The 246773-nt window shown below is 36.2% G+C and overlaps 1 protein-coding gene across 1 annotated transcript; it reads right to left on the reverse strand.

The window, feature by feature from the left end:
• Positions 1-11799: 11799 nt before the first annotated feature.
• Positions 11800-166562, reverse strand: HDX (highly divergent homeobox). The gene is made up of 9 exons (XM_030306310.1): positions 166416-166562; positions 158480-159592; positions 140375-140428; positions 80940-81086; positions 54160-54367; positions 43995-44071; positions 40319-40402; positions 16546-16668; positions 11800-11983 (listed from the first exon to the last, which is right to left on the reverse strand). The coding sequence occupies exons 1-9, from the start codon at positions 166560-166562 to the stop codon at positions 11858-11860; spliced, it is 2079 nt and encodes a 692-aa protein (XP_030162170.1). The 3' UTR covers positions 11800-11857.
• Between the last annotated feature and the right edge of the window lie 80211 nt (positions 166563-246773).

Here is a 246773-nt window from a genome sequence, read left to right on the forward strand (position 1 = left end):
TCTTTTGAGAATTCTTCTGTTTTGTCACTTTGGGTATTACCTGGGGCGGCTCCAAACTGCAGGGCACTTCCCCTGTGCTGTCCGGAGTAACTTGTGTTGGTGGGTGGGCTGTAGTCAGACCCAATGTCTGCCCCCAGCCCACCGCTGGGGCCACAGTCAGACTGGTGTGTACCATATCTTCCCCTCTCCTGGTGGCAGGACTCACTCTGGAGTGGTGTGGCCCCTGTCTGGGCTACTTGCACACTGCCAGGCTTGTGGTGCTGCTTTGATGGGATCTGGCTTATTAGCCAGGGTGGATCCGCAAAGTACACAGGGGTGGGAGGGGCTGGCTTAGCTTGCTTTGCAGTTAGTGGTCCCCTGTGGGAGAAGCCCTGCAGCAGTGGGAGGGAGGCAGACCCGTCGGAGGGATGGATCCACAGAAGCACAGTGTTGTGTGTTTGAGTACTGCATGCAAGCTCAGTGACAGGAACTGTTCCCTTTGGAATTTGGGCTGGGGGATGGGAAAGGGAGATGGCGCTTGCCAGCACCTTTGTTCCCCTGCGAGCTGAGCTCTGTCTCTCAGGGCTCAACAACTCTCCCTCCCAATGTCCTCTTGCCCTCTCTGGTCTCCAAGAGTAAAGCTGTTGACTTTTAACATTCTAGATATTAAGTCCCACTGGCTGACAGAACTCATGCAGTTCAGCCCCTCTGGTTTTGCAAGCCAGACTCAGGGGCTCTGCCTTGCTGAGCGGGCTACCCGTCCACCCTCCTAGCTCCCTCCCGCCAGTCCGGGTGGTGCACACTGCCTCTCTGCCCTTCATACCCTCTTCCGTGGGCCTATTGTCTATGCTTGGCTGTGGAGAGTCTGTTGGGCTAGTCTTCTGTCAGTTTCCTGGGTTATTTAGGCAGATATGGGTGGAATCAAAGAGATCAGAAGGAAGTGGTGACCCAGTGTCCTGCTATGCCGCCATCTTCCAGATACCAAATAACTCTTTAAGGAAATATCTTTTTCTTTTTCCACAATGAGTTTGGTTCACACAAGGTTATAAAACTATATATATATATATATGTATATATATATATATATATATATATACACACACACACACACACACAGATAATGGATCAATAAAAGTGGATATGTTATAGGACATCAATATTTTATTCAATGCAAGATAATATATCTGATTTGTCCCAGTTCCCGTGGCAGCACTTTGATGTGAGGAAGTGCAATGAGTTTTCTAAGGCAGTAAGAAGACCATTGAGAGCATACCAATAAAATTATGCTCTCCTTTAAATGTGGCAACCCTGCTATTAAGATACTAAATATACTTCAAATTATTTTCAGCTGTGTTTTTATTTCCTTAAATGTTTCTTAAAGCCATTTCTGCCTGGGCAAAATTGGTAGGTGGAAATTGTCTTTGGTTTCCTTCAATCTCCTTTTCTGTAAGTAATAATAATAGCATTGGCTAACATTTACCAAGAACTTACCATCTGCTTGGCACTGTGCTAAGTACTTTATCATAGGTTGTCATATTCCTCATAATAACACTATGAAATAGGCCCTACCATTATTTATATATATTTTTTTAATTTTTATTATTTATTTATTTTTTATGTTTTTTTTTTTTAATTTATTGTCAAGTTAGTTAACATACAATGTAGTTTTGGCTTCAGGAGTAGACTCCTGTGATTTATCACTTACATACAACACCCAGTGCTCATCCCAACAAGTGCCTTCCTCAATGCCCGTCACACATTTTCCTCACCTCCCCACTCCCACACCCCTATCAACCCTTAGTTTGTTCTCTGTATTGCAGAGTCTCTTATGGTTTGCCTCCCTCTCTGTATCTTATTTTTCCTTCATATTTTGGAAAGAAACTGAAACACAGAGAGTTCAAATAACTTGTCTAAGACCATATACCTGACAACTATTAAAACATACTTGACTCCATGGCTTAACTACTAGAATATTCTATCCTAACTCCTGCCCTATAGTACTATACACACATTTAACCTTCTAGATTTTAGAATCTTACATTCCTTCTCTCCTTCCCCTGAGCTATTTAGTGCTTTCCAGTGTTATTTCTCCCTCAAGATTTCTGGAGGATCTATATTTATCCCTCTTCAGTTTTAATTACTCACCTTCCCAACTATCCTTCTATAAGTGTCCTGCTTTTCACTCAGTGTTGTAAAATAATGCAGCTGATTAAGCAAATGCCACGATGGTATGAATAACTCACAGAATAATTTATCTTTGTCAGGAATTATTGCACTATATACAAAATTATCCCCAATGAATTATTATTAATAAAATTCCAACAGAGTCACAGGGGGTGAATAGAAATGGACAGGAAAGCCTTTCCAACATCCATTATTTTATAACATTTTTTTTAAATTTTTTTTTTAACGTTTATTTATTTTTGAGACAGAGAGACAGAGCATGAACGGGGGGAGGGGCAGAGAGAGAGGGAGACACAGAATCAGAAACAGGCTCCAGGCTCTGAGCCATCAGCCCAGAGCCTGACGTGGGGCTCGAACTCACGGACCGCGAGATCGTGACCTGGCTGAAGTCGGACGCTTAACCAACTGCACCACCCAGGCGCCCCTATTTTATACCATTTAAGCAACATATAAAGTTGACTATATCTAACCACATCTTCCACCTAATCTTCTGTTACAAGTGACAGACTGCAAGACAAGATTAGGAATACAGGTTCATGGTGGCTCTGTAGCAGTTTTCCCCCCCTTTGTATAAAGTAATAAATCTGAATGGAGGTCAAACCTGTGACTTGAGTCTCACAACCATGCCTTATCCAATTGTAACTAATAAACAATTTTGATACCAGTTCCAATGTTATTGAAATAATGCGTTGAATGGTGTTCTAACAGCTTGAAATAATGAAGAAGACTAAAGATCTCTTAACTAGGGAATTACCCAGGGACTGGAAAATGTTAGTTTTATATGGCTAAGATCACAAAGGAGGTCACTTGATTATAATGGCATTATGTATTAAAATTGAAATATAAATATTGTTTCACAGCAAAATCCAGGATTTACAAAATTTCCAAAACTTCTCAAACTGTTTTAAACAGAACACTATGGGGGCGCCTGGGTGGCGCAGTCGGTTAAGCGTCCGACTTCAGCCAGGTCACGATCTCGCGGTCTGTGAGTTCGAGCCCCGCGTCGGGCTCTGGGCTGATGGCTCAGAGCCTGGAGCCTGTTTCCATTCTGTGTCTCCCTCTCTCTCTGCCCCTCCCCCGTTCATGCTCTGTCTCTCTCTGTCCCAAAAATAAACAAACGTTGAAAAAAACTTCTTAGAACACTATGATTAAAAAAAAAACTAGTGTTTATTATTTTTGGCGCAATTTTAAATAGGATTGTTTTCTGGGGCTCCTAGGTGGCTCAGTCAGTTAAGCGCCTGACTTCGGCTCAGGTCATGATCTCGCAGCCTGTGTGTTGGAGCCCCACGTCAGGCCCTGTGTTGACATCTGGGAGCCTGGAGCCTGCTTCAGATTCTCTGTCTCCTTCTCTCTCTGCCCCTCCCCTGCTCATGCTCTGTCTCTCTTGCTCTCAAAAATGAATAAATGTTAAAAAAATAAATGGGATTGTTTTCCTAATCTCTCTTTCTGCTACTTCATTCTTAGTGTATAGGAATGCAGCAGATTTCCATATATTGATTTTACTGAATCATTTCAGTGACTTTGATGAATTTACTGTGACTTTACTGAATTCATTTATCAATTCTAGTAAGTTTTATTGGTGGAATCTTTAGGGTTTTATATACATAGTATTATGTCATCTACAAATAGTGAAAGTTTTAATACTTTCTTATTGATCTGGATACCATCATTATTTTTGTTCTCTAATTGCTGTGGCTAAGACATCCAGTACTATGTTGAATAAAAGTGGTGAGAATAGACATCCTTGTCTTGTTCCTGATCGTAGAGGAAACCTCTTACTTTTTCAACAGTGAATCTGATGATGTCTGTGGGTTTTTCATATGTGACCTTTATTATGTTATGTTTCCTCTAAACCTACTTTCTAGGGTTTTTATCATGAATGGATGTTGTACTTTGTCAAGTGCTCTTTATGCATCTATTGAATTGATCTATGACTTTTATTCTTTCCCTTGTTGATGTGATGTATCATATTGATAGATTTGGAAATTCTTTGCATCCCAGGAATAAATCCCATTGATCATGATGAATGATTTCTTTAATGTATTGTTGGATGAAGTTTGTTAATATTTTTTTTTAATTTTTTTCAACATTTTTATTTATTTTTGGGACAGAGAGAGACAGAGCATGAACGGGGGAGGGGCAGGGAGAGAGGGAGACACAGAATCGGAAACAGGCTCCAGGCTCTGAGCCATCAGCCCAGAGCCTGACGCGGGGCTCGAACTCCTGGACCGCGAGATCGTGACCTGGCTGAAGTCGGACGCTTAACCGACTGCGCCACCCAGGCGCCCCGAAGTTTGTTAATATTTTATCGAGAACTTTTGCATCTATGTTCATCAGAGGCATTAGCCTATAGTTCTTTTTATTGTAGTATCTTTATTTGGTTTTGGTATCAGAGTAATGCTGGCCTCACACAATGAATTTGAATTATTTCTTTCCTTGTTTTTGGGATAGTTTGAGAAGAATAAATATTAACTCTTCTTTAAATGTTTGGTAGAATTCACCTGTGTATCTACCTGGTCCTATACTTGTTTGTTGGTACTTTTTTGATTACTGATTCAATTTCGTTGCCAGTAATTGGTCTGTTTAAATTTTCTTTTTCTTTCTGATTCACTTTTGCAAAGTTGTATGTTTCTAAGAATTTATCCATTTTCTTCCAGGTTGTTCGATTTTTTGGCATATAATTTTTCATAATGTTCTCTTAGAATCTTTGCACTTCTGTGGTGTTGGTTGTTATTCTTCCTCTTCTATTCCTGATTTTATTTAACTCCTCTCTCTCTCGTCTGGCTAAAGCTTTATCACTTTTATTGATCTTTTCAAAGAGCCAGCTCCTGGTTTCATTGATCTTTTCTGTTGACTTTTAGTCTCTATTTCATTTTATTATTTATTATTTCCTTCATTCTACTGGATTTGGGCTTTGCTCTTCTTTTTCTAACTCCTTTAGATGTAAGTTTGGGTTGTTCATTTGAGATTTTTTTGCCTCTTGATGTAAGCTTGTATTGCTAAAATCTTTCATCTTAAAATAGATTTTTCTGCCTCCCAGATATTTTGGACTACTGTGTTTTCATTTTCATTTATCTTTATGTATTTTTTAATTTCTTCTTTGATTTCTTGATCAACCCATTTATTGTTTGTGTTTATTGCAGCATTATTGTGCTCGCTTCGGCAGCACATATATTACAGCATTATTTACAATAGCTAAGATATGGAAGCAACCCAAGTGTCTACTCATAGATGAATGGATAACGATAGGTCATGTGTATATATATATATATATATGTATATATATATACATATATATATATTATATGTGTATATATATAATACAAGAATGGGATCTATAATATATTATATATATATATATAATTATAATATTGCTCAACTATAAAAAAGAATGAGAACTTGCCATTTGCAACAACATGGATGGACCTAGAGGGTATAATGCTACGTGAAATGTCAGTCAAAGAAAGAAAAATAAAATTTAATTTCACTCCATAGATGAATGAAGAATAGGTCATATATATAATCTTATATATGATATATATAAGAATAGGTTATACAATATATATTATATATATATATATATGCACACACACACACACACACACACATATATATATATTACTCAGCCATAAAGAAGAATAAGAACTTGTCATTTGCAACAACATGGATGGATTTAGAGGGTATAATGAATGCTAAGTGAAATGTCAGAGAGAGAAAAATAGCATTTGACTTCACTCATATGTGGAATTTAAGAAACTAAACAAATAAAGAAGAGACAAACAAAAAAAGAGACTCTTAAATGTAGAGAACAAACTGGTGGAATCCAGAGAATAGGTTAGTGGTGAGATGGATGAAATCGGTGAAGGGAATTAAGAGTATACTTTTTATGATGAGCACTGAGTAATGTTCAGAATTGTTAAATATTTATATTGTACACCTGAAATTTATATAACACTATATGCTAATTATACTTGAATTAAAAAATAACAATAAAAACCTTCTTTACAGAAACATTGGAATTGAATTCCAACTTACTTCAAAAATTATTACTCAAGAATGTATTTGTTTATGAAATATGAGATCTTTCATATGTAATAATGATTTTTGTTTTATTTTTAAACTTTAGAATAGTTTATACTATAGGTGACAAAAATATTACTTTGTAGAAGTATTGAGAAGTATCTTGCAACTTGCAGCCAAAGTATAACAACTTTATTATTGTGAGGGTAAATAGGTAATCTCATTTGTTTTAAATCTATGGTAAGAAGTATAGAGTTTATGTAAAGGAAATACTTATTAATTCTCTAGAACAGGTATATTTTCATCAGTAAAATTTTTTCTTTTTTCTCATATCAATTTTTAAAAATTCACCATTTAAGTCCAAATGTAATTGAGAGTAAAATACCTTGGTGACAAATGGTTACATGGAAATGTTCTCATAGCATTAAGAAAAAAGTAGAACATATATGCCTATTCAGTATAATCTTAATTTTGATGAATATATGTAATATGCAGAAGAAATGACTGGAATGAAATATACTAAGATTTTAACAATAATTATTATTGGAATTTTGGGACTGCATATGGTTCCATTTTCGTTTATGCTATCTACATTTTCTAGAAAGCCTAAAGTGAACATATGTTACTTTTATAATATAATATACACAAGAAATGTAAAAAACTAGTCTCAAAGGTTGTGAATAGCATTATTCAATCTTATGGGCATACTCATCCATTGACCATTGACTTGTCTCTTAAACAAATTTATAATAATTCCCATTCATTTTTATAAAATCAAAGGTTTTCACTACCTAAACTCAAAGTTTTTGCAGCTCTCAGAAAGACTTGGGTCATTTGAAATTCATGTTTCTATGTAATTTTTCTCCTTGCAACATTCGTGATAATTTGTCAACTGGGAAAGAAAGCTACTTTTGTGCTATTTGAAACATACCCCCTGCTTTCTCCCATTAGTTAGGTAACATAAAGACTTTTAATTGGTATAAGACGCTGACAAAAAAAAGGTGTGGGCATATTTCACCCAAATTAGACGCATGCTCTACTGGTGTCAAGAGAGACAGAGTTAGGCACAACACTGCCACATTAAAAAAAAATGCTATAAAATTAGCATTCTTTGTTTATACTGTGGTAATTTACTTATTGTTTTTACAATTTAAATATCCTATCATGGACAAACCTGTTGTCTGTTACAAAATATTCACTCTATTACATTGATAGTGGAGTAATTCTTTTTTAAGTAAACTCAATTAAAGATGACATACTTGCCAGCTTGGAAGACAACAAAATTTCTACGTGAGCATTCCATGTTCTCCCTTCTCTGACCCACAATACCTTATCATTCTCTGTATTCTGGGGGCCTTTTTTTTTACAAGAACCTTATTTTGGGGAGGACAAAAATTATCTTTAAAAAGGGAACAATGCTTAAAACACAAAGACTTGGAAAAGTAAACATTAAAAGAAAGAAATAGATGTCTATTAGTTAGAAATCATTTATTGCCTCTATAAAACTTTAAATAAAAACCCTACAAAAGATCACATTACAGTGATGTGGTTTCAAGGTGGTAGTATATTTCAGAGGTAGTATCAGTAAAATGGGATGCAAGATCGCTTAAAGGAACTACTTAACAAGTTAATACAAAATAAAATTCCAATGCAGAGCAATATATACTCAGTATAAACTTTAATGGAAAAATCATATTTATTTTCAAGAAAATATTATTTTATTATCTTTTCCCTCTTAGCAAATCTGCTCTTAAATAATGGTTTGGTTTTGGCAATGGCATGCTGACTGCAGTCTCACAAATTAGTAGGCTTCTCCCTCATATTATCGCAGAGCATAGCTTGATATTATGAGTATGATAGTGTTGTCTGCCAAAGATAATGCCAACTTCAAAGATAAACCCATGTACTCATCTTTTAAATATTATAGTACTGATAGCTCCCTTAAAAGGCTAATAAATCAGAATTTGGCATTTTTAGGACCTGAATGAAAATCTAATATATATTTTTTAAATAGATAATATTCCTGGTACACCATCACTACAATGTGAAGGGAACATTTTCAGAATTTCTCTTAAAAATGACCATAAGTTATCAGGCTAAGATGAGGAAACTATTCCTAGGAAATGAGTGGAATTTCCCCTCTTCCCCCAAAACAGAAGGCAACAAAGTCTCAGAGCCTAAAATTCTTTTAAATTCACTACTCATGTTTTCTCCTACAAACTTAAAGATGGTGGACTATGAAAGTGCCTTAAAATACATGCTGCTGCCTTTGGAAAAATGGCCTCTTCAACATTTTTGAAGTTTTGGTAGTATACAGAGCACAGGATGTGAGTGGTTTGCAGCATTTTTTCTCCAACAATGATAAATGTTTTTATTATTATTACAATGGTAGCATAAAAGTCTCAATGTTGATACTTGATCTTACAACAAAACATCCCCATTTTTCATGAAAAGATCAATTTTCTTTTGAGGTTGTCCTTGCATATGCTAATTTTTCCATTCTCCACCGTCACTGCAGTTCTTGTTTTCTTGTGACTAACGTTAGCTTGGCTGAAATGAGGAAGGTACCTTCAAGTTATTTTTTCATACACATTTAAGGTAAGTGCCCTTATATATACTTTGTTGCTTAGAAACTGGTTGGTTATCCTAAGCTGAAAGCAGACATCAAAGTGTAGCTGAAGGAAAAACAAGTTTTTCACCTTGGTATCCATCTTTGTGAGAGATACTCCAGATAGTATGGTCTGCTTTAATGTGTCAAATCCCAAAAGAAAGAAACACTAGCTGTTTTTCTCCCCACAGTCATGAAAATATCACAAAAGCAGTCAAACTGATATGTTTTCTGCTTTAAGATGTCTCAAAAATTCCATCTATATGTGTTAAAGATATATTTTCTTCATAATAGGTTTTTAGTACTTGACCTTGGTATCTTTTAAAAAATCTGCAGTACTTAATTTCATACTGTCAATTATGATTTTTTCTAGATACAGCTATTTCTTTTGGTTCCTGCTACAGAACAACTATATTTTGTTTTTAAAATGTTTAATTTTTTAAATGTTCATATATTTTTGAGAGAGCACAAACAGGGGAGGGGCAGAGAGAGAGAGGGACAGAGGATCTGAAGCAGGCTCTGCACTGACAGCAGTGACCCCAATGTGGGGCTTGAACTCACAAACTGAGATCATGACCTGAGCACAAGTCAGATGCTCAACCGATTGAGCTACCAAGCTGCCCATAAAATGTTTAATTTTATGAGAGTAAAATAAATAATTATAGTGCTGAAACACAAACGCCAAAACAAAAGGATTCTTAAGTGTACTGCTTCTATTTTAATGGAATTTTAAATAGGGACAAAGGAATCATTTATGTTTGTTCTCAAAATTGTAGATAAGATGTTTTTCTAGGAATTACACCTAACAGAATCTTTAAATCTATTAAAATTTCTACTTAAATAATTTTTATTAATATTCCTGAAAAAGTGAAAAGACATAATTCGTCTTGAAGTTTGTAGCTTGCTGAGTAGAAATCCAATGTCCCTATAACAAAAGTTCAATAAGATTTTTTTTATTTGGTGACTAATCGCTGGGGTGTGACAAATGCAAACCATAAAGTTGAAAGATGTAGGAGAGAATGAGCTATCCTTAGTGACAAGAAACAAATAAAAAAGAGTTTAAACTGAAGCAGAAGAAATTAGAGTTTAAAGATAAACTCAATGACTAGGAAGGAGCTACTAGGAGAGACTTGAAAGCCTGGAATTGGTTCATTTTACCTTAAGAATGTTGTATATAGTAGGGACTCTTTATATCATGGAGGAATTGGTGTAACTGCTAAATTTAATCCTAATGTCTGAGGTTCTTTTCAGCACTCTTTTTTGAATGGAATTTTACTTGTCAGCCAGAAGTACTAAGCATTATTTACAAAGAACCATATGGCTTCCAGCTAAAATATTTCTAACAAAAGAACCATAGCAGTAGCATGGCAACAATAATAAATTACTGACAAAATGGAGGATTATCAATGAACCTTACCTATTTGTGTATGTGGGGAGGGAGCATTTCAAGGTCAAAGACAGTCATGACTTCTTTTCTGTATTCATAAATTTGTATTTGTGAATTCCAAGATCAAAATTTGTTTTACTTACAAATTACAAAAATATATGACACAGAAACGTGATGACCAAAGCAGCCATGTAGCTACTTCATTAATCTTTTAGAAATAGACAGTAATTTAACCATGCAACACAAATCCACACAGCCAACTCACAAATACATGATGCTGTGTGGCTCAGGGAGAAACTGGTATTTTCCTTTCTATGTGTCTTGGTAATGCCTTCTGGTACCCCAGAAGGAATGGTCTGCAAATAATCATCTACAGTGTGTAGCAATCTGGTACAACTGTGTAGTATGTCCATTTAAGAGTTTATTCATAGAATGGTATCCAGAAGGAACACATGGATGACCAAGTCAGTTAAGCGTCCAACTCTTGATTTTGGTTCAGGTCATGATCTCAACAATTGTGAAATCAAGTTCCTTGTCTGGGCTTTGTGGCGGGCCTGGAGCCTTCTTAGGATTCTCTTTCTCTCTGTCTGCCACTCACTCCCTTCAAAAGAATAGTATCCAGGAAATTAGAACTGTGATTCACAACCATAGTGTGTATAACTTTTTTGGATATTATCCTTGGCTGATGGCTCTGTAGAAGCTTCACATGAGAATGAGGTAAATTTTGTGGCAAAGCTGAGTGACCAGATTAAAAAAGAAATCTCAGTGCCTTACCTTAACTTCCTGTTTCATAAAATGTAACTGAAAAAATATTATAAAGATAGTGATAAATGTGTAATATTTGTGCAACATTTCAACTAACTCAGTTACACAAATTTATTAGTGGAATGTGAATCTTATCAATACTTGCCATTTGCAACAGTGAAGAATTCCCATTAAGACTAATTTTTTACAACATTTTGTTTCTGTACACTTAATAATTTATTCGACTTAATGTTGGTGAATTACTTTTCCATAGTGCTTTCCCCCTTCTCCCCAAATGTTTTGGTTAGGAAATGGAGGAATGCCATAAATTTACAATTATATACCAGTAATCACTTCAATTTTCAATCATTAACTGAAGTCAAATTCTCATAGGAGTTGGAAAATAAATCCCAGGACTCATCCAGGTAAAATCATTTTTAAAGTTTTTGTTTTTTCTTTCAAATTTGAGTCCACTTTCCTGAGTAAAAGTGTATGTGGATATAGGAAAAGGTGAGAGAAGAAAGATGTAATGGCTACAAAACAAAACTAACCAAGCGTTAGTAACTTGATAAGCAATGTTGAAATACCTTTATTTTTGAGTCTCTGGTCAAAACTATTACTAAAACTAAGATTCTTCTAAAAACCAAACAAATATTTCAGAAATTAGGCATTATGCATTTCATAGCTAAATTCCTAAAATTTAAATACAATTTTCACCAGAGTTTTACCAATTTGGAAAAAAATTCTCAAACACTGCTCTTAAATTTCACATACAGTTTTTACACTGTAGCCATTATATCTTGTCCATTCTTCACAGGGCATGTCAGTTTCAACAATATGTTTTTCCAACTGAAGAATTTTGAGGCAACAGAATGTAGTTATCTTGAAATGCACACCTCTTAGCCAAAATGCTGTGTCATATATGCCCCCTCAAATTACAAACTGTCTGAGGCATTTTTCTCTGATAAAGAAGACACACTGAATGAGGTATCATCAGGCTCCGGCGAGGCATGGTTGAAATCCATCTCTTCTAATTCAGGAGGTAAATCTGACAGCAGTGCCTGAGTCAGAAAAATCAATTTTTAAAAATTAGTATGAGGACAAGTTTCCCTCCCCCCCCCCCAATTTTATGTTAATAGTTTTGGTTCTCTCTTGTTGATTTACCTTCATGAACTTAAAGAATGGAGCATTTCTCTTCAGGACCTTATACAATACTTTATGTAAAAGAAAAACTTCATACAATATATTAAGAAAGTAACAAAATACTAGATCCTGAGAATGTAAATTATGTAGAGTGAAACCCTAGGCAAAAGGGAAATCAGGAGGGAAATGAGCAACTATTCTGAACCAAATTCTCTGAAATATTTGAGATAAGTGATTTTCATACTAGTTTTTTTTAAATATGAAATGTATTGTCAAATTGGTTTCCATACAACACCCAGTGTTCATCCCAACAGGTGCCCTCCTCAATGCCCATCACCCACCCTCCCCTCCCTCCAACCCCCCAACAACCCTCAGTTTATTCTCAGTTTTTAAGAGTCTCTTATGGTTTGCCTCCCTCCCTCTCTTTTTTTCCTTCCCCTCCCCCATGGTCTTCTGTTAAGTTTCTCAGGATCCACATGAGTTAAAACATATGGTATCTGTCTTTCTCTGTATGACTTATTTCACTTAGCATAACACTCTCCAGTTCCATCCACGTTGCTACAAAAGACCATATTTCATTCTTTCTCATTGCCAAGTAGTATACTAGTCTTAAATGCCCACTGATCAGTGCTAAAGGGCTTTAAAATTATATTCCTTATTAAAATATTCCTGCCCAATTATGTTGTCCTTTAGAGAAAAACTCATTTCACAAGAGTATTTTGTACTTCAGTGGGAGAAAGAACTTATCAATTAGGAATAAAGCTCAGTTTTTCTACTTACTTTTTTACATTTATTTTGAGAGAGAGACAGAGAGAATGAGCAGGGGAGGGGCAGAGAGAAAGGAAAAGAGAGAATCCCAAGCAGACTCTGTAGTTTCAGTGTGGAGCCTGGCTTGAACTCAAGAACCATGAGATCATGATCTGAGCCAAAACCAAGAGTTGGGTGCTTAACTCACTGATCCAACCAGGCACCCCTCAGTTATTTTACTTTAGACTAAACATTAACAACTCGAAAATTCCAAGTATTTTTTTTTTCTTTTCTTAGGCTATGCCCATAGATGGTCAAGCATTCACTAGGGCACAGCTGAGCAATTCACAGCTATGAAATTATGTATCTAAAGGTCTGCTCATTTCTCTATAAGTAATTAGGATAAGCCAAGAGCCATGAACTAAGCTTTGTCATGGTATAATTGTTTCATCTGGAGTTACAGAACATGCATCCATACTAGAGAAATAAATGATTAATAAAGATTTATGTGGTTGATAGTGTTAATGCCCACTTGATCATAAAAAAACTGTGAACTAAATGATTGATTTTAAGCTCCCAATACTAAAAATAATGTAGCATATATGGGCAATTTGAGATAGAATTACTTGTAGTGTGGGATTTGGATGCAGTAGTAAACAAAGACCAGGGAAATGGGAACATATGCAAATTTGCGACTACTGAATTAAGGAATAGAAAGGGAATGTTGGAGAAGTTATTAAATCCACTGTTGAAATAAGACATATTCTATTCTCTTTATTAAAATTAGTGACATCTATACATTTTGTCTAATAGCAGAGAGACAAGATTAAAAACTTCCTCCTTTTGTCAATCTGCATGAGATTTTCTATACTATCTGATAGAAAAGTTATTTATTTTATACTATTAAATAGCTCATGAACTTCTTGCTGAAATTTGGAGTATTTACAAAGCAGTCGTCTAATGGTACTATACACTTTCTAAGGTATTAGATTTTAGTAAAAGGACACAGAGACATTGTCTTCTAGAATAGATATTTATCACTATCCCAGTCAAGGTGAAACAAAGCCTTTGTTAACATTAGCTGATCATAGTTTATTAGAAATGCATCACTGGATTTAATTCACTTTGCAACTGTGAAGAAGCCATGTTAAAAAGGGCAAAGTGCTCAAACTAACATTCATTGAACATGTGCTTAGAATATTAAAAAGTTAAGTGAATGAGCAGACTTAATGACATTCTAAATTCTGGTGGGGAGACCTTCAAATCAAAAGAGATTTTTTTTTTGTGATTGCATTCATGTAGCTGAGTATACATAAAGCAGCATAGGACACTTCTAAAGCATGAAGTCCACTTCAAAATTCTTTTTAATATCTTATCGGATTGCAACATTGGCACACTGAACAAATCTATGGATTATGACAATTGCTAGAATTGCCTTTTTTATAGATCCTAAAGTAAATACAATTAAGTTTTTTTACTCTAGGTCCTTCATCTGTCTGTCCTCAGAATCTGACCTAGTGCCACTATTCCCAAAAGATTAAGTTAATTCCCAAATATAGTATCTGTTTTTATAACACGTATTCTAAGCCCTAGGGGTATGAATGCCAATTTTCATAACATTAATAATGCATATTTTCCTTGCAAAGTGGAGAAATTGGAAGTTCAAGGGAAGAAATTGACCTGGTTGGGATCACACAGTTAATCATCATGGGAAGAAAGACTAACTCATGTAGTATAGTGCTGGCAACATTATTTTTAATTAAAAATGGCTATTAATTAACAAACCATTTGGGTAATCTAGTATTTCAATCAGACAGTGTCGTATATTTTTAGAACCCAGTTCCACTGGGGAAACATATTCTATGGACCACTTATCTTAGCCTACCAAAACCAAAACTAATGAAAAAAAAACAGATTTTAAAAAATGAGAAACCAATGACACAATGGTTTTCTTTTGTTAAGTAGAATATACATTAATTTCTTCCATAAGTAAACCTCTAAGTATCTCAAAACATAAAGATTAGTAACTTAAAAGATCACCATAATAACTTTCATAAACTACTATTGGTGTCTTCTATATTATGAGATTGATTATACCTGATCTCAACTATACAAATTTGTAGTTTCTATTTTGGGTGCTGATTATATATGATATAACTTCCAGTACAGGTTTTGTGTGACTTTCTCCTTTTTGATGGCCAATGTTTTGTCATAGTTTTTTTCATTAGTCTTTTATCAGAGGAAAAGTATAAGAGAAGGAGAAAAGTAAAATACACAATATTTACTTTTCTTATTCGTGAGTATTCTTGGGGAAAGAACCAAGACAAGGATGAGGTTATAATTAGAAAACAAAATGCATTCTGTGCACCATTCCGAGATATCAAGACACCTAGAAGCTAGTTAGCTGGCCTTGTAACTCTGAATTCAAAACCATGCCATAACTTTTGGGATGAGGACCACACTCCAAATTATTTCTCTGATTGAACCTATTTTTTTACAGTTATTTAAAATTTACAGTACTCTTGGGACCATGATTAAGACTGCCACCTTATTCATTTAAAATCCATAGTTTATATTCCTAAAAAACAAACACACTTTTAATATGCCATAGAATATGATAACTCACATAAAACAATATAAAACAATAACATGCTTAAATAAAGATGGTAAAGGTAACCGAAGACTGCTGTCTTGGAATGTCTGTGTGTGTGAGGCATGGGGAGAGCAAAATGTACATATTGGCTTGAATTTCATGAATAAATTCTTCTCTTTAAAAAGAAAAACAGTGGGATGTTAAGACTCTATTATTTTTCCCTGGAGATATCTGAGATGAACTACACATGTCAGTCTTGCTTGTATATAAGGGATGAATTTGTACACTACTATTGAGATTACTTACTAAATAAAAGCCTACAAGACTGCTTCCAAATCAATGGTTACTTGTGTGACACACTATTCACTGAATGTCTCTGACAAGAAATCAACACCATAGCATACAACTCAGAAGCAAATTTGGTATCATTTAGTATTGAATAAAACATTTAATAACATTCCATAATTTTTAGCAACCTTAATACATTTTATACAAATTTACCATGAAAAATAATGGGACAGAAAGTGTAATTTAGGAGGAATTTGTAAATAAAAATCCATAGTGACAAACAAAAGACATTACATTTCACCTTTGGGGTAAAGGAATCAAACATTCTAGTTAAACTGGGAAAAGTAAATGATGCATTGTGGTCACAAAGAATTTCACAAAGTAATTTCATATTTTTTAGTGATAAGCAACGTATCATGAAATAAAAGATATTCAAACATTTGTGAAATCTAGTGAGGTCTGGAGGGTAACTGAAATCCAGAAGAGAGGCAAATACCCTACCTCTTTTATTCAAGAAAGTTTCCAAAATATGTGCCTCTCCAGTTAGGGTGGCCTGGTCTCTACAAACACTCTGAGAGTTTCTTTAAAACATATTTTTAAAAATTATTTCCCCCTACTTAAATCTAGCCTTAGATTAACAATTATTTTGATTTCTTACTAAAGTATCACACACATATATGAATATCTATACTTAAAAATATTGTGCTAAATAATAAAAAATATTATAAAGTAACAAATCCTTTCTTGATGCCAAGCAGAAATGAAGTAGAAAAAAAATATTAAGAACTCAAGTGTGACATGTCATTTTTCAACATGATACGTTACAGCTTACTATTCTCTTCTGGCACCTACCTGCTGTTGTTCCTTATCATCAGCTTTCATAGCTAGTATCAAGCTTCTAACAAATGTCTGAAGTTTAAAGTATTTTTGCTTTTGAATCTCTAGCTCATTTTCAATGAATCTGACTTCTTCATTCTGAGCAAGAAAACATAAGATAATATCATTACCTTATTAAAACCTAGGATTATATATGTTTGATGCACAGTAAAATTCCAAAAAGCAATCAAATTAGAAGGACAGTAAAGAAAATAACATTTTAGTATAAAGAATATAAAGCACAGAAGGAAATTATCATGTTACTCAAAGACTAACTTTTAAACAAATCAACAAAAGAAAACAATTTGCAAGGTCAAAAATGCAATAAAAAATTCCAGTAGAAGAAATCTCAAGAAACAATTTCCTTTTGGAAAGAATACTCCTGTATTAAACCTAATTAGCATTTTTGTTAGGATTAAGAACAGGCAAAGTCTAATTACCCCAACTAAAGAGCAATAGCAGATGCAGTAATACTGAATGTGCCATTCACAAAGCCAAATATTGAGAACTAAAAAGACTATTTTGTACCAAGGGGGGAATAAAATTATTACAGTCTTAAGTAGTTTGCTGAGCTCCCTGACTTTATATAGGAGTCTGTTATTCAGATAATATCTCCAATGTACCACTGTGTACCACTGATTTGACACACAGTCCCTCTTTACTATTTTGTTAGTTTCCTAAGAAAAGAACAATAGACTAGGATTTGAGAGGATTTTAGTGCCAGTTCTACTGATCACTGTGTAAACTTGAGCAGACCAATTAAACTCTCTGTGATTCTATTTGCTCATCAGTGAAATGTATATAATACTAGTAATCTTTGGCAATTCTAGGTTTGAGGGTTGTAAAGCTCAAATAAACTAATGGTCACAAAAGTGTTCTGAATAGATTTATAATTAAAACTACAATAATCAAGAAGTTATGTTATTGCCAAAAGGATGGACATATCTATCAAGAGAAAACAGTGTAGAAACACACACACACACACACACACACACACATATTTTGTTAAAAGGTGCTAAGGTAATTCAATGAACAAAGAAAGTTCAGTCTTCCAACACATACAACAAATAGTGTTTGAACAATTGTAAATCCATATAAAAAAAGATTATCAATTCTTACTGCACATCATATACAAAATTTAACAAGAAATGCACAAACCCTAAAACTATAAAACTAGAGGAAAACAGGAGAAAATTTTTGTGTCCTTGGTTTAGGCTGTTTCTCAACGGCACAAAAAGACTTCATCAAAATTAAAGCAAGCAAACAAAAACTCTTTGCTCTTCATTTTTTAAAAATGTTTATTCATTTTTGAGATAGAGAAAAAGAGAGCAAGCATGGGAGGGACAGAGAGAGGGAGACACAGAGTCTGAAGCAGGCTGTCAGCACAGAGCCCTACATGGGGCTCGAACACACGGACCGCAAAATCATGAACCAAGCTGAAGTTTGACGCTTACCAACTGAGCCACCCGGGTGCTTCACCTTTGCTCTTCAAAAGACATTGTTAAGAAAATTAAAATATGTGCTACATATTGGGAAAAATAGTTGTAAATCACATACCTGATAAAAGACTTGTATTCAGAATACATCAAGAATGCTTACAATACAATTATAGGACCATCAACAGAATAAACAGCAGGAAAGATATTTGAACACACACCTCATCAAAATGTGAATGACCACTAAACATGAAAAATGCTTGATATAATTTGTCATTAAGGGAATCAAATTAAAACTGCAATGCATACTACAATATCTAAAGTTAACCACCTCACACTGGTCAGAGTGGCTAAAACGAACAAATCAGGAAACTACAGATGCTGGTGAGGATGTGGAGAAACGGGAACCCTCTTGCACTTTTGGGGGTAATGCAAACTGGTGCAGCCACTTTGGAAAACAGTGTGGAGGTTCCTCAAAAAATTAAAAATAGAGCTACCCTATGACCCAGCAATAGCACTACTAGGAATTTACCCAAGCGATACAGGAGTGCTGATGCATAGGGGCACATGTACCCCAATGTTTATAGCAGCGCTTTCAACAGCAAATTATGGAAAGAACCTAAATGTCAATCAACTGATGGATAAAGAAGATGTGGTTTATATATTCAATGGAATACTACTTGGCAATGAGAAAGAATGAAATTATTCCATTTGCAGCAATGTGGATGGGACTGGAAGGTATTATGCTGAGTGAAATAAGTCAGTCAGATAAGGACAGATATCATATATTTTCACTCATATGTGGATCTTGAGAAACTGAAGAGAAGACCATGGGGGAAAGGAAGGGGGAAAAATAGCTACAAACAGAGAGGGAGGGAGGCAAACCACAAGAGACTATTAAATACAGAGAACAAACTAAGGATGGATGGGGGAGCAGGGGAGAGGGAAAATGGGTGATGTGCATTGAGGAGGACACTTGTTGAGATGAGCACTGGGTGTTGTATGTAAACCAATTTGACAATAAATTATATTCATAAAAAATAAAGTTAAAAAGACTGACAATAGCTAGTGCTCGTGAGAATGTGGAACAATATGTCTCATACATTGTTGGTGGGTTTATAAAACAATACAGACATTTTGGAAAATATTTTGAGAGTTTCTTATAAAATTACACATTATCTTTCTTTCTTACCGTCTGATGTAGCAATTTACTCTTAAGTATTAACCCAAGGTAAATGAATACATGTGTCCACAAGAAGATGAATAGTCATAGCGGCTTTATTCATAATAGCCCAAAACTAATAACAACACAAGTGTTCATCAGCAGATAAATAAACATATTGTGGTTGTGGTTACACAACTGCATCCACTTGTCAAAACTCATCTAACTGTGTAAATAGGTGAACTTTATTGTATAGAAATTATATATCAAAAACTTTATTAAAAGTATTAGCTATTCCTCTTGCCAAAAAAAAATAAGTTATGAGTGTTTTCTGTAGCTGGAGAACTGGTCTCAAAGAGCACAGCAGGACCATTAACAGTATATGTTCAAAAAGCTGCATAAAAGACATTAAAATTAGTTAATTCTATGGTCATTCTTTTGTTTCAATTGAGAAGATACAGTTATATTAATCGCATTCAAAACTATGAGCTGCATCATTTATTTTATCAGCAGAGTTTAGAACTTACTGTACCTAATAAAACTACCTCCCTTTCAGACAATTTAATATCAAATGCATCATCTGCAAATGATTATTGAAGCTAAAGTCCTTATTCAAAGGCACCCTACAGCAATCTAAGTTACAAGTAAGCATTCTAATAAAATTCAATAGGCATCTTCTATATTATATTTGACTAATTCTAAACTTATTTTTTTAGTATTTATTCAAGATCAGTAGTATTACTAAAGTGCTGACCAAGAAGTCTTCATATATAGGAAATGTAGTGTCTCCTTTGTTTTTTAAATTATTTTTAATTTACCTTTAAATTTAAATTTACTTATTTAAATTCAAGTTAATTACCACACAGTATAGTATTGGTTTCAGGAGTAGAACCCAGTGATTCATCACTTACGTATAAACCCCAGTGCTCTGATGAATGGATAAAGAAATTGTGGTATATATACACAATGGAGTACTATGTGGCAATGAGAAAAAATGAAATATGGCCCTTTGTAGCAACGTGGATGGAACTGGAGAGTGTAATGCTAAGTGAAATAAGCCATACAGAGAAAGACAGATACCATATGGTTTCACTCTTATGTGGATCCTGAGAAACTTAACAGGAACCCATGGGGGAGGGGAAGGAAAAAAAAAAAGAGGTTAGAGTGGGAGAGAGCCAAAGCATAAGAGACTGTTAAAAACTGAGAACAAACTGAGGGTTGATGGGGGGTGGGAGGGAGGGGAGGGTGGGTGATGGGTATTGAGGAGGGCACCTTTTGGGATGAGCACTGGGTGTTGTATGGAAACCAATTTGTCAATAAATTTCATAAAAAAAAAATAAATAAACCCCAGTGCTCATTCCAAGTGCCCTCCTTAATGCCCACCACTCATTTAACCCAATCCCCCACTCACCTCCACTCTAACAACCCCCAGTTTGTTCTCTGTATTTCAAAGTCTCTTATGGTTTCCATCCCTCTCTGCTTTTATGTTATTTTTCCTTCCATTCCACTATCTTCATCTGTTGTATTCCTTAAATTCCGCATATGAGTGAAATCATGATAATTGTCTTTCTCTGCCTGACCTATTTCGCTTAGCATAATACACTCTAGTTCCATTCGAGTTGTTGCAAATGGCAAGATTTCATTCTTTTTGATCACCGAGTATATATATATATATATATATATATATATATATATATATATATATATAGTGTCCTTTGAATAAATACCCAGTAGTGCAATTGCTGGGTCGTAGGGTAGTTCTATTTTTAATTTTTTGAAGAGCCTCCATACAGTTTTCTAGAGTACCAATTTGCATTCCCAATAGCAATGCAAAAATGTTCCCCTTTCTCCACATCCTCATCAACATCTGTCATTTCCTGAGTTGTTAATTTCAGCCATTCTGACAGGTGTGAGGTGGCATCTCATTGTGGTTTGATTTGTATTTCCCTGATGATGAGTGATGTTGAGAATTTTTTTCATGTGTCTGTTAGCCATCTGGATGCTTGCTTTAGAAAAGTGCCTATTCATGTCTTCTGCCCATTTATTCACTGGATGATTGGTTTTGGGGATGTTGAGTTTGATAAATTCTTTATAGATTTTGGCTACAAACCCTTTATCCAATAAATCATTTGCAAATATTTTCTCCCATTCCATCGGTTGCCTTTTAGTTTTGTTGATTGTTTCCTTTGCTGTACAGAAGGTTTTTTATCTTGATGAGGTCCCAATAGTTCATTTTTGCTTTTGTTTACCTTTCCTCCAGAGACACGTTTAGTAGGAATCTGCTGAGGTCGAGTTCAAAGAGAGTGTTGCCTCCTTTCTCCTCTAGGATTTTGATGGTTTTCTGTCTCACATTTAGTTCTTCCATCTATTTTTAATTTATTTTTGCATATGGTGTAAGAAAGTGGTCCAGTTTCATTCCTCTGCATGTCACTGTCCAGTTTTCCTGGCACAATTTGCTGAAGATACTGTCTTTTTTTCCATTGGATACTCTTTCCTGCTTTGTCAAAGATTAGTTAGCCATACAATTGTGGGTCCATTTCTGGGCTCTCTATTTTGTCCATTGATCTATACGTCTGTTTTTGTGCCAGTACCATACTGTCTTGATGATTATAGCTTTGTAATGCAGCTTGAAGTCTGGAATTGTGATGCCTTCAGCTTTGGTTTCCTTTTTCCACATTACTTTGGCTATTCTGGATCTTTTGTGGTTACATACAAATTTTAGGATTGTTTGTTCTAGCTCTGTGAAGAATGTTGGTATTATTTTAAAAGGGATTGCAAATGAGACATTGGATCAGATGTACTTGACAGATATATTTAGAACTCTGCATCCCAAAGCAACAGAATATACTTTCTTCTCGAGTGCACATGGAACATTCTCCAAGATAGATCATATACTGGGTCACAAAACAGCCCTTCATAAGTTTACAAGAATTGAAATTATACCATGCATACTTTCAGACCACAATGCTATGAAGCTTGAAATCAACCACAGGAAAAAGTCTGGAAAACCTCCAAAAGCATGGAGGTTAAAGAACACCCTACTAACGAATGAGTGGGTCAACCAGGCAATTAGAGAAGAAATCAAAAAATATATGGAAACAAACGAAAATGAAAATACAACAATCCAAACGCTTTGGGACGCAGCGAAGGCAGTCCTGAGAGGAAAATACATTGCAATCCAGGCCTATCTCAAGAAACAAGAAAAATCCCAAATACAAAATCTAACAGCACACCTAAAGGAAATAGAAGCAGAACAGCAAAGGCAGCCTAAACCCAGCAGAAGAAGAGAAAGAATAAAGATCAGAGCAGAAATAAACAATATAGAATCTAAAAAAACTGTAGAACAGATCAACGAAACCAAGAGTTGGTTTTTTGAAAAAATAAACAAAATTGACAAACCTCTAGCCAGGCTTCTCAAAAAGAAAAGGGAGATGACCCAAATAGATAAAATCATGAATGAAAATGGAATTATTACAACCAATCCCTCAGAGATACAAACAATTATCAGGGAATACTATGGAAAATTATATGCCAACAAATTGGACAACCTGGAAGAAATGGACAAATTCCTGAACACCCACACTCTTCCAAAACTCAATCAGGAGGAAAGAGAAAGCTTGAACAGACCCATAACCAGCGAAGAAATTGAATCGGTTATCAAAAATCTCCCAACAAATAAGAGTCCAGGACCAGATGGCTTCCCAGGGGAGTTCTACCAGACGTTTAAAGCAGAGATAATACCTATCCTTCTCAAGCTATTCCAAGAAATAGAAAGGGAAGGAAAACTTCCAGACTCCTTCTATGAAGCCAGTATTACTTTGATTCCTAAACCAGACAGAGACCCAGTAAAAAAAGAGAACTACGGCCAATATCCCTGATGAATATGGATGCAAAAATTCTCAATAAGATACTAGCAAATCGAATTCAACAGCATATAAAAAGAATGATTCACCATGATCAAGTGGGATTCATTCCTGGGATGCAGGGCTGGTTCAACATTCGCAAATCAATCAACGTGATACATCACATTAACAAAAAAAAAGAGAAGAACCATATGATCCTGTCAATTGATGCAGAAAAGGCCTTTGACAAAATCCAGCACCCTTTCTTAATAAAAACCCTTGAGAAAGTCGGGATAGAAGGAACATACTTAAAGATCGTAAAAGCCATTTATGAAAAGCCCACAGCTAACATCATCCTCAACGGGGAAAAACTGAGAGCTTTTTCCCTGAGATCAGGAACACGACAGGGATGCCCACTCTCACCGCTGTTGTTTAACATAGTGCTGAAAGTTCTAGCATCAGCAATCAGACAACAAAAGGAAATCAAAGGCATCAAAATTGGCAAAGATGAAGTCAAGCTTTCGCTTTTTGCAGATGACATGATATTATACATGGAAAATCCGATAGACTCCACCAAAAGTCTGCTAGAACTGATTCATGAATTCAGCATAGTTGCAGGATACAAAATCAATGTACAGAAATCAGTTGCATTCTTATACACTAACAATGAAGCAACAGAAAGACAAATAAAGAAACTGATCCCATTCACAATTGCACCAAGAAGCATAAAATACCTAGGAATAAATCTAACCAAAGATGTAAAGGATCTGTATGCTGAAAACTATAGAAAGCTTATGAAGGTAATTGAAGAAGATTTAAAGAAATGGAAAGACATTCCCTGCTCATGGATTGGAAAAATAAATATTGTCAAAATGTCAATACTACCCAAAGCTATCTACACATTCAATGCAATCCCAATCAAAATTGCACCAGCATTCTTCTCAAAACTAGAACAAGCAATCCTAAAATTCATATGGAATCACAAAAGGCCCCGAATAGCCAAAGGAATTTTGAAGAAGAAGACCAAAGCAGGAGGCATCACAATCCCAGACTTTAGCCTCTAGTACAAAGCTGTCATCATCGAGACAGCATGGTATTGGCACAAAAACAGACACACAGACCAATGGAATAGAATAGAAACCCCAGAACTAGACACACAAACGTATGGCCAACTCATCTTTGACAAAGCAGGAAAGAACATCCAATGGAAAAAAGACAGCCTCTTTAACAAATGGTGCTGGGAGAACTGGACAGCAACATGCAGAAGGTTGAAACTAGATCACTTTCTCACATCATTTACAAAAATAAACTCAAAATGGATAAAGGACCTAAATGTGAGACAGGAAACCATCAAAACCTTAGAGGAGAAAGCAGGAAAAGACCTCTCTGACCTTAGCCGTAGCAATCTCTTACTCGACACATCCCCAAAGGCAAGCGAATTAAAAGCAAAAGTGAATTACTGGGACCTTATGAAGATAAAAAGCTTCTGCGCAGCAAAGGAAACAACCAACAAAACTAAAAGGCAACCAACGGAATGGGAAAAGATATTTGCAAATGACATATCGGAGAAAGGGCTAGTATCTAAAATCTATAAAGAGCTCACCAAACTCCACACCCGAAGAACAAATAACCCAGTGAAGAAATGGGCAGAAAACATGAATAGACACTTCTCTAAAGAAGACATCCAGATGGCCAACAGGCACATGAAAAGATGTTCAGCGTCGCTCCTTATCAGGGAAATACAAATCAAAACCACACTCAGATATCACCTCACGCCAGTCAGAGTGGCCGAAATGAACCAATCAGGAGACTATAGATGCTGGAGAGGATGTGGAGAAACGGGAACCCTCTTGCACTGTTGGTGGGAATGCAAATTGGTGCAGCCACTCTGGAAAGCAGTGTGGAGGTTCCTCAGAAAATTAAAAATAGACCTACCCTATGACCCAGCAATAGCACTGCTAGGAATTTACCCAAGGGATACAGGAGTACTGATGCATAGGGGCACTTGTACCCCAATGTTCACAGCAGCACTCTCAACAGTAGCCAAATTATGGAAAGAGCCTAAATGTCCATCAACTGATGAATGGATAAAGAAATTGTGGTTTATATACACAATGGAATACTACGTAGCAATGAGAAAAAATGAAATATGGCCTTTTGTAGCAACGTGGATGGAACTGGAGAGTGTAATGCTAAGTGAAATAAGCCATACAGAGAAAGACAGATACCATATGTTTTCACTCTTATGTGGATCCTGAGAAACTTAGCAGAAACCCATGGGGGAGGGGAAGGAAAAAAAAGAGGTTAGAGTGGGAGAGAGCCAAAGCATAAGAGACTGTTAAAAACTGAGAACAAACTGAGGGTTGATGGGGGGTGGGAGGGAGGGGAGGGTGGGTGATGGGTATTGAGGAGGGCACCTTTTGGGATGAGCACTGGGTGTTGTATGGAAACCAATTTGTCAATAAATTTCATATATATATAAAAAAAACACTAAATTTTAAAACAAAGATTGTAATAAGAGACGAAAAAGGGCATTATATCACAATTAAGGAGTCTATCCACCAGGAAGATTTAACAATTGTAAATATTTATGTCCCCATCTTGGTGATTCCAAATATATAAATCAATTAATGACAAATATAAAGAAATCCATAGATAATAATACCATAATAATAGGAGACTTTGATACCACACTATAACAATGGCCAGATTATTTAAGCAGAAAATAAAAAAAAAGAAACAATATCTTTGAATGAAACAAGATGGACTTAACAGATACATTCAGATCATTCATCCTAAAGCAGCAGAATACACATTCTTCTTGAGTGCACGTGGAATATTCTCCAGAATAGATCACATACTGAGTCACAAATCAGCCCTAAACAGGTGTAGTGTCTCCTTTGAATGCATAGTCCTAATGAGCTGCATTCACAGTCCATTAAAAAACATTTTTAAAACATTAATTTACATTTGCAGAAATCAGAAGTCATCTTTGGTATGCAGATCTCTAATTTCTCATGCAAATATTTCTTCTACTCAGTATTTATACAATTTTTGAAAAACAAAAACAGCTTTAAGATAATTTCATTTTACAAATATTTTCTTCTTGGAGCTGCTTTTGGCAGGCCTATGAAACACTTTTTTGATTACACACAGGAATGTATGTGTACTTTAGAGAATTTCCTAAGTACATAGAGTGTTTGTGAGATAAACTAGTAAGAAACTATCAGTCACCGAATTGCACAAAAGAAGATCTACCTCAATTTTCTTGTTAACATCTTCCCTACATTTCCAGTAAACTTTGTCCATTCTTCTCCAAGAGGAGTATAGGGAGCACTCAAGCCTTCATGTACACTGGAGATCTGATATCTCAGCAGGCTATCAATGGCTGCCAAAATTGAGGTATTATTTTATGATATATCTACTCATGATTCAGGGACTGAGCTCACCAAGTTGTCTCTTAAGTATTTTAGATTAGTCAGAGCTTCTAGCGATGCGGGTTTCTAGCAATATGTATCAATCAAAAAACTCACTATGTACAAACTGAGTATTGCATAGTAATAATTATCAAATGCACATTAAGAAACCATTCTTTCATTTTGTTATACTGAATCTTAAGAATAATGAAAGACTGTTTATTCCAGTGTCGGAAAAAATTATAATGATCCAGCTTCTAATATTAATTGATTGTATATAAATGAGCACTTGCACACCACTATTAAAATTTTTTCCAAGGATAAGTAAACTAACTTATTCACTCAGGAACTATATAATGGATACCTATGTGCTGGAAACTAGGTAACACATAGATGAATAAGATACATCTCTCCTTTCAAGAGCCTTATGATGAATATAATTAAGAAAGCAACGAAGTGATTTTGATTCCAAAACAAAGAACAATAGTATGGGTATGCAAAAAGAGAACAAAAATGTTCTCTGAAAAAAGATTGAATTTCAAAACTGATGAGCTGTTTTAAATTGACATCCTGAAGTCAGCAATGAGAACTGCTAAATGAGGTTTTATTTACCTTTACTTTATATTTCATGTCATTTTCTGGTAGAAAATAGTTTTCAATTTGACTAATCTACAAATCAATAAGGAAAAGACTTTAACACATTAGAAAACCAGGCACTACTTGGCAATGAGAAAGAATGAAATATGGCCTTTTGTAGCAACGTGGATGGAACTGGAGAGCGTTATGTTAAGAGAAAGACAGATACCATATGTTTTCACTCTTATGTGGATCCTGAGAAATTTAACAGAAGTCAATGGGGGAGGGGAAAGGAAAAAAGAGAGGGAGGGAGGCAAACCATAAGAGACTCTTAAAAACTGAGAATAAACTGAGGGTTGACGGGGGGGTGGGAGGGAGGAGAGGGTGGGTGATGGGTGTTGAGGAGGGCACCTGTCGGGATGAGCACTGGGTGTTGTATGGAAACCAATTTGACAATAAATTTCATATTAAAAAAAAGAAAATCAGGCAAAATATGTGAAGAGTTACTTTACAAAGAGATTATACAAAAGGTCAATATTATAATACAATGTTTAGTTTTATTAATTACAGGTAAATGAAAAGTTAAAACCACAATACAATAATATTTCACATAAACCAGAGGGGCTAAAATGCAAAATTCAGACAGTGCAAAGTATTAATGAGAGTAGTGGAATTCCCATTCACTGATGCTGGAAGCATAAAATTTGGATAATATTCACACATATACATATATGTTAGATAATATTACTTTATTCTACAAAATTATTATTGAAGTAAAATTGACATACAATAGTGTATTAGTTTCAGGTATGCAAAATATTGATTTGAAAATTCTATATATTTCTCAATGCTCATGACAATGAGTGTGGTCTCAGTCTGTCACATACAATGTTATTACATTATTGAATATATTCCCTATGCTGTACTTTTCTACACTGAAAATTGTTTTATTTATTTATTTATTTATTTATTTATTTATTTATAAAAATAAATTCCTCCCTCTCTAACCTTTTTTTTTTTCTTCCACTCCCCCATGGTCTTCTGTTAAGTTTCTCAGGATCCACATAAAAGTGAAAACATATGGTATCTGTCTTTCTCTGTATGACTTATTTCACTTAGCAGAACACTCTCCAGTTCCATCCACATTGCTACAAAAGGCCGTATTTCATTCTTTCTCATTGCCACATAGTTATTCAATTCTGTATATAACCCCCAATTTCTTTATCCATTCATCAGTTGATGGACATTTAGGCTCTTTCCATAATTTAGCTATTGTTGAAAGTGCTACTATAAACATTGGGGTACATGTGCCCCTATGCATCAGCACTCCTGTATCTTTTGGGTAAATTCATAGCAATGCTATTGCTGGGTCATAGGGGAGATCTATTTTTAATTTTTTGAGGAATCTCCACACTGTTTTACAGAGCAGCTGCACAGTTTGCATTCCCCCCAAAAGTGCAAGAGGGTTCCCGTTTCTCCACATCCTCACATCCTCATCCATAGTCTCCTGATTTGTTCATTTTACCCACTCTGACTGGCGTGAGGTGGTATTGAGTGTGGTTTTCATTTGTATTTCCCTGAGGAGTGGCAACGTTGAGCATCTTTTCATGTGCCTGTTGGCCATCCGGATGTCTTCTCTAGAGAAGTGTCTATTCATGTTTTCTGCTCTTTCTTCACTGGATTATTTGTTGTTCGGGTGTGGAGTTTGGTGAGCACTTTATAGATTTTGGATAGTAGCCCTTTGTCAGATATGTCATTTGAAAATATCTTTTCCCATTCCGTTGGTTGCCTTTTAGTTTTGTTGATTGTTTCCTTTGCAGTGCAGAAGCTTTATAACTTCATGAGGTCCCAATATTTCACTTTTGTTTTTAATTCCCTTGCCTTTTGGGATGTGTCAAGTAAGAAATTGCTGTGGCTGAGGTCACAGAGGTTCTTTCCTGCTTTCCCCTCTAGGGTTTCGATGGTTTCTTGTCTCACATTTAGGTCCTTCATCCATTTTGAGTTTGTTTTTGTGAATGGTGTAAGAAAGTGGTCTAGTTTCATCCTTCTGCATGTTGCTGTCCAGTTTTCCCAGCACCATTTTTTAAAGAGACTGTCTTTTTTCTATTGGATATTCTTTCCTGCTTTGTCAAAGATTAGTTGGCCATACTTTTGTGGGTCTAGTTCTGGGGTTTCTATTCTATTCCATTGGTCTATGCGTCTGTTTTTGTACCAATACCATGCTGTCTTGATGATTACAGCTTTGTGGTAGAGGCTAACGTCTGGGATTGTGATGCCTCCTGATTTAGTCTTCTCCTTCAATATTACTTTGACTATTTGGGGTCTTTTTTGGTTCCATACAAATTTTAGGATTGCTTGTTCTAGCTTTGAGAAGAATGCTGGTGCATTTTTGATTGGTATTGCATTGAATGTGTAGATGGCTTTGGGTAGTATTGACATTTTAATAACATTTATTCTTCCAATCCATGAGCACAAAATGTTTTTCCATTTCTTTATATCCTCTTCAATTACCTTCATAAGCTTTCTATAGTTTTCAGCATACAGATCTTTGGCATCGTTCGTTAGGTTTATTCCTAGGTGTTTTATGATTCTTGGTGCAGTTGTGAATGGGATCAGTTTCTTTATTTGTCTTTCTGTTGCTTCATTATTTGTGTATAAGAATACAACTGATATGTGTACATTAATTTTGTATCCTGAAACTTTATTAAATACATATGTCAGTTCTATCAGACTTTTGGTGGAGTCTTCTGGGTTTTCCATGTTAATATCACGTCATCCGCAAACAGTGAAAGCTTGACTTCATCTTTGCCCATTTTGATGCCTTTGGTTTCCTTTTGTTGTCTGATTGCTGATGCCAGAACTTCCAACTCTGTGTTAAACAATAGCGGTGAGAGTGGACATCCCTGTCGTGTTCCTGATCTCAGGGAAAAAGCGCTCAGTTTTTCCCCATTGAGGATGATATTAGCTGTGGGCTTTTCATAAAACTTTAACTATGATCTTTAACTATGTTTCCTCTATCCCGACTTTTTCGAGGGTTTTTATTAAGAAAGGATGCTGAATTTTGTCAAATGGTTTTTCTTCATGAATTGACAGGATCATATGGTTCTTTTCTTTTGTTTTATTAATGTGATGTATCACATTGATTGATTTGCAAATGTTGAACCAGCCCTGCAGCCCAGGAATGAATCCCACTTGAGCCTGGTGAATAATTCTTTTTTATACGCTGTTTAATTCGATTTGCTAGTATCTTGTTGAGAATTTTTGCATCCATATTCATCCTTTTTTTGGATGAAAAAAAAGGCCTGTATTTCTCCTTTTTTGCTGGGCCTCTGTCTGGTTTAGGAATCAAAGTAATGCTGGCTTCATAGAAATAGTCTGGAAGTTTTGCTTCCATTTCTATTTTTTGGAACAGCTTGAGAAGGATAGGTATTATCTCTGCTTTAAATGTCTGGTAGAATTTCCCTAGGAAGACATGTGGTCCTGGACTCTTATTTCTTGGGAGAGTTTCTATAATCATTTAATTTTTTCGGTGTTTATGCATCTGTTCAAGTTTTCTATTTCATCCTGTTTGAGTTTTGGAAGTGTGTGGGTGCTTAGGAACTTGTCCATTTCTTCCAGGTTGTCCACTTTGTTGGTATATAAGTTTTCATAGTATTCCCTGATAATTGCTTGTATTTCTGAGGGATTGGTTGTAATAATTCCATTTTCATTCATAATTTTATCTATTTGGGTCATCTCCCTTTTCTTTTTGAGAAGCCTGGCTAGAGGTTTATTAATTTCATTTCTTTTTTCAAAAAAAAACACTTCTTTGTTTCATTGATCTGCTCTACAGTTTTTTTTCAAGATTCTATATTTTTTTTTAATTTTTTTTTCAACGTTTATTTATTTTTGGGGGGACAGAGAGAGACAGAGCATGAACGGGGGAGGGGCAGAGAGAGAGGGAGACACAGAATCGGAAACAGGCTCCAGGCTCTGAGCCATCAGCCCAGAGCCTGACGCGGGGCTCGAACTCACGGACAGCGAGATCGTGACCTGGCTGAAGTCGGATGCTTAACCGACTGCGCCACCCAGGCGCCCCAAGATTCTATATTGTTTATTTCTGCTCTGATCTTTATTATTTCTCTACTTCTGCTGTGTTTGGGGTGTCTTTGCCATTCTGCTTCTATTTCCTTTAGGTGTACTGTTAGATTTTGTATTTTGGATTTTTCTTGTTTCTTGAGATAGGCCTGGATTGCAATGTATTTTCCTCTCAGGACTGCCTTCGCTGCATACCAAAGTGTTTTGATTGTTGTCTTTTCATTTTCATTTGTTTCCACATATTTTTAAATTACTTCTCTAATTGCCTGGTTGACCCATTCATTCTTTAGTAGGGTGTTCTTTAACCTCTGTGATTTGGGGGGTTTTCCAGACTTTTTCCTGTGGTTGATTTCAAGCTTCATAGCATTGTGTTCTGAAAGTGTGCATGGTATGATCTCAATTCTTGTATTCTTATGAAGGGCTGTCTTTTGACCCAGTATGTGATCTATCATGGAGAATGTTCCATGTGCATTTCAGAAGAAGGTATATTCTGTTGCTTTGGGATGCAGCGTTCTAAATGTATCTATCAAGTCCATCTAATCCAATGTATCATTGAGGGCCCTTGCTTTTTTATTGATCCTGTGTCTAGATGATCTATCCATTGTTGTAAGTGGGGTATTAAAGTCCCCTGCAATTACCACCTTCTTATCAATAAGTTTGCTTATGTTTGTGATTAATTGTTTTATATATTTGGGGGCTCCTGTATTCACTGTATAGATATTTCTAATTGTTAGCTCTTCCTAATGGGTAGACCCTGTAATTATATTATAATGTCCTTCTTCATCTCTTGTTACAGCCTTTAATTTAAAGTCTAGTTTGTCTGATAAGGTCAAGTTTGTCTTATATAACTCCAGCTTCTTTGGACTTCCAGTAGCATGGTAGATAGTTCTCCATCCCCTCACTTTCAATCTGAAGGTGTCCTCAGGTCTAAAATGAGTCTCTTATAGACAGCAAATAGATGGGTCTTGGTTTTTTTTATCTATTCTGATACCCTACGTCTTTTGGTTGGCACATTTAGTCAATTTACATTCAGTGTTATACAAAGACATGGGTTTAGAGTCATTGTGATGTCTGTAGGTTTCATGCTTGTAGTGATGTCTCTGGTACTTTGTGGTCCTTGCATCATTTCACTCACAAAGTCCCCCTTAGGACCTCTTGTATTGCTGGTTTAGTGTTGATGATTTCCTTCATTTTTTGTTTGTTTAGGAAGACCTTTATTTCTCCTTCTACTCTGAATGACAGACTTGCTGGATACAGGATTCTCGGGTGCATATTTTTTTTGTTCATCACGTTGAAGATTTCCTGCCATTCCTTTCTGGCCTGCCAAGTTTCATTAGAGAGATCCATCACTAGTCTTATAGGTCTCCCTTTATATGTTAGAGTGCGTTTATCCCTAGTTGCTTTCAGAATTTTCTCTTTATCCTTGTATTTTGCCAGTTTCACTATGATATGTCGTGCAGAAGATCGATTCATGTCACGTCTGAAGGGAGTTCTCTGTGCCTCTTGGATTTCAATGCCTTTTTCATTTCCCATATCAGAGAAGTTCTCAGCTATGATTTGTTCCATACAACTTCAGCCCCTTTCTTTCTCTCTTCTCTTCTGGAATCCATATTATATGGATATTTTTGCATTTCATTGCATCACTTAGTTCTCTAATTTTCCCCTCATACCCCTGGATGTTTTTCACCTTTTTCTCAGCTTCCTCTTTTTCCATAATTTTATCTTCTAATTCATCTATTCTCTCCTCTGCCTTTTCAATCCCAGCTGTGGTCACCTGTATTTTATTTTGCACCTCATTTATAGCATTTTTAGCTCCTTCTGACTGTTTCTTAGTCCCTTGATCTCTGTAGCAATAGATTCTCTGCTGTCCTCTATACTTTTCTCAAGCCCAGCGATTAATTTTCTGACTATTATTTTAAATTCTTGTTCTGTTAAATTGCTTAGATAATTTTTGATCAATTCATTAGCTGTCGTTACACTCTGGAGTTTCTTTTGAGGAGAATTCTTCCATTTAGTCATGTTGGGTAGTCCCTGGAGTGGCGTGGAACTTCAGGGCACTTCCCTTGTGCTGAATAGAGTAACTTGTGTTGGTGGGCAGGGTTGCAGTCAGACCGGATGTCTGCCCCCAGCCTACCACTGGGGCCACAGTCAGACTGGTGTGTACCATATCATCCCCTCTCCCAGGGGCAGGACTCACCGTGGAGTGGTGTGACCCCTGTCTGGGCTACTTGCACACTGCCAGGCTTGTGGTCCTGCTTCTATGGGATCTGGCTTAGCCGGGGTGGATGCGCAAGGTACACAGCGGAGGGAGGGCAGACTTAGTTCGCTTTGAGGTCACTGACCTGCGAGAGGGGTACTGCAGCACCAGGTGGGGGGCAGGCAGACCTGTCGGAGGGATGGATCCACAGAAGCAAAGCATTGGGTGTTTGTGCTGTGCAAGCAAGTTCGGTGACAGAAACTGGTTCCCTTTGGGATTTCGGCTGGGGGATGGGAGAGAAAGATGGCGCTGGCCAGAGCCTTTGTTCCCCGACGAGCTGAACTCTGTCTTCTGGGGCTCAACACCTCTCCCTCCTGATGTTCTCTTGCCCTCCTGCTCTCTGAGCAGAGCTGTTGACTTTTAACATTCTAGATGTTAAGTCCCACTTGCTGTCAGAACTCAGGCAGTCTGGCCCCTCCGCTTTTGCAAGCCAGACTCGGGGGCTCTGCCTTGCTCAGCGGGCTGCCCCTCCACTGCCCTGGCTCCCTCCCACTAGTCTGGGTAGTGAGCACCACCTCTCTGTCTTCCTACCCTCTTCCTTGGGCCTCTCGTCTACACTTGGCTCTGGAGAGTCCATTCTGCTGGTCTTCTGGTGGTTTTCTGGGTTATTTAGGCAGATGTGGGTGGAATCTAATTGATCAGCAGGACGAGATGAGCCCAGCGTCCTCCTAAGCTGCCATCTTCTCCAGCTATCTCCCTATTTTTGTTTATTTTTGAAAGAGACATAGACAGTCCAAGTGGGAGAACGGAAGATAGAGAGGGAGAGAGAGAATCCCAAGCAGGCTCCTTGTTGCCAGCACAGACCCTGACCTGGGACTCAAACTCACCAAAGTGTGAGATCATGACCTGAGCCAAAACTAAGTGTCAGAGGCTTAACTGACTCAGCCACTCAGGTGTCCCAACTTAATTATTTGATAACTGGAAGTTTGCACCTCTTAATTCCCTTCATCTATTTTGCTCATTCCCCCATCCACCTCCCCTCTGGCAACCACCACTTTGTTCTACATATTTAAGTGTCTGTTTATTTTGTGTGTTCATTTGTTTCCTTAAATTCCATGTACAAGTGAAATCATATCATATTCACCTTTCACTGTTGAATTTATTTCACTTAGTGTGATACCCTCTGTACATCCATGTGGTCACAAGTGGCAAAAACTCATTCTTCTTCTATGGCAAAGTAACACATGCACACACACACACACACACACACACACACACACACATCTCTACTTCTTTACCCATTCATCCATCCCTGGACAGTTCTAGAGACTGTATATTTCTAGGAATTTGTTCATTTCTCTAGGCTGTCCAATTTAATGTCATATGATATTTCATAATATTTTCTTATATTTCTTTGTATTTCTATGGTGTTGGTTGTTATTTCTCTCCCTTCATTTGATGAGTCATCTCTCTTTTTTCTTGATGAGTCTAGATAGAGATTTATCAATTCTGTTTAACTTTTCAAAGAACCAGCAATGGGTATCGTTGATATTCTCTATTGTGTTTGTAGTGTCTATTTTACTTATTCCTGTGCTAACATTTATTATTTCCTTCCTTCTACTAGCTGTGGAATTTATTTTTTCTTCTTATGGTTACTTAGGTGTGAGGCTTGGTTGTCTATTTGAGATTGTTCTTGTTTCTTGAGGTAGGCCTGTATTGCTATATGAAGCTCACTCTTAGAGCTGCTTTTGTTGCATCCTAAAGATTTTGGATTGCTGTGTTTTCATTTTCATTTGTCTCCATGTATTTTTTAATTGCCTTCGATTTCTTCATTGACCCACTGGAGTTTAGTAGCTTGTTGGTTACCACGATTGTGTTTGTTTTTTTCAGTTTTTTTCCCTGTAATTGATTTCTAGTTTCATACTGTTGTGGTTAATGTTGTGCTTGATATTATTTTAAGCTTTTCATATTTATTGAGACTTGTTTTGTGGCCTAATATATGATTGGTCCTGGAGAATGTGCCATGTGCACTTGAAAAGACTGTGTGCTCTTCTGTTTTTTGATAGAATGTTCTGGAAATAACAATTAGGTCCATCTGGAGTAATATGCCATTCAAAGCCATAGTTTCCTTGTTGATTTTCTGTCTGGATGATCTATCCATTGATGTAAGTGGGGTCTTAAAGTTCCCTGCTATTGTTGCATCACTGTAAATTTCTCCCCTTATGTCTCTTAATATTTGCTTTATATATTTTGGTGCCTCTATATTGGGTGCATAAATATATACAATCATTCTATTCTCTTCTTGGACTGTCTCCTTTATCATCATGTGGTGTCCTTCTTTGGCTCTTATTACAGTTTGCTTTAAAGCCTATTTTGTCTGATATAAGTATTACTACCCAGCTTTCTTTTGGCTTCCATTGGCATGGTAAATATTCTTCTATCCCTTCACTTTCAATCTGCATGTGTCTTAGTTTTGAAGTGTCTTATAGGTAGCATATAGATGGGTCTTGCATTTTTATGCATTCAGTCACCCTGTGTTTTGATTGGAGCATTTGGTCCATTTACCTTTAAAATAGTTATTAATGGGTATGTACTTATTGCCTTTTTAAAAATTGTTTTCTGGTTGTTCTTATAGTTATTCTCTGTTCCTTTCTTTTCTTGTTTACTTCCCTTGTGTTTTGATGGCTTACTTTAGTGTTATGTTTAGTTTCTGTTCTCTTTATCGTTTTGTATATCTATAGTAATTTATTGATTTGTGGTTACCATTGCATTCATATGTTACATTTTATTTGAATAGCAGTCTACATTAAGTTGATGGTCACTTTAGTTTCAATACCTTCTAAAAGCACTACCTTGTTACTCCCGCCTCCATTTTATGTACATAATGTTATATTTTACATCTTCCTATTTTGTGTATCCCTTTTATAGCCACATTTGATTTTACTACTTTTATGTTTTAAACTCCTTACTGGCTTTATGAAGTTTATAAGTGACTAATAGACTAACTTTCACTCTATGTTTGCTTTAACCTGGAAATTATTTCCTTGCTTAATTTCCTTTCTTCAAGTCATTGCCTTTTCTTTCTGCTCAAAAAAGTCCCTTTATCATTACTTGTGAAGTTGGTTTACTGGCAATGAATTCCTTTAACATTCTTCTTTGTGGGGGGTGGTGTCTAGGAAACTCTTCCTCTTCCCTTCAATTCTGAATGATAACCTTCCTGGGTAGGGTATTCTTTGTTGTAGTTTTTTTTCCTCCCTTTTATCTCCTTGAATATATCATGCAAATCCCTTCTGGCCTGCAATGTTTCTGCTGAAAAATTACCTGATAGCCCTTTGGGGTTTCCCTTGTTTGTAACTATTTTCTTTTGCTGCTTTTAAATTCTTTCTTCAATATTACATTTTGACAGTTTAATTATTATGTGTCTTGGTGTGGACCTCCTTGGGTTCATCTTGTTAGGGGTTCTACTTACTTCTTGGACCTGGATCACTGTTTCTTTCCCCAGGTTAGAGACGTGTCCTGCTATTGTTTTTTTTTTTTCAAATAATTTTCATTTCCCTTTCTCTCTCTCTTCTCCTTCTGGGAATTCTATAATGTGAATGTTATGCTTGATGGTGTTGCATAGTTTCTTAACTTATTCTCCTTTTATTATTCTTTTTCTTTTTGCTATTCAGATTAGTCACTTTCCATCACCCTGTCTTCCAGATTGCTGATTCATTTTTCTGCATTCTTTAATCTGCTATTGATTCCCTCTACTGTATTTTTCATGTCAGTCATTGAATTCTTCAGCTATGATTCATTCTTGTTTATATTCTCTAATTCTCTGTGGACATTCTCACTGGGTTTATCCACTTTTTTTTTCTCATGTCTTTTCAGTATCTTTATGACCATTACTTTGAACTCTTTATCAGGCATATTTCTTATCTTTGCTTCATTTAGCTCTTTACTGTGATTGTCTTGTTCTTTCATTTGGGACATATTCCTCTGACTCCTCATTTCATCCAACTCTGTGTGTGTGTTTCTATGTATTAGGTAGAGTAGCTATATCTTCTGGTCATTCAAGTAGTGGCCTCGTGTATAAGAGGTCCTGTGGTGCCCTATAATTCAATTCTCCCATGTCACCAGAACCAGGTGCCCCAGGGGTATCCCCTGTGTGGGTTGCAGGCACTTCCTGTTGTGGCTGAGCATAGTTGCCTTCATCCCAGATAGCTTCTATGGCCCACTTTGCCTTCTGTGAGCACACCTTTGAGTGTCCTGGTTGAGGCCAAGTAGTACTGGTTGGTGGGCGAGGCCATTACTCATTCTAACAGTGTGCTATTAACCTCTCTGCCAAGACTGCACATACACGGAAGTTCAGGGCTCAGTCCCTTCCTTATACATGCAGCTAAGGGGTCTGGCTACAGTAATTGTGGGTGCCTGGTGTGTTCGTTTGTTACCCCCTCCATATGAGTGGAGTCACTTTGTTTTGGTGCTGGTCTGTGCCAAAGCTGTAAACCAGGTGTAGTTGGTCAGGAACAGCTTTGGAGGCTGTGCCTATCATGGCAGGTGTTTTGGGTGTGGTTGGTCCTCAGAGGAATTACTTGGTGAAGCAGTTGTTGCTGGCAAGGAAGATGGAGAGTGTTAGAAATGGCTCTTGTAGGCCTCTCGCTCTTTACTCTGGGAAAAGCCAAGAAATTTTTGACATTGTTGAACTTTCATTCTTGAAGAAATATGAAGATCCCTTTCCTTCCAGTACATGTTCTAAGATTAAACAATAAATGCCTTTCATGTATACTTCAGGCACTTTTCAAACTGCTGTTTTCTGTGCTGTGTCTTGGACCCATTTACTTAGTATACTGTCTCTTTAAGGATAAGTACTCGGTTTCCTATCAACCTTCAGCTTTCATGGCATTAAGCTTACTGATTTTTAAAGTTCCCAGAGTTAATGCCTGCTGGTTTCCAAAGCCAAACATTATGGGGACTTTTCTTCCCTGTGGTGTCCCCAGTGCCAGCAGTGCTCTTTGAGGAGTCTGAGTCACTTCTCCATGACTGTGATGTCTCTCTTGTTTGTATTTACTCACACAGGGAGTTGGTTCCCAACTGCATCTCTGCCCCTTACCCTTTATATGTGGCTTCTTAACACTAGCTGTGCAACATCTCTTCTGGTAGTGTTTAGTAACAGTTGAATAGATGTATAATATTGCCTAGGTATTTCTGTGGGAATAGGTCAGCTCAGGATTCTTCTAGTCTTCCATCTTCTTTCCTTTCCTAATTTACCCTTGCTTTTGAATTAAGGTAAGAAATAACAAATGAAGTGAAGTATTTTCAATAATGGTTATGAAAAGGGGCACCTAGGTGGCTCAGTTGGTTAAGCATCCGACATCAACTCAGGTCATGATTGCATGGTTTGTGAGTTTGAGCCCTGTAGCAGGCTCTGTGCTGACAGCTCAGAGCCTGGAGCCTGCTTCAGATTCTGTGTCTCCCTCTCTCTCTGCCCTCCCCCACTAGCACTCTGCCTCTCTCTCTCTCTCTCTCTCTCTCTCAAAAATAAACCTTAAAAATAAAAAAAATGATTATGGAAAGATATATTTTCTATATAGGTGCTAATTTTTTAGAGTTAAAGGAAAGACATTTATGTAGGATAGTAATGTGTTGTCAAAGACATTCTTAACAAGATAGTTAAGGACTCCTATTCCCACAGCATTTACCGCAATGGAAAGCATTGAATCATTAAATGTCCTATAGAGTGCAATAAAAATGTAATTAGCATTTCTGGGTAGAACATTCTGCCCTACCCTTGTTTTAGCTCAAAACCTTCTCAAGTGGCACTCCAGAAGGGAAAGGTTCTGGAGAGTATCCTCTGTTTTGAGTCCAACTCCATTTGACCTGTTTGAGAGTACTAAGTGGAGATTACTTAGCAGCCATGCAATCCGGTCCTCTTTGTAATTTTCATACCTTGTGCCACATGGTACAGAGCTCTTTAAACCTAACTGGGCATTTAGAAATACTTTATGACTATGGAGGAAAGATAAGAATGATCTCTTGTAGTTCAGAAATACAATTTTATAATTTTATTAGTTGGAAATACAGCTTAAATACTGGATTGTAGTGTGCATTTTGACCACTTACCAAATAAATTTCAAAAGATAATTGTCTCCTATGTTTATAATGTTCAATATTATAAAGTCTGACATGTTATAAACATTTAGGAAATAATCTGTTTAAGTACATAATTTCAATTATAGTAAAACCAAAAAGACTCTGAGAAAATGAAAAGTATTCTTTTCTGATTATTTTTTTTCTATTAACAGCTTAGGATGACTAATCTCTGCTTTGTCACTTATGATATTTCAAGAAAAGAACTTTTGTATATGGATAGAAAGATTGGCCAAAATTTGGAAAGCCACAAAGTTACCTAGTAAGGTACAGTATTGATTAACAAAGTGGTAATAATTATATATCTATGCAGAAAACATATTGACATATAGACAGATATCTCATGTCAAAATTTAATAAAATAAAATTATGTATGGCACACTCACAACATAAGCCTTTCAGTTTAGGTACTAGTGGTTTTAAGAAAATGTCATCTCTATTTATATTCATTTGGTATTTGTTCTGCGAATTGTTTTTAAACTTCTCAAACAGGTTTCCTAGAAATGGTCTTCAAAAGTTGAATTCCAAGATAAAATCAGCAAATGCCACTGGAAAAAAAACTCCCCTTTGCCACCATTTAAAAATAAACATTACCTTTTAATCCAGTGTCATAAATTAACCAACTAACATAAATTAACCAACACTGTGCACAGCCTCACCTTGGTATACACTGTCAACACCTACTCCCACTCAGCAAGCTCTTTGCTTAAAACCACAACCACTAAACTAGCCAGCATTAAAATGGCCAACATCTTGACTGATATCTAAGTGCCTGAGAAAGTCAATGTGGAGCCCCAGTTTAACTTATCAAATGAAAGTAAAAGTGAAATAAACTAGTACATAAGTACTGTAAAAGTCTGCTTCAATTAGTACCTTCTCTTAATGAATTAAGAATTTGAAATTACTTTCACCTTATAATCCAAGAGAGAATTCACTTGTTCAACTTCACAATTACTTATCATGTCACTTTCTTCATCATCAATAATTTCTATTTTCTGTAACAGAAGTAGAGAAGTTTCAATAAATATATATCTGATTATCATCACTACACTCAACAATGTATAGAACATATACATTCAATGTTTACTTTTTATGATGAGATCATCTAGTCTAGATTATCCACAATAAACTGATAACTGACTGGCTCTTCAGTGTTATAACCAGTGTGTGTTTGAGCCACCTTCCTCTACCTTTAATTGATGACTACTTAGTAAATAGAAAATTATTGGGATGCCTGGGTGGCTCAGTTGGTTAAGTGTCTGATTTTGGCTCAGGTCATGATCTCAAGGTTGGTGGGTTCAAGCCCCACGACCTGCTCTGTGCTGACAGCTTAGAGCCAGGAGCCTGCTTTGGATTCTATACCCCTGTCTCTGTGCTCCTTCCCCACTCACGCTCTGCCTCTCTCTCCCCCAAAAATAAACATTAATTTTTTTAAGTAAATAGAAAATTATTGTAATACTATTTAAAATAGCAAAACTTCAGGGCCCCTGGGTCGCTCAGTGGGTTAAGTGTCCAACTCAATTTTAGCTCAGGTCATGATCTCACCAGTTCATGAGATCAAACCCTGCCTAAGGCTCTGTACTGGCAGTCCAGAGCCTGCTTGGAATTCTCTCTCTCCCTCTCTCTCTGCCTTTCCCCACCCCTTCACACTTGCACTCTCTCTCTCTCAAATAAGAAGCTTAAAAAGAAACTTTAAACTTTTCACAATATAAAAGGAAAAAAAATAAGCACTTGAATTCTGCTTAAACAGAGCCCTACAGTGACAGGAAGCTCACTTCCCATAAGAGTAGTCTAATGCTAACCATACCTACCTTGTTGCAAGGGCTTTTTTTTTTTAAATTACCATGTACTTCTTCACAACTAACTTCTAATGTAAAGTATCAACATGTGACATGCATTCCAAAGTCAAATACAGTTTTAAAAAATTCATTTATTTATTTTTTATTAAAAACTTTTAATGTTTTATTTATTCTTGAGAGAGAGAGACAGAGCATGAGCGAGGGAGGGGCAGAGAGAGAGTGGGACACAGAATCTGAAGCAGGCTCCAAGCTCTGAGCTGTCAGCACAGAGCCTGACGCAGCGCTCGAACTCACAAGCGGTGAGATCATGACCTGAGCCGAAGTCGGACGCTCAACCGACTGAGCCACCCAGGCACCCCTAAAAAATTAATTTATTAAATGCACTCCATTAGCTAGACAATTACGATGTGATAATAAAAATAACCTGGCAGTTTTCTTCCTTCACTGGACAGTAAGGAGAGAGAGAGAGAGGGAGAGGAGAGAGAGAGAGAGGTTAAACTTCCATTATCTTTAGAATTAAGGTTCAACATAGTCTGTCCAGTATTTTGCACATAGTAGGTACTAATTAAATATCTATTCAAAAGAGTGAACAGCTAACTGCTGATGTGAGGAATGACCAATAAGCTCCAACCATGAGAGCAAGGAAAGTTCTCTAATCATGAAACATTATTTTTTTAAATCGAAACCAAAAGACAAGATCAGCTCTAAATTTTTAAGCACCAGGTGTTGTATGGAAGTGTTGATTCACTATATTGTACACCTGGAACTAATATTTCAGTGTGTGTTAACTAATTGGAATTTGAATAACAATTTTTAAAAAGTGGAGAACATACCCTGAATGACCATCCTTAATACTTTGCCTATAAGGATATGTAACCATAGCAGGGTTTGTGACCTACTAGTCAGGAGGACAGTTGCAATGAAAACTGCTTTCTGCTGCTGATTAGAGATGAATCTATTTTGTTTTTAATTAAAATAATTATAAACTTGGTGTTTAATCATATCAGTTTTCATCAGACCTGATTTGACACTTTCCAAATTTTTTTTTAGATTCTGTATTTGTATTGGTTTGGGGGAAAAGAAGATAAGTAATCCAGGGAAGAAGGCATCAAGAATCACTGGATATATATGTGCATATAAATAAGTCTTATATGTCTTTGTGCTTTGTCAAAATTTATCTCTAAAAATCAATTGTTTTTCAAAAATTAGGTCCCTAAGTGACTTCGGTCATCCCATGCTATTACTTCATTTATTATTTCCAAATGTCTGCTGAGGGGAGATCCAATGCAGAGAAATTCAGACTAAAAATGAACATGTGTTTAGGGCAAAAGGTTTTAATTTGTAAATAATTGTATATAGCTTGTACAGTACAACTCAAATATAGAGCAGAGGATATTATTACTCCGTGGAATGTATGTTAACATGATTAATATTGTGGAAAATAATTATTACTAGCTATCTAAAGAAAACATGGCTTGGCATCAAAATCAAAGCTTGTTTTCCTATAGTCTATTGAGTTGTGTTACTAGGGTCAAACATCAACTTAAATCAGGACTGAGATCAATAAAATGTAATTCCAAACTATATTCTGCACGTGGAAAACACTGTTATATATTGTTGAATTTAACAAAAAAGAGCAAAATTGTATTTTATGTGTCAACTTTTATTAAGGAGATATAGAAGAATCAGAGTGTCATAAATAATTTTTGCAATGGAAGCCTGGGTAAATCATGAAGCTACACCCATTTTGTAACACAAAAATCCATTATAGGGACCATTTTTTTAAAAAGATTTCAATCAAGCAAAAATTACTAATTCAAAAGAAAAAAACAAAAGCAAAATGGCATTTGCTTTTGGCTTTGACTTTAATATTATCTTGATTTCTGTATTACTTGATGGAGTCAAAATATAAACAGATGCTGCTAAAACAGCTGTTTGGAGAACATTTCTATATATCAATAATGTTTACATTTTCACAAAGCCCAGTTTAATCTGCATACAGTCTGTCTCTGCCTGTTAACCAGTCTTTTAATATCGTCCTTCTCTCATTAGAGCAATTTTTAAGAAGACTAAAAGAGTCTAATACAACTAGAAAGAAGGTAAGTTTCCAAACATAGTAGAGATAGGTGTGGTCTGAACAGACAACTCTGAATCAGGAATCCTTGGATACAAGACCCAGAACTAACAAGGGCTTCCTTCATGGTTTCAGGCTAACCTCAATTTTATTTCTTCCACCTGTTAAATGAGAAGAAATCTGCTTTTTGCTGAATGTGTTAAAGAAAAGTAACATGTACAAAATGTCTATGTGTAGTAAGCATCAGATTTTTATATGTGCAAATCTCTTCTTTTTTAAAAAAAATTAATGTTTATTTATTTTTGAAGGAGAGACAGAGCACGGGTGTGGGAAATTCAGAGAGAGAGGGAGACACAGAATCTGAAGCAGGCTCCAGGCTCAGAACCATCAGCACAGAGCCCAAAGTGGGGCTTGAACTCACAAACTGTGAGATCATGACCTGAGTCAAAGTTGGATGCTTAACCGAGCCACCCAGGCGCCCCACAAATCTCTTCAATCAAAAAGTTTGAGGCACAAATGACAGTGCTTTAAGTTTCATTTCTTAAACTCTCAAAGATATATAAATTCATTGGTGACAGCTCTGTTTTGGCTTGTGAAGTGGAGCAAGATTTTATTCTGCTAACACCAATATCCTTACCAAAGGGAAACATATCCTTGAAATCCATCATGTGGGAAAGAATCCATCATGAGGAAAGAATTTCAAAATGTACATACCACATTATCTGCGGATACTGCATGGTGGTCCTCCTCCTTATGAACCCTTGCCTCATTTGGAACTTCATTGGACTCTTCTACAGAAAAAAAAAAAAAGGCCACGATTTCATTTTCATTCCTCAAAATTTTATTGAGAATACCTTTCTCAAGATCACTTAAATATTTTTTTATTTTAAAAAGGCACAAATGATATATTCACATCATATATGCTGTGATGAGCAACTGTACCTCTAACAATGCATTCTAGGAAACAAGTGTGGATAGATGGCCACTACTGTGTTGTTTATAATTGAAAAATAAATGGAAATAACCTATATGCTTAACAATGAAGGACTCAATAAATCACTTAGGACCTCTTCCTACAATAAATACTATAAAAATGAAGAAGAAGAAGAAGAATTGATAATAAAGAAAATATTCACAAAAAATTGGAAAGTAAATTAAATGAAGGTGACAAAACCTACTATGTAGGTACAGTGTGATCTCAATTTTGTAAAAGTAAAAGAAGTGTACCTTTTCATAGAGGAAAAAGAAACAAAAAGAATGATGTTATTTAATACCAAAACACTGACATTGTTATTTCTGGACGGAATTACAGGAAACTTCTATTTTTCTTCATTTTGTTTAGTTTTACTTATTTTTTTAATGTTTCTTTATTTTTGAGGGAGAGGGAGAGAGATAGAGCACAAGCTGAGGAAGGGCAGAGAAAGAGGGAGACACAGAATCTGAAGCAGGCTCTGGGCTCTGAGTCAGCACAGAGCACAATGCGGGGCTTGAACCCATGACCCATGAGATCATGACCTGAGCCAAAGTTGGATGCTTAACTGACCCAGGCGCCCTTTAATATTTTGTTAATTCTTATTTCAATTAGTTTAATCATATTTAAATATTTTTACAATGAATTTGTATTACTTATAATAAGAGAAAGATGATAATTTTTGAATACATGATATAAAACTATAAATACAGAATTTTCTGATTTTGTGAAAAGGCATGTGACGTGAATACACACACACACACACACACACACACACACCTGCATATATGCAAAGAAAACACTGGCAAAAATATCCACACACTCTTATTTTAAGAATAGTTATTACTGAAAGGTAGGACTATTCTAATGTTTCATTGTATTTTTTTTTATTTTCTATAATAAACATGTATCTCTCATATGATAAAAAAATCAATATTCTAAAAATGTGAAAAAATAAACAAAGAAAAATAAATTCAGAAAAATAAGTCTATTAAAAAGTCTTCTGTGCTGAGCTAGGGAAAGTGGCTGGTTCACAGCATAGGTGTCTACAAAATATTGTCCTGTCTTAGATTATCCCCACCTCTACTCCTTAGTAAAACAAGACAGTAATATTTCTCCATTTTCTTTTTTGCACAGTCATGGCATGTAGATCATTTAGATAAACACTAGTGGAAGCTCTCAGCCTTTTGGGAACTGATGCTTTATTTCACCATAGAAAACAGAACAAAAATATTTATCAGTCCTCCCAGAATTTTTCCAGATCCATTCCTTCCCATGGAAAGATGTATAGGAGTGCCCTGTCTGAGCATGGAGGATAAACAGAAAAAAAACATGGCTAATTGAGGAACTCCTATGAGTATATACATCATTAGAGTTTAAGATATACAGAAAAATTTCACCAGAATTTTAATTCAAATTCCACCATAAATTCAATTTGTTTATGTCTTTAATTAGTTATTTTCAAGTTTTTATTTAAGTTCCAGTCAGTAAACAGTGTAATATTACTTTCAGGTGTACAATATAGTAATTCAACACTTCTATACAACACTCAGTGCTTACCACCACAGGTGTACTCCTTAATCCCCATCACCTATTTCACCCATCCCCTACCCACCTCCCTACTGGTAACCATTAGTTTGTTCTCTATGGTTACTTAGTTTGCCTCATTCTCCCATTGTTCATTTGTTTGTTTCATAAATTCCACGTATGATTGATCAGATGGCATTTGTCTTTCCCTGACTTATTTCACTTAGCATGATAATCTCTACCTCCATCCATATCATTACAAATGGCAAGATTTCACTCTATTTTATGGCTCAATAATTATATATATATATATATATATATACACATATATATATCGCCCTTGGGCTACTTCCATAGTTCAGCTATTGTAAATTAGTGCTGCAATAATCATAAGGGTGCATATATCCTATCAAATTAGTGTTTTTGTATTCTTTGGGTAAATACCTAGTAGTGCCATTATTGGATTGTAGGTTAGTTCCGTTTTTAATTTTTTGAGAAACCTCCATACGGTTTTCCACAGTTTGCATTGCCACCTATGGTGCATGAGGGCTCATTTTTCTTTACATCCTCCCTAGCACTTGTTTCTTGTGTTTTTGATTTCAGCCATTCTGACAGGTGTGAGGTGATATCTCATTGTAGTTTTGACCTGAATTTCCCTGATAAGTGATGCTGAGCATCTATTCATGTGTCTCTTGGCCATCTGTATGTCTTCTTTGGAAAAATGTCTATTCATGCCTTCTGCCCATTTATTAATTGGATCATTCATTTGGGGGTATTGAGTTTGTTAAGTTCTTTATATATTGGATACTAACCCTTTATTGGATATGTCATTTGCAAATATCTTCTGTCATTCCATAGGTCACATTTTAGTTTCATTGTTTCCTTCACTGTGAAGAAGCTTTTTATTATGATGAAGTCCCAATAGTTTATTTTTGCTTTTGTTTCTTTTGCCTCAGGAGATATATCTAGAAAGAAGTTGCTACAACCAATGTCAAAGAAGTTACTGCCTGTGTTAACTTCTAGGATTTTTATGGTTTTGGGTCTCACATGTAGATCTTTAATCCAGTTTGAAATTACTTTTGTGTATGGTGTAAGAAAGTGGTTGAGTTTCTTTTGCATGTAGCTTTCCAGTTTACCAACACCATTTGTTGTGATTGCTTTAAATGTGTAGATTGCTTTAGGTAGTATAGGCATTTTAATAATATTTGTTCTTCCAATCCATGAGCATGTGATGATTTTCCATTTGCTTGTGTCATCTTCAATTTCTTTCTTCCATGTTTTATAGTTTTCAGAGTAAAGATCTTTTACCTCTTTGGTTAGGTTTATTCCTAGGTATATTATGGGTTTTGGTACAATTGTAAATGGGATTAATTCCTTGATTTCTCTTTTCCTGCTTCTTTATTGGTGTATAGAAATGCAACAAATTTTTGTGTGCTGATTTTGTGTACTGCAACTTTACCAAATTTGTGTATCAGTTCTAGCAGTTTTTTAATGGGGCCTTTTGGGTTTTCTATAGAGAGTATCATGTCATTTGCAAATGGTGAAAGTTTGACTTCTTCCTTGACAATTTGGATTCCTTTTATTTCTTTTTGTTTTCTGATTGCTGTGGCTAGGACTTCCAGTATTGTGTGTTAAATTACAATGGTGAGAGTGGATATCCTGTCTTTTTCCTGACCATAGAGGAAAAGATGTCAGTTGTTCCCCACTGAGGATGATGTTAGTTGTGTCCTTTTCATATATGGCATTTATTATGTTGAAGTATGCTTCCTTTACATCTACTTTGTTGATTGTTTTTATCATGAATGGATGGTGTATTTTGTCAAATGCTTTTTCTGCATCTATTAAACACCAAAAATTAAACTTAGTTTTTTTAAGTTTATTTATTTATTTTTAGAGAGAGAGCATGAGCAGGGGAGAGGCAGAGAGAGAGAGAGAGAGAGAGAGAGAGAGAGAGAGAATTCCAAGCACACTGCTATCAGTGTGGAGCCCAATGCAGGGCTTAATCCCATGAACTGTGAGATTATGACCTGAAGCAAAACCAGTAGTTGGATTCTTGAGGTTATGATTTCATGGTTCATGAGTTTAAGCCCCACATCAGGCTCTGTGCTGACATTGTGGAGCCTGCTTGGGATTCTGTCTCTCTCTCTCTCTCTCTCTCTCTCTCTCTCTCTCTCTGTCTCTGTTCCTCCCCCACTTATGTGTGCTTGCTCTCCCACTCTCTCTTTTTCTGAAAATAAATAAATAATAAACTAAAAAAAAGTCAGATGCTTAACAGACTGAGCCACCCATGTGCCCCTCAATTTAATTTTTTAGTAAAAGAATGATGCTTATATGGAGGAGACTGTATTCATTACTTAGATATTGCATGTCATATGTAATTAGCCACTAAATGAAATGAAGTGGGGGAGTTGTCATCAGGTTTAGCTGCAGAGCTGATATTAGTACTAATGCTGTCAGAATAGAAGTTACAGCAATCATCAGTAAGATCATTATTGGTATCATTCCTTATAGGCTTGCCTTATATTTCCATTCTTAATTGCTCGTAACTTTATACACAGCTTTGCTTTACTGGCAACATATTCATACAAGGTTTGATTATTTTATAAGATGTAAATAAAAACTATTTGGAGGATTTCTAAAATAAAAAGGTATGAAGTGATGCAGCTAATTAAGGCATGTTTTCTTTTTTACAGATAGCTTCCACATTACTGAAAGTTTGAAAGTTAAATACAGTTGATGTGACTGCTTATTCCTCAGGAAAAGCAGCTCTGCAAATTGGAAAATAAACAAATAAGCAAAGTTATTAATCAGTGAAAATTCTAGAGGGCATTCTATATATTAGGGATACACTCACACTATGTAATTATGCAGAACTATATTTGATATGCATATACATATAATAGATATAGCTAAGAAGATTTGTTAAAATATTTAACATTATAGATGTTAACCTTTGTCATACTTTAAACAATTTGATTCTCAGGATAGTAAAAATCCTTAAAATTGCTCAACCATACATATATTTTAGTAGACACAGAACTTTAAGGAGCTGAGTCATCTATTACTTTTTCTAGAGTTTGCCAGGTAGCTTTACCACATCTCTTTTCTCTTCACTTCCACACAGGGAAAGAAAAAAAAATGGGAGAGGTGAGGGTGGGAGATAAAAGGTGGAAGCTAGAGGTAAGTCAAAAGCTCTATATCAGGGAAATACCTATTCTCTCAGAAAAGAAAAAAAAACGAACTGAAACTGCTAAAAGGTCAGCAAGCACTTTTTGGTGATTTTGGCTAAACCTGCCTTTTAGTGTGCTTGAAAAATGTAATGCTTCTTTTAGCTTGTAGAGTGTTTTCTAGGAAAATTTAACATAATTTTTAATTGATTTTTAACACGTAAAATGTAAGCCCTGCTTTAAAGACATTTTTCTTTTTCTTAGACATTTGGAAGACTCTAACCCGCTTGAAGTAACAGCCATATTATAAAGGGCTCTGAATTTCAAATTGTTATATTCTTGAAATAGAATGGGTAATTACTCTGATTATTCTATCTCTATATCTCTCAGATGTAATCAATGTAAATGTCAAAGTAAACAGACTTTTAACTATATTTTCATAACTGAAAGAGAATATGGTTAGCATATCTTAAAGGTATATTAGTCTAGGCCAGATGATACAATTCACTTAATCATCACAAAAGGATCACACAGTTAAATCAGTCAGATTAGTATTCTCCATCAGCAAAATGAGGAAGAGAATAAGACAGAACTCATTGGAAACAGTGAGCAAAAAGGCTCTCTTAGTATTTTAAGACTATTTTCTGCTTTTCTGCTCCAATTTCTGATGAGAATGAAAAGGTTACTATGCAGCTGTAAAAAGTAAGCCACTGAAGGGACTCTAGGTAATATCACTTCCCATCAAGTGTTTTTTGATTCATGCATTAAATTCTTTCTCTCCTCTTTCTCATTAGGCCTTAATTACTATGTCACCTGTCTAGAGAACACACTATTAAATGACAAAGGATGCCAGTGTAGGAGCAGTGGACCATTAGCAACCTTAAAATTAAATCATTTTTCCCCTATTAACTACTTATTTTTTAAAAAATTCCCTTTTAGGTGAGGAAATGGAAGTAGTGGATTGAAACTCCCTTTCAGGGGCTTAGGTAATTTGCTTTTATTAGAATATTTCCTGGGGCGCCTGGTTGGCAGAGTTGGTCAAGCATTCGATTTAGGCTCAGCTCATGATCTCATGGTTCCTGAGTTTGAGCCTGGCATTGGGCTCTCTGCTGGCAGCACAGAAGCAGCTTAGGATACCGTTTCCTTCTCTCTCTTCCCCTCCTCCATTTGCATTTTCTCTTTCTCTCTCTCTCTGTCTCTATTTCTGTCTCTCTTTCAAAAATAAACATTAAAAAAAAAAATATTTCCTCATAGTTCTCCCACCCACCCATAGAAACACACAAATCCCCATTATCTTTCAAATAGCTGCCAGTCATCATTCTCTACCCATGGGGGAGGGGAAGGAAAAACAAAAGAGGTTAGAGTGGGAGAAAGCCAAAGCATAAGAGACTCTTAAAAACTGAGAACAAAGTGAGGGTTGATGGGGGGTGGGAGGGAGGGCAGGGTGGGTGATGGGTATTGAGGAGGACACCTTTTGGGATGAGCACTGGGTGTTGTATGGAAACCAATGTGACAATAAATTTCATATATTAAAATAAATAAATAAATATCTATTCCTAAATCACTGAAAATATTCAAGTATTACCAGGCACATACAATTTAGTAAAGACTAATAGTCTTTGGTAGCAGACTAATAGAAGTTGGTCCATTTTTGGTTTAATGGACCAACTAGATTATAAATAAGGGATTTGGAAAAGATGCAACATCTTCTCCTTTTTCTTGCTTCACAGTTTTCTGTACACTAAATCCTGTTATCATCTTCATCAAAGCCAACGGTAAATGTTGGTAAAGGCACAGAGAGAGAGAGAGAGAAGGGGAGGGGAGAGAGAGAGAGGAGAGAGAGAGAGCAGTTGAATATTCACACATCTTTTCAAAGACTTAGTATTAAAATACATGGCCCTGGCAATACCAAGAGCTTTAATACCCCTTTCATTACTCAACCTAATGCAATCTGTTTGCCTACCCCTCGCAACACACATTGCTTTTGAAAGAAGCCCTTAAGCACCCAATTCAACGGGTTCTCATTGTTTCTAAAGTTTATTTTAATATTTCTGCTTTATTAAGGTGTAATTGGTATACATAAAATGCACATAATAAATATAAACAATTTGGTGAGTTTGAACATATCAGTACTCATGTTACCATCACCACAATCCAGGTAATGAACATATCTATCACCTTCAAAAGTTTTCTTGTGTCCCTCTTTTTTTGGTAAGAACAACTTAATGATTTACCCTGTTAAGTTTTCTTTTTTTAAGTCTATAGCCCCTTATTGCTAACTATATGCAATATGTTTTTCAACAGTTATACTCCAGTTGTATAACTGTAACTTTATATTCATTGAACAACAACTCCTCATATTCCTCTCCCCATCCTCTGGTACTACCATTATATTGTCCACTTATATACCTTTGACCATTTTAAATGCCTCATATGAGAGGACTTTCTACTCACCTTCCAAAAGATGATTGAGATAATGACACTTCTTTCTTCTGAAATCTCTCTCTTTGGTTGGTTTTAATAATATCATAATATCCTGTTTCTCCTATATCTGAATGTTCTTTCATTGCCTCCCTTTTCTCCCCTAGCCCCCAAATCTGGATATTTCTTAACATACAGCCCTTGTCTATCTTCCTTTCTTGTCTTCCATTTTCTCACTTAACTAAATCTTCTATATCTATGGCTAGACATTTGTCCAGCCTCAATGTGAGTAGCTCCTATATTTCTTTTCATATCTTAACTCCTTTTCTGAGTTTCAGACCCACATTATCCATTGGTCTGCTGGACAGCTCCACATTGATATCCTGACATCATCTAAAACTCAACACATGGAAAACTGTTTCTATCTTTCCACATTTTACTATCCATTTAATTCAGTACCAATAAAAAAAGCTTAAATGATATTTGGCAAGAGGGATTGGGGAAAGGTATGATTAAGCAATTCTAAAATTAATCTAGAATAATCTGTGCTGCAAGAACTAAGAAGAGTAATCAGAGTCCTACCAGATATTTAGATATTTTATAAAGCCAAAATCATAAACAATCAGATCAATGTAACAAAATAGAAAATCCAAAATATATATAGATACATATATGTGTGTATGTGTGTGTGTGTGTGTGTGTGCATGTGTATGTATAAAGCTTGATAAAAAGCTACAAGTAAACTCACTAGTAAAATGCTGGATTATTTAACATATAGTGTAAGGGCAACTGGTTAACCATTTGGAAAAATAAAATTAAGTATTTTCCTCACAAATATTAAGTAAAAATAAATTCTATGCAGAATAAATATCAAGTTATAAAAATGAAACCATAAGATATGATATATAGGGTTATGTTTACATAATTGTGGTACAATGAAGAACTTTGTAATCTTAATACCAAAGTCAGAAATCATAAAGAAAAGGACTGATATATTCGGCAACATAAATATTACAAGCAAAAGTTCTGGCATGAGAAAGTCCATAATCAAATTTAAAAGGCAAAAATTAAACTGGAAACTGCATTGTTAATATTCTGATCCAGTAAAATAGAAACAAACAAAATGGGCCATTGCAAGATTCTCTCTGTTTCTCTCAGATGCAAAAATACTATATATTGTATGATTGCTTTTATGTGAGATACTCAGAAAAGACAAGTTTATATTATCAGAAAGCAGATCTGTGGTTGCCTGGGTTTGGAAGTGGGAATGAGGATTGATTACAAGTGGGCTCAAAGAAATTTTTTGAAGTGGTGAAAATATTCTAAAGTTGGATTTTAGTGATGGTGATAGTTGCATAACTCTATATAATTTACTAAAACTCATTGAATTCTACATTTACAATCAATGAATTTTATGATATGTAAATTAAACCTCAATATAAGTGTTCATTGAAAAAGTACATGCAATTATTTGAATTCTCATTAGGGAAAAACTAAGAAATGTTATAGAAATGACCCAGGCTAATTCCTTTATTTTACAGATGTGTAACTAAAGCCCCATGAATTAAATGTTTTGCCTGAAGTCACATAATCAGCTAGTGGAAGATCCAGGACTTGTACTGAGGTTGCCTGACTACTACCCTGGTGCATATCACATTATACCATATCCTTTTTTATTATAATACATTTATAACATTCAAAGCTAAATTGATTAGAGTTTCAATAAAATAAAAACAATCATGTACTTAATTATAATTATGGATTGTTGTAATAAACAACATTTCTAAATGTGAGAGATCATTATTGTGGTACATAAGTGTTCCTTGTGATGACTCAGTGTGGGAGACTCTTTAGGTGGAAGCATTAAGAATAAAATAAAAAAGATAAAAGAGAAAGAGTGTTGGTGAGGATATAGAGGAAAGAGAACCTTTGTACATCATTGGTCAGAATGCAAATTGGTATAGTCACTATGGAAAAGAGTATGTAGGTTCATTAAAAACGTAAAAATATAACTACCACATGATCCAGTAATCCCTCTTCTGGATATATAACTGAAATAAATAAAATCAGTACCTCTAAGAGTTATCTGTGCTCCACATTTTTTGCAGCATTACTTATAGTAGTCAAAATATGAAAACAGCCTAATTATCTGTTGACAGATGAATAAATAAAGAAATTGAGATTATATAATATTATATTTAGATTCCCCACATAACTGAGATTTTATATACTGTATATATAATGCATGAAGAATGAACCTGGAGGACATTATGTTAGCTGAAATAACCCAGGCACAGAAATAAAAATACTGCATGATCTCACTTATACATGGAATCATAAAAAGTGAAATGAAGCAGAGAACAGAATGGTAGTTACCATGGTGGGGAGATCAGGAAAACGGGGGAATTTGGTCAAAGGATACAAATTTGCAATTATGTAGGATGAATAAGTCTAGAGATCTAATGCATATGATTATTACAGTTAACAATTCTATATTGCATTCTAGAAATTTGCTAAGAGTAGATTTCAGGTGTTCTTACCATACACGTAAATGGTAGCTATGTGAGGAGATGGATATGTTAATTATTTTGACTGCAGTAATCATTTCATTATGTATATATGTGGATATACATATCAATAAAATAAAAATAAATAAAAATAAATCAATTTATTTTCAAACGTTTAACCAAATGTTTTGAGAACTTTAGATGTGAAATGCAATTAGCTGAAAAGCAAATTAAAAATCCATCAAAGTTACAAAGGCTATTATTAGGAAGTGCAGCATATAAAATACCTTGAGAGCTTCCTTCAGACAAACAGATGGATACTTCATCATTTCTGTCATTATCCTCCCCTACTTCTGGACCAGCTTCCTCTCCTGATGTGAGTGCAGACAAAGAACCAGACTCAGGCTGCTCAGAAAAATCAGCAGGGCCTCCTCTTGGAGGTGGAACTTCAATCCCCATTAAACGATATTTCCTTCTTCTATTCCCAATCCAAGTCTTATAAGAGAAATACAAAAGGAATTTTTGTAAACATAGAACCTTTAGCAGGTTTGGCCATTAAAATAATAAATGGATGCTGCATAAAATATGATTAGAAATAAATAGGTACCTAGAATAAGAAAATTTAATTATTAGTCAATAAGCAAAAATAAAAGTAATTATGCTTTTATTTTAAACATACTACTAGCAGAAAGGTAACATTTATCTAAATATTCAGACATTCAAGAAACATGCAGTCTATTGCAGGACAATTTTTTTAGACTTTATTTTTTTTCATTTTTGAAATTGGTCATTTTACTGATTTTACATACTATAATGTACAAAAATGTCAAATACAATGTTGAATAAAGGGCTAACAAAACATTTATAAGCAGATATTCATGTTTATAAAGCAAACATAATTCAAACAGAACAACCTTGAGGGGAAATTAAACAAAATATATTTAATATTTTGATAATTGATAATTAAATATCAATGTTATTTTTTGAGAAAGTACTTATTTAATATAAATGATTATATCTTTTAAAATTAGTTAAAAATTCACCAAATTTTGTTTTTGGTTTTGGTTTTTTTTTTTTTTCTGTAGAAATAACCCACCAAATCTTTGAAAAAAAACACAAATTAGTTCTTTTCTACAGGGACCAGACAGGTAGTTATAACTATAGTTCATATGCCATTTCCAACCTTGTTCTTCCTTGATGAAAATGTAACTTCTATTAACTTCAGCTCTTTATTTTTTATTTTTTTTTTTTTTAACGTTTATTTATTTTTGAGACAGAGAGAGACACAGCATGAACGGGGGAGGGGCAGAGAGAGAGGGAGACACAGAATCGGAAACAGGCTCCAGGCTCTGAGCCATCAGCCCAGAGCCCGACGCGGGGCTCGAACTCACAGACCGCGAGATCGTGACCTGGCTGAAGTCGGACCCTTAACCGACTGCGCCACCCAGGCGCCCCATTAACTTCAGCTCTTTAATGGTTACTTGGGTATTTCAAAATTTGTAAAATTTCATTTCATTGGACTCAGAACCAATTTTTAAAACTTTTTATAGTAAAATATTTTTAGATTCACAGGAAGTGGCAGAGGTAAATTCACTCAGCTTTCTCCAATTTATGTTTAACCTAATTGTATCACAATAATTAAAACATTAAATTGAAATTACACAGTATGTATGTACACTTCTATGTTCCTTTATGACACTATTCTTCTTCTTCTTTTATCCACTATTCCCAACCACTGTCAACCACTAATCTGGCTTCCACATCTTTAATTGTGTCATTTCAAGAATGTTTTATGAATGGAGTCATAGTATGTAATTTTTTGAAGTTGGGTTTTTTCACTCACCATAATTTTCTGAAGACTTTTTCTTTTTTTTTTTTAACTTTCTTAATGCTTATTTATTTTTGAGAGAGATAGAGCATGAGCAGTGGAGGAGCAGAGAGAGAGGGAGACACAGAATCTAAAGCAGGCCCCAGGCTCGGAGCTGTCAGCACAGAGACCCGACACAGGGCTCAAACCCACAAACCGCAAGATCACAACCTGAGCAGAAATCAGAAGCTTAACGACTGAGCCACCCACGAGCCCTGAAGATTTTTTCAAGTTACATGTATCAATACTCCATTCCTTCTTATTGTTAAGTTGTATTACATGATATTTATGAACTAATTTTTTTTCCAATTTATTTGCAATGTTTGTTTAATCATTCCCACATCAAAGGACACAAGTTATTTCCAATTAGGGGCCCTTAAAACTTCATGAACAGTCATGAACAGTCATGAACAAGCTTTTGTGCAGATGTTAAGTTTTCATTTCTCCAGGACAAATGCTCAAGAATGCAAATGCTTGGCCATATGGTAATTGCATGTTTAGTTTCATGAAAAACTGTCAAATTGTTTCCAGAAAAGTTGTACCATTTTACATTTCTCCCAGCAATGTATGAAAAACCCAGTTTTTTTGGCATTCTTTCCAGCATCTGGTATTCTTAGTAATGAAAAAGACTATCTATTTTCACTGGTGCATGCAGTGATAGATCCTTGAGTTCTTTTTTTTTTTTTAACTTTTTTTATGTTTGTTTATTTCTGAGACAGAGAGAGACAGAGCATGAGTGAGGGAGGGGCAGGGAGAGAGGGAGACACAGAATCTGAAGCAGGCTCCAGGCTCTGAGCTGTCAGCACAGAGCCCGATGCGGGGCTCAAACTCACAAGCTGTGAGACCATGACCTGAGCCAAAGTCAGATGCTCAACTGACTGAGCCACCCAGGTGCCCCAATCCTTGAGTTCTTAATTTGACTTCCCCAATGCCTAGTGATGTTGAAAATCTTTTCATGTGCTTATTTGCTATCCATACACTCTCTTCATTGAAATGATTCTTCATGCATTTTGCTCATTTTCTAATTGACTTTTTTTTTAATGTTGAGTTTTAAGAGTTCTTTATATTTTCTAGGTAGGAGTTCTTATCAGAAATGTGGTTTTGCAATATTTTATCCCAGTCTGTAGCTTTTATTTTCACTATTCTGGTATTTTGCAGAAAAAAAGTTTTTTTTTTTTTAATTTTGATGAATTCCAAGCTCTTGTTTTTTTTTTTTTTTCTTTTCTTTTATGGATTGTGCTTTTAGTGACATTTCTAAGAATACTTCACCAAGTCCTAGGTCCTAAAGATTGCCTCTTATTTTATCTTCTAAAATTTATTTTATAGTTTTATTTTTTACATTTAAATCCGTGATCCATTTTGATTTCATTTTTGTATAAGGTGTGAGGTTTTAGTCAAGGTTCATTTGTGCCTAATATGGTTATCAAATTATTTCAGAACCATTTTTTCAAAAGACATTCCCCATTGAATTTCTTTTGCACCTTCGTCAAAAATCAACTATGCTGGCTATACTTGTGCAGGACTATTTCTAATCCTTTTCACTGATCTGCATTTGTATCCTCCTGTGACTACCACACAGTCTTTTCTTTTTAATGTTTATTTTTGAGAGAGAGAGAGAGAGAGAGAGAGAGAGAGAGAGAGAATGAGTGGGGGAGGGGCAGAGAGAATCTGAAGCAGGCTCCATGTTCTGAGCTGTCAGCATAGGCTTGAACCCACGAACAGTGGGATCATGACCTGAGCTGAAGTCGGACACTTACCCAACTGAGCCACTCAGGTGCCCCACAGTCTTGATTACTATAGCTATACAATAAGTCCTGATTTTAGGTAGGTGGATTTCTTCCACTTCAGTATTTTTTCCAGAATTATTTTAACTAAATTAACATATTTCCTTTCCATATGAATTTTAGAATTTTCTTGTCTACATCAAAAATATTGCTGAAACTTTTGTAAGAATTATGTTAAACTTTCATATCATTTTGGAGGAATTTACATTTTTACTCTGTTGAGTCTTTCAGTCCATTAACACAGATGTCTTTCCATTTATTTAGAACGTCTTTGATTTTTTTCATCAATGTTTTGTAGTTTTCAGCATAAAAGTCCTATACATGTTTTGTTAGATTTATATTTAAATATTTGATATTTTGATTGATTGAGAATGGTATTATATGCTTAATTTCAGTTTCAATATGTTCACTTTTTCCTATATATGCACACAATTGATTTTTGTATGTTGATCTTGTATCCAGAAACATTGTTAAACTCACTTACTAGTTGTAAGACTGTTTATGTAGATTCTTTTGGATTGTCAATACTGATGATTGTACGTTACTTTTATTTCCTTTTCTTATTTTTTTGCATTAGCTAGAAATTCCAGTACAAATTGAATAAAGGTGGTCAAAGTGTATATTTTGTTTTGTTCCTAATCTCAGGAGTAAAGCATTACATTTTTCACCATTAAGTGTGATGTTAACTGTAAATTTTGGGCACTTGTAGATTTCTTTTGGAGGGCAGTTTTTAATGACAAATTTGATTCTCTTAATAGTTATAGGGCTATTCAAGTAGTCTATTTCATATTGGGTGAGTTGTGATAATTTACACCCTTTGAGGAATCCATTTCATCCAAATTGTCAAATTTGTCCATGTAGAGTTGTTTTAAAAATTCTGTTTATCTTTTTTCTATCTTAAAAGTATGTAGAATTACCCATTTCATTCCTAATATGACTAATTTGTGTCTTTTTTCTTTGCCACTTTGGCTAGATGTTTGTCAATTTCACTGATTTTTTTTTCAATGGACTTATATTTTTATTGATTTTCAAATTAATATTTATTTATTTTTATCTTTTTTAAAAGTGTTTATTTACTTTTGAGAGAGAGAGAGAGAGAGAGAGCAAGCGGGTGAGGGGTAGGGAGAGAGACACACACAGAATCAGAATCCAGCTCCAGGCTCTGAGCTGTCAGCACAGAGCCAGGTGCGGGACTTGAACCCATGAACCATGAGATCATGGCCTGAGCTGAAGTCAGATGCTCAACTGGCTGAGGCACACAGGCACCCCTTATTTGTATCTTTTGACCATCCTGGCACATTTCTTTCATCCCCCAACTCCACACTCCACCCGACCCCGCCACTGATCGGGCAACCATCAATCTGTTTTCTGTATCTATTATTTAAAAAAAATAAAATAACAGGCATTAGTATTTGATCAGTTTTAGATTTCTAGGGAAAAAAAGGCAAAAAAGGAGTTGCCATGTACCCTTCACGCACCCAATCAATTTCCTCTGATTTAACATCATTCTAAAATTCATAAAGTGGATTTGTTACAATTGATGAGCAAATATTGATAAACTATCAAGTGAAATCCAGAATTTCTATTAGGGTTCATTCTTTGTGTTGTACATTCTATAGGTTTTGGCAAATATGTAATGACAGTTTATAACATTAAACTATCATGCAGCATAGTAGTTTTACTGCCCTAAAAATTTCTGTGTTCCACCTATTTATCCTAACTCTCTCTCTCCCCACAAGTCACTGGAAAACACTGATCTTTTTACTGTCTCTCTAGTGTTTTGCCTTTTCCAGAATATTATATACTTGGAATGATACAGCATTTATGTAGCCTTTTAACATTGGCTTCTTTCACATAGAAATATTCATTTAAGATTTTTCCATTTTTTTCATGGCTTGATATCTTATTTATTTTTACTGCTGAATAATATTCCATTGTCTGAATGTATTTCAGTTTACTTATTCATCTATTGAAGGACATCATGGTTGCTTCTAATTTCTTTTGTAATTAAATAAAGTTGTTATAAATATTTATGTGCAGGTTTTCGTGTGAACATAAGTTTTCAACTCATCAGGGTAAACACCAGGCAGCAAAACTAATGTATCATATGTTAAGACTATGTTTACTTTTCTTAGAAACTGCCAAAATATGTTCCAAAGACCATGCAAATGTATCATTTTGCATTTCTATCAGAAATGAGTAAGAGTTTCTGTTGCTTTACATATTCTCCAGCATTTGGTGCTGTTGGGGGTTTGGATTTTGATTATTCTAATAATTGTATGTGGTATTTTATCTTTTTTTATTTGCAATTCCCTAATGATATATAATATTGTATATATTTTCATATGCTTATTTGTCATCTGATTAAATTCTTTGGTGAGTGTCTGTTCAGATGTTTGCCTATTTTTTAAAAATATAATTTATTGCCAAATAGGCTAACATACAGTGTGTACAGTGTACTCTAGGTTTTGGGGGTAGATTACTGTGGTTCCTCACTTACATACAACACCCGGTGCTCATCCCAACAAGTGCCTTCCTCAATGCTTATCATCCCTTTTCCCCTCTCCCCACCTCCCCATCAACCCTCAGTTTGTTCTCTGTATTTAAGAGTCTCTTATTGTTTGCCTCCCTCCCTCTCTGTAACCATTTTTTCCCCTTCCATTAGCCCATGGTCTTCTGTTAAGTTTCTCAAGTTCCACATATGAGTGAAAAATATATGATATCTGCTTTCTCTGACTGACTTATTTCACTTAGCAAAATACCCTCCAGTTCCATCCACATTGCTGCAAATGGAATGATTTCATTCTTTCTCATTGCCACGTAGTATTCCATTGTATATATAAACCACATCTTCTTTATCCATTCGTTAGCTGATGGACATTTAGGCTCTTTCCATAATTTGGCTATTGTTGAAAGTGCTGCTATAAGCAGCACCCTATGAATCAGCACTCCTGTATCCTTTGGATAAATTCCCAGTAGTGCTGTGGCTGGGTTGTAGAGTAGTTCTATTTTTAATTTTTTGAGGAACCCCACACTGTTTTCCAGAGTGGCTGCACCAGTTTGCATTCCCACCAACAGTGCAAGAGGGTTCCTGTTTCTCTACATCCTCGCCAGCATTTGTTGTGTCCTGACTTGTTAATTTTAGCCACTCTGACTGATGTGGGGTGGTATCTCAGTGTGGTTTTGATTTTTATTTCCCTGATGATGAGTGATGTTGAGCATCTTTTCATGTGTCTGTTGGCCATCTGGATGTCTTCTTTGGAAAAGTGTCTATTCATGCCTTCTGTACATTTCTTTCCTGGATTATTTGTTTTTCAGGTGTTGAGTTTGGTAAATTCTTTACAGATTTTGGATACTAACTTTTTTATCCAATATGTCTTTTGCAAGTATCTTTTCCCATTCTGTCAGTTGCCTTTTAGTTTTATTGATTGAGATGTTTGTCCATTTTGAATTAGGTTGTTTATTTTCTTATTGTTGGATTTTAAGTGTCCTTTGTACATTTATCATAAAAATGTTTTGAAAAAAAATTCTTCCAATTTGTGGCTTGTATTTTCATTCTTGTAAGAATGTCTTTTGCAGATTATAAATTTTCAATTTTAATGAAGTCCAATTTATCAATTTTGTAATCAAACTTGACTTTGGTGTATTTAAAAAGTTATCAACAAACACAAAGTCACCCAGATTTTCTTTTGTGTTATCTTTAGGAGTTTCATAGTTTTGCATTTACTTTTAGGTATATCATCCATTTTGAGATAAGTTTTGTGAATAATGAAAGATTCATGTTTAGATTAATTTTTTCTTTCATGTGAATATTCAGTAGTTCCAGGACAAGTAGTTAAAATCAATATCCTTTTGATAGAGGACCGAATAGGAGGACCCTGAACTCACCTCATGCCACAGACACACTGGGATAATACCTGCGTCTTTGCAAATAACTCTGAAAATGACCTAAAGATTTGAAGAACAGATATTCCATAGCTAGTCATAAAGAGATTGTTACATCAAAAATGGTAGGAGTGGTAAAGATGTGGTTGGGAACCAAACCCCCAGAGTAACTAACCACAAACAGAAAGGAATTCACAAGCAAGGAGAAGTAAGATGAACAAACCACACAACAGGCAGCCTTAGTACTGGGGATCTACAGTGGAAAGAGGAATCTCCATAAATTCTGGCTTTGAAAACTAGCTGGGTTTACACCAAGAGAGTAAAAAACTCAAGGTTGCTCAAGACCAGGAAAGCCAGATGGCAGTATAAACTCAATACCTTCTTTTAAAGAGCCATAATAATAAATAACTTCACCAAGAAATAAGAGGTGCAGCTTGAAAAGTTCCTGGGGTATCCATGAAAGAGATGTATTGAATAATCTGAGAACATGTGCTACGGGAAAAGAAAACTACAGAAGAATTCTCTAGGAACAAAAGCACATATGGGTACCACTGTTCTTCAACCTTCAAAGAATGCTTTTGGGACTCAGTTCTAAAACTCTCCTTCTTCTTTGCCAGCACCAAGTGCTTCACCCTGGAATTTCTCTGTTGACAAACCACACTGACCTGCCTGCCATGGCAGGCACAACTTCCAAAGCTGTTCCCAAACACACCTGGTCTGCAGGTTTGGCCCACACCAGCGCCACTACAAAGTGACTCCACTCATGTGGAGGGGGTAACAAACCAACACACCAGGCACCCACAATTACTGTAGCCAGACCCCTTAGCTGCATGTACAAGGAAGGGACTGATCCCTGAACTTCAGTGTATGTGGTCTTGGCAGAGAGGTTAATAGCACACTGATAGAATGAATAATGGCCTCACCCACCACCAGTCCTATCTGGCCTCAGCCAGAACTCTCAAAGGTGTGCTCACAGAGGGCAAAGTGGGCCATAGAAGCTATCTGGGATGAAGGCAACTATGCTTGGCCACAACAGGAAGGTGCATGCAACCCACACAGGGGATACCCCTGGGGCACCTGGTTCTGGTGACATGGGAGAATTGAACTATAGGGCACCACAGGACCTCTTCTACACAAGGCCACTACTTGAAAGATCAGAAGATATAGCTGTTCTACCTAATACATAGAAACATACACACAGAGTTGGATGAAATGAGGAGTCAGAGGAATATTTCCCAAATGAAAGAACAAGACAATCACAGTAAAGAGCTAAATGAAGCAAAAGAAATATGCCTGATAAAGAGTTCAAAGTAATGGTCATAAAGATACTGAAAAGACTTGAGAAAAAAGAGTGGATAAACCCAGTGAGAATGTCCACAAAGAGTTAGAGAATATAAACAAGAGTGAATCATAGCTGAAGAATTCAATGACTGACATGAAAAATACAGTAGAGGGAATCAATAGCAGATTAAAGAATGCAGAAAAATGGATCAGCGATCTGGAAGACAGGGTAATGGAAAGCGACTAAATTGAATACCAAAAAGAAAAAAAAAAGAATAATAAAAGGAGAATAGATTAAGAAAACTATGCAACACCATCAAGCATAATAACATTCACATTATAGAATTCTCAGAAGGAGAAGAGAGAGAGAAAGGGAAAGAAAAAATTATTTGAAAAAAAAAAATAATAGCAGGACACTTCCCTAACCTGGGGAAGGAAACAGAGATCCAGGTCCAAGAAGTAAGAAGAGCCCCTAACAAGATGAACCCAAGGAGGTCCACAGCAAGACACATAATAATTAAACTGGAAAAATATAATGATGAAGAAAGAATTTAAAATCACCAAAACACAAACAAAGCAAAACAAAACAAAACAAGACAAAACAACAACAACATCAACAACAACAACAACAACAACAACAAACAGTGAAAACAAGGGAAACCCCAAAAGGCTATCAGGTAATTTTTCAGCAGAAACACCGCAGGCCATAACGGATCGACATGATATATTCAAAGAGATAAAAGGAAAAAAAAAAAACAAAGAAACCTACCCAGGAAAAACAAACAAAAAAAAGAGTACCCAGGAAGGTTATCATTCAGAATTGAAGGGGAGAGAATTTCCCGGATCCCCCCCCTCAGAAAAAAAAAAAAGTTAAAAGAATTCATCACCACAAAACCAACTTTATAAGAAATGATAAAGGGATTTTTTGAGTGGAAAGAAAAGGCCATTAATGGAACACAGAAAATTAAGCAAGGAAATAATTTCACAGGTTAAAGCAAACATATAGTGAAAGGTAGTAGATTAGTCACTTATAAACTTTATAAAGCCAGTATGGAGATTAAACAGGAGTGCTGTTTAATGGTCAGGAGTGCTGATTCATAGGGGCACATGTATGCAAATGTGTATAGTAGTGCTTTCAACAATAGTCAAATTATGCAAAGAGCTGAAATGTCCATCAATTGATGAATGGATAAAGAAGATGTGGTTTATACATACACACCAGCTACAATGGAATACTATTTGTCAATGAGAAAGAATAATATGTTGTCATTTGCAACAACGTGGATGGAACTGGAGGATATTATGGTGAGTGAAATAAGTCAGTCAGAGAAAGACAGATATCATATATTTCACTCATATGTGGAACTTGAGAAACTTAACAGAAGACCATATGGGAAGTGAAGGGGAAAGAATAGTTTCAAACAGGGAGAGAGGCAAACAATAAGAGACTCTTAAATACAGAGAACAAACTGAGGGCTGATGGGAGGATGGGAGAGAGGGGAAAAAGGGTGATGGGCATTGAGGAGGGCACTTGTTGGAATGAGCATTGGGTGTGGTTTATAAGCGATGAATCATGGGAATCTACGTCTGAAACTAAGAGAACACTGTATACACTGTATGTTACCTAGCTTTACAATAAATTATATTCAAATAAATTAAAATAATATAAAACAATATGCAAAACTTCTATTTAAGTGTATATTATTATATATTTGTATGGTGGGAATGTTATATGTACAGGGTACACCATTCTGTTAAACATTCATTCCACAAATATTACTGAACATCAAGTATGTACCAAACACAGTTCTAGTTGTGGAGTCTCAGTAGTGAACAACCAGGCATGATATATGTCCTCATGGAACTCAAACTTACAATCTAGTAAAAGTAGAGACAATAGAAATTTTGAGAAGAAAATATAAATCACAAAATCTGATCAAGTATTATAAAAGGAAAGAACCAGCTACAATATTTAACCACAATGACATAGTATAGTGTAGTGAAGTGAACTCCTTCAAATTAACCTGATCCTAATTATTGAGAAAAAGGAAACATACAGATTCGCAGATCCTTTCTAACAAATCCTGAGAGCAAGACTAGAAAGGAGTAATCTGTATTTTTAAAGAGGTTTTCAAGGTAATTCTTATGATAGGGCATACACTGGTAAAGTGGAAATAGAAACAATATTAGATAATAATAAAAAGATTTGGCTTGTAGCCACTGACTAGCTGTGTGAGACTGATCATGCCATTCTTGACTCCATTTTAAAAATATATTGATGTATAATTGACATAAAACATTATGTTAGTTTAAGGTGTAAAATTTATTGATTTGGCATTTGTATGTATTGTGAAATGGTCACCACAAAAAATCTAGATACCATCTTTCAGCTTAGAAAGTTAATACAATAATATTGACTGTATCCTTCATGCTGTACATTACTCCCCCATGACTTATTTACTTTATACCTGGAAGTTTGTTTTTAATTCGCTTCAACCATTTTGCTCTGCAAAACCTCCAACCCTTCTGGCAACCAACAATGTGTTCTCCACATGTAAAGATATTTTTTGTTTGTTTTTCTTTTTAGTTTCCATATATAAGCAAAATCATGCAGTGTTTGTGTTTCTCTGTCTGACTTATTTAATGTAGCATAATACCCTGAAGGTCCTCCATGTTGTCACAAATGGCAAGATTGTATTATTTTTTTATAGCAGAGTATGTATGTATATAGTTTCAAACAGAGAGGGAGGCAAAGCATAAGAGACTCTTAAATACAGAGAACAAACTAAGGGTTGATGGGGATGTATATATGCAATACACACACCACCATCTTTTATATTTATTGATCCATTCATGGAACTTAGGTTGTTTTCCATACCTAGGCTATTATAAGTAATACTGCAATAAACATAGGTGTGCACATGTTTTCTCACACTAGTGTTTTTGTCTTCCTCAGTTAAATAACCAGCAATGGAATTATTGGATACTATGGTAGTTCAACTTTTAAATTCATACTGTTTTCCATTATGGATACACCATTTTACATTCCCATAAACAGTGTACAAGATTTCCCTTTTCTCCACATCCTCATCAACACTTTTTTTCTTGTCTTTCTGATACTAGCCATTCTGACAGGTGAAAAGTGGCATCTCATTGTGTTTTGATTTCCATTACCATGAGTAGGGATGTTCCTCCTGGTCATCTACATGTATTCTTTGGAAAAAAGTCTGTTCAGGTCCTCTGCTCAGTCTTTAATTGGATTGTTTGCTATTTTTTTTCAAGTTTTTATTTAAATTTAAGTTAGTTAACATACAGTGTAATATTACATTAAGGTGTACAATTTAGTGATTTAACACTTCCTTACAACACCGAGCACTCATCACAAGTGCACTCCTCAATACCAATCACCTATTTAACCCCTCCCCCAGCTAACCCCCCCATAACTATCAGTGTGTTCTCTATAGTTTAGAGTGTGTTTCTTGGTTTGCCTCTCTTTTCCCCTATGCTCTTTTGTTTTGTTTCTTAAGTTCCACATATGAGTGAAATCATATAGTACTGTCTTTCTCTCCTGACTTATTTTGCTTAACATAGTACTCTCTAGCTCCACTCATGTCATTGCAAATGGAGATTTCATTAGTTTTCATGGCTGAGTAACATTCTATTGCATATATTTACCACTTATTTATCCATTCTTCAGCTGATGGACATTTGAGCTGTTTCCACAATATGGCTATTGTAGAAAATGCAGCTGTAAACACTGGGGTGCATGTATCCCTTTGAATTAGTATTGTTGTATTCTTTTGGTAAATAACTAATAATGCAATTGCTGTATTATAGGGGTAGTTCTATTATAACTTTTTGAGGAACCTCCATATTGTTTTCAAGAGTGGCTATACAGACAGTACAGGAGTGTTCCACTTTCTCCACATCCATGCCAACACCTGTTGTTTCTTGTGTTGTTGATTTTAGCCATTCTTTTTTTAAAAAATCTTCTTTTTAATTAATTTTGAGAGAGAGAGAGAGAGAGAGAGAGAGAGAGAGAGAGAGAACCTTAGCAGGGGAGGACATAGAAAGAGGAAGAGACAGAATCTCAATCACTCCACATTATCAGTGCAGAGCCTGATGCATGGCTCAATCTGATGAAACATGAGATCATGACCTAAGCTGAAATCAAGAATTGGATGCTTAACCAACTGAGCCACCCAGGTGCCCCAGATTTCAGCCATTCTGACAGGTGTGAAATGATATTTCATTGTAGTTTTGATTTGTATTTTCCTGATAATCAGTGATATTGAGCTTGTTTTCATGTGTCTGTTGGCCACCTGTATGTCTTCTTTGGAAAAATGTCTATTCATATTTTCTGCCAATTTTTGACTTGGACTATTCACTTTTGGGTGTTGAGTTTTTTAAGTACTGTATATATTTTGGACACTAACTTTTTAGCAGATATTTCATTTGAAAAAAATCTCCCATTCTTCAGGTTGCCTTTTAATTTTGTTCATTGTGTCCTTCATTGTGCAGAAGCTTTTTGTCTTGAAGAGGTCCAAATTGTCTGCTTTTGCTTTTGTTTCCTTTGCCTCAGGAGATCTATTCAGTAAGAAGTTACTAGAACTGATGTCAAAGAGGTTGCTGCCTGTGTTCTTCTCTAGGATTTTAGTGGTTTTGTGTCTCACATTTAAGTCTTTCATCCATTTTGAATTTATTTTTGCGTATGGTGTAAGAAAGTGGTCTGTTTTCATGCTTTTGCATGCTGCTGTCCAGTTTTTTTTTTTTCCAACATCATGTGTTGAATAGACTATCGCTTTCCCATTGGATATTCTTTCCTGCTTTGTCAAAGGTTAATTAACCATATAGTTGTGGGTTCATTTCTGGGTGTTTGTTATTTTGTTAATGGCTTGCATATGTTCTTTATTTTCGATATTACCTCTTATTGGATATCTAATTTGCCAATATCCTCTTTCATTTAGTAGGTTGCCTTTTCATTTTTTGATAATTTCTTTTGCTGTGCAGAAGCTTTTTAGTTTCATGTAGCCCCAGTTTATTTTGTTTTGTTTCCCTTGCCTTTGGAGACAAATCCAAGACAACATCAGTAAGACCAATGGCAAGGAGTTTGCCACTTACATTTTCTCCCAGAAATTTTGTTTTCAGGACTAATGTTGAAGTCTTTAATCCACCATGAATTAATTTTTGTATGTAGTGTAACATAGTGGCCCAATATTACTCTTTTGCATGTAGCTGTCCAGTTTTCCCACCACCATTTATTGAAGAGACTACTCTTTTCCCATTGTATATTTTTGCATCTTTTGTTATAAATTAGTTTAGTGTATATATATATATATATATATATATATATATACATGCGGGCTTATTTTTAGGTACTCTAATATGTTCATTTATCTATGTGTCAAGTTTCATGGCAATACTATAGTGTTTTGATTATATCTTTTTATTATAGTTTGATGTCAGGGTGTATGATGATTCCACATTTGTTCTTCTTTCTCAAGATTGTTTTGGCTATTCAGGATATTTTGTGGATACATAAGAGTTTTAGAATCATTTTTTTTCTAGTTCTGTGAAAAATGCCACTGGAATTTTGATAGGAATTTCATTGTGCCTTCTCCAATTTCTTTCCTCAATGTCCTATACCTGTAAATGTAGAGGTATTTCACCTTTTTGGCTAAATTTATTTCTAGGCTTTTTATTCTTTTCAATGTCATTGAAAATGCGATTGTTTCTTGATTTCTCTGATTGTTCTTTATTAGTGTATAGAAACACAAAAAATGTTTTTTAATTTGTAATCTGAATTTGCTGGATTTATTTATAATAACATTTTTTTGGCGGGGTGTTTAGAGATTCTGTATATAGTATCATGTCATCTACAAATAATGAGTGTTACTTCTGCCTTTCCAATCTATATGTCTTTTCTTTCTTTTTCTTTCCTAATTGCTGTTGCTAGGACTTCCAATATTATGTTGAAAAAAGTGGGGAGATTGAGCATTATTAATTCTCTCCTGATCTTAGAAGAAAAGCTTTCTGCTTTCCACAATTGAGAATGATATTAGCTGTGGGTCTGTCATGTATGGTCTTCATTATCCCCTCTGTACATCCCCTCTGTACCTACTCTATTAAGAGATATTTTTAATCATAAATGGATATTGAATTTTGTCAAATGATTCTTGCATCTGTTGAGATGATTATATGATTTTTATGTTTCATTTTATTAATGTGCCTGTATGATGTTGATTGATTGATATATCTTGTACCATCATTGTATCCCTGGGATAAATCCCACTTGACCATGATGTAAGGTCTTTTTAATGTATTGTTAAATTCAGTTTTCTAATATTTTGTTAAGGATTTTTGCATCTATGTTCATTAGCAATACTGGACTGTAACTTTCTTGTTTTGTAGTGTCCGTATCTGGTTTGGGTATCAAGATATTGTTGGCATCCTAAAATGAGTTTGGAAGCTTTTTCCCCACTTCAATTTCTGGAAGATTTTGAGGATAAGTATTAAATCATCTTTGAACGTTTGATAGAATTTACCAGCCACATCATCATGTCCTGAACTTTTTTTTTCAATACATGAAAGTTATTGTAAAATTGGTTTCCATACAACACCCAGTGCTAATCCCAAAAGGTGCCCTCCTCAGTAAACATCACCCACCCTCCCCTTCCTCCCACCCCCCATCAATCCTCACTTTGTTCTCAGTTTTTAACAGTCTCTTATGCTTTGGCTCTCTCCCACTCTAACTTCTTTTTTTTCCTTCCCCTCCCCCATGGGTTTCTGCTAAGTTTCTCAGGATCCACATAAGAGTGAAAACATATGGTATCTGTCTTTCTCTGTATGGCTTATTTCACGTAGCATCACACTCTCCACTTCCATCCATGTTGCTACAAAGGGCCATATTTCATTCTTTCTCATTGCCACGTAGTACTCCATTATGTATATAAACCACAATTTCTTTATCCATTCATCAGTTGATGGACATTTAGTCTCTTTCCATAATTTGGCTATTGTTGAGAGTGCTGCTATAAACATTGGGGTACAAGTGCTCCTATGCATCAGTACTCTTGTATCCCTTGGGTAAATTCCTAGCAGTGCTATTGCTGGGTCATAGGGTAGGTCTATTTTTAATTTTCTGAGGAACCTCCACACTGTTTTCCAGAGTGGCTGCACCAGTTTGCATTCCCACCAACAGTGCAAGAGGGTTCCCGTTTCTCCACATCCTCTCCAGCATCTATACGCTCCTGATTGGTTCATTTTGGCCACTCTGACTGGCGTGAGGTGATATCTGAGTGTGGTTTTGATTTGTATTTCCCTGATGAGGAGCGACGTTGAGCATCTTTTCATGTGCCTTTTGGCCACCTGGATGTCTTCTTTAAAGAAGTGTCTATTCACATTTTCTGCCCATTTCTTCACTGGGTTATTTGTTTTTTGGGTGTGGAGTTTGGTGAGCTCTTTATAGATTTTGCATACTAGCCCTTTGTCCAATATGTCATTTGCAAATATCTTTTCCCATTCCGTTGGTTGCCTTTTAGTTTTGTTGGTTGTTTCCTTTGCTGTGCAGAAGCTTTTTATCTTCATAAGGTCCCAGTAATTCATTTTTGCTTTTAATTCCCTTGCCTTTGGGGATGTGTCGAGTAAGAGATTGCTACGGCTGAGGTCAGAGAGGTCTTTTCATGCTTTCTCCTCTAGGGTTTTGATGGTTTCCTGTCTCACATTCAGGTCCTTTAGCCAATTTGAGTCTACTTTTGTGAAAGGTGTGAAAAAGTGGTCTAGTTTCAACCTTCTGCATGTTGCTGTCCAGTTTTCCCAGCACCATTTGTTAAAGAGACTGTCTTTTTTCCATCGGATGTTCTTTCCTGCTTTGTCAAAGATTAGTTGGCCATACGTTTGTGGGTCTAGTTCTGAGGTTTCTATTCTATTCCATTGGTCTCTGTGTCTGTTTTTGAGCCAGTACCATGCTGTCTTGAAGATTACAGCTTTGCAGTAGAGGCTAAAGTCTGGGATTGTGATGCCTCCTGCTTTGGTCTTCTTCTTCAAAATTCCTTTGGCTATTCGGGGCCTTTTGTGGTTCCATATGAATTTTAGGATTGCTTGTTCTAGCTTCGAGAAGAATGCTGGTGAAATTGTGATTGGGATTGCATTTAATGTGTAGATAGCTTTGGGTAGTATTGACATTTTGACAATATTTATTCTTCCAATCCATGAGCAGGGAATGTTTTTCCATTTCTTTTTTTTTTTATATGAAATTTATTGACAAATTGGTTTCCATACAACACCAAGTGCTCATCCCAAAAGGTGCCCTCCTCAATACCCATCACCAACCCTCCTCTTCCTCCCACCCCCCATCAACCCTCAGTTTGTTCTCAGTTTTTAACAGTCTCTTATGCTTTGGCTCTCTCCCACTCTAACCTCTTTTTTTTTTTCCTTCCCCTCCCCCATGGGTTCCTGTTGAGTTTCTCAGGGTCCACATAAGAGTGAAACCATATGGTATCTGTCTTTCTCTGTATGGCTAATTTCACTTAGCATTACACTCTCCAGTTCCATCCACTTTGCTACAAAAGGCCATATTTCATTTTTTCTCATTGCCACATAGTATTCCATTGTGTATATATACCACAATTTCTTTATCCATTCATCAGTTGATGGACATTTAGGCTCTTTCCATAATTTGGCTATTGTTGAGAGTGCTGCTATGAACATTGGGGTACAAGTGCCCCTATGCATCAGTACTCCTGTATCCCTTGGATAAATTCCTAGCAGTGCTATTGCTGGGTCATAGGGTAGGTCTATTTTTAATTTTCTGAGGAACCTCCACACTGCTTTCCAGAGCGGCTGCACCAATTTGCATTCCCACCAACAGTGCAAGAGGGTTCCCGTTTCTCCACATCCTCTCCAGCATCTATAGTCTCCTGATTGGTTCATTTTGGCCACTCTGACTGGCATGAGGTGATACCTGAGTGTGGTTTTGATTTGTATTTCCCTGATAAGGAGCGACGCTGAACATCTTTTCATGTGCCTGTTGGCCATCTGGATGTCTTCTTTAGAGAAGGGTCTATTCATGTTTTCTGCCCATTTCTTCACTGGGTTATTTGTTTTTCGGGTGTGGAGTTTGGTGAGCTCTTTATAGATTTTAGATACTAGCCCTTTGTCCGATATGTCATTTGCAAATATCTTTTCCCATTCCGTTGGTTGCCTTTTAGTTTTGTTGGTTGTTTCCTTTGCTGTGCAAAAGCTTTTTATCTTTTTTTTTTTTTTTAATTTTTTTTCAACGTTTATTTATTTTTGGAACAGAGAGAGACAGAGCATGAACGGGGGAGGGGCAGAGAGAGAAGGAGACACAGAATCGGAAACAGGCTCCAGGCTCCGAGCCATCAGCCCAGAGCCCGACGCGGGGCTCGAACTCACGGACCGCGAGATCGTGACCTGGCTGAAGTCGGACGCTTAACCAACTGCGCCACCCAGGCGCCCCAAAAGCTTTTTATCTTCATAAGGTCCCAGTAATTCACTTTTGCTTTTAATTCCCTTGCCTTTGGGGATGTGTCGAGTAAGAGATTGCTACGGCTGAGGTCAGAGAGGTCTTTTCATGCTTTCTCCTCTAAGGTTCTGATTGTTTCCTGTCTCACATTTAGGTCCTTTATCCATTTTGAGTTTATTTTTGTAAATGGTGTGAGAAAGTGGTCTAGTTTCAACCTTCTGCATGTTGCTGTCCAGTTCTCCCAGCACCATTTGTTAAAGAGACTGTCTTTTTTCCATCGGATGTTCTTTCCTGCTTTGTCAAAGATTAGTTGGCCATACGTTTGTGGGTCTAGTTCTGAGGTTTCTATTCTATTCCATTGGTCTCTGTGTCTGTTTTTGTGCCAGTACCATGCTGTCTTGAAAATTACAGCTTTGCAGTAGAGGCTAAAGTCTGGGATTGTGATGCCTCCTGCTTTGGCCTTCTTCTTCAAAATTACTTTGGCTATTCGGGGCCTTTTGTGGTTCCATATGAATTTTAGGATTGCTTGTTCTAGCTTCGAGAAGAATGCTGGTGCAATTTTGATTGGGATTGCATTGAATGTGTAGATAGCTTTGGGTAGTATTGACATTTTGACAATATTTATTCTTCCAATCCATGAGCAGGGAATGGTTTTCCATTTCTTTATATCTTCTTCAATTTCCTTCATAAGCTTTCTATAGTTTTCAGCATACAGATCTTTTACATCTTTGGTTAGATTTTTTCCTGGGTATTTTATGCTTCTTGGTGCAATTGTGAATGGGATCAGTTTCTTTATTTGTCTTTCTGTTGCTTCATTGTTAGTGTATAAGAATGCAACTGATTTCTGGACATTGATTTTGTATCCTGCAACTTTGCTGAATTCATGTATCAGTTCTAGCAGACTTTTGGTGGAGTCTATCGGATTTTCCATGTATAGTATCATGCATCTGCAAAAAGCGAAAGCTTGACTTCATCTTTGCCAATTTTGATGCCTTTGATTTCCTTTTGTTATCTGATTGCTGATGCTAGAACTTCCAACACTATGTGTAACAACAGCGGTGAGAGTGGGCATTCCTGTGTGTTCCTGATCTCAGGGGAAAAGCTCTCAGTTTTTCCCCATTGAGGATGATGTTAGCTGTGGGCTTTTCATAAATGGCTTTTATGATGTTTAAGTATGTTCCTTCTATCCCGACTTTCTCCAGGGTTTTTATTAAGAAAGGGTGCTGAATTTTGTCAAATGCCTTTTCTTCATAGATTGACAGGATCATATGCTTCTTTTCTTTTATTAATGTGATGTATCACGTTGATTGATGCGAATGTTGAACAAGCCCTGCATCCCAGGAATGAATCCCACTTGATCATGGTGAATAATTCTTTTTATATGCATGGAATTCGATTTGCTAGTATCTTATTGAGAATTTTTGCATCCATATTCATCAGGGATATTGGCCTGTAGTTCTCTTTTTTTTTACTGGGTCTCTGGTTTAGGAATCAAAATAATACTGGCTTCATAAAAAGAGTCTGCAAGTTTCCTTCCTTTTCTATTTCTTGGAATGGCTTGTGAAGGATAGGTATTATCTGTGCTTTAAACATCTGGTAGAACTCCCCTGGGAAGCCATCTGGTCCTGGACTCTTATTTGTTGGGAGATATTTGATAACTGATTCAATTTCTTCGCTGGTTATGTGTCTGTTCAAGCTTTCTATTTCCTCCTGATTGAGTTTTGGAAGAGTGTGGGTGTTTAGGAATTTGTCCATTTCTTCCAGGTTGTCCAATTTATTGGCATATAATTTTTCATAGTATTCCCTGATAATTGTTTGTATCTCTGAGGGATTGGTTGTAACTTTTGTTTGTTTAGAGTTTTTTGATTATTGATTCATTCTCCTCATTAATAATATGTTAATTTAGATATCCTATTTCTTCTTGATTCAGTCTTGGAATATTGTGTTTCCAGTAATTTATCAATTTATTCTGGGTTGTCTAATGTGTTGCTCCAGAGCATTTATAATAATCTTATGAACCCTTGTATTTCTGTGGTATCTGTTGTAATTTCTCTTTCATTTCTGTTTTTATTTGAGCCTTCTTTTTCTTGGTGAAACTAGCTAAAGATTTGTGAACTGTGTTTATCTTTTTTTTTTAATGTTTATTTATTTTTGAGACAGAGAGAGACAGAGCATGAATGAGGGAGGGTCAGAGAGTGAGGAAGACAAAGAATTTGAAGCAGGCTCCAGGCTCTGAGCTGTCAGCACAGAGCCTGATGCGGGGCTCGAACCCACGAACCGTGAGATCATGACCTGAGCCAAAGTCGGACGCCCAACCAACTGAGTCACCCAGGTGCCCCATGTGTATCTTTTTAAAGAAACAGCCCTTGATTTCATTTATCTTTTCTCTTTCACTTTTACTATCTAATTTATTTCCACTCTAATCTTTGTTATTTACTTTCTTCTACTACCTTTTTTTCCCTTGTTACTTTAGGTCTATAGTTAATTGTTTATTTAAGGTTTCTCTTTTTCATAGCTTGTAGTACTAGGAACTTTCCTTTTAGAACCACTTTTGCTGTATCCCCTAGATTTTGGTAAGTCATTTTTTTTGTTTGTTTTCATTTGTTTCTAATAAATCTGTGTGCCAGTTTCTTCTTGTAATTGATTTCTAGTTTCATGCTCTTGTGGTCAGAAAAGATGCTTAATAAAATTTCAATCATCTTAAATTTATTGAGACCTGTGGCCTAATATGTGATCTGTATTGGAAAATGTTCCACGTGAGCTTGAGAAGAATGTGAATTCTGCTGATTTTGGATGAAATGTTCTGTATATGTTTTTAATGTCCATCTGCTCTACTATGTTGTTTAAGGCCCTTTATTGATTTTCTGGCTGGAAAAACTATCCATTGATGCAAATGGGCTGCTAAAGTCCCCTGCTATTATTCTATTGCTATCAATGTCTCTTTTTTTCTTTCTTTTATTGAAGTAATAATTGACATAGTGTTATATTAGTTTCACATCTCCAATATAATGATTCAACAATGACATACATTACTCAGTTCATAAATATAAACATACTCTTGATCCCATATATTTTACCCCTCCCTTCAGTTACCTCCCCTCTGGCAATCACCATTTTGTTCTCTAAATTTAAAGGTGTGGTTTTTGATATTTTTCCATTGTTGGTTCATCTGTTTTTTTCCTTAAATTCCACATATGAGTGAAATTATATGAATTCCACATTGAGAATTATAATAGCTGTGGGTTTTTCATATATGACCTTTGTTATGTTGAGTTATGTTCCCTCCAAACCTACTCTATTGATGGATTTTATCATGAATGGATATTGTCCTTTGTCAAATGCTTTTTCTGCATCTATTGAGAGGATCATTTGGTTATTATCCTTTCTTTTATTAATGTGGTATATCACATTGATTTATTTGTAGATATTAAACCACCCTTGCAACCCAAGAGTAAATCCCACTTAATTATGGTGAATGATTCTTTTAAGTATTATTGGATTTTACTTGCTAGTATTTTATTGAGAATTTTTGCATCTGTTTAAATGGACTAAATGCTCCAATAAAAAAATATAGGGTGACAGAGTGGATAAAAAGCAATACCCAACTATATGCTGCCAAAGGAGACTCACTTCAGAACTAAAGACACATGCACATAAAAAGTGAAAGGGTGGAAAACATTTCCCATACAAATCTAAACAAAAAGAAAGGTGGTGTATCAATACTCGTATCAGAAAAAAATAAACTTTAAAACAAAGATTGTAACAAGAGTCAAAGAAAGACACTGCATATGATAAAGAGAATAGTCCAACAAAAGTATATAGCAATTGTAAATATTTATGCACCAACATGAAAGCACCTAAATAAAGAAAACAGCTATTAACAGACATAGAAGAAGAAATTGGTAATAATACAATAAGAGGGGATTTTGACATCCCACTTACATCAATGGATAGATCATCCAAACATAAAAACAAAAATGAAACACTGTCTTTGAATGACATATTGGACCAGATGGGTCTAACAGATAAATTCAGAATGTCCCTTCTCAAAACAGCAGAGTACACATTCTCTTCAAGTACACATGGCACATTCTCCAGGACTGACCATATATTAGGGCATAAAAAAATCTTAACAAATCATGTCACACATCTTTTCCAACCACAACAGTTGAAAGTGGAAATCAATCACAAGAAAATCTGGAAGGAACACAACTACAGGGAAGCTAAATAACATGCTACTAAACAATGAATGGATCAATCAAAAAATGAAAAAAAAACACACATGAAGACAAGTGAAAATGAGAGCACAATGGTTCAAACTCTATGGGATGCAGCAAACACTGTCCGAAGAGGAAAGATTTTTATATCTTTCATTTGGAGAGAGTATGTTTAGGAATATTCTATCACTGTCTCCTCTCTCTTGCAGAATGGGGTCTCCCCCATGGCAATGAATTTCATGATAACTTACTGAAAGTACAGCAAAAAGATAACCACATTGAAAATGGAAATCTCAGGATAACAGCTGTGTTCCAGGTGAAGACCTACCAATTCAGACTGGAACAGATCAGATTTCAGGAAAAAATTTCTTCAAGATGATAAAACTGTTACACTACCAAATGTGTATGAATGTATTGAGAAGAGAGATATGCACCTGGGAAGGGTTTCAGAATAAATTAGTAGTAAGTACCTACAAAATTAAGCAAACAAAAATGCAAAAAAAAAAACCCAAAAAACTAATAATGAACACAAAACCAAAACAAAACAAAAAACAAAATAATGTTACACAGAAATAGTATAATATAATATACTACATATATTAATATGTAGTATAATAGTATACTACATAAGTCAAATATGTAAAACACTTACTTAGTTATAATAATGTTAACACTGGATAACTAACTAACCGAAATTATGAAATAACCAAACTGGGAGAATAAAAAGAGAAAAAGTATGCATGTAAGTAAAAGGATCACTGAAGAGATGTTGAAAAAGATTGAGGATAAACCCTCGTATTTCATAGTGGAAAATCAATCAACAATGGCTAGCATTGAAAAATCAAGAAATAGTCATATAAACAGAGAGAAGGGAGACTCTTAGGTATTCTCCCTCTTCCATAATAATAAAAAAATTTAGCTGGGCATATGGCTTCCCAGAGTATAACTGCATTTGCAGCATCCCTTACATTTAGGTATGACCATGGAACTAATCTTCAGCCAGTGGGTTAGAAGTGAATGTGTCTTGTGACAGTTTCCGGGAATCCTCTTTAAAAGATAGCTGGTACACACCCCTTGCCTCTTCTTTTACCCGCCTCTGTCTTGCTTCCTGGACCATAAGTGTCATAATTTTGGACCTTGTGGGCAAGAAGTACATCATAGAGATGGCAGAATTGAAGGTGGAATGTACCAGAGTCTCTGAGGAGTTTATGGGCAGAACTGCCATGCCAATTTTAAGTTGTATATCCCTGGACTTTTACATGAAATTAAAATATCTTGTCTGAATTACTATTGAGTGTTTCTGTTACAGCCAAACCTAATTCTAATTAATACAACACATTATTCATAGGTGGAGGTAAAAAGTGCTTGATTCCAGCTATTGGAAAATAGGAGTAGGGAAAGAATAAGGAATGTTGGTTTTATAGCAAGTTTTACAGAACTCGGCTCCTTAAGCTGGGTGCATTTATAACTTATTTTAAAAAAAAAAACAAAAATGATAAGAACAAAAACACATGTTCTGAAGTTCCTTATTCTTGGCATTTAGGCTTCTCATACCATTATCCCACTCCAATTCCTCTTCAATCATTTGTATTCTTGTGTTATACTTCTTGCTAGACTCCAAGCTACTTAAAAATAAGAAAAGTGTCTAATGCATTTCTATTTCTTTGTTAGTATACATAACATAGCATACTCAGTAAATGCAGGATTTAATTTGATTTTTCATTTGGATCCAAAAAAACCAAAAAGCAAGCATTGTGAGAATAGCAATTATTTTTCGAAATCTGTGCTCCATGGTTTCTCCCAATATTCCATTTTTCTTCATCTATGTATGTGAAAATACTTTATTCCTTCCTATAGAAGAAATCTGAATTTTGTCATTTGTTCTTTAATAGCACTTCCCTCTTGATTTTCTGGGATGAATCTCCAGTGTAAGCTGAAGCCTACTCATACTTCCTTGAAAAAGCCAACTGTTAGCATCTCTTCTGAATTCCACATTGAATGATCCATGAAATCACCCAGAGTGGGATTCTTTATACCACATAAATCAAGAAATGCTATAAATCAGGTTCTTTTTTTCCTTAGCTAATTGTTAAACACTTACGAGCATACTACTATTACTACTATTTAAATCTTATATCCACATTTTATAAATTGAATGTAAACTACTGTACCCATGACTGATCAATATAATTTTCAATCAAAATTTCATTACATAACATGTGAGGTCTATTTCATATTACCTTATGTATTGTTTCATAATGTAATGTAATGTAATGTAATCACCCAAATTCCGAATATTTTCAGCATGCCAAAAAGAAACCCTATACTCATTAACAATCATTTTTCATTCCTCCCTATCTCAATCCCCTGGCAATTACTGATACTACTTTTCATTTCTATAGATGTTCCTATTCTGGATATTTCATATAAATGGAATCATAAAATATGTTATCTTTGGTGACTGGTTTCTTTCACTTAGCGTAATGTTTTCAAGAATCATCTATTTTGTAGCACGTTTCAGTATTTCATTACTTTATATGTTTATATAATATTCCATTCTATGCTATATCACATTTTCTTTATGCATTCACTTCATGGACATTTGTTTTTTTTCCCACTTTTTGGCTATTATGAACAATGCTGCTATGAATATCCATGTATAAGTACTTTTTTTAAGTTTTTATTTAAATTCCAATTAGTTAACATACAACGTATTATTAGTTTCAGGTGTACAATTCAGTGTTTCAACACTTACATACAACACCCTGTGCTCACTGCAAGTGCACTCCTTAATCACCAACACCTATTTATTCCATCCCTCCCAATCACCTCTTCCATCGTAACCATCAATTCATTCTCTATAGTTGAGTCTGTTTCTTGGTTTGCCTGTCTCTCTTTTTTTTTCTCCTATGCTCATTTGTTTCAATAAAACAAAAAGCTTTGCACAGTGAATGAAATGATCAACAAAACTAAAAGCCAACCTACAGAATGGGAGAAGATACTAGCAAATGACATTCTGATAGAGGATTATTATCCAAAATATATAAAGAAATCATACAACTCAACACCCAAAAGATGAATAATCCAATTAAGAAATGAGAAGAAGGGGCGCCTGGGTGGCGCAGTCGGTTAAGCGTCCGACTTCGGCCAGGTCACGATCTCGCGGTCCGGGAGTTCGAGCCCCGCGTCAGGCTCTGGGCTGATGGCTCAGAGCCTGGAGACTGTTTCCGATTCTGTGTCTCCCTCTCTCTCTGCCCCTCCCCCGTTCATGCTCTGTCTCTCTCTGTCCCAAAAATAAATAAACGTTGAAAAAAAAAATTAAAAAAAAAAAAAAAAGAAATGAGAAGAAGACAAGAATAGACATTTTTCCAAAGAAGACATACAGATGGCCAACAGATATATGAAAAGATGCTCACCATCACTGATCATCAGAGAAATACAAATCAAAACTACAATGAGGTATCACCTCACACTTGTCAAAATGGCTAAAAATAACAACACGAGAAACAACAAGTGTTGGTGAAGATGTGAAGAAAGGGAAACCCTCTTGCACTGTCTGTGGAATGTGAATTGGTGCAGCCACTGTGGAAAACAGTATGGAGTTTCCTCAAAAAATTAAAAATAGAACTACCTTACAATCCAGGAATTGTACAACAAGGTATTTACCCATAGAATAAAAAATACTAACTTGAAGGGATATATGCACCTCAATGTTTATAGCAGCATTATCTATAATAGCCAAATTATGGAAACAGACCAAATGTCCATTGACTGCTGAATGGATAAAGAAAAAGTGGTACATATATACAATGGAATATTACCCAGCCATAAAAAAAAATGCAATGTGACCATTTGGAAGAATGTGAATGGATCTGGAGAGTATTATGCTAAGTGAAATAAGTCAGTCAGAGAGCAAGAAATACCATAATATTTCATTAATATGTGGAATTTAAGAAAAAAAATGAGCATGTATAAGTTTTTTAGTATACATACATTTCATTTCTTTTGGGTACATACCTAAGAGTGAAATTTATGGGTCATATGATAACTCTATGTTAAAAATTTAAGAACTGTTTTCCAACGTGGCTAAAACATTTTACATTTACAACAAAAGTGTACAATGGTTCCAATTTATCCACATCCCAGTCAACATTTGTTATTATCTGTCTTTTTTATTATAGTCATCATATAGGCTATTAAGTGGTATCTCATTGTGGTTTTGATTTCCACAATGACAAATGATGTTGAACATCTTTTTGTGTGTTTATTGGCCAGTTGCATATCTTCTTTGGATAAAGTATGTTTAAATTCTTTGCCCATTTTCAATTGCATTATTTGCCTTTTTATTATTAATATTTAAGAATTCTTTACATACTCTGAATATAAACTCCTTATCAGATATGTACTTTGAAAATATTTCCCCCCATTCTGTGGATAATCTTTTTTACTTTATTAATGTTCTTGTTTACAGCACCTCATGCAATTTTTATAGAGCTTTCTTTTATGACAATCTTCAATCACAGCATGAAAATTATTGAAAATGTCTTACCCGAACTATTTCACAGTCAACATTTAATTCAGTTGCAACTGCTTCAATTTTCTCTCTACACACAGAACCAAGGCTGGTCATGCCATTGTCCCAGTACTTCTTAAGGGTGGCTAAGTCTCGGTCACTGAACTGAGTGCGGTCTTGTAGCTATAAGACAGATTTAAAATAATTAGAACAATAAAAGGAAAGAATATTATAGACAGGGTCATCTGGGTGATCTATGCTAGGCTACTTTCAACACATAACTAACTAAATTAATTTCACAGTTCTTAATATGTGTTTCCCCATTCTGAAATGGGCCTCTCCATGATATTTCCATAACATGAAAGTGTGTTAGAATAAAACAAGTCAAAAAAATTAACTGTTAGCAATTAAGTAGTATTTTTAAGTTGTTTTTAGTTTTTATTTTTACCATTTTTTTAAGGTAGACTTCACACCCATTGTGGGGCTTGAACTCACAACCCTGAGATCAAGAGTTGCATGCTCTACCAACTGAGCCAGAAAGGTGCACCAGCAAATAAGCAGTATTGGTTTTAAATGATTATAATCACATAAATAATACATTGTATTGTCATTGTAGAAAATAAGGATAAATTTTTTAAGAAAGAATTTAAATTATCCACAATTCTGTAAATAGCACTTGTTAATATTATAATGTCTATTTTTTTCATTTTTCTATGATACACATATTCATATTCACACTAAATATATTTTAAAAAATAACAGTTAGGGCGCCTGGGTGGCTCAGTCGGTTGAGTGTCCGACTTCAGCTCAGGTCATGATCTCACGGTTTGTGAGTTCGAGCCCCACATCGGGCTCCATACTGACTGCTTGGAGCCTGGAGCCTGCTTCGGATTCTGTGTCTCCTTCTCTCTGCCCCTCCCCTGCTTGCACTGTCTCTCTCTCTCTCTCTTTCAAAAATAAATAAACATTAAAAATATTTAAAAAAATAACAGTCAAGATCACATCACTGTGGTGTCTTTTGAGAATTTAGTCTAGATTGGCCATGTGTAGATCTTGTATTAATGTTGTAATAAATTAAAAGTGTAAATAAGAAAGGCTTAAGAAGATAAGGTAGCTTTTAATAATCATATTTATGGCTTCAGAAAGTTTCATAATAACCCTATCCTTTTTGTTTTTAGATTTTTTATTCCAATAAACTATAGACCTTATATGTTATTTTAATTCAATGAATCCTAGAGGCAACTGTAGGAAGTAAATTAGAAGCATGATGGAATAATGACTTTCATTTTACTGATAAGGAGTCAGGAATAGCAGGGTCAAAGGACACATTTAACAAGGAACAAAATGTCCATCGCAGAGCTAGAAATAGAAATCTGATTTTTTTTTCTAGTAGCTTCATCCTTATGAGGTCTCCAATTAGCTAAGGAGGTGGTAAAAAAAAAATCTAAAAATGGCTTTTAATTAAAAATCTATATCCTGCAAAGCCCTTGTATGTGTATGCATGTTTTTGTGATGAGAGAACAAGAATGAGAGAGCAAGAGAGTGAGAGAGAAAGTCTGTGATAGTGAGTTGAGAAGAAATGCTGCAAATCATGGAAGGAGGTATGAGGTTCTGTTGCTGCCTTCTGCCTAAAAAGATATGGTCTGGTCTCACAGAGGCTACACCTCAAATCCTTTGTAGAAGTACACTGATTTGAATATTCCCTTTCTTTCTTTTTTTTAACTTTATTTTTGAGACACAGAGAGACAGAGCATGAGCAGGGGAGGGGCAGAGAGAGAGGGAGATGCAGAATCTGAAACAGGCTCCAGGCTCTGAGCTGTCAGCACCAGAGCCCGATGTAGGGCTTGAACTCATGGACTGTGAGATCATGATCTGAGCTGAAGTCGGACGCTTAACCGAGTCACCCAGGTGTCCCTCAACATTCCCTTTCTTAATGAAATTTAAAATAGAGTCCTCTCCTGAATTGGATTTGAATAACAGTATAATGTATACAACATATAAAGCATGACTTAAATGAAAGAGTTATCATAGCTAAAACTGGTAAAATACTAAAAAACAAGTGCAAATATGTTTTAAAGCTACAACCCTTTGAACAAGAGTTTTATTTTTTAATTTTTTAATGTTTACTTTTTTTTTATTTTTGAGAGAGAGAGAGTGACAAAATGTGAGCAGGGGAGAGACAGAGAGAGAGGGAGACGCAGCATTCGAAGCAGGCTCCAGGCTCTGAACTGTCAGCACAGAGCCATTTCCAGGGACAAACCCACGAACCGTGAGATCATGACCTGAGCCAAAGTTGGTGGCTTAACCAACTGAGCCACACAGGCGGCCCTGAGAAAGAATTTTAAACATCAGGAGGGAAAGCAATATATGAACTTGTGGTTTACTACCAAAATAGTGAAGTTAGATTGTATAATTAATGAGTCTATTCATAGGCAATATAGTACAGTTGTTCTGTGTGTATGTTGATCATTCAACACAGATAAATGATAAATTTGTTTTTCCTCTATTTAAAAAGCCTTGATGAGTAACATTTATTGTAAGTACTAGTACTAAATTACGTGTTCCTAAGGAACAAATCAAAATATACCATACAAGAGTTTTTAATCAAGTGGAATAAGCTTCAAGTATTTACAATATAAAAAGCTCATTAGGTTCCCATTGTATATCGATCGTACCATAGTTTTGTAACTAACATAAAACAGAAAGCAAAATAAATGGTAGGGTTCTAGGTAGATTCAAATAATCCACCATAACAGCCAGCATAAGGGTTTTTATATATTTCCATTGCATCAAGTTCTCCAGTGCAAGCCAGGCTACATTACTGTCAGAATGTAAGGAATAATGAACAGATCGCTGAACACACTCAGCCAATTAATTTGTAATTCATTTAGAGGACACCTGAAGCTGATTCATCCCTTAAATTGAACTAAATAAAACCTGACTTGATTTGTTAGAAATGTGCTGGGGTCCCAACATTAGCAATGTTGAAGGCAAGCTATTATGATAATGCCTATTAAGTAGAAACTTATGGGGGAAGAACAGTTAAAGTTCTTAAAAGCATCTTATCCAAGAAAATAATAAGGTTATAAAAATAATTTATCATTAAAACTGTAAATATTGATTTAGAGAAGAATAAAAAGGTGGACACAAAGGATAACGTACATTCTGCCCTCAAGTTAAAATCAGTTTTGTTTTTTGACGGGGATCTAAGCCACTTTCACTTTAGAAAGAAACCTACAGCCAAAACCACTGGCTCAAGTGAGAGAGACATATTAAACAATTCTCTTGTTGATTTTGTGAAAAGAATAACATTCCAGTAACCCTGAAACTAGGGTGAAAGCTGAGGTTTGGCCCAAGTGACCAGGTAATTGTATTGATTTTACATGGATTATATTGCAACACAATATTCAGAAACCTTCTGGTCTCTTCACAAACTTCATAACATTTGTAGGAATTTAGTTCTTTGCTTTTCTTTTAAAAATAAAATTAGATGACAAAACTCTGATGTTGGGGAGTACAGTGTCCTGTTTTAAGTATGGATCTTACTTAAATGTAGAAGTAAACTATTTATATTCAGAGGAAGCCCCTTTAAAATGAGAACTATTAAGGGGCGCCTGGGTGGCGCAGTCGGTTAAGCGTCCGACTTCAGCCAGGTCACGATCTCGCGGTCCGTGAGTTCGAGCCCCGCGTCGGGCTCTGGGCTGATGGCTCAGAGCCTGGAGCCTGTTTCCGATTCTGTGTCTCCCTCTCTCTCTGCCCCTCCCCCGTTCATGCTCTGTCTCTCTCTGTCCCAAAAATAAAATAAAAAAAAATGAGAACTATTAAAAATTTTTAATACAATTAACACTCCTTCAGCTTACTGCTTCAGTGTTCCATATGCTGTGCACCATTCTGCCCTATTTTAATCATCAATCCAGGCGCTAGCCTGTAGTGTTGAGACTTCAAACTTGTTTTGTGAAATTCTATTCATCTTTCTACTTGAAAATCAGCTCATTAGCAGCAGAGATCATACTTTTTTAGTTTTATTTTCATTGTAAAAATGAATAATACACTTGATAAGAAAAATAGCCAAACTATCAGAAAGGTATAAAATAAGCTATAGTCTCTTTCCCTTCCTTATTTACAAATTCCTAATCTAAACACCAAGGCAACTTCTGTCAGTAGTTTCCAGAACCTTTCCAAAACAAAAATGCATATACACTTACAAAAAAAGTGATGATACTATAAACTTAAATTCTATTACTTACGTATATCTTGGAGTTATTTCTATACCATCACATTCAGATACACTACCTCAATCTTTTTTTTTTCAATATATAAAATTTATTGTCAAATTGGTTTCCATACAACACCCAGTGCTCATCCCAAAAGGTGCCCTCCTCAATACCCATCACCCACCCTCCCCTCCCTCCCACCCCCCATCAACCCTCAGTTTGTTCTCAGTTTTTAACAGTCTCTTATGCTTTGGCTCTCTCCCACTCTAACCTCTTTTTTTTTTCTTCCCCTCTCCCATGGGTTTCTGTTGAGTTTCTCAGGATCCACATAAGAGTGAAAACATATGGTATCTGTCTTTCTCTGTATGGCTTATTTCACTTAGCATAACACTCTCCAGTTCCATCCACATTGCTACAAAGGGCCATATTTCATTCTTTCTCATTGTCACGTAGTACTCCATTGTGTATATAAACCACAATTTCTTTATCCATTCACCAGCTGATGGACAGTTAGGCTCTTTCCATAATTTGGCTATTGTTGAGAGTGCTGCTATAAACATTGGGGTACAAGTGCCCCTATGCATCAGTACTCTTGTATCCCTTGGGTAAATTCCTAGCAGTGCTATTGCTGGGTCATAGGGTAGGTCTATTTTTAATTTTTTGAGGAACCTCCACAATGTTTTCCAGAGTGGCTGCACCAGTGTGCATTCCCACCAACAGTGCAAGAGGGTTCCCGTTTCTCCACATCCTCTCCAGCATCTATAGTCTCCTGATTTGTTCATTTTGGCCACTCTGACTGGCGTGAACTACCTCAATCTTTTTAACTGCTAAATTGTGTTCCATGGACCACATAAAAATATAAAGCTTCTGCACAGCAAAGAAAACAAACAAAAATAATAAGACAATCTACTGAATGGGCAAAGATATTTGCAAATGACATATCCAATAAAGGCTTAGTATCCAGAATATATAAAGAACTTATACAACTCAACACCAAAAAACTCCCAAATAATCCAGTTTAAAAATGGGCAGAGGACAGGAACAGACATTTCTCCAAAGAAGTCATAGAGTTGACTAACAGACACATAAAATGATGCTCAACATCACTCATCAGCAGGGAAATGCTAATCAAAACCACAATGAGATATCACCTCACACCTCTCAAAATGCCTAAAATCAAAAACACAAAAAACAAATATTGATGAGGATGTGGAAAAAAGGAACCCTCATCACTGTTGGTGGGAATACAAATTGTTACAGTCACTGTGGAAAACAATATGGAGGCTTTTCAAAAAATTAAAAATAAAATTACTGTATGATTTAGTAATTCTACTACTGGGTATTTAACCAAAGAATATAGAAACACTAATCCAAAAAGATATATGCACCCCTATTTTAATTGCAGCATTATTTACAATGGTCAAATTATGGAACTAATGCTAGTGTCCATTGATAGATGAATGGATAAAGAAGATGTATATATAATGATAAATGGATAAAGAAGATAGGGTGTGTATATATATATATATATATATATACGCAATAGACACTACATGATTTAGAAATATCTAATTGTGAAAATTTAGGTGTTTTTCAGGTTATTGCTATTAAAAACAATGCTTAAATGGATATCTTTGTATATAAATCTTGATTTTTATTTGCAATGATACATTATGCAATTATACAATTTGCAATTATGCAATTATACATTATTTGCAAATATACATAATTTTTTTTGTTTTGATCACCTCCACTTCTCATTGGTGATGAAGGGATTCTTGCCCTAGAGTTTTGGGTATAGCCAACAAAACCCTCCCAACACTAAACAGATAAAATCAACAGTAGTGTATTAGGTATACTCATAGCTTGGAAAAGAACACCATATGCTACAAAGGGACACATGGGGATTCTCTCTGGGAATAGAGTGAACAAACAGAGGTTGTAGTGTAATCCCTGAGAGTGGTGAAACCCCCATTTCCCATAGGAGGATTGGATTTCTCTCAGGAGAATTTCCCACAGGAGGAGGATGTGCTTGGCCTGTTTGAACAGAAACCCACAATTCAGGGATAAGCAGGCACTGCACTTGGTCCCTGCAATGAGTTATTTGAATATGGTACTTTGTCTACAGGTACAGGATGACAAAGGGAACTTGTGGTTGGCCATTTGAGACTCTCCTTGCTTTCCCCAGATGTCAAAACACATGTAATATGAGGCCTTAATATTAGGTCTTTCTATTTTTTTTTTAAATTTGAGTATATTTGAAACATAATGTTATGTTAGTATCAGGTGTACAACATAGTGATTTGACTTCTCTATACATTATGTTATGCTCACTACAAGTGTAGCTACCACTCATCATTATATAATGCTATTACATTCTCACTGACTACATTTCTTATGCTGTGCCTTTTATTCCAATGACTTACTCATTCCATAACTGGAAGTCTGTATCTCCTACTCCCCTTCATCAACTGTGTCCATCTCTGTGGCAAATCAAATAGCTATGCCCTGGGTTAGGAGATTATAGGGAATGCATTGGAAAGGAGAACACTGCTTTCTGGCCTTGCTGAAAACAGCAGGCTGCACTTCCCTTATTTAGTTAATGTATATCTAGGGGTTGGGTTGTTCCTATGCTCAGGAATTCCTTAGATCATGTTATCTATGGAATAGCTCATCTTGTTTTCCACCCTGTTTTCTACATATGCTCTTTTGTAGTCTTGACAACACCTTAACTTGTTTTTCTGTACACTTTCTATACTTTCTTATTGGCACTTAGCCCCCTGATGTATTGCACAATGTTTCCCTACATGTATTCTCAAATACAGGAGCTTGAGATCAGCTTGGGAGACTTCCCTTAGCCTCCCTCTTATCTCTCTTGACTTGCATGAAGCCTGGAGTAATCCTTTCTGCCATCTTAGGCTTTGCTGGACAAAACTGAAAGCAGAACCCACCCATCCCCAATCCCTCTTCCTCCGGCCTCTATAAATATGCCACAAATTGGGATTAGTAGGCCAAAGAATATGTGCATTTAAGTTTTTATAAACATAGCCAAATTGCACTTGTTTAAGGACCTAGAGGGTATTAGGCCAAATGAAATAAGTCAGACTGGGAAAGACCAATGCCATATGATTTCACTCCTATGTAGGAATCTAAAAACCAAAACAAATGAATAAACAAACCAAAAGCAGAATCAGTTCTCTCTCTCTCTCTCTGCCCCTCCCCCACTCATGCACACACACACACACACACACATACACACATACACACACACACACACACACACGCAGGCACGCATAGAGTCTCTCTCTGTCAAATAAATAAAAATAAATAAGCTTAAAAGATAAAGGATCATACTTTTATTTTTTCTTTATTATATTTTTTAAATCCATACACCTCTGTGCTAAACATGTCAGATATCTTTTTGGACATAATTACATTTGCAATCACATTGAACACATTATCTATGATTAGCAATTCACTGTCCTTTCATTCTTAAATTTTTTTTTCTAACTATGAAATTTATTGTCAAATTGGTTTCCATACAACACCCAGTGCTCACCCCAACAGGTGCCCTCCTCAAAACCCATCACCCACCCTCTCCTCCCTCCCACCCCCCATCAACCCTCAGTTTGTTCTCAGTTTTTAGGAGTATCTTATGCTTTGGCTCCCTTCCTCTCTAACCTCTTTTTTTTTGTTCCCCTCCCCCATGGATTTCTGTTAAGTTTCTCAGGATCCACATAAGAGTGAAAACATATGGTATCTTTCTCTGTATGACTTACTTCACTTAGCATAACACTCTCCAGTTCCATCCATGTTGCTACAAAGGGCCATATTTCATTCTTTCTCATTGCCATGTAGTACTCCATTGTGTATACAAACCACAATTTCCTAATCCATTCATCAGTTGATAGACATTTAAGCTCTTTCCATAATTTGGCTATTGTTGAAAGTGCTGCTATAAACATGTGGTACAAGTGCCCCTATGCATCAGCACTCCTGTATCCTTTGGGTAAATTCCTAGCAGTGCTATTGCTGGGTCATAGGGTAGATCTATTTTTAATTTTTTGAGAAACCTCCACACTGTTTTCCAGAGCGACTGCACCAGTTTTCATTCCCACCAACAATGCAAGAGGGTTCCCGTCTCTCCACATCCTCTCCAGCATCTATAGTCTCCTGATTTGTTCATTTTAGCCACTCTGACTGATGTGAGGCAATATGTGAGTGTGGTTTTATTTGTATTTCCCTGATGAAAAGCAACGTTGAGCATCTTTTCATGTGCCTGTTGGACATCTGGATGTCTTCTTTATAGAAGTGTCTATTCATGTTTTCTGCCCATTTCTTCACTGGGTTATTTGTTTTTCGGGTGTGGAGTTTCCCAGACTTTAACCTCTACTATAAAGTTGTAATCATCAAGACAGTATGGTATTGGCACAAAAACAGACACAGAGACTAATGGAATAGAATAGCAACCCCAGAATTAGACCCACAAAATATGGCCAACTAATCTTTGACAATGCAGGAAAGAATATCCAATGGAAAAAAAAAAGATAGTCTCTTTAACAAATGGTGCTGGGAGAACTGGACAGCAACATGCAGAAGGATGAAACTAGACCACTTTCTTACACAATTCACAAAAACAAACTCCAAATGGATAAAGGACCTGAATGTGAGACAGGAAACCATCAAAACCCTAGAGGAGAAAGCAGGAAAAAACCTCTCTGACTTCAGCTGCAGCAATTTCTTACTTGAAACATCCCCAAAGGCAAGGGAATTAAAAGCAAAAATGAACTATTGGGACTTCATGAAGATAAAAAGCTTCTGCACTGCAAAGGAAACAATCAACAAAACTAAAAGGCAACCAACAGAATGGGAAAAGATATTTGCAAACGACATATTGGACAAAGGGCTAGTATCCAAAATCTATAAAGAGTGCACTATCTTTTTAAATTATGTATATGACTTTCAGATAATCTTGTGCTCTACAGATATGATTCCATGCAATTTATTTATTGATACATACTCTACCCTTAGTGAAAGAGTTTTCTTATCTGTAAAAGGGTAAATAAGATGTCCTTAAAAGAATCCTTATTTGTAACTTCTGGGTGAAAGTTTAATTTGACTTTTTTTTCAAATTGAGGTAAAATACACATAATGTAAAATGTACCATTTTAACTACTTTTAAGTATACAGTTCAGTAGTAAGTATATCCACATTGTTATGTATCCATGTCCAGAACTTTTTAATTCCAATTAAACAAGTCCCCACTTCCTTCTCTCTCTAGCCACTGGCAAGTACCATTTTGCTTTCTGTTTCTGTGTGTTTTATTACTCTAGATACATCATATAAGTAGATTAATACAGTATTTGTCTTTTTGTAACTAATTATTCCACTTAGAATAATGTCCTCAAGGTTCATCCTTGTTATAGCATGTGTCAAAATTTGTTTTCCTTTTCAAAAATAAATATTTCCTTTTATGTAAATAGCATATTTGCAAAATTTTTTATGTTTTATTTGTTTGAGAGAGAGTGAGAGAGAGACAGAGTGAAAGTGGGGGAGGGGCAGAGAAAGAGAGAGAGACACAGAATCCGAAGCAGCTTCAGGCTCCAAGCTGTCAGTGCAGAGCCCGATGTGTGACTCAAACTCACGAACTGCAAGATCATGACCTGAGCCAAGTCAGATATTTAACCTATTGAGTCACCCAGATGCCCCTATATGGCATATTTTTTTAAAAAACAATGCATCTGTTGATAGACATTTGGTTTCTTTCCACAGTTTAGTTATTAGGAATAATGCTGCTCTGAACATTGGTGTATAGGTATCTATTTGGCCCCTCCTTTGAATTCCTCAGGGTATAAACCCAGAAGTGGAATTTCTGGATCATATGGTAATTCTACTTTAACTTTTTGAGAAATCATCATACTATTTTTTATAGTGGCTGTATCATTTAATATACTCCCCAACAGGGCACAGGTATTCTAATTTCTCCACATGCTCACCATCACTTGTTAATTTCTGTGTTTTTTAAAATAGTAGCCATCCTAACGAGTTGTGAAGTAATATTACATTCTGATTTTGGTTTGCATTTACGTGATGATCAGTTATGTTGGCATCTTTTTATATGCTCGTTAGCCATTTGTATATATTCTTTGGCATATTTCTATTCAAGTCCTTTGCTCATTTTTTAATTAGGTTGTTTTTTATTGTCATTCAGTTGTAAGAGTTCTTTATATATTTATAATATTAACTCCCTTTTGGATAATGGATTTATCTTTCATATTCTGATAATTTCTAGCCCTTGAGTTTCTGATATATATTACTGTGATGACTAATTTTGGGGGTTAACTTGACTAGGTCATGGAATGCCCAGACATTTGGTCAAACATTATTCTGGGTATGTCATGTGAGGGTGTTTCTAGATAAGATTAACACTTGAATAAGTAGATTGAATTAATCAAATTGTTCTTCCTAATGTAGATGAGTCTCATCCAATAAATTAAAGACCTGAATAGAGCAAAAAGGCTGAGTAAGAGGGTACTCTGTCTGTCTGAGTGATGAGCTAGAATGTTGGTTTTTTTCTGGGCTTTGGACTGGGACTGAAACATTGGCTCTTCTTGGGTCTGAAGCCTGCTGCCTTTGGAATGGATCTTGCATTATTGACTGTCCTTGTTCTCAGTCATTTACACTTGGATTGAAACAACACTTTGGCTCTCCCAGGTGTCTAGCTTACTAACTGCAAATCTTGGGACTTCTCAGCCTCCATAATTGTATGGGCCAATTCCTTATTATAAATCTCTCTTTCTCTCTTTATGCAAATATATACACATCCTGGTTCTGTTTATCTGGAGATCTCTCACTAATATAATCTCTTTATAATCCCAATAACACTTACCTTTATTCTTGAGAATGACTTCCCTCAGTTTTACACTATAGTTGTCTAAGCATTGGGTATCATGAATCTTTAGTCCCAGGATATTGTCATCCAAATTCCTGATCTAACATCCTTCTAAAGCCACCATATGTGAAAAATTACTGTCATTTTGATTTCATTTCTTAAAAAAAGATTAGCAGTCAATTCTAGAGTTTGAACTGACATTGCCCAGCTAACCTTTTACTTGTCACATGCAGTTTCAATCACAATCCTCTGCTACAAGAATGTCATACAAAAAGACATTATGCAGAAATAGAAAATTTCTATCTACTGACAAGCCGAAGAAAAGCAAAACCCATATTACCATAGATAAACTTAAAAACATTGCATGTAGATAACATCTTGTTAAGGAATTCTCTGAAGACATTGACTCATCTTCTTTGGAAAGAATTATAAAAGTGTTTTTTCTAAACTTAACCAGCAACAGTCTCACTATAAAATAAAGGAATTGCTGGTAAGCCTCTATGTACAAAAGCAAACTTGCTCAAAACAAAATAACAAATAACTTTCACACAATAAGGCCCATCACTTCAATATGTATACTAAAATTTTATTCCCCAGCAACAAAATTAAAATCCAGAGGCAACAGAAATTCTGATTATGATGGGCACATGGTAGGTAGAGGCTTAGGACTAATGACATAGCAAGCTGCAATTTTCCTTACTGCAAAATAGTGGGAAATAAGTAAATCCTGAATTTTAATCTTAGTTCCATCTCTTCCTAGTTATGAGCAAATAATTTAATCTCTCTCTGATGCTTAGTTTCCTTACCTGAAAATGGGAATAATACTACCTACCTCATAAGATTGCTAAAAGGATTAAAAGCGAAAACCCACATGAAACAAATCATGATCATAAAGGGATCCAATAAATGTTAGTCATCCTCTGACACTTACCTCCCACACACCCACCCACCTCTCTCCTAAACAGGAAGTACAAAGTACTATTAGGGGGAGACTAATTTATAAAAATCATATATACCTGACAGAGTAACCTATTTTAGAAAGAGCTGCAGTAGCTGGGCATCCTTGGAATTTGCTCCAGCTTCTTTGCGAAGGGCATCTAATACTGTCTACCATTTTTTCTTATAGAAATTATATACTTGCATACATTTAAGACAGAAGATGTAGCTTTTTAAAAATATGTATTTGAGTCATGAGCCCCATGAAAGACAGATGTCACTTGCATGATAGCTGGCATGTGAAAAAGGTCTGATTTCCTACCTTGACAGTATCATCATGTCACCATTCATATTCACAGATTCACATTTGGTAGTGCCAGCTACACTGTGCTCCCTGAGGAACCTTCTATGTTGACTAGATTAAATATTGGGGCCCAATACCCTGAAGCAAAGGTCCAGAACTGAAGGGAAAACTGCTGTAGGCTTCTTCTGCAATATGGCTGGCTGTCTATTTACACTATTTCTACTGCCAACTTCCTAGAGTTCTTATGCACTGGCTGTATTTCTCCATTATACATTTAGTAATTAGTAAAGTTAGGAAGAATTTAGTTTAAAAATAAATCAAAATTGGATGCCTACACCAAAATGTAATTTGAAAGGAATCTTACTGTTACAATAGAATGAGGTTTAAAATGTATTGAAATGTCAAGATCTAATAAAACATCAACCATAATACAGAAAGGATAAGAAGATATCACATGGGCGCCTGGGTGGCTCAGACGGTTAAGCCTCTGACTTCAGCTCAGGTCATGATCTCAGGATTTGTGGGTTTGAGTCCCGTGTCGGGGTTTATGCTGACAGCTCAGAGCCTGAAACCTTTAGATTCTGTGACTCCCTTTCTCTGTCCCTCCCCTGCTCATTTTCTGTCTTTATCTCTCTCAAAAATAAACATAAAAAACATATTTAAAGAAAGAAGATGGCATCACAGAATTAGAGACAAAGGAAGTAACCATACTAACAAATCAGATAGTTAAACACCGAGGAAAACATATGTAATTTTTCCTTACATATCTCCTACTACCTCAATCCAACAGCAGAAAGTGTTATTAATTTTTAAATGCTAAGTAAATTTTGGGCATCATATATAAAAATACACATATCCATATTTAATACACAATTTTAAGATACAATGAATGAAAAGAATGTTTTGCATAATCTTATATGAGGAGAGAAATCAGTAGTAAGTTTTCCACTACATAGGATCTTTTATGAGCCAATTAACATTATTGGGTCTCTACTGGGTATGTGGTACATAAGTATACAGCAGTACTGTTTGTAAGTTTACATATGCTGCCACTAAAATTCTTAGTGATCAAGGCTTATATAAGTTCAAACCCCAGAAAACTTTTACCTTGTAAATTTGTCTTTTCTTTTTTTTATATATATATGAAATTTATTGACAAATTGGTTTCCATACAACACCCAGTGCTCATCCCATAAGGTGCCCTCCTCAATACCCATCACCCACCCTCCCCTCCCTCCCACCCCCCATCAACCCTCAGTTTGTTCTCAGTTTTTAACAGTCTCTTATGCTTTGGCTCTCTCCCACTCTAACCTCTTTTTTTTTTTTCCCTTCCCCTCCCCCATGGGTTCCTGTTAAGTTTCTCAGGATCCACATAAGAGTGAAACCATATGGTATCTGTCTTTCTCTGTATGGCTTATTTCACTTAGCATTACACTCTCCAGTTCCATCCACGTTGCTACAAAGGGCCATATTTCATTTTTTCTCATTGCCACATAGTATTCCATTGTGTATATATACCACAATTTCTTTATCCATTCATCAGTTGATGGACATTTAGGCTCTTTCCATAATTTGGCTATTGTTGACAGTGCGGCTATGAACATTGGGGTACAAGTGCCCCTATGCATCAGTACTCCTGTATCCCTTGGATAAATTCCTAGCAGTGCTATTGCTGGGTCATAGGGTAGGTCTATTTTTAATTTTCTGAGGAACCTCCACACTGCTTTCCAGAGCGGCTGCACCAATTTGCATTCCCACCAACAGTGCAAGAGGGTTCCCGTTTCTCCACATCCTCTCCAGCATCTATAGTCTCCTGATTTGTTCATTTTGGCCACTCTGACTGGCGTGAGGTGATACCTGAGTGTGGTTTTGATGTGTATTTCCCTGATAAGGAGCGACGCTGAACATCTTTTCATGTGCCTGTTGGCCATCTGGATGTCTTCTTTAGAGAAGTGTCTATTCATGTTTTCTGCCCATTTCTTCACTGGGTTATTTGTTTTTCGGGTGTGGAGTTTGGTGAGCTCTTTATAGATTTTAGATACTAGCCCTTTCTCCGATATGTCATTTGCAAATATCTTTTCCCATTCCGTTGGTTGCCTTTTAGTTTTGTTGGTTGTTTCCTTTGCTGTGCAGAAGCTTTTTATCTTCATAAGGTCCCAGTAATTCACTTTTGCTTTTAATTCCCTTGCCTTTGGGGATGTGTCGAGTAAGAGATTGCTACGGCTGAGGTCAGAGAGGTCTTTTCCTGCTTTCTCCTCTAAGGTTCTGATGGTTTCCTGTCTCACATTTAGGTCCTTTATCCATTTTGAGTTTATTTTTGTAAATGGTGTGAGAAAGTGGTCTAGTTTCAACCTTCTGCATGTTGCTGTCCAGTTCTCCCAGCACCATTTGTTAAAGAGGCTGTCTTTTTTCCATTGGATGTTCTTTCCTGCTTTGTCAAAGATGAGTTGGCCATACGTTTGTGGGTCTAGTTCTGGGGTTTCTATTCTATTCCATTGGTCTGTGTGTCTGTTTTTGTGCCAATACCATGCTGTCTTGATGATGACAGCTTTGTAGTAGAGGCTAAAGTCTGGGATTGTGATGCCTCCTGCTTTGGTCTTCTTCTTCAAAATTCCTTTGGCTATTCGGGGCCTTTTGTGGTTCCATATGAATTTTAGGATTGCTTGTTCTAATTTCGAGAAGAATGCTGGTGCAATTTTGATTGGAATTGCATTGAATGTGTAGATAGCTTTGGGTAGTATTGACATTTTGACAATATTTATTTTTCCAATCCATGTTCAGGGAATGTCTTTCCATTTCTTTAAATCTTCTTCAATTACCTTCATAAGCTTTCTATAGTTTTCAGCATACAGATCCTTTACATCTTTGGTTAGATTTATTCCTAGGTATTTTATGCTTCTTGGTGCAATTGTGAATGGGATCATTTTCTTTATTTGTCTTTCTGTTGCTTCATTGTTAGTGTATAAGAATACAACTGATTTCTGTACATTGATTTTGTACCCTGCAACTTTGCTGAATTCATGTATCAGTTCTAGCAGACTTTTGGTGGAGTCTACCGGATTTTCCATGTATAATATCATGTCATCTGCAAAAAGCGAAAGCTTGACTTCATCTTTGCCAATTTTGATGCCTTTGATTTCCTTTTGTTGTCTGATTGCTGATGCTAGAACTTCCAGCACTATGTTAAACAACAGCGGTGAGAGTGGACATCCCTGTCGTGTTCCTGATCTCAGGGAAAAAGCTCTCAGTTTTTCCCCGTTGAGGATGATGTTAGCTGTGGGCTTTTCATAAATGGCTTTTATGATCTTTAAGTATGTTCCTTCTATCCCGACTTTCTCAAGGGTTTTTATTAAGAAAGGGTGCTGGATTTTGTCAAAGGCCTTTTCTGCATCAATTGACAGGATCATATGGTTCTTCTCTTTTTTTTTTGTTAATGTGATGTATCACGTTGATTGATTTGCGAATGTTGAACCAGCCCTGCATCCCAGGAATGAATCCCACTTGATCATGGTGAATCATTCTTTTTATATGCTGTTGAATTCGATTTGCTAGTATCTTATTGAGAATTTTTGCATCCATATTCATCAGGGATATTGGCCTTTAGTTCTCTTTTTTGACTGGGTCTCTGTCTGGTTTAGGAATCAAAGTAATACTGGCTTCATAGAATGAGTCTGGAAGTTTTCCTTCCCTTTCTATTTCTTGGAATAGCTTGAGAAGGATAGGTATTATCTCTGCTTTAAATGTCTGGTAGAACTCCCCTGGGAAGCCATCTGGTCCTGGACTCTTATTTCTTGGGAGATTTTTGATAACCGATTCAATTTCTTCGCTGGTTATGGGTCTGTTCAAGCTTTCTATTTCCTCCTGATTGAGTTTTGGAAGAGTGTGGGTGTTCAGGAATGTGTCCATTTCTTCCAGGTTGTCCAATTTGTTGGCATATAATTTTTCATAGTATTCCCTGATAATTGTTTGTATCTCTGAGGGATTGGTTGTAATCATTCCATTTTCATTCATGATTTTATCTATTTGGGTCATCTCCCTTTTCTTTTTGAGAAGCCTGGCTAGAGGTTTGTCAATTTTGTTTATTTTTTCAAAAAAACAACTCTTGGTTTCGTTGATCTGCTCTACAGTTTTTTTAGATTCTATATTGTTTATTTCTGCTCTGATCTTTATTATTTCTCTTCTTCTGCTGGGTTTAGGCTGCCTTTGCTGTTCTGCTTCTATTTCCTTTAGGTGTGCTGTTAGATTTTGTATTTGGGATTTTTCTTGTTTCTTGAGATAGGCCTGGATTGCAATGTATTTTCCTCTCAGGACTGCCTTCGCTGCGTCCCAAAGCGTTTGGATTGTTGTATTTTCATTTTCGTTTGTTTCCATATATTTTTTGATTTCTTCTCTAATTGCCTGGTTGACCCACTCATTCGTTAGTAGGGTGTTCTTTAACCTCCATGCTTTTGGAGGTTTTCCAGACTTTTTCCTGTGGTTGATTTCAAGCTTCATAGCATTGTGGTCTGAAAGTATGCATGGTATAATTTCAATTCTTGTAAACTTATGAAGGGCTGTTTTGTGACCCAGTATATGATCTATCTTGGAGAATGTTCCATGTGCACTCGAGAAGAAAGTATATTCTGTTGCTTTGGGATGCAGAGTTCTAAATATATCTGTCAAGTCCATCTGATCCAACGTACCATTCAGGGCCCTTGTTTCTTTATTGACTGTGTGTCTAGATGATCTATCCATTTCTGTAAGTGGGGTGTTAAAGTCCCCAGCAATTACCACATTCTTATGAATAAGGTTGCTTATGTTTATGAGTAATTGTTTTATATATTTGGGGGCTCCGGTATTTGGCGCATAGACATTTATAATTGTTAGCTCTTCCTGATGGATAGACCCTGTAACTATTATATAATGTCCTTCTTCATCTCTTGTTACAGCCTTTAATTTAAAGTCTAGTTTGTCTGATATAAGTATGGCTACTCCAGCTTTCTTTTGGCTTCCAGTAGCATGATAAATACTTCTCCATCCCCTCACTCTCAATCTAAAGGTGTCCTCAGGTCTAAAATGAGTCTCTTGTAGACAGCAAATAGATGGGTCTTGTTTTTTTATCCATTCTGATACCCTATGTCTTTTGGTTGGCGCATTTAATCCATTTACATTCAGTGTTATTATAGAAAGATACGGGTTTAGAGTCATTGTGATGTCTGTATGTTTTATGCTTGTAGTGATGTCTCTGGTACTTTGTCTCACAGGGTCCCTCTTAGGATCTCTTGTAGGGCTGGCTTAGTGGTGACAAATTCCTTCAGTTTTTGTTTGTTTGGGAAGACCTTTATCTCTCCTTCTATTCTAAATGACAGACTTGCTGGATAAAGGATTCTCGGCTGCATATTTTTTCTGTCTAGCACACTGAAAATCTCGTGCCAATTCTTTCTGGCCTGCCAAGTTTCAAAAGAGAGATCAGTCACGAGTCTTATAGGTCTCCCTTTATATGTGAGGGCACGTTTACCCCTTGCTGCTTTCAGAATTTTCTCTTTATCCTTGTATTTTGCCAGTTTCACTATGATATGTCGTGCAGAAGATCGATTCAAGTTCCGTCTGAAGGGAGTTCTCTGTGCCTCTTGGATTTCAATGCCTTTTTCCTTCCCCAGTTCAGGGAAGTTCTCAGCTATAATTTCTTCAAGTACCCCTTCAGCACCTTTCCCTCTCTCTTCCTCCTCTGGGATACCAATTATGCGTATATTATTTCTTTTTAGTGTATCACTTAGTTCTCTAATTTTCCCCTCATACTCCTGGATTTTTTTATCTCTCTTTTTCTCAGCTTCCTCTTTTTCCATAACTTTATCTTCTAGTTCACCTATTCTCTCCTCTGCCTCTTCCATCCGAGCCGTGGTGGTTTGCATTTTGTTTTGCATTTCATTTAAAGCGTTTTTCAGCTCCTCGTGACTGTTCCTTAGTCCCTTGATCTCTGTAGCAAGAGATTCTCTGCTGTCCTCTATACTGTTTTCCAGCCCAGCGATTAATTTTATGACTATTATTCTGAATTCACTTTCTGTTATATTATTTAAATCCTTTTTGATCAGCTCATTAGCTGTTGTTATTTCCTGGAGATTCTTCTGAGGGGAATTCTTCCGCTTGGTCATTTTGGATAGTCCCTGGTGTGGTGAGGACCTGCAGGGCACTTCCCCTGTGCTGTGGTGTATAACTGGAGTTGGTGGGCGGGGCCGCAGTTAGTCCTGATGTCTGCCCCCAGCCCACCGCTGGGGCCACAGTCAGACTGGTGTGTGCCTTCTCTTCCCCTCTCCTAGGGGCGGGATTCACTGTGGGGTGGCGTGGCCCGTCTGGGCTACTTGCACTCTGCCAGGCTTGTGATGCTGGGGATCTGGCGTATTAGCTGGGGTGGGAAGGCAAGGTGCACGGCGGCGGGGGGGGGGGGCAGGCTTAGCTCGCTTCTCCTTAGGTGATCCACTTCAGGAGGGGCCCTGTGGCAGCCGGAGGGAGTCAGATCCGCTGCCGGAGGTTTGGCTCCACAGAAGCACAGAGTTGGGTGTTTGCGCGGAGCGAGCAATTTCCCTGGCCGGAACAGGTTCCCTTTTGGATTTTGGCTGGGGGATGGGCGGGGGAGATGGCGCTGGTGAGCGCCTTTGTTCCCCGCCAAACTGAGCTCTGTCGTCTGGGGGCTCCGCAGCTCTCCCTCCCTTTGTCCTCCAGCCTTCCCGCTTTCCGCTTTCCGAGCAGAGCTGTTAACTTATGACCTCCCCAACGCTAAGTCGTGCTTGCTGTCGGAACACAGTCCGTCAGGCCCCTCCGCTTTTGCAAGCCGGACTCGGGGGCTCTGCTTGGCCAACGAGCCGCCCCTCCGCCCCGGCTCCCTCCCGCCAGTCCGTGGAGCGCGCACCGCCTCGCCGCCCTTCCTACCCTCTTCCGTGGGCCTCTCATCTGCGCTTGGGTCTGGTGACTCCGTTCTGCTACCCTCTGGCGGTTTTCTGGGTTATTTAGGCAGGTGTAGGTGGAATCTAAGTGATCAGCAGGACGCGCGGTGAGCCCAGCGTCCTCCTACGCCGCCATCTTCCTGTCTCTCTCCAAATTTGTCTTTTCTTTAATCTCATTTCATTGTACAGGTACTTACTTGTCCTTACAGTAACTTTTAAAAATACTTCTATCTTACTGACATAAGGTAAAACACAGATCTAAAAATGAGAATTATTCTTGAAAATTTATTAAACTCCAAAAAGCATGATTTTTAAGACAGTGTTCTTACCTGATAATAGGAAACCTTCTGCAATGAGTATAAGCAACCATAAAATTTAGACATTTGATTTGCAGCATGTGAGAGACAAGGCAATCTAATAAAATACGTACAAAGCAGGATATTATCCTTCCACCCACACTCCTACCCTAAAACCCCCAGGTGAAAGACAAAAAAAAATCCATAATTACTCTGACAACTATATTCAAAATATTCACGCCTTTAAATAACAGCATTAAGATAGTTAACGTCATGAAATTGCCCCAAATTAGACCTAATTTTGCTTGCATTAAAACTAGGCCATTTAAAAATAAATTATGGGTATATTCATAAAGGCTGAGGTTTTGAAAATGGTTAAAAATAACAAAACACAAGTCCATTAGCATTTTACAAGGAATTAGACCTAATTTATAGAAAAGCCATGCCTTACCAGCCAGGATGTCCTTAACCTATCCATTGTGAAGGAATTAAGAAGAGCTACTCTGAAGAGTAGCACGATAAATTCAAAATCCAAATTCACTTGACTTGGGCATCTTTGATTGAAAACAGAAGACATTGCCTTCAGATGGGCTTTGATCCATGTTTGGAAACCCAGGAATCTGGTAATGTGGATTAGCAAGGAGATTTATTTCTGAGTCTTGGCACTTTGAATATTATGGCAAAAGATTATGGATTTAAAAACCCAAATTACAAAGTGCCTTGAATTATGTAGAAATGTTATGTTGAAAAGAAAAATAATTCTTAAACAGTTCTCAATAACCAAATTAAGTTATGACCATTTTGAAAATTTGAACAATTTATGAAGTTTAGAAGTGATACAAGTGTGCTGTTTGTAGGAACATATGCACCCCGATGTTTATAGCAGCACTATCAACAATAGCCAAAGTATGTATAGAGCCCAAATGTCCATCGATGGATGAACAGATGAAGAAGCTTGGCAATGAAAAAGAATGAAATCTTGCCATTTGCAACTACATGGATGGAACTGGAAGGTATTGTGCTAAGTGAAATTAGAGAAAGCAAATATATGATGTCACTCATATCAGGACTTTAAGAGACAAAATAGATGAACATGAGGGAAAGGAAACAAAAATAATATAAAAACAGGAATGGGGACAAAATATAAGGGACACAAATATGGAGAACAAACAGAAGGTTACTGGAGGGGTTATGGGAGGGGAGATGGGCTAAATGTGTAAGGGGCATTAAGGAATCTAGTCCTGAAATCATTGTTGCACTATATGCTAACTAATTTGGATGTAAATTAAAAAAAAATAAAATTATAAAAAATAGAAGCGATATACATAAAATAAAGTACAGTGTTCTTCTCAATTCTTGCCCTTCCTAATCTATTTTTATGACCACCAAGACAAGGAAAAATCATTTTGGGAGAGTAAAGTTACACTAGCAAATGTTTAGAATTAACATGAGTGTTTGTGGATGACTCAAATTAAGTGACCTAAAGACAGAAAAGATTATTCCTAGAAGATTTTATAATATCTCACATGAATTTTGAAAACTGATTTCATGAAAACATAAACCATAGCTAGAGAAATCTGGGCTCAGTCCACATTCAAAAACAACTCAAAGAATGTATATTTATTTTATTCTGTAGGTAATATTTTTTAAAAACACTGATTTTCAGTCTATTTTTATTTTATATAAATGTGTATTTTTTGAAGTTTTCACTAATAAAGTTAGTAATAACAACTAAAAATGTTAAAAGGCAACAAGACCATATGTTTGCCTACCTGCTATCACTGTATTGTCTTAATATTGCATTTTTTCCATAAAAGCATCAACCATCCCAATCTCTATCCACACATGCATATATTTCTAATGTATACAGTCCCATATATTCTTAGAATCATTATTCCTGATAAGTGTGAAAAGTAATTCTATTTTTTCCAGCACATTAACTTGTGATGATGTTAACTAAACATACTATGGTAATAATTTCACAATGTATACATATATCAAATCATTATCCTGCAAACCTTGGAATAATGCCATGTTATATGCCAATCATATCTCAATAAAATTGAAAAAAGTAAAGTTAAAAATAAATATGTCAATAAGACAATAATTTGTATCCAGTTTTACTTTGGACTATGCTAAGTATATTTTATACAAAATTTTTAATACCTAATTTATGTTTCTAATATTGTAGCTTAATAGCCTCTCTTGTGCATGACTAGTTATAGTATAAATATATTTTTTAAGTTTTTATTTAAATTCCAGTTAGTTAACAATACAATGAAATAAGTTTCAGGTGTAGAATTTAGTGAATCATCACTTACATACAATACACAGTGCTCATCTCAACAACTGTCCTCTGAATACCCAGCACCTATATAAACCATACCCCCACCTACCTCCTGTCGAGTAACCCTCAGCTTCATCTCCATAGTTAAGAGTAGGTCTCATGGTCTCTTTCCCCCCCCCGCCATGCTCATGTGTAATGTTTTTTTAATTAAACATATTAGTGAAATCATATGGAGTTTTTCTTTCTCTGACTCACTTAACTTTGATTAGCATAATACTCTCTACCTACATCCACATTCTTGCAAATGACAAGACTTCATCCATTTTTGTGGCTGAGTAATATTCCCTTGTATATACACAGCATATATTGTTTATCCAATCATCAGGCAATGGACATTTGGTATCTCTCTATAGCTTGACTATTCTTGATAATACTGCTGTAAACATCAGGGTGCACATACCCCTTTAAATCTGTATTTTTGTATCCTTTGGGAAAATACCTAATAGTGCAATTGTTGGATCAGAGCTTAGTTCTATTTTCAATGTTTTAGGAACCTCCATACTGTTTTCCACAATGGCTGCACCAGTTTGCATTCCCACCAGCAGTATAAGAGGGTTCCCCTTACTCTGCATCCTTGTCAACACTTATTCTTTTCTGTGTTAATTTTAGCCATCCTCACAGGTGTAAGGTGATATCTCATCATAGTTTTGATTTGTATTTCTGTGATGATGAGCAAAACTGAATATCTTTTCATGTGTCTGCTAATCATCTATCTGTATGTCTTCTTTCAAAAAATGTCTATTCATGTCTTGTACATTTTTTACTAGATTATATGTTTTTTGGTTGTTCATTTTTACATATTCTTTATGTAGTTTGTATACTAACCCTTTACCAAATATGTTATTTGATAATATCTTATACCATTCTGTAGGTTGCCTTTTAATTCTGTTGATTGTTTACTTTGCTGTGAAGATTTTGATAAAGTTCCAATAGTTTATTTTTGCTGTTGTTTCCCTTGCCTCAGGACACATACGTAGTAAGAAGTTGCTACAGCCAATGCCGAAGAGGTTACTGCCTGTGTTCTCCTCTAGGATTTTAATAGTTCCCTATCTCATATTTAGGTCTTTTATCCATTTTGAAATTTTTTGTGTGTGGAAGGTGTAATAAAGTTTACGATTTTCATTCTTTTGCATGTTGTTATCCAGTTTTTCCAACATCATTTGTTGAAGAGAATTTTTTCCATTGGATATTCTTTCTTGCTTTATCGAAGATTAGTTTATCATATAGCTGTGGTTCATTTCTGAGTTTTCCATTCTATTCTATTAATCTATGTGTCTGCTTTTTTGCCAGTACCATATCTGTCTTGATCACTACAACTTTGTAATATAACTTGAAATCTGGAATTATGATGCCTTCAGCTTTGCTTTCCTTTTTCAAGATTGCTTTGGCTATTCAGGACCATTTGTGGCCCCGTAACAATTTTAGGCTTGTTTGTTTGACATCTGTACAAAATGCTGGTGTATTTTATAGGGATTGTATAAAATAAGTACTTTGCTTTGGGGAGTATAGTCATTTTAACGATGTTTTTCTTCCAATCCATGAGCATGGAATGTTTTTCCATTTCATTGTGTCCTCTTCAATTTCAATTTATTTCATCAGTGTTTTATAATTTTCAGTTTATATATATTTTACCTCTTTGTTTAGGTTTATTCCTAGATATGATTTTTGATTGTAAAGTGTTGTATGGGGTTGATTCCTTGATTCTTCTTTCTGTTGTTTCATTATTATTGTATAGAAATACAACAGATTTCTGTACATTGATTTTGTATCCTGTGATTTTGATGAAATCATGTATCAGTTCTGGCAACTTTGAGGAAGAGTCTTTTGGAATTTCTATATAGGGTATCATGTCATTTGCAAATATGAAAAATATCTACGTCCTTGTTAATTTGGATGTCTTTTATTTTTGATTGCTGAGGCTAATACTTCCAGTACTATGCTAAATAACAGTGGTGAGAGTGGATATTCCTGTCTCATTCCTGACTGTAGGGGAAAAGCTCTCAATTTTTCCCAATTTAAGGTGATATTAGCTGTGGGGTTTTTTTGCATATGACTTTTATGATGTTGAGATATGTTCCCTCTGTCCCTATTTTGTTCATTGATTTCATAAGGAATGGATGTTGTACTTTGTCTAATGTTTTTTTCTGCATCTATTGAAGAGATCATATGGTTTTTATCTTTTCTTTTCTTAATGTTGTGTGTCATGTTGATTGATTTGTGAATACTGAAACACCCTTGCAGCCCAGGAATAAATTTTGCTTGATCTCGCTGAATCATTCTTTTACTGTACTGTTGAATTCAAATTGCTAGTATTTTCTTGAGAATATCTGCATCTATGTTCATAAGGAATATTGGCCTGTAGTTCTCTTTTTTAGTGGAATCTTTATCTGGTTTTGGAATTAGAGTAATGCTGGTGTCATATAATAAATTTGGAAGTTTCCTTCAATTTATCTTTTTTGGAATAGTTTGAGAAGAATAGGTATTAACTGTTCTTTAAATGTTTGATAGAATTCCCCTGTGAATCCATCTGGCCCTGGACTTTTGTTTGTTGGGAATTTTTTTAAGTTTTTTTTTTTTTAATGCTTATTTATTTTTTTAGAGACAGAGAGAGAAAGAACAGGAGCAGGGAAGGGGCAGAGAGGGAGACACAGAATCCGACACAGGCTCCAGACTCTGAGCTGTCAGCACAGAGCCCAACACAGGGATCGAGCTCAAGAAATGCGAGATCATGACCTGAGCTGAAGTCAGACACTTAACCAACTGAGCCACCCAGGCACTCCACGTTGGGAGGTTTTTGATTAGTGATTTAACTTCTTTGTTGGTAATTGGTCTGTTCAAGTTTTTTATTTCTTTCCATTTCAGTTTTGTTAGATTATATGATTCTAGGAATTGATGCATTTCTTCCATATCGTCTAATTTGTTGGCATATAATTTTTCATTATATTCTCTTATAATTGTTTGAATTTTGGTCGTGTTGATTGTCATTTCTCCCCTCTCATTTGTAATTTTATTTGGTTCCTTTTCCTTTTCTTTCTAATAAATTTGGCTAGGGGGTTATCAATGTCATTAATTTTTTCAAAGAGCCAGCCTGGTTTCATTGATCTGTTCTGCTATTTTTTGTTTTTATTTTTTAGTGTATCATTTATGCTTTAATTCATATAATTTCCCTGTTTCTGTTGGCTTTAAGGTTTGCTCATTGTTCTTTTTCTACCTCCTTTAGGTGTTAGGTTAGATTTTGTATTTGAGGTTTTTCTTGCTTCTTGAAGTAGGCCTGTAGTCATATATATTTCCTACTTATGACAGTTTTTGCTGCATCCCAAAGATTTTGGACTGTCCTGTTTTTATTTCATTTGTTTCCATGTATTTTTTTATTTCTCCTTTGATTTCCTGGCTTGTTCACTCATTCTTTACTAGCATGTTGTTTAACCTCCGTGTATTTGTTGTCTTTACAAATTTTTTCTTGTGGTTGATTTCAAGTTTCATAGCTTTGTTGTCAGAAAATAAACATGGTGTGGTCTCAATATTTTTGTACTTGTTGAGGTCAAATTTGTGACCTAGTATGTAATCTATTCTGAAGAATGTCCCATGTGCATTCAAAAAGAATGTGTATTCTGCTGCTTTGGGATGGAATGTTCTGAAAATATCTGTTAAGTTAATATGATCCAGGGTGACATTCAAAGCCATTGTTTCCTTGTTGATTTTCTGTTTGATCATCTGTCCATTGATATAAGTGGGGTGTTAATGTCCCCTGATAATACTGTATTATTATCAATGAGCTTCTTTATTATTAATTGATTCTTATATTTGGGTGCTTTCATATTGGGGCATAAGTATTTATAATTGTTAGATCTTGTTAGATAGTCCCCTTTATTATGATAAATGCCCTTCTTCATTTCTTGTTATAGTCGTTGGTTTAACCTAGCTTGTCTGATATAAATATTGTTACTCTGTCTTTCTTTTCACCCCATTTGCATTATAAATATTTCTCCATCCCCCCAATTTCAATCTGCAGATGTCTTTAGGCCTAAAATGAATCTCTTGTAGGTACAATATATGGTTCTTATTTTTCTTTTTTATCCATTCTGACACCCTGTCTTTTGATTGGAGCACTTAGTCCACTCAGAGTCAGAAAAGTTATTGACAAATTTGTATTTGTTGCTATTTTATTTTTTGTTGTTTCTGGAAATTTTCTATGTTCATTTCTCATCTTTGTCACTTTTGGTCTTTCTTTCCCAGAGTCCTCCTTAATATTTACTGCAGGGATAGTTCAGCTGTCACAAATTCATTTTGTCTGGGAAACTGTTTATCTCTTCTGTTCTGAATGATAGTCTTTCTGGATAAAGTATTCTTGGCTGCAGATTTTTACCATTCAGCATATTGAATATATCATGCCACTCCCTTCTAGATTGCCAAGTTTCTGTGGAAAGACCTGCAGCTAGCCTTATGGGTCTTCCCTTGTAAGCTGTAGATTTATTTTTTCTTGCTGCTTTTAAGATTTTTTTCTTTATCATTATATTTTGCAAATTTAATTACAGTATGTCTTGGTGTTGGCCTGCTTTTGTTGATTTTACTGGGAGTTCCCTGTGTCTCCAGGTTCTGGATGTCTGTTTTCTTCCCAGATTAAGTAAGCTTTCAGTTATTATATCTTCAAATAAACCTTCTACTCCCCTTTCTCTCCTTTTTCTGGGACTCCTATAATACAGATGTTAGTACGTTTAATGGCAGCACCGAGTTCCCCAAGTGTATTCTTGTGATCCATAATTCTTTTTCTCTTTTGTTTAGTGTCATTACTTTCATTAGTCTTATCTTCTGCATCACTTATTCATTCTTCTGCTTCTTCCAGCCTTGTGGTCATTACAGTCAGTTTACAGTCTCAGTCATTGTATTTTTTTTCATTTCTGACTGTTTTTTAACTGTTTTATCTCTGTGGTAAGGGTATCCCTGGTGTCTTCTATACTTTTCTCAGGCCCAGCCAATATCCTTGCAATTGTTGCTTTACATTCTCCATCAGGCATATTACTTATATCTGTTTTGATTACATCTCTTGCCATGACCTTTTCTTGTTCTTTCCTTTGATATGTATTCCTCTCTATTGGCATTTTGTGTAGGCCTCTGTCTTCTCTCAAAAAGCCTGTTATTTTTCCTACTTCAGAGAGTAATGGTTTTATGAAGAAGAGGCCGTATACTGTCCAGGGTCTGGCGCTTCAGGAAATGTCTCTGGTGTATACTGTATGCACTCTGCTACAGTGTTTTGGTTGCTCTTTCCTTAAGATCAGTCCTCTGCAGAAGTTTCTCCTTGACTGCAATGGGGAGCGTTTGGATGTTGCCTAGAGTGTGGTGAGTTTTAACTAGGTGTGCTCTGGTCTGCTTGTTAAATGAGACCTGATGCTACTTCCACTAGAACTGAAGTATTTCAAAAGTCTCTGTTCTGGGGACGTGGTGTGTGCAAGTGTTTTGCTGGTCTTCTAGGGAAGGGACCACTGTGCTGGGTCTTAGGCACACTTACCTGAGAAAAGTAGTACCAACAGATTGCAGGGGGATGGGACTTGATGGAAACATTTTAGGTAGCCAGTTTGGTGCTGTGCTTTTTACTGAAACTGGCTTATGCTGAAATGGTGGAGGAAGGAAATGGCACCAGCCACCTTCTTTGTCCCTGGACAGGTGTCTCCATGCTTTTTGCTCTCAGGGAAGCACTCCCAGAAGACTGAATAATCTCCCATTGTGCCACCTATGCATTTTTCAAATTACCATTTTCATGCTATCTCCTGTTTGTTTGCTTGTTTGGAGCAGTGCTGTGTACTTTGAGCTCTATCCCAGCAAGCTTGCTGTCTTTTAAAACTCCAAACTTTAGGGACATGCTGTGACAAAGGCCTGCACTATCCTGGGTGAGGGTCTTGCCGTGCTGAGACAGATGCAGGTTTGACCAAGAAAGGCAGTCGCTCTGGAGTGCTGGGTCGTGGGACTTGGAGGAAGCATGCTGAATAGACCGTGTCAGGCTGAAAGCCTTTAGCAGGTGTCTCCATGCCTATGCTGAGAGGTGGGAGAGGGAAATGACATCCACTGTCTCTTTTGTCCTCAGAGAAACATCTATGAATATCACCTCTTACAGATGAGCTCTAAGAGCAGTTTCTTCTTTATGTGCCTTAGATGATACTAAGAGCATACCATCAGCCCCAGGGTTGTTTGCCTGCCTTTCTCTCCAGAAGTAAGGCAGTACTCTCAGGGCTCTTCCTGGCTAAGCCAAGGGATCTTTAAAATTCCAGTCTTTGAGCCCCACTTGTTGCAAAAATTCATGGAAATAAACTCCTATTGTTTTTCCAGCCAATGACCTTGGGGAAATAAAGTGTTCTCCTTGTGTGTATTCCTGTGCACTTCTCTCTGTCTCTGTCTCTCTCTCTCCTTCTCTGCAACCAGGGGTCCCCCCACTCTGCAGCACCCTCAATCTATTTCTCTCCCAAATAATGTCTCTGCACTTCCTTTCTCAATGTAGTCTCTTCTCTTCCTCTAGTTGTGGAGTTTGTTCTGTCAGTACTCAGTTCTATTTCTTGGGTATTTAGAATAATTTGATAGTTATGTAGATAGTTATATGTTAAAGGGATGAGGCAAGCCTTTGGTCCTCCAAGTAGGCTGCCATCTTAGTTCCCATTAAGCATTAGCTTAAGTTCCCATAAAAGCATTAGCTTTTAACTAGAAGCTACTAGGAGGCAGGGATTAGAAGAATCAAGTTCCTTTTGTACTATATTTAGTACAGATTGTAGAGCATAATTCTGAGGTTTGTGACTCAGAACCACAGAGAAAGTAGATCTCTAGCAATTCTTCAATCCAGGCTGGACAACTTTAAAATTATCTAAGATAAATGAATATCAAAATTCCTCTATGATCATCCAGTGAACAGAAGGAGAATCTATGCAAGTTACCAGACGATTCTAATTTGTTATAACTTTTCAACTCCATGTACTTAAATTGTAAGTAAAATAAAGGAATTGATTAGATTTTCACACATTCTTTTTCACAAAAAAAAAAAAAACATCTTAAAGAGCTAGTGTCAGAACAAATTAGTACGTTTAACATGATTCACAATAAGGGACTCAAATGGAGACTTTTCCCATTATAAGACATAATGTCTAAAATGTGGACAATTGTTATTGGTTAAAGCAGATAAATGTATAAGTTGAGAATTACTGTACAATCAATTTAATTTGGAAAGGCTAAGATTTTGTGCAATCCATTGCAGGTTTTATGCACATCTGTATAGCCTTCTATTGTAAAATTCTCATGTTTTGACAAATTTATAGTGTAATACGTCCACCGTTATAGTACCATATAGAATATTTTCACCTCCCCCAAAATAGGTGCAGCACCTATTCAACAACTATGCCCCAGTGAATCCCTGGAAACCACTAACCTATTTATCATCTATAGAGTTTTGCCTTTTCCAGAATATCATATAAATGGAATCATACAGTATGAAGCCTCTCAAAACAGGTTGCTTCTCTTAGGAAAATGCATTTAAGATTCATCAGTGTCTTTGTTGTTGTTGTTGTTGTTGTTGTTGATCTTTTTTGAGAGACAGAGATAGACAGAGCGCAAGCAGGGGAGGGGCAGAGAGAGAGGGAGGCACAGAATCTGAAGAAGGTTCCAGGCTCCGAGCTGTCAGCACAGAGCCTGACACTGGGCTTGAACTCACAAACTGCGAGATCATGACCTGAGCTGAAGTCGGACGCTGAACCGACTGAGCCACCCAGGTTCCCCTCTTTGTTTTTTAGAATTTTTTTTTACCATAGTGAAAACACAATGTTACTTTAGTTTCAGGTGTAAAACAGTGATTCAACATATCTATGTGTTATGCTGTGCTCACCACAGGTGTAGCTACCATATGACATAATACACTGCTATTACAATATCACTGACTGTATTCCCTATGCTGTGTCTTTTATTCCTGTGACTTATTCATTCCATAACTGGAAGCCTGTATTTTTTATTTCCCTTCACCCATTTTGTCCGTTCTCCTCCCCCCCTCCTTTTTTCTGGCAACCATTAGTTTGTTGTCTGTATTTATATGTTTGATTCTGCTTTCTGTTTGTTTATTCATTTGTCTTATATATAGATTCCACATATGAGTGAAATCATATGGAATATGTCTTTCTCAGTAAGCCTTATTTCACTTAGCATGATACCCTCTAGGTCCATTCATGTTGTTTCAAATGGCAAGATCTCATCCTTTTTTATGGCTAATATTTTACTATTTGTTTGTTGTGTATCACGTTTTCCATCTCCAATCATTTATCAATGTACACTTAGGTTGCTTACATATCTTGGCTTTTTTGTGGTTGCATCGTATTTCATTCTGTCTATATACTATTTCTTTATCCATTCATCTATTGATGGACACTTAGGTTACTTCCCTATCTTGGCTATTGTAAATAATACTGCAATGAGCATGGGGATGTATGTATGTTTTTAAATTAATGTGTTCTTGTTTCCTTTTGGCAAATATTCAGTTATAGAATTACTGGATCAGGTGGTTGTTCTATTTTTAATTTTTTGAGGACCCTCCATACTGTTTTCCACAGTGGCTATACAAATTTACATTCTCATCAACAGTGTACAAGTGCTCCTTTTTCTCCATATCCTTGCCAACAATGGTAATTTGTTATCTTTTTGATTCTTGCCATTCTGACAGGTGCAAGGTAATATGTCATTGTGGTTTTGATTAGCATTTCCTTGGTGGTTAGTGATGTTGACCATCTCTTCATGCATTTGTTCGAAATCTATGTCTTTGTAAAAATGTCTATTCAGGTCCTGTGCCATGTTTTAATCTGATTATTATTATTATTATCATCATTATTATTGTTGTTATTATTATTATTATTAGTTGTTGTTGTTGCTGTTGTTTGGTGTTGAGTTGTATATGTTCTTTATATATGTTGGATATTAAATCCTTATCAGACTTGTCATTTGCAAATATCTCTCATTCAGTAGGTTGCCTTTTTGTTTTACTGATGGTTCCCTTCACTGTGTAGAAGCTTTTTTTGGATGTAGTCCCAATAGTTATTTTTACTTTTGTTTCCCTTGCCTTATGAGACATTTCTAGAAAAATGTTGCTATGACCAATGTCAAAAAAATTGCTGCCTATATTTCCTTATAGGATTTTTATGGTTCCAGGTCTCACATTTAGGTCTTAATCCATTTTGAGTTCATTTTTGTGTATGCTGCTAAAAAGTGGTCCAGTTTCATTCTTTTTCATGTAGCTATCCAGTTTCCCTGCAACATTTATTGAACAGACTGTCTTTTTTACAATGTATATTCTTGCATTCTTTGTCATAGATTAACTGACTACATGAAGTGTGTTTTTTATTGGGGGGGGGCTCTCTATTCTGTTCCATTCATCTATGCATCTATCTCTGTCACAGTACCATACTGTTTTGATGACTATGACTTTAGTATATTGTGAAATCCCGGATTGTAATACTTCCAGCTTTCTTTTTCATTCTTGAGATTGTTTTGGCTATTTGGGGTCTTTTGTGGTTCCATACAAATTTTAATGCTATTCATCTAGCTCTGTGAAAAATGGTGTGTGTATTTTGTGTATTTGTGTGTGTTTTGATATGGATTGCATTGAATCTGTAGATTGCTCTTGGTAGTATGAACATTTTAACAATATTAATTCTTCCAATCTATGAGCATGGAATATTTTCCCCTTTTTGTTGTCTTCAATTTCTTTCATAAGTTGTTTGTAGTTTTCCAAGTACATATCCTTCACCTCCTTTGTTAAGTTTATTCCTAGTTTGTGTGTGTGTGTTTGTGTGCATGTGTGTAACTGTAAATGGAATTGTTACCCTAATTTCTCTTTCTCCTACTTCATTATTAGCATGTAAAAATGCAACCAATCTGGGGGTATTGATTTTGTATCCTACAACTTCATTGAATTCCCTTTTACTTCCAAAAGGCTTTTGGTGAAATCCTTGGAGTTTTCTATGTATAGTGTCATGTCATCTGCAAATAGTGAACATTTAACTTCTTCTTTGCCAGTATGGATGTCTCCTTTTCTATTTTCTGACTGCTGCATCTAGGACTTCCAGTATGATGTTCAATAAAAGTCATGAGAGTGGCTATCGTTGCTTTCTTCCTGATCTTAGAGGGAAACTCAGTTTTCACCTTGCTTGTGATGCTAGCTGTGGGTTTTTCATCTATGGTCTTTATGATGTTGAAGTATGTTCTGCCTAAATCCACTTTGTTGAGAGTTTTTATCATGATTGAATGTTGCATTTCGTCAAATGCTTTTTCTGCATCTTTTGAGATAATCATATAATTTTTATTGTTTGTTTTGTTGATATGGTACATCACATTGATTGATTTGAAAATACTGAACCATCTTTTCATCCCTGGAATGAGTCCCACTTGTTTGTGAATGATCTTTTTCATGTATTGCTAAATGTGGTTTGTTAATATTCTGTTGAAAATATTTCTATGTTCATCAGAAATATTGGCCTGTAGTCTTCCTTCCTTCCTTCCTTCCTTCCTTCCTTCCTTCCTTCCCCTTCCCTTCTCTTTATGTCATTTTACTCACTTGGGCTGTTCTTTCTCTAGATCTCTTAGTTTTTAGGTTACATTGTTTGAGATTTTTTCTAGTTTCTTGTGGTACTTCTGTGTCACTGTAAATTTCCTTTTTACAACTGTTTTCACTGTGTCTCAAGGATTTCAGACTAATGTATTTTCATTTTAATTTGTCTCTATGTATTTTTTTATTTCAACTTTGTTTCATTGACTCAATTGTTGTTTAGTTTTTGTTTGGCCTCCATGTGTTTGTGTTTTTACAGTTCTTTTCTTATGATTGATTTCTAGTTTCATATTGTTATGATCAGAAAAAAATCATGATGTGATTTTAGTTTTGTTAAATGTATTGGTACTTGTCTTCTAGCCTAACCTGTGATCTATTCTGTAGAATGTTTCACTTGTACTTGAAATGAATGTGTATTCTGTTTTTGGATAGAATGGTCTGTATATATCTGGTTGGTACATTTGGTCTAATGTGTCATTCAAAGCCACAGTCTCCTTATTGACTCTTTGCCTAAATGATATATCCATTGATGTAAGTGGGGTGTTAAAATTCCCTACTATTATAGTACTACTATAATTTTCTCCCATTATACCCATTGTTTTATGTATTTAGGTGCCCTAATGTTAAGTACATAAATATTTACAATTGATACATCTTCTTGTTAAATTGATCTTTATCATCATGTGATGTGCTTGTCTCTTGTTACAGTCTTTGTTTTAAATTATTTTTTGTTTGATATAAATGTGGCCACTCCTTTCTTCTTCACTTTCAGTTATGTGGTAAATATTTTTCTAACTCTTCATTTTCAATTTGGGTATATTTTTAGGTCTGAGGTGAATCTATTATAGGCAGCATACAGATATGTCTTCTTTTTTTTAACTATTCAGTCACCTTCTTTTTTGATTGGAACATTTAAGCCATTTACATTTAAAGTCATTATTGACAGGTATGTATGTATTGCCATTTTGTTAGTTTTTAAAAAATTTTTAATGTTTATTTATTTTTGGGGGGGAATGACAGAGACAGATGGAAACAGAATCAGAAGCAGACTCCAGCCTTCGTGCTGTCAACACAGAGCATGACACGGAACTTGAACCCACAAGCCATGAGATCATGACCTGAGCCACAGTTGGACACTCAACCGACTGAGCTGTCCAGGTGCCCCTCCAGTTTTTTTTTTTTTTTTTTTTTTTTTTTTTTTTTTTTTTTTTTTTGTAATTCTCCTCTCTTCCATTCTTCTCTTGCTCTCCTTCTTTGTGATTGATGCATTTCTGTAGTGTTATGTTAGGCTTTCTCTCTTTCTCTTTTGTGTATCTATTATATGTTTTAGGTTCATGATTACCATGAGATGCATATATAACTTACGATGTATATAGCAATCTATATGAAGATGATGGTCCTTTCAGTTCAAATGTTCAAACATTCTTAAAAACCTTATTTTTTTACCCCCTCTTCTACATTTAATGTATATATCATATTTTACATCTTTTTATTCATAATTTTCTTACATGTAGTTATGTCATTGTCTTTTCCACTTAAAGAAGTTGCTTTAATATTTTTTGCAAAGTTTATTTAGGTTAATAAACTCTTTTACTTTTGTTTGATAAACTTTTTATCTTTACTTCAATTCTGAGTGATAACATTTCCGGGTAGAGTATTCTTGGTTGTAGGGTCTTTCCTTTCAATACTTTGAATATATCATGCCATTCCCTCTGGCCTGTAAAATTTCTGCTGAAAAAATCAGCTGATGGTCTTATATGGTTTCTGTTGTATACAGTTTTTTATTTATTTCTTACTGTTTTTAAATTCTCTCTTATCTTTAACCTTTGACATTTTGATTATTATGTGTCATGGTATGGATCATCCTGGGTTCAAAAAAATTGTTTTTGGAACTCTCTGTGATTCCTAAACCTGGATATCTATTTCCATCCCTAGGTTAGGAAAATTTTCAGTTATCATTTACTCAAATAAATTTTCTGCCCCTTCCATTTTCTCTTTTTCTTCTGGGAACTCTAGAATGCAAATGTTTGTTTGCTTCAGATTGTCCAAGACATCCCTTAACCCATCATAATGTCTTTTATTATTTTCTTTTTGCTGTTCAGCTTATGTGCTTATTACTCTATCTTCCAGATCACTGGTACATTCTTTTATATCTGCTTATTTGCTATTGGTTTATTGTCATGTATTTTTTATTTCAGTTATTTTATTCTTCAACTCTGATTACTTTTTTTATATTTTTCATCTCTTTCTTTAAAAATGTCCAACAAAATAAATCTCAAAAAAAATCTCAGTTTTTTTCACTTTTTTCTGTAGAACAGTGAGCATCTTTATGATCATTACTTTAAATTCTATATCAGGCATATTGACTATATCCATTTCATTTAGTTCTTTTTCTGAAGCTTTGTCTTATTTCTTTTGGAGCACATTCTTCAGTCTCCCTATTTTGCTTGACTCTCTGTGTTTCTAGAGCTTGGGTGGAACAGCTACTTTTCCTAAACTTGAAGGAATTACCTTGTGGTGCATGGACATCCTGTATGTAGACTGTGTGTGGCTGGTGACTTTCTCTTGTTGGCGGGAGCTGTGGCTAGTGTGGGCTATGGGTGCTGGATCTTTCATTGCAGTGGATGCCCTGGAAGACAGGTAAAGCTTAAGTGGGTGCAGGCTGGTGTGGCCCCTAGGCTCTTCACATAGTGGGTGCCCTGGCAAGAGAGTAAAAGCAGAAATGGGTGCATGCCAGAATGTCCTGAGGTTCTACATGCAGAAGGTCCCTTGACAGAATAGCTGAAGCTAAAGTGGGTATAAGCCAGGGTGCCCTGGGGCTCTCTACAAAACGGTACCCTGGCACAGTGTCTTGAGATGAGATAGTGTGCTGGCTGTATGGTCCTGGGGTTCTCCATGCTGAGGGCACCTTGGCAGGACAGCTGAAACTAACTAATATTGGTGCAACCTGGAGGTATCCAATGCTCTCCATGCAGCAAACACCTTGGCAAAACAGGTAAAGGTGAAGTGGATGTAGGCTGAGGTTTCCTGGGGTGCTCCACGCAGGGTATGCCCTGATTAGATGGGTTGAGTTGAAGTGGTTTGTTAGCTGGAAAGCTCCTGGGCTCTCCACACAGAGGGTGTTCTGGCAGGTGGCTGAAGCTACAGGGGATGTAAGCCAGGAGTCCCAGGTATTTTCCACAGAGGACACCTTGGGAGGATAGAGCTAAACTGAGTGTAAACTGGTTGCTTCAGGGCTCTCAGCAGAGGAGTTACCTGGAGGGGTGGCTCAATCCAAAGCAGGGTACAGGCAGTGGGGATCATGAGGTACTCTGTGCATGGTTTGCTCTGGCTGGGCAGCTAAAATGAAGTGGGTGAGGGCTGGTGTGGCCTTTAAAATCTCTACATAAAGTGTGCTCCGGTCATACAGCTAAAGCTGAGTGCTTGCAAATTAGGAATCTCCACACTGAGGGCACCCTATTGGGACAGCTGAAGCTGAAGTGGGTGCAAGCCACATGTACTGAGGTGCTCAAGACAGGGGGTGCTCTGGCCAGGCAACTGGAGTTGTGGGTGGACTGGGGGGGAGTTTTCCAAGGCACTCCATGCAAAGGTGCCCTTATAGATTAGCTGTAACTGAGGCTGGTGGGGACTAAGGGTTCCTGGGGTGCTTTAAATGGGGAACACCCTGGTGGGTTGGCTAGATCCAAAGCAGACATCATCCAGGCTGTTTCAGAGCACTCTGCATTGAGGGTGCCTTAGCAAGCTTCTTGAAGCCTAAGTGGTATAGGCCTGGAATGAATGTTCTTCAGTGCTTTGTGCCTGTGTCACCATGATGTGAAGGCTGGAGCTGTAGTGAGCACTAATTAGAGACGTCCAGGTGTGCCCTGCCCTGTAGCTGCCTCAGTTGGAAGGCTGGAGCTGGTGTGGGATAGGGTCCTGCCTGGGGCTCACTGAGGTGGCAGGCCAGTTACAATACCTGGATGATGCACTGGTATGTGCTTTCAAGGTGGATGGGAAGTGTAAAATTGTGTTTGTCAGGCCCTCCCACCCAGAGAGTTCCAGCAATTTTCTCACCATTTGGGAGAACTCTAGGGCTGACTCATATGTTGGTAACTCCTTTAAACCACAGCTTTTTCTTTTTTTCCTGTGCTTCAGCAAGTCTGAAGCTGATGTGGACTAGGGGACCTGGGACTCGCAAAAGGGCCAAGCTAGCTATGATCTCGACTCTGTTCCAGTCTGTTCTTTTAAGGTGGAGGGCAAGCATAAACCCTGTCATTCACCAGTCCCTCTGACCCAGAAAAAGCTTTAGTGGCAGAGCTGAAGAGCTAGATCTTTCATAAAGTAGTTCTAGTGTGAACCACAGCTTTTGTTTGTTACCAAGGACAGATCAGTTGCTTCAATTCCCACAGTACAATCTCTCCCCACTGCAGTTTACAGTGTGGGAGTTCCTCTCACTACTATGCCTCTGTCTCTCTTGCTGTTCTCTTCTGCCATTCTATATATTTTTTTTGTCCAGAAGCTGTTCATGCAGTCCTCAGTTATTTTTCAGGAAGAATTGCTCACAGTTATTTGGGGTATCCTGTGGAGGAGATGAGTTTAAAATCTTCTTACATGGCCATCTTGGGTCAGAACCTGTCAAGATTCACTACTATCTTTGTATGGCTTGATGGTTCATTTTTTTATTATCACTGAATAGTATTCCATTCTATTTAGTGTGCCAGTTTGTCCATTTGTCTACTGAAAGACATTTTGGTTGCTTCCAGGTTTTTTTTTTGTGCTCATTAATTAAGCTGTTATAAATATTTGTATGCAGGATTTGAGTAGACATACATTTTCAGTTTGGTAAATGCCTAGGAGCATGATCACTGGAGCATATGGTAAGATATTTGAGAAACTTTCAGACTGTTCTTCAAAGTGATTGTACCATTTTACATTCTCACCACCAATAAATGAGAATTTCTTTTTCTTCTCATCAGCAATTGTTATTCTCTGTGTTTTGGATTTAGCCATTCTAATGGGTATACAGCATTTTGTTGCAAAACATACACAGTCAAAAATGACAGAATTTTCACACTAAGGACATGGTACTTTGCAAAATCACCTTTGCATTAAAGTTTCAGGATTTGTTTGTTTGATTCAGAATAATGTCTAAAACTATAACTTTATATTTGAGCTTAAACATGTGTTTATGCCAAAATTAATAGTGCTTAGAAAATAGTTTTTAGAGGGAGGGGTCAACATGGCAGAGAAGTAGGGGGATCTGAACTTCCCTCCTCTCTCAAACAAAGAAGTGTTGAAGCCAAAGGACTTTGAACCCCAAGATTCTAGGAGGGAAATAGACATTCTCACTTCCAGGCACCCACCCAAACAACCTGACAGGCCATAGGTGTGTGATTGTGAACTAAGAGAGATAAAATGAATGGAGGGGAGGGTTCTCCTGTGGAGAGACAAAGGGAAGAGAAAGAGAGGCTGGAGAAGCATAGGACTGTATCTGGACAAGAGAAAAACCTCGACCTGGATGGAGAAAGATCCAATCTCTAACTGCTGGGCATTCTCTGGACTGGGGCTGGCTGCCTGGATTGCACACCTAGGAATGAGGGGAGTCAGCCCCGGGCTGGGTGGCTAGGTCAACAACACAGTCTGCAGTAGGAGAAAACGATCCCTTCCATGGAGTGCTGTGGGACAGGACAAAGCCTGCCTGCATCCACCAGCCAGGGACCACATATCATGTGGCATGGAACAGTGCTTTCCCAGTACTGGGGCAGACGGAGCAGAAGTTTGAATCCCAGCCAAGCTCTAGGCATGGGAGTAGGTGGGGTGAGACAAACCGCCTGGTTTGAGTCGGGGGCACAGTGAGGACAGCTCAGAGTGGTGCGGGACACCAAGTCCGTGGAAGACAGGGAGGTTGCCATTTTTCTCCCATCACCAACAAGGTGGGGCTTCAGGGATCAGAGAGAGGGGCCCACAGTGGAGGCAGAACCCACCTACACCAAACCACGCCCCTCCCCACCTGGTAACTGTGTATCTACTGGAGCAGGATTAACGCTGAAGAAACAGATGGCCCCTACCCTAGATCAGTGCTGTTGCATTGCCTGATTTAATTCTTGGACAGTTCTCATGATATAGATATATTCTTCCTTTTCTCCTTTTTATCACTTCCTTCCTTTAGTTTGGTTGCACTGGTTGTTGGTTTGTTTAAGCAGACAAATATAATCCATTCTCTTCATACATGTTCTACATCTCATTATTTATTTTCTTTTCTTTCTCTCTGGATCAAGCCTATAGTTTCTCTGGTCAATTTTATATTATTTTCTTTTTCTCTGCCTCCTTATTTACTTTCCTTTCTCTCTCTCTGGATTAAGCCATATAGTTTCTCTGGTCAATTTTTATTTTTTTTTCTTTTTCCCTGACCTTGTCATTTCTCTTTGTATGGGATAAGGTATCTTCTGTCAGCACCACCTCCACCCTGTTGTTTACTTGTAGCTGGTGTTTCTGGTTTTTTTTTTATTTGTGTGTTTGCATGTTTTTGTCTTCTCTTTGTCTTTTGTGTGTTTGTGTGTTTTCCTTTTCAAGGCCACTTCAACCAACAAATCAAACCACACTTGGTGGAGGGATCAAAACATCACTACCAGTAGGGAGATAAAGTAACCAAGGCACAACAACAAAGAGCAAGTAGCAGTCCACAAAAAAAAAAAAAAAAAAAAAAAAAAAAAAACCTTCTGAAGGGCTATGCCCTGGGCAATATAGGAGCCCTGTTATATAGGACATAACAAACTTTTAAACACATAATGGACAGAAAACTAGCCAAAATGACAAAATTGAAGAATTCTTCCCAAAAGAATTTCCAGGAACAAATGACAGCTAAAGAATTGCTCAAAACAGATATAAACAATATACCTGAACAAGAATTTAGAATAATAGTAATAAGATTAATTGCTGGGCTTGAAAAAAAACCATAGAAGACAGCAGAGAATCTATTCCTGCAGTGATCAAGGAACTAAAAAATAGTTATGAAGAATAAGAAAATGTTGTAAATGAGGTGCAAAATAAACTAGAGCTGGTGACAGCATGGATTGAAGAGGCAGAGGGAGAAGAGGTGGAATAGAAGATAAAATTATGGAAAAATATGAAGTTGAGAAAAAGATAGATAAAAAGTTCTGGATTATGAGGGAATAATTAGAGAACTAAGTGATTCAATGAAAAGGAACAATATCCATATCATAGGAGTTCCAGAGGAAGAAGAGAGAGAGAAATGGGTCAAAGGTATACTTGAACAAATAATAGCTGAGAAATTCCCCACTCTGAGGAATGAAACAGACATTGAAATCCAGGAGGCACAGAGAACTACCCTCAGACATAACTTGAATCAATGTTCTGCATGATATATCATAGTGAAACTGGCAAAATACAAGGATAAAGAGGGAATTCTGAAAGCAGCTAGGGATAAACGGATCCTAACATACAAAGGTAGATACATAGGGTAGTAGCAGACCTATCTACTGAAACTTGGCAGGTCAGAAAGGAATGGCAGGAAATCTTCAATGTGATGAACAGAAAAAAATATGCAGCCAAGAATCCTTCATCCAGCAAGCCTATCTTTCAGAATGCAAGGAGAGATAAAGGTTTTACCAAACAAAAACTGAAGGAATTCATCACCACTAAACAAGCCCTACAAGAGATACTAAGGGGGACCCTGTGAGTGAAATGTTGCAAAGACCACAAAAGACCAGAGACATCACTACAAGCATGAAACCTACAGATAACTCAATGACCCTACAACCATATCTTTCAATAATAACACTGAATGTAAATGGACTAAATGCTCCAATCAAAAGACATAAAGTATCACAATGGGTTAAAAAAAAAGACCCATCTATTTGCTATCTGCAAGAGACCCATTTTAGACCTGAAGACACCTTCAGATTGAAAGTGATGGGATGGAGAACCATCTATCAAGCTACTGGAAGTCAAAAGAAAGCTGGGGTAGCCATACTTACATTAAACTAGATTTTAAACTAAAGGTTGTAACAACAGATGAATAAGGGCATCATATAATTATGCAGTCTGTCCATCAAGAGGAGCTAACAATTATAAATGTTTATGCACCAAATTTGGCAGCACCCAAATATATAAAACAATTAACCACAAACGTAAGTAATCTTATTGGAAAGAATGAGGTAATTGCAGGGGACTTGAATACTCCACTTACAACAATGGTCAGATCATCTAGGCAGAAAATCAATAAAGAAACAGTGCTCCTGAATGATACACTAAACTAGATGGACTTGATGTATATATTTAGAACTTTTCACCCTAAAACAGCAGAATACACATTCTTCTCGAGTGTGCATGGAACATTTTCCAAGATAGACCATATACCAGGTCAAAAAATAGCTCTCAATAAATATAAAAGAATTGAGATCATACAATGTACATTTTCAGATCACGATGCTATGAAACTTGAAATCAACCACAGGAAAAAGTTTGGAAACCCCCCAAAAGCATGGAAGTTAAAGAACATCCTACTAAAGAATGAATGGGTCAACCAGGCATTAGAGAAAAAATTTAAAAATATAGGGAAACAGATGGAAATGAAAGCACAACAATCCAAACCCTTTTGGATGCAGCAAAGGCATTCCTAAGAAGAAAATACTTTGGAATCCAGGACAATCTCAAGAAACAAGAAAAATCCCAAATACAAAATCTAACAGCACACCTTAAGGAACTAGAAGCAGGACAACAAAAAAACTCCAAAGCCACCAGAAGAGAAATAAAAAATAGAGCATAAATAAACAATATAGAATCCAAAAGAAACCAGAACAGATCAATGAAACCAAGAGTTGGTTTTTTGAAAAAATATATAAAACTGATAAACCCCTAGCCAGACTTCTCAAAAAGAAGATAGAGAGGACCCAAATAGATAAAATCATAAATGAAAATGAAATTATTACAACCAATCCCTCAGAAATACAAGAAATTTTCAGGGAATACTATGAAAAATTATATGCCAACAAACTGCACAACCTGGAAGAAATGGACAAATTCCTAGACACCCACACAATACCAAAACTCAAATGAGAAGAAACATAAAATTTGAACAGACCTATAACTACTGAAGAAATTGAATCACTTATCAAAAATCTCCCAACAAATAAGAGTCCTGGACCAGATGGCTTCCCTGGGGAATACTACCATACATTTAAAGCAGAGATAATACCTATCCTTCTCAAGGTGTTCCAACAAAATAGAAAGGGAAGGAAAACTTCCAGACTCTTTCTATGAAGCCGGCATTACTTTGATTCCCAAACAAGACACAGAGTCCACTAAAAAAGAAAATTAAAGGCCAATATCCATGATGAACATGGATGCAAAAAATCTCAAAATGATACTAGCAAATCAAATTCAACAGCATATAAAAAGAATTATTCACCATGATCAAGTGGGATTCATTCCTGGACTGCAGGGCTGGTTCAATATTAGCAAATCAATCAATATGATACATCATATTAATAAAAGAAAGGATAAGAACCATATGATCCTCTCAATAGATGCAGAAAAAGCATTTGACAAAACAGCAACGTTTCTTGATGAAAACCTTCAAGAAAGTCGGGATAGAAGGAATATGCTTAAACATCATAAAAGCCATATATGAAAAGCCCTCAGCTAATATCATCCTCAATGCAGAAAACTGAGAGCTTTTCAGGAACATGACTGGGATGTCCACTCTCGTCACTGCTGTTTAACATAGTGTTGAAAGTCCTAGCATCAGCAATCAGACAACAAAATGAAATAAAAGGCATCAAACTTGGCAATGAAGAAGTCAACTTTCACTTTTCGCAGATGACATGATACTCTACATGGAAAACCCAAAAGACTGCTAGAGCTGGTGCATGACTTCACCAAAGTTGCAGGATACAAAATCAATTTAGAGAAATCGGTTGCATTTTTATACACCAGTAATGAACAACAGAAAAGGAAATAAAGAAACTGATCCCATTCATAATTGCATCAAGAAACATAAAATGCCTAGGAATAATCCTAACCAAAGATGCAAAAGATCTGCATGCTGAAAACTATAGAAAGCTTATGAAGGAAATTGAAGAAGACATGAATAAATGAAAAAACTTTCCATGCTCATGGATTAGAAGTATAAATATTGTTAAAATGTCAATACCATCCAAAGGAATCTACACATTCAATGCAATACTAATCAAAATTGCACCAGCATTCTTCTTAAAGCTAAAACAAACAATCCTAAAATTTGTATGGAACCACAAAAGTTGCTGCATAGCCAAAGTAATACTGAAAAAGAAAAGCAACGTGGGAGGCATCACAATCCCAGACTTTACTGTCTACTACAAAGCTATAATTATCAATACAGTATGGTATTGGCACAAACACAGACACATAGACTAAGGGAATAGAATAGAGAACCCAGAATTGGACCCACAAATGTATGGCCAACTCATCTTTGACAAAGCAAGAAAGAGTATCCAATGGAAAAAAGACAGTCTCTTTAAAAATGGTGCTGGGAGAACTGGACAGCAACATGCAAAAGAATGAAACTAGAGCACTTTCTTACACCATACACAAAAATAAACTCAAAATGGATGAAAGACATGAATGTGAGACAGGAAACCATCAAAACCCTAGAGGAGAAAACAGGAAACAACCCCTTTGACCTCAGCTGCAGCAATTTATTGCTAGACACATCTCCAAAGGCAAGGGAATTAAAAGCAAAAATGAACTATTGGGACCTCATCAAGATAAAAAGCTTCTGCACTGCAAAGGAAACAATCAACAAAACTAAAAGGCAACCAGAGGAATGGGAAAAGATATTTGCAAGTGACATATCGGAAAAAGGGCTAGTATCCAAACTCTATAAACAACTCACCAAACTCCACACCCAAAAAACAATAATCCAGTGAAGAAATGGGCAGAAGACATGAATAGAAACTTTTCCAAGGAAGACATCCAGATGGCCAACAGAGATATGAAAAAATGCTCAATGTCACTCCTCATCAGGGAAATACAAATCAAAGCCACACTGAGATATCACCTCACACTGGTCAGAGTGGCTAAAATTGACAAATCAGGAAACTATAGACGCTGGTGAAGATGTGGAGAAACGGCAACCCTCTTGTACTGTTGGTGGAAATGCAAACTGGTGCAACCTCTCGGAAAACAGTGTGGAGGTTCCTCAAAAAATTAAAAATAGAACTACCCTATGACCCAGCAATAGCACTGCTAGGAATTTACCCAAGGGATACAGGAGTGCTGATGCACAGGGGCACATGTACTTCAATGTTCATAGCAGTGCTTTCAACAATAGCCAAATTATGGATAAAGCCTAAATAGCCATCAACCAATGAATGGGTAAAGAAGATATGGTTTATATATACAATGGAATACTACTTGAAAATGAGAAAGAATAAAATAGTGCCATTTGCAGCAACGTCTATGGAACTGGGAGGGTATTATGCTAAGTGAAATAAGTCAGTCAGAGAGAGACAGATATCATATGTTTTCACTCATATGTGGATGTTGAGAAATGTAACAGAAGACCATAGGGGAAGGGAAAGGGAAAAAAAGTTACAGAGAGGGAGGATGGCAAACCATAAGAGACTCTTAAATACAGAGAACAAACTGAGGGTTTATGGGGGGTGGGGAAGAGGGGAAAGCGGGTGATGGGCATTCAGGAGGGCACTGGTTGGGATGAGCACTGGGTGTTGTATGTAAGCCAATTTGACAATAAATTATATTTTAAAAAAATTAAAACAACAAAAATAAAAAAATATTAAAAGAGAGTTTTCATATCTATACATTAGTTAATAAAGAAGCTTTTCAAAAACAAACAAGGAAAGAAAATATTTTTTAAAAGTCTAGAGCTATCTGCTCCCATATGATTGGGGAAAATTCACAGTAATTACCTCATATTACCAATCATCTCAGAATATAGTGTTTACATACAACAACAATAAAAATAGTGCTTTCTACTTGCATGTAGAAAATGCTAGACTCTGAGCAAAACTTCTAGTGAGTTTGAAGCACCAGAATTCCCAATCTAAATAAAAATATTGAGACACATGGATACATAAAAATAAAGATTAAATAGAATGTCTATATAACTAAAAAAAGAAGGGATTTGATGAAGGTCAAAAGGTACAAACTTTCAGATATAACATAAATAATTACTAGGGGTGTAGTGTACAGCATGATAACTGTAGTTAATACTGTTGTATAGTATATTTGAAAGTTGTTGAGAGAACATATCCTAAGAGTTCTTTTCACAAGGAAAAAACTTTTTTTCTCTTTTTTTGTGTCTAAATGACATGGTGGATACTAACTAAACTTGTTGTAATCATTTTACAATGTATGTAAGTCAAGTCATTGTGTTGTATGCCTTGAAGTTATACATTATGGTATATGCCAATTATGTTTCAATAAAACTGGGGGGTGCTAAATTTCCTTTTGATAATATTGAGATTGCCAATTCCAAAACAAAATGGACCAAAAAGCAAATAAAAAAATCCAGAAGAATATATTATCAAATTATCATTTAGGTGCTATATTGCCACAGTAAGACAAAAATCCATGTCTGTATATTAATGACAAAGAGGAATTAATGCTCAAAAGAGATTCACAACTCTAAACATACTGGAATCTGTATAATGTTTTAATACTGATATTAGTTTTTACTATTTTGAATATATTGAAATAGACTTTTACTAATTTGAATATATTGAAATAGACTGGATACCAAGTACCTTCAAACAGAAATTTAGTTGTCTAATAGCTTAACCATAAGCCACAAAGTATAAGTTTAGTAACCAGCCTAAGTTACATCCTGATGGAACATACAGTCAGAGAGCCAATATTTTTCAACATCTATATACACCTATAAACTAAGGTATTCAAACTAAATGTAAACTTCATCACAATTAAAAAACAAACTAAATTACATGTAGGTAAGAAAGTTAAAATCTATATCATGAAGACACAATATACTAAATTTTCACAAAAGATTTAGATGACATTCAACAGAATATGGATGTGTTTTTTCAGGTACACAATACTCAGTCAGAAAAAAAAGTACATTAATTTGGGACAGAAGGAAGAGAGAAAGGAAAAGACATTGTGCTTCTTTAAAGTATCTTTAAATAAACTAGACTGGTAGTCACATTTCTAAAAATTCATAATTCTTAATTTTTGGCTAACCTTTCAAAAAGAGGAACTATCTTAATTAACTTAGCTGATAAGTAACTGCTATAACCATCTAATTCCTGAAAAAAAATGGATTAACCAAGTTAATTTCTTAAATCAAAAAAGTATCTGAATTATAATAATACTTTTATAAATACACACCCTCATGTTGTTAAAACATATATACCTCTTGCAATTCTTATTTTTTACAGTTCTTACTGTTTTCATAATACCATAGCTGTGTCACATATGTAGTATATTTATAAGGAATGGTATGACTCAACAGGTTTAGAAACAACCAGCACAACTTTTGAAGAATCATGAAATTGATTTTTGTCTAATAACTAATCAATGAGGCCAAAACAGCCCATCTAAAGTCTTCAAGTAAAGATATTGTCCTGTAATATAGTACCTATTCATTTCAACATGCTTACAAGTAAAGGCTGAGAACTTTATTATTAATTACTATAGGTGACAGGAGAGAGACTTGCTTGGGATAAAGAATAAAAAAAACAGCAATTGCAGGCTAAATGGAACTGAAGGCTGAAATGTATGGTAAAAATTGTAAGCATTATGGAATTTCAGATGGAAAGAGGGCAATATAGGTTACTGTGGTGGACTATGACTTGAGCCTTGAGATATGAGTGAGATTCAGGTAGAGAGAGATAAGAGAGAAAGTGAAAACAGTGAAAGTGAAAGCAAGAAAACCAGAGAACACAATGTATAGACTCAAGTGAACAACAGGACAACCTCCATTAAAAGATACATTTAAAAAAGCAAGTTGGGACAAGGCAATAATGGGCTCTAATGACAGAAAAAGTTTTATAAGATTCCACAGGAAATGAGGAGCCACAGTAGCTGCATCAAACAGAAGAGGGACATGAAAGAAACTATAGTGGTGCTAAAGAGGAATACAGAAACCAAACTGGGTCACATATTTCAAATATCAGAAGGGAAAAGGAATACAACTGTAAATTCCACTTATCAAGGCAAAGCCTAATATATAAATATTAAATAATGGCCAAAATTTCATATATAAATAATATGCTGTATTGTTAAAAACTCTATAGATTTCATAACAGTGAACTCTAAAGGAATTCCATAGTAGTGTTGCCAGAATCACAAAGGCAAAAACTTTTGAGTAATAAAACAGTCAAGTGTCAACATGGCACACTGTGGTAAATCTTTCCCTGAAATGAGGCCTATTTATTTAATACTGAAGCCTATTTCCATTTCCATACAACACTCAACAATATAAATGCACTCCTTAATTCCTATCACCTATTTAACCCATTCCCCCCACCCACCTTCCCTCAAGCAAACAACTATCAGTTTGTTCTCCATATTTAAGAGTCTGTTTCTTGGTTTGCTCTTTTTTTTTCCCCTATGGTTGTTTTATTTCTTAAATTCCACGTATGAGTGAAATCATATGTTACTTGTCTTTCTCTGACTGACTTATTTCACTTAGCGTAATACTCTCTAGCTCCATCCATGTCTTTGCAAATGGCAAGCTTTCATTCTTTTTTATGGCTGAGTTATATTATATATTGCAGGAATATGGGAAAACACACACACACACACACACACACACACACATCATATCTCCTTTATCCAGTCTTCAGTCGATGGACATTTGGGCTCTTTCCATAATTTGGCTATTATAGAAAATGCTGCTATAAACATTAAGATTATGTATCCCTTTGAATTAGTATTTTTGCATCCTTTAGGCAAATATCTAGTAGTGAAATTGCTGGATCATAGAGTAGTTCTATTTTTAACTTTTTGAGGAAACTCCATACTGTTTTCCAGAGTGGCTGTACCAGTTCACATTCCTACCAAAAGTGCAGGACTGTTCAACGTTTTCTACATCCTTACCAACACCTGTTGTTTACTGTGTTGTTGATTTTACCCATTCTGACAGGTGTGAGATTATCTCTTTGTAGTTTTGATTTGTGTTTCCCTGATGATGAGTGATGTTGAGCATCTTTTCATGTGTCTCTTGGCCACCTGGATTCGTTCTTTGGAAAAATGTCTATTCATGTTTTCTGCCAATTTTTTACTTGGACTATTCACTTTCGGGTGTTGAGCTTTTTAAGTACTTTATTTATTTTGGACACTAATCCTTTAGCAGACCTATCATTTGCAAAAACCTTCTCCCATACTGTAGGTTGCCTTTTAGAAAGTTTCATTCATTATGTTCTTCACTGTGCAGAAGCTGTTTATTTCTATGATGCCCCAACAGTTTATTTTTTGCTTTTGTTTCCCCTGCCTCAGGAGACATATCTAGTAAAATTCAAATTTTACAGCCAAATTCAAAGTGGTTACTGCCTCTGTTCTTCTCCAGGATTTTAATGGTTTCAGGTTTCACATTTAGCTCTTTAATGCATTTTCTATTTATTTTTGTGTATGATATAGGAAAGTGGTCCACTTTCATTCTTTTGCATGTTGCTGTTCAGTTTTCACATCACCATTTGTTGAAGAGACTGTCTTTTTCCCAATGGATATGCTTTCCTGCTTTGTCAAATATAAATTGACCATAGAGTTGTGGGTTCATTTCCAGGTTTTCTATTCTGTCCCATTGGTCTATGTCTATTTTTGTGCCAGTACCATACTATTGTGATCACTACAGCTTTGTAATATAACTTGAAGTCAAGAATTGTGATGCCTACAGCTTTGCTCTTGTTTTTTGGTTTCTTTTACTATTCGGAGTCTTTTATGGTTACATAAAAATTTGAAGATTGTTTCTTCTAGCCCTGTGAAAAATAATGCTGGTGTTTTGATAGACATTGCATTAAATGTGTAGATAACTTTGGGTAGTATAGGCTTTTTAACAATATTTTTTCTTCCAATCCATTAGCATGGAATATCTTTCCTTCTTTTTGTGTCATCTCCAATTTCTTTCATCAGTGTTATATAATTTTCATAGTACAGATTGTTCACCTCTTTGGTCAGGTTTATTCTTAGGTATCTTATAGTTTTGTTGCAATTGTAAACAGGAATGATTCTTTAATTTTGCTTTCTGCTGCTTCATTATTGGTGTAAAGAAATGGAGTCAAAATTTGTATGCTGATTTTGTATCCTACGACATTACTGTAGTTGTTTATCAGTTCTAGCAGATTTTTGGTGGAATCTTTCAGGTTTTCTTTATAGAGTATCACGTCATCTGCAAATAGTGAAAGTTTTACTTTTTCCTTGCTGAGGTGGATGCCCTTTAGTTCTCTTTGTTGTCTAATTGTTGTGGCCAGGGTTGCAGTACTATGTTAAACAACAGTGGTGAAAGTGGACATCCTTGTCTTGTTTCTGACCATAGAGGAAAAGCTCTCAGTTTTTCTCATCCCCATTGAGGATGTTAGTAGATGTTTGTTATATATGGCCTTTATTATGTTGTGGTATGTCCCCTCTGAACCTACTTTGCTAAGGATTTTTATCATGAAATGATGTACTTTGTCAAATGCTTTTTCTGAATCTATTGAAGTGATCATATGGTTCATATTCTTTCTCTTAATGTGGTGTATCATGCTGATTGATTAGCGAACTTTGACCCACCCTTTCAACCCAGCAATATACCCCACTTGATTGTAGTAAATTATTCTTTCAATGTAATTGTAGGTTCAGTTTGCTAGTATTATTTTATTAAGATTTTTGCATCCATGTTCATCAGGGATATTGGCCTGTGGTGGGAGTCTTAATCTGGTTTTGGTATCATGGTAATGATGGCATAATAGAATGAATTTGGAAGTTTCCCTTCCTTTTCTCTTTCTTGGAATAGTTTGGGAAGAATAGTATTAACTCTTCTTTAAGTGTTTGGCAGAATTCACCTGGAAGCCATCTGGCCCTGGAGTTTGTATATGGGTTGCTTTTTTATACTGATTCATTTTCTTTGCTGGTTATCAGTCTTTTCAAGTTTTCTATTTGTACCTGTTTCAGTTTTGGTAGTTTATATGTTTCTAGGAATTTACCCACTACTTCCAGGTTGTCCATTTGTTGACATATAGTTTTTCATAATATTATTTTATATTTGTGTGTATTTCTGTGTTGTTGGTTATTTCTCATCATGGCTATGTTTTTCATTCGAGATTTTTCTTGCTTCTTGAGGTAGGGCTGTAGTGCTATATACTTCCCTCTTTGCACAGCTTTGGCTGCATTTCAGTGGCTTTAGACCATTGTGTTTTCATTTTCATTTGTTTCCATGTATTTTTTTATTTCTTCTTTGATATCCTTGTTGACCCATTCATTGTTAGTAGCATGTTGTTTAACCTCCATATACTTATCATCTTTCTAAATTTTTTCTTATGGTTGACTTCAAGTTATATAATGTTGTGGTCTGAAAATATGCATGGTATGATCTGTTCATTTTGTATCTGTTGAGGACTAATTTATGGCCTAATATGTGATCTGTTCTGGAGAAAGCCCCATATGCACTTGAAAAGAATGTGTATTCTGCTACTTTACAATGGGATGTTCTGAATATATCTGTTAAGTCAATTTTGTCCTATTTGTCATTCAAAGCCACTGTCTCCTTGATTTTCTGTTTACATAATCTGTCCACTTATATAAGTGGGGTATTAAAGTCCTCTACTATTATTGCATTACAATCAATGTGTTCCTTAATGTTTGTTTTTAACTGTTTTAGGTATTTGGGTAATTCCACGTTGGGTGCATATTTACAATTGTTAGATCTTGTTGGATTGTCCCCTTTATTATGATATAGTGTCCTTCAACTCTTGTAGCCTTTATTTTAATAATTGTCTTATATAACTAATGCCACTTCAGCTTTCTTTTCACCTCCAATTTCATGATAAATATTTCTCCATCTCCTCACTACCAACCTGCAGGTGTCCTTAGGTCTAAAATTAGTCTCTTGTAGGCATCGTATAGTTGGTCTTATTTTTTGGTCTGATATCTTGAAACACTCAAAATTTTAGAGACATTTAAATGTTCATTTCTCAGTTTATAATTATTATCTTATTGTGAAGCTGTGTAGCTTTGTAGCAATTATTATCTAATTGTAGCTTTGTAGTATATTTGGAAAGGTGGAAGTATGAGGACTTCAGATTGGTACTTCTTAAGATTTTTTGGTTACTTGGAGTCCTTTGTGGTTCCACATGATTCCTAGAATTTTTTCCTATTTATGTAAAAAATGTGATTGACATTTTGGTAGGGATTACCCTGAACGTGTAGACTGCTTTGAGTAGTATGGACATTTTAACACTAAGTCTTCCAAACCAGAGAAATGGGATATTTTTCTTTCATTTGTTTGTGTCTTCCTTAATTTCTTAAATTAATGCTTTGTAGTTTTCAGCTTGTTTTATGTCCTTAGTTCAGTTTATTAAGTGTTATTCTTTTTTATGATATTGCAAATGGAATTGTTTTCCTAATTTCTTATTCATATACTTTATTTTTAGTGTATACAGACACCACAAATTTTTGTAACCTGCAAATTTATTTTTATTTATTTAATTATATTATTATAGAATTCATTTATTCTAGAACTGTGTGTGTGTGTGTGTGTCAGAGATAGAGAGAGAGAGAGAGAGAGAGAGAGAGAGAGAGAGAGACTGTGTGTGTATCCTGTAGGGTTTTCTATATATAAGAACATGTCACCTGCAAAGATTATTTGGATGTTTTCTATTTTTGTTTCTTCTATAATTGTTCTGGCTAGGACTTCTAATACCACATTGAATAGAAGTGGTGAGAATGAGCATCCTTGCCTTGTTCCTCATCTTAGAGGAAAAACTTACAGTTTTTCACCATTGAGTACAATGTTAATTATTGGATTTTCATATGTGGCCTTTATCACATTCAGGTACTATATTTCTATTCCCAATTTGCTGAGGGTATGTATCATGCAACAGTGCTCAATTTTGTTAAATTCTTTCTCTGCATCTATTTAGATAATTGTGTTTTTATTTATTTATTTATTTTATTTTATTCCCATATAGTTAACATACAGTGTTATGTTAGTTTTGGGTGTACAGTATAATAATTTATCAATTCTATACATTATTCCATGCTCATCATGGGTAAGGACATTAAGGAGGACACTCGTTGGGATAAGCACTGGCTGTTATATGTAAGTGATAAATCACTAAATTCTATTCCTGAAATCATTATTACAGTATATGTTAACTAACTTAGATTTAAATTAATATACATATTAATTTTTATAATATATTAATTTTTTAAAATTTTCCTTTCTGCTGAAAGTTATGAGAAGATATTTTAAGAAAACTTCAGGGTAAGTTACAGATAATTAAAAAGAATTCAAATGAAATCATAAATCAAGTAGGTTTAATAGACCTAAGGTCCTTTGAGGAATAAAAACGTCACTTAAAAACTTGGCAAGTTTAATTTTCATAATATGGCTCAATTAATGCCAAACAATGGAGTCTGATCAGTATATATATACCAATGTCTATATCTATATCTATATCTATACACACACACACACACATATACACACACACACGCATACACACACACACACGCATACACACACACACACACACACACACACACATATATATATTCTTAATTCCCTTCACCTATTTTATCCTAGCTTATCCAAGTTGTTTTCTCTTATTACATTGAGGGTCATGAGATGCCTGGCGTAAGTTAACTTCTGTTGTTAATTGGGACACAAAATACCCTGTAGTCTTTTTGAGTCCTAGAGTTACTAACCAGTTGCTTATTTTCCATCTTTTAGAAATCTGCTTTGGTGGCATCTTGTATTATTTCCATGTATATAGTTCTACTTTTTGGAAAGGGAAGGGAGAAGAGTCTACACAGTCTTATCCAGTACAAATATCTTCGCTTCAGTTTTATTATCCCTAAACAAACCTACCATAAAGTAATTTGAGTTATCTTTGTAAGAGTCTACTCAGGTCTCTTTTATAATTAAAATCTTTTAATAGTTTCCAATCTATTTGACGAGTTACATCAAAATTTCCTGGGATGCTTGTTAAAATGCATATTCATAGGTCTTACCCATACCAATTGAATGAGATTCTTTGAAAAAACATAATTTTAATGAATTTTTATATTAATATTACAAAATCATGAGAAAAGGGAAGATGGCAGTGTAGGATAATGCTGGGATCACCTCGTCCTGCTGATCACTTAGATTCTGCCCACTTTGGCCTAAATAACCTAGAAAACTGATGGAAGACTAGCAGAATGGATTCTCAGGAGCCACGAATAGACAAGAGGCCCACAGAAGAGGATAGGAAGGGCGGAGAGGAGGTGTGTGCTACATGGACTGGTGGGACAGAGCCAGGGTGGTAGAGGGGCAACCCGCCGGGCAAGGCAGAGCCCCCAAAGTCTTGCTTGCAAAAGTGGAGGGGTCAAACTGCATGAGTTCTGACAGCCAGCGGGACATAACATCTGGAATGTTAAAAGTCAACAGCTTCGCTTTCAGAGAGCAGGGAGGGTGAGAGGATGCCAGGAGGGAGAGATGTTGAGCCCCAGAAGGACAGAGCTGGGGGTAATGAGGAAGAAAGGCACTGGAAAGTGCAATATCCCTCTCCCATCACCCAGCCGACATTCCAAAGGAAACCAGTTCCTGTCACCGATCTTGCTTGCACCCTGCAAATGCCCAATGTTGTGTTTCTGTGGATCCATCCCTCCCATGGGCCTGCCTCCCTCCCTGTGCTGCAGGGCTCCTCCCACAGGGGACCACCAACAGCAAAGCTAGCTAAGCCGGCCCCTCCCACCCCAGTGCACCATGCTGATCCATCCCTCTAATATGCCCTTGGCCAGAGCCCATCAAAGCAGCTCTACAAGCCTGGCAGTATGCAAGCAGCCCAGACAGGGACCACACCACTCCACAGTGAGTCCTGCCCCTGGGAGAGGGGAAGATAAGGTACACACCAGTCTGACTGTGGCCCCAGTGGTGGGCTGGGGGCAGACATCGGGTCAGACTATGGCCCTGCCCACCAACACAAGTTTCCCCGTACAGCACAAAGGAAGTGCCCTGAAGTTGGGAGCTACCACAAGGACTACCCAACATGATGAAATGGAAGAATTCTCCTCAGAAGAAACTCCAGGAAGTAGCAACAACTAACAAATTGATCAAAAACGATTTAAGAAATAAAACAGAACAAGAATTTAGAATAATAGTCATAAAATTAATCGCTGGGCTTGAAAAAAGCATAGAACACAGCAGAAAATCTATTGCTACAGAGATCAAGGGACTAAGAAATAGTCATGAGGAGCTAAAAAAAGCTATATGAGGTGCAAAATAAAATGGAGGCAGCCATAGCATGGATTGAAGAGGTAGAGGAGAGAATAGGTGAATTAGAAGATAAAATTATGGAAAAAGAGGAAGCTGAGAAAAAGAGAGATAAAAAAAAATCCTGGAGTGTGAGGGGAGAATTAGAGAACTAAGTGATGCAATCAAATGGAAGAATATCCGCATCATAGGAATTCCAGAAGAGGAAGAAAGAGAGAAAGGGGCTGAAGGTGTACTTGAACAAATAATAGCTGAGAATGTCCCTGATCTGGGGAAGGAAACAGACATTGAAATCGAGGAGGCACAGAGAACTCCCTTCAGACGTAACTTGAATCGATCTTCTGCTTGACATATTATAGTGGAACTGGAAAAATACAAGGATAAGGAGAAAATTCTGAAAGCAGCTAGGGATAAACAGACTCTAACTTCCAAAGAGAGAGCCATGAGAGTAGTGGCAGACCTACCTACAGAAACTTAGCAGGCCAGAAAGGAATGGCAAGAAATCTTCAATGTGATGAACAGAAAAAACATGTGGCTGAGAATCCTCTATCCAGAAAGTCTGTCATTCAGAATAGAAGGAGAGATAAAGGTTTTCCCAAACAAACAAAAACTGAAGGAATTCATCACCACTAAACCAGCAATACAAGACATCCTAAGGAGGACTTTGTGAGTGAAATGTTGCAAGGACCACAAAGTACCAGAGACATCACTACAAGTATGAAAACTAGAGACATCACAATGACTCTAAACCCATATCTTTCTATAATAACACTGAATGTAAATGGACTAAATTCTCCAACCAAAAGACGTAGGGTATCAGAATAGATTAAAAAAAAAAAAACAAGACCCATCTATTTGCTGTCTACAAGAGACTCATTTTAGATCTGAGGACACCTTCAGGTTGAAAGTGAGGGGATTGAGAACTATCTATCATGCTACTGTAAGTCAAAAGAAAGCTGGAGTAGCCATACTTATATCAGACAAACTAGATTTTAAAGTAAAGGCTGTAACAAGAGAAAAATAAGGGCATTATATAATAATTGCAAGGTCTATCCGTTAGGAAGAGCTAACAATTATAAATGTCTATATACCAAATACGGGAGCCTCCAAATATATAAAACAATTAATCACAAACATAAGCAACCTTATTGATAAGAATGTGGTCATTGCAGGGGACTTTAATACGACACTTACAACAATGGATAGATCATCTAGACACAGGGTCAATAAGGAAACAAGGGTCCTGAATGATACATTGGATCAGATGGACTTGACAGATATATTTAGAACTCTGCATCCCAAAGCAACAGAATATACTTTCTTCTCAAGGTACATGGAATATTCTCCAAGATAGATCACATACTGGGTCACAAAACAGTCCTTCATAAGTATAAAAGACCTGAGATCATACCATGCATACTTTCAGACCACAATGCTATGAAACTTGAAATCAACCACAGGAAAAAGTCTGGAAAACCTCCAAAAGAAAGGAGATTGAAGAACACCCTACTAAAGAATTAATGGGTCAACCAGGCAATTAGAGAAGAAATTAAAAATTCATGGAAACAAATGAAAATGAAAAGACAATAATGCAAACACTTTGGGATGCAGCGAAGTCAGTCCTGAGTGGAAAATACATTGCAATCCAGGCCTATCTCAAGAAACAAGAAAAATCCCAAATACAAAATCTAACAGGACACCTAAAGGAAATAGAAGCAAAACAGCAGAGACAGCCTAAACCCAGCAGAAGAGAAATAATAAAGATCAGAGCAGAAATAATATACAATCTAAAAAAAAACTGTCCAGCAGATCAATGAAACCAAGAGTAGGTTTTTTGAAAAAATAAACAAAATTGATAAACCTCTAGCAAGGCTTCTCAATAAGAAAAAGGAGATGACCCAAATATATAAAATCACGAATGAAAATGGATTACACCCAAACCCTCAGAAATACAAGTAATTATCAGGGAATACTATGGAAAATTATATGCCAACAACTGAATGTCCTGGAAGAAATGGACAAATTCCTAAGCACCCACACACTTCCTGAACTCAAACAGAAAGAAATAGAAAACTTGAAGAGACCCATAACCAGTAAAGAAATTGAATCAGTTATCAAAAGTCTCCCAACAAATAAGTGTCCAGGACCAGATGGCTTCCCTGGGGAATTCTACCAGACATTTAAGCAGAGATAATACCTATCCTTCTGAAGCTGTTCCAAAAAATAGAAAGGGAAGGAAAACTTCCAGACTCATTCTCTGAATCCAGCATTACTGTGATTCCCCAAGCAGAATGAGACCCAGCAAAAAAAGAGAATAGGCCAAGATCCCTGATGAATATGGACGCAAATATTCTCAATAAGATACTAGCAATTTGAATTCAACAACATATAAGAATTATTCACTATGATCAAGTGGGATTCATTCCTGGGATGCAGGGCTGGTTCAACATTCACAAATCAATCAACGTGATACATCACATTAATAAAAGAAAAGAAAACAACCATATGATCCTGTCAATCAATGAAGAGAAAGCATTTGACAAAATTCAGCATCGTTTCTTAATAAAAACCCTTGAGAAAGTCGGGATAGAAGGAACATACTTAAACATCATAAAAGCCATTCACGAAAAGCCCACAGCTAATATTATCCTCAATGGGGAAAAACTGAGAGCTTTCTCCCTGAGATCAGGAACATGACAGGGATATCCACTCTCACCACTGTTGTTTAACATAGTGGTGGAAGTTCTAGCATCAGCAATCAGACAACATGAGGAAATTAAAGGCATCAAAATTGGCAAAGATGAAGTCAAGCTTTCACTTTTTGCAGATGACATGATATTATACATGGAAAACCCGAGAGACTCCACCAAAAGTCTACTAGAACTGATACATGAATTCAGCAAAGTCACAGGATACAAAATTAATGTACAGAAATCAGTTGCATTCTTATACACTAATAATGAAGCAACAGAAAGACAAATAAAGAAACTGATCCCATTCACAATTGCACCGAGTAGCATAAAATACCTAGGAATACACATAACCAAAGATGTAAAAGATTTGTATTCTGAAGACTATAGAAAGTTTATGAAGGAAATTGAAGAAGATACAAAGAAATGGGAAAACTTTCCATGCTCATGGATTGTAAGAATAAATATTGTTAAAAAGTCAATATTACCCAAAGCCATCTACACACTCAATGCAATTCCAATCAAAATTGCACCAGCATTCTTCTCGAAGCTAGAACAAGCAATCCTCAAATTTGTATGGAACGACAAAAGACCCCCAATAGCTGAGGTAATATTGAAGAAGACCAAAGCAGGAGCTGTAATCATCAAGACAGCATGGTATTGGCACAAAACCAGACACATAGACCAATGGAATAGAATAGAGACTCCAAATTGGACCCACAAAAGTATGGCCAACTAATTTTTGACAAAGCAGGAATGAATATCCAAAGGAAAAAAGACAGTCTCTTTAACAAATGGTGCTAAGAGAAGTGGACATCAACATGCAGAAGAATGAAACTAGAACAGTTTCTTACACCACTCACAAAAATAAACTCACAATGGATGAAGGACATGAATGTGAGACAGGAAACCATCAAAACTCTAGAGGAGAAAGCAGGAAAAAACCTCTGACCTCAGCCACAGCAATTTCTTACTTGACACATCTCCAAAGGCAAGGGAATTAAAAGCAAAAATGAACTATTAGGATCTTATGAAGATAAAACCTTCTGCACCACAAAGGAAACAATCAACAAAACTAAAAGGCAATGGACGGAATGGAAAAGATACTTGCAAATGACATATTGGGTCAAGAGTTAGTATCCAAAATCTGTAAAGAACTTACCAAACTCAACACCCGAAAAACAAATAATCCAGTGAAGAAATGGGCAGAAAACATGAATAGGCACTTCTCTAAAGAAGACATCCGGATGGCCAACAGGCACATGAAAAGATGCTGAACGCCCCTCCTCATCAGCGAAATACAAATCAAAACCACACTGAGATATCACCTCACACCAGAGTGGCCCAAATGAACAAATCAGGAGACTATACCTGCTGGAGGGGATATGGAGAAACGGGAACCCTCTTGCACTGTTGGTGGGAATCCAAACTGGTGCAGCCGCTCTGGAAAACAGTGCGGAGGTTCCTCAAAAAATTAAAAATAGATCTCCCCTATGACCCAGCAATAGCACTGCTAGGAATGTACCCAAGGAATACAGGAGTACTGATGCATAGGGGCACTTGTTCTCCAATGTTTATAGCAGCACTTTCAACAATAGCCTAATTATGGAAAGAACTTAAATGTCCATCAATTGATGAATGGATAAAGAAGTTGTCGTTTATATATACAATGGAATACTACTTGGCAATGAGAACGAATGAAATATGGCCTTTTGTAGCAACGTGGATGGAACTGGAGACTGTTAAGCTGAGTGAAATAAGTCATACAGAGAAAGACAGAAACCATATGTTTTCACTCTTATGTGGATCCTGAGAAACTTACCAGAAGACCATGGGGGAGGGGAAGGGGGAAGTATAGTTACAGAGAGGGAAGGAGGCAAACCATGAGAAACTCTTAAAAACTGAAAATAAAGTGAGGGTTGATTTGGGGTGGGAAGGAGGGGAAAGTGGGTGATGGGCATTGAGGAGACTACCTGTTGGGATGAGCACTGGGTGTTGTATGGAAACCAATTTAACAGTAAATTTCATATTAAAAAAGTCACAACAGTTGTCACAGAAAGTCAGAAAAACAAAATAAGACTGTTAAAATACTACTTACTCATTACCTCAAAATACTAAAATGCACCAATAACAAATAATAATATAAACTCCTTAATTTTGATTGAAATATTTATATCAATCATGATTCAATTATATGATCAAGTTAACTGGGCTAATTATATGTAAAAACATATTTTATTGATTGTCTTTTTGTTGACTTATAATTAATATAGTGTTATATTAGTTTCAGGTGTGCAATATAATGATTAAAAAATTCTATAATTACTCAGTGTTCATCATGATAACTGTACCTCTTAATCCACTTTATTTATTTCATCCATCCCATTAATTACCTTTGAGTTTTTTTTTTAAATTTTAATGTATTTATTTATATATTTTTAATGTGTATTTTTGAGAGAGAGAGACAGAGCACAACTATGGGAGGGGCAGAAAAAGAAAGAGACATAGAATCTGAAACACGCTCCCAGGCTCTGAGCTGTCAGCACAGAGCTCCATGCAGCACTCAAACCCCCTAACCGAGAGATCATGGCTTGAGCCGAAGTTCAACACGTAACTGACCGAGCCACCCAGGCGCCCTGTTTGAATGTGTTTTTTTTTTTTTTTTAACTGAAAAAACCTGCTCAAAGACTAAATGGTGTGTTGATTACTGCATTTTATTTAGGGTTACATTAGTAATATATATAAATATTATGATCTCAAAATATGTCATTTTAGATAATGCAGTCTTTTCGAGGTTCAATTTTGCCAACTTTACAAATATCATGACATTTTTCTCAATGGCATTCTTACTAACAACATAGAAGGGAAACAAACTTGCTTTAAATGAAGGATTACTTACTGCTCTTTTTCTAGAACACCCTGTAATCCAAGGCACAGTAAGGTTTCCTGAAATCTGTGGAAACAATAAATGGAATTTCAGTAAGGTATGCACTGACACTACTTGGAATGCTGATCAACACCAATGAATTCATACAAGATGTCAACATAGGTCTGCATTCAGAGCATATCCCCCACATAGACTTTGCCATTTCCTTACTGAACACAACAGATTTAAAGGGCTTTCATTTGTAAGAAAATTTTAGAAGCAGTGTAATTTCCCCTGGAAATTCAAGAAAATCCCTAGGCACTGTTGGGGCCTGGAAGTATGGTTTACAAATCTGTGAACAAGAAAATTATTGTAATAAAAATGCAGTACTCTGTGGAATATATGTTATAATAATTAAATTATTAACTATAGTCATCATTCTATGTATTAGTTCTCTATACTTATCCTACATAACTACAAGCTCCTTTTTAAGCAGAGACTACTAAGAGGAATAGGCAGCAACACCTTATTACATCGACATTGGCACACAAGGAGATAGGTACTACTCCAGTAGGATTCCAGCGACTGTTTACAGAGACCAAGGTGGACCTGTGGGCTATAGCACAGAGTAGCCTAAACGTCACCATACATTTTCCTGAAATACACAAGTTTTGGAGGATAACTCCAAATTCTCCACTTGCCTTCTCCTTCCCTCCCACATACCTCCTGAGACACTGACAAGTCAAATCAGGCTTGCCAAATGGTGACGATGAGAATATGGTATTCAAACATTTATTGTTTTTGATAAATTACATTCAGTGATGACTTGTGAATTAGTATTATGCTTACTGATAAGGAGTGATAAACAGTTAATGCAAATTGTAAAGTAAAATCCTTAATTATTCAAAATTTAGGTAAATTATTACTGTCCCTGGCCACTAAACATGAAATTTTATTTTGAGTTCAAAATATAACACTATGCTAGGGATAGGCTAACAAAATTAATGTTATAAACTCCAAATAATACTTTTAAGAAAAAAATTAAAAATAATTTTATTTTAGTTAAAACCCCATTACAGTAATATGGCACTTAAATACAATGTTTGAGGATCATGAAGTTTCAAATAATTGATTTTTAAAGGTAAACTGAGTGATAATGAAAATTTCGATGGAAAAAATTCTTCAAAACTTACACTTTCCTGTCCTCCCATTAATACTTGGAATATAATATAATGTTTACAAAGTAATTTGGCTGCTAGCCTCAATGAAAGAGGTAAGTCTACCAAAATAACCACATAATATACTCTTGAAAAAATAGAGATATCAAAATATTTTGGATTCTCTTTGCACATACTCCCACGTATTAGTGAGGATAATTTCAAACTGTCTATATAAATTTGCTATAGAAAACATTTTAAACCAAATGAACTAGAAAAAACAAAACAAAACAAACAAACAAAAAAAAACAAACAAACCCAGGGGCGCCTGGGTGGCTCAGTTGGTTAAGCATCCGATTTGTGATTTTGTCTCAGGTCATGATCTCATGGTCTTGAGATTGAGCCCCACATTGGGTGTGTGCTGGGTGTGCTACTTGCTTAAAATTCTCTCTCTCCCTCTGCTCCTCTCCCCCACTTGTGCTCTCTCTCCCAAAATAAATTAAAAAAAAAACATAAACCCGTAAGTATTAAAAAGTTACATATGAAATAAAAAAATTATGCATATAATATACATGATAAATGAATGGGAATTATACATTTTAAGAATACAAAATGTGTTTTTCTGCTTAGGTCAAGTGTATGTAACCAAGAAAATAGAAAACTACTATAAGCACATTAACATACAAATATCAATTCCATGTGAGTTGGGAAGAGATGAAGTTTCACTTTTTTGCTTTATAATTCTGGGGCACCAGTTACATAATATTCAAATGCTATATTAACTACCTTCTTTTGTTTATTTCAATTTTTTTTCAGTTCTTTATGTTTCTGGTAAAACTTGGTAACAGCTAAGTATAGCAGCTGAATTTGTATGCTTTTTTGAAAAATAATATGGTATAAACATATTTCTCTCAAAGTTGGGAAGTTTTGTTTGGTCAGTAGTGATGACAAGATTTTTCCCTCACCATTCTGGCTACAAAAATAGTATTTCAAATGAGCAGGGTAATATAGTAATCATTTAAATGATATTTAAATTCCAAACACATTTTTCAATACCCTGGTTTGGAAAAATATAAAAGTAATTGACAAGGAGACAAGACCAACTTAACAAATATATTCGAACTTACACATACAAATGACTACTATATGTTTCAAAGTAGAAAACAGGAAGTTATACAGTCATTACAATGATGTTGCCATTGTTGAAAACATTTTGGGAACTTTTCTTGGCAGTTCATGACACCCAGAGACTCTGTGTCATTATTTCATATTCTGTTTGTTTTAACTGAAAATATAATAACCCAAATTGAACATCAATATTATTCACTAAATGTGGCTCAGAATAAATTGTAACTATTTTCCAAAGTCAAATTTTACCTCAAATAATGGAGATTTGTCACCAATGAAAGTATTTTTAAAAATCTCACAGGGGGCACCTAGGTGGCTCAGTCAGTTAAGTGTGGACTTTGGCTCAGGTCATGATCTCAGTGTTAGTGGGTTCGAGCGCCGCATCTGGCTCTGTGCTGACAGTTCGGAGCCTGGAGCCTGCATGGGATTCTGTCTCTCCCTCTCTCTGCCCCTCCCCCACTCATGCTCTGTCTCTGTCTCTGTCTCTCTCTCTCAAAAATAAATAAACATTAAATTTTTTTCCAAAAAAATTCTCACAGGCCCTTAAAGCAATTGTAAAAGAATTTCAAAACTTTTTTGACAAATTAAACATGATTGAAATAAGTATAGGTAACTTTCCAAAGTCATGAATTTGAACTTAATTTCTATACTACGTTGCTGTTTTAGGTACTTAGGAAATAAAAAAGATGGGTAAAACATAATTTCCTAGAGGGCAAGAATGTGAGAGGGAAGATGTGAAAGATACATAAATGACTTTAATATAAAGAATACTATAAGTGTCATGAGAAGTATAATAAATGAAATGCAATAGAAGTTCAAGGTATGGTGAAATTACATCAAATTTGAGGACTTATATCAGCTGAACCTTAAAAAATGAATAGAATTTTTATAGAAATAAAAAAGAGCATTCCAGAGAAAAATAATGGCATGAGCACAGTGGAATAAAAGGATAAGATGTGTTGGGGCGCCTGGGGGGCTCAGTCGGTTGAGCGTCCAACTTTAGCACAGGTCATGATCCTGAGGTCTGTGAGTTTAAGCCCCGCATTGGGCTCTGTAATGTCAGCTCAGAGCCTGGCGCCTGCTTCGGATTCTGTGTCTCCCTCTGTCTCTGCCCCTCCCCCGTTCATGCTCTGTCTCTCTTCTGTCTCTGTCAAAAATAAATAAACATAAAAAAAAATTAAAAAAAGGATAGGATGTGTTTGGGAATTGTCAATTCAATTAGAATTAAAAATGGAATTGGGGTTACTTTGTGCAAGCCATGAATACCAAAGTACATTTACATCTAATTCTATGGAAAAAGAGGAGCCATTCAAAGTTTTAAGCAAATGAGTTATATGGTCAGAATGCATTTTTATACATTAAGATGATTAATTTGACTCAATGTGTTCAGTAAATTGAATCAGTATGGAAACTTATAATAGTTTAGGCAAAAGGCAATCCAGACTTGGAACAAAGTTAGGGAGTAGTAATTTAGAGAGAAATATAAAATACACTTCTAAATACAGGTCTTGTGCAGGAGATTAAAGAGGACTAGACAGTCTGGAAATTACTGGAATAGCTTTTTTTATGGCCATGATAAGACTGCCTCTCCAAATGGCTGGTCTGCTCAAACAGAGAGTTGGAGAGTCACAATTTTGAATGTGAATGCAAGGAAGTGCTAATATTGGAAATCTCACAGAAAAATGTGGACACACTAAGGGCGCCTGGGTGGCTCAGTCAGTTAAGCATCCAACTCTTGATTTTGGCTCAGGTCACGATCTCACAGTTCATGAGATCAAGCCCTGCATTGGGTTCTATGCTGACAGCACAGAGCCTGCTTAGGATTCTCTCTCTCTTCCTCTCTCTTTGCCTCTCCCCATGCTGGCTCTCTCTCTCTCTCTCTCTCTCTCTCTTTCTCTCTGTCTCTCAAAATAAACACTAAAAAAATAATAAAATAAAATAAAAGTAGATACACTAAAGGAAGTAATACACTTATATGGATGTAAACTGTAGTCACATCATATGGATAGGTAAGGTTTGTGAATCCATCTATAAAACACTTACCTTTCTCATGGAAAGTTATATTTAAAATAAGTAATATATATCAGAATGTTAATTATACATTATACATAATTACTTTTATAGATGATTTAAAGGACTTTAAAGGAACTTTTACTACATTTCATTTTCATGATTTAGATCTTACATATGACTCTGCTCTATTTCTGCTAGACTATGAGATCATTAAGGGCAAGGTATCATGTTTAAAACAATTTAGTCTATTTGTATATAGTCACACAAAGAATATACACAAAAAAGCATTCATTCCGATTTCAAAAATATTTCTGTTAAAAGACAATTCTCCACATATGCAGGACATTCTACTTAATTCGATTAACTGAAACAACCAGACAATAATCATGTCTATCAGAAAAGTTTAGCAGCAACAGATTCATAATAAACTTATATTTTTGCTTTCCATCAGCTGTTTTGATATCAGTTGAACAATAAAAGATATCAATCATTCTGCTTTAATCAGCAGAGCTTCCTAGATCTTTTAAAGTTATAAGGTATAGAACATAGAAGACACTGCTGGGCATTTGGTAGGCAATCAATAAATATATGCTGATTGATTGGTTGATTGAATTAACGTGCACTGTATACACTAGCTTCACTTGCTGAAATTCAACAAAAGGCCAAGAGTGGAAATGTACAAGAGATCATTACATGGGGGTAGGCAGTTGGAGGAGGGAATAACTAGCTTCTGGTAGAGAACAATGTGTTCTGGAGCAAAGAAGAAAAGATATATTGGCTTTTTTAAAAAAAATATGTATTTCCCTTTCATCTCTAGACCAAGTCTGGAAAAGCTTTGAGAAATAACAAAATAAGCTTTACAAATTGAAATTCAAATACTACATTTGGCAAAGCAACTAACATTTTTAAGCATATTAATTTTTCTTCTATTAAGTTAAAAGAAATTCGTATTTAGAAAATCTTACTAGCCTGAAAAGTTCGTGCAGTCAAAAACCAAGATGCTATTTGGGATTTTTCTTTTTTCTACATAATTTTAGAAGTTAAATTTCACAATGCACAAGATATTAAAATCAGGAAAACTCAAATTCCAAGATGTTTCAATAAAATTATAAAAAGTACTCAGATATAACATAACTAGCCTGATTTCACCATACTGATCCTAGGGATACTGATTGTGAAAAATAATGGAAGGATATCAGAAAAATAATATAAGTTAATATGTGGAATGATTCTCTTCTGAGCCAAAGCCCTGGGGAGTACAGAATTACAAATATGTAAACCTCAAAATTATACTCTAACATATTTTAAAATATTATAATTTTACCCATATAAAGGGCAGATCTTTTATAAGTTATAAAAAATAAAAATTCTTTACTAAGTTTAGAAAATAAATTATCATGTGTTAGTTTTAAGTTATAAATATACAACTGAAATGAAATGTTTTCTTAAATGTATATTCAGAGATCAGTCCCTTAAATAATAGGAAAAGATTGATAGCTCTTATCAAGCTACAATCTTTTCAAGACTGGACCACCATTCTTAATACCTAGCTCCAAGTCTTTGCTTTGCACACATCTCTTTGTTAAACCAAAAGATAGGCATTTGAAAGAAATCAAACACCCTGGATTTTTTTTTGCAATAACATTATATGAGTTGCTACATTCGCTTTGTCATCTAAAACAACAAACAACAAAGAGATAAAGATAAAGATAAAGATAAAGCAAGATAAAGAATTAGCTCCACAGTTTCATCCCCCACAGAAACACTAAAAATAGAGACTGACAAGAATAACATTATGGTAGGTTTAGAAATCAGTCAAAGTTCTACAGCAATCAAGCCATAGACTAATCAAAAAAATTCCACATTGTAAAAGGTAGGAAATTTCATGGAGTTTTTATTAGAAGAAGCAGAAGTGAGACTCTTTGGGAAATTAAGACTTTTAATAGTAGGGTGATCAGTAAAAAGCATGTACATACAACCAGGGGAGACACATGCCCAGAAAAGGCCTGCAAAGCCTTTAAGCTTTTATACCAGGCTAATTAATTAATTAATTGTCTTGAACTGCACAGACCCAGAATGCAAGGAGTGGAAGACAGTTGTTTTTCAAATACTCAATAAAAAAAATCATGATATATACAAAAAGCATTGTCCATTCGAAGGAAAAAATCTCCAGGAAATATCCCTGAAGAAAACCCTGAAGACTTACTAGACAAATATGTTAAAACAGCTATCTTAAATATGCTCAAAGAGCTAAAGGAAAACATGGACAAAGAACTAAGGGAAATCAGGAAGAAGGTATATGAACAAAAAGAGAATATCATCAAAGAGATAGAAATTATAAAGAGAACCAAAAAGGAATTTTTGGAACTAAAAAGTACAATAACTAAATTGAAAAATTCACTAAAAGAGTTTGACAGAAGACTGGAATAAGTAGAAGAAAGAATAAGTAAACTTGAACAAACGCAATTTGATATTATCAAGTTTGAGGAGCAAAAAGTAAAAAGAATGAAAAAAAGTAAGCAGGGCCTAAAGAAACTTATGAGACATTAACAAGCAGAGCAATATGTGTATTATTAGAAGCCCCAAAAGGAAAAGTAAAAAGAAAGAGGAAGATAAATTATTTGAATAAATAATATCTGAAAACTTCCCAAAACTGAGGAGTCATTGACATACAAATCCACAAAGCTCAACAAACTGTAACTAGGATAAATTCAAAGACATTCACATGAAGATACATTATAATGAAACTGTCAAAAGACACATACAAGGAATCTTGAAAGCAGCAAAAGTGACTCATTACACACAGGGGCTGACACCAACCAGCACTCAGATTTGGCAGACCAAAGTCCTAACTGCAATGCCCAAGTAGTAGTCCCACCCAGTGGATTGGCTTATCTGCAGAGCCAACATGGTTGTGCAGTCTGACCAGGGAATTCAGCAAGGTACAAATCTGTCTGATTCAGGTCTTTGAATGAAGAGCTTTCTAACCCTACAGTCTGGTTTGTCTCCACCTAGGCAGGGTGGCTGAGTCATAGCCAAACCCACTGCTGAATGTAGCTCCCAGCCATACCTAACCAGAAAAGGTTAGCCAGAACACCTTGAAGCTGCACAACTCAGCAGCACTAGATCAGAGTGTGGCAGGCAAAGCTCATCATCCACAGAACAAAGCCAGTGGCATTGTTCAGCTAGGGAACTTGGACAGTAAGTCAACTTGAATCAAGACCATGAATAAAGAGCTTTTCCAAGTTTGGAGTCAAGCTGCCCAGGTAGAGGAGCTAATTAATAACCCCTTTCATTGATGAGCATAGCTCCAGACCCTTAGACCAGAGACCCTGACTGGGAATACACAGGAAGCTTCTGGGGGCTGGTCATCCTGTATGCTCAGCAGTGGAGCTACTTCTGACCATGCCTACTGCTAAGTGTAGCTCCCAGTCCCAACTGACAAGAAAGCCTGGCTGAAGCACCTGGAGAGCTGCATACCCCAGCAATACTTGAGTGCAGACTCTGGCAGAAAAACCTGATCATCCACAGAGCACAGCCAGTGACCCCATTCAGTCAGGTAGCTTGGTGGTATGGTTTGACTTGAGTCAAGACCAAAAACAAACAGCCTTTCCAGTCTTGAAAATAGCTCTCTTGTTCTACCCACAGAAACAAATTTGTAGCCCATTCCATGGCTGAATACAGCCTTCACCCTTACCAACCAGGGAACCTAATGAGCACATTGAAAGCTGAACAGTTCATCCAACAACCTTGCTTGAAGTGGCACTTAGAGAGCAGAAGCCCATGGCTTTCCATGCAAAAGTAAAACTGGTAACCTTATCTGGCTAGGGAATTCAGTACCCGCTCTTGCCTGATTTAAATCTACAAACAAGGAGACATGAAGACTCTGGGGTCTATTCTGTTATACTGAACCATTTCAAAGTATCATCTATTACTGAATATAGTACCCAGACTTAACCATCTATACAGCCTGTCCAGGGAACCTAGGCAACTGTGGAACACAACCTACAGCCTTGCTTGTACACAGAATCAAGCCAGCAGTCCTATTCAACTGTTCTCAGCCAGGGGAAGCCCAGCGAACTCAGAGCTCACAGTAACCTTGCCCCAAAATAGATCCTGATAGCAAGCTCCACATTCTCAAGGACATTGCCAACAGGCATATTCAGAAACCCAAAGTGAGCTGACTGGTGAAGAACTGTCTCTGCCAAAGAGAACCTATAAAGTCTGGAAGAGGAGACTGCTTACTCAAATGCACAGGCACCAAATAAACAATCAAGGATCATGAAAATCATTAAACATGACACCACCAAAAAAAACATAATAAAATTTCAAAAACTGGCCCTAAATAAATGGAGATCTATGAACATTCATAAAAAGAATTTAGAACAATCCCTTTAAAGTGAACTAGTGAAGTAAACTACAAGAATACACACAAAAAATGAAATTTGGGAAGTAATGCATAAACAAAAAGAGAAGTTCAACAAAGAAATAGAAACCATTGGAAAAACACAGAAAAACACTAGAAAGCATAGATCTGAAAAAGACAATGACTAAATTGAACAATTCAGTGGAGAGCTTCAAAAGCAGACCCAATCATGCAGAAAAAAGAAGAGACCTAGAAGATAGACCATTTGAAATTACATAGTCACAGGACCAAAAAGAAAAAAAGAATAAAAAGGAGGGAAGAAAGTCCTTGGAATTTATGGGACACAATTACAAAACAATATCCACGTTATGAGAATGCCAGAAAGAGAATAGTATAGAAAGTATATTTGAAGCAAAAATGGCTGAAAACGTCCCATACCTGGGGAGTAAAATTAACATGACATATCCATGAGGCCAAAAGGACCCAAAAAAGTTTGAACCTGAGTAGGATTATACTAAGATACATTATAACTAAACTGTCAAAAGTCAAACAAAGAAAGGTTTTGAAAGCAGCAAGAAAGAAGAAAGAAGTTACATACAAGGGAGCCACTATAAGACTATAAGCAGATATCTCAAAAGAAACTTTTCAGGCCAGAAGATAATGGAATTCTATATTCAAAATATTAACAAAAAACCTGTCAACCAAGAATCTATACCTAGCAAAGCTGTCCTTCAGAAATATTTTCTTGAATAAACAAAAGCTGAGGGAGTTCACCACTACTAGACCTGTCTTACAAGAAATGTTAAAGGGAGTTCTACTAATAATATTAAAAATATGCTAATACCATACAAACATATAAAGGTAGAATAAAACTCACAGGTAATTGTAAATATATGGTAGTAAAACAACAAAATACTATATATAGTAAATATAAATAAAGTTAGACTCTGTAATATGGAAATGGTGGTGCATAACTTGCTTACACCTATACTTTAAAAGTTAAAAGAACAAAGTAAAAAATAACTATAAGTGCCAAAACTTGTGATTGGTTACACAATATAAAAATCATGTAAACTACAGCATCTATAACCTAAACTTGATGGGAGAAGTAAATGTAAAAGAAACAGATTACCTGAATGGATGGAAAAAAAAACATGAGCCAATAATATGCTGCCTACAAGACACTTGCTTTAGGCTTAAAGACATGCAAAGAGTGTATATGAAGACACAGAAAAATATTTCAAGCACATTGTAAAACAAAGCAGAAATCTCTATACTTAGACAAATTAAACTAATCTAAACAGGGGAAAAAGAGACAAAGAAGGACATTATACAATGATAAGGGGGTCAAATCCATCAAGACAATATAACAATTCTAAATGTTTATGTATCCAACATCAGAGGACCTAAATATATAAAGTAAAAACTAAAAGAACTAAAAGACAAAATAAACATAAACATAAACACATTAATAGTTGTGGACTTTATATTTAAGTTTTTATTAAAAATCCAGTTAGTTAACACACAGTATAATATTAGTTTCAAGTGTACAACTTAGTGATTCAACACTTACATAAACACCCAGGGCTCATCACAAGTGCCCTCCTTAATCCCCATCACCTATTTAACCCAATCCCCACCCATCTCCCATCTGGTAATCATCAGTTTGCTCTCTATAATTAAGAGTCTGTTTCTAGGTATGGTCTCTCCTTTTTCCCCCCTATTACTGTTTGTTTTGTTTCTTAAATTCCACATACCAGTGAAATCACATGGTATTTGTCTTTCTCTGACTGATTTATTTTGCTCAGCATAATACTCTCTAGTTCCATCCAAGTAGGTAAAAATGGAAAAATTTCATTCCTTATTTAAGGCTAACTAATATTTCACTGTATATATACATATCACTTCTTTATCCATTCATCATACAATGGACATTTGGGCTCTTTCCATAATTTGGTTATGGTTGATAATGCTGCTATAAACATTGGGGTGCATGTATCACTGAATTGGGTAGAAGTGCAATACCTGGATGATAAGGTAGTTCTATGTTTAACTTTTTTAGGAACCTCCATACTGTTTTCCAGAGTGGCTGCACCAGTTTGTGTTCCCACCAACAGTGTAAACAAATGAAAATGAAAACACAAAGGTCAAAAACCTTTGGGATAAAGTAAAAGTGGTCCTCAGTGGGAAGTATATAGCAATACAGGCCTACCTCAAGAAGCAAGAAAAATCTCAAATAAACAACCTAATCTTACACCTAGAAGAGCTAGAAAAAGTATAGCGAACAATGTCTACAGGTGGAAAAAGAGGGAAATAATAATGATTAGAGCAGAAATAAATTTTACAAAACCAAACAAACAAAAGAATAAATCAATAAAACCAGGTGCTGGTTCTTTCAAAAAGTTAATAAAATTGATAAACCTCTAGCCAGACTTATCAAAAGGAAATGAGAAAAGACTAAAAAAAATAAATTCACTAATGAGAAAGGAGAAATAACCAACACCACAGAAATGTAAACAATTATAAGAGAGTATTATGAAAAACTATATGCAAACATATTACAAAACATGGAAGAAATAGATAAATTCCTAGAAACATATGAACTACAAAACTGAAACAGGAAGAAACAGAAAATTTGAATAGACTGATAACCAGCAAAGAAATTGAATCAGTAACTCCAAATGTCCCAACAAACAAAAGTACAGGGCCAAATAGCTATCACAGGCGAACTCTATCAAACATCTAAAGAAGACTTAACTATTCTTCTCAAATTATTCCAAAAAATGCCTAGGAATTGAAGGAAAAATTCCAAATTCATTCTATGAGGCCAGCATTACCTTGATAACAAAAATATATAAAGACTCCACTAAAAAAGAGAAGAACAGGCCAATATCCCTGATCAACATGTATGCAAAAATTCTCAATAAAATACTAGCAAACCAAATAGAACAATCCATTTAAAAAATAATAAACCACTATCTAGTGGGACTTATTGCTCCGCTGAAAGGGTGGCTCAATATTCACAAATCAATCAACATGATACACCACATAAAGAACAGAAAGTATAAGCAGCATATGATCATCTCAATAGATGCAGAAAAATCATTTGACAAAATACAGTATCCGTTTATGATAAAAAATCTCAACAAAGTAGGCTTAGAGAGAACATAATGTAATAAATGTCATATACCACAAACACACAGATAATATCATCCTCAATGAGGGAGAAACTGAGAGCTTTTCCTCTAAAGTCGGGAACAAGACAGGGATGCCCACTTGCACGACTGTTATGTAACATAATACTGGAAGTCCTAGCCACAACAAACAGACAACAAGAAATAAAAGGCATCCAATTGGAAAGGAGGAAGTCAAACTTAACTACTCGGATATGACATGATACTCTATATAGAAAATGTAAAAGACCCCACCAAAAATTTGCTAGAAATGATACATGAATTCAGTCATGTCATAGGATACAAAATCAACATATAGAAATCTGTTGCATTTCTATATATCAATAATGAAGCAGCAGAAATACAAACTCAGGAATTGATCCTATTTACGACTGCACCCAAAACAAAAGATACCTAGGAATAAGCCTACCTCAATAGTTAAAACATCTGTACTCTGTAAAGTATAAAACAATCCAGAAAGAAATTGAAGATGACACAAAGAAATGGAAAAGGATTCCATGCTCATGGATTGGAAGAACAAATGCTATGAAAATGTCTACACTACCCAAAGCAATCTACACACATAATATAATCCCTACCAAAATAACACTAGCATTTTTCACAGAGCTATAACAAACAATCCTAAAATTTGTATGGAACTAAAAAAGATTTCAAATAGCTAAAGTAAACTTGAAAAAGAAAAGCAAAGCTAAAATCATGACAATGCCAGGATCAATTTATATTACAAAGCTGTAGTCATCAAGACACTATGGTAATGGCACAAAAACAGACATCTAGATCAATAGAACAGAATAGAAAACCCAAAATGAACCCACAGCTAAATGGTCAATTAATATTCAACAAAGCAGGAAAGAATATCCAATGAAAAAAGACATTCTCTTCAACAAATGGTGTTGGGAAAACTTGACAGCAACATGCAAAAGAATGAAACTGGACCACTTTCTTACACTGTACACAATAATAAATTCAAAATAGATGAAAGACCTAAATGTGAGACAGGAAACCATCAAAATCCTAGAGGAGAACACAGGCAGTAACTTCTTTCCCATCAGCAATAGCAACCTCTTACTAGATACATCTCCTGAGTCAAGGGAAACAAAAGCAAACATGAACTATTGAGACTTCATTAGGGCAAGAAGCTTCTGCACAGCTAAGGAAACAATCAGCAAAATTAAAAGGCAACCTACAGAATTGGAGAAGATATTTGCAAATGACACATCTGATAAAGGGTTAGTAACCAAAATATATAAAGAATATATAAAAATGAACAACCAAAAACATTTAATCCAGTCAACAATTGACAGAAGACATGAATAGACTTTTTTTTTTCAAAGAAGTCATCCATATGGCCAACAGACACATGATCACTCATCATCAGAGAAATAGAAAGCAAAACTACAAGGAGATACTTTCTCACACTTGTCAGAATGGCTAAAATTAACAACTTAGGAAACAACAGGTGTTGGCAAGGATGTGGAGAAAGGGGAACCCTCTTACACTGCTGGTGGCCATGCAAACTGATGCAGGAAGTCTGGAAAGCAGTATGGGAGTTCCTCAAAAAGTTAAAAATAGAATTACTCTAATATCCAGCAATTGCACTATCAGATATTTACCCAAAGGATACAAAAATATGGATTTGAAGGGGTACATTTACCCCATTATTTATAGCAGCATTATCAACAGTAGCCAAATTATGGATAAAGCCCAAATGTCCATTGACTGATGAATGGATAAAGAAGGTGTGGTATATACATACAAGGGAATATTCCTCAACTATAAAAAAGAATGAAATATTGCCATTTGCAATGACATGGATGGAGCTAGAGAACATTATGCTAAGGGAAATAAGTTAGTGAAAGACAAATAATAGCATATGATTTCACTCATGCGGAATTTAAGAAAAAAAAACCAAATCAACATGGGGGAAAAAGGAGTGAAGGAAACCATAAAATAGTTTCTTAACTATAGAGAATAAACTTAGGGTTGCTGCAGTGGAGGTTGGTGGGGGAATGGGTTAAGTTGCCAATGGGTATTGAGGAGGGCACATGTGGTGGTGGTTATTGGGTGTTGTATATAAATGATCAATCAGTAAGTTCTACAGCTGAAACTAATATTATGCTGTATGTTAACTAACTGGAAGTTAAATAAAAAATGACTATCATCGATAGTGCTGCTATAAACATTGGGGTGCATGTGTCCCTTCGAAACAGCATACCTGTATCCCATGGATACATACCAAGTAGTGCAATTGCTGGGTCATAGGGTAGTTATATTTTTAATTTTGTGAGGACCCTCCATACTGTATTCCAGGGTGGATGCACCAGCTTGCATTCCCACCAGCAGTGCAAAAGAGATCCTCTTTCTCCGCATCCTTGCCAATATCTGTTGTTACCTGAGTTGTTAATGTTAGCCATTCTGACAGGAGTAAGGTGGTATCTCATTGTGGTTTTTATTTGTATTTCCCTAATGATGTACTGTATGCTAACTAATTTGGATGTAAATTTAAAAAATGAAATTAAATAAAAACTTGAAACTATCAAAAAATAAGGTTTACATAAAATGAAATAAATTGTCCTCTAAAGAAAAAAAAAGGAACTAAACTATAGTATCCTGATATAGGCACCCCCTGACAGTTTCCTTACTACCACTTCAAATCTTAATATGGCATTCCCAAAAGGTTCCAAAACAGATCTGATTTCAACTTTTCAGCATCCTCTAGGATTCCCTCAATTTGCTCTCATTCACCTAGATAGCTTGACCTTCTTGCAGGAAGACCTCAGCTTGAAGATACCTGGTGTAACAGGAAGAAGAGGCAGATATCTTTGCTATACAGTCCTAAAGTCAGAAACTAATGAGAATTGCTTGCTTATAGTTTCACAGCTAGGAAGTTGCCAATATGGCCATAGATTCTATTTTTCTAAGTCCTCACCTAACAGTAATATATCTTGGTAATAGAACTTCTTCTAAATTTTAGAGAATAACTACCATGGACTGAATGCTTGTGTCATAGTTGAATTAATATGTTGAAACCTAATCACCAGTGTGATGGTGTTTGGAGGATGGGCTTTTGAGAGGTGATTAGGTCATGAGAATTGAGCCTTCATAAATGGGATTAATGTCCTTATAATAGAGAACCTAGAGAGCTCCCTTGCCCCTTCTTCCATATGTGGACACAGTGAGAAGACAGTCATTTATCAATTAGAAAGCAGCCCTTTACCAGATACCAGCCCTTTGTCAGCACCTTGATCTTGGGCTTCCTAGCCACCAAAACTGTGAGAAATAAATGTTTGTTGTTTAGTCCTCCCAGTCAATCGTATGTTTGTTATAGAAGCCCAAATGGACTAAGACATTTTCATGGACTACACTTCCCCAGCCTGCTTTGGTTTCCCCAAATCTCAACTAATTAAGAGAAAGGAGGGGCAAAACAATGCCCCAAGGTTCTCTGCAAACACGCTTTCCCATACAATCTAAGGTCAAGTTGGAGGAAGTGTGGTATAATATTAATAAGTGTACACACATTATGGTAAAGTTGATGGGTAATCTTCAGTCTTCTTTCAGTCAGCACTACAGGTATTTATTCTTCAACTACCCTGTGATAATTGTGGGCTTTTGAAATATTTTATTTGAATATAAAGGAGACCTGGGCTACCAGAGTTTCAATAATTTTCCAACTACAATGTCATATGTATAAGACAGTTTATGTGCCAGGGAATGTAAAAGTAGCTTTGCACTGATTGTGACATAATCACGTCACAGCTTTCCTGTGAAACAGATGTTACTAACCACACTATATAAATGAGGAAACTGTTAAACAGAGAAGTTATGCCACTTGCCTGAGTCCTCCCAAGTAGAAAGTGGCAGAACCTAGATTTGAATCCAGGCCTATCAGACTCTAAGCCGATGCTCTTCATTGTTGTCAGACTGCCTTTCTTTAAAGAGATTACTATTCCAAAAAGTTGCTAAGCTTTTTCCTTTTAAGAGGTTCTTTTATATAAAACAAATTTAATTTTAAGTGTTCTGTCAGGAAAAAAATATATAGATTGTAAAAAGGTAAAACATATGGGGCACCTGGGTGGCTCAGTCAGTTAAGTGTCCAACTTCGGCTCAGGTCATGATCTTGTGGTCTGTGAGTTTGAGCCCCACATCAGGCTCTGTGCTGACAGCTTGGAGCCTGGAGCCTGCTTCAGATTCTGTGTCTCCTTCTCTCTCTGACCCTCCCCCACTCACACTCTCTCTTTCTCTCTCTCTCAAAAATAAATAAACATTAAAAAAGTTTAAGGTAAAACATAGGTTAACTTATTTTTAAGGAAGTTGTTGGCTTATGAAAAAATAAAAATTAAACTGCACTTTCAGGCTTCCAAATACTGTACACAGTTGAAATCATTAGGCTGTGTGGTAAAACAGAAAAAAAAATAACCACATGATATATTTCTTACTTGGGATCCTGGTTCTGTCATGTACATACTAGCTGTGTGATCCTGGGCAAGTTACCAAAATATATATAAATTACCTATATGTTCAGAGTGGCCTATATGTCCAGAAGATTCAATGAGATCAGGTATATAAGGTGACTGATGATGTCTGGTATGTGGAAGACGCTCAACAGATGGTAAATGTTATTGTTATGGCTATTATTAAGAACAACACTAATGGGGTAAAGAAGTACAAAAGAGAAGGTAAATTAAAACTGGTTTGTGTGAGGATCTTAATAGTATGATTCATTGTTACTTTAAGCATGTTTTAGGAAAGAACAACACAGAAAAATGTGTAGATTCACAATAGTAAATGAATACTAATGATGATGACAGAGTCCTCTTCTGTTAGGGCTAGGTGCCAGAGAGATTCTGCCTATACTCTGTTACTGCTTTTCATTTTGAAGCAGAGAGCTATAAGATGGAGGGAGTTAAGAGAATTTGGTTCCTTATATTGGTTGAGAATAGCCTGGAAGCACGTTAAGTCCAGATTTTTTAATTTTTTTGTATTATTTATTTTTGACAGAGAGAGAGAAAGAAAGAACACAAATGGGAGAGGGGCAGAGAGAGAGGGAGACAGAGGATCCAAAGCAGGCTCTGTGCTGACAGCAGAAAGCCCAAGGTAGGGCCAAACCCACAAACTTCAAGATCATGACCTGAGCTGAAATCAGAGGCTTAACCAACTGAGCCACCCAGATGCCCCTTAAGTCCAGATTATACTTAAATACTGTGGTTGAAAAAATCAAAGTGTCTAGCTATTAGCAAGGAAAAATAGCAAACATCCATGTCCTGCTATTCAAATTCACAGAAACATGTTTTTCAGAGAAATCTTGGTCTTAAGAGATGTTCTGAGGTGGGCTTTCACCTCTCTTTTGAGATTATTTGAAGCAGATCTAAACAACTGAATATGTGAAGCAGTGTAGAAATAACACCTATTTTTACACAGGTTTGAAGTTGCTTTACATTTAAATCTGAATGTCTCTTCTTTATAAACATTTTTAAAACTTGATCAATATTCCACTTGATGTTTTAATAAAGTATTTACTTTTAGAAAAAGTAGTTGGCTGAGTTACTGCATACTGTGACTTCTCAGCCATCATCTCTTGGGGAAATGATTGACTTGCTTTGCCAGTTATGCATGGAAAGCACCACTCATCTATTGACAGCTTCCAAAACTGCAAGTAAAAACCATCACAGGAATAATCTATGTTCAAGTGGATGAACCTAGTCAATTTAGTCTTATTTTAGTAATGGGAAATGCCATGCTTCCCATAAGACTAATAATTCCTGAACAAAATCATTTTAAATGTCAGGAGAAAGCTTCCATGATTATATTCCATGGGAAAAAAACTAAGCAATTTAAACATGACAAAGACAGCATAACATTCGGCAAATAGTTGACCTCAAACTACCAATTTGAAGCAAAAAATCTCAAATTACTTCAAAGTGTGAGTTAAGTGATGGGGCACCTGGGTGGCTCAGTCAGTTAAGCAGTGGACTTGCTCAGGTCATGATCTTGCAGTTTGTGTTTTCGAGCCCCACATTGGGCTATGCGCTGACAGTTAAGAACCTGGGGCCTGATTTGGATTCTGTTTCTCCCTTTCTCTGCTACTCCCCCACTCTTGCTCTGTCTCTGTCTCTCAAAATTAAATGAACATTAAAAAAAATAAAACAAAGAAACCAAAAAAAGCAAAAAAACACAGTATGAGTTAAGTGACCCAGGTTTCATGTTTAACTGGATATCAAACACAGCTTTTTACACCAAAAAAAGCTTTTTAAAAATTTTATAAAATGAATGTATACATTACCTGGTAATTGTTTTGGTTTTGTGATAACTTCAATTGGTTTGATGATGCGAAATGTGAAGAAAAATTACTCCGTGATGGATTTGTATTACTGTACATCGTAGTAGCTACTGAATGCAATGAGGTCCGTGGTGTCAAATGGTAGTCTCTGCTTTGATAGAGTACATTGTCTGCCAAGTCTCTAATATTCACCATTTGTGAATTTGGCATATTTCTTCCTGGTCCAGGAAGTACTGTACTTTGGTTCTCTGCTCCAAGGGATCTGCCACTTTCATAAAATCTTGAGTAGCTTGGTATCTGTGCTCCCATCAATGCCAACTCTTCTTCTTTGGCATACTCATCATCAGCATCTCCAGTCTCCATTGCAATGGACAAACAAGTTCCTTCTGCTGAACTAGGCTTCTGTGGGGCATTTCCTCCCAGAATTCTCTGGGGGTAATCACTAACAGCCAATGAAAATACTTCACGGATTTCCAAGTTTTGCGTTCTACAGTAAGGGTCTCTAATAGGTGGCTTTTGCCCACATAAGTTTTGTGATGCTAGACTCATGTGTTCAGGCTTATATGACCTCTGAATTCCAACTGGTTCAATTTTGCAAGGTCGGTGGCACATAGATGGCTTTTGAGGTACCATCATCTCAGAGGCCTGCATTGAAGAGCTTCCATAGTTTTTCTTTGTGTGACTGTATACTGAATTTCCAGCATTTAGCACACTTGTCTGTCTTGACAAGATAATTGTTTTTTCACCTAAGAGCAGAGAAGCATTTTTACAGTGTGCTACTTGTCTTTGAACAGGAATGTGCAACTGAAACTCAGTATCATTTTTACTGGCAGTTTTCTGAATAGGAATTTTATGTGCTTCTGTAATTTGTGTATCTGAATGTTTGGTTGTCCCTTGCTTACTTGATGAACTTGCTGGACTGTATGCATCAGTTACAATGTCATCATTATTGGCAGATGTCCAAGAAGACTGTTGGCTTGACGGTCGAGTGATGTTAACTACATTTCTGACTGTAATGTCCGGAGCTGTCAAAGAGGTACTGGGAAGAGTTCCTGTTGTTGCTCCTGATTCAGAATTCTTACTACTCATTTTTCTTCTCTTATTGCCAACCCACGTCTGTAAGGATAAAAAATGATATTATAGAAATGTTTTTAACAAAAAAAAGAAAAAAAAAACTTTCAATGTGATAAATTGTGTTCTCATTGTCATAGAACTAAAGCCTATAAATTTTTCAAACAAAAATATACAATAAAAGAAAAAGTAACTGAAGTATAAGGTAAAAAAAGTAAAAAATAAATAAAGTATATGGTCAGACATGTTCAAGAACTTGCACTCAATAACTATCTAAGAACTTTGATAATAGAATTGTATTACTGCTTCTGTCCTCAAAACCCATTCAATTAACCTGTAGCAAGAACCCTAAAAATGTTTACATCCCTTTTGTAGTAAATCCATTTCTGGGAATTTATCCTAAAAACAATCATATACAAAGTTATATGGAATTATGTCCATCATATATTTATTTATAATAGTGAGACACTGGAAGGATACTAAAGATACGGTATTTAATGACATTGGAAAATGCTCATAATATTCTTAAACAAATATATACTTGTAATCTTCATGTTTAACAATGTTATGTGACTATATCACAACTTGGTTAATTTAATATTGCTAGATATTACTGGGTTATTTTTAGAAATATTCACTATTATAAATCATAATGAAGTACATGTCATTGTATATGCATCTTTGTGCTATTGGTCCATTACAATGCTATCCTAGAAGGGAAAGTGTTTGATTTGTTGATATTTTCAAAGTACTGTCCAAGAGTTCCGGTTTCCCCACAACCTCATCAACATTTTACATTATCTTTTTGTAGTCTTTACTAGCCTAGGAGTTAATATAAGGTATATAATTGCTATTTTCATTTGAATTTCTATGGTTACTGTATCACTTACCCATTAACTTTACTCATTTTTATATTGGGATATTTGTCTTTTTAAATTGATACAATGGAATACTGCTTGGCAATGAGAAAGAATGAAATCTGGCCACTTGCAGCAACATGGATGGAACTGGAGGGTGTTATGCTGAGTGAAATAAGCCAGGCAGAGAAAGACAGATACCATATGTTTTCACACATATGTGTATCTTGAGAAACTTAACAGAAGACCATGGGGTTGGGGAAGGGGAAAAAAAAGTTACAGAGAGGGAGGGAGGCAAACCATAAGAGACTCTTAAGGACTGAGAACAAACTAAGGGTAGATGGGGGTGGAGGAGAGGGGAAAATGGGTGATGGGCAGGAAGGAGGGATGTTGGGATGAGCACTGGGTGTTGTATGGAAACCAATCTGACAATAAATTATATTAATAAACAAATAAAATAAAAATAAAAGCAATTTTCTACTAGAAACAGCAACACTTTGTCACAAGTTGCAAATATTTTTCCCACTTTGTCATTAATTCATGGTAGTTATTTCCCTCTTTATACTTTACATACCAAATAAAATTTTTTTAATGTTTATTTATTTTTGAGACAGAGACAGAGCATGAGCAGGGGGGTGGGTAGAGAGAGAGGGAGACACAGAATCCGAAGCAGGCTTCAGGCTCTGAGCTGTCAGCACAGAGCCTGATGCGGGGCTCGAACCCACCAACCATGAGATCATGACCTGAGCCATAGTCGGACGCTCAACCGACAGAGCCACTCAGGCACCCCACATACCAAATTTTATATAGTGAGTGTATATTATTGTTATAAAAGAAAAAAATATCATTAATAAAAATAATATAAGAGGTTGGCATTTAGTATTTGATTACAAAATATGCACTTTTATAGAAGTGATTTGTTGTAACAATCTAGTATTATACTGAATTATGATTATGCAATAAGAAATATGTAATAAGAAATATTACATTCCCTAATGTGATCAACAAACTTTATAATTATTTCAAAATACATACCATACTATAAACTACCAAAACACATTAATCTATTATGAATTAAAGAAAAAATAAGTAAGTGAAAACATTAAATCAACTAGCCTTGCACAAACATGGTGCAGGGTATATTTGGTTAACTTTTAGGTGATTTGTTTTTGAAGACCACAAAAATTACTCAGTTTTTAATGTTTATACAATCTACATTAAAGTTTCTATAATACTATAAATAACTTTTTTTAAATTTTGTTTATTTTTTGAGAAAGAGCAAGCCAGGGGTTAGAGCAGAGAGAGAGGGAGAGAGAAGTCCCAAACAGGCTCCATACTGTCAGTGCCAAGCCTGACATGGGGCTTGAACTCACGAACAGTGAGAGCATGACCGAAGTTGAAACCAAGAGTCGGACGCTTAACCAACTGAACCACCCAGGCACCCCTAGAATACCATAAATAAAGCTAACATGTATTGGATCCTCACTATGTGTTTACATTTTTATTGGCTTCTTTGATTATTTTCCTAATTGTATAAATAAAAACACTGATGTTCAGAAATATTAGGTAGCTTATAGAAGGATATCCTGTCAGCAAGTGGCAGAGCAAGGATTCAAAATAAATTTCACTTGACCTCAAAGCACATTCTCCTTCCACTATGGCAAGAAACTCCCGAAATTTTCATCTTTCTTGCCCATTTTACTTTTATAATTAGTATTTTTCTAACAAGAAAATATTCCAGAGATGTAGATGCTCTACTTTGCTTCACATGAGGCTGTCGGAATTTTAAACTCACTATGATTTAGTTTTACTGAATAGCAGAGGTGTAAACTACAAGCAAAATGACAAATAAATATAAATATCAAAGGAGAATGAAAAGGATTTAAAGAATAGAGTAGAAAAATGAAGGGATTTAAAGTATATACTCAAAAGAAATATTTAAATAGAAATATTTTTGGATAAATATAATTTCAGTGTATGGTTCAAAAAGGTGAATTTTACAAATGTTAAAAATAAGTTACTGTGTTATGGCTTTTTAAGTATGAAAAATGTGCATATGAAGAATTATGCATTTGTTCATAATTTTTATAAAAATTTATAAGAATTACATTTTAAGTCTTTCAGTGGGAAAGCATAGTGAATTTGTAAAATTTGAATTCAAGAACTATTACATCCGGAAAGCAGCTCTGGGCAATATTTCTAAGAAAAATAAATGTTCTCATTACTATAAATACCTTAATACAGGAAGTTTAAGAATGATCTTAGTGTATTGCAAATTTATGGCTCATTTTAATAGTTTTACTGTTCATTATATATATTATACATAAAAATATGTACATATACCATATACAGTTGCTTATAGAGTTTATTAGATATTTATATTATGAACCCCTCAAAAAAGTAAAATGTAGTAGAATATCATGTGCATATGAAGATTAGCTAGCTAACAAACTCACTTGTCAAGAACACAGCCAACATAGATATCACAAGATACATGTACCTTACTAAAAGCACAACCCTTGCCCTTAAAACATACTTTCTCCTATTTTATACATGATTTCACCAAATATAGTATTCTACTCTATAGCAAAGTAGAAATAAAAAAGTAGGGAGAACATTGGTATAGAGATTGCAATTAGAGGCAACCTGATGGCACCAAAACTAAGAATGCCCATGAAATTTTACTCACCAAAAATAAGAAAGGAAGAACATAACAGAATTAATGTGAGAAATAATTAAATGCTTTGGGGTACTTTAGCGAAGAAGAAAATCACCCCATATAGCTTACCATGTAGTGAGCAGTATTATTTTATACCACAGTACAATAATTCATTTCCATAATGAAACTCTGGGTCAAAAGTAAGGTTTCATATTTTCAATATTTTCCATTGAAGTTAAAGTAGGAAAGTGTATACTTAAGAAATATTTTTAAAATTCTGAAAATAAATTTATTGCCTGAGCATTCCCAATAACTAAATTAAATTTTACTTAAAGTTATTCATTTACAGGATACAAAATTTACCAATGCTTATAGGCTATAAATCATTCTCATTCAAAATGACTCATTGGAGAAAGAGAAAATAATGGATCAAACAAAACTGATATGATGAGAATTTGGGAAAACTAACAAAACAATACTACAGAAAGAAGAAAGAAAAAGAAAGAAAGAAAGAAAGAAAGAAAGAAAGAAAGAAAGAAAGAAAGAAAGAAAAAGAAAGAAAGAAAGAAAGAAAAAGACATTAGGTCACCAATTCTTGGTGTCCATAAAATTCTCTTTCAGTTCTCTCTTTGAAATTCACGGTCTCCAAACAGGTTTTGTTTGTTTGTTTGTTTTTTCTACATACCTCCTTCTTTGGCTTCCCTGTTCCATTACTCTACCATTTATTTTTGCATGGACTTAATCTTTTAAGTTCATTTTACATTAGGATCAGGTTCTTAGTACCATGGGATTTGAGGTTTTTTTTGAGGAAAACACAACAAATATATATTAAAAATAATAAAGAAAAGTCTCTTTCAAGTAGAATATTGGAGTAAGATATTGAAGGCAGGGGAGGTCATGGAATGATGAGTCTATAAACAACTCCTTTCTCCTCAGATGGGAAAAAGCAACCAAAATTGTGTTGGAATTTAGATTAGAAAGACTGAATTTCTGTATGATTTACACTCTTCTAGAACAAAAAGAATCTGTTTTACACAATTCCTTAAAACTTAAATAATATTTTACTTGTAAGCTTACAATCTAGGAGTTTACTTCTCTCATTCTCATTGTTTTAGATTCCATACCATTTGGAGCATAAATATAAATCTTTGTATTTCAGCACTCTCAATATACAAGTACAATCAAATAAGTTATTAGAGGAAGATTGCAATAACAAATTGGAAATATGAAAGGTAACATAGTCCACAAAGCAGCTGTTTGAGAAGGCTTTTCACTTTAAAGTAATGATAAAATAGAAGGAAAAAAAGAAAAAAGTTACTCCAAGAAAAAAAAAAGAGTTTATACTTATAAAATGCAATTTCATCAATCTGAAATATTACCCATTTATCCTTTCTAAGGCAATTAAACATTTTTCTCTGAGGTTTACTAAAGGGAAATAAAGATTTGAATTTACTAAAAGGACAACCTTGACCTTGAAACATACTTTCTCTCAGGGTGCCTCGGTGGCTCAGTTGGTTAAGCATCAGACTTCTGCCTAGGTCATGATCTCATAGTTCCTGAGTTCCAGCCCTGTGTTGTGCTCTCTGCTGACAGCTCAGACCCCAGAGCCTGTTTCAGATTCTGTGTCTGGGTCTCTTTCTCTGCCCCTCCCCCACTCATTCTCTGTCTCTCTCTCAAAAATAAATATTTTTTAAAAATTAATAAAAAACACATACTTTCTCTCATTTTATACACAATTTTACCAAATCTGGTACAAAAAACCATTAAATAGTCTGGGTTCTATCATAAAGAAAATCAAGCTGTAAATTCAAGTAGGGAATTCAGAGCTACCAATAGGACTATTTCTAGTTCTTACAGAAATCGGAATAAGATGGTTGATCTCATCAGATAAAAAACAGTTATCATGTGATATTTCCATCCTATAATTTAGGAGTTCAAAGGTGAATACATCTTCTAGTCATTAAAAAATAGATTTTCCAAAGAATTCTGCTTATCAAGAGATTTTTATCTTTAGGGTCTTTTGAAGGGTCCTCCAAAAGAAAAATGGACTTAAAAACAGGTGTGCCTTTTCTTTGCCAAATTAGCTTAATGAATGACAAGAAATGGAAAGTTGCCAATCTTTGAATTCCTAAGGTATCTTTGAATTCCTAAGTGTCTGTAGCATATTCAGACAAACATGAAAGGACCTATAGAATCTGTGACTAGTTCTGTTAGATTTATCTCTTGTCTCCTCTCTATCACCTTCTCATTGCCATTCACAGAAGTTTAGGGGCTCTGATTTATTTTATTTTATTTTATTTTATTTTATTTTATTTTATTTTATTTTGTATGTATTTATTTTATTATAATTTTTTAATATTAAATTTATTGTCAAATTGGTTTCCATACAACACCCAGTGTTCATCCCAACAGGTGCCCTCTTCAATGCCCATCATCCACTTTCCACTCCCTCCCACCCCCCATCAACCTTCAGTTTATTCTCAGTTTTTAAGAGTCTCTTATGGTTTGGCTCCCTCCCTCTCTAACTTTTTTTCTCCTTCCCCTCCCCCATGGTCTTCCGTTAAGTTTCTCAGGATCCACATAAGAGTGAAAACATATGGTATCTGTCTTTCTCTGTATCACTTATTTCACTTAGCATAACACTCTCCAGTTCCATCCATGGGGCTCTGATTTTTACAACTGAATAACTATGGTTGTGATAAAGGAAAATTTCCTCCCTGGGATTTCTTGTTCCTTACGTATTAGGTTACCCATTAAAATGCATGTATTTTACTTAGAAAAAAGGGGGCGGTATTCATTAAAAAGGCCAGGTTTTCCTAAAAAGACAAAAATGCTGAAATTAAAAATGCCTGATGACAAACCTTCTCTACTGCGCCACCACAACTGTTATTGTTACGGGCTAACAGCTAGTTAATAAAGCTAAAGTACTGACATTTTCAGCTGTGAAAAAAAGGGCCTGATGAAAAAAATTCAAGTACACGAAGAAAATATGCTAGGTACACAATAGTCCCTTGGTAGATGCCTGTTTTACTGATACCATTTTGGTGGGTTATGTCCAGATTAATTCTGGGTTTAAAGCAGGCATAGGATAAACAAGTAATTTTAAATGTATTTATTAGTTCAAAGGCCTGGGATTTTTTTAGAGGTATGTTTACAATGCAAAAGTTTTAGTGTTCTCAAGGTGTTTACAGAAACACATACTAAATGATTACTTCTATTTTTTTTTAAAAAAAGTAGTATTTTTACACCAGGAAAATGAAACTGTTTATAAAGTTAATGACTTCACTGTATGAAGCAATTATCACTTACAATAAAAACCTATAAATTCAAGAGTTAAGACCTCAATACTTACCCTGACTACACTGAAGTCCAGCTTAGTCTCCTGTGCACACTGTAATATGAGCTGAAAGCAATTTTTACTTTGATTTGTCATTCCATTTTCGTAATAACGCTGTAAAATCCTTTGTTGTTCTACAGTAAATACAGAACGCAGATTCATCTAAAAATAAAAGAAGATACTCTGAAAATTGGAATAAAAATTGGGTATACGCAAAATTTGTATGCTTTTGTTTTTTTTGATAAAGCTTCAGTGCTTTGAAGCTGCAAGATTCATTTAAGTGAACTAATTCCCAGCAATGGGCAATAATTTGTGTGCTAAAGAGAGACAGGTTATAATGGAAAATTATATATAATGAAAACACTTATTAAATTTGTTCCTCAAAACTAACTTTAAAGACAAAATAAAAGAAAGAGAGAGAGGAAAACCTTTATCTAGTTAGTGTCAGTCCATGGGGAAATAAAGGTTCTTTCAAAGAAATAAATATTTATGTCTAGTAAAGACAGAAATGGTGGTACCCATACATTCATGGTCAATTATCAACAGAAACACTCACTGTTCTTTGTCAAACAAGGCATCTGACATATGTCTTACAACCAGGAACTATGGTGTGAAACAAAGGGGTGCTTTTATTTTTCCTCTTTCTTGAATAAAGGGGTTCATTTTATATATTAAAACAGAACCTCTCTTAAAAAGCTTAAAAATAAACAAAGTGTTGGTGACTAAAAATATCTTTGCTTTAGGCAATACTAACAAAAATAATTATTTTTAATCATGATAGTATATAAATCAAAATTCAAAATCATGTGAATTTTACTAAAAACAAACCATGTAAAAACTACATACTTTTAATTAAATTGACACCATCATAATTATACAAGAGAAATGTTAATAATGCATTTTATCCTTCCTATAAATATGCAATGTGTTTAATATTAAGAGAAAACCTGTGAATCTCACAAATAAAAGGCAGTGCAAACTCTCTTTTTTCTTTTAAAGAGGATGAATTCTAGTAGTGCATTTTATAAAGAAGAACTCTTGTAGTTAGATTAAGGCAACTTCAGGTTCTTATTAAAAGTGGTCACACTGAAATTGTTATTCCTAAAAGTTTACAGAAAGAACATCCTTTCGAAGGAAATTGCCCCTTCAAAATTAGGAAAATAGCAACAACAAAAGCACTATAAGCCAAACCAAACAGAAATCATTCTAGTACACTGGATATGGAAACAATTTAGTACATTGACATGTAAATGAAAATAATTTTCTTTCTTCTGGATATGTTGAACAATTAAGGCAGTCTCACAAAGAAATTAAAAACAGTCATATATCCATCTATTGCTATTTGTATACCTGACTTTTTTCCATCTCTATCTAATGTTAAGAAATCTAATTAGATAAAATCAGATGCAGAGAGGACACAGGAAAGATGGAGTAGAGTTTCTCCCTGAAACTTTCAGGAACAACAACAACTCCACTAACTTTCTGAAGGGGATCTGATTCTGCAATGTAACCAAACTTTCAAGGATGTTTGGACCAGAGGGTAGTGATGGTATCCATCAAAGCAACATTTGCTATCATGGCTATCAGCTTTCAGAGCAATGTGAAATTCCTTCTCCTAAATAATTCAGCTACAGTCAGGAGAGGAACCAGAAGGTAGAGGGCAAATACCTAAAATATGTTAGCTGGTATGGATTTAGAAGCAAGGTATTTTGGAATGAGTTCTGAGGAGGGACATAAACTTCAATTCACTAATGCGTAATCAGGGTAATGGCTCTGATCCTTCTCTGAAGTGCTATAACTACAAAAATAAAAAATCCTAGAATGCAAGATATGGGTGATCCTCAAGTGTGATGATAACTGCTGTAAAATTTAGGCATGTTTTCCTATCGGCTGGCTACAACTGTTAAATTTACTCAAGTATGATATAAGCATTAAAAAGCATAGCAGGTTCTTCCTCACTTATACCAATAGCCAAATGTAGATCTGAGTACTAAACAGACTCCTGGAGTCTACAATTCTGACAACAAACAATGCTATGACCCTTCTGGTTTTTCCCTTAAACTCCTAGCAATAGCAAGAAGGCCACTTTGATCAGAAGATCTAATGTTTTTCTTTCAAATTATAGGACATTCATTATTTATCACAACAACTAGATAAAGGCTTATCCGCAAAACAACTTGTCATAATCTTTATGTACCCTAGTTATCTTGGTCTATTAAGTGGCAAGATATTGAATGACTGCATAGCCAAAGTTACTAATCATTCACACAAAAATCAGGAAAACAGTCGTAAAAACCTTCATTTTAAAAGTTGGGTTCTTATTTATGTGCAAATAAAATGGCAAGCAATTGTCTTCGTGGAAATTGAGGTCTGTTGGGTTGAAGTGGGGAGGGTAACTGAATTAAGGGATTAAATACTGAAAGAACAAGTAATTTAGCTTTACCCCAGGATTTCCTAATCTAATACTCTGCAATGTGCCACTCACTCAGCATATGTCAGCCCATAGGAATGAGATGACCTGTGTTCTACATTTAGCTCCACTGTGGACTATTAAGCAAATCACTTAATTTCTATGAGCCTCTATTACCTAGTTTGTAAAATGCTAGAATATATGACATGTTCTACCTACCAGTCTTGGTTTTTACAAATAATTTACAATATGTTAATTCATTTTCTTAAGTTGTAAAACATGTTACAGTTCTAACATATTTATATTTTTAAGTATGAGTGGGCCCTTCAACTTATCTATCATATTCAGGTATGGGGTTTCTCAGGTTGCTCTCAACTTTATGATTCAGTTGTTTAATGAAGATCCTTAGCCACTGAAAGGATTATGCTCAATACATTCTATTCAAACAAGCAGAGCAATGAGTAAAATGTTTTAAATTTATTGCTCCAGGAGTACTTGAAAAATGAATCTTCTAAGAATGAATTCCCTTTAGCAGTTCCTCATTGCTTAGGCCATATTTTCACATGGAAACATCTCAGATTAACTGCTACATAACATTGTCCTTACATATCTGATTTCATATATAAAGCCAGCTCTAATAATGCCCTAATAATGTCTTAACTGGTTGAAAAGTACTAAAAAATTTTACTGATAAGTAATCATTCTCAGAAAACTGATTCTAAAGATGGATTGAGTCCATAACATCATCACCAAGTCAAATATAACACATTCTTTCCAACATTAAAATTAGAATTTTAGATAAACCACTGATTTTTTTGTTTGTTTGCAAAGAGTTCCGCCTAGGTTAACAAAACATTTTGAATGTCTTTAATTTGGCCAATATGCCTCTATTAGCGTTGTTCTTCTTATCCATTATTATTATTCACTTTTAAATTTATACATACTAAATTTCACTCTTTTTGATATACAGTTTTAAGAGTTAAGACAAACATAAGCAGTAATGAAACCACCACCACAACCAAGATACAAAACAGATCCCTCACTCAAAAAAAAAAAGCTCCCTTATACTGCCTCTTTATAAATAATTCTCCAGCCACCCCAGCCCCAGCAGCAACTAATCTGGTTCTATAATATTAACTTTTGAAGAATGCTATATAAATGGAATAATAGAGTATGTATTCCTCTTAGACTAATATCTTCCACTTAGCATAATGCATTTGGGATTTATCTGTGTTGTCTGTATCAGTTTTCTCCTTTTTATTGCAGAGTAGTATTACATTGCATGAAATGTACCACAGTTTATCCATTCATCCACTGGAGGACATTTGAGACATTCCAAGTTCTTGGCTATTATTAATAAAGTCAATAAAAACATTTGTATGCAGGTTTTTGTCTGCAAATGTCTTTCCATTTCTTTTGAATAAATACCTAGGAGTAGGATTTCATATGATAAGTATATGTTTAACTTTATAAAAACTACTAAACAGTTTTCAAAAGTGACTGTAAAACTTTGCTTTTCACACCAGTATTCTATGTGTTTCAGTTTTTTCACATTCTCACCAGCATTTATTGTCATTAGATATTTTAAAAATTAAATACAACTGCACTTATGATCCAGCAATTTCGTTACTAGGCATTTACCCAAATAATACAAAAATACTAATGAAGGGATACATACACGCCCATGTTTATAGCAGCATTATCTACAATATCCAAATTATGGATCAGTCCATCGACTGATGAATGGATAAAGAGGTTGTGGTATAAATATTCAATAGAATATTACTCAACCACAAAAAGGAATTAAATCTTGCCACATGCAATGACATAGATGGAGCAAGTGAGTATTATGTTGAGCAAAATAAGTCTGTCAGAGAAACAAATACCACATGACTTCACTCATATGTGGAACTTAAGAAACAAAATAAATAAGCAAAGGCTAAAAAAAAGAGAGAGAGGGAGACAAACCAAGAAAGATACTCTTAACTATAGAGAACAAACTGATAGTTAACTGAGAGGAGGTGGGTGGTGGGCTGGGTAAAACAGGTGATGGGGATTAGGAAGTGCACTGGTGGTGAGCACCAGGTGTCATATGAAGTGTTGAATCACTAAATTATACATGTGAAACTAATATTACACTGCAGTTCAACAGGAGTTTAAATAAAAACTTAAAAAAATAAGAAATAAAATAAATAAAAATTAGCCATTCTAATAGGTGTATAATCATATGTTATTATTGTGGTTTTAATTTGTATTTCCCTAGTGAGTAATGAATTTAAGCATTTTTAATATGCTTATTTGCCATCTACATATCTACTTTGTAGAACTATACAAATATTTTGCAAATTTTTAATTGGATTTTTTTCTACTTTTTACTGAGTTTTTAGGAATCATTACGTATTCTACATACAAGTCTTTTGTCAGAAATATGATTTGTAAATATTTTCTCCCTGCTAGTAGCTTGTCCATTTTATTTTATTAAAATAAAGTGTATTTCAAAAAAATATTGTGAATTTCACAGTAAAGTTTTTAATCTTGATGAAGCCCAATTTATCACTGTTTTTTTTTCTTTTATAGATAGTGCTTTTGTTTTTAGTGTTATATCTGATAAACCTTTGTCTAGCACAAGGTCACAGAAATTGTTCCCATGTTTTCTTCTAGTAGTTTTATATTTTTCCATTTCACATTTAGGTTTATGGTCCGTTTTGAGATCACCTTTATAGAAGTGTGAAGTACAGGTCAGTTTTGTGAGCCTTTTTTTTCTGGCTATGGATATTTAATTATTCCAGCACCATTATTTGAAGAAACTTTTTTATTGAATTGTTTTTTCATCTTTGTCAAAAATCAAAGGACTATATATATCTGTGGGTCTATTTTGGGACAATCTTTTCTGTTCCATTGATCTATGTGTGCATTCTTTCATCAAAACCACACTGTCTTAATTATTGAAGATTTACAGTGAGTCTTTTTTAATTTAAGTAGAGCTGACATATTAGTTTCAAGCGTACAATGATTCAACAATTACATACATTATAAAATGCTTACCACAAGAAGTGTAGTGAACATGTGTCATCACACACTTATCACAATATTATTTACTATAATCCCTAAGCTATACTTTTCAGCCACATGCCTAATTTATTTTATAACTGGAAGTTTGTACTTACTTCCTTTCACTCATTTTGCCTGTCGCCCATCCTCCTCTCCTCTGGTAACCACTAGTTTGTTCTCAATATTTATGAGTCCTTTCTAATTTTATTGTTGTTGTTTGTTAATTTGTTTTGTTTTTTAGATTCTACATATAAGTGAAATTATGGCATTGTCTGTCTCAGTCTGATGTATTTCACTTAACATAATATGTTCTAGGTCCATCCATGTTTTCACATATGACAAGATTTAATTATTTTTATGGTTGAGTAATATTCCATTGTGTATATATACTACATCTTCTTTATTTATTCATCTATCAATGATACTTGGGTCACTTCCATATCTAGCCACAGCAATCAGGGAAGAAAAAGAAATAAAAGACATCCACAGTGGTAAAGAAGAAGCTAAAATGCCACTATTTGCACACAGTATAATACTATACATATAAAACTCTAAATAATCCACAAAAAACTACTGTAAGTAACAAATGAATTCAGTCAAGTTGCAGGATACAAAATTAATATCCATAAATGGACTGCATTTCTATATACTAATAACAAAGTAGCAGAAAGAGAAATTAAGAAAACAATTTCATTTACAATTGCCCCAAAAGAATAAAATACCTAGGAATAAACTTATCCAAGGAAGTGAAGGATCTGCACTCAGAAAACTATAAAACACATATGAATGAAACTGAAGGGGGAGGCACCTGGGTGGCTCAGTCGGTTAAGCATCCAACTTCAGCTCATGTCATGATCTCACAGTCTGTGAGTTTGAGCCCCACATAGGGCTGTGTGCTGGCAGCTCAGAGCCTGGAGCCTGCTTTGGATCATGCGTCTCCCTTTCTCTCTGCCCCTACCCACTCGCACTCTGTCTCTCTCTGTCTCTCAAAAATGAATAAATGTTAAAAAATAAATAAAAAGAACCTGAAGGGGACACAAATGGACATATTCCATTCTCATTGATTGGAAGAACTAATATTGCTAAAATGTTTATATTACCCAAAGAAATCTACAGATTCAATAAAATCCGTATCAAAATACCAATAGAGTTTTCTGCAGACCTATAATAAATAGTACTAAAATTTGTATGGAACCTCAGAGACTCTGAACAGCCAAAGCAACCTTAAGAAATAACAATAATGGTGAAGCTATCACAATTCCAGATTTCAAGGTATAGAACAAAGCTGTAGTCATCAAAATAGTATGGAACAGAAACAGACAAATAAATAAATGAAACAAAAGATAGAGCCCCAAAATAAACTCACACTTATGTGTTCTATTAATCTATGATAAAAGAGGAAAGAATACATATTAAGGAAAAGAGAGTCTCTTCAATAAATGGTTATGGGAAATCTGGACAGCTACATGCAAAAGAATAAAACTGGACCACTTTCTTACACTTTACACAAAATAAACTCAAAATAAACTAAAGAACTAAATGGGAGACATGAAACCATAAAAATCCTAGAAGACAACATAGGAGGTAATGTCTTTGACATTGGCAGTGGCAATACTTTTCTAGACATGTTCTCCATGCAAAGGAAACAAAAGGAAAAACATATTACTGGGATCACATAAGAATAAAAGTTCTTGCACAATGAAGGAAAACATCAATAAAACAAAAACGCTCCTTACTGAATGGGAGAAGATATTTGCAAATGATATATCCAATAGGGGGTTAATATCCAAAATACATAAATAACTTATACAACTCAACACCAATAAAACAAATATTCCTCCAGTTGCTTTTAATATTTTATTTTTTCTCTAGTATGTATTCAAGTTGACTAACTTTTTATTCTGCTGTGGTTAATCTGCTGTCAAAAATATCCAGTGCGTTTGTCATTTTATGTACTTTATTTTGTCTCTAGAATTAAATTTGGATCTTTTAATAAATCATTTTCTTTTGCATCAGGCTTGTGCTTTCCTCTACCTTCTTTTTTATTTAAATTTTATTTAACATACCATGCAATATTGGTTTCAGGAGTGGAATTCAGTGATTCATCACTTACATACAACACCCAGTGCTCATCACAATTGCCCTCCTTAATACCCAACATGCATCTAGCCCATCCCCTGCCCACATCCCCTCCATCAACCCTCAGTTTGTTCTCTATGGTTTTTACCCTCCTTCCACCCATAGTTTGTTGTCTATCATTAAGGGTCTTATGTGGTTTGTTTTCCTTTCTTCTCTTCCCCCTACATTCCCATATGCTGATTTGTTTTGTTTCTTAAATTCCACATGATTGAAATCATATGGTATTTGTCTTTCTCTGATTGACCTATTTCAGTTAGCATAATACATTCTAGCTCAATCCACATCATTGCAAATGGCAAAATTTCACTTTTTGATGGCTGAGTAATATTCCATTGTTTGTGTGTGTGTGTGTGTGTGTGTGTGTGTGTACCATATGTAAATACATGTGGTATACATATATACCACATCTTCACATCTTCTTTATCCATTCATCAGTCGACAGACATTTTTTTAGGCTCTCTCCATAGTTTAGCTATTGTTAATCATGCTGCTATAAACATTGGGGGTGCATGTACCCCTTTCCTGGCTACCTATTTGAACATAGAGAATACAGTTATCACAGATGTTTTAATATTCTTCTTTACTAATTCTATAATCTATTATTTTCATTCTGTTTTATAAATGCTTTTTCACCACACTAAACCTCTATTTACTATTGCTTGCCAGGCATAGTAGTTTTTCATTTATTGGTAGATATTGTGCAGTTTCTTATTGGGTACTAGATGTTTTTGTATTCTTTAAATAATTTTGAGCTTTTTTTCTGGGATATATTTATGTTACTTGAATTTTTTTTTTATTCTTTTAAGGTTTCATTATGTTAGGCACGTCAAGAATTGCCTATAGTTCAGAGCTAATTTGTCCCATTACTGAGTCAATATCCTTTTTAGGACCTTCCTAGGTGCTCCATAAAATATGAGGTTTTCCAGTCTGGCTGTTGGAACATAAACACTTTTGGGTCCTATGTGAGCCTTGAGAATTGTTTGCTTTTTCTTTACTAGTGGTTCTTACCTTGTCTTCAATATTTTCTTAACACACTAGAGTTGATCAGTATTTAGCCAAAGACTTGAGAGGTCCCTGTACAAATCTCCATAACTTTCTCAATGTGCAGTTTTCATCTGCCTGTGAGCTTTCTCCCCTGCATTATTCTGTCCCTTTGTCTTTCCTTAACTTTGTCCCCTTAACTCAGAGAGACTTCCAGCCTGTTTGGCTTCACTTTTCTTTTGTTGTGATCTGGACATTTTCTCCAGGCAGTGAGTTGAGACACTCATAGGCTAGTCTTATTTCCCTTCTCTTAATAATAATGGTCTGGTGCTGTCTTTTGTTGAATAGCTGAAATCCATTATTTCATATATATTTTTATTTATTTTTTGTTTTAGGTATTTAAGATAAGAGTGTAAATTCTATTCCTGTTACTTCACCATGGCCGTAAGCAGAGATTCAAGTGGCCTTTAGGAGTGGTGGAGTGTGAACGCTATGTTATGGATCAGGGTATATCTATGTAGTTAACCTCTTGGACTCAGTTTCTTCATCTGGAAAATGGGGTTATAAAACCTTTCCTACTCTTCTTTACTCCACTTGCATTCTGTCTCAAAATGAATAAGTTTCAAAAAATAAAAAATTAAGTAAGTTAAAAAATACACTACAAGAAAAAAATTACAGATTAATATCCTTGATGAGCACAGATGCAAAAAATCCTCAACAAAATATTACAAACCAAATTCAGAAATACATTAAAAGGACCATTCACCATAATCAAGTGGCATCTATTCCATGGATGCAAGGATAGTTCATAACAATGTGATACAATACATTAACAAAATGAAGGATAAAAATCATGATAATCTCAACAGTGTAATGCAGAAAAAACATTTGACCAAATTCAGCATCCATTTATGATAAAAATTCTTAATAAAGTGGGTATGGAAAGAACACACCTCAACATAATAAAAGCCATATATGGCAATTCCACAGCTAACATCATACACAATAGTAAAAAGCTGATAACATCATCCTCAATGGGGAAAAACTGAGAGCTTTTTCCCTGAGATCAGGAACACGACAGGGATGTCCACTCTCACCGCTGTTGTTTAACATAGTGTTGGAAGTTCTAGCATCAGCAATCACACAACAAAAGGAAATCAAAGGCATCAAAATTGGCAAAGATGAAGTTAAGCTTTCACTTTTTGCAGATGACATGATATTATACATGGAAAATCCGATAGACTCCACCAGAAGTCTGCTAGAACTGATACATGAATTCAGCAAAGTTGCAGGATACTAAATCAATGTACAGAAATCAGTTGCATTCTTATACACTAATAATGAAGCAACAGAAAGACAAATAAAGAAAATGATCCCATTCACAATTGCACCAAGAAGCATAAAATACCCAGGAAAAAATCTAACCAAAGATGTCAAAGACCTATATGCTGAAAACTATAGAAAGCTTATGAAGGAAATTAAAGAAGATATAAAGAAATGGAAAAACATTCCGTGCTCATGGATTGGAAGAATAAATATTGTCAAAATGTCAATACTACCCAAAGCTATCTACACATTCAATGCAATCCCAATCAAAATTGCACCAGCATTCTTCTCAAAACTAGAACGAGCAATCCTAAAATTCATATGGAACCAGAAAAGACCCGAATAGCCAAAGGAATTTTGAAGAAGAAGACCAAAGCAGAAGGCATCACAATCCCAGACTTTAGCCTCTACCACAAAGCTGTAAACATCAAGACAGCATGGTATTGGCACAAAAACAGACACATAAACCAATGGAATAGAATAGAAACCCCAGAACTAGACCCACAAACGTATGGCCAACTCATCTTTGACAAAGCAGGAAAGAACATCCAATGGAAAAAAGACAGTCTCTTTAACAAATGGTGCTGGGAGAACTGGACAGCAACATGCAGAAGGTTGAAACTAGACCACTTTCTCACACCATTCACAAAAATAAACTCAAAATGTATAAAGGACCTGAATGTGAGACAGGAAACCATCCAAACCCTAGAGGAGAAAGCAGGAAAAGACCTCTCTGACCTCAGCCGTAGCAATTTCTTACTTGACATATCCCCAAAGGCAAGCGAATTAAAAGCAAAAATGAACTACTGGGACCTCATGAAGATAAAAAGCTTCTGCACAGCAAAGGAAACAACCAGCAAAACTAAAAGGCAACCAACGGAATGGGAAAAGATATTTGCAAATGACATATCGGAGAAAGGGCTAGTATCCAAAATCTATAAAGAGCTCACCAAACTCCACACCCGAAAAACAAATAACCTAGTGAAGAAATGGGCAGAAAACATGAATAGACACTTCTCTAAAGAAGACATCCGGATGGCCAACAGGCACATGAAAAGATGCTCAACGTCGCTCCTCATCAGGGAAATACAAATCAAAACCACACTCAGGCATCACCTCACGCCAGTCACAGTGGCCAAAATGAACAAATCAGGAGGCTATACCTGCTGGAGAGGATGTGGAGAAATGGGAACCCTCTTGCACTGTTGGTGGGAATGCAAATTGTTGCAGCCACTCTGGAAAACAGTGTGGAGGTTCCTCAGAAAATTAAAAATAGACCTACCCTATGACCCAGCAATAGCACTGCTAGGAATTTACCCAAGGGATACAGGAGTACTGATGCATAGGGGCACTTGTACCCCAATGTTTATAGCAGCACTGTCAACAATAGCCAAATTATGGAAAGAGCCTAAATGTCCATCAACTGATGAATGGATAAAGAAATTGTGGTTTATATACACAATGGAGTACTACGTGGCAATGAGAAAGAATGAAATATGGCCCTTTGTAGCAACATGGATGGAACTGGAGAGTGTTATGCTAAGTGAAATAAGCCATACAGAGAAAGACAGATACCATATGGTTTCACTCTTATGTGGATCCTGAGAAACTTAGCAGAAACCCATGGGGGAGGGGAAGGAAAAAAAAGAGGTTAGAGTGGGAGAGAGCCAAAGCATAACAGACTCTTAAAAACTGAGAACAAACTGAGGGTTGATGGGGGGTGGGAGGGAGGGGAGGGTGGGTGATGGGTATTGAGGAGGGCACCTTTTGGGATGAGCACTGGGTGTTGTATGGAAACCAATTTGACAATAACCTTAATATATTGAAAAAAAAAGCTGAAAGCTTTTCCTCTTAGATGAGGGACAACACAAGGGTGTCTACTCTTGCCACTTTTATTCAACAGAGTACTGGAAGTCCTAGCCACAGTAGTCAAACAAAAAATGTAATAAAAGGCATCCAAATTGGTAAGAAATAAGTAAAACTGTTACTATTTGTACATGGCATGATACTATACATAGAAAACTCTGAGGATTCCACCAAAAATTATTAGAACTAATAAATGAAGTCAGTGAAGTTGCAAGACACAAAATTCATATACAGAGATATGTTGCATCTGTATACACTAATAATAGTAGAAAAGAAAATTAAGAAAACAATCCCATTTGCAATTGCATAAAAATATTAAAATGTGTAAATGTAAATTTAACAAGTAGGTAAATGACCTATACTGTAAAAACTATAAAACATGGACAAAAGAAATTGAAGATAACATAAATAAATTGAACAATATAACATACTCATGGAATGGAAGAATTAGCATTATTAAAATGTTCATGTTATCGAAAATAGTCTACAGATTAAATGCAATCCCTAGTAAAAATCACAGTAGTATTTTTCACAGTACTGTAACAAAAAATCCTAAAATTTGTGTGGAACCACAAGACACCCTGAATAACCAAAGTGATATTGAGGGAGAACAAACCTGGAGGCATCACAGTCCCTGATTTCAAACTATACAACAAAACTACATATAGTAATCAAAACAGTATGGTACTGGCACAAAACCAGACACATAGATTAGTGGAATAGAATTTAAAGCCCACAAATAAACCCATACTTATATGGTCAAATAATCTATGAAAAAGAAAGAATGTATTTGGGGGAAAACAGTCTCAATAAATGGCTTTGGGAAACTGGACAGCTACATTCAAAAGAATAAAACTGGGGCAGATCCTTACACCATACACACACAAAAAAACTCAAAATGAATTAAATATCTAAATGTAATACCTGAAACCATAAAATTTCTAAAAGAAAGTATAGGTAGTAAACTCATGGATCTTGACCTTAGCGATATTTTTCTAATATATGTCTCCCCATGCAAGGGAAACAAAAGAAAAATTAAACTACATCAAAGTAAAAAAATTTGCATAGTGAAGGAAACCATAAGAAAATGAAAAGACATCCTACTGAATGGGAGAAGGTATATACTAATGATATATCTGATAAGCAGTCAAAATCCAAAATATATAAAGATCTTAACACTAAAAACAAAATTAATCTGATTAAAAATGGGCAGAGAACATGAATAGACTTTTTTATTTTTTTTAAGTTTATTTATTTTGAGCAACACAGAGAGTGCAAGTGGGGGAAGGGAAGAGAGAGGGGGGGAGAGAGGATCCCAAGCATGCTCCATGCTGCCAGTGCAGAGCCCAGTGTGGGGCATGAACTCACAAAACCCCAAAATTGTGACCTAAATCAAAACCAAGAATCAGACGCTTAACATACTGAACCACCCAGGCACCCCAAGGACTTTTTTTCAAAGACTTACAGATTGTCAACAGACACATGAAAAAATCCTCAATATCATTAATCATCAGAGAAATACAAATCAAAAACATAATGAGATATCACCTCATACCAGTCAGAATGGCCAGTATCAAAAAGACAAGAAATAAGAAGTGTTGGCAAGGATGTGGAGAAAAGAAAATCATCCAAATCTGTTAGTGGGAATGTAATTTGAGGCAGCCTCTGAGCACTATGGAGATTTCTCAAAAAACTACAAATGGAAGTATCATATGATACAGTAATTCCACTATTCTTTTCTGAAGAAAACAAAACACACAAACACACAAAATACTAATTTAAAAAGATAACCGCACCCTTGTGTTTACTGCAACTTATTTACAATAGCAAAGATATTGAAGCAACCTAAATTTCCATCAGTAAATGAATGTATAAGGAAGATGTGGTATAATATATATAATGATGTGGTATAATATACATAATGAAATATTACTTGGCTATAAAAAAGAATGAAATCTTGAAATAAGACAGAAAAAGACAAATACCATATAACTTCAGTTACATGTAGAATAAAAACAAATAAATTAACAGAAAAACAACAACAAAATACAGGAGAACTCTTGATTTTGGCTCAGGACATGATGCACCGTCATGGGATCGAGCTCCACGTCAAGCTCTGCATGAAGTGAGGAGCCTGCTTAACACACTCTCTCTCCCTCTGCCCCTGCTTGCACTCTCTCTCAAAGAAAAAAAAAGAGTTAAAAAAGTCAGTCAGAAATAAAAATTCAATAACAGATTGAAAACAGACTTGATAAATGAGCATAAAGTTAGAATAAATAGAGAATAAGTGATAGACAAGATAAAATAATGGAGACTAATAAAGCTGAATAAAAGAGAAAAAAATAATTATGGAACACAAAAAATAGACTCAGATAACTCAGTGATTCCATAAAATATGGTAACATTCATATTATAGGAGTACCAGAAGAAGAAGAGAGAGAAAAGGGAGTGGAAAATTTATTTGAAGAAATAAATAGTTGAAAACTTTCCTAATCTGAGGAAGGAATGAGATATCCATTTCCAGGAGGAACAGAGAACTCCCATCAAAATTTTAAAAAGCTGGCCAACACCAAGATATATTATAATTAAATTTGCAAAATATAATGATAAATTAAAAATGTTAAAAACAGGGGCACCTGGGTGGCTCAGTCAGTTGAGCGTCCGGCTTTGGCTCAGGCCATGATCTCCCAGTTCGTGAGTTCGAGCCCCACGTCGGGCTCTGAGCTGAAAGCTCAGAGTCTGGAGCTTGCTTCCAATTCTGTGGCTCCCTCTCTCTCTGCTCCTCCCCCACTCGTGCTCTGTCTCTCTCTCTCTTTCTCAAAAATAAATAAACATCAAAATTTTTTTTAAAAATGTTAAAAACATCAAGACAAAAGAAATCCCTAACTTATGAGGGAAGACCCATAAAGGTAGCTGCATATCTCTCAGCAGAAACTTGGCAAGCCAGAAAGGAGGGGCATGATATATTCAATGTGCTGAATGGGAAAAATCTGCAGCCAAGAATAGTGTATCCACCAAGGCTATCATTCAGAATATGAAAGACAAAAAGATTCTGAGACAAACAAAACTTAAAAGGAGTTTGTGGTCACTAAGTGAGCCCTACAAGAAACATTAAAGGAAACTCTTTGAGTGGAAAGACCAAAATGATAAAGACAAAAAAGGCTCAGAGAAAATACAGAAACAATGACAAAACAAGTAATACAATGTCACTAAATTCGTATCTATTAATAATTACTCTGGGGGTGCTTGGGTGGCTCAATCAGTTAAATGCCTGACTCTTGATCATGATCTCACAGTTCATGAGATCAAGCAGCACGTCGGGCTCTGAGACGTGGCTCTGAGACAGTGCGAAGCCTGCCTGGGATTCTCTCTTTCTGTCTCTTTCTCTCTCTCATGATAATAAAAAAAAATTAAAAATTACTACTCTGAATGTAAATAGACTAAATGACCCAGTCAAAAGATCTGGGATGTCAGAATGGATAAAAATACAAGACCCATCTATATGCTGCCTACATGAGACTCATTTTAGACCTAAGACTCCTGCAGATTGAATGTTAGGAGATGGAGAAACATTTATTCTACAAATAGGTGTCAAAAGAAAGTTGGAGTAGCAATAATGACATCACACAAGATAGACTTTAAGACAAAGACTGTAACAAAAGATGAAGGGCACTGTCTCATAACAATGGGGACTATCCAACAAGAAGATCTAATAATTGTAAATATTTATTCCACAACATGGAAGTACCCAAATACATTTTAAAAAATTAATAACAAACATAAAGAAACTCATTGATAATACAATAATAGTATGGGACTTTAATAACCCACTTACACCAATGCACAGATCATCTAAACAGAAAACCAACAAGAAAACAATGTTTGAATAAGACACTGGACAAGATGGACTTAACAGATACATTCAGAACATTTCATCCCAAAGCAGCAGAATACACATTCTTTTCAAATGCACAAGGGACATTCTCAGAATAGCTCACATACTAAGTCATAAATCAGGCCTCACCAAGTACAAAAAGACTGAGATCATACCATACATATTTTCAGAGGACAATACTATGAAACTTGAAGGCAACTACAAGAAAAATAATGAAAAGACCACAAATACATGGAAGTTGAACAAAATGCTACTAAACAATGAATGCATCAACCAGAAAATCAAAGAATAAATCTAAAACTACATCGAAAACAATGAAAAGGAAAACACGACAGTCCAAAACCTTTGGGATGCAGCAAAAGTGGTCATAAGAGGGAAGTATACAGCAAATACAGTGCTACCTGAAGAAGCAAGAAATATTTCATATAAACAACCTAACCTTACACCTAAAGGAGGTAGAAAAAGAACAACAAATGAAACCTAGAACCAAGAGAAGGGAAATAATAAAGGTTACAGCAGAAAAAAAAATATATAGAAACTAAAAAAGGAAAAGAACAGATCAATGAAAACAAGAGCTGGTTCTCTGAAAAAATTAACGAAACGATAAACCCCTAGCAAGAGTTATCAAAAAGAAAAGAGAAAGGGTACAAATACATGTAATCACAAATGACAGAGGGGAAATAACAACAAACACCACAGAAATGCAAGCAATTGTAAGACAATGTTATGAAAAACTATATGCCAACATATTGGAAAACTGGAAAGAAATAGATAAATTTCTGGAAACATATAAACTACCAAAACAGAAACAGGAAGAAATAGCAAACTTGAACAGACCCATAACCAGCAAAGAAATTGAATCAGTAATCAAATCTCCCAGCAAACACAAGTCCAGGGCCAGAGGGCTTCACAGAGGAATTCTACCAAACATTTAAAGACATAATACCTATTTTTCTCAAACTATCTCAAAAAAACAGAAATGGAAGGAATCCTTCCAAACTCAATCTATGAGGCCAGCATCACCCTGATACCAAAACCAAATAAAGACTGAACTAAATGCAAAAATTCTCAACAATACACTAGCAAACTGAATCCAACAGTACATTAAACAAGCCATTCACCATGTTCAAGTGGAATTTATTCGTGGGCTGAAAATTGGTTCAGTATTCACAAATCAATCAGCATGATATACCACATTAAGAAAGAAAGGATAAGAACTATATGATCTTTTCAATAGATGCAGAAAAAGCATTTGGCAAAGTACAGCATCCTTTCATGATAAAAACCCTCAACAAAGTAGGGCAAGATGGAAGATACCTCAACATAATAAAGGTCATATATGAAAAACCTACAACTATTATCATCTTCCATGGGAAAAACTAAGAGCTTTCTTCTAAGGTGAGGAAAAAAACATGATGTCCATTCTCACCACTGTTATTTAATATACTACTGGAAGTCCTAGCCACAGCAATCAGACAAAAAAAAAAAGAAATAAAAGGCACCAAGTCAGAAAGGAGGAAGCCAAATTTTCACTATCTTCAAAGACATGACAATCTATATAGAAAACCTGAAAGACTGCACCCAAAAATTGCTATAATTGAGACACGAATTCAGCAAAGTCATAGGATACAAAATCAATGTATAGAAATCTGTTTCATTTCTATACACCAATAATGAAGCAGCAGAAAAAGAAATCAAGGAATTGGCCCCATTTACAATTGCACCAAAGACCATAAGATACCTAAGAATAAAATTAAGCAAAGAGATAAAAGATCTTTACTCTGGGGCGCCTGGGTGGCGCAGTCGGTTGAGCGTCCGACTTCAGCCAGGTCACGATCTCGCGGTCCGTGAGTTCGAGCCCCGCGTCGGGCTCTGGGCTGATGGCTCAGAGCCTGGAGCCTGTTTCCGATTCTGTGTCTCCTTCTCTCTCTGCCCCTCCCCCGTTCATGCTCTGTCTCTCTCTGTCCCAAAAATAAATAAACGTTGAAAAAAAAAAATTAAAAAAAAAAAAAAAGATCTTTACTCTGAAAACTATAAAACGCAGATGAAAGAAATTGAAGATGACACAAAAAAAACTGAAAAAAACATCCCATGCTCATGGATTGTAGGAACAAATATTGTGAAAATGTCCCAAATATTGTGAATATTGCCCAAAGCAATATATATATTTAATGCAATTCCTGTCAGATATCAACAGCAATTTTCACAGAGGTGAACAACCAATCCTAAAATTTGTATGAAATCTTGAAAGACCAAATAGCCAAAGCAACCTTAAAAAGGAAATCAGAGCAGGAGGCATCACAATTCTGGACTTCAAGTTATATGACAAAGCTGTAGCAATCAAAATATTATGGTTACCAAAACAAAAATAGATACATAGACCAATAGAACAGAATAGAAACCCAGAAATCAACCTACAACTATATGGTGAATTAATCTTTGGCAAAGCAGGAAAGAATATCCAATAGGAAAGACAGTCTGTTTAAAAAAAGGGTGTTGGGAAAACTGGACAGCAACATCCAAAAGAAGGAAACTGGACCACTTTCTTACACCATACACAAAAATAAACTCAAAATGGATGAAAGACCTAAATGTGAGACAGGAAACCATTAAAGTCCTAGAAGAGAGCATAAACAGTAACCTCTTTGTCACTGGCCATAGCAACTTCTTACTAGATGTCTCTTGAGTCAAGGGACACAAAAGCAAAAATAAACTATTGGAACTTAATTAAAAATAAATAGCTTATGCAGAGCAAAGGAAACAATCAACAAAACCAGGAGACAACCAATGGAATGGGGGAAGTTACTTGCAAATGACCTGATAAAGGGTTAGTAATTAAAATATGCAAAGAACTTACAAAACTCAACACCAGTGAGAAAACAAATAATCCAGTGAAAGAATGGACAGAAGACATGAATAGACATTTTTCCAAAGATGACATCCAGATGGCCAATATACATATATTGGAATATCACTCAACCATAAAAAAGAAAGAAATCTTGCCATTTGCAACAACATGGATGGACCTAGAGAGCATTATGCTAAGCAGAATAAGTCAGTCAGGAAAGACTAATACCATATGATTTGAATTATATTTGGAATTTGAAAAACAAAGCAAATAATCATGGGGCAGGAAAGACGAAAATCAAGAAAAACTCTTAACTATAGAGAACAAACTGATGGTTACCAGAGGGGAGGCGGAGAGGGGGGTAGGTGAAATAAATGATGGGGATTAAGGAGCGTGGTTGTGATGAGCACAAGGTATGTATGTAAATGCTGTACCACTAAATTCTATACCTGAGACTACTATTACACTGTATGTTAACTATGCAATTTAAATTAAAACTTAAAAAAATGAAATAAATAAGCTACAAAGGTGAAAAGTACAGAGGCGCCTGGGTGGCTCAGTCTGTTAAGCATCTGAATTCGGCTCAGATCATGATCTCATGGTTCATGGGTTCGAGCCCTGCATTGGGTTCTGTGCTGACAACTCAGAGCCTGGAGCCTGCTTCAGATTCTGTCTCTCTCTCTTTCTGCCCCTTCCCCACTCTTGCTGTCTCTTTCTTAAAAACAAATAAACATTAAAAATTAAAAAAAATAAAAGTACAGAATACGGAATAAAGTCAATAATAGTGTAAGAACTTTGTATGGTGACAAATGGTTAACTACTTATTGTGATAAGCATTACTTATTGTGCATATTTGTCAAATCACTATGTACTGCGTGTGAAATTAATATATTTATGTCATGTATACTTGAATAATTTTTTTAAGTTTTGATTAGATTATCTTAAAAGAAACAGAGCATTAGCCAGTTGTTATGCTAGACCTCATTTTGTTTTATCAATTATAATTACCTATTGGCTTTTAATTACACTTGCTTTATTACAGAGTCCTGATGTTAAATTAATAAAATACATTTAAACTGTAAGTACTTTATTATACACTCAGATATCAAAACTCACATTACAATAAAATACAAAAAGATCAAATTCAAACAGATGATAAGTTGAACAACAGAGGCATAAACAAAGCCTCAATTGGATAACTGATTTCTTGTTGTCCTAACTCTGCTTTGATACAATCCCATATACACTTATTCTGAAGAAATGACTGTCAGTTACCAGAGATATATAGTATCTTATGATGAGCTAAATAGGGACACACATACATATTTGTTCCGTTCATATTTGTCTACCAAATTGTGCTTTTTTTCTTGCATTTCTAGCCCCAAATTGTGCACATAAATCACTTCTGTCTTCCGCTATTTAATCAAGCTGTTTGCACTGCTTCGAGCATTGACCACTAAAATCTTGGCAATTCACATTCTAGGTTAACATCTTTAAAATGTATCTTGCATTTTCAGTTACTTCTTAGAGGAACTCTACAAAACTTCCCACAGCCACACTTTGAAATAGTAATTATAACAAATTATCCATTATACCAAAATAATCTATATATCCCTTATTTTACTATACTGCAAACCTATTTTTTTTGAGACACAGAGTGTGTGTGCATGTGGGGGAAGAATAGAGGGAGAGAAAGAATCTTAAACTGGCTCCACGCCCAGTGCGGAGCTCGATCTCAGGACACTGAGATCATGACCTGAGCCAAAACCAAGAGTAGTATGCTTAACCAACTGAGCCATCCAGGCGCCCCTACTACAAGCTTATTCTTACTGTAAACTTATTCTTATTAGTTCTAACCTTTTTTTTATTATCCACATAACTCCATCCTACCCTATTCTACATCTTTTCTAGCACACTCCCAGCAAGAAGTTTTATTGGTAATTAAAATTTGCTTTAAAAAAGGGTAAAGCCATATTCATTTACTTAGACTAGATATTCTTTTAGTGTTTCATGAATAATATTTAAATAGTATATGTTAAGATTTGAGGGCAGTTTCAGGGCGCCTGGGTGACTCAGTAAGTTGAGCGTCCGACTTCAGCTCAAGTCATGTCACAGCTCGTGAGTTCAAGCCCCGCGTCAGGCTCTGAGCTGAGCCTGTTTCAGATTCTGTGCCTCCCTGTCTCTCTGCCCCTCCCCTGGCTCACACTCTGTCTCTCTCAAAACTAAACACACACAAAAAAATTTTTTTTAAAGATTTGCTTCCAGTTTCACCTAGAAGCAAATAGATAAACTATCAGATTCTCTTGTCTTCCATTCTCAATTTTACTAGAAAAAACACAGGGGAAAAATTAAACATCCTGCTCTTTTGGGATTAGAGAAAGAGTCCTCAAAGCACACAATCTAGTGGTAAGTATGTAATAGTAATAAGTACATACCTATATATAGTGTGGAAAAATATATGTATACATATTTAATTCATCAAATAGTGGAAGCATAAATTGATCTCCACAAATATTTTGAATAAGCTAAGAAACTGCTTAATAACATAAAAGCCTTATGGAGCACAACCCAAATCATAAAGCCACAGGTAAAGACCCTTCTTTCTTCTTCATTTGAAAGAAGAAACCAAAACCAAAACCAAAATATTTCCTATCCTGCCAAAATCTATCTTTGGATGTCAGTTTGAGGAACTCTGTATTAAGGTACCCAATTAATTCCATCAAATGTCTTTTAACTGTGATTTATGACTATAAAAGAGAGGTTTTGTTTTTATACCTGGTGGAAAGGCTTTGTGTATGAGTGAATGCATGCTTACTGTGGATTTTTCTTTCAAGATCATCATTTTTTTTTAAGATAAATTATTTCAAGATCAAAGAAAACCCTCAAATTTAAAAATTGCCATAAAACTTGCAGACCTCTGAAGACATTTCCTTGGACCCATAGGGGTCTTCAGACCTTAGTTTGAAAGACATTGTCCTATGTTAAGCCTGAGACATTAAGTTAGAAAACATATGTTACTGTCAAATTATAGGCATATATATGTTTAAAGTATGGGATTAACATTGACCCCTAATGTTTTTGTTGGCACTGCATTTCTCCTGCCTAGATTTTTTTTCATGTAGATATGAAACACAAAGGCAGAGATTATTACACAACTGTGTTTCTAAATATTTCATTACAATCATATTCCTTGGTGTTAATCAGCAAAGATCTGCACATATGAAATGTACTGTCCAGTGTTTGATCATGACCATACTCAGGAATTGTTATTTTACTGCTAATTAATCCAGGAAACCTGATAACAATTTGCAAAAATATTCTTAAAGCTACTTAAAGACTACAGCTTCATCTGTGAATTATGAGAACACATATTACTACAATATACTTTGCAATAATGAGAAATTAGGGCAAAACTGTATCAAAATAACCATTTCCTCTTCATGTCACTGTTCCCAAATTTTTCCAGTATATGAATGTGTCACGTCATATATTTTGACAATTTACTCATTTATTGAAATTTATTTCTTAAGCATCTATTGTGGGCATAGAATCATTAATATACTGTGTCCTGAACATAAGTCTTTTTAAAAACTTTTTAATGTTTATTTATTTTTGAGACAGAGACAGAGCGTGAATAGGGGAGGAGAAGAAAGAGGGAGACACAGAATCCGAAACAGGCTCCAGGCTCTGAGCTGTCAGCAGAGCCCGATGCGGGACTGGAACCCACTAAATGTGAAATCATGACCTGAGCCGAAGTCAGATGCTCAACCGTCTGAGCCACCCAGGCGCCCCCTAAACATAAGTTTTAAGCCAATTTCAAAAGGGTCAAAAGAGTCAAAAGAACAAAGGTGTTTCTCAATGTCTTTATTACTTCTCTTTAAAATTTAAGGAAAGTACAAAAAAGTAAATTCAAAAAGAATGAAAGACCTAAATGTGAGACAGGAAACCATCAAAATCCTAGAGGAGAAAACAGGCAACAACCTCTATGACCTCAGCTGCAGCAATTTCTTACTAGACATGGCTCCATAGACAAGGGAAACAAAAGCAAAAAATAACTACTGGGACATCATCAAAATAAAAAGCTTCTGCACAGGGAAGGAAACAATCCACAAAACTAAAAGGCAACTGATGGAATGGAAGAAGATATTTGCAAATGACACATTGGATAAAGGGGTAGTATCCAAAAATCTATTAAAAAAAACCTAAACTCAACACCAAAAAATCAAATAATCCAATGAAGAAATGGGCAGAGGACATGAATAGACACTTTTCCAAATAAGACATCCAGATGGCTAACAGACATATGAAAAAAGGCTCAACGTCATTCATTAGCAGGGAAATACAAATCAAAACCACAATGAGATACCAACTTACACCTGTCAGAATAGCTAAAACTAACAACTCAGGAAACAACAGATGTTGGCAAGAATGTAGAGAAAGAGGAACCCTTTTTCACTGTTGGTGGGAATGGAAACTCATGCAGCCACTCTGGACAACAGTATGGAGGTTCCTTAAAAAGATAAAAATAGAATTACCTTACAACTCAGCAATTGCACTACTAGGTATTTATCCAAAGGATACAAAAATGCTGATTTGAAGGTGCACACACACCCCTATGTTTATAGCAGTGCTATGAACAATAGCCAAATTATGGAAAGTGCCCAAATGTCTATCAACTGATGAATGGAAAAAGAAGAGGTGGTATATACCAGGGAATATTATTCAGCCATACAAATGAATGAAATTTGGGGTGCTTGGGTGGCTCAGTTGGTTAAGCGTCCAACTTCAGACCAGGTCATGATATCGTGGTTCGTGAAGTTGAGCCCCACATTAGGCTCTGTGCTGACAGCTCAGAGCCTGGAGCCTACTTGGGATTCTGTGTTTCCCTCTCTCTCTGCCCCTCCCCCAGGCTCTCTCTCTCTCTCAAAAAAAAAAATAAATATTAAATTTTTGTTTTAAATATTAGAAAAAAATGAAATCTTGCCATTTGCAACAACGTGGATGGAACTAAAGGTATTATGCTAAGCGAAATAAGTCAATCAGAGAAAGGCAAATATATGATTTCACTCGTGTGGAATTTAAGAAACAAAACAGATGAACACAGGGGAAGGAAAGTAAAAATACAATAAGATAAAAACATGAAGGCAAATCATAAAAGACCCTTAAATATAGAGAACAAACTGAGGGTTGACAGAGGGGAGGTGGCTAGGGGCTGGGGGCTGGGGGCTGGGCATTAAAAGAGGGCACTTGTTCAGAAAAAAAAATTGAAGAAAGTGGGCAATGAATAGCATAGGTGGTAGTTATTAAGATACTGATCCCAAAGAAAAGTTTAACAGTTTGATGGCTTTGCCTGCACTTAATACTTTTTATTAATGTATGGATGTAATAACTTCCTAAAATTTAATTAATAAATAAAATCATGGATTTTAAGTTACAAATGCTGTTAGATAGTATGAATACTATGCCCTCTTTTCACAGTTGAATAAACGGAGGGTCATAAAGTCATCTATTTCAGAGGTTGCTTTATGAAAATTGTCTAATGTATATCATAAGTTCTTCAATGTCTAATTCACCTCATCCAACATCTAGCACATTATAGAATACAAACTTACTAAATAAATGCTTTTGAGGATGATGATACTTAGATATCAACTGAAGGACAATCTTGACTTTTCTAGGTCTACTGTAATTGGATGGCATAAACAGAAATTTATTATCTCACAATTATGAAGTCTAGAAGTATGAAATCAAAGTATTGGGAGAGTTTTTCTCTCTGAGGGCGGCGAGGGAAGGCTCCGTTCTCTCCTCGTTTATACATGGACATCTTCATGTTCATATGTCATTCTCTCTCTATGCATACCAGTATCCAGACTTCCTCTTTTATAAAGACACCAGTCACATCTGGTTAAGGGCCTACTTTACTAATCTTAATTTAACTAATTATATCTGTAATGGCCCTATTTCAAAATAAATCTACATTCTGAGATATGGAGGGTGGGGGGTAGAACTTCAATGAATTTTTGGGCGTAGGAGACACAGTTCAAACCATACACTAATTGCTTATTCCCATTACAAGATTAGAAGCTGACTTTCCTTATCAGCCGAAAAGGCCATCAATTCCTGTGTCCCTCACACACACACAGTGATATCTACATCTTCATGCATGAAACCTGAGAATATGTTAAATTCCAACGCAAAAGTGAATTAAGGTTACAGAAAGAATTAAGATTTATAATCAGCTGACCTTAAAATAAAGACATTATTTTAGATTATCTGAGTGGGCCAGATGTAATCACAAGGATCCTTAAATGTGGAAGATGGAGTCAGAAGAGTGCCAGAGTGTTGCGATATGAGAAAGATTTGATTGGCCATTGCTATCTTAGAAGATGGATGCAGCAACAAGCCAAAGAGGGTAGCCTCTAGAAGCTAAAAAAGGTAATAAAGTAAATTATTTCCTAGAGCCTTTAGGGGAAAAAATCCCTGTTGACACGTTGATTTTAACTCAATGATACCTATTTCAGACTTCAAACTACCAGAACATAATGCATGTGTTATTGTAAGCCTCTATGTTTGTGGTGATTTGTTACAGTAGCAAATGGAAAACTAAGTATAGTTTCTTTTGAAGATATTAGTGACAGTGACCCCAATACGTTCATACTCTTTTGTAACACTCTGTTGACAATTAGGAAAAATATCATTTCAACAGTAAGGCCATTACTACCATCAAAATAATTGGATTCACTCAGGCTCAACAATTTTACCCATCACACAAGAGTAGCTATTCTCCCAATGAGATAGACTCCAAAATGGAGCAAAGCTGATGTATATTAGACAAGTAAGACTTTGATTACATATTTCTTTACACATGTGAAAACTGTATAAAAGAAATTAAGGTATTTTTCTGAGTATCAGCTCTTAAAAGTCTAAGTTGCACAGAAAGTCATATTTCACTTTATATCAGTGCTTCTCAGAGTTTAATGTGCATATGAGTCACTTGGAGATATTAAAATGCAGAATCTGATTCAGTAGGTCTTGGTTGAGGACATAGATTCTGCAATTTCTAAGAAGTTCCCAGGTGATGCTCATGCTTGTACTCCATGTAACACACTTTGAGGAGCAAAAATTTAATAGATATTGATGCATTCAACCCTACCAGAAAAGTACACTGGCTAAACATCACAACCAATAATGAGTTTTTAAAAGTGTCTCTTTACATTAAGCACTAGCAGTTGGGAAAAGAAGAAAAAACTGAAACTTACCTTTAGCATCTTTTATTTATTTTTGAGAGAGAGAGACAGGGAGAGACAGAGAGACAGACAGAGCATGAGAAGGGGAGGGGCAGAGAGAGAGGGAGATGCAGAATCTGAAGCAGGCTCCAGGTTCTGAGCTGCCAACACAGAGCCCAACACGGGCCTCAAACCCATGAACTGTGAAATCATGACTTGAGCCGAAGTCGGTCGCTTAACTGACTGAGCCACCCAGGTGCCCCAAAACTGACCTTGAGCATCTTTCAAACATTCATTGGTGATAAAAGTTAACCTATAGGTTCTAAATAAAATGTCTGACTATTTTAATAATTTACATACATATTCAAAAATAACTCCATGCTGTCTGAGGATAGCGGGGATAAGTCAAGGCTGAGTATTCTATGACTAATGTAATAGTCCCACTAATGTAGAATATGTTTTTTCTTCCATATTTCATAATGCCCTGGGTCTCTTTCAATTGTTGTTCTATTGAGGAGATTTCAACACACCTGATGGGTCTATGGAAATGTAAAGCTATTTGGAGGATGGGTCTCAGATCATTACTTTCCTAAATGGCATAACTACTTCATCCATAAAACACACAATACATAGCCCAAGTCAACCAAGTAAGACAATATGTAAAGAAAGATATTAGTGTATAATGTATATAAACAATGTATATTAGTGTAACAAAACAAAACCCAAAGAAGACATGCTTTTGCCATTGCTTTGTACTTGACAATAGGAAAGAATAGTGTACGGGTCTATATGCCCTCAGGCTCTGAAGCCATTGGAGGCCAACACAATGATCCCTTTCTCTTAAGCCTTGGTCTTTCTATTAAAATTGTTTAGGGCACCTGGGTGACTCAGTCGGGTAAATATCCGACTTTGGCCTAGGTCATGAGCTCAAAGTTCCCTAGTTCGAGTCCCATGTCGGGCTCTGTGCTGACAGCTCAGAGCCTGGAGCCTATTTCAGGTTCTGTGTCTCCTTCTCTCCCTCTCTCTCAATGCCCCTCTGCCACTCACGCTCTGTTTCTCTCAAAAATAAACATAAAAAAAATTAAAATTATTTGTCTCCACTGACAGAAAAAGGAAAAATGTCATAGACCTAAAGACTCTGAAAGACAGTCTTTTTCTCAGAAAGAGAAATTAGGGGGAAATTACAAACACACACATATATACATACATACAAACAATTTTTAAAAACAATAAATAAAGATGGGCCTCACTCTAGCTCTCTAGTCCATAACCTAGTAAAGAGTGACGCATCTACAATGGCATCTCCTTTAAAGCCCTGGCTCTGCCACTTACTGCTTGCATGACCTTGGGCAAGCATCATGCACAAACTGTTGTGTACATGAGAAAATTGCCTACCTGAGACATGTTTGCATTTAAAAATCTTAAAATAAACTGCCACCAACTCCAAGGGAAAAACTGCTAAGAAAATGTTTTCCCAAATTTTTGTCACTCTGACAATACATTTTTTGAGTATACCTACACACAATATTACATTAGTTTTAGGTGTACGACTCAGTGATATGACAAGTTTACACATTATGCTATGTTCAAAAGTATAGCTACCATCTGTCCCATTCATAGTGATTACAATATTATTAACTGCATTCCTTATGTTCTGCTTTTTATTCCTTTGACTTAATCATTCCATAACTTAAGGCCTGTATCTCCCTCCCCCCTTTACCCATTTTGTCCAAATCTCCATCCCCCTCCATTTTAAAGCTTCTAAGGATCAACCCAATTCGAACATAACTCTAGTTATAAAACAATAGGAGACCAAGAAGGTAGGACAGCTTCTATTGCAGATTTCTTTATGGATGACAAATGTAAAGTATAGCATTTAATTGATATAATATAATCTCATTTATTTAGTTGCCATGTACCTAGATATCCAATTAATCTAGGAAATTTTGCTACTAGTTGGTATATGGATGACTCCACTTCCACAGACAGGTTTCAGTCTGTTGTCTTGAAATTTTACATACTAGAAAGGTCTCATAGTGTTAGTTACAGCTTCTGAATATGCTAACCTCTCCAGCTCCCTTCTTATGCAGAATATATCTCTCTAGAATTTTCACTGCTTACTTCCAAACCACTATGCCTAGATATAATGTACTCTATACAAGTATATTAAGACAGCACTAATTTCATGTTTAGCTAACTCTACTATAAAATTAAAATCAACAATTCAAGTATTTTTACTGTGTTTGGGGGTAACAATACACAATATATAATTCCTTCTGGAAGTACAATACAATTTTAAAAGCAGAACTAATTAAATATCTTTAAATATATATTTCATACAAAATTTAATGCCATATTTTTCAATCAAGACCAAGAAAGTATGTTTTAGTAAAATACCTAAAAAGAAATGTAGGTTTACACCATTTGGTCAGGCTTAGAAATCAGCGACTTTATACAAGTAGTATGTTGTTCATGGAAAACATTATGATATAAAACACACACACACACACATACACACACACACACACACACACACACACACAATTAAGCTGGGACTCCAGATATTCAGATTCTTGCTAAAGCTCTGCCAAAGATTCATTGCATATTACTGTGGTCAAGTATAGTTTGATGATTAAAAGTCAAAACAGGGGCTCCTGGGTGGCTCAGTTGGTTGAGCATCCGGCTTCGGCTCAGGTCATGATCTCACAGTTCATGGGTTCAAGCCCTGTGACGGGCTCTGTGCTGACAGCTCAGAGGCTGGAGCCTGCTTCGGATTCTGGTGCTCCCTCTCTCTCTGCCTCTCCCCTGCTACCACTCTGTCTCTCTCTCAAAAATAAACATTTTTTTTTAAAAAGAGTCAAAACAGACCAATGTTTGAACTCTGTGACATTTTATAGTTGCATGGCCCCAGGGAAGTCAACCACTTTAAGCCACTGTTTTCCCATTTGTAAAATGAGAAATAATACTAGAAACTATCTCATAGGGATGTCGTGAGGTTTAAATATGATAACATATAAAGTTGTTAGCACAGTGCCTGGTATTAAGTGTTTAATAAATATTACCATTTATTAATCCTGCTAAGGTACTACACTTCTCTATACTTCAGCTTCCTCATTTGTAAAATGGGGAGATTGGCTCATCATTATAAAATCTCCTGCAGCTCAAACTAAAACTTAAATGACAACGTCCAATGCCATCCTTTCATTGAGATAGGAATTGTAAAATAAACCTTAAAACACAAATACCACACTTTTATTTTTTTATATGTTTTCTAAAATCGGCAGCATATGATGCATAGGGACACATGTACCTCCATGTTTATAGCAGCACTTTCAACAATATCCAAATTACTACGGAAAGACCCTAAATGTCAATCAATTGATGAATGGATAAAGAAGATGTGGTTTATATATACAACGGAATACTACTTGGAAATGAAAAAGAAATAAAGTCTTGCCATTTGCAGCAACACGGATGGAACTGGAGGGTATGATGTTAAATGAAATAAGTCAGTCAGAGGAAGACAGATACCATACATTTTCACTCATATGTGGATCTTGAGAAACTTAACAGAAGAACATGGGGGAGGGGAAGGGGAAAAAAGTTACAGACAGGGAGGGAGGCAAACCATAAGAGACTCTTAAATACAGAGAACAAACTGAGGGTTGATGGGGGGTTGGGGGAGAAGGGAAAGTGGATGATGGGCATTGAGGAAGATACTTTTTGGAATGAGCACTGAGTATTGTATGGAAACCAATTTGACAATAAATTATATTTAAAAATAAAATAAAATGAATAAACATTAAAAACATAATAATAATAATAATAATAATAATAATAATAATTGGCAGCATATTCCTAAGCATTACATTCTATCTAGAGTGTTCTACCTTTGAACAGTTTAGTCTATTGGTCTATATGTGAATATCTAGGTAAGTCTTATTAATTACTATGAAATGGTTGCAAGCTAAAACACTTTGAGGGAATTTACATAATATAGGTAATAAGAGAAAAAGTCAAGGACAAAGGATTTTCCCTTAGAGTAAATAACATTCACAGTTCATTCATAATGATATATGACAAATATTTTTAAATTTATAGGTTATAATACCCTTCTAGAATGATTACTATCCACTTCTAGAATGATTATTATCCATGTTCTTAAGCCACATATGATATTGTTTGGCATGGTGCCTCAAAGTGAAGCAGCAGCCAAAGTGAAATCTGTGGAAAGTCTCTATATTAAACAATGCCTATCAAATAAAACTCAGCTCCATGAAACAATGCACTTTGAAGCTGAAGGGGTAGGAAAGTGGCAAGTGATATGTTATATGATAACAATTATGATAGCCATCACAATGATTAGCTCTGATTTAACAGAGGTACAAATGAAAACTATTAGTGACAGTCAATGCAAATCAGCAACTGTATGATATATTGCAATAAAACACAGTAAATAACTAGTAGGTTTTAACAGAACATACATGATGTAATGTCATAAAAGATAAGTACAGAAAATGGGAAATGTCTTAGTATTTTTCAAACTGAGAAAGTTAGAGATAGAAACACTTCTGGGTTAATGTCCCCTTGGTCTTTTATGAAGACAGTATATATTTGGAGGCCACCCACTATATAGATATGTCCATATTGCCTTTTCTCTGACTCATGCTCAAGTTTATTCAGTCACTGGAGGGTCCCTTGCCTAGGCAATGATGAATAAATTTTCACATATATACAGTTTTCTCTATAATAATACTACTTTGTTACCCAAGAAATTGGGATACAAAGACAATATATGGTTATAGATACTTCCAATAATCATCCAGGTGCTGTAGGCAGAAGATAAAGAATTAGATGGCATGGTCCCAACCCTTAAGAAGGGGTTTAAAATCCACTTGAAAAGTTTAGTCCAACACACACACATGCACACAACCCAAATAAGAAAATAATACAGGCTATAAGAAAGTGACAAATATAAGAACTGATGTAGAAGTTCTAGAAAAGGTGAGCTTAATGATGGTTGGGTTACACTTGGAAGGCACTTATGGAGAGGTATAAATTGAGTTGAGTTTTCTTTTTTTTTTTTTTTAATTTTTTTTCAACGTTTTTTATTTATTTTTGGGACAGAGAGAGACAGAGCATGAACAGGGGAGGGGCAGAGAGAGAGGGAGACACAGAATCGGAAACAGGCTCCAGGCTCTGAGCCATCAGCCCAGAGCCTGACGCGGGGCTCGAACTCACGGACCGCGAGATCATGACCTGGCTGAAGTTGGACGCCCAGCCGACTGCGCCACCCAGGCGCCCCTTGAGTTGAGTTTTCAAATTCGGTACGATCTGAATGGGCAGAAGAGAGGGCATCCTGGGTGAAGGGAATGGTGGTGAGCAAGGAGCAAAGCTCTGGAGATAGATTGTCCAAAGGACATTAAGGAGAATTATACACTGCAGAATTAAGTAAAATAAGACTCCTATGGTACAATAAAGCCAGATTATTAAGTTTTTGCAATCCAAGTGGAGTTGGGCTTGAAACAATAAAAAAAAATAGAGCCAAGAATATTTTGGTGAAGAAAATGACTTGGTAAAAGAAGTGCTCACTGACCATTAGTCTGGCAGAATAAATTAGGGATTTGGAGCACAAGTGAAAGCTGGCTAGGAGGTTCCTGGAGTGACTGGATGGGTGGTGAAGATAGCTTATATTGTAGGATAAAGGAAGAATTATAATAGTGACCTTTGAAAAGAAAATTTCCCAGGACTTGACAACCCCTTAACTATAAAAAATAGACGGGAAAAATCAGATTTCTCTATGAAATAGTCGAGAGTTAATAACACTACTGTACAATTTTTCCACCAAGAACAAACAGGCAGGTTTTTCATCACAATTGCTGACTAATATTGCCCCTCCCAAAAAGGGAGAGTTAGAAAGGGTCTCTCAAACAGGATTTGACTTTGGTGGTTTTAGCAGAGAAACAGGAAGAAAGAAAGAAGAAAATCTTAGCACCAACCTGAAAGGGAGACCGAGACTTTATAAGAAACCGTTTCAAGAAAGAAAGAAGAAAAAAGAAGACAAGAAAGTTAAATTTCTTACTCTGACTCTCCACAATGGGTCTCACTCTGAGTCTCTCCAAAGAGTTTAAATTTCAAAATCATTGAATGGTACCTCAAATCAGAGTTCACTGAAGATTAAAAGTTGGATTCATTTGAATAATTAGTGGGTTTTTTTTTTCTTTCAAAGGTTTCTTATCTCAGTAATTTCTACTCCACAGATTCCTCTCCGACTTCTTTCAATTATTACAAACCTGGTATCTGTAGATTAAGAATCTGCTTTCTTAAATTCATCAGACCCATTTGGGGTGTGGGTATGCCCAATAAGCCAGATTTAAAATAACTGGCACACCCCTCTCCATCAGTCAGCACTTGAAATATCACAGGGCCAACTCCCCAGCTCTTTCTATATTCAGCCCAGACAGAGCTCAGCGCCACCTCCTCCAGCGAAACCGAAAAGGCGCCTGCGCAAACTCTACGTCTATTCTTCTCGCCACGAACTCCCCCCTTCCCCTCCCCCACATGTTCTTAATGCGCAAGCGCAGCACTCAGTGAGTTTGAGTAGGGCTGTGAGAAATCGGCTGTCCAGTGAAATCTAGTAGTGGTAGAATTCATCCCCCGCCCCCGCCTCCTTTCTTCAGAGGCAAATGTGCCACTTCCTCCTACTCCGAAGGCAGAAGCGCATCCCCAACGTTGCCCTCTCTAGGAGCAAGATCCTTTTCACTCTGGCAATACCTGCTATATCCCTATCCTCAGCTCTTTTTTAACCTCACGCTGCCGCCAGCCTTTGCTTGGAAACTAGAGACAGTTGGCTCCCCAAAAGCCGCCGCAAATTTGTTGGCAGCCTCTGTAGGCCTCTGAACCTATAAGCTCCCTACTGGGCAAAGCATTAGCTCGGTGTCTTGCTCATCGTCTTTCACCCTTCACACCCACCCAGTCTGGGTACTTACCTCGCAGCGTGGTGCAGTCACTGGAAGGATCGGAGGATCCCCAATCAGGCCAGTGCCTGGGCAGGCAGATTCAGCAAGATTTTTCCTGGGTCTTACAGCCTCCTCAGACAATGAAATCAGCGTGTCCGATCATCAATTCTCATCATGATTGTGACGTCACAAAAGACAGCGACCAATGGGAGCCCGAGATCAGCTCGGACAGTCCCAGGCCTCAGCCCAGAACCCAAGAGTGGGGAGGGGGGAGGAAAGATAGCTGCCTGCAGTGGGGCTGCCTCTTCCCTGCTATCAGCTGTGTCCAAGGCCAGGCCTTTTTGTGTCTTTCCCTTCCTGAATAGCTGTGAACACCCAGCATCCCTGTGACTATAATAGTTAATATGCCACCATTTGAGCAGGTGCTGTCTGGTCTTCCAACTTCAGATTCGCTTTCAGCAGAATTGTTGCATGCCAAAATCAAATGATGACATACAGAAATAGTCTTTTGTGGTCAGTATTCAATTGGCATGCATATATTCAGTATTAGTAAAATCAAGAAGGTATCTATCAAGCTTTTGGAATTTGTCAATAAGAGCAATGTACTGTTTTATGTGACCGGTTGACTCTGGCAACTAAAACAAATTAAAATTATGACTTCTGTTCACCTAACATCAATCCTGTTCTGCCAGAAGTTAGTTGCATGGTCACAGCTACACCATTGCAAGGAAAATAAAAAACAACTCAGGCCATATGTTACACAGTTAACACCCCCCAAATTTTCTGGGTGCCATAAGAGATGTACAATTTACTGGACCTATGCTATTATAGAACTTATAACATCATTGAGAAGACAAGATTAGCACACATTAAACATTCACAACACTAAAATTAAGTACATTATTGGGTGCTCAATTATCAACTATGGACAAGATATACATCATTTGATGACTGGAAACAACAGCGAGGTGATGACAGTTGGGGGAGCATTTTATTTTGTAATTGAAACTTGAGATAGTTCTTGAATGGTGGATAAGAGAGAACTTTAAGCACTGTCTTAAAGGGGAAGGAATAGACAAAAATTAGGAAAGCATAAATATATATATGAGGAAACCGTGATAAAATCAGCCTAGCAAATAGAGGGCATATATGAGGACTTGTGGGGAAATAGGATAGGAAATAGGATAAGTATTTGAAAATAGGCAGAGAATGTTGATTTTATTAAAAGCCACTAAAGATCCTAAGGCAGGGTACCTCAAACCTATACAATCTAGACAGCAGCTTCAATGATTTTTTAAAAGAAAATCAAATCATGCCCAGCTACAGAATGTCCAATGGTTTACATTCACATATACTATAAAATGAAAATTTCTTACCATAGTCTGAAACTCCTAGTTGATCTGGCCTTTGCCATCTTTCTGTCCTCACCTCCTGCCACCCTGCAATTAACGCACTTTCAAATCACACAGGCCTATCCGTTTCTCAAACAAATTAATCTCATGACCACATCAGAACCCTTGCACTATTGTTCCCTTTGATCTTTGCCTGACTTTACTCCCTTATTTGATTCACATCTCTGTTGTCATGTAACTTCATTAAAAGTAATATCTAAAATTTTAAAGAAATTACACTGTAATGCTATTTCAAATTGTGATCTTCTCAACACTTCATCTATCTCCCTATACTCCCTTTCCTCTTTTATTTCTCTTCATAGCACTTACTATCTAACATGCTCTTTATTTTTAGTTATTGCAAATATGAGCTCCATGATGGCAGGATTTTTTTTTTGTCTGTCTTATTTTTATATCCCTGGCTTCTAGAAGAGTCCTGGATACAAACTAGACAAATCAGTAAGTTTTTGTTGAATGAATGACTGAAAGCAAAATTTTCAAGTAATTGATCATCAATTTGCAGCTTGAATCAGATCAGGGATGGTCTGGAAAAAGAAAGATCAGTTAGACAGTTGTAGTGGTAATACAGCTTCTAGATGACTCAGTCCTAGATCAGGGTGTCAAGAGCAGTAATAAAGAGAAATTATTGAATTTCAAAGAAGGAATGATTAGGATGAAAGTGGAGGATTCAGAGATAGACTACCTATGATAGAAAAACAAATTCATTAAGTACACACTGCATATCTTGAACTTAGGTGATTTGAGAGAAAAAGAAAGGAAGGTTCCCTACCCTTAAAGAATGTATAGTCCAACTGATAAGAGAAGACAAATATGAAACCAGAGTACAAACAGAGGTAATTAAATTCACCCAGTTTCTCAGTCTTCTTTTCCCTTCACACTCTATATCCAAGCCACTCATGAATCCTGTAGGTTTTACCTTCAAAATATGTCCAAAATCTAAGCACTCCTTACATCTTCCATTACTATTCCAACAGTCAAAGTCACTATTGTTTCTAGCTTGAACCACTGCAAAATCATCTTATATGGTTTGCTATTGTCTACTACTACCTTTTAAAATACTTTCTCTTTTTTTTAACTTTTCAACATTTATTTAGTTTTGAGAGACAGAAGACACAGAGTGCGGTGGCGGAGGGGCAGGGAGAGAGAGAGGGAGACACAGAATCCTAAGCAGGCTCCAGGCTCTGAACTGTTAGCACAGAACCCGATGTGGGACTTGAACTCATGAACCACCAGATCATGACCTGAGCAGAAGCTGGACGCTTAACTGACTTAGCTACCGAGGCACAAGAACACTTTCTGTTAATAGCAGTCAAAATATTCTTTGTAAAGTTGAATAGGATCATATTATTTCCCAGCTTAAAATCCTCAAAATGCTTCCCAACACATTAACAATAGGATCACAAATCATTGTTAGGGTTTGTTTCCTACCACTTCTTTCTGCCCTGGATCATTATGCTACACTGGCATTTTTTTTTTCACCCTCTCTCCTTCTTTCTAGAAATCCTGTTGTCTTTTTGGAGACTTTTCACCTGCTATGCCTTTTTGGAAAACTCTTCTCCAAGATCTTCACATAGCATACTACTTCACTAAGGTTGCCAGCTAAAATTTACTTCCTCAGATGTGTCTTTATGGACTAATTTATTTAAAATAGCATCCCCGGGGCGCTTGGGTGGCTCAGTGGGTTAAGCGGCCAACTTCGGCTCGGATCATGATCTCACAGTCCGTGAGTTCGAGCGATGCGTCAGGCTCTGTGCTGACAGCTCAGGTCCTGGAGCCTGTTTCGGATTCTGTGTCTCCCTCTCTCTCTGATGCTACACCGTTCATGCTCTGTCTCTCTCTGTCTCAAAAATAAATAAACGTTTAAAAAAATTAAAAAAATAAAATAAAATAGCATCCCCAAATCATACTATCTCCTCTATCTTCTGGTTGTGTTTATTCTTCTCAAATCACTATGGGAAATCACAATTTGCTTATTTATTTTGCTTTTCCATAAAGGTAGAAATCTTATCTCTCTTATTTACTGTTATATTCCCAGTGCCTAGAACTGTTGGTGGTGTGAAACTCTGTTGAGTGAATGGCTGTGGAAAAGGATAGATGTTGTGGTATAAGCTAGAGTAATTGGTATTCAGAAATCAGAGATATTTCCAGTACCATGTCATAGGTATCCACACCTGTTCTTCATGCAATGTATCAATCAAAGCCATGTTTATTGAATTTGTGGTTGAAAACAATCTGGGAGAAATAATGAAAGCATAAATATTAAACAAGATTTCAATGATCTCAAAAAACTCAACATTCAAATGCAGCAAGATCAAATTTGGCAGGGTTTAACAGTTAAATCTTACTTTTAGATTTACAATAATTAACTGCACAAGTACAGGATGGGCAATAAGCACTTAAAGTGGGAAAATTTTATTTAAAAATTGTATACATTTAGTATGAGCTGGTGTACCATAGGTGTTAAGCAAAATAATTGAGACTTAAACTACATTAAGAAAAATTTAGATCTAAAGTAAGAATGTTAAGAGTCTTACAATCCTTGATCCTTATCAGATAAAATCTGCTCTATTCAGCCGATTGTTTCATTAAAAAAAAAAAAAACTTCACAAAAGGCTGCATCTAGAGAAGAGAAATCAGGAACGACGAGGCATCTTAAAAATATGTGATAAGAGGCAAAGCTCCAAGAAGTGAGGATGTTTAGTATAAAGAAGGGAAGATCTGAAGAAAATATAACTACATTTAAATATTTGAAAGACTACTAGGGCAAAGAATGATGGACTTACTGTGTAGTTCTCAAGAGGGCAAAACCAAAGCCAAAAAAGAGAACTGACAGGGAGGCAAGTTTCAGCTTAGTATTCAAGTTTTCAAAAATGATAGGGCTGCTTTATAAGTCCTCAAATCATTGGAAATGTTCAAGCATAATGACAATCAATCAGGAATAAAGGCTTATCTTTGTTGAGCGACTGCTAAAATCCATTCCAACATGGACTTTACTAATCTTTGGATCATGTCAGATAGGAATTAGTCCAGAATATGCCTTGAGAGTAGAAGTGGGTTTGGTCTTTTAGGATTTGGTTTGGTGGAGCTGAATGGGAGAGAATTTCTAGGTTGGGGCACCACTAATAAAAGAAAAAGAATTCACTGCTATCCAATTATTCAGTAGGTGGAATCTAAATAAAACATTTTCACAGTGCATTTTGGGTCAGTGTGGGACTGCATACACCAAAGAAAGTGCTTTCAACTTTCATTTTCCTCTTTAAACTTTTTCCCATTAATAAGCAATTCATTTCCAATATATCTTAACCAAGGCAACCACTTGTTAACATATGTGAAACCTGCCTATATAAGTCCAAAACACAACTCTTAACAATATGGCTTGCTAGGATTAAAAAAAAAAAAAGGTTTTAAAAAACTAACTTTTAAGCTACTGAAAATTAGGTTGATTTCCCTGGTCAAGTTGATTTTCATTAATCAGAAAGTCAATGCTTTGTAGATAATTGAGGCTCTTTACGTCTCTTTCATTTTTTTGCTCTCCAACTTTTAGGCATTTTGCCACTTACTGACATCTTCAAAGTTGCACAATAAAAATTAACAAGCAAATTAAAATTAAGTGTTGTCCTTTTAAATGTTCTTGATTCAAAGCATGAAGGAAATAATTTAAAATGAAAATGCAATGTTAAATGTATACGTTCTCAATAGATTTCAATTATCCATGACAACCTTGTTCTTAGTATTCTGACTAGTTAAACAGATGACAGTTGAAGAAATTTCCCTCGCTTTACTGTGGGCCAAGTCAGAGTAAAATCAAGAAGAAAAATACACTCTGCCACAAACTTCTGGTGGAAACCTCTTCAGAATTATTTGCATATTCTCCTCTGCTCTAATTATTCTTTATTTTTAAAATTGTTATTTAAATTCGAGTTAGTTAACATACAATGAAATATTAGTTTCAGGTGTGCAATTTAGTGATTTAACCCTTACATACAACACCCAGTGCTCATCACAAGTGCACTCTCTAATCCCATCACCTATTTCACCCATCCCCCACCCACCTCCTCTCTGGTAACCATCAGTTTGTTCTCTATAGTTAAGAGACTGTCTCTTGGTTTGCTTCTCTCTTTTTCCCTCCCATGATCATTTGTTTTGTTTCTTAAATTCCACATATGAGTGAAGTCATATGGTACTTGTCTTTCTCTGGCTGGCTTAGTTCACTTAGCATAATATACTCTAGCTCCATCCATGTGGTTACAAATGGCAAATTTTTTTTTTTTATGGCTGAGGAATATTCCATTGTATGCATATACCACACCTTCTTTATCCATTCATCAGCAGGTGGACATTTGGGCTGTTTGTATAATTTGGCTATTTTTTATAATACCACTATAAACATTGGGGTACATGATCCCTTCAACTTAATATTCTTTGGGTAAATACCTAGTAATGATTCTGTAAATAACTTATGCAGAACACTATATTTCTACATTGTATTTTAGTTATTAAGGGAACTTATTTTATGGAAAATATATTTCATGAAACTAGTTCACTCTAATAAGTTTCAAAAATGAAACTGATTTTGGAGCTGCACTGTGATTTTTGAGATGCAAGGTTATTACTAATATTCTTTTTTTTTTTTTTTTCCTACTTAAACCAAGCATTTTTCCCTGGATCAATAGCATCATCATCTGGAAATTTGTTAGAAATGCAGACCTGAGGGCCCCACCTACAGATCCAGAAATTCTGAGAGTAAGACTCGGCAACCACTGTTTCAATAAGCACTCCAGAGAATTCTTGTGTATGATAAAGATTGAGATCCAATGTATTGAGCTGTAAGTATAAAAGGGAATACTGGAGACAACTTCATTCCACAAACTTTCATTTAGTTGCTATTATGTACAGACATATGTAATTTACTAAAACATTATTTTTGTCCTCAAACTATTTATAGTCTAGTACAGCAGTCAAAGAATTAAAGAGAAAATGCAAAATAGTGAGATAGAGATGGAGTGGGGGCAGAGTTTGTAAGTGGATCCAGGAAAACTAAAGCTATGAATATAAGTGATTGTCTTTTGCATAGTGGAGTTCTATTTCTCACTTGTCAGCAGCTATATTTTTGATATGGCTCCATATGTTTTTCCTTTCAGTCATGCTATTGTTGTCAGGATAAAGCAAGAGACCAGAGCCTTAGATTTTCTAATTTGACAGTTGTGCAATAGCAAACTGTTAAAAAAATTAAAGAAACATTTTCTATATGTCCAGGAAAAAATCCACTTCTAAATGCCTCCCTTGAGGGCATAATAAAATTGATTTTTGTGTCTCTAATTCATATTGAAATATATTTGTAGAAATTTACTAGATTTTAGGGGCCCTACATATTTACATTTATTGACTTCTGGAAGAAGCTTGAACCCTATTTATAGGAGAAAAAACATATACTACTTTTTCAAGGTTAAACTGTACTTCCTTTAAATTTTAAAGTTGTTCTCAACCACCTGGTTGATTGGGGGATCCTTTTGCTAATATGACATAACCATGAATCCTTTCTCCAGAAACATACACACACATTTCCTATAGATCATCATGAACTTGCTGGAGTGGCTATATCCTCAGAAATAACTCTTTTGCTATATCATTAAGATGATCCAAAAAATTAACTATTTGCTCATTAGAGTTCTAATAGTAGTCCCTATTAGTCAGTTATTTAGCACTATGAAGTATGGGCCATTCCAGAATGCCTCAAATCAGGATCCTATGCAAGTTTTCACCCCCAATCCACACAAATGTATCAACCAGGCACCTATAATCTGATCTGAAATCTCATCTGTCTTTAGAGGAACTAAAAGATCTGAGGAGTTAAAAGTACCAGTACTCCTCAGGTCAAATCAAGGGAGGTACATTGAAAATACCTTTGTCCAAATAAGCAAAATGTATCTAAAGAAGCACCCAGGTACATGCTTCATATCTGCATTACCAAAGAAGATAGCAAAACAAAAATCTAATTATTCTAAATCAATATTGGGCTACAGGGAAGATTGGGAAAGGAAAGAAAAAGAAGAGTTCTTAAAAATTCAGAGTCTTTTAGTTTTGTTGGTTGTTTCCTTTGCTGTGCAGAAGCTTTTTATCTTCATAAGGTCCCAGTAATTCACTTTTGCTTTTAATTCCCTTGCCTTTGGGGATGTGTCAAGTAAGAGATTGCTACGGCTGAGGTCAGAGAGGTCTTTTCCTGCTTTCTCCTCTAAGGTTCTGATGGTTTCCTGTCTCACATTTAGGTCCTTTATCCATTTTGAGTTTATTTTTGTAAATGGTGTGAGAAAGTGATCTAGTTTCAACCTTCTGCATGTTGCTGTCCAGTTCTCCCAGCACCATTTGTTAAAGAGGCTGTCTTTTTTCCATTGGATGTTCTTTCCTGCTTTGTCAAAGATGAGTTGGCCATATGTTTGTGGGTCTAGTTCTGGGGTTTCTATTCTATTCCATTGGTCTGTGTGTCTGTTTTTGTGCCAAAACCAACGGAATGGGAAAAGATATTTGCAAATGACATATCGGACAAAGGGCTAGTATCTAAAATCTATAAAGAGCTCACCAAACTCCACACCCGAAAAACAAATAACCCAGTGAAGAAATGGGCAGAAAACATGAATAGACACTTCTCTAAAGAAGACATCCAGATGGCCAACAGGCACATGAAAAGATGTTCAGCGTCGCTCCTTATCAGGGAAATACAAATCAAAACCACACTCAGATATCAACTCACGCCAGTCAGAGTGGCCAAAATGAACAAATCAGGAGACTATAGATGCTGGAGAGGATGTGGAGAAACGGGAACCCTCTTGCACTGTTGGTGGGAATGCAAATTGGTGCAGCCGCTCTGGAAAGCAGTGTGGAGGTTCCTCAGAAAATTAAAAATAGACCTACCCTATGACCCAGCAATAGCACTGCTAGGAATTTATCCAAGGGATACAGGAGTACTGATGCATAGGGGCACTTGTACCCCAATGTTCATAGCAGCACTGTCAACAATAGCCAAATTATGGAAAGAGCCTAAATGTCCATCAACTGATGAATGGATAAAGAAATTGTGGTTTATATACACAATGGAATACTACGTGGCAATGAGAAAAAATGAAATATGGCCTTTTGTAGCAACGTGGATGGAACTGGAGAGTGTGATGCTAAGTGAAATAAGCCATACAGAGAAAGACAGATACCATATGGTTTCACTCTTATGTGGATCCTGAGAAACTTAACAGGAACCCATGGGGGAGGGGAAGGAAAAAAAAAAAAAAAAAAAAAAAAAAAGGACGTTAGAGTGGGAGAGAGCCAAAGCATAAGAGACTGTTAAAAACTGAGAACAAACTGAGGGTTGATAGGGGGTGGGAGGGAGGGGAGGGTGGGTGATGGGTATTGAGGAGGGCACCTTTTGGGATGAGCACTGGGTGTTGTATGGAAACCAATTTGTCAATAAACTTCATATAAAAAAAAAAAAATAAAAAAAAAAATAAAAAAAAAAAATTCAGAGTCTTTTGACAACTTTTTGAAAAATCGTGCTGCACAAAAAAGGATGTAAGTGGCTATTTTTTAAGATAAATTAAATAAGAAAAAAATATCTAATTTGTTACAGCATTTTGCCATCACTTTTTATGGATAAGGAAAATAAAGTAAAAGGAAGTAAAGAAAAAGAAAGAAGCCAAAGACTAAACAAGATAAACTAAGGCCAGGCCAGTTTGACTTATTTAAAAATCAAGAAAGTGAGCAGTCAGGAATCATGGCAAATCAACGAACAGCAGCCATAGAAGCTTAAAGCGCAAAGTATGTATAGGTAAAATGATAGATAGATATAGATAGATAGATAGATATAGATTATAGATTTTTAACCATCTTTTTTAATGCTTATTTATTTGAGAAAGAGAGTGGGCATGAGTGGGGGAGGGGAAGAGAGAGAGGCAGAGAATCTCAAGAAGGCTGCATCCTGAACAGAGCTTGACGTGGTATTTGATCGCACGAACCTGTGAGATCATACCCTAAACTAAAATCAAGACTTGGACACATAACCGACTGAGCCACCCAGGCTCTCCACCATCTTTCTTTTGTTTTTTGTTTTTTTTAATTTTCTTTAAGTTTTTATTTAAATTCCAGTTAGTTAATATATACTGTGATATTAGTTTCAGGTGTACAACATAGTGATTCAACAATTCCATATATCACTCAGTGCTCATCACAAAACATGCACTCCTTAATCTCCATCACCCATTTCGCCCGTACCCCCGCCCAACTCCCTTCCATTAACCATCAGTTTCTTCTCTATATTTAAGAATCTGTTTCTTGATTTGTCCCTCTCTCTTTTTTCCCTTTGCACATTTGTTTTATTTCTTAAATTCCACATATGAGTGAAATCATATGGTAGTTGTCTTTCCCTGATTCATTTCACTTAGCATTATACTCTCCAGCTCCACCCAAGTCATTGCAGATGGCAAGATTTCATTATTTTTTATGGCTGAAAAAAATATTAATAATTATATATATTATAAAATATATATATTAAGATTCCATTAATATAGCAGTGCTCACAGGTACAGAGCACATAACAAACTTCTAAAACCCGTAAGGGACAGAAAAGTAGCCAAAATGGTGAAACGGAAGAATTCTCCTCAAAAGAAATTCCAGGAAGAAGTGACAACCAAAAAATTGATCAATACAGTTACAAGCAACATAACTGAACAAATTTAGAATAATAGTCATAAAGTTAATCACTGTGGTTGAAAAAAGGATAGAGGAGATCAGAGAATCTATTGCTACAAAGACCAAGGGACTAAAAAATAGTCATGATGAAATTTTAAAAAATGTTAAAAATGGGGTGCAAAATAAACATGGAGGCAGCTACAGTATGGATTGAAGAGTCAGGGGAGATAATAGGTGATTTAGAAGATAAGATTAGGGAAAAAGAGGAAGCTGAGAAAAAAAAGAGATAAAAAAAATCCAGGATCAGTAAGGGAGAATTAGAGAACTAGGTGATTCAAACAAATGGAACAATATCAATATCATAGGAATTCCAGAAGAAAAAGAAGAGAGAGAAAGGGGCTGAAGGTGTACTTGAACAAATCATAGCTGAGAACTTTCCCAATCTGGGGAAGGAAACAGACATTGAAATCCAGGAGCCACAGAGAACTCCATTCAGACGTAACTTGAATTGATCATCTGCATGACATATCATAGTGAAACTGGCAACATAGACGGATAAAGAGAGAATTCTGAAATCCGCTAGGGATAAACTGGCCTTAACATACAAAGGTAGACACATAAGGGTAATAGTAGTCTTATCTACTGAAACTTCACAGGCCAGAAAGGAATGGCAGGAAATCTTCAATGTGATGAACAGAAAAAAATATGCAGTCGAAAATCCTTTATCCAGCAAGCCTGTCATTCAGAATAGAAATAGAGATAAAGGTTTTCCCAAACAAACAAAAACTGAAGGAATTCATCACCACTAAACCAGCCCTACGAGAGATTCTAAGGGGGATTCTGTGAGTGAAATGTTGCAAGGCCCACAAAGTACCAGAGACATCACTACAAGCATGAAACATACAGACATCACAATGACTCTAAACCCATATCTTTCAATAATAACACTGAATGTAAATGGATTTAATGCTCCAACCAAAAGACACAGGGTATCAGAATGGATAAAACAACAAGACCCATCTATTTGCTGTCTACAAGAGACTCATTTTAGACCTGAGGACACCTTCAGATTGAAAGTGAAGGGATGGAGAACTATATGCTACTTGAAATTAAAAGAAAGCTGAGTAGCCATACTTATATCAGACAAACTAGACTTTAAATTAAAGGCTGAAACAAGAGATGAAGAAGGGCATTATATAATAATTACAGAGTCTATCCATCAGGAAGAGCTAACAATTATAAATGATTATGTGCCAATTATGGGAGCCCCCAAATATATAAGACAGTTAATCACAAACATAAGCTATCTTATTGGAAAGAATGTGGTAATTGCAGGGGACTTACAGCAATGGGTAGATCATGTAGACAGAGAATCAGTAAAGGAACAATGGCCCTGAATGATACATTGGACCAGTTGGGCTTGACAGGTATATTTAAAACTCTACATCCTGAAGCAGTAGAGTATACTTTCTTCTCGAGTGCACATGGAACATTCTCTAAGATAGATCACATACTGGGTCACAAAACAGCACTTCTTAAGTATAAAAGAATTGAGCTCATACCATGAACACTTTCAGACCACAATGCTACGAAACTTGAAATCAACCACAGGAAAAAGTCTGGAAAACCTCCAAAAGCATAGAGGTTAGAGAACATACAACTAAAGAATGAATGGGTCAACCAGCAATTATATAAGAGATTAAAAATTATATGGAAACAAATGAAAGTGAAAAGGCAACAATCCAAAAGGTTTGAGATGCAGCAAAGGCAGTCCTGAGAGGAAAATGCATTGCAATCAAGGCCTATCTCAAGAAACAAGGAAAACCCTAAATACAAAATCTAACAGCACACCTAAAGGAAATAGAAGCAGAATAGCAAAGACACCCCAAACCCAGAAGAAGAGGAAAAATAAAGATCAAAGCAGAAATAGACAATATAGAATTAAAAAAAAAAACAGTAGAACAGATCAATGAAAACAAGAATTGGTTTCTTGAAAAAATAAAAAAAATTGATAAACCTCTAGCCAGGCTTCTCAAAAAGAAAAGAGACAAGAACCAAATAGATAAAATCATGAATGAAAATTGAGTTATCACAACCAATCCCTCAGAAATACAAGCAATTATTAGGGAATACTAGGAAAAATTATATGCCAACAAACTGGACAACCTGGAAGAAATGGACAAATTCCTAAACCCTCATGCATTACCAAAACTCAAACAGGAAGACATGGAAAATTTGAAAAAACCTATAACTAGTGAAGAAATTGAATCAGTTATCAAAACTCTCCCAACAAATAAGAGTCCAGGACCAGATGGCTTCCCTGGGGAATTCTACCAGACATTTAAAGCAGAGTTAATACCTATCCTTCTCAAGCTGCTCCAAAAAAGAGAAATGGAAGGAAAATTTCTGGACTCATTCTATGAAGCCAGCATTACTTTGATTCCCAAAGCAGACAGAGACCCAACAAAAAAAGAGAACTACAGGCTAATATCGCTGACGAATATGGATGCAAATATTCCCAACAAGGTACTAGCAAATCGATTCAACAGCATATAAAAAGAATTATTCAGGGGTGCCTGGGTGGCTCAGTTGGTTGAGCGTCCAACTGCGGCTCAGGTCGTGATTTCACAGTTCGTGGGTTTGAGCCCTGCGTCAGGCTCTGTGCTGACAGCTCAGAGCCTGGAGCCTGCTTCAGATTCTGTGTCTCCCCCTCTCTCTGCCCCTCCCCTGTTCATGCTCTGTCTCTCAAAAATAAATAAACGTTAAAACAATTTTTTAAGAAAGAGTTATTCACCATGATCAAGTGGGATTCATTCCTGGGTTGCAGGGCTGGTTCAATATTCGCAATCAATCAATGTTATACATAATGTTAATAAAAGAAAGGATAAGAATCACACAATCCTCTAAATAGATGCAGAAAAAGCATTTGACAAAATAGAGCATCATTTCTTAATAAAAACCGTCAATAAAGTTGGGATAGAAGGAACATACTTTATCATCAGAGCCATTTATGAAAAGCCCAGAGCTAATATCACCCTCAATGGGGAAAAACTGAGACCTTTCCCCCTGAGATCAGGAACATGACAGGAATGTCCATTCTCACCACTGTTGTTTAACATAGTGTTGGAAGTCCTAGCATGGGCAACCAGACAACAAAATGAAATAAAAGGTATCAAAATTGGCAAAGAAGCCAAACTGTCACCTTTCGCAGACAACATCATACTCTACATGGAAAACCCAACAGACTCCACCAAAAGTCTGCTAGAACCAATACATGAATTCAACTAGCCACAGGGTACAAAATCAATGTACAGAAATCGTTTGCATTTTTATACACTAATAATGAAGTAACAGAAAGAGAAATAAGAAACTGATCCAATTTACAATTGCACCAAGAACCATAAAATACCTAGGAATAAACCTAACCAAAGAGGTAAAAGATCTGTATGCTGAAAACTACAGAAAGATTATGAAGGAAATTGAAGTAGACACAAAGAAATGGAAAAACATTCCATGCTCATGGATTGGAAGAATAAATATTGTTAAAATGTCAATACTACACAAAACAATCTACACATTCAATGCAATCCCAATCAAAATTGCACCAGAATTCTTCTCAAAGCTAGAACAAACAATCCTAAAATTTGTATGGAAACACAAAAGACCCCAAATAGCCAAAGTGATAGTGAAGAAGAAAACCAAAGCGGGAAGTTTCACAGTCTGAGACTTTAGCCTCTACTACAAAGCTGTAATCATGAAGACAGTATGGTATTGACATTAAAACAGACACATAGACCAATGGAATAGACTAGAGAACCCAGAACTGGACCCACAATTGTATGGCCAACTAATCTTTAACAAAGCAGGAAAGAGTATCCAATGGAAAAAAGACACTCTCCTTAGCAAATGGTGCTGGGAGAACTGGACAGCAACATGCAGAAGAATGAAACTAGACCACTTTCTTACATAATTCACAAAAGTAAACTCAAAATGGATGAAATACATGAATATGAGACAGGAAACCATCAAACCCTAGAGGAGAAAGCAGGAAACAACCTCTTTGACCTCAGCCACAGAAATTTCTTGTTCCACACATCTCCAAAGGCAAAGGAATTAAAAGCAAAAATGAACTATTGGGACCTCATCAAGGTAAAAATCTTCCGCACTGCAAAGGAAACAACAAAACTAAAAGGCAACCAGAGGAATGGGAAAAGATATTTGCAAATGGCATACCAGACAAAGGGCTAGTATCCAAAATCTATAAAGAACTCACCAAACTCCACACCCGAAATACAAATAATCCAGGAAGATATGGGCAGAAGACCTGAATAGACACTTCTCCAAAGAAGATATCCAGATGGCCAACAGACACATGAGAAGATGCTCAACGTCACTCCTCATCAGGGAAATACAAATCAAAGGCACACTGAGCTACTACCTCACACCAGTCAGAGTGGCTATAATGAACAAATCAGGAGACTATAGATGCTGGAGAGGATGTAGAGAAATGGGAACCCTCTTGCACTGTTGGTGGGAATGCAAACTGGTGCAGCCGCTCTGGAAAACAGTGTGGAGGTTCCTCACAAAAATAAAAATAGAACTACCCTATAACCAATAACCAGAGCAATCAGCCTAGAGAAGGGAAGAGATAAGAAGGAGAAATCAAAAGGAGAATATATCTATATAACAAGAATTGTCCTTGAATTAATCCAGGCAATACAGCAGCGCTTGTCTAGAAGGGATCTGTCTGGTTCCATAGCCTCTGTCCCGCTCCAGTAGATATGCAGTTACCTGGCATTGAGGGACATGGTTTAGTGTAGGCTGGTCCCTCCTCCACTGTGGGCCCCCAGGACCGATCCCTGAGGCCCAGCCTTGGTGGTGATGGGGAGAAAAACGAAAACCCCCCCAGTCTCTTCTCCACGGACCTGGTGTCCCAAATCACTCCTTAGGACTCATTCTCTCTGTGCCATGGTTGCAGACAAGGTTGTCTGTCTTGCTCTGTCAACTCCTTTGCCCAGCACTTGGCTGGGAATTAAACTCCTGCTCTCTGTGCCCCAGTACTGGGGAAGTGCCTCCGGATAGTGGTCCCAGCTGGTTTTGTCCTGTGCCATAGATCTTCAAGGAAGGGGACCATTTTTTACTGCTGGGGACTGTGCCCCGTATATACCACTGAACCTGGAGGTGCCTCCCCTTCTCCCCAGGTGCCCGAACAGGGCAGCCAGCCCCAGTCAGAAGATGGGATCTGTGTTTAGAGATCCTCTAACATGCAGTTAGAGATGAGATACATCTCCATCTTGATGTGAGTTTTTTTTCTCTTGTCCAGATATAGTCTTAGGCTTCCTCAGCAACTCTTTCCCTTCCCTTTGTCTCTCCGCAGAAGGGAATCCCTCCCTTCCATGCCTACATGGCCCATTTTATCTCCCCCAGCTCGCAATCACCCATCTATGGCTCATCAGGTTGTCCTGGTTTCTCCCTAGTAGACTCAGTCTCTTTTCCTCCCAGACTCTTAGGGTTCAAAGTCCTTTGGCTTCATCCCTTTTTTGTTTGAGAGACGTGGGAAGTATGGATCTCCCTACTTCACCACCATGTTGGTCTCTAAATGTACTTCTTTTAAAATAACTATATACAAATTTAGTGAGTGACTAAAATGTTAAAACACAGAAATTATTCAGTTTTAAAGTTCATAGTTTATAAAAAATGAAGCCATTTTTCATCTAAATTACATCATGTTAGATAGTGACACAACCTTATAAGCTACAACTTTATAAAAGTAATACCAAAAGTTGACAAATAGAAGAAAGACAAGAAGAACATTATAGGTAATTCAAAATGTGTTCAAGGAATTTCTAGAAATAACAACTTATCTGAAGTAATAATGTGTTCATTATTTCTTGCCCACCATATCAAATAAAGAAGTTAAATCTCAGACCTAGGAAAGTGCTACAAAGGGAAGAGAAACTAAGAAAGGGGTTCTACAAACTTCTATCAGGCATGCCATTGTTGAAATACTACAAGTGGCCCAAGGGCCATGAAGTTGTCTACCTTCTTCACTGTAGTTAAACTTATTAATATAAATTTTCTAAGCTATAGGACAAGACTCATTTTGGTTACACACTCTCCTTAGAGTAATTAAATGCTTCTGCACTGGCAACACAGAGCCTGGTGGAATTATCTCTCTCTCCCTCTCTTTCTATACCTCCCCAAATCGTGCTGTATCTTTCAAAATAAGTAAATAAACTTTTTAAGAAAATGTTTAATCCTCTTCACCACACTCCTACTACCCATTCACTCCTTGCATTATACTTCCCAGTAAGAAAAATAATGACAATGATTAAGACAAAATGGAATCCTCAAAGACCCACAATTAGGCATACAAATAGTTTCATGTAGCAGGGATTTTATGAAATAAGGAAAGGCAATATAAGTAGTACTAGACTAGTATAATATCTGTGTTCCTTTCAAAGTGGTTGATGCAGTAAGATAGGACTGGAAAACATTGCACCAGGGTAAAGCCAAGGCAAAAGCCAATGCAGGAAGTTTAGAAAATTATGCTACCAGAAAACAACTCAGGTAAAAGGAGGCACAAAGCAATTACCTCAGACTTTTCTTTGATCTGAACATTGGGTAGAAAGAGCAAGAGTGGTCTTGAAGCTCACACATACTTTGGCCCAGTGTATTAGAGTGCTTTTATTGTGTATATTCATTAGTATAAACTTGGGAGGGTTCTCTTTCATGCATTATGGTCAGAAACATGAAAATTCTCACTGTAGTACACCTAAAATTTCTGGAAAAATAACATCATTTTAAATACATAGTTGAGTTTGCAAAAAGAAAAGGAAGGACTTCCATTTGAGTAATGAGAGGTCACGCTATTTTTACCAACCATTCCTGAGAAAACAAGTTAAAATACTGGCTAAAATATTTATTTTAAAAATATCTTTTTAAAGATATCTTGCTTAGGAGCAAGAAAGAAATGATAAGATAGTTACAAACTACCAGCCAAAATTTGAAGGGAAAGTGAGAATCAGAGAAGTAAGAACACTGAAGCTATTTGGCCCTGAGAGAATTTGGTAATATAGGAAAATTTGAACCTTGTAAGCTGAGTCTTTAAAGTGTAAGCCGGGGGCGCCTGGGTGGCGCAGTCGGTTAAGCGTCCGACTTCAGCCAGGTCACGATCTCGCGCTCCGTGAGTTTGAGCCCCGCGTCGGGCTCTGGGCTGATGGCTCAGAGCCTGGAGCCTGTTTCCGATTCTGTGTCTCCCTCTCTCTCTGCGCCTCCCCCGTTCATGCTCTGTCTCTCTCTGTCCCAAAAATAAATAAACGTTGAAAAAAAAATTTTAAAGTGTAAGCCTCCAAGGTAAAGAAAAATGATAAGTATACTATTTTTTTCTACACAAATACATATTAACTCGTCCAGAAAACCTCAAGTTCTGAATTTAGTTTAACAAGGTAACAAACTTGTAGTGTCCCTAGGCATCCAGAAGCAAATACAAACTCTCCCTAGATTAAGTCAACTTTATTCTAGGTCTCAAATTATTCCCACAGTTAATTGTTCAAGATACTGTAAGCAACACACAATGATAATCAAGTATATAAATAACCAAGGTACCATGAGTGAAAAACAGTGGTAAAACAGCAGATCTTCAGGCTTTAGGTAATAAAGTGGTCAGAAATACCTTTAAAACAACTATGCTTACTAAGCTTAAAAATTAAAAGAGAATATTAATAATTTTAGAGAGAACAAGAAACTAAAAAGTGACTCAGAAGATTTGAGAAAGCAGATTTGATGACACTTATAAAAGTAAAAACTAAAATAACAAAAATAAAATGGGTGGCTTTTAATAGGAAATTAGACATAACTGAAGAGAGAATTTATGAACTAGAACATAAGTCAGAATAAATTAGCTGTCATGCAATCACATAGACATAAAAAGATTTAAAAGATGTAAAAGAGGTAGGAACCATGAAAATAGAATTAAAAGGTCTCACATGTGGTTGATTAGAGTACCAAAAGGAGGGAAAAGAAAGGATGGGGTAGAATCAATATTTAAAAAGATATTCACTATGAATTTTACAGCAATGACAAAAGACACTAAAGATTCAAGAACTTTGATGAATCCTAAAAAATATACATAAAGAAACTCACACCAGTGACACATCATAATGAAATACCAAAACACCAAAAAGAAAGAAAACTTTAATAACTAAGAAAAGAGACATCTTCAAAGGAATGGCAGGTTAATTGATATCTTGTTTCTCAATGGCAGCAATAGAAATCAAGGCAGTGGAATAGTATAGCCATTGTTCTCAAATAAACTGCTAACATTCTATATCCAGTAAAAATATATTTCAAGTGAAAATATCTTTCAAATGAAAACATTGACAGATAAAAATAAACTTAAGGAATTATCTTAAGATAACTATCACAAAGAAAAAGAATGTTCTCTTAAGGAAATAAAAGAGGTCGTTCTAAATAGAAGAAATGAAAACAAATGAAAATGGTAAATATGTGAGCAATTTTAAATGAGCATTTACTGCATGAAACTAATAATAATAATAACTTGGGGAATTCAATTTTTAAGAAATTATACAATTAAAATACATGACATCAATAACATAAGTTGCCAAAAGGTAAATAGCATTAGAGTGCTGGAAAGTTTCTGAAGTATCTGGCAGGAGAATAAATAAATTTGTTGACTTTAGACTTTTATATTTTAAGTGCACATGCTATAATTTATGGAATAAATACTAAGAAATAAAATCTCTAATTTCCAAATATCAGGCAGCAATTTGAATGATTAAAATAAACCAGTGATCAAAAAGGAGATGAGAAGAGAAAAAAATGACAGAAAAAATAGTGCAAAATAAAATGGTAAAACTTAAATGGAATTATTGCTCTATTTCAAAGATAAAGTTTGGAAGGTTGTGGATTTAAAAAATGCAATTATATGCTTTAAAAGAAGAACATATACAGGGGCGCCTGAGTGGCTCAGTCGGTTGGGCGTCCAACTTCTGTTCAGGTCATGTTCTCATGGTTCGTGGTTTGAGTCCTGTGTCAAGTTCTGTGCTGACAGCTCAGAGCCTGGAGCCTGCCTCAGATTCTGTCTCCCTCTCTCTCTGCCCCTCCCCTGCTTATGCTCTATCTCTCTCTGTCTCTCAAAAATAAAATAAACGTTTAAAAATTGTTTTAAAAAAAAGAAAAGAAAAAGAATAAAAAAGTCAGTGGCCTCACAGTTTCTGACTTCAAAACTTACCACAAAGTTACAGTAATCAAAACAGTGTGTCACTCACATAAAAACAGATGCATAGGCTAATGGAATGGAATAGGTATTAATATAGAATCCCTTGCATACATGGTTAAATGATTTTTAACAAGTGTGCCAAGACAATTCAATAGAGAAAGGGCAGTCTTTCAACAAATGGTGCTTGGAAACTGGAAAAGAATGCAAAAGAATGAAGTTGGACTTTTACCTTACACCATATACAAAAATTAACTCAAAGTGGGTCAAACATATAAACATAAGTGCTAAAACTATAACACTTTTAAATTTTTTTTTCCAACGTTTATTTATTTTTTTGGGACAGAGAGAGACAGAGCATGAACGGGGGAGGGGCAGAGAGAGAGGGAGACACAGAATCGGAAACAGGCTCCAGGCTCTGAGCCATCAGCCCAGAGCCCGACGCGGGGCTCGAACTCCCGGACCGCGAGATCGTGACCGGGCTGAAGTCGGACGCTTAAGCGACTGCGCCACCCAGGCGCCCCTAAAACTATAACACTTTTAAAAGAAAACATTGAGCAAAATATTCATAACATTAGATTTGGTGAGGATTTCTTGAATGTGACGTCAAAAGCACAGGCAACAACAAAAAAATAGATAAATTGAACTTCATCAAAATTAAAACAATTTGTGAGTCAAAGGATACTATCAAGAAAGTGAAAAGGTAATCCATGGAATGGGAGAGAATATTTGGAAATCATATGTCTGGTAAGACATTAATTTCCAGAACATATAGAGAACTTCTACAACTCAACAGCAACAAATACAGCCTATTTCAAAAAATGCACAAAGTACTTGAATAAAAATTTGTCCAGAGAAGATATACAAATGTCCAATAATCTAATGAAAACATGCTTAACGTCACTAGTTACTAGGGATATACAAATAAAATACCACAATGAGATGCAATTTCACAACCATTAGTATGGCTATTATCATAAAAGAAGAAAATAACAAGTGTTTGTGTAGGTATGAAGAAATTGGAAACGTTGTGCATTGCCAGTGAGAATGTAAAATGGTGTAGCAGCTATGGAAATCAGTATGGAAGTTTCTAAAAAAATCAAACATAGAATTAACATATGTTCTAGTAATTCCACTTTAAGATATATATTAAAAAGAATTGAAAGCAGGGACTCAGATCATTGGACACCAGTTTTCATAGCAACATTATTTACAATAGCCAAAAGTAAAACTAAAAACCACTCCAAATGTCCATCAATGGATTAATGAGTAAACAAAATATAATATATATATTTATATCATATATATGCATATGCATATATGTGTACATACACACAAATATAATAATATTATTCAGGCTTGAAAGAGAAGAAAATTCTGACACATGTAAAACATGGATTAATCTTGAGGATATTATGCTAAGTGACAAATATTGTATGATTCCATTTATATGTGATTCCTAGAATGGGAAAATCCATAGAGACAGAAAGTATAATAGAGTTTGCCAGAGACTGGGGATAAGGGAGAATTGGGAGTTATTGTTTAATGAGTACAGGGTTTCTTTTGGAGATGACCAAAAAGTTCTGACAATAACAAATTACGGGAAGAATGTGAGGCAACAAAGACTCTCATAAATATAGAAGTATAAAATAATATAAATATTTATTATTGGTGGGACACCTGGGTGGCTCGGTAGGTTGAGCATCAGACTCTTGATTTCCATTAAAGTCATGATCCCAGGGTCATGGGACTGAGTCCTGAATCTATAAGATTATCTTTCCCTCTGCCCCTCTCCCCAACTCATGCACTCTCTCTCTTTCCAAAAAAAAAAAAAAAAGAACAAATATTTATTATTGGCAATATGTAACCATGAGGGCTCAAGGATAATGACATAGGGGTGAGAGATTTAAATTGTATGAATGATGACTTTTTCAGTTGAAGAGTCTAAATAAGGTTGTCAATATTATTACTTATGGTTTGTTTATGCCTGAAGTATTTTATTATTTTAAAAAGTTTAAAAAATAAAGTCATTGAAAGGTGGCATGCAAAACTGTGTGTTCTAATGTGACTAAGCTTCAGATATTCAAGCATAATTCCTTTGACAGAATCTCCACAAATCCTCATAGCAAATTCAGTCATTATAAATAAAGCCAGAAAAAAAAAAAAGAAGTAAAGGCAGAACCAGTTTCTGGATCCTGGAAGTATCTCTAATAAATTTTCATGATAACTGCTTTTCTATTTTCATGACAGTTTCATATCGAGCACCTGGACCACTAGGAATATGCTAAGCCTGATGGTAGGTATGCGTCATGAACCCCATTTGAAGAAATCAAGAAATATGCCATTTCCTTAAAACTCTAAATTCCTGGAATGTATAGGTACTTACTGTTCACAGATTCTCCAGATACTAAAGGTTTAACCACTTGCTACATCAAAATTCAAATACTTTGACCAAAGAAATATTTATTTTTTAATTTGCTGGAAAAGCAATTATCATCTTTGCATTACTTTCAACTCTCCAGGTCTTGAATTTTAATTTGTGGCTAAGTTCTCTTGGCCCTTGACCTTTCAAACCCATCTTTAAACCCCTAAGATTCCAACCTTAGCAATAAGAGATGAAGCCTCAGGGCCTGTTCTGTCCTTTTACACTACCACTGAGAAAAAGTCAGATCTGAAATTTCCCCCTACTTGTAATTAACAACTTGCCAAATAAATGTTGTAGGAGCCTATTTCTTTCTTTTTTTTTATCATTGTAGTAAGAACACTTAGTATGAGATTTACCCTTTTAACAAATTTGGAAATGCACAATATGGTATTATTTAATATAAGTACAATGTTGTACAACACATCTCTAGAATTCATTCACTTTGTAAAACTGAATCTTTGTATCTGTTGATTGGAACTTCCCATTTTTCCTTTCTCTCAACCCCTGGAAACCAAAATTCTATTGTCTATTTCTATAAGTTTGACCATACCCCTTAATGTAGTGAAATTATGCAGTATCTGTCTCATGGATTGGCTTATTTCATTTAGCATAAAGCTCACCATGTTCATCCATGTTGTCATATATGGTAGGATTTCCTTATTTTTAATAACATCTATTGTGTGCATATGCTACATTTTCTTTATCCATTCATCCTTTGATGGACATTTAAATTGCTCCCATATTCTGGCTATTGTGAATAATGCTGCAGTGAACATAAGAATGCAGATATCTCTTTGAGATCCTGATTTATATATATCCAGAAATAGAATTGCTGGATCTTATTCTAGGAAAACTGGATATCCACCTGCAAAAGAGTGAAATTGGACCCTTATAACACACCCTACACAAAATCAACTAAAAATGGGTTAAAGATTTAAACTAAGACCTGAAATTGTAAAAATCCCAGGAAAAAACATAGAAGAAAGTGCTTTATGGCATTTGTCTAGGGAATGATTTTTTGGATATAGCACAAAAAAAGCAAAAATAAAGAAGTGGGACTAAGTTAAACTAAAAGAAAAACTTGCGTATTCAAGGAAATAATGAGCAGAGTGTAAAGGCAACCTATGGAACGAGAAAACATTTACATACCTACATATTATAAAGGCTTAACATCCAAAATACATAAGGAACTCCTACAACTCAATTTTAGAAAATTAACCCAGTTAAAAATGGGCACAGGATTTTAAAAGAGACTGCTATAGGGAAGATATGCAAATAGCCAACAAGTAAATAAAAAGATGCTCAATATCATTAATGAGCTATCACCTCACACCTGTTAGGATGGCTATTACAAACAAAAAGCTAGCAAGTGTTGACAAGCATGTGGAGAAATTGGAGCCCTTGTACACTGTTGGTGGGAATGTAAAACTGTACAGCCACTATGGAAAACAGTGTGGAGTTTCTTTAAATAAAAATAAAATTAGTATATGATACAGCAACAGTGACCTAAGTCTTTAAATGCTTTTGGTGTACATATTTTCAGTCAGAGAATGAGTTTGAAAACTTTTTTAAAGTTTGTTCATTAAAGCTTAATAACCTGGATACTTAATGAACAGTCAGGAGTAGCAATTACAAATAATTGCTCCTCCTAAAATAAGCTCTATTCTGGGGTAGAAGGTCATGCCTAGGGTTAAATACCATGTCACTAAGAAGTATGGGCTGCATCCCCTATCACTAGGACCAGATGAAAGAATAGGAAAGTATCAGTTCATAATTCAGTGGCTAAAATCCAGTCAAAATTAAATGTATAAACATATCAAGCTTTGAAGATAGTAAAATTAAGTATAACATTGTTTGAAAGGTTCAACAGAAATGGGAGTTTGATTATTTCCTGAATTCTGTTGTAGATTGAACTAAAGGCTTTCTTTCTATCCTGGACTGAAAGCTACTTGAGCACAGACACAATAGGCATAGTGTTTACCATTCATTTCCCTAGTACCTTTATTTTTAAATTTTTTTTTAAGTAAGCTCCACGCCCAATGTAGGTCTCAAACTCACAACCCTGAGATCAAGTGTCACATGCTCTACTGACTAAACCAGCAGGTGACCTTTTCCCTAGTACCTTGTACATTGCTTAATATATAGTAACCACTTAGTAAATATTTGTTGAATAATCGATATTTCTCCAATTCTGACTACTTCATTCATTCTTTATTACTTAGAGTTATTATGAAAAACGTTCTGGCTTTCAACGTCTAATAACTTAAGCTTCATACTGATGTTCCAATGGGGCTCAGACCATAGTGTTCCATCATGTGATTTTTCAGGGCCCCAGGATTTGCAAAGTTATTGGGGTCATGTCCTATTTTAACTCTTCCTTTAGTGATATTTAAAACAAATATCATCCCAACATAACAACATGTGTGTGGATCTAATGAAGAAGTTTTGGATTTTGACCCCAGCTTTCCATAACCTAACTGTATTCCTTTAAGTAAACCATCTCAACACTGAACATTTTACTGATAAAATAACGAGATTAGGCTAGAATATCTTTATCTTTTCAGCACATTTAAGTCACTGAAACAGTGACATGTTGTAAGTACAAATAAAGAACTTTAAATATTTCTGCTGAATATCAATGATGAAAATAGTAATAACAGTAATAACTAACATTTACACAGCACTTATTATATGCTAAATGTTTCATACGAATTGTTCTAAAGGTTCTTGTAATTTTTTCACTTTAATATTTATATTTTGATTCAAAACTAAGGGCTTTAAAAATAATATATACTTTTTTCTGATTAACATATGTTCATTTAAAAAATTTTACAAAATACAAAACACCACAAAGCAAAAACTTGATAAATTTTGGTGTGTATCTCTCAAGTATGTGTGCATATGTGAATTTGTATTTGTATGTAAATAAATTTGAATGACACTGAAATCCTATTTTACAAATATTTACTCAAAAGAAAGTGAACTTTTCCCTACAATATGACTTTAATTACTGCATATTATTAAATTGTATATCTTACCATGATTTAATCAATCCTATTGCTAAATATGTTGGTTGTCTTCAAATATTGTGATGTTACAATACTGGAACGAATACTTTTATGCATAAAAAGATTATGGACATTTTTAATATGTTTCATACATATTGTAAAATTTCTTTTCAGAAAGATTTTACCAATTTATGATATGGTCAACAGAAGGCATTTCATTTTACCTTTTTTGACATTATTATTATTATTATTACTATTATTTACTAAACCTATAAAGGAAAAATGAAATTTTATTTTATCTTGCCTTTCTTAGATTACTGCAATTAAAAATAATCTTTTAGGTATAGGGAAGATGGCGGCGTAGGAGGACGCTGGGCTCACCGCGCGTCCTGCTGATCACTTAGATTCCACCTACACCTGCCTAAATAACCCAGAAAACAGCCAGAGGATTAGCAGAACGGAGTCGCCAGACCCAAGCGCAGACGAGAGGCCCACGGAAGAGGGTAGGAAGGGCGGCGAGGCGGTGCGCGCTCCACGGACTGGCGGGAGGGAGCCGGGGCGGAGGAGCGGCTCGCCGGCCAAGCAGAGCCCCCGAGTACGGCTTGCAAAAGTGGAGGGGCCTGACGGACTGTGTTCCGACAGCAAGCGCGACTTAGCGTCTGGGAGGTCATAAGTTAACAGCTCTGCTCAGAAAGCGGGAAGGCTGGAGGACAAAGGGAGGGAGAGCTGCTGAGCCCCCAGACGACAGAGCTCAGTTTGGTGGGGAATAAAGGTGCTCGCCAGAGCCATATCCCCCGCCCATCCCCCAGCCAAAATCCCAAAGGGAACCAGTTCCTGCCAGGGAACTTGCTCACTCCCCCCAAACACCCAAATCTGTGCTTCTGTGGACCCAAACCTCCTGCAGCAGATCTGACTACCTCCCACTGCCACAGGCCCCTCCTGAAGTGGATCACCTAAGGAGAAGCGAGCTAAGCCTGCCTCCCTGCCGCCATGCACCTTGCCTACCCACCCCAGCTAATACGCCAGATCCCCAGCATCACAAGCCTGGCAGTGTGCAAGTAGCCCAGAGGGGCCACGCCACCCCACAGTGAATCCCGCCCCTAGGAGAGGGGAAGAGAAGGCACACACCAGTCTGACTGTGGCCCCAGCGGTGGGCTGGGGGCAGACATCAGGTCGGACTGCGGCCCCGCCCACCAACTCCAGTTATACACCACAGCACAGGGGAAGTGCCCTGCAGGCCCTCACCACACCAGGGACTATCCAAAATGACCAAGCGGAAGAATTCCCCTCAGAAGAATCTCCAGGAAATAACAACAGCTAATGAGCTGATCAAAAAGGATTTAAATAATATAACAGAAAGTGAATTTAGAATAATAGTCATAAAATTAATCGCTGGGCTGGAAAACAGTATAGAGGACAGCAGAGAATCTCTTGCTACAGAGATCAAGGGACTAAGGAACAGTCACGAGGAGCTGAAAAACGCTTTAAATGAAATGCAAAACAAAATGGAAATCACCACAGCTCGGATGGAAGAGGCAGAGGAGAGAATAGGTGAACTAGAAGTTAAAGTTATGGAAAAAGAGGAAGCTGAGAAAAAAAGAGATAAAAAAAATCCAGGAGTATGAGGGGAAAATTAGAGAACTAAGTGATACACTAAAAAGAAATAATATACGCATAATTGGTATCCCAGAGGAGGAAGAGAGAGGGAAAGGTGCTGAAGGGGTACTTGAAGAAATCATAGCTGAGAACTTCCCTGAACTGGGGAAGGAAAAAGGCATTGAAATCCAAGAGGCACAGAGAACTCCCTTCAGACGGAACTTGAATCGATCTTCTGCATGACATATCATAGTGAAACTGGCAAAATACAAGGATAAAGAGAAAATTCTGAAAGCAGCAAGGGGTAAACGTGCCCTCACATATAAAGGGAGACCTATAAGACTCGGGACTGATCTCTCTTTTGAAACTTGGCAGGCCAGAAAGAATTGGCATGAGATTTTCAGTGTGCTAGACAGAAAAAATATGCAGCCGAGAATCCTTTATCCAGCAAGTCTGTCATTTAGAATAGAAGGAGAGATAAAGGTCTTCCCAAACAAACAAAAACTGAAGGAATTTGTCACCACTAAACCAGCCCTACAAGAGATCCTAAGGGGGACCCTGTGAGACAAAGTACCAGAGACATCACTACAAGCATAAAACATACAGACATCACAATGACTCTAAACCCCTATCTTTCTATAATAACACTGAATGTAAATGGATTAAATGTGCCAACCAAAAGACATAGGGTATCAGAAAGGATAAAAAAACAAGACCCATCTATTTGCTGTCTACAAGAGACTCATTTTAGACCTGAGGACACCTTTAGATTCAGAGTGAGGGGATGGAGAACTATTTATCATGCTACTGGAAGCCAAACGAAAGCTGGAGTAGCCATACTTATATCAGACAAACTAGACTTTAAATTAAAGGCTGTAACAAGAGATGAAGAAGGACATTATATAATAGTTACAGGGTCTATCCATCAGGAAGAGCTAACAATTATAAATGTCTATGCGCCGAATACCGGAGCCCCCAAATATATAAAACAATTACTCATGAACAGAAGCAACCTTATTGATAAGAATGTGGTAATTGCAGGGGAATTTAACACCCCACTTACAGAAATGGATAGATCATCTAGACACACGGTCAATAAAGAAACAAGGGCCCTGAATGAGACATTGCATCAGATGGACTTAACAGATATATTTAGAACTCTGCATCCCAAAGCAACAGAATATACTTTCTTCTCGAGTGCACATGGAACATTCTCCAAGATAGATCATATACTGGGTCACAAAACAGCCCTTCATAAGTTTACAAGAATTGAAATTATACCATGCATACTTTCAGACCACAATGCTATGAAGCTTGAAATCAACCACAGGAAAAAGTCTGGAAAACCTCCAAAAGCATGGAGGTTAAAGAACAACCTACTAACGAATGAGTGGCTCAACCAGGCAATTAGAGAAGAAATTAAAAAATATATGGAAACAAACAAAAACGAAAATACAACAATCCAAACGCTTTGGGACAAAGTGAAGGCAGTCCTGAGAGGAAAATACATTGCAATCCAGGCCTATCTCAAGAAACAAGAAAAATGCCAAATACAAAATCTAACAGCACACCTAAAGGAAATAGAAGCAGAACAGCAAAGGCAGCCTAAACCCAGCAGAAGAAGAGAAATAATAAAGATCAGAGCAGAAATAAACAATATAGAATCTAAAAAAACTGTAGAGCAGATCAACGAAACCAAGAGTTGGTTTTTTGAAAAAATAAACAAAATTGACAAACCTCTAGCCAGGCCTCTCAAAAAGAAAAGGGAGATGACCCAAATAGATAAAATCATGAATGAAAATGGAATAATTACAACCAATCCCTCAGAGATACAAACAATTATCAGGGAATACTATGAAAAACTATATGCCAACAAATTGGACAACCTGGAAGAAAGGGACAAATTCCTGAACACCCACACTCTTCCAAAACTCAATCAGGAGGAAAGAGAAAGCTTGAACAGACCCATAACCAGCGAAGAAATTGAATCGGTTATCAAAAATCTCCCAACAAATAAGAGTCCAGGACCAGATGGCTTCCCAGGGGAGTTCTACCAGACATTTAAAGCAGAGATAATACCTATCCCCTCAAGCTATTCCAAGAAATAGAAAGGGAAGGAAAACTTCCAGACTCATTCTATGAAGCCAGTATTCCTTTGATTCCTAAACCAGACAGAGACCCAGTAAAAAAAGAGAACTACAGGCCAATATCCCTGATGAATATGGATGCAAAAATTCTCAATAAGATACTAGCAAATCGAATTCAACAGCATATAAAAAGAATGATTCACCATGATCAAGTGGGATTCATTCCTGGGATGCAGGGCTGGTTCAACATTCACAAATCAATCAACGTGATACATCACATTAACAAAAAAAAAGAGAAGAACCATATGATCCTGTCAATTGATGCAGAAAAGGCCTTTGACAAAATCCAGCACCCTTTCTTAATAAAAACCCTTGAGAAAGTCGGGATAGAAGGAACATACTTAAAGATCATAAAGCCATTTATGAAAAGCTCACAGCTAACATCATCCTCAATGGGGAAAAACTGAGAGCTTTTTCCCTGAGATCAGGAACACGACAGGGATGCCCACTCTCACCGCTGTTGTTTAACATAGTGCTGGAAGTTCTAGCATCAGCAATCAGACAACAAAAGGAAATCAAAGGCATCAAAATTGGCAAAGATGAAGTCAAGCTTTCGCTTTTTGCAGATGACATGATATTATACATGGAAAATCCGATAGACTCCACCAACAGCCTGCTAGAACTGATACATGAATTCAGCAAAGTTGCAGGATACAAAATCAATGTACAGAAATCAGTTGCATTCTTATACACTAACAATGAAGCAACAGAAAGACAAATAAAGAAACTGATCCCATTCACAATTGCACCAAGAAGCATAAAATACCTAGGAATAAATCTAACCAAAGATGTAAAGGATCTGTATGCTGAAAACTATAGAAAGCTTATGAAGGTAATTGAAGAAGATTTAAAGAAATGGAAAGACATTCCCTGCTCATGGATTGGAAAAATAAATATTGTCAAAATGTCAATACTACCCAAAGCTATCTACACATTCAATGCAATCCCAATCAAAATTGCACCAGGATTCTTCTCGAAACTAGAACAAGCAATCCTAAAATTCATATGGAACCACAAAAGGCCCCGAATAGCCAAAGGAATTTTGAAGAAGAAGACCAAAGCAGGAGGCATCACAATCCCAGACTTTAGCCTCTACTACAAAGCTGTCATCATCAAGACAGCATGGTATTGGCACAAAAACAGACACACAGACCAATGGAATAGAATAGAAACCCCAGAACTAGACCCACAAACGTATGGCCAACTCATCTTTGACAAAGCAGGAAAGAACATCCAATGGAAAAAAGACAGCCTCTTTAACAAATGGTGCTGGGAGAACTAGACAGCAACATGCAGAAGGTTGAAACTAGACCACTTTCTCACACCATTTACAAAAATAAACTCAAAATGGATAAAGGACCTAAATGTGAGACAGGAAACCATCAAAACCTTAGAGGAGAAAGCAGGAAAAGACCTCTCTGAACTCAGCCGTAGCAATCTCTTACTCGACACATCCCCAAAGGCAAGGGAATTAAAAGCAAAAGTGAATTACTGGGACCTTATGAAGATAAAAAGCTTCTGCACAGCAAAGGAAACAACCAGCAAAACTAAAAGGCAACCAACGGAATGGGAAAAGATATTTGCAAATGACATATCGGACAAAGGGCTAGTATCTAAAATCTATAAAGAGCTCACCAAACTCCGCACCCAAAAAACAAATAACCCAGTGAAGAAATGGGCAGAAAACATGAATAGACACTTCTCTAAAGAAGACATCCAGATGGCCAACAGGCACATGAAAAGTTGTTCAGCGTCGCTCCTTATCAGGGAAATACAAATCAAAACCACACTCAGGCACCATCTCACGCCAGTCAGAGTGGCCAAAATGAACAAATCAGGAGACTATAGATGCTGGAGAGGATGTGGAGAAACGGGAACCCTCTTGCACTGTTGGTGGGAATGCAAATTGGTGCAGCCGCTCTGGAAAGCAGTGTGGAGGTTCCTCAGAAAATTAAAAATAGACCTACCCTATGACCCAGCAATAGCACTGCTAGGAATTTACCCAAGGGATACAGGAGTACTGATGCATAGGGGCACCTGTACCCCAATGTTCATAGCAGCACTCTCAACAATAGCCAAATAATGGAAAGAGCCTAAATGTCCATCAACTGATGAATGGATAAAGAAATTGTGGTTTATATACACAATGGAATACTACGTGGCAATGAGAAAAAATGAAATATGGCCTTTTGTAACAACGTGGATGGAACTGGAGAGTGTAATGCTAAGTGAAATAAGCCATACAGAGAAAGACAGATACCATATGGTTTCACTCTTATGTGGACCCTGAGAAACTCAACAGGAACCCATGGGGGAGGGGAAGGAAAAAAAAAAGAGGTTAGAGTGGGAGAGAGCCAAAGCATAAGAGACTGTTAAAAACTGAGAACAAACTGAGGGTTGATGGGGGGTGGGAGGGAGGAGAGGGTGGGTGATGGGTATTGAGGAGGGCACCTTTTGGGATGAGCACTGGGTGTTGTATGGAAACCAATTTGTCAATAAATTTCATATATATATATATAAAAAATAATCTTTTATAAATTTATTATTTATCTTAGCCCCTTTTTTCAAAATCAAGAGTTAGTCGTAACTTAATTGGCTTGTAAGAACCCTTTCTTATGGATATTAATTCCATAATACACGTTGCAAATATCTTTTTCCAGTTGATGATTTGCTTCTGTTTCAGGTGTTATTGAATCCATTAATCCTCTTTTACTTTTTTGTTTAATCCCTGGAAATATCTTTATTATTACAGATTGTACAATATATTATTTGTTTATATTTTCTTTGATATTTTAGGTTTAAAAGCTTATATTGGGTCTTAAATTTATTTAAAAGTTATTTTGGTGTATGATGTGAGATAGAAATTAAAATTGTTTTTTTCAGGAAATTTTCATAACAACTTTTCATGAATAATTTGCCCATCTTTTCCCCATACACGGATAAGAAAACACTATTTAAAATCTATAAGCTGCTTAGAAATTTTCTTTGGGCTTTGTAGTTTTCTTTTGGTCTTTTAATAACTCTGTGAAGTGGGTATTACATTTTTATTTTAATATGTCAGAAGTGAGTTTTAGAATTGTTAATTGACTTGCTTCAGGCCAGATAGCTAATAAGTGGCATACACCAGGTTGGAAACCAAGTAATTTAATTCAGATCCAAATTATCTTTCTTCGTCACTACCATTAAAGGATGAGACATTTCAAACAAGTATTTGGAGAATACTGAGTTTCAGGACATTTGCAGGTTTATAGTTGTAGGGATGGTTTCCACATTTTTTATTATTTATGTTTTTTTTTAAACTTATATCTAAGTTAACATATAGTGTAATAATGATTTCAGGAATAGAATTTAGTGATTCATCACTTACATGTAACACCCAATACTCATCCCAACAAGTGTCCTCTTTAATGCCCCTTGCCCATTTAGCCCAGGCCCCACCCAAAACCCCTCCAGCAACCCTGTTTGTTCTCTGCTTTTAAAAGTCTCTTATGGGGGTGTCTGGGTGTCTCGGTTGGTTAAGCGTATGACTTTGGCTCATGTCATGATCTCACAGCTTGTGAGTTTGAGCCCTGCATCAGGCTCTGTGCTGACAGCTCAGAGTCTGGAGCCTGCTTCAGATTATGTGACTCCCTCTCTCTTTGCCATTGCCCTGCTCATACTCTGTCTCTCTCTCAAAAATTAAAATGATGATGATGATAATAATAATAATAAATAAGAAAACATTGAGTCTCTTATGCTTTGTCTCCCTCTCTGTTTTTATATTATTTTTGCTTCCCTTCCTTTATGTTCATCTCTTTTGTATCTTAAATTCCACATATAAATGAAGTCATATGATATTTATCTTTCTCTGAATTATTTCGCTTAGCATAATACACTTTAGTTCCAATCATGTTATTGCAAATGGCAAGATTTCATTCTTTTTGATTGCCAAGTAATATTCCATTGAGTATATATACCATGTCTTCTTTATCCATTCATCAGTCAATGGACATTTGGGCTCTTTGCATACTTTGGCATTGTCAGTAGCTATGGAGTTATTTCTAGAGAGTGTATCATAAGTCCTGGAGGGTAAATGCAGTAATAGTTGAAATGTCAGCAATGTTTTGGTCTCAAGGCTGTCAAGCATTATAGCATTATGAGATACAGAGGCCAATGATCCCCCAAAGGACGGTTTAGATACAACACCTGTTGTAACTCCAGGACATTGCTTGAAACCACACACAATCTCTTCATGCCTTCACATAGCCACCAGCATAGGTCTGGTTAACGTCTAAAGATACTGTGTGCTCTCTTTCCATGCTTTGCTATCCTTTAATAATTGTATCTAATGAAATATGAAATAAAGGCTATGTGCAGACTACTGCTACTGCTGTTTCTCTCAAAGAGGCAGCCCTGCATGTCTGCTCAGTATAGTGTCTGAGAACTTTTCATCGGTGTGCAGCTACAAGTGGCATCTGAACAGGGATGAGAAAAGTCAACTGGTTCCCAGCAGCGGACCTTGTCTCTCGAGCCTAAGGAAGAGAAGGGTTGTCCACTCATCTAGGTAGGAACTAAAGCGCTCAATGCCTGCAATGAGACAAGAAAAGTATCCCTAATCTTTTCTGTTCAAGTCAGGCATGCAGAATCCTTGGTCTTCTTGTTTCTTTTACTTTCATTTTCATGTTCACTTGTCATGGGGGTTTCACTATCTAAGAGCAGAATATACATAAGGAGCAACTCCCTATGCTTTTGCACTTGTCAAGGTGTAAATTTCCAAACAAACATTTAACTCATGCCTCCATTCGGAGACCAGATATGTTGGAGCTGACAGGCTTTAGGACTGGGAGACTTTTTTTCTCTGTCCACTAGGATTTTATCCATCTCCAGCCTTCTTTGCTATACCTCACCTCTTCTGCCTTTCGTTCCCTCCTCCTACTTGCACACCACCTAGGGTGCAACCTACATGACTGACATCTATACGTTCTTGGTGCCTCTGGTACCATGGGCTTCTCCTCCTCCTCTTATGTCAAGGAGCAAAGAGCAACCCACTAGATGTAAAGCACCCACATCAGATTTCCCCACCAATGTCCCAGGTAAAAGTTAACAATGGTAAACAAATTGCTTGACTTTTTCTTTTTTAATAAAATTTATTGTCAAATTGGTTTCCATTGAACACCCACTGCTCATCCCAACAGGTGCCCTTTTCAATACCCATCACCCAACCACCCCTCCCTTCCAACTCCCATCAAGCCTCAGATTGTTCTCAGTTTTTGAGAGTTTCTTATGGTTTGGCTCCCTCCCTCCCTAACATTTTTTTCCTTCCCCTCCCCCATGGTCTTTTGTTAAGTTTCTAAGGATCCAAATAAGAGTGAAAACAAATGGCATTTGTCTTCCTTTGTATGACTTATTTCACTTAGCATAATACTCTCCAGTTCCATCCACGTTGCTACAAAAGGCCATATTTCATTCTTTCTCATTGCCACGTAGTATTCCATTGTATATATAAACCACAATTTCTTTATCCATTCATCAGTTGATGGACATTTAGGCTCTCTCCATAATTTGACTATTGTTGAAAGTGCTGCTATAAACATTGGAGTAAAAGTGCCCCTATGCATAAGCACTCTTGTATCCCCTGGGTAAATTCCTAGCAGTGCTATTGCTGGGTCATAAGGTAGATCTATTTTCAATTTTTTGAGAAACCTCCACACTGTTCTCCAGAGTGGCTGCACCAGTTTGCATTCCCACTAACAGTGCAAGAGGGTTCCCATTTCTCCGCATCCTCTCCAGCATCTATAGTCTCCTGATTTATTCATTTTGACCACTCTGACTGGCATGAGGTGATATCTGAGTGTGATTTTGATTTGTTTTTCCCTGATGAGGAGTGATGTCGAGCATCTTTTCATGTGCCTGATGGCTATCTAAATGTCTTCTTTAGAGAAGTGTCTATTCATTTTTTCTGCCCATTTCTTCACTGGATTATTTGTTTTTCGGGTGTAGAGTCTGGTGAGTTCTTTATAGATTTTGGATACTAGCCCTTTGTCTCATATGTCATTTGGAAATATATTTTCCTATTCCATTGGTTGCTTTTTAGTTTCGTTGATTGTTTACTTTGTAGTGCAGAAGCTTTTTACCTTCATGAGGTCCCAATAGTTGATTTTTGCTTTTAATTCCTTTGCCTTTGGAGACGTGTGGAGCAAGAAATTCCTGTGGCTGAGGTCAAAGAGGTTGTTTCCTGCTTTCTCTAGTGTTTGATGGTTTCCTGTCTCATATTCATGTATTTAATCCATTTTGAGTTTATTTTTGTGAATGGTGTGAGAAAGTGGTCTAGTTTCATTCTTCTGCATGTGGCTGTCCAGTTCTCCCAGCACCATTTGTAAAAAGAGACTGTCTTTTTTCCATTGGATATTCTTTCCTGCCTTGTCAAAGATTAGTTGGCCATACTTTTGTGGGTTTAATTCAGGGGTTTCTATTTTATTCCATTGGTCTCTGTGTCTGTTTTTGTGCCAATACCATGCTGTCTTGATTACAGCTTTGTAGTAGAGGCTAAAGTCTGGGACTGTGATGCCTCCCACCTTGGGTCTTCTTCTTCAATATCACTTTGGCTATTTGGGGCCTTTTGTGGTTCCATACAAATTTTACGATTGTTTGTTCTAGCTTCGAGAAGAATGCTGGTACAATTTTAATTGGGATTTCATTGAATGTGTAGATAGCTTTGGGTACTATTGACAATAACAATATTTATTCTTCCAACCCATGAGTATGGAATGTTTTTCCATTTCTTTGTATCTTCTTCAATTTCCTCCATAAGCTTTCTATTGTTTTCAGCATCCAGTTATTTTACATCTTTGGTTAGGTTGATTCCTAGGTATTTTATGATTCTTGGTGCAATTATGAATGGGATCAGTTTCTTTATTTGTCTTTCTGTTGCTTCATTATTAGTGTATAAGAATGCAACTGAATTAGGTACATTAATTTTGAACCCTGTGACTTTGTTGAATTCATGTATCAGTTCTAGCAGACTTTTGGTGGAGTTTATCGGGTTTTCCATGTATAGTATCATGTCATCAGCAAAAAGTGAAAGCTTTACTTCATCTCTGCCAATATTGATGTCTTTAATTTCCTTTTGTTGTCTGATTGCTAATGCTAGAACTTCCAACACTATGTTAAACAACAGCAGTGAAAATGGACATCCCCGATGTGTTCCTGATCTCAGGGAGAAAGCTCTCAGTTTTTCCACATGGAAGATGATATTAGCTGTGGGCTTTTCATAAATGGCTTTTATGATGTTTAAGTATGTTCCTTCTATCCTGCCTTTCTCAAGGGTTTTTATTAAGAAATAATGCTGAATTTTGTCACATGCTTTTTATGCATCAATTGACAGGATCATATGGTTGTTTTCTTTTCTTTTATTAATGTGATGTATCACATTGATTGATTTGTGAATGTTGAACCAGCCTTGCAGCCCAGGAATGAATCCCACTTGATCATGGTGTATAATTATTTTTATATATTGTTGAATTCGCTTTGCTAGTATCTTATTGAGAATTTTTGCATCCGTATTCATCAGGGATCTTGGTCTGTAGTTCTCTTTTTTGGCTGGGTCAGTGTCTGGTTTAGGAATCAAATTAATGCTGGCTTCATTGAATGAGTCTGGAAGTTTTATTTCCCTTTCTATTTTTTGGAACAGCTTCAGAAGGATAGGTACTATCTCTGCTTTAAAATGTGTGTTAGAATTCCCCTGGGAAGCCATCTGGTCCCAGACTCTTATTTGTTGGGAGATTTTTGATAATTGATTCAATTTATTTGCTGGTTATGGGTCTGTTCAAGTATTCTATTTCTTCCTGTTCGAGTCTTGGAAGGGTGTAAGTGTTTAGAAATTTATCCATTTCTTCCAGGATGGCCAGTTTATTGGCATATAATTTTTACAGTGTTCCCTGATAATTGCTTGTATTTCTGAAGGATTTGTTGTAATAATTCCATTTTCATTCATCATTCTATCTATTTGGGTCATCTCCCTTTTCTTCTTGAGAAGCCTGGCTAGAGGTTTATCAATTTTGTTTATTTTTTCAAAAAACCAACTCCTGGTTTTATTGGTCTGCTCCACAGGTCTTTTTTTTTTTTAATATTCTATATTGTTTATTTCTGCTCTGAACGTTATTATTTCTCTTCTTCTGCTGGGTTTGGGGTGTGTTTGCTGTTCTGCTTTCTTTAGGTGTGCTGTTAGACTTTGTATGTGGGATTTTTCTTCTTTCTTGAGATAGGCCTGGATTGCTAAGTATTTTCCCCTCAGAACTGCCTCCGCTGCATCCTAAGGCGTTTGGATTGTTGTCTTTTCATTTTTATTTGTTTCCATATATTTTATAATTTCTTCTCTAATTGCCTGGTTGACCCATTCATTCTTTAGTAGGGTGTTGTTTAACCTCCATGCTTTTGGAGGTTTTCCAGACTTTTTCCTGTGGTTGATTTCAAGTTTCATAGCATTGTGGTCTGATAGTGTGCATGGTATGATCTCAATTCTTGGATACTTATGAAGGGCTGTTTTGTGGCCCAGTATGTGATCTATCTTGGAGAATGTTCCATGTGCACTTGAGAAGAAACTATATTCTGTTGCTTTGGGATGCAGAGTTCTAAATATATCTGTCAAGTCCATCTGATCCAATGTATCATTCAGAGCCCTTATTTCTTTATTGACTCTGTGTCTAGATGATCTATCCATTGTTGTTAGTGGAGTATTAAAGCCCCCTGCAATTACCACATTCTTATCAATAAGGTTACTTATGTTAGTGATTAATTGTTTTATATATTTAGGGGCTCCCATTTTTGGTGCATAGATATTTTTAATTGTTAGCTCTCTCTAATGGATAGTCCCTGTAATTATTATATAATGCCCTACTTCATCTCTTGTTACAGCCTTCACTTTATAGTCTAGTTTGTCTGATATAAGTATGGCTATTCCAGCTTTCTTTGGACCTCAGTAGCATGATAGATAGTTCTCAATCCCCTCATTCTCAATCTGGAAGTGTCCTCAGGTCTAAAATGAGTCTCTTGTAGACAGCAAATAGATAGGTCTTGTGTTTTTTTTTTTTTATCCATTCTGATATCCTATGTCTTTTGGTTGGAGCATTTAGTCCATTTACATTCAGTGTTATGATAGAAAGATATGGGTTTAGAGTCATTGTGATGTCTGTATGTTTCATGCTTGTAGTGATGTCTCTGGTACTTTGTGGGCCTTGCAACATTTCACTCACAGAATCCCCCTTAGGATCTCTCATAGGGCTGGTTTAGTGGTGATGAATTCCTTCAGTTTTTGTTTGTTTGGGAAGACCTTTATCTCTCCTATTCTGAATGACAGACTGCCTGAATAAAGGTTTCTCAGCTGCATATATTTTCTGTTCATCACATTGAAGATTTTGTGCCATTCCTTTCTGGCCTGCCAAGTTTCAGTAGATAGATCTGCCACTACTCTTATGTGTCTACCTTTGTAAGCTAGAGCCTGTTTATCCCTAGCTGCTTTCAGAATTTTCTCCTTATCCTTGTATTTTGCCAGTTTCACTATGATATGTCATGCAGAAGATCGATTCAAGTTACATCTGAAGTGAGTTCTCTGTGCCTCTTGGATTTCAATGCCTTTTCCCTTCCCCAGATTATGGAAGTCCTCAGCTTGATTTGTTCAAATACACCTTCAGCCCCTTTCTGTCTCTCTCTTCCTCTTCTGGATTTCCTATTATACTGATATTTTTCCGTGTGATTGCATCACTGATTTCTCTAATTCTCCCCTCATACTCCTGGATTTTTTTTATCTCTCTTTTCCTCAGCCTCCTATTTGTCCATAATTCTATCTTCTAATTCACCTATTGTCTCCTCTGCCTCTTCAATCCATGTTATGGTCACCTCCATTTTATTTTGCACCTCATTTATAGCATTTTTAGCTTCTCATGACTATTTCTTGGTCCCTTGATCTCTGTAGCAGTAGATTCTCTGCTGTCCTCTATGATTTTTTCAAGCCCAGCAATTAATTTTATGACTATTATTCTAAATTCTTGTTCCGTTATATTGCTTAAATCATTTTTGATCAAGTCGTTAGCTGTCGCTACTTCCTGGAGTTTCTTTTGAGGAGAGTTCTTCTGTTCCTTCATTTTGGGTATTCCCTGGGGTGGCTCCAAACTGCGGGGCACTTCTCCTGTACTGTCCAGAGTAACTTGTGTTGGTGCCTGGGGCCGCAGTCAGACTCGTTTTCTGCCCCCAGCCCATCTCTGGGGCCACAGTCAGACTGGTGTGTACCTTATCTTACCCTCTCCCAGGGCAGGACTCACTCTGGTGTGGTGTGGCCCCTTTCTGGGCTACTTGCACACTGCCAGGCTTGTGGTACTGCTTCAATAGGATCTGGCATAGTAGCCAGGATGGATCTGCAAGGTGCACAGGGTTGGGAGGGGAAGGCTTAGCTGGCTTTGCCATGGGTGGTGCCGTGGGTGGCTTTGCCTTCCCCCCTGTGAGAAAGGCCCTGCAGCACTGTGAGGGAGCCATACCCATAGGAGGGATGGATCCAGAGAAGCACATTGTTGGGCGTTTGCAATGTGCAAGCAAGTTCGGTGACGGGAACTGGTTCCCTTTGGATTTTCAGCTGGGGGATGGGAGAGGGAGATGGTACTTGCCAGTTCCTTTGTACCCCGCCTAGCTGTGTTCTGTCTTCCGGGCCTCAGCAACTCTCCCTTTGGTGTCCTCTTGCCCTCCTGGCTCTCCGAGAGCAGATCTGTTGACTTTTAACAATCCAGATGTTAAGTCCTGCTAGCTGTCAGAACTCTCGCAGCCCAGCCCCTCCGCCTTTGCAAGCCAGACTCTGGGGCTCTGCCTTTCAGGAAAGGCTGCTCCTTTACTGCCCAGCTCCCTCCTGCCAGTCCGTGTTTGTGCACACCACCTCTCCACCCTTCCTATCCTCTTCCGTGGGCCTCTTGTCTACTCTTGTCTCCAGAAAGTCTGATTTGCTAGTCTTCTGGTGGTTTTCTGGGTTATTTAGGCAGATGTGGGTGGAATCTTAGTCATCAGTAGCATGCCGTGAGCCCTGCGTCCTCCTACGCCCCCATCTTCCCAAGCAAGAAAGCAAATTGCTTCACTTCTTAAGTGGACCCAAATGGAACATGTTTGGTATTTAAACTAATTTAAGATAGACATGTTTTATAGCCAGTGGCATTAAATATATTAAACTTTTTCTCCTACGTTTACCAAAGGTCAAACAACCTCATGTTATCTCTGTTGCAATTTGTTAGCAAAAAGACAACTTAAGATGATGACTCATTATATCTCAAACCTTTTCATGGGTAATTGTTAAAATAGCTTTCAAAGTCTTTGGTAACATGAAACTCTAAAGTTTTGCTTGGTTTATAAAATGGATTGAATTCATTGGACATTTAAGCCTTTTCCAATTCTAATGGAATGCTGAAGCATTGATTATTAAACATAGGTCACATAGGTCATATAGTCACAATTGTGACTAAACAATGCCTCTTTTCATTCTTTTTTCACCAGAACACACATTCTCTAAACAAATTTCTATTCCTCTTTCTCAAGCAAAAAATCTCATTCATTCTTGCCCAGAATGTAAACAATTCTCCCCTACCTACTTGCTCCAAGGAGTAAATCCTCAGGGCCTAACAGCCAACAAATTACGGCAAATGGATATTTTACCCATATCATCTTTTGGTAAAACTGAATGTATCTATAGACACTTTTCCTGGATACATATGGGCTTCTGCCCAGAAGGAGGAATGCACCTCATATGTTATTTCTCATTTATTGGAATGTTTTACAGTGATGGATGTACCTGAAAAGATTACAACTTTTAATGCCCCAGCTTACACCTCAAAACAATTACAGCTCTTGTTACAATAGAATATGTGCCACTCCACTAAAATTCCTTATAACCCACAAGGTCAAGCCATCAGGGAACATGCAAATGGCCCCCTAAAATTATTTTTATTAAAACAAAAGGGTGGAAATGCCACCCCTAGGGCCAGATTAATGAGAGCCTTATTCCATTAAATTATTTACAATTAGAAAATTTCCCTCTGCAATGCTCAAACATTTTCAAATGAAACAATAACTCCCAAAATCCAAGGTATGGCATAGATTGCCCAAAGAGGGGCTAATCTGGGAGGGTCCAATACATCTGTTAACCTGATAGAGAAGTTACGCTGCTGTGTTTTCTCCTCCAAGTCCTGTATGAGTACCTGATCAGTTATTAAAACCACATCATGACGTGGCACCAGGGACTCAAGAATCCAATACCAAACTTCAAACTAACAGTGACCCCTCCCAATGGGATGTTGAATCTAAAGAAGAGGAAGACTAATCACTCAGCCAACCAAGATACCTCCGGGAGTGATGTTAAAAAATTAACCTCACAGGCTGAAGAGCCTCTAATCAACACGGGCATGCCTGTGATCCCTGAAAATATGTTCCTTTCTGTCATCTCTTGCCTTACTGTCAACTTAGCTGAGGTAATACTCCTGCTAATGTGCCTGCATTCTTTACTTGTTTCTTTCAGTCACCCACACACTACTTTTACCTACTAGGCTCATCTTCTTAGCCCTCTTATGTTTAATTTAGTCTCTTGAGAAGATTCAGAAATTCTTATCTAATTACTCCTCTATTACTGGAGTCATTAGACTGGGTTCCCATTAATGCTGATGATTCATCTAACTATCCATCCCATAAGCTCCCAATAAATTGGACTTTTTCTCATTTGGGCATCACCTTTGTTCCTATTATAATCTTAATACTTGCAATATTAGTCAAAGTGTCTGTGTCCCTCTGCACAAACAATGGTATATGAATAGCATACTTAAAACACCAGAAGATGAATCTCGGGTAAGTACTATCAAATGTCAACATTTTTTCCTGAAAACATGAATAATAAGAAACCTAAACTCTTTCCATTATGATACTTTTAGCCCCATATGAAATCCTAGGCTTGTGGGTCCAATACTCAGACTCAAATACCCCACTAATACCTATTCCTCTATTAAGACTTCCTCTTGATGCATTAGCTTACCATTTGTTCAAAAAATTTTAAACAACTTAAAAATCATATTGCAAAAACAATTACAAGAGCCTCAACAAGAAATCCAACAGGCTACAATTAACACTCTTAATGATACATCTCACTGTATAAACCCAAAAAAACTGGTTCTCTGCTTTCAATCTACACTCCTGGTTTAGTACTATTATAATATTGCTAATAATCTTGCTTTTTTGTTTCAGTTGTCAAAATGATGTCTCTTTGCTCCTCTAACAAGTCACCCAAGATATTCTTCACCAATACCCAAATGCTCACCACTTCTATGATAACTCCTGGTCCTGCTAATAAAAAATAAAAGGGGGGATATGTGGAGTTATTTTTAGAGAGTGTATTATAAGCACTGGAAAAGCCAATGGGGTAATTGCTGAAACATCAGCGATGTTCTGGTTTCAAGGTGTTCAGACACGATAGCACTATGAGATGCAGAGCCCCATAATCTCCCAGGAGCCAGTTAGGAGGCAGACCCACTGTAATTGCCAAGCAGTTCCTGAAACTGCGCATCTTCCCTACATGCTTTCACATATAACAACAGATATGTATTTGGTTTATGTCTGGAAGCTCTTTGTGTTTTCCTCTCATGCTTTGACATTCTTTGATGTTTATACCTGGTGAACATGAAATAAAGACTCTTTCCAGTTGGCTAATGCTGCAGCTGCTGCTGCTGTTTTGCTAGCAGAAGCAGCCCTGCCCATCACTCATTCTAAGTGACTGAGAATTTTTTCTTCAGTGTTTGGCTACACAAGGCTGTCATTCAAAAGATAAGGAGAAATAAAGAGTTTCCCTGACAAACAAAAACTAAAGGAGTTTGTGACCACTAAACCAGTCTTGCAAGAAATTTTAAGTGGGACTCTTTGAGTGGAGAAAATATGAAACAAAACAAAAATGACCAAAAGCAACAAAGACTAGAAAGTACTGGAGGACATCACCAGAAACTTCAACTACACAGGCAATACAATGGCACTAAATTTGTATCTTTCAGTATTCACTCTAAATGTCAATGGACTAAAGGCTCCATTCAAAATACATAGGGTACCAGAATGGATGACAAAACAAGACCTATCTATATGCTGTTTAAAAGAGACCCATTTTAGACCTAAAGACACCTGCAGATTGAAGGTAAGGGGATGGAGAGCTATCTACCATGCTAATGGTCACCAAAAGAAAGCTGTAATAGCCATACTTCTATCAGACAAACTAGACTTTAAAATAAAGACAGTAAGAAGAGATTAAAAAGGGAAATATATCATAATGAAGGGGTCTAGCCACCAAAAAGATCTAACAATTGTAAATATTTATGTGCCCAACTTGGGAGAATCCGAATATATAAATCAATTAATCACAAACATAAAGAAACTCATTGATAATAATACCATGATAGTAGGGTACTTCAACACCCCACTTACAACAATAGACAGATCATGTAAGCAGAAAATCAACAAGAAAACAATGGCTTTGAATGACACACTGGACTGGATGGACTTAACATATATACTCAGAACATTTCATCTTAAAGCAGGAGAATACACATTCTTCTCAAGTGAACATGGAACCTTCTCCAGAATAGATCACATACTGGGACACAAATCAGCCCTCAACAAGTACAAAAAGATTGAGATCATACCTTGCATATTTTCAGATTACAATGCTATGAAATTTGAAATCAACCACAAGAACAAATTTGGAATGCCCTGAAATATATGGAGGTTAAACAACATACTACTAAAGAATGAATGGGTTAACCAAGAAATCAAAGAGGAAATTAAAAAGTACATGGAAGCTGGGGGCGCCTGGGTGGCTCAGTCGGCTAAGCGTCCGACTTCAGCTCAGGTCATGATCTTGCGGTCTGTCAGTTCGAGCCCCGCGTCGGGCTCTGTGCTGACAGCTCAGAGCCTGGAGCCTGTTTCAGATTCTGTGTCTCCCTCTTCTCTGACCCTCCCCCGTTCATGCTCTGTCTCTCTCTGTCTCAAAAATAAATAAACGTTAAAAAAATTTTAAAAAAAAGTACATGGAAGCCAATGAAAATGAAAACACGACAGTTGAAAACCTCTGGGATGCAGCAAAGGTGGATATAAGAGGGAAGCATAGAGCAATCCAGACCTTCCTAAAGAAGGAAGAAAGGTCTCAGATACACAAATTAACCTTACACCTAAAAGGGCTGGAAAAAGAACAGCAAATAAAGCCCCAAATCAGCAGAAGATGAGAAATAATAAAGAAATCAATGATATCGAAATTAAAAAAAACCCAACAGTAGAACAGATTAATGAAACCAGGAGGTAGACCATTGAAATAATTAACAAAATTGATAACCCCCTAGCCAGATTGATCAAAAAGAAAAAAGGAAAGGTCCTAAATAAGTAAAATCACAAATGAAAGAGGAGAGATCACAACCAACACCACAGAAATACAAATAATAATAAGAGAATATTATGAGAAATTATATGCCAATAAATTGGGCAATCTGGAAGAAATGGACAAATTCCTAGAAACACACAAACTACCAAAACTGAAACATGAAGAAATAGAAAATGTGAACTGACCCATAACCAATAAAGAAATTGAATACATAATCATAAGTCTCCCAACAAACAAGAGTCCAGGGCCAAATAGCTTTCCAGGGGAATTCAACCAAACATTTAAAGAAGAGTTAACACTTATTCTTCTGAAGCTGTTCCAAAAAACAGAAATTGAAGGAAAACTTCCAAACTCATTCTATGAGACCAGCATTATGTTTATCCCAAAATCAGACAAAGACCACTCTAAAAAGGAGAACTACAGACCAATTTCCCTTATGAACATGAATGCAAAAATTCTCAACAATATACTAGAAAACTGGATCCAACAATACGTTAAAAGAATTATTCACCAAGATCAAATGAGATTTATTCCTGGGATGCAACTCTGATTCAATAACCACAAATCAATGTAATACATCATATTAAAAAATGAAAGTATAAGAACCACATGATTCACTCAATAGATGCAGAGAAAGCATTTGACAAAATACAGAATCCTTTATTGATAAAAACCTTCAAGAAAGTAGGGATAGAAGGATCATACCCCAAGACCATAACAGGAAAGGCCCACTACCAATATCATCCTTAGTGGGGAAAATCTGAGAGCTTTTGCCCTAAGGTCAGGAACACAAAAAGGATGTCCACTCTCACCACTGTTATTCAACATAGTGTTGGAAGTCCTAGCGTCAGCAGTCAGGCAACACAAAGAAATAAAAGGCATCCAAACTAGCAAGGAAGAATTCAAAATTTCACTCTTTGCAGATGACATGATACTCTATGTGGAAAACCCGAAAGACTCCATCAAAAACCATCTAGAAGTTTTCTGATCTGTTACTATAGAAGACTTATGAAAGAAATTGAAGGCACACACAAAATAGGAAAAACATCCCATGCTCATGGATTGGAAGACCAAATATTGTTAAAATGGTGATACTACCCAAAGAAATCTACATATTCAACGCAATCCCTATCAAAATAACAACAGAATTTTTCACAGAGCTAGAAAAAACAATCCTAAAATTTGTATGGAAACAGAAAAGAACCCGAATGGCCAAACTATCCTGAAAAAGAAAACCAAAGCTGGAGGCATCACAATTCCAGACTTCAAGCTGTATTACAAAGCTGTAATCATCAAGACAGTATGGTAATGGTACAAAAACAGACACATAGATTAATGGAACAGAACACAGTACCAGAAATGGGCTTCAAATATATGACCAACTAATCTTCAACAAACTAGGAAAGAATATCCAATGGCAAAAAGACAGTCTTTTGACAAATGTTGGGGAAACTGCATGGTGACATTAGAAGAATGAAACTGGACCACTTTCATTTTGTGTACACTGTACACAAAAATTAATTCAAAATGTATGAAAGACCTAAATGTGAGACAGAAAGCCATAAAATCCTACAGAAGAAAACAGGCAACCTAGGCCTAGACTGCAGCAACTTCTTACTTGGCATGTCTCTAGAGGCATGGGAAAAAAAAGGGAAAATGAACTATTGGGGCCTCATTAAGGTAAAAAAAACCTTCTTCACAGAGAAGGAAACAATCAGCAAAACTAAAAGGCAACAGATGGAATGGGAGAAGACGTTTGCAAATTAAATATCAGATAAAGGATTAGTATCCAAAATCTATAAAGAACTTATCAAACTCAACACCCAAAAATCAAATAATCAAGTGAAGAAATGGGCAGAGCACATGAATAGACACTTTTCCAAAGAAGACATCCAGATGGCTAACAGACACATGAAAAATGCTCAATATTACTTATCATCAGGGAAATACAAATCAAAACTCTGATGAGATACCACCTCACACCTGTCAGAATGACTAACCTTAACAACTCAGGCAGCAACAGATGTTGGTGAAGGTGCAGAGAAAGAGGAACCCTTTTGCACTGCTGGTGGGAATGAAAATTGGTGCAGCCACTCTGGAAAACAGTATGGAGGTTTCTCAAAAAGTTAAAAATAGAATTATCCTATGACCCAGCAACTGCACTACTAGGTATTTATCCAAAGGATACAGGAGTGCTGTTTTGAAGGAGCACATGCACGCTAATGTTTATAACAGTGCCATCTGTAGCCGCACATTGAAGAAAGAGTTCTCAGACACAAGACTGATGGACATGCAGGGCTGCCTCTGTGAGAGAAACAGCAGCGGCATTAGTCTGCACATAGTCTTTATTTCATATTTCATTAGGTGTAAGTATCAAAGTATATCAAAGCATGGAAAGACAGCACACAGAATCTTTAAACCTTAGCCAGACCTATGTCTGGTGGCTATGTGAAAGTATGAAGGGAGTGCATGTGGTTTCAAGGAATGTCAGGGAGTTGCAGCAGGTGTTGTATCTAAACTATCCTTTGGGGGATCATGGGGCTCTGTATCTCATAATGCTACATGCTTGACAGCCTTGATGCCAGAACATTGCTGAAATTTCAGCTATTACCCTATTCACTCTCCAGGACTTACAATACACTCTAGAAATAACTCCACATCTCCCTCACCCCTTTTGTATTTTATTTGCATGACCAGGAGTTGTCACGGAAGTGGTGAGCATCTGGGTATTGTTAAAGAACTACTTGGGTGACATGTTAGAGGGGAAAACAGACATAATCAGCTTGACACCTGCAACAAAAAATAGGATTATTAGCAATATTATAACAGTGTTGAACCAGGAGTATAAATTCAACCCAGAGAGCCAGTTTTTTGGGTTGATACAGTTAGAATTATCGTTGAGAATGTTAATTGTGGCCTGTTGGCTTTCTTGTTGAAGTTGTTGTAATTGTTTTTGCAACCTGATTTTTCAGTTGTTAATGGAGGTTTTACATTTTTTTTATTCATGTTTAAGGGGCAAGTCAAATGCTTGACTTAGATGTTGATGTATTTGATTCCAGTACCCATCGTATGAAGTGGGAGTGATACAGTAGGTTGTGAAACCTGAGTCACATACAAGTTCTGGTTGGGTGCACAATGCCTGTTGATTTTCTCCTATCCAGACAATAACGGCTTCTAATGCCTGAAGTTGGGTGACGATTTGTTGGTGAATCCTCACCTGCTTTTCTAAATCTAATGTAGTGCTTTGCATATATTGATTTATTTGTTGTGTGGTCTGTAAAGACATGTCTATAGAGGCAGCTGCGGTGGCTGTTGTTGTTGCAAGTGCCCTAATGGTCAAAATAGTCTCCAACACAATGTCTAGAAACCTTTTGACTCTCTTTCTGTCTGCCAATGCAGAGGCAAGCTGTTGCAATGAGGACCCCCACACACACACTTGCCTAGGCAGACTTAATTCGACTGGCAGCCAAAGTTGTGCCTTTTGTTTGACAATATAGGCAAAAGTCATATGTAAATGTGGTATGTTTGTAGTAAAGAAACAAGGGGTCACCCATGTTTTTTTTTTTCTAGGAAAATAGTGTGTGTCTCATTAAAATATGGAGCTGCAGATGTAAGTAAGAAAATATATGGTCTTGGGGCGCCTGGGTGGCGCAGTCGGTTAAGCGTCCGACTTCAGCCAGGTCACGATCTCGCGGTCCGTGAGTTCGAGCCCCGCGTCGGGCTCTGGGCTGATGGCTCAGAGCCTGGAGCCTGTTTCCGATTCT

Source organism: Lynx canadensis, chromosome X, assembly GCF_007474595.2.
Source record: "Lynx canadensis isolate LIC74 chromosome X, mLynCan4.pri.v2, whole genome shotgun sequence".
NCBI lineage: Eukaryota > Metazoa > Chordata > Mammalia > Carnivora > Felidae > Lynx > Lynx canadensis.

Bases quoted from the DNA above. Each gene is read 5' to 3' on its own strand.
- HDX (XM_030306310.1), bottom strand. From the start codon at position 166,562: ATGAATCTGCGTTCTGTATTTACTGTAGAACAACAAAGGATTTTACAG. The intron at 54,368-80,939 runs GTAAGACATTTT...TTCTCTTATAAG, and splicing joins TTGACTGTGAAATAGTTCGG to ACTTGGATTGGGAATAGAAG. The intron at 11,984-16,545 runs GTAGGTGCCAGA...TTTCTGACTCAG, and splicing joins ATGATAAGGAACAACAGCAG to GCACTGCTGTCAGATTTACC.